This window comes from Xenopus tropicalis, chromosome 5, assembly GCF_000004195.4.
Source record: "Xenopus tropicalis strain Nigerian chromosome 5, UCB_Xtro_10.0, whole genome shotgun sequence".
Taxonomy (NCBI): Eukaryota; Metazoa; Chordata; class Amphibia; order Anura; family Pipidae; genus Xenopus; species Xenopus tropicalis.
This window is the reverse complement of record NC_030681.2, coordinates 74993909-75282266: the sequence shown is the minus strand read 5'-3', so window position 1 is coordinate 75282266 and position 288358 is coordinate 74993909. Positions and strand designations below refer to the sequence as shown.

At 38.0% G+C, this 288358-nt stretch overlaps 4 protein-coding genes and 1 long non-coding RNA gene across 10 annotated transcripts; 2 read left to right on the top strand and 3 right to left on the bottom strand.

Annotated features, from left to right (window-relative positions):
• The first annotated feature begins 22588 nt into the window (after positions 1–22588).
• cfap206 (cilia and flagella associated protein 206) lies at positions 22589–41986 on the top strand. Its single transcript, XM_002938297.5, has 13 exons — positions 22589–23402; positions 24453–24561; positions 25479–25562; positions 26292–26382; positions 27059–27247; positions 28493–28651; positions 28800–29008; positions 29580–29699; positions 30619–30817; positions 32746–32886; positions 32968–33161; positions 34083–34226; positions 41696–41986. Exons 1-13 carry the CDS (start codon positions 23368–23370, stop codon positions 41927–41929), a joined length of 1908 nt encoding a protein of 635 aa, XP_002938343.1. The 5' UTR covers positions 22589–23367; the 3' UTR covers positions 41930–41986.
• An 8326-nt stretch (positions 41987–50312) lies between these two features.
• Positions 50313–89296, bottom strand: frk (fyn related Src family tyrosine kinase). Its single transcript, XM_002938303.5, has 8 exons — positions 88558–89296; positions 65754–65875; positions 57956–58119; positions 56540–56708; positions 56051–56209; positions 53280–53461; positions 52353–52512; positions 50313–51067 (listed from the first exon to the last, which is right to left on the bottom strand). The coding sequence occupies exons 1-8, from the start codon at positions 88938–88940 to the stop codon at positions 50853–50855; spliced, it is 1554 nt and encodes a 517-aa protein (XP_002938349.1). The 5' UTR covers positions 88941–89296; the 3' UTR covers positions 50313–50852.
• A 26957-nt stretch (positions 89297–116253) lies between these two features.
• LOC100487057 lies at positions 116254–122745 on the bottom strand. 2 transcript variants are annotated; one of them, XR_001170835.3, is made up of 3 exons: positions 122572–122745; positions 119705–119770; positions 116254–117033 (listed from the first exon to the last, which is right to left on the bottom strand). It is a non-coding gene; the product is annotated as an uncharacterized LOC100487057 (long non-coding RNA). The 2 variants fall into 2 exon arrangements; XR_001924615.2 differs by having other exon boundaries at positions 122623–122745.
• Positions 122746–122836: 91 nt separating this feature from the next.
• Positions 122837–262903, top strand: nt5dc1 (5'-nucleotidase domain containing 1). Of its 5 annotated transcripts, none has more exons than XM_031901585.1 (13): positions 122837–122939; positions 128368–128677; positions 131004–131095; positions 138411–138482; positions 140054–140163; positions 143471–143550; positions 145955–146033; positions 244948–245122; positions 247054–247151; positions 250507–250625; positions 251363–251524; positions 254349–254502; positions 259634–262899. In XM_031901585.1, the coding sequence occupies exons 2-13, from the start codon at positions 128534–128536 to the stop codon at positions 259750–259752; spliced, it is 1404 nt and encodes a 467-aa protein (XP_031757445.1). In that variant the 5' UTR covers positions 122837–122939; positions 128368–128533; the 3' UTR covers positions 259753–262899.
• col10a1 (collagen, type X, alpha 1) lies at positions 153340–195885 on the bottom strand. The gene is made up of 3 exons (XM_018093956.2): positions 195529–195885; positions 165824–165975; positions 153340–156524 (listed from the first exon to the last, which is right to left on the bottom strand). Exons 2-3 carry the CDS (start codon positions 165963–165965, stop codon positions 154660–154662), a joined length of 2007 nt encoding a protein of 668 aa, XP_017949445.2. The 5' UTR covers positions 165966–165975; positions 195529–195885; the 3' UTR covers positions 153340–154659.
• Positions 262904–288358: the final 25455 nt, after the last annotated feature.

Below are 288358 nucleotides of genomic sequence, written 5' to 3'. Positions count from 1 at the left end.
GAATGCAAGTCAAAATTTAAAAAGCATACTGCCCAATATTGTTTAGTAAAAACGCCACACTTTTAGCTCACCTAATCAAATATTTACTCAGTCACACTTACTTCTCATTTTCTAGAACAGGCAGCCATCTCTAAAAAGGTATTCTCCCTTCCTTTCCCTCCTTGCTTCATACTGCACATGTGTTGCATTCCCTCCCCCCCCTCCCCTCTGCCAGATCCGCTTCTGATTGGCTGGTGGGCATGTGTAGCTCAGAACAGGAGACAGGATCAAGTTACACACATGCTCAGAGAATAGGAAGGCTGCCGCTGGCAGCTACAGGAAGGGGGGAGAGAGTTCAGTGATGTCACTGTAGTCTTCACACTGCTGTAGGCTGCCAGCACCATATCTCAGAGAAGCAAGCAGGGATCTGGGAATTTAGATATGCAGTAAATACTTAAAAAGAATGCCTTTAGACTTACTTTTAATTTATATTAACCTTTCATTGTCCTTTAATTCTCAACTTAACTTTGTTTATTGTTATGGCAAATGCAATGTTAAATCTGCAGTGATGCCAGTTTTCTGCATCCTTAAACTTCTGACCCTACCAGTGCGCCTCTTTTATAAATTATTTATTTCAGAGTACTGTTATAACATATTTCCCCTGGTAGCATTCACCAATGGGTTAATCGCCCCTGCAGGCCAGCTGATAGGACCTCCCTCAAATAGGTCAAAAGTTCTGCTTCCTCCCTGGCCCTTTGTGTTTTTAGTCCTGTCTGGGCCAATGGTAGGATTGAAGTTTGGGAAACCTATCTACCCTCAGAAGATCCCGTGGGGAAGATGGATGAATAAGAATATGCTGGCTAGGAAAACTACCTTACCGGTAGGAGATGCTGCAGTGTTTAGGGAGCCGATGGAAAAGAAAATTGAGTTTAATTTAAAGAAGTATTTTGCAGCAGCAGGGGCTGTTTGTCTACCAGCGGTAGAACTGACATCGGTTTCTTGGGCCTTGTGATTTCCAAATTGGGTGAAGCAATATCTTCAAATGTAAAGAGACCCAAATTACTGGAAATGTTGTCAGACTGTAAGCTGGCCACAGAGTTTATTTCGGAAGTATCATTGGTGGAGCATCCATTGGTTAACTGGAAGTTTCCAGGATGGCTCTCTCAGGGTGCAATTCAGATTCAGAGTCACGAGCATTTACCTCAGATGGACTGGAGACTGAAAAGCGACGTTTGAAAGGTTTGCAATTGGGGGAAGAGGTGATCAATCTGTTAAAATCAAGGAAGAAAAGTACTTCCCTTCAATATTATAAGGATCTACCTTTTGTCCTGAAGTGCCTAACTGCCTCTCCCTTTGAGCTTCTGGATGAGATCTCATGGTGGAATTTGACACTGAAAGTGGTGCTCTTGGTGGCAGTGACAGAATTAGCGGCTCTAGCTGCATCAGAGCCATATACAGTGATTACCGAGGATAAGGTAGGGCTGAACCCTGCCTTTGAATTTCTCCCTAAAGTAATCTCAAAATTCCATATGAATCTAGAAATAGTTCTACCTTCTTGTCCAAAATCAAGTTTAGAGAAGGAGAAGTTGTGGCATACTTTAGATCTTGTGAGAACTATCAAGATCTATCTGGAGAGAATAAAGTCATGGAGGAAGTCTGAAAGATTATTTATCATTCCAAATGGCTTCAGGAAGGGTCAAGCCCCCATGAAGAGAACGATTAGCTCATGGATTTTGGCAGCTATTGTTAAAGCCTACAATACAATGAGCAGGAAGGTTCCTAAGGGGTTGAGAGCCCATTCCACCAAGGCATTGGCAAGTTCCTGGGCGAAAGAAGCCAGGGCATTACTACACATGTTTTGAATAAACTGAATCAAGTGACATTGAGAAATGGGTAAGGTTGAGCCACACTAGATGTGACATCATCATACTTATCCATCCCACATAGAAGGATTGGTAGCAATCAACTATCATTTAGAAAAATATAGTCAATATTCTAGAGATAAGAAACATTTTATTTTATGAGTTATAGAATATCTTTTGGAACGTAATTATTTTATATTTGATTCACAGTTTTATCTGCAGAGATGTGGGACCGCTATGGGTGCAAAATTCGCTCCTTCCTTCGCCAACCTATATATGGGTTGGTGGGAGGAGTCCCACCTCTCTGCATATTTGAATACACAATTAATACTTTATATTCGTTATATTGACGATCTGCTCTGCATTTGGCAGGGTGGAACTGAAAAATTTGTGATTTTGTTAATTTGATCAATTCTAATAATTTAAATGTACAGTTCACAGATAAGTTTCATAAGAAGAAATTGAATATTTGAATTTGAGGTTGATTGCTACCAATAATAAGATTCAGACAACTATTTATAGGAAGCCATGTAGTGGTAACACACTGTTACATGCTCGTACTTGCCATCCTAAGAATCTAATTAGAGGCATACCGTTGGGACAGTTTCTAAAACTGAGGAGGAACTGCTCCACCGATATAGAATATAATACATTTGCAGTGGATTTGAAGAATCACTTTAAAGAGGGTATAGAGAAATTGATGTAAAACATGCATATAGAAGAGCAAGTGAAACTTACAGAGAATCATTATTAAACTCTATACCTAAAAGACAGGACAAAATTTGGGAAAATATCCTTTATTACAAGTTATAATAAAATAGTGTAGATAGTTAAAAGATTTTTGCCAATATTATATGCTGATCGAGATTTTTTTGAGACTCTGGGAAAGGGCATAAGTAGCATAGCAAGGAGAGCCCATACCCTAAGAGATAGATTGTCTCCCAGTTTCTTTAACAAAAGTTGTGGAGTTAAAAAACATTTTATGGATACAAAAGGGTGTTTTAAATGTGGCAAAAAATGCTGTGTTACATGTGAACACCTTGAGGAATTTCGATCTTCTATCGCGAACAAAAGTTATAAAATAGGGAGTTTCATTAATTGCAATAGTACAGCAGTAATATATTTGGTGACTTGCCCAAAATGCAAAAAACAATATGTGGGGTGCACAATGCAGGCCCTTAAAGATTGGTCAAATTTGTAATGTTATATATGCATTTAAGAGCAATGTCACTAGACATTTTGCAGAATGCAATAATAGTGATAAAAAAATCTTCTCAGTACAAGCGATATAACAGGTAAAAACTGGTAGGAGAGGAGGAGATACCCTTACTCTTCTCCGTAAGCAAGAAGTATATTGGATTTTTTATTAACACACACATATTGTGTGAAAAAATATTATTTACTTTTGAAATATTTGTGATTTTACTTCATAACCCTGTGCTGTGTATTTTTTAACTTTTTGTTAAATTGACTATGTACCTGATAGAATTAACTGAATTAAATGCTCATAATAGGGGGAGTGGAATGTTGCTCCACATCAATTGGTTTTAATCTCGGTGGGTATATGCTTTACCATGTATATATAGATGTGTAAACAAACTTTGGTGAGCCTATGATTACAGTAAGTGCTAGGTTAGCATGAAACACATTAAGTAGATAGGCTTTGTAAATGGGGTATGATTTTTAATGGATTATAATAAAGATTTTTTTTTTAATTTTTGTTTTTTTGCAGACTTTATCTTTAATTTTGTAGTATCTCCCTCTCTTTGGCCACTGGAGGGCTGAGTCTGCAATACTTAATTCATTTTGTTTGACTTTTTTTCCTACTTTGGCTATTTGTAACGTTGCCAGAAAGCACCTGCAAGTCGGCAAGTTGGACTTGAATAAATACTTTTGTTATACATTATAAGTTAGATGTTTTTGCCTCCCAGGAAGCGAGTTTGGGAGGAAAGTTTCAGTTGGTGGTTTATGCTGCAAATTAAACTTCTTGTGTGCTGGAAATGTATGTGTCCCTCCCTTTTTGTTAGCTTTGGGAACTCCCATTGGTGAATGCTGCCAGGGGTAACTAGGGGAAAAACAGGAAATTGTTACATTCTTACCGTAATTTCTGTTTCCTAGTCACCTTCCATGGCAGCATTCACCAGGAGTTTTCCACCAGTAATCCACCATTCTGATATTGGTTTTCTGCAGTAAGAGTAATAATGGGGCATTTTTGGTCTTGCAGTTTAAAGTATGCTCATTTCTGGAGCAGTGCTTTGAAAATTCTGTAATGCACTCTGGTTAGTCAGGAATCTTCATAAAACTATTTCTGTATAGACAGGTATTGGACCCGTTATCCTTAATGACTGGGACCTGTGGTTTTCCAGATAAGGGTTATTTTTGTAATTTAAGTCTATTAAACATAATTTAAAAATTAAATAAATCCAATAGGATTGTAGCATATCTTAGCTGAGATAAAACATAGGGCAGTGTTTTATTATTACGAAGTAAAAGGAAATCAATTATACAAATTTGGATTATTTGATTAAAAAGGAATCTATGGGGAATGATCTGCATGTAATTCTGAGCTTTCGGGATAACAGGTTTCTGGATAATAAAATCTATATCCTTATTTACATTAGGCTTTCTAAATCATTTGTCTTTGTGCACATTTAATAAAAAATATGTTTTTAATATATTTCACTATATATTATGTTATATGTTTAAGTATTATGATGATTATATTATTAATGATTAGATCTACCACCATGGGCTTTCATTTTTTTAAAGTCAAGCACTTTGAAATCTCTACTTTCCTACCTGGTAAATGTTTAAGGTGATTCTCAGATTAATTCAGGTTTTATAGCTCCATCATGTGGCAGTTACTGTTCTGTCATAAATTACTCTGGAAAACTACACTTCCATATAAAAAAAATAGTTTGCACAGGTATTCAAGCCCCTCCTCTTAGATAGATAGACATAATTTCCCAGAATGTGTTATAACTCATTGGAATTATTTTGCTGCAACTAAGAACATATTTTCGAGCTGGATTTCTCATTTGTGAATAAAAATACAAACACCACATTTATTGAATTACAGCAAATCATATATATTTGCAAAGAATGTATAATAGTCCCAAAATAAAGCTGCATAATAAACACAAATAAATGAGTGCTAAATATATTGTGTTACAAGTCCTTGATCGACTACGTTTAATAAATGTTCACAGGCCCCAGTTTTGTTAAATCAGTAAACAGCAAGGTAACGATATCAAAGTAACTCTTCTGTTCTGTTGCTGCTTTTTGCTAGAAGTACAAAATCGTATAACTAAGCCCTATTCAACAATGTTTTATTGATTGCTCTACAACAAAACATAGTGTAAGATTTCAGAGTACATGAGAGAATCATGCCAATCGCACATATTCTGTAACTTAAATCTGTCCATTCCCTTTGTCTGCATGTCTCTGTGTCTGTATATTATATTTAGTAACAGTAAGGCTCAAACATATTGGAACTTTTGCACTTTTTTCAACTAATGCACTAGTTCTGACGGAAAATTGTTGAAAATAACAATGCTATGGCATTCACATAGGCATAGGATCTACTATCCAGAATGCTTGGGGTTTCCTAATAAGGGAGTTTTCTGTAATCTGGATCTCCAAACCTTACTTCTGCTAAAACTCAAGAAAACATTAAAAAAACAATAGGATTCTTTCTAGTTAGTACTAAAGTGATACTTATAATTAAATGATTCTACCTTCAAACATTCCTATATTTCATGTGGATCGTTTTCTCCAGAAAGCCCTTGTTTTCTAAATAAACGCTTAATAAATCCTGGACCCGACAGTGAGACAAACCGACTGTCTCTGCTAAGTCTTTCACTCAAAGTAGGAGCAGGCTGACGGCAGGCTAAAGAATTAAATCCTGTGCTTGTTTCTGAGCGCCGACGTGTTCGTGATGACAGGTCCCGTCGCCAATTGGTCTACAGGTAAGGTTTTTTTATTGCAGGGGCGGCGATCCAGAAGCCAGGAAGAGAAGAAAGAAGATGGTGGCATTGTGGGATTTAGATTCCAAAGGTGCGGACAGAGGACCAACTGGACCTTCGGATTTTTTAAAATAGCGTTTCATTAGCTTTCAGGTAAGTAAATAACATGGGAAGTTTAAAAAATCATGTCAGTGTCGCTTAAGATACAGGTATGGGATCCATTATCCAGAAAGTTTCAAATTACAGGAAGGTCATCTCCCATAGATTCCAATATAAGCAAATAATTCTAATTTTTAAAAATGATTTCTTTTTTTTCTGTTATAATAAAACTGTACTTTGTACTTGATCCTAACTAAGATATATACAAAAATCATATTGGGTTTAATCAGTGTTTAAATAATTTTTTAGCAAAACAAAAAAAAAGGTGGGGTGCAGATTTATCAAAATGTGAAAAATTTACTCACATTCTGTTCATTCCTGTGGGATTTTTAGAAGTAGATTTATCAACGGGAATGAATAGAACATGGGTGAGTTTTTATATATTAAGCCAGTGATCCCCAACCAGTGGCTCACGAGCAACATGTTGCTCCCTGTAGCCTCAAAGTAGGTGCTCATTTTTAAAAATTCTGGTAGGGAGGCAAGTTTTGGTTGCATAAAAACCCAGTGTGAGTGCAAAGAGCCTTCTGTAGGCTGCCAGTCCACATAGGGGCTATTAAGGAGCCAAGAATAGCTGTATTGCAGATAGATGCTATGTCACAACAAGAACCTTGACAAATTCTGGTAAACTATACTTGAACAAAAGATAAAAAAGTCTGAAAGGGTTGCGAAGGACTATTGAGTGGCTCTATATCTAGCGCTGGGACCATTTAAGGCAGGACTAAAAGGGGGGAGATCCCGGAGGACTGAACTGCCAGGTCAGTAACTCTATAGAAAACCCAGCCCCAAAAGGCAGCTACCAGGGTGAATAAACTGGTTATAAATATGTTCTCGAACAAATTGCCGCCTAGTAATCTTTTACTTTTGGATAAAAGGCTAGGATTTTTACTTATCCACAGTACCTGCTGGGGACAGGTAAATCAATTTTCTTAGATTAATACAAAAAGTTATACTAAAAATGTGCTCTTCTGACAGTGATAATTGTGGGTCTTTGAATAATGTGCTTTTCTGACAGTTATAATCATAGGTCTGCGATTAGGTATTAAACACCTATGAGCTACAAAATAAGTCTGTTCAAGTCTTTGAGCATATTGTCCTCACCGAAAAAAGGAAATTATGGGATGTGAATACTATCACCTATTTAAGTAATTTACGCTGTAAGGGACATGGAGCATTATGTCTTTACAAAATAACATAACATAATCATTCATAAAGCTAATAAGAGTGGCAGCATAGTGGTGTTAGATAAACAACAATACAATGCTGAGGCTTTCAGGCAACAATATCCAGGGCATTTTACTAAAAATGGTTGTCATCATACTTCCATTATAAAGAAAAAGACTGATGCAATTATGGAGAAAGCATGGCTTACTTTGATTATAGATGATGTGGAGAAAGAATTTTTGACCACCAGTAACCAAAGAATTCCAGTACTGTACCCATCACCAAATGCGCATAAAATACTTGTTAACCCTCCTGGATGACCTTTTATATTGGGAAGGGGTCAGTACTCAAATCCTTTTTGGTATTGGTCAATTCCTTCTTTTAGATTTCAAGTACAAAAATCAATGCATGTCTTAGAGATATAACAGATCATTTATGTAGATGGAATGGCATTGGTATGCATCCATTTAAGCTTATACTATGCAGGATTGGCATACAAGCTTGAAAATGAGTTCTGCAGGCAAACCCAGGGTACCTCAATGGGGGGGGGGGGCAATGGGAGCACCCTCATTTGCAAATATATTTGTACATTATCTAGAGAAACAGCTTTTTCTTGAAAAGGTACCACTACATATATGCTTGCTATAGATGATGCTCTGCTGTTTTGGATTTACTAGAGGAATTCACTGGGTAAGCCAATAAGAGCCACAGTACTTTTAAATTTATATGTGTTTAAGGCTTAAACTAAACTTTTAACATGTTAAAATCTGTATAGAGTGTAGGCTGCGAATTGATTAAATCACTGGTGTAAATTATTTTTGTAGTATGAGTAATTTTCTGTCAGGTGCGGTAGGCAGTATTGGACCTGGTACTGGTCCAGCATAGCGCTTCCCTTCAGCGCCTCATGGCACTTCTGGGGTCGGCGTTGTGAATAGACGCGCCACACGCACATGAGCGTACACACATGAGCATGCGCACACACGGGAACGTGCATGCGAATCCTGCTTCAAAATATCCTATTCCAGAAAGCTATTCAGGAGACCGGAAAGGCTTCAGAACTTTTGTAAATGCCTGCTGATTGCATTTTACCTTACAACCTCATTGTTTCACTTCAGTCATTTGAGACAGATCCTATTTTGAGACAAATCCTTGATAAGATACAGATTCGTAACCAGAAAAACAGAAACTCTAAGCAATAAATTATCCCCTAGTTTGATCCAACAAAACAAACCTACAAGCACATCACATGGCTATCTACAAAAGGTACATTTAAATGCGGGCCCAGACAATGCATTACATTACATTGTCAAGACACAATCATTCACTTCATCTACTACCAGATTAAACATTACATTAATTGCAATACTAAACATGCCATCTACTTGCTCACATGTATAAAATGTAGGAAAGAATATGTTGGTCAAACATGCAGAAAATTGAAGGACAGAATCAGAGAACACATTCTTAACATTACAAACGATAATTGCCATACTACAATAGCGAAACATTTTCTTGATTGCTCTAACAGATCACTATCTTTTCTGAATGTCATAGGAATAGTATTTCCTAACCCCAGAGGGGAAGATATCACTCAAGCACTAATAAAAAAGAGACTAAATGGATATTCTTTCTAAAAACCAGACAACCTAATGGTTTGAATTTTGACTATGACGTGACCTGTTATGTGTAAATATATGTGTAAATATGTACTTCACCATTTTGTACCTAAAAATTAAGGTATTCACTCTCACAATGAGCTACACTTTATATTGTTATATAAACTTTTTAACCACCCACTACCTGTCATTCAAATACATGATGGTTGTGATTGGCCAATTTCTAGGGTTACCCCTATTGGCCACTTTGCCTTTAAATAGTGTGTTTGTTCTAGATGTAACTCAGCCTATGATTAAGTACCCTGTTTGGTACGATACGCGTAAGGCTTCTGTTGTTTTACATATGGATTCCATTATGGCTCCCTAAGCTGAAGGTCTGGGGCATGAGAACCCGGACCCCCCATTACCACCGGTAAGATTCCTATACAATGTGCTAAGACTGTGATCACCTTCTTCTTGATGTTTTGGACCAAATTTTCTTTAAACTAGATCTTCGTGGAGCTTAAAACCTTGTACGTATTAGAGAGGGGGATGAATGGAAGATGGCTTTTCGATCCAGTTATGGTCATTTTGAATATTTGGTGATACCCTTTGGTCTTAGCAACGCACCCGCTACATTTCAACACTTTATCAATGATATACAGTATTTCGGGACCTTCTTGATCAATTTGTAATTGTCTATTTAGACGATATATTGTTTTTTTTTCCTCCTCCTTGTTACAACATCGCAATCACATGAGGAAGGTCTTCTCTAGACTTTGTGAACATAAACTGTTTGCTATGGTGGAGAAAGTTGAATTTGAAAAGACAACTATTGAATTCCTTGGTTTTCAGGTTTCAACTAAGGGTATCTTTTCCCCCATTATTTCGCATATTACGGACTTAACCAGATCCAGCAAGAGATTCTGTTGGTCTCTTGAGGCTCAATCTGCATTTGAGAAACAAAATTAAAATATGTTTTACGTCTCTCTAGTCCTTGTTCATCCAGATCCAGCAAAGTCGTACATCTTGGAGGTAGATGCTTTGCTTCTCCATCGGGGCTATCCTTTCACAGAAAGTTGATTCAGAAGGTCAACTTCATCCTACTGCATTCTTTTCTAAAATAAAGTTCTCCTTCCGAGAGGAACTACGATGTCGGAGATCGAGAACTACTAGCCATCAAATCAGCTTTTGGGGAATGGTGACATCTCTTGGAGGGTGCATCTCATCCCATTCAAGTTTATTCCGATCATCAAAATTTAGAATATCTTCGTTCGGCGAAACGACAGAGACACCAATAGGCTAGGTGGGCTCTTTTTCTCGAGATTCAACTTCCATGTCACATATAGACCTGAAACTAAGGTTGTTAAGGCGGACGCTTTTTCTTGGATTCCAGAAAACAATCATTTTTCTGAGTCCTCCCAGGATACTATTTTGAGACCTGCCAACTTTTTTTTTTTTGCAAAGCAAACTTTCAGAGATCCAGGAACAGACTAAGAACTCTTCGCCTGAGATTTAAGGACTTATTTTGCGTTAAGGGTTTTTATTGCATCAAGGAAAATCTTTGTTCTTCTCTCTATGCAAATACAGGTTCTTAAGTTTATGCATGAACACTCTCTCGCCAGACACTCCAATATTAAGAAGACTCAAGCTTTACTTCAGCGATATTTTTTTTGGCCTGGTTATGGGTAAGGACTGCAGTTTTTTCATAACATCATGTCAGACTTGTGCTCATTGTAAGTTCTCGCATTCTCGTCCAATGGGTCTTTTACAACCACTTCCAGGGCCAGAAAATCTTTGGGAGAGATGGCACATTTTATTCCTCTAGCAGGTCTTCCTTCAGCATCTGCCACGGTGGAAGTTCTTAATAAGGAGATTTTTCAGTTACATGGATTACCCAAAAACATTATTTCTGATTGGGGATTTCAGTTTACGTCTAAATTTTGGAAATCCATTTGTCATGGATTAATATTAAACATTCTTTATCAACAGCTTTTCACCCACAAACTAATGGGCAGACGGAAAAGACTTGAACAATATATTAGGTGTTTCTCCACTCATCTGCAAGATAATGGTGATGGGTCCATCCTACTGTTCTGCCAGGACTACTTAGCTACTGAGGAAAGATTAACCTTTTTGATCAATAACTCCAAATTTCTCTACCAGACGATCCAACAAGCTCAATGTGATTTAATTTTCTGACTTGAAGAGGGGAAAGAATCCAGAATTTGAGGAGGGAGATCAGGTGTGGCTATCTACATCTCATTTGAAACTCTCCTGCCCTTCTAAGAAGCTCGGTCAAAAGTTTATCAGTCCTTTTTATATTTTAGAGCAAATTAATCCCACAACTTTCAAATTACAACTTTCCAACGCTCTATGGGTGCATCGTGTCTTTCATTCTTTGTTGTTGACATTCTTTGTTCTGACATTAAAGAGATACTGACACCAGAAATGAAACCATTTTTACATCTGTCATAACATTGTCTTTGCATGCTATTTATAATTTTGCCATAAAAGTATTTGTCCAAGCTTTTACATTCCCTATCTGATCCCCCATGTTCCTCTATGAGGGGGTGGCCATATTTGTGCAGCAGGAGGCCGTTAGCATTAGAAGCTGTAACTGACAGGCTGAGAAGGGACAGTCAGGCTGGCAAAACAGTCAGGTTTTGGGATTTCAAGTAACAATTACTTACAAAAGAAGCCCTATCAGTAAAAAATGATCAACACAACGTATAGGCAACTTTTTATGTAGATTCATATTTTAAAAAAGTTGTTTTTTCGTGTCAGTATCACTTTAACATATGTCAACGGGAATTTACAAGTTGATAGACATAGTATACACTTTTATATTCTTTCCCTTGTTATTTCCTTTAACAGGTATGGCTATACCTGTGGTATTTAGTACACCTTGGGGCATTTTACTGTACTGTTTGACCAATACGTCATATACATACAGCTTATGGACTGGACACTTAAGCTGTTCTGGACTATCTTTTTGGACTCAATGTTTGGTCACTTTACATATATTTTTTGAATCATGTCTGAATAAAAGTGCTTCATGCATACAAATGAATTTGATCTACACTCACCTCTGGACAAACCACCTGACTTTAGCGGGTCTGGAGTGAGGAATGTGTTTAAAAGGTAGCTGTGTTGTGTTTTTTGTTGCACTTGTAAAAGGGCACCAAAGGGCCTGAAATTATGTTTCAGCCAGCAGCAGTTAAACTACATGTTGAGTGTTCTCCTCTATTCCTGAGTATTCAGTCAGTCAGCATTAAAAGTTATCAAGAGGTCTGAGAGGCCCATGGTGCTATCTTCCAACTGTTTCAGAAGCTGTAAAAAATTGGGCACTATTGGCCACATTATGGATAAAACGATTGTGGATAAGAGTCTATACAATAACAGATTATGTAATAGAATTTCAATTAAGTAAAGACCCATAAGAAGTTCTCCACAACAAAACAATCAAAGGCTCATCTAACCTTCAATTTAAATTTATCGTATTCATTGCCACAAAACAATTAATAGTAAAATCATGGCACACCAAAAAGTTGGGATTACCAATGGTAAAAACTTGTGTAGACAATATTATGGCGATAGAAAAATTAACTTCACTACCGTTAGATAATCAAAAACTTTGGTCCCCTGGATAACTTACAGAGGTCTGTAAACAGACCTGACCAATGTCCACCCCCCACCCAATGTCCTTCTAGATAAACACACCCACAAATAAATAAAATAATGGAATGGGGAACCAACTAACTACACACTATTTGACAGTTTGACTTACTTTATTTTCAAGTTATCTTTATTAGAACTTTTGTACAGGATACAACAAATTCTATTGTACGAGCTTTTGTGACAACTGAATCATTTGTTTATTGCATTTTGCAAAATTATTATCAATTATATTTTCAGACCTGAAATAATTAACGGTTCTTAAATTGTAATGCTTAAACAGGGATTTGAGAAAACCTGGAGTAATTTATTAGGTATTTGAGTTACTTGCATCGGTGCCAATATTTTATGCCACAATGGTGGTATATAAGAAAGAGGTTCCCAGAAATGTTGAGCATAGAATGTCAAAGCATTTGGAGATATGCATAAAAGTTGCTCCTGTTGGTGGAGTCTGACTGCAAGACAATTCATGTTTTTGTATAAGCTGCATTCTTTAGCAATATGTTAGCCTAAGTGGCTTTTGGTTAAACCTGCCAAAAGTTCTTTGTTAACTAAAATTGATAGAGTATTGTGATTGTACAGAATTATTTGTCTAACCCCAACACAGGCATCCCACCCATACAATTTTAAGTGTTTTGAACTAACAAAAGGCAGATTTATAAAAGTTCACTCTATAAGTCATTCAGGTTTCTGGGAGTATTCCCATACAGTACATTCAAACGTTGGTGGCAATTATGCTGGCTGAGCAATTAGGAAGGCCAATTGATCAAAAAGTATTAAACAGTGAGTTCCTTATATCAAGTTTATGTGCATTTCCAAATGTTTTAAGACTAAACACTCTAACAGGGTGGTAAAGGTTGGGGCCACATTACTGCCCATTTCTGTGTATACTATGTGCCCCCAAAAAGGATATCATTTTGGTGTAGTACAATCTCAAGTAAATCAAGTAAAAATGTTTTTTTTGTGGAACTATATAGTCTACAACAAGTTAATGGCTTTTACCCAGATCCATGCATGATGGATGGGTATAGACTGGTTACATCCAGAGTGACAAGAAAAGTTTCAGGTACAGGTAAAGTTTTTTTTAGTAAATTAAGTACATTTCTGGTGTCATGTCTCCAGCATAAGCTTTCATCATTTCTGTTTTTTCCTTGCTTATTATTTCCCTCTGCTGGCTGTTTGCTGTATATGCAGGGAACCATTTTCAGTATAATGTTTGACCTTTTGCAACCATCATACTTCTAAGCATGTGACCCATTACAGGGCATTGTGGAAGCCTAGACTCCATTTTGTAGCCCATGTTGTGGAAGAAGCACACCATATTCCATCTTCTCCCTCATGGTAGCATTGCTGGTAGGAAAATGGACTTAAACCCTCACTAAGCCACCACTATAGCTGCCAGCAGCTCAGAGACACTGTTGTGTACTTAATCTGTGCCAGTGTGTGTTTCAAGCTTCAGTTTTGTCCTTATGCATACATTTTTTTGATATGCTGTTTTTGCAGTATCATTCTTCATATTCATTGTATTTTATTTAATTTACATTACAGTTTCACCTCTTACCCTCCAGTAAACTTCACCCTCAGTCTCTTTTATTGGAGTGTGGTATGGTTTAGCTGCAAGTCAAGTTACAGTACCTACCTCAAGAATACTACCTCAGGGTAACATGTAGAGGGGACAGAACATGTGGTATCTTTTACATAAGATTTTGTGGACTGGGCAAGTGGTTGCAGGATTTTGCCTACTACAGCCAAGGGTTTCAGTACTGAATTAGTACCTGCTGCAATTGGTTGGCCCAGAGGTTTATGTAGGTCTTTATGTAAATTGTGTATTGTGTAGGATACAGGTGTTTTGGGTCTTTGATGGGGGAGATTCTCATCTATTAAATAGTCCCTTCATAAAAAAGCCATTAACCATTTTGCACTGTTGGATGAAGTGAGGAGTAACTTTCTTATAAACCTTGGCATCTGACTCTTGTATAAATATTTCAATTATGTAATAATCTTTATTCAGTATGACCTTGCTTCCCCTTTGTAAGCAGGATTGAAAATAATTTTCTCCTTAGAAAACCTTATTTGTACAACAATTAATAAAAATAGCACCCAAATAGTCAGTTTATACTGAAGTAAGGCAATCTTACAGTCTTGCTCTCTGGAAGGAATTCTAGCTAAACACTCAGAATCAGAAACAGTGTAGCAAATGACAAAGATCAATTAACCTTTATCTAGAAGGTTCGTTAACATTTAGTACATTACTGCTTGAAGATACCTGTGGCTGATTTTACAATGGGAATAAAAGTACAAGAAACAGGCAGAGTTAATGCACGGTAGATGCATTAAACCTTGTGTGAACTTCTAGTGTAACAAAAAATAAAAGTGCAGTTTAAGTGAGATGTCAATGTTCTTAATAAGCATGAATTAATGCTAAAAATGGGTTTCAGAGATGATTTGGATCACTGAGGTATAGAATCTGTGCTATGAAGCATGAATCTCAGCCATAAAAAAACTGCACCTCAGAATAATAAATCGGGTGAAACCAATGAAACAATAAGCAATCAGTCGCTACATAGGACCTATGAAGGTAACTAGAAATAGTTTCCCTGGACACAATACCTAAGTAGTGATGGGTCTTCATAGAAAATGCAGATATACTTCCTATCCTTCTCAACCCTGATTTTTTTCTGTTCCTTCCAAATGGCAGTGGGTACTAGTGGGTTAATTCCCCGACATGCAAAAGGGATAGGAAATAGCAAGTTATAAAAGACCTCCCCTTCCCCTATTAGCTATCTCATCTTCCTGTTCGTGAACGCGCAGTAGTTGTACCTTTCCTTCTACTGTCCTCCGTGACCGAGGTGCTGTCCTTATGAGAGTCATTGGAGAGCCGACAGGCTGTTGGCCATCCATTGCCTACAGGGCAATAAGACGCAAAGCCATGTACAGAAAATCGGAGCTTGCGTGATAAGACACTGTGCCTCTTCCAATATGGCATCTCCTTCAAAAATGTCACACTGAGCATGTACAAAACCAAAGAGGCTTGAATCTATAGCGGCCCGGGAAAATCTTTAAATCACCTGTGTCTCATCCGCCTGCTCCTTTTTCTTACCAGCCCTATGTGCCACATCCCAACCTCTGTTGCTGGGTGTAAGTCAAGTATTTCATTGAGAGCCCAAGTCACAAACACCATGCTTATTGTGTTTTGTTTTACAGGCTGTCTGTATTACGAGCTGCAGACATTGTTACTCGGGCTTCAGGAGAGTGTAATTTTTTCGGATAAGGGGTTATTTTTTTCTACTTACAGTTTCTGATATTTTTTTCAGGGGATTCCCTTCAGCCAGAGAGGGAGAAAATCAAAGAAACAAAATTCCCTGGAAAGAGTGCCTAGCCTGTGGGAAAACAGCGCTCCCAGACAAAAGACTCTGCAAGAAGTGCTTTTTAGAGGCTTCAGACTTCCAGCTTATCTGATCAATTTAACAACATGCTAGACTGGATAAAAAAACTATGTCAGGTATGATTACACAAGTAACTGATTCAGTGTTAAGTAAAATGGATAGCGTTAGGTCTACTCGGACTTCTGATTGCAACTCAGGTGAACTTTCCATCTCCAGATTTGATTACCAAGGTAACAGTGTCTCTGAAGGAGAACTTTCTTATTCAGAATTAGATGATTTAGAAGAGGATGGAGAGTTTAAAATTATATTGAGCCACTTATCAAGGCTACGAGATCAGCTTTGGATCTGGATTCTAAAGATGCTCAAGTCAAACAAGACAAGATGTTTAAAGAAACAGGCAAAAAGAACACATCCTTCCCAGTCATTAAAGACCTGATTCAAAATGAATGGGATACTCTGGACAAAAAGTTTGTGGTATCTAAATGATCCAAAAGAATGTTCCCTTTTGATGAAAAAGATTCAGCTTTATGGGATGTAGGTCCCAAGGTGGATGCCGCAATCACCAGGGGGGCAAGGCGCATTACCCTTTCAGTGAATGAAGGGGTCTCATTGTTACACCACGGAAAGGTGCCATGCTTAAAAAACTGTATCTGGTTGGGGGCTTTGCCTGCAAATCCCTTGGTGGACATCACATCCCTTACTCGAGCAAATAAAATATGGATTCAAGAAATTGAACATGGTCTAAAATCTGGTGTAAATTAATTCTTATTTGTATATTTAGATGACATTCTAATTTTCTTTTCTTCTCAAGAGAAACATGTTACTCATTTGAGAAGAGTTTTTCAAAGACTCCGAACTCACTCTTTGTTTGCCAAGCTTGAGAAATGCAAATTTATTAGAACCTCTATCGAATTTCTGGGTTTTATAATTTCCACTGATGGAGTTCATATGGATTCCAAGAAAGTATCCACAGTCCTGAATTGGCTTCCTCCATTCAATCGAAAAGCGGTACACAGAGGTTTGTGGGTTTCGCAAACTTTTATAGACTGTTTATTAAGGATTTCTCTAAGATTATTGCTCCAATTACGGATTATAACCCGTTCTTCTAAGCAATTTTTCTGGTCCTCACAAGCCCAATCTGCCTTTGAAAAATTGAAATCTCTTTTTGTTTCTGCATCCATTCTTAAACACCCAGATCCACCACAGCCTTACCTTTTGGAGGTCGGTGCTTCAGAAATAGCTGTTGGGGCACTTCTGTCTCAAAGGTTGGGGCCACAGAATTTTCTACATCCTGTAGCTTTTTTTTCAAGGAAATTGTCGTCTTCAGAAAGGAATTATGACGTCTCCAATAGAGAACTCTTGGCCATAAAGACAGCTTTAGAAGAATGGTGCCACTTCCTGGAGGGCTTGGTACATCCTGTTATCATCTACACAGGTCACAAGAATCTTGAATATCTTTGCACTGCTAAACGTCTCAGACCTCGACAAGCCGGTTGGGCTTTACTCTTTTCTCATTTTAATTTTAAAATTACTTACAGACCTGGATCTCAGAACTTCAAGGCTGATGCTTTGTCCCACATGTTTCCTGATGATGGGAATAAAGATAACCCTGATACCTGATACCATTCTTCACCCTCAGAACTTTCTTCTGCTACAAAGTGATCTGATATCCAAAGTAAGAGATGCTTCTGCTTCAGTTGATTGTACTCAGGACCTACAAGCTAAAGATGGGCTGTTATTTTTTCAGGATAAACTGTTTGTTCCAGAACCACTTCGCCTGGAGGTATTACATCTGGTACATAATGCCCCCCCCCTTGGCTGGTCACATGGGTACTCGTAAAACTATTAACATAGCCAAGAGATAACTCTATTGGCCAGGTATGTCTAAGGACTGTTATAATTACGTTCTTTCCTGTGAGATTTGTGCTCAATCCAAGGGATCCCATGCCAAGCCATTGGGTCTGCTTCATCCTCTGCCCATACTGGATAGGCCATGGGGGTCAGTTTCTCTGGATTTTATTGTGGACTTACCTCCGTCAGGGTTATAACACTATTCTGGTGGTAGTAGACTGATTATCCAAGATGGCCCATTTTATTCCTCTTCTCAACCTTCCATCTGCCTTAATTACTGCTGCGGTGTTCATCAAGGAGGGAGGTACGCTTACATGGTGTCCCTGATGAGGTTATTTCTGATTGAGGAGTTCAGTTCACCTCGAAATTTTGGAGAAGTTTATGTCACTCTCTTCAGATTAAGCTTTCCCTTTCTACCACTTTTCATCCACAATCTAACGGCCAGACTGAGAGGGCTAATCAGACTTTGGAGCAGTATTTACGTTGTTCTTCTTCGTTTCAAATCTTCTTCCTTTGGCTGAATTCACCTACAATAACTCTATCCATTCCTCTACTAAACAGACTCCTTTCTTTGTTAATTATGGGCTTCATCCTCAGACTTTGCCTAATTTGCCCAAAGAGGTTGCTGTACCCACTCTTCAAGATCATCTCTCATTTATTTCTGAAAACCTCAAAGTAATTCAAGAAACCATGAAACACGCTCACCCTGTATTCTGGGCTCTCCCTGTTTTCATTACCAGGAGTGAGTTCCAGTGAGAGGCGTAGGGGAAGGCTAATATTTTGCAACTTTTATCAAGCCATCTGATTGGTGAGTCTGACAATATACCTGCATCTCACATCAAGTAGGCTTAAAGGAGAAGGAAAGGCAAAGTCACTTGGGGGTGCCAAAATGGCTGTGAAGGTAGCCTCAGTCTGTAAAGAAAAATGCATGCTGAGAGGAGGAAGAACCCTTTTATTATAATGGTACCAATATATTTTATTCAACAGTGTTTCAGCACTATTTCAGGTATAGGAGAAAAAACTGAGGATTATTTTTTTTTCCATTTTCATCAATGCACCACTAGGAAAACATTGCACAATACGGCAATTTCAGGAGAGCATTCCATAGAAACTATTGCACTGCCAGTAAAGGATGCTTTGATTCTGGCAATCACATCTGTCTGTGTAGCAAAGCCATAAGCATACATATTGTGCTTGCTGTGCTGAGCCCAGTAGTGAGCTACAATGGATATACAAAATGATACTGGTTCTCCCAAGAGACTCCACCTTTCATCGCAATTTAATTTAATCTAATCTCTCCTATAGCCTTTTTTACCTCCTCCATAGAATTGTTTGAGTGACAACTTTCCTAGCAAATTTTTCTATGGTAAGTCATTAGCATAATGTGTATGTTATAGAGTAACATTTTTGTACGTATACTCAGTAATAGGACAGCCAGAAATGTTGCACAACTGGGTACCAGCTGTTGTATTCGAAAATGTATTCATGCTAAAAATGTCAGGTTCATATATACTTGTCTTCCCATGATTCTTCACTAGAGAAATATGATTCACAGTGAGTAGATCACTCTTGGGTTTGCATAAATACTTACTCAAATTAAGCCTGGCCCTAAGTTCCCCCTGGGGTACCATTTCGATTCACTCAGGATATTAACTAGACAGCTTTATTTGAGGTATACATTAATACAGAGTATTACTATAACGGCTCATACATCCTGAAAGCTCATAAGGACATGGCGGAACTTTTTCCAATACAAAATGTTGCCATTTAAGCATTTCTTCAAATATGGGGCTGATCCCATAACATCCAATAATCATCCTTGTTTTAGCATAACTGTGTCTCTCTGTCCATCTTTAGGAAAGGCTTAACTATTCTACTGTCGGCACAATACCGCAAAAAGTTACCTCTCTGCACACATCAGCACAGTGTCCTACTACTTGTGTAGTAGACTTTTCTTAGCCTTGCACTATGAATACTTGTTACAGGATACAACAGATGGATTCCTTATTCTGTGTAAACATTTTAAGATCCAAGCAAATAGAATGACTTTTAATTCTGATTAGAAATGAGCGAATCTGTCCCATTTAGCTTTGCCAAAAAAATTTGCAAAATTGTGAAAAAAAACACGAAAATCTTTTTGCCGCTCACGACTTTGACATAAACAACTTTTTTGACAGGCTGTAATGTTGCTGTAATTATGATAAATCATTTCATATACCAAATGAGGTGATTTATAACTGAATGGCTTGTCAACAGGAGGCAAAACTGTTGCGTCTCTAAATTAATTCAGACATGACTTTTTACCTGACAATGTAAGATCAAGTTGGTCTTTAAAGGAGAAGAAAAGGTAAAAACTAAGTAAGCTTTATCAAAAGGGTCTATGTAAATAGAGCCATAAGACACTCACAGAAAAGCTGCACTGAGTCCTCTATGAAAAGAAACACAACGATTTCTTGTCTCCTATTTTTATGTTTTTCAGGAATGTGACTCTTTTTCTCTCAGAAAAATCCTTCATTTCCGGGGCCAGAGTCTGCGCAGCTCTCTCCTCTTTCTCCTCTCCTGCTCCCCCCTCCCTCAAGAATGCTAAGAGCTCCCTCTCTTAGGAATGTGTAATCTGATCTATAAGGGCTGTAGCTATACAGCAGGAATCTATGAAGACTAGGCAAAAATGGCAGCTGCAATCTTAAGCAAACAGAGAAAGCTTCTTTATTCAGGTATGGTAATGCTTTCTGCAGAATAAATATAGTGTTCTAGGTAGTACTAATGTGGTAAATCTATTAACAGTAAAATGCCTGTAATCTTGTTTTATTCTTCGTCCAACATTATTGCACTAATACCATATAAGTATGACGTCATGATTAAATTATACAGATCTATTGGGGATGCAAAATAAGGACTGTGACTGGCTATTTGGTAGCCCCATGTTAACTGCCTCCAAAAGTTGCCTCCAAGCCAGAAATTTAAAAATGGCACCCACATTGAGGCCAACATCAAAGGTGTTTTAGAGCAATGTATTGCTCACAAGCCACCAGTAGGGGATCACTGGGCTATACAATCAAGGTTGTGTTTATGAACAAGGATGCCAATGCATGGCCTGAAGCTTACTATGGCGATGCAGTGTGTTGTTTTCTGGTTTATATGGCAATGCCTAACATTTACCCTGTCATGTACCCTATTGTCCATTGTAAGCATGAATTATTACTCAAACAATAGGCAGTTGTGAACACAGACATGGCACCAGCAAAAGCCACATCACAACAAATTGCACAAATGCAGTACAAATCAAAATTTCAGAGTAGAAACCCCTTGACAAAGGACTTGGATCCAAAATGTCAGAATGTTTAATTTGCCAAACATCTACTTTGCTTTTTTTTTTTTCATACTTGCGCAGAGGGTACTTTGTGCTTGTTTTCTGGTAGTGTTCATTAAATTGCTGATACTGATACTGTTTCATTTGACGCCTATTTAGCTGAAGTAAAATAGTTATGTCAGGGTGCCTTCATTTTCTGGTACATCATCACTGTACCAATCTGTCCACCCCTAAACAACATGCAGATGACAAGACAAGGCCAAAAGCATCCTCCTCACACCACTTATTATAGCCACTCTTTGTAATCAGGATATTCGCATCAGCAAAGTCTGCCCACACAAAAATGCCACAAAGATGCTGAAACCAGTATGCAATATAGGTTCAAATTATACTATATAAGCCTATTTTATACCCCCACATTCTACCTGTTTTGCCAAAACATGATCTCCTGTCATATTCAACAACCAGCTACACAGCAGAACCTCATTACCAAGGATTTATTTTTCATTCCCCTATAAATGCAACCTCTCTAAAAAAACACCATGACATATTAATCAACAGTCTGCAAGTTCCCCCAACGGCACTAAATATTTATTTTTAAAAGACATTTTTGGTATGGAGACCAGTTTATCCTTCCACTAGCCTGTATATCAGCCATCTCTGTGCATTCTGGTTTCTTACAGATATTCCACATCAATCCACCCAAGCCTATAGGTTCCCCACACCACATTCTGTTTAAAACAACCCTCCCCATGGCCTCAGATTCCCTACAGCCCATCCAATAATAATACATCAATCCACTCCATGCCTGTCCCCACCATCTATTCTGTTCCACATCAATTCCCCCCATGTCTGCATGCTCCCTACAATCTATTCTGCTCCATATCAATCCAATGTTATTGGATCTGGGCCTTAAAAACTAAACATCCAAGAGGTCTTAATGAAGAATGCATTATGTCATGCTTTTTATGACTTCATGATGGGAATATGTCTGTTAAGTATGTATATCCTTTTTTGCAGATATAAAATCTCATTCAAAGTCATTTGGTAACATGTCATGCCTTTAGACCCTGGGGATTGGTTGTCGTGTACAATGCTATACAAGGTTACTTGTGTGGTTGATATTAAGTAACAATAAGTTTAAAAGATTGTATAGTATCTTTTTGGAAAATGCTTCAAGTTATTGTAAATAGGTGATGTATATAAGAACGTATTTTCAAGATTTTTCTGTTTTTTTACAGAATTGATTGCTACCATGGATTTATTTTTTTCATGGACTTTGATTCATGGACTATTGCTTTTGTTTATTGAAAAATGTCATTATGAATCACACTTTTGCACAATTTAATGTCTTTTTTTTAAAGAAACAAGCCTTAAGGGGTTACTTATGCAAACTGCACAATTTTGTATGTTAATGAAGTGAGACTATTTAATCTTGTTGATTGCACTGGTTTGTATGCCTGACAAAGGGGTACACCCCCGAAACGTTGCTGTTTTTGCTTGAATAAACCCGCAGGGGCTCAGCCCCGCTTGCATTACACCTGTTGTACAGGTTGAATCTTTGCTGGACCATATCAGCCCTCCCCATACCCTCAGGTTCCCTGCAATCCACTCTGTTCCATATTAATCTACCCCAAGCATTCAGGTTCCCTACAGCCCATCCTATTCCACATAACACCAGGCTTTTAGGTTTCCTATAGTTCATTCTGTTCCACATCAATTCACTCCCTTCTTTCAGGTTCCCCACAGTCAATTCTGTTCCACCTCAACCCACCCCACACCTACATGTTCCCTACAGTCCATTCTGTTTCACGTTAACCGCTCCCATGCCTTTAGGTGCCCCACATCGCCATCTGCCTTCATTCGAATTCTTGCGTTGCAGCCCTGTCCCACCTTCCCCATCCCATACCCCTCAGCCTTCTACTGCTACAGCCCATCCCAGTGACCTCACCGGCCAGCCCTGCACAGGCCACAGTTTCCCCCAGCAACTGGTGATTTCCTTCCCATGATCCCATCTCACGGCGAGCCCTGCCTGCACCTCTCATTAGTTCCTACACGGCTCCTTCACAATAACCAACAGACTGGCCCAACCCCCACCATCGTGTCCCCAATTTTGGACACTGCGACATCCACCTTCCCCTTATCCTAGTACACGCAGAGGCACAGGCTGAACGCTATCATTATATATCAACTTTGTTTTAGAACAACCCCTTCCTATGGCTTAAACTCCCGGCGTTCGATGACATCACACGTGACGCTCTTGCGTCCGACCAGAAAGCGGAAATAGGCGTTGCTATAGCAACGAGACGCTAAGCACTTGTTAGTAGTGCTGCTTCATTAAGTGAGCGCGGTGTAATCAATCGCTAACTCTAGCACCTACCTCTCCCTGCTTCTACTGGATGAAACTGTGAGGACAACACCATGTCCCTGGCTGGGTCACTCGCATTAACAGCAAGGTAAGGCACATTGTGTGTGGGGAGGTGTTCTGATATTCTGCTTTACAATCACACTGATCAGTGTATATGTACTGTATAAATATACTAGCAGGTCACACGTAATATGAACTATATGTAATATGTTCTTGAAAAACTTATTTCTAATGGCCATATGCATTAACCATGTACTTTATCCTGAAATTACAAAAAAAGGAAAGCAAAATCCCTAAGGAATCCAAATGACTTTAGGGTTAAGGAGCTTCTTGTGCCTGCCCTTAATACCATTTAGCTCACAAAAGTAGGTGGCCTGAATCTGAATTACAAACGAAAGATTATTCTGCATTAAAATCTTTCATACCAGTTTTACAAGCCATCCTGTTATCCAGCATAAGTATGTTTCTGTGCAGGAGATATAGGGGAGTTTTATGTCACCTTTATAGTGATCCAGACAAGGGTCAGTTCCTTGTAGGATAACTGCCAAATTATTTATCCGTATTCTTTGAAGAGAACCAATGTGTATATTCTGCTGTATTTTTTATGTTTCAATAGTTTTTTTATTGAGAATTTTTCATTTTATAAACATATACAGAAAGGAAAGGATGGTTAGTTGTACATTTCCACTTATACTAGATTAACATCAATATTTCGTAATATTGCATTCACCGTATGTGTTCATTTACCATTTTGTGCGTATTCCGTGGAATCTTTCCTACACATCCGTTAACATATTTTTTAATAAATATAAAGTTCCTTGAAAAGAGACATTTTATACTGGATGCAATTGCAACAAGTTCTTTTATTTCAAACATTTAAAACCCTAAAGCAAAACAAAGGTTTAGGCTAGCAGTGATATTCCAGATTTCTTAGAGCCAATTCACTAGCCTGGAGGACTAAATAACTCAATTTTTTAACTGAGAGGATCTATAGGGTACTTCAATAAAGGGGCCATTTTTACAGATAGGATTCACCAACACCATATATTATTCATAATTGCCTACAAAATTAGGTTTTTTTTTGTCCATTTACCCAATATGTCTCCTTTAATGAAAAGCCTTTGATCTTTCTTGTCAGAAAATCACAGTATCAGGCTGAAAGTGTAATAAAGAACATAATTCGGGAAATTGCCCAAGAGTGTGCGGAGAAGGGTCATACAGTGTCTGAAACATTGGTGGCTTTTGTGGTATGTATGTCTCGTCATATTATAACTGTCTCAGAAAATGTTTTACCAGCTAAACTGTAAAGGAGAACTAAACCCTGCTCACATTTTCAGAACAATAGGTATCTCCGTATGGGATCACTAGCACACACTAATTGAAACTAATTGAATGATTCTTGCTAAAATATTGTAAGAAATAATGAGTTATGCTGTCCCAAACCACCATAATTCCAGCATTTTAGCTTCATTTGACTTTCCCATCACTTCCTGGTATTGCAATCTTTAATGAGGCTGTGTAGGAATATAACGTGCCTATTTTACCTGAAAGCTCAGTGTCGCCCTCACTTTGCAGCCTTGCACTTTCAACTTAATGCCAATGATGTTCTTCACTGAATGGATGAAAATGCACAGGACAAACAACTCTATTCACTGCCTCAACAACAAGGCAGTGAATGGAGTATGAGTATCCAGGCTCAGAACATAAGCTTTTACATAGATGCAAAGTGCTTTAGCAACTGCTGTATTGTGATGCATGCAGAGACTTAAATATGCAGTTTGTTGACACCTTTTTTGTTGCAGCACTTTGGAATATTGTCCAGTCTGGGATAAAATCCCTACTGTAATGAATTAACTACAAATCTATTTCAATATACATTATATCCAAAAACTTTTTAATAAAACACCCCTAAATGCAGTAATAGCAAACACATCTTTATAACCAACCAATGTAGCTCTGCTGCATATACATTTTGAGGGCAGAAAATGAATATTTTTTAAAAATCCACACAGCCTCTTTAACAATAAGTTAAGGCTAGTGACCGACTAGGCGTGAGAGAAAAAAAAACAAGGAGACTTTACAGCAAATTTTCTTTAAATCCTTCATTGCCATTAAATTCTTAATTGAGTTTCTTTTGTATATGTATTTACCCTATAAAATTTAGGTTAAAGCTGTTGTTCTTGATCCAAGAAATGGATTCAATGTAGACAGAACCTTGACCAAAAATGATGTGCAGAAGCTCATAAAGGTAAAGAAAACATGATATTAAGCATATGCATTAACCTACACTTCCAGGATATTATTTTTGTTAATATATTAATGTTTTCCGAGTTACAAAAATTGCAAATCTCCTGTACAAATAACTGGGGTAATAGTTTGGCCACTGCACTTACAGTTGATAGGATCTGGGCTGCGAATTTATAATCATAATCTTAAATCCTTTTCCACTTGCAAAGGACTGTGTAATGGTCATAGGGAGTCTCTTTTAACGAGGGTTCGTTATTATTACTTTAAAAGTATAAAACTATAGGCGTATATTATTTAAATTATCATCATTTTGCTATAATATTACTGTGTTGCAGGTTTGGTTGCTCTATAAAGACATATCAGGGTTAATTTATAAGTTAGGCACACTGTACACAAGTCATTATTTAGCACTGCTGGGGCCCCATTTTAAGTTTTTATGTTCAGTACATGCATAAGATAGTTGCTTTGTTTTATATTAACATTAATTCCGGCACTTTGAGGTAGATCTGTTATCTCATAATGTTCTTCTTAATTACACTCCACCAAAGGAAGTTTCCCACAGTGATTAATCAACAATGAAAGTATGACCAATAGCTGCCTGCAGAGCAATGCACTGATGTCCCTTTTAGCTTTTTGCTTAAGTATTAGCTGCTGGGTATTATTTATATCCTGGAACATTTGCTGCTTGTTATATTAAAAAAATGTAACTTGTTTAAATATTTATTTGAAGCTGTGCGTGGACAGACTGCTTGATCCAAGAAGCCCTTCTATTGAAACAATCAAGATGCAAGTATACTTTGATATGAACTATGCAAGCAGAGGTAATGAAGGCAAATTAAAAATTAATTAATTAGGGCAAATTTAAAAGTAAAAAAATAACTGGACACTGTATCATACACTGTAATTAGCATTCTCTGGCTGTATAAATCCATGGTGAAATATAATGTAAGTAAGTGCACCACACACCATAATGCTGCCAGAAAAAGTAATGTGGAAAATAAACATTCAACCCATCCACAGATATTGTGACTGAAAGGTGTGTACTAGGGATGTGCAGCTTGGCCAAAAATCTATAGGTCTGGCAGAATCTAGAAAACTACCTCAAGGTGCAGGTCATGGGTAAAATTTAATGCAGGGCCTTCCCCCTACTGCAGACATCGCCACCTAGTGATGTAACCTTATGTACACCACCGATCTATGACATCTTCAGAAGGGCAGAAGAAAAAGGGCAAGGTGGCCAAATGAGCAGATCTTTGCTCGAGCCCATATGCAGCTGATCTGATCGTTTGAATCATAATAGGCGCCAATGTAGGCTGTCAACACTCCAATGAAGTCTTCAACCCAATGGGATTTTTAAACCTGCCCAATTTTTGGCCAGATATCTACCAGTTAGGAGTTCGGAAAGAGCTCATACACAGGCAGATAAGCTGCCGAAATGGTCATTCATTTATTTTTTTTAAAAACTCTTTATGTGCTTGTATTGTTTTTTGTGCTTAGGTGAGTTTGTTGAAGAACATCATCGTGTCTTAGAATCACGGCTTGCTCCAGTATGCAGAGAAATCACAGATGCCCGGGCACGCACAGCAGAGGAACTAGAAAGCCTTTACCGCAAAATTGTAAGCTATGTGCTGCTTTGCTCAGGCCTTGGATCTCCTACTGACATTAAAGTTGTCAGGGAAGCCACAGGTTAGATCATTTTACTACTTATTTTTTAATTTTTTGGTAAAAGTTAAACGGGAACATGTTATTGATTTTAGAAGCAAATGAGTTGTAGTGTTAACAAACCAGGATAAGTTACTGAACTTTTTTTGCAGTCTGCCTTCACCATTTTATTACTGTGCATCTTCTAAATCATAGTTGTGCAGTTTCTTTAACTGTGAATGAATAGAAACAAAAACTACCACACTCCTGAAATAGTTTGGGATAATAATTCTGTTCACGTAAAATAATATGAAACTTATCTATAAAAACAAAACGTAGGATTGTGGAATGTCCCTACTTGGATCCAGTAATTTGTTGGGGGAGTGACCTTTGGACTTGCCCCTACCTTGTGTGTTACCTTGTGTGCTTTGTGTTCATTATCTGCTACTTGATAAAGAGGCGGGAGCCTCAAAACGTTGTAATGTAATTGTTCTGCATAATGCAGTAAAGATTTATTCTTTTTTCATTTAAATGAGTCTGGACCTTTTTGTTTCTTTCTATATATATATATATATATATATATATATATATCTGATGTCAGACCTATTGTCTATTGTTTTCAGGAACTTAAATCTAAAATCACATATTAAAATATTTTTCTAAAGCTTTTTCTGTAAATATTCTGTAAGCCATAGTTTGCATTTAAAGCGTTGTTCAGGTCCATGCTTATGGTACAGGTATGGGATCCCTTATCTGGAAACCCCTTATCCAGAAAGTTCCGAATTATGGAAAGGCCATATCCTATAGACTCCATTATAAGCAAATAATTCTAAATATAAAAAATGATTTCCCTTTTCTCTCTAATAAGAGAGATATAATTTCTAACTAAGATATAATGAATCCTTATTTAAGGCAAAACAAGCCCATTGGGTTTATTCAATATTTAAATGATTTTTAGCAGACTTAAGTTATGGAGATCCAAATTATGGAAAGATCCACTATCCAGAAAACCCCAGGTCTGGAGCATTCTGGATAACAGGTCCCATACCTGTAATAGGTGTATGATGCACCACATTGCTTTTTAGAATGTCATTTTATTATTAGACTCCCTTAAAACAATTTCCCCAGAAGCTTTTTCAATGTCCCCAGGAGACAAACCTATTAGAATTCATTTCTGCCATTTCTGTACCCAGAAACAAAAATGAAACATTGTTTTTTTTTTTTTTTTTAAATAATGACTGGTCAGTACTATGCTGATTTATTATTAAGCATGTAACTTTTGTTCACCAGCTGCTCTGCAGAGTGTGTTCCCCCACACAGAACTTGGTACATTTCTGGCTCTTGTTAAGAAAGACAAGGAACGACAGCTAAGAGAGCTTACAATGATCGTCAGTGGCATTCGTTTGTTCAACAAGGACTGTGGGAAAGGTGGAGAAGGCATTGATGACTGTATGTACTTTTAAATTAAAATTATGTGTGTATGTGTTGATGTCGATGAAGCAAATAAAATGTGTAATTAATTTAATTTGCTCAAAAGATAATTGAAATTCACCTTTTTAAAAAATGATTTTAAATCAATTCAGATCTTTAATTGTAGTGCCAGCTATCCTGAAGGAGGCTATCCCTGTCACCACCAAACACATTGATTGTGAACTTCAATCATCTCGGGAGGCGATCTATCGTTATACAGCTCTTATTGAAGTCATGGATGGAAATCCTGCGAAAAGCAACCTGCTTCATTTAGATCAGCTAAAAGAAGCTCTTTATAGCTTAAGGCAACACGAGGCTTTCTTGAATATTATTCTGGTAAGGGACATATTTAATATATGTATATATTGATATACAGGCTGGAGTGACGTCACGCACAGGATTTTCACAAAGGAGTCACAGGATCAAAAAAATGGAGTAAATCAGAGGTTTATTGTGACCAACGTTTCAGCTCCACACACACATATATATATATATATATATATATATATAATGTATCACAATGTATATCCATGATATATAGGTTCACTTTATTTCAAAAGTTTTCTTATTCTTTGCATTAAAAGATTGCCATGCTTTCTTTGAAGTAAATATGGAGTGCAAGAATTTTGTCTTCCCTGATATATACAGTGCAGCTTGCATTCGGCAGCATGGCATTTATAAGGGGCGGAGGTACATAGTCATCCTATCCCACTACCTGGCCACTAATTTGCACATCATTCAGGGTTCAAAGAAGCCCAGTCCTTACCGCCTGTCTTGTGATTTATACGATTTGCCCTATAATCTAAAGATGCCCACTGGGTTTTACAGCACAGCTGATCATGACACATTAAACAGTACTATATAATTGTTAATGTCATTGTTCTTTTTGTCCATGTTTATTTACCAGTCAGATGTTATCTCTTCTGCACAACAAGTGGAACTCACAGATAAACAATATGGAGCACAGATGGAGCAATTAAAAGCCACAGTTCAATCAAAGACAGCAATTCCCACAGTACAGGTCTATGTAAGTACTACAAAATGTATTTTCTTAACAATTGTTGATAATTTTGATTTAAAATTGTGTTTCTCTGCTTTGCTCTGATTAAACAAGAAAGTTATGTTTGAAGGTTAGTGTAGATTTTCTATTACTTACATTTTGGTGTTTAATTATTAATTACGGTTTCTGTTCTCTTTAAATTTTGATTATTTTTAAATACAAGTTGTCCAAGTTAATCAGCCAATTCATCCTGTCTATTTTGTAGCCATGATTAGTAGCTGGCTAACACTGTGGCTGATGGCCCACGGGGAGATTAGTCACCGTAGTTAATTCTTTGCTACCGCGGGCAATAAATCTTACCAAAATGCCTTCACAATAAAGTAAATTGCCGGTGGAGGCATATTGAAAAACAAAGCAATGCATATGCATATCCACCGGCGATTATAGAGAAATAACAGAGCATAATTTTGCTTTCACACTGGCTGTCTTAACAGTAATTGGCTAAGTTAGTTTAACTGCATATACTGAATTTGGATAAACCCTTTCCCCTTTGTTATGCTGTTTTGGCTTACAAATAAGCAGAAGTCCATTAGGTAGGGGGATTATCTGTGCACTGGACATCTAATTATCTGCTTTGGTTTTCAATTTCCTCTGTTTAAATCAAGAAATTACAAAAGACATTTCTTGTGATTAAAACAATAGGCACAAAGTATATTCAGCACAAGTCTTCTTCATTGAACAATTTTTCCCTGGTCATGATATTGCCAGAGCTGCATTCCTGATAGATAAAGCAGGCACTTGATTAAAATAAAACACTGAAGTCTCCAGCTGAAAGAGCACAAATTCTTTCTATGAGTGTTGTACAAATGTTTCTTTTTCAAATGAGGTTTGTGTTAGCAGGTTTTGTGTACTGCTAATTTAGCGTCTTTGTTTCTACCTCTTTCAGCCTCTATTTATTTCACTTTCTAAACTGTGGAATAACTTTCAAGATGAGATTGTTTTGCTAAGCGTCTTGAGCAATATGACTACAAATCTGCAGCCTTTCCTGTCACTGCATGATGAGCTGTTTCCCGCTCAGGTCATTGAGCCGCTCCTCAGTGAGACAGCTGTGAAAAGTGATGAGGAAAGGATTAAGGAAAGCACAGGTGATCTCTGAACTGCTAAAACCATACAGATAAATGTGAATTTTTGTGTATACCACTGATATAAAAAAAAAAGCAAGTAAGCCGTTTAGTAAATTACTATGTAAAAGCATCCTGTGCCCCAAAACAGGTACCTTCGCTTTTTTACTGGAATTACATTATTGAAACTGATAGCTTATTAAAAATAATCACATTTTCATTCATGAATTTTAATGTGATCCACGATCAAGTAAAATGTTCTTTTCAAGGCTTTTTTGTTACTTACAATATTAGTTTCAATTGGATACATATACATCTTTCCTTCTGTGAATTATTCATTTGGCAGCAGGCGTAGTACATGAACAAATTACTTACTTTTAGCACACGTATGCAGGCAACACCACACATAAATAAGCAAACATCTAGTCAGCACCATGCTGAAAGAAAAACATTAAGGAGTGAGTGCACTTCTACCATAGTCAGTGTTTCCACAGGCATAACACTTTTCAAACCTCTGGACAGCTCTCCACCACAGCTTTAAGAAATTTATGTGGTATATTATTGTGCAGAACACACAGTACAACGTTTCAGGCCTACACTGATCCTGCTGATGACACATGCTCAAAGCCACACTTTATTGCCTGCTTACCTATTCCCCCCTGTAGTCAGTTACAAAATATACACCCTATGACAAAAGTCCTATTAACAAGTATATAGTTGCACATATATTACAAAACATACATACAATTGTTCAAAAATAAAAAAGGGTTACCACTACCCACAATAAATGGTTTGCAGTAAATCTGCTGAAGCTTTTTTCCTACTTTTTGGATTTTTGCATATATACAATTGTATCACTAGTCATAGCAACATTAAAAGATAGTTTAAAAGGCCACTTTAAACAATATCTAAAAATTGATAACAGATTGTATTCCCAGTTTAAACTATGGGGTAGTACAATTTCCAGCTTCCTAATCCACTTTGCATCTCTTCAAAATAATTCCTTTGCCTTGCCCTGTGAATTTCTCCACAGTATCTGTAACTTGAAATTTAAGCTGGTTTCCACTATGGGTGAATACTTGAAAATCATACTGGGCATGGGAACGGTTGTGGACAGCCAAAAGGGATCTGTGATAAACTTGTTAGAACTATCTTCAAGGAGTATTTCTGCTCTTACCTGCATTTGTGTTTACTCCGGTTACCTGCCATACCAAAAGTGACAGGAAGATTTCAGGCTTCTGATGACATTTATTTTAGTATGTTGATGTCATAGGGACATTAAATGGCAAAGACTGATATGAATTATGCACAGTGTGTGAAAAGTCTTGTATAAAAATGTTTGTAGAGGTCTGGGATCAGTTATCCAGAAAAATGGTAGGCAGAAAGATTGTAGATTCTGGAAGGCGGTCTCCATATATCCTATGGACTTCATTTTAATCCAATAATACAAACTTTTAGGTACTTAATCCCAGCTAAAATATAATAAATCCTTAGGGGCAGATTTACGAAAGTCCGAATTTTGGATCATTAAAAGTACGATTGCAAAAAATTCGGATTAAATACGAAAACTTCTGATGTGCGTTAAAATCGTATTGTGGTCATACGAAAATATTGTGGTACGATCCGAAAGTTATGAAATTTTCGCATCCAATCGGCTTATACTCGAGTATATACGGTATTTGTAATCATACTAATTCGTACATTGATAAATGTGCTCCTTATTGTTGGCAAAACAACCCTACTGGGTTTATTTATTGTTTAAATGATTTTTAGCTGGCTTAAGGTATGGCGATCCAAGTAATCGAAAGACCACTTATCCGGAAACTCCTAGGTCCCAAGCATTCTGGATAACAGGTCCTATACCTGAACCATATAAATAAACAATAATGATATGAAATAATTGATTCAGAGCCTTCACATTGTCAAATATCATGTGTTTATTATTCTTGTAGGAACTCGTGTAAATCCCTCTGACTTTCCAACTCAAGAGTGGTTTTTCCCAGAATACACAGCCAATTTCGAAAGACTTCCATTTCAGTACCACGGATTTTGCGGTTTTACTGTAGCTACAAAAGATGGACTTCTCATTCCTGGTACTTTAATAATTTAATAGCATATATGTGCTAGTAAACAATTTTTTTATACACTGATACAGAACAATGCATTTTGTTTAGGAAACCCAGATATTGGAGTCTTAAAGCACAGGGAGCGATTTTATGTTTTCAATTCCAAACAAGCGGCTACCACTTTTGCTCAGGATCCAGATCATTACATTGATCTAATTGGAGAGAAAGCCAAGCAATGTGCTGAGCTCATCCAATTATTAGAGTTGCATCAGCAATTTGCCTCCATTACTCCTCATTCCCAGGTAATCAATGTCATGTTCTATTGGCTATTTATTTTCATAATTTCACAAACCTGTACATAGCTTCCTGTGCATCTAACAGATAAGATCAGTTGTGTATGTATGGAAATGTAAAAGTCTATTGAAATAATACTAAAACAATGGTTTGATTATTTTAAAGGGACACAGTACCTTATCTTTTTGCATCCCTTTGTTTATTGTATAAGAATTATAAATTATAATTTGTACATAATGTAATGTTATATTATAATTGATATATTTAACTCTTGTTTTACCTAGCCTGGGAGGTGTAAGTGGCTTAGCTTGCAGTTTCAGTCTTGCTTTAGTCTCCATTATTCTCTGCTGGCTTTTCATGGCCTGACTTCCTCCATCTGAAGATCTCCTGTATTTTTTATAGTTTTTAAATTATTTCCCTTCCTCTTCTGCCCTTTTCCAGCTTTCAAATGGGGGGGGGGGGGGTCACTGACCTCAGCAGCCAAAAAACTATTGCTCTGTAATGCCACTAATTTAGTGTTACCTTTTATTATATTTCAAGTGAGGCCTCCAGTCATATTTTTGTCTCCCTTTCAAAACCATGCCTAGTTTCCAGGTTAAAAGGTGACCAACCCTTTAAGATACTTAAAAGTAAAACTAGTGCCTTGGAAAGTAGTTCAGGAGGTAAAGAGAGAGAGGGTAATTATAGAAGCCATACAGTGATTTAAATGGCAGGCTAGAACGTTGTATGGACCAAATTAATGGAGCCTGACAGTTCTCTTTATAGGTGCTATGTTCACTAGAAGAATTTAGAGAAAAGTGAATGGTGCTATTCTACAAATTGCTGAAAGTTAAGGTTGCCTTTTTAAATGCCTAGATTTACTTTTGTGTTTCAGTGGTTATAGTGGTAGTGTTATTGTGTCCATTGTGATAATATATATTTTTCTTTAGGCTCAAGCTGATGAAAAACTTTTCATAAAACCAGTCACAAAATGCAATAGCAGCACGCAGACCGATACTCACTTAGTGGAAACAAACATTGTTAAATCCTATGAATGGAACGAATGGGAGCTGAGAAGGAAAGCCATCAAACTGGTGTGTAATTTATATTATCAGAATTAATGTGCAATTATGTTTATAGTACACACAAGTTGCACTGACAGTTATTTTCAAACTTAAGGTTAACAAACAAATGTTCAAAAGCACTTTTGTTTATTTTTAAAAGCCGCCTCCAGTGAATATTCATTATATCTTAGTTGGGATCAACTTCAGTGTACTATTTTATTATTACAGAGGAAAAGGAAATACTTTTTAAAATGTAAATTATTTGAATGTAGGCTATGGGATACACACCCTTCCCATCAGAGCTTTTTGGATAACTGGTTTCCAGATAACTGATCCCATAACCGTATTATCATTTATTTAAATTGCACCTGTATATTTTACACAGATTGTTCACATCAGTCTCTGCCCTGGTGGAGTTTTCAATTTACATCCTTCTTTATTATAGCAGAATTGCAAATGCAGCGTGGAAGGGCACTTTATTCCCAATAGATTAGCCACAATAGTGTAAGCTAGAAAGCTATATTTATTCTGTGTTTGTTTAAGATAGCAGCTGCCATTTTAGCTTGGTCTCAGTAAATTCTGACTGCTGGTAGCTCAGATTACAGCACAGTTGGGAGGGGGAGAAAGGAGCAAACTGAGCAGACTCGTGCCGTGCCCTGTTTTTTTCTGAGAGAAGAAAATCTAATACCAAAGAACATGGTAAACACAAAGAAAGAAAATAAATCCTGTTTTGGCTGTATTTACAAAGACCTTTTTGATAAAGCTTATTTAGTTTTAACCTTTCATTCTCCTTTAATTATACCTTCTGGCATGCTTAGTTTCCTAAAGTTGAAGATTAAACCAACATCAGGGCCAGGGAAGATGCTATACACATTACATTGCAATAAATTGTATAAATGTATTACATGGGCCCAGCCATGTGAGTGTCACAAGGGCAGATTTTAATAATTGCTTGTACTTTAAATACTAACCCATCACCATGTATGGGCAGCATCTAATTAGAGCAAACTTCTAAATGGAACTAGCCACATCAGAATTGTTATGTAGATGTTTTAAAAAAAAAACATTTAAATGCACATTTTTAATTTAAGAACCATTTACTGGGTTATGCTAAGCATAGGTTTGCCTTTTAATTAAAAATCAGTACTTGGCTATGTAATAGAAATATGTTTCAGCAAGCTCTTTTTAAAGTTCATATTTAATTAAATAACATAAAAAAAAGTGAAGTAAAAAAGAATTTCTACACACACAACTGATAAACCAATTAATGAGTTCAATAAAGCAATTACTTGTTGCCTGAAAACTGCAAAGAAAGACAAAAAACAGCACATATGTGTGACGGCACCTCTGTTTGAAGCCAAGTTCATGCATCCAACTTGTGAAATTTAACGGAACATTTATTTTACAGCAGTTACCCATTTTGTGTTTATTCACAGCGTTCCATTTGCACATCTCTTGCAAAGAGCAGGGAAAGAGAGGAAAGATGCCAATATTTTTTTTATGTACATTAAGGATTTAGGTGGTGGCAGCAGAAATCATAGGTCTGCAAAAAGACAAAAAAACGAGCTCTGTTGTCATTATTGTTTAAGAAGATATTAAATCAATCATTTATTCCATTCCATAGCATGATAATCTAAATGCCAATGCTATCTTCAGCACACATTACTAAAGGGATAGGGGATATAGACAACAAAGAAATGAATTTCTAGCAGAAGATTTTGTTGTGTGCTCAGTTCTAAACATGAGGCATGGTGATATAATCAGGTTTTCTTCATGGCTACAGTTAGCTTCTCTACTGCATGGTTATGGTCAGGCCTGGACTGGCAAATTTCAGAGTAGCTGCTATAAGATGGCACAGACAGTCATTATTTATTGGGCTGATAGGGGGAAGTTTAGGTCCCTGTATACTGAAATGGCAGGGCCTATTTTGAATCCCAGTCCAGGCCCGATTATAGTTCTAGAAAATACAGGTTGCACAGATAACAGGTCAGATATGTAACCTGAACCTATTCTGCTTTTTCATCTTAAATGGCTGCCAAACATACTTTATTAAATTGTTGCTAGACTACAAATGGAAATATATTTTTCACAATCATATATAAGTCAATGGCAGATGTCCCTTCCCCAGAGGATCCTTCTTTGCTGCAAATCTTTAGAGATTTTTGAAGCTGTTTTTTTGTAGAGGTTTTGGTGCAACAAATCAAAAAATTCTGCAACTTTTTCCCCGCGCTGACTTTTTCAGTTCAGACTTTTTTTTTGAAAATGTTAGACATTAATGGAAATTAGTTTATTTGAATTTTTAAAAAGAAGAAAATGAGAAATGTTAGAGGTAAATCTGCCCCTTGTCGTATTCAATGTACACGATGTTGTATTCATGCTCAAATTGTCGTGTTGATGTGTACTCCTCTTCCCAAATGATTCTCCACTAGGGACATATGATTCTTACAAAACACACAAATATAGCTGACAATCTGGCATCCAATCGTAAAAGACTCACCAAAGTAGAAAGGATGGTACAGGTGCTATAGCCCCAGACCCTCAGCTCAAGGGAGTGGACAAGCTGTTAGCACAGGAACAAGAAAAGGCATAAAAGGCACACTGGAGATCCAAAGACTGGCCAACCAAAGTTAAAAAAACAAAAAAAAATTTATCAAACACTCATCTCATAAAGCCTGACGTGTTTTGTGTAATCTGACACTTAATCCTAGGCTAAAATGTACATATAAAAGCATCAGTATTGAAAAGGCTGAACACTAACAGGAAAAACTTTTGTTTTGTTTCTTCCCCCTTTTCTCCATTCCCTTATTTCCTATTGGTGTTCAGCCTTTTAAATACTGATGCTTTTGTAACACTATGAATATTTGTGCCAGGAGACATGGGATGCATTCCTTGTTCTGTATAAACATTCTAAGAACCAAGCAAATAGAATGGCCTTTAACCATGAAGTCATTGGAATACTTGTGACAGGAGACAACAGATGGATTCCTTGTTCTGTGTAAAAATTCTAAGACCCATGCAAATAGAATGACCTTTGTTCTTGATGTCTATAATCATCCTAAAATTCCAGTTGTTCTGTGCCTGTGGCCTGTTATAAAAATGTGTTCCTTAATAATTACTAATGTATAAGTGTTTATAGCATAAATCTAGTGTAGGGTTTCTTGTAAGCAAAAGAGAGCCTGAGGAAAAAGCAACTGAAATATTAAGTCTAAATACCCAACACAATTGTCAAAACCATAATTGGCACAATTTTCTTGCTTGCAGTTAATGGGGGTAACAAAGAAGTTTAGCAAATTGGAATAGCTCGAACATGTTGGCTGAGAAAAAATGTGTGAAAAGGGATTCAAGGAAGATTATGAGAAGTAACATCACATCAAAATCACTGTTTAGGCCTAGTGGTTTTCTAGTATGAAGAAAAAAAGATCTCTCTTTTTTTCCCGTGTTTTGTTTTCTATAAGAATTGATGGCTTTTACTTAGCCTTTGTACTTCTACTTCTATTTTGTTCTGTTGTTTTTGTTTATAATTGGTTGTTAATTGCTTATATTTTGCTCACTTGTACATGTCACTGCACTGATATATCTTGTAATATGCTTGGAGTGTATACACTAAAAGGTAAGCCCACCTTGATTTCATTGTCTGAATAGTTCTGATTGGTGTTTGTGTGGTATGTTCCTGTTGGCCCTACCCCTTTAAAAGGAAGTGTACAGGAGTGTGTTCATCAGTCTATGACTAAGTGCCCCATCAGGCAGGAAACACATTAGGCTACCTTTGATGAAACTTAAAAGAAAAAAAAATAGATGCTACTTTTTGTCCTAATAAAAAGATTTAATTTTTTACAATTACTTTCTGTTCGCTCATTAAGATGCTTACAATATTATTTTTCTACATAACCAATTATTACATACCCTTTGACTGGGGAGAGATGTGTGATTTCCTCTTCCCATATTCAGGCATTTGTCCTTCCTTATTAAATTTTAAATTATTATACTTTGCTGTTTGAGCTACACACACCATAATCTTAATTTGTTTCCAGTTAAATTACCAGTCCTCTACGAAATTCTCCTCATGGAAAAGAAAAACACCTTGACAGCTTCTTAAGCCTCCTCTGCTGGTGTGTATACACATGCAGATGACATATTAAAAAAAAAAAAGGCCTTCATACTAATAATTCTTATGCTTTCATTAGCAGGCCTGAAATTCAATACAGAACTCATAGTTCAGGGCTACAGTACTATGACAATATTTCTGTTATCTAAGGAAAGTGCCTCCTAATTAGCACAGCTATAATAGTGAGTATGTGGTAAGGGTGGTTTTTGTATTGCTGCTACCCCTACTTTGTACTTTTTCAATTACTTTTTAAGTTGTATAAAGCAACAGTCTATCTTGTCTGATCCCAGGGATCCCTAACTTACTTGTGAGCTTAGATGTACAAAGTGTTGGGGAGCCACACACGCTTGAAAAAACATCAATGAGGATGCAAAATAAGGGCTGTGATTGGCTATTTGGTAGCCCTGCGTGGACAGCTAGCCTGCAGGAGGCTCTGCTTGGAGTAAAACTGTGTCTCTGAGCTTCCAAAACTTGCTTCCAAGCCAGAGATTTAAAAATAAATGGGCACCTACTTTAAGGCCACTGAGAGCAACATCAAAGGTGGTAGTGAGCAACATGTTGTTCACAAGCCACTGGTTGGGGCAGTGTCATAACCATTTACTCTTGCCAAAGCTTACAGTGCCTGATGCACACTGAAATTCCTTTTCATAGCCTTTGTAGGACTCTGGGCAGCATGGGGCATTGCTGATTTAATGGTAGCACTTGCTTGCCATGTGATAGCTTTTATATGTGTGTTTTATTTAGCATGGTTGGGCTGCAATTTATCCTCCCTGACCCTGATAAAACCTGCTTGGTCCAGTACAGGTATAGGATCCCTTATCCGGAAACCCATTATCCAGAAAGTTCTGACAAATAACCTACATATTTTTAGCTTATTCCAATATTTGCCACCTGGAGACCTGGCAAGGAGCTTAGAATAAAAAAAACATATGCACCAGTGAGTTGGAATAAATGATCACATTGCTTGCATTTGAGTATTAATTGTATAAAAAATGCAAATGTACAGAGGTTTAATTTAAAATAACTTAAAAGTTGCAAACTCTGTGTTTTATTTAACAAGCCAAGCTTCCATTGCCCACACAGTTTAAGTTAAACATAATTTTCCCCTAACAACCAGCTAGTTTTGACAAGAAATCAAGTCAATGCAGTACCTTGGGGCAGATGTCTCTTAAGGCTTTTTACATGCCCATTAGTGTTCAGTATTACCAGACATTATGTTAGGTATCTTACGGTAATATGTTCAAACTAAATAAGTTCAAAGTAAATGTGTGTTAGAAATAAACTGTAGCTCCACCATTAATATAATGCTCTAGGCATAATAAAATGAGCAGATATAAGCAAACTTTAAATACTGAATTCTTATTGAGAGGGATTATTTTAGGATTAAGGATATGGTGACCCCCAGAATTATATGGCACAGTACCAGCATTAAATGTTACTGTGACTGATAGTATTAAATTGTAAACTGAACAGCATGAAATGACAAAGTCATCCTCAACAGTAAATAGAACTGTGACTCCCAGGAATAACAGTGAGTCCAAGTATTAAATGATACAGTGACCCTTAGCATTAAAGGGCAAATTGACCAAGAGCATTATATGGTCCAGTAACTTTCAACGTTAACTAGTACAGTGCCTTCCAACTCATCTTACTCCATGACACCCACATTCACTTTGAGATTCTTGCACACAGGTTCTAGACCCCACACTTTTTTACCCATAAGCCACATTCAAATGTCAAAAGAGTTGAGGAGCAAGGTGGTGCCAAATAAGGGCTTTAATTGGCTATTTGGTAGGCCCTATGTGGACTGGCAGTCTACCGGAGGTTCTGTTTGGCAGCACAAGTGGTTTTATTCAACTACAACTTACCTCCAAGCCAAGAATTTTAAAATAAGCACCTGTTTTTTGGTCACTGGGCGCAGTATCAAAGAGGTTTGTGAGCAACATGTTGCTCGAAAGCCACTGGTTAGGGATCACTGTTCTAGACAGACAGGCTCTCCCTCTTAATTTGATTTGGCACACTTCTTGTGTGCCAAAGCTGCAAGGTGATGGATATCACAGGAGTGAGCTGTGCCGTATTTGGAGAGGTACAAGGTAGGTCAAGTCATAGCGCAGATAATGCTGGGAAAGTGATGCATGTTCAGCCCCTAGGATTGTGGAAGAGACCATCAATTTTAATTATATGCAACCACACTGCATAGGCCTATCATTGCACAAGGGCTTGTATATAGCCAGAATATTCCTTTGAATCAGGCCATATTGACACCTCTACCAGCTGTTTTCTGTGCTGCTATGTGAAGCATTAATCTACCCTGAGTACTGGTAGGTCAAGCAACATGTGGATAGAGAACTCCTAAATTATTAGAGTGAGGGATGATGTAGTCATTCACACATTCTGGCTTCTGAGGAATTAAATATGTTATATAAAGTTTATTAAAATGTTAAAAGCTAATTACTACATTCTAGTTTTGTATTTTGCTTTTATCCTGAGCACTCCTTTACAACACAATATGGATACACACCCACAACATACTCCACCTATAAATAAACTTCCCACTTCAACCAATTATAACACACCTCCATACAATACTAAACTTTATACTCTCCCGGGCAATTGCTGAGTTCTTCAAGGCACCCCTCCAGTCTTGTAAGGCAACAGCCCCAGCACCCTTTTGCTCCCCTTACTATGTTTCCTAGCTACATACTACCTTATTTTATGTAATGGTTCCCTAACCAGCTTTAGTAATTTTATTTCAGCCCTGCCGGTGGTGCTTCATGAATATTTAGTACTGTTATAATGTGCAGCCACTTAACCTGAACCCAGAGCCTTGTGCTTTGGGATTCCCTGGCCATATCTATGTGCTACAGAAGCAGACTGCATACACCATTCTTTCTCAAACAGAAAACCCACCAATGCTGTCCATGCTTCATCTCTGGAAACTGTGTCCAGCTACACTGCATTATCCAGCAGCTACAGCTCACACCAGTCCCTCTCCTTTAGCCTGTAACATGTATCTGTTTCCTAGTGCTTGCTCCTGATTCCTGGGTTCCAATCTTATCCCCTTGCTCATGTTTGTAATCCTGGGCCATTGGCCCCTTTGCTACTGCTTCCTGGTTTTTACACCATTCCTTGCAAATGTTTAGGTTGTGGTTGATTTTGCACTTTTTATCTCATGGGCTGATTAAGATTTATTAATGAAATCTTTGCCATGGGATTATTGGCACCTTAAATTGGTCCTGGTGTTTTGTTCCCCCATTGTAAGTTTCCTCTGATAAAACATATTAGTTCCTGGTATTGTTGGCTGGTGCATGCACACTGTTATATAACCTTAAAAAAACTAAATGCATTATTACTACATTTCTTTCATTCTTTCCTTTGTGTTTGTTGTTTGCAGACAAACTTACGGCAGAAGGTTACGCACTCAGTGCAGACACACAACAGTCACATGAGAAGAGAGAACTTCACCCAGGTGTATCTTCCAAAACAAGTCGCTACGCAGACTAAAAAAGATAATTCAAGCAATGTGCCGAGACCACAAATCTTTCTTGCGGGGCTCCGTGGTGGAGGGGTGTCAAAACCTACAAAGATGATTAAAGTCAACTTAACAAGATCTGTTGATGAATCTTAAATTACAGAATACTGTGAAAAGATGAGATAATAAAAGTCTTTTTATTTTACATTTTAAGTTCTTTTTGTTTGTCTAATATTATCATGTCTGCCCAACGCTTAGTTTCTGGAGATCCTCTAAGGCAGTGAAACCACACCCATGTTATCACATGACCATACCCATATTAATGGTTGTAGTACAGCAAAAACCTGCCATACTCTGCCTGCCCTTACCTTGCCTGTGTGCCATACTCTGCCTGCCCTACCCTGCCTGTGTGTGCCATACTCTGCCTTCCCTACCCTGCCTGTGTGTGCCATACTCTGCCTTCCCTACCCTGCCTGTGTGCCATACTTGGCTGGTTTGTGCCATACTTGGCCTGCGTGTGCCATACTCTGCCTGCCCTACCCTGCCTGTGTGTGCCATACTCTGCCTTCCCTACCCTGCCTGCGTGTGCCATACTTTCACTGTGTTTGCCATACTTGGCTGGTTTTGCAATACTTGGCCTGTGTGTGCCATACTCTGCCTGCCCTACCCTGCCTGTGTGTGCCATACTCTGCCTTCCCTACCCTGCTTGCGTGTGCCATACTTTCACTGTTTGCCATTCTTGGCTGGTTTGTGCCATACTTGGCCTGTGTGTGCCATACTCTGCCTGTGTGTGCCATACTCTGCCTTCCCTACCCTGCCTGTGTGTGCCATACTCTGCTTGCCCTGTGCCTGTGTGTATGGCACACACAGGCAGCCTACAGTGACACAATGCTGGCACTGCTCCTACTGTCTGCACAATAACTATATATTAAAAAACTTTTTAATTGCAGTACCACCTCAGTATATGTTCTTTTTGTAGTGTGCAGGGATTATTTGTGGGTTACTACTGCTCCTGAGGTGTGAACAGGGGAACAATGTGGATGATTACAGCCTGAGCCTGAGGTGTGAACACTGCTGGGGGTGAACAATGCAGAGATTAAAAGGTGTGAACAACACAGGGGATTACATATTTGAACAATACAGCCTGATTACAGCCTGAATCTGAGGTGAGAACCATGCAGGGGGGGGCAGTTAATCACAGTACTGATATCATTTAAAGCTTACACAAGAGTAAGCCATCAAAGCAGCCAGGCAGGTGGGGGGCCACACAGAGGGGGGTCGCGGGCTGCATGCGGCCCACGGGCCGCCAGTTGGACAGCACTGACTTAGACTGTAAGCTCTACGGGGCAGGGACCTCCTTCCTACTGTGTCTCATACCACATGGCACTTAGGGCCGCCAGTTGGACAGCACTGCTCTAAGGCTAATGTCACAGGTGTGCATTCTGGAGAATCTTCATCCTTTTGCTTCCCAGATTTCGTATTGGCTTCAGTGCGTGCCATTTGGAAGTGTGTGTAGGTGCGGTTCTCAAAAAATTTGCTGGTGAGTGGTCGCACTCCATGTCTATTGAAATCTGTGGATGCTGCGGGCAGTGGTCATGGATGTTTCTTCATTAGGCATGTAAACATTACTCCAGGTTTTGCACTTAATAAATACCAGACATCTCCCCCTATGTGTGACATTAGTCCAACTGTGAGTGCTGCGCCAGGAGTTAGGTTTCATAAAAAAAAATGATTGCAATGTAAACAAGAACAAGAAAGTTGTATAAAAAGATTATTAGGCTTTGGTTCTCCATTAAGGAAAATGCTAACATAACTGGCTAAGTAGAACAAGGAACTTAAAATTATGTAAAGGTCATTTTGCATGCGTTAAGACGCATATCGCATGCGCAAAAAAACACACTGCGTTATTTACCTGGCATTGCGTTAAATAGCGAATAGAAATAATACTAATGCATGATTCACAAACAGGAAGGGGGAGAAAGATTTCAGTGATGTCTGGGAATCTGGGAATTTAGATATGCAGTAAGTACTTAAAAAGAATGCCTTTAGACTTACTTTTAATTTATATTAACCTTTCATTGTCCTTTAAAGAAAATTGTGGTTTGTGAGCTTTTGGCAACACAACATGGACTTTGCAGTGGGATTTTTTCAAGTATGTGTTGGCCCTAGAGTGATGCAGCCTCCATTTTTTTCAGGGAAATGGTAATTTTCAGAACAGTAGTTTTCTGAAAGTAATGGTTATGTGCATAGAATCGTGCGCTTATATAGCACGCGGCGAAATATATCGCACGCGCCGGAAAATAGCGCAATAAAAACGCTCATCGCGAGTTAAATAATGCAAAGAACATCGCTTCTTAATTATGACAAGTGTCCTTTTAGTGAATCGAGCGTTAAGTCGCTAAAAATAGCGCTTGTTTTATCGACCTTTAGTGAATCAGCCCCTATGTGAGATGACCTTTCCATAATTCGTATTTTTCTGTATAAAGGGTTCCCGATAACAGATCCCATACCTGCACTAAACTGTTCCTTGAAATGTTTACACTTTTAAGTCAGGCAACTCCTTGAATTTTTTATACAAATACCTTGTGTTTCAGTGATCTTGTAACATTGCTAAATATTGTATTTTCTATTTTTTGTGTGTCCAGTAGTTGGCGCTTTCACATCCTATTCCCCCCAGACCTGACATCTTTGGGTCTGATGGCCCATGTTTGCCAAGACTCCCAGACCTGCAGAGCTCTGTCACTAATGAAAGAAGCTGGAGAGAGCAAGCCCATGTGAGATATTTTAAGTGCATGACTTTTTGAGGGGAAAGGTGGCCAAATGCTTAGAAACATCTAACTTCTAAAATTATCCACAAGGGAAAAATGACAAACTAGATTTTATTCTACATGTAAGGATTGGTTTTTTTTTTAATCACATTTATGTTCAACAGCAAAGTCATAAAAAAAACATTAACACTGGCCCAAATCCATGCTCATTCGAAAGTATCATATACAGGTCGGATTTCAAACAACTGCATATCTAAAATGGACACTGCATTATTAAACAGACTGAGCAAAGTTGTCCTTTAACACAAACAGTGCAGATGGCAATTAAATCTATGTGAACAGATGCTTTTATTTTGCAAATGCCCTCACATTAATGGCTATACTCTGTATGCTTATCCAATAAGCTGGCACAAGAATAAATATTTTATGTTATATATTCAACAATCCATTATCCTAATTTGCTTGAAGCAAGAATTTCCCCAGTGCATAGGAAAAACAGCAGCAATGCAATCCAGATAACTGAAATGGTCCCCCCACATTGTCTGTGTTCAGGCCTTTCTGGAAACCTTTAATCGTCTAATTTTATAGGCAGTCATCAAGTTACCATGTGTGCTCTCTCTTTTTGAACGTCTGAGTTTGATTTTTTCTCACAATTTTTTTGCACTAAAAAAAATGGAATTAGAATTATGATTCAAAAACTGGAATGTCTGGTATTTATTATGTGCAAAAAACCCGAAACCTCAAATGTAAAAGTTTGCCATGTTAAAGCTTGCGAGTTTCTATAGAAGTCAATGGGAGCTGGCAAAGACAAGCCATATTTTCAATTCAAGATATTCGATTTTTATTCAAGTTGGTAAACTCGAAAATTTGAGGTATTCAAGTTAATTTATTCAAATGAGTTTACCACATTAATAAATAAGCGAGCAGTCGATATGCGAGTTTATTCAACAATCTTCAATTCACAAACTTGAAAACTGATAAATAAGCCTATAAAAGTTTTAAAATTTTTAAACAGGCCCAATCCATGAACCAACCAATATCCAGGGCCGGATTTAACTTCGCGGCGCCCCGAGGCCGCCCTCGCCCCCCCACGAGTGCGCATGCGCAATCGCGCGGCGCCCTCTCCCCCTGAGTGCGCATGCGCAATCGCACATTTAAACTCCCATACGGAGCAGTGGGGAGAGGGCGCCATTGCTCCGTATGGGAGCAAAATTTTAAAATTCTGTTGCGGCGGGGCGGCATGCCGCCCCTAAACTTGTGCCGCCCTAGGCCCGGGCCTTTGTGGCCTTTCCACAAATCCGGGCCTGCCAATATCCATAAAATATGGGACTGGCAGGCTGCTATACAGCGCTGAAAAGCAAACAAACTTTGTTTTATATGATTTTCTCACTAATGGGCAGATGTATCAAAGGACAAAAAGATAATAGAGCTCACCACAGAAAAGTTCACCCACTTTCTATTCATTTCTATGGGATTTTTATAATCATATTTATCAAATGGGGAACGCTATCTTTCACCAATTGATAAATACACTTCTAAAAATTCCATAGGAATAAATAGAGAGTGGGTGAATTTTTCTGTGGTGAGCTCTTACTTTGATAAATCTGCCCCTGTGTGTATGATCAGCTTGAGGCTACCGTCACATAGATATTTCAACTACAGGGCAACCGTGGAGAAAACACCGCTGATGTTGGAAATCAGCTTTGTGTACTCAGTGACAGAGTTTCATTAATGGCAGTCTTTGTCTGCATCGGTGATATCAAGGGGTTTTCTGCTCTGGTGTGAAAAAATGCATTGACAGTAAAAGGGCAAAGATTAGGTGGGAGATTTGGAGAATTTTGCCAGTTCCATGTTTTTTTTTACTGAGATATTCATTCATTTAATGAGATAATCATGAGATTATACATAGTAAATGTCTTTAGATACTTGAAATCATTAACAGCTATAAAATCTTACAAAATAGGAAAAACATGCTGCTTTCTAAGGAAACCGCGCATAGTGAACACATCTTCACTACATGTAGCTGTTCTTTAACAGAGGCTTACAACAATGACGCTAAATTTCCCTTATTGGGTATAGAGCACTGGTGATTGGTGCACAGGTTGCCTGTGCTTCCCCAGTGCTCCGGAACCAATTTACAGGCAGCTGGGCAGCATGCTGCCCTTGGGCCGGGCCTTGTAGCCTTGCCACAAATTCGGGCCTGACTATGAAATGGATCCTTTAATAAATAATACAGTGTACTTTGCTTTAATGCATCTTGTTGTTAAATCTAGTACATTCAAACAAAAAAGTGTACAAAACAGATGATAACATACAGACAGATAAATTTGTGCCAGGGCTATTATCCCAAAACAGGATCCTCTACTAAGTAAAGGTTCCCATACACGGGCCGACTATAGCTGCTGATATCGGTCCCTTGGACCGATTCGGCAGCTAATCGGCCTGTGTATGGGGAGAGCAGAGCGGCCTGGCCGACCGATATCTGGCCTGAAATTGGGCAGATCTCGATCGGCCAGGTTAGAAAATCCGGTCGGATCGGGGACCGCATCGGCTCGTTGATGCGGTCCCCGATCCGACTGCCCCATTGCCGCCCACATAATCCGATCGTTTGGCCCCAGGGCCAAACGATCGGATTATTATTTTTTTTACCTAAATGCTCCCCGATATCGCCCACCCGTAGGTGGGGATATCGGGGGAAGATCCGCTCACTTGGCGACATCGCCAAGCGAGCGGATCTGCTCGTGTATGGCCACCTTAAGTTCCCATGTCACAGAAAATAAAAGGATTTCTTAACACATTTATTTTAGAACAAACATTGGATAAATAAAATGCATACATGGATACAATGGATGTTTAAATTATTTATTTATAGTTTTGAATGCTGCTGATCACCCCAGACCTTTAATCCCTTCAATTTCATACAGTTATGCAATATTTAATCAGACAGTAAAAAAAAGGGGTAATGTAATTAAAAGTGAATTTGGCTACAGGTCTAGTAGCCCACAGCAACCATAGCATTTATAAATTAACTGTTAAAAATCAAACATTTGGTTGCTACTCATGGACAAATTATTGTTCCATTACCTTTAAAGGGCAAGTTAGCAAATGTAACTTTCTTAGATGGTGAGCAGGCTTCTGTGTCAGGCTAATGGCACATACAGTATTTTGGCTGGAACACTGGAAACTGGGGCAAGTCAGTTGCTCACTAAGGTTACAAGAAAACTGAATTTCCACTATACAAAAGCGTGGGAGAAAATCCCTATTGCAAAGGTATCTACATATGTGGTTTACTGTATATACTCGAGTATAAGCCTAGATTTTCAGCACCCAAAATGTGCTCAAAAAGTCACCCTCGGCTTATACTCGAGTCGGGTGCCATGGGTCCCTCCAAACTAGCACCCTCTGTCCTTTGTGTGCAAATTAGGCCACCTGCAACCAGACCCTCCAGTGCCCTGGCCCGCTCCCAAATTCATCTTCATCTACCATCCTCACTTTTCCATCCATTTTGCACTAGACATTGCACTTTATATTCTATATAAACTATATATCGTTTTGAAGGATTTTAACTCTTTGTGTTTTAGCTTGGTTGCTGAGTACTCTTATGGTATCATTGTTGATAAAACAATTGTTTTTGTTGACCCTCCACTTACAGAGCTAGTTTACAGTTTTAATTTGAAATATATATTTAAAAACATATACCCCACTGATGCCTCATTTAATGTAATTTTATTGGTATTTATTTTGATGAAACTTAGCAGTAGCTGCTGCATTTCCCACCCTAGGCTTATACTCGAGTCAATAAGTTTTTCCAGTTTTCTTAGCTAAAATTAGGTACCTCGGCTTATATTCGGATCGGCTTATACTCGAGTATATACGGTAATTATATTCTGGCACTTGTTATTGTGAAGGCACCAATTTATGAAATCCTTGCCCTTTAGAGTGTGACTGTAAGCTAGCATGAGACCGGTTGTGCACTCATTGGGGATCATTTATAAACTTTACACAACATATATTTATTGGCATACAGTCACGTTTTCCCCCAATCACTGAAATATTGCAGTGCTGTGCCCATCTTTTCCTTTTTTGCCATATTTAAAAAGCTTTTAAGGAGAATCACAGTGCGCATAGCAATTTGTAATTATGCTGAAATTACGTTATGCACATGAAATACACCAATTTTGTCCAGCTTTATAAATATTAACACTCTCAGGGTAAATATGTTCACTGTGTGAATCATTTTACACTGTGCGAAGTTTATAAATGGGCCCCAATAAATTTTTACCTTCATTACAAGTGCAATAATAATGCACGTATTGATGCACAGGCCTGCTGTGCAGCAATAAAAACTCCTTCATAAAAAAGCTATCTGTGCAGCTGTAATTAAATTATAGTTCATTGCTGATACTGCATAGCTAAATTTACAGTTCATTTTGCATGAAATAAATATACCTTTTTAAAGTGGATATTATTAAGGTATCTTAAGGTCTGACCCAGCAAGAAATGATAAAATCCTAAATATCATATACTCTGCACCTGCCCCTTATATTTCACAACAGTTACAGTTTTAATGATTACAAATAATATTCAGTTACAAATAGTCCTGAGTTATAAAATTTCCTCCTTAAAAAAAAAAATATATGCTCTTCATTTCATAGCAACTTTCAAAATGAATCTAAAGCTCTTTTTATGTTTTCCTGCTTTTCCATTCCTGCTCCTCCAATTCATTGCCTTAGGTCAGAGGCAAATCCCTATTTAAGTATGCATATAGACTTAACCAATCACAAGCCTGTGTGCTGGCTCTGTGGTAATTAACTAGAGAACCTCCTGGCAGGTGTCCTCCTTCTGTCCTGTGATGCTGATCAACAAGCAGTGACCGGGAGGCTCTTTCACTACTTGCAGCAAATCATAACCAACCAATCAATCATCAATTAGATTAGTCTAATGGAGGTAGTATAAGAAAAGTCACTTTCTGACTGGTTGCAATGGGTTACTGCATTGGGAAAATCTGTCCAGTTGCAATAGATGAGCCCCTTTGATGAGTCTTTTTGTTGTTTTTTTTTACACCTCACTTGAGTTGGTGGATGTACAAGGGAAAGTAGTAAATTTATTGCACCATGTGATGCATAACTGTAATAAAAGGATCCTGTATTTGTCAAGCAACCAATGGCAATAAGCCATCTAGGGTGTCATTCAGGGGTTTGTCAGGCATCTTGTCCTCTACTCTAAATGCTATCAGAAAACACGTTGTACACTGCATTTAAAGAGAGTGAGCAAATGCTTTAGAGCCACTTAAAGTGCTTTGCATTGTGTCACATTTATAAGGCTTTATGCATACAATACTTGTTCATGCACACCATGGATAATATTCAAAAATATTTTTTAACAGTTAAAGTTACAGCTACAACTAAAAATCGTGATTGATAACATTATATACTTGCTAAATTGTTGGCAACTATTAATCTGCACCTCAAATACTAACAAATTTATCTGGTTGTATATGACACTGAAACAGAAGAGTTTCAAAGGCAACCCGCCTGGAAATCATTTTCAGAAATGTGAAATAAACAATATGGTTGCCCGTGATACTGTAAATGTTATCACCCAGGCTTCTGTAATAAAAATAAATAGATCTGTACTGAAGCTGAACTGTTGCCAAGCAATTCTATCTTCTTTTCCCAAACTTTGATTTAATAATGTCAGTGAAAAAGAGCCGTTATAGGCTTTTATAGAAAAAGTAAATGAGATGGGCCAAACAGTAACAACATGCAATGTAATATTTCAGTACTTTTTTATAGTTCCTAGAAAATGTTTCATTTGGAAGTTAACCCAGGCTGCCGGTTTAATGTTTGTTGAAACCTTTTGTAGACAGCACACGTGGGCTGTGGAGTGCTTATATTTCTGTCTTTAACAGGCATTTCATATTTCCCCACTATCACTGGGAAAAATTCTTACAGAAGATGACTTTATTCATGCTTACATCTGCTCCAAAGAGCAGATATTGTAGCTCCTAAAGTGCACCAAGGGTAGACACTGAAGCTCCCAAACGTGCACCAATGCAGATATTGTAGTTCTGTAAGATGTTGGAGCAGCTCCTCAAACCAAGAGCTAGTTACAAAAATTGATTAAAAAAAACCTAATGTAATTGATGCTTGCAGCTGTGTACTAGTTCAATAGCACATTGAAATGATATTTGTTTTGACTGTCCTTTCCTTTCCTACTATTATGAGGGACAGAATTTCCTTATCATGGGCTAATAAGTCATATTATTTTGATGCTGTCCTTGTCTCCAAGGTCCTGTTTCTCTCTGGAGCTTATCGCTCGAAGTTATTTGCTTCAAGATATGACGAAGGATCTGTTTCAAAATAATCTTCCAGCTTCCACTGTAATGTTTCAAATGTTGGTCTCTCTTCTGGCTTTGCATTCCAGCATTCGAGCATGATTTTATACAGGTCATGGGGGCAGTTGAATGGTTTTGGGATTCTATAACCATTCTCCAACTTATCTAACGCTTGTCTTCCTGTCAAACCTGCAAGATAAAAAAAAAAATGAAAGGGTTAGCAGAAATCCATGTATTTTTAAAATCATTTTCATCAACATGCTCAGTGGGACTCCTTTCACTAAAGGATGACATAGTTTCCCGTGCTAACATGAAGAGGCCTTGATAAGCAATTAAAAAACATGAAATTAGTCAACTGGTGAGACTGCAGGTAAGCCTCATTCGTAATTGCTCTACTCACGCTGGGTTTCTTATTAAGGAGTTTTAAATGAAACAATAATTTCAGAAAACAGGAAAGTCTGGCAAACTGATGAAAACAAAATATATTTTTGTGTTGGCAACAATGATACGTTATATTGACTACAGCAGAGTTGTGCTGCAAAAAAAAAGTGCCATTTTAATTTTTAAACATTATTGTTCAATAGTTCTTTCTCAGCAAACTTGGAGAAACATATTTCCGAGCTGGCACTAATCTGTCTTTACGGCTAAAAAAATGAAAATTAGGGATAAATTAATCCATAGTTTCCATAGTTTTAGAATTCAGCCAAATACCGAATTTAAATATCCACATACACACTTATTGAAATAAAGGTTGTATATGAGGTATACTGATCCAATCGTATCAAAACTACATTAATAAATACATGGCCAGTGCCCAAAATTTACCTAAGGTAGATAATGACCTGGGTGTATGTAAACCCCAGGTCCTCTGCTAAGGGCCAGCACCCCCACACTGGAAATCACAGTAGTCAAAAGGAACTCACTTACACTGCAGTCTGGTTCGGGTGCTTGGAGCCCCGAACCCGTAGCCCAAGGGAGCGAAACCAAATCTTAAAAGAAAACGGCTCTTGAAGCACCACAACAGCCAGAGAAGTGCTTTAAAGCACGAAACGCGTCAGACGTTCTGGGTTTTTAAAAGGATGTGAATAAAGATCAGATTTTATTTATTCTCTGGCAGTTGTGGTGCTTCGAGAGCCGTTTTCTTCCAAATACCAAATCTACCACAAAAGATTCAACCGAATCCCAAAATTAATATAAGAAAAATTTTAAACCCAAATCCTGCCAAAAAAAAGTCCTAAGATTCCCAAACCAAAATCCTGCACCTAATCCCAAAGCAAAGCCTGGATTTGGTGCACCCACAAGTATAATTTATGCCATGATGAACTGTGCTTACTTAAGTAACTCATTGCATGGGCTACACGGTGCATTACCAAACAAACTTTAGCCTATTATTTTGTTTGTATAGTAATAAAAAGACAAAGATCAAGAGAAAAACCGGTGGAAGAAACGTCTACATTGGTAATCACAAACTTACCAGGATATGGCATCTTCCCGTACGTCACTATTTCAAATATAAGGATGCCAAAGGCCCAGACGTCAGACTTAATGGTGAATCTGTTGTATCTGATAGCTTCTGGTGCTGTCCACTTCAGAGGAAGCTTTGTATCATTTTTTGCCTCATAAACATCCTCACCCTTATTGTTGGAAAAGAAAATATGTCAGGAACATAGACAATTATTTCCAATGTGCCAATTTGTCACCGGTTTACACATTTTGCTTCTCCATTTTGTTGATGTTAGCAATAAAATCAATGTAGGGGCCACTTATCTCAGACATGTGCCCTAATTAAGCTCCATGAACATATGAACTGGAGGTTTCCATGCATGTGCAATGGATATTCCCTATTTTTCAAAAGTTTTATTTTTATCTTGAAATATAGCAGAGAAGGGACATGACAATGTAACCCATTTTTTCCTGACAACCACTATTTACTAGTAATTTCACTACTGTAATACACTGGGCCTGCATTTGCTTTATGTTTTCGATATCTTGAATAAGAAGATTGTCACATTTGGGCTTCATATAATTAAACATCAGGAGGAAGGACATACTATTTTGTTGTTTTGTGACTGGAACATTTTGCACCTTCCAGCTCCAAGAACACAAAGAACATGGAGCCAGATATACACAGGTGGAAAGGGGATTTTTACTGGAGGAAATTTTGCAGATTAATAGAATTGTTGGCCCTGGAGAGCTGGGATGATGTTTTAGCAAGAAAGTTTCTTTAAAAATACAACCCTGATGTTGCTGGAATACAGCTCCCAGCATGCTTTAACCCTTCAAAATGTGTTAAAGTATGTTTGGATTTGTAGCTCAGCAACCATTTTAGTGAAGTATGGTTGAGAAACAGTGCTTAGAAGCCCTTTAACAAAGTCCTTTAAAAGGTCAAGTCACACAGTACCTTGAAAACTCTGGCTAAGCCAAAATCTGCCACTTTGTAAACACCATTTTCACCGACAAGTACATTTCTGGCTGCCAGATCTCTATGAATGAAGCTTTGTGTTTCCAGGTAAGCCATTCCTGAGGCCACCTGCGCAGCCATGTCCACCTGGTTAGGAATATGGATTGATGTTCCGTTATCATCTGCAAAATAAATTCCAGCATTTTTATTACTAGGGTTCACTTTGATAAAATTCAGTTCAGTTACTTTTCCCGCAGTTTCTCACAGACCTGTTTATCATTTGCTTCTCCATTATCTATCTCCCCCCCCCTCCATCCCTGGATAGTTCTCATATACGTACCGATAATGATCTTTCCTGTGACCATATGATATTTAGTAGATTACACGGTTACTCACAGCAAGCAGTCATTTGTTTTTACAGTTGTGACTAATGCTTTATTTTGAGCTCTGAGTAACTGGTATGCTCCTATTAGGTGAGGGGAGAGGCTCCATTTTTACCAGGATAATTCATTATATTGTATTACTTTTCGAAAGCAGCAATATTTCACAACATTGCTGATACATAGGGGCACATTTACTAATCCACGAACGTCCGAAAAGCGTCCGAATGCGTTTTTTTCGTAATGATCGGTATTTTGCGACTGTTTCGCGAATTGTCGCAAATTTTTCGAGCTCGAAACTAAAAAGTCGCGACAATTCGCGAAAGTCGTAATGGCTATGAAAAGGTAGCGTCAATTCACAAAAGTTATAATGGCTATGAAAAAGTTGCGACAATTCACGAAATTTGTAATGGCTATGAAAAAGTCGCGACAATTCACGAAATTTATAATGGTTATGAAAAAGTCGCGACAATTCGCGCAAGTCGTAACGGCTACGAAAAAGTCACGACGGTGACGAAAAAATTGCAAAAAATACGAAAAAGTCGCAAAATGTTCGTTTCCAATCCAATTTTTTCCCATTTTGGATTCAGATTCGTGGATTAGTTAATCAGCCCGTAAGTATTGAGATTTTAGCTTGGACAAAATATATCTTAATTTCTCAAGGTAAAGGCCTTCTCTGATTATTTTGAGTAAGTTAAATTCTGATGTCCGATAACAGTGAAATATATAATGGCGTTTTAAGCAAAGATCTTATTTTTTTCTTCATGACATTTTTCTCTTGGTCCAATTTTTGTAATCTGTCAGTGACAGAGTATTCCACAGATTTAAACTATTTACATTTTTTGCAGTTCAAACCAATCATAACAAAATCTAAAGAAAAACAATAATTTAAAAGAAAAACAAACAGGGATGTGGTAGACCTTTATATAAAAATTGTGGGAAGGGGTTATATTTTAAATGGTGATACTTCAAAAGGGCACTTGCAGCCAAATGTAAGTAGAGAAAATCAATAATACAGAAGACTGTAGCAGCTGCAAATGAGCCAATGCCTGCCATACAAACAGAGCCCAGACTGTTTACAAATCTGAGGTTTTTGTTCTTTCAGTAACCGTAATATTTGGTAGGCAATTCCAGATCATTTAGCATATACTGTGTGTTCATCATCTTGGAACAAAACCAATTCTCTCTACTTGAGTGAAGCATGTTTCTCATATGGCTCAAATCAAAGTTAAACTGCCAAATTATTTTGCAAGATACACATAAGACTACAAAAAATCCAAAGGGACTGTACCAAATTTTATTGACATCAATATATGCTGTATATATAGGCTACCTTTTGGACTCTGAGACCTAAGTCTTTCCTTTATCTAATGACCATTTAATACTTTCTTCATATGCCAAAACTTAAATCAGATTTAGAATTAATCTGTAGCAACATACCACTCTACATTTCTGTCATTTACCATCTAATCTTGGATCTTGAGTTATCTTTTTCTCATTCATGCTTTGCCACTACACTTACCCTGCCATACATCTATCGAGAACATGACACATATTTGCTTATTTCCTCCACTTGGAGTGATTAGGAATGACCATTTTATTGACATAAGCATCGCCTTAATTCCTTTTTAACCTTTAGTGCATCTTACTGACTAAATGGACAGCACATCCCTGAGCATCTGAATGTACTAAATGAAGGAAACAAATGGTGGTAGGTGTGAACAGGTAGCATAGCTTAATAACAACAATAAGCTTAATAATAAGGTTAATAACATAGCTTAATGATTGCTGTAAACCATCTTGCACTCTTTTATTGTTAAGGAAGTAGGCATAGCTTTTACAGTCACAACAAGCAGATCAGACACATGGGGGCATATTTATAATACTGTGTAAGCCAACATCACTGGTGACATCAGCAAATAAATTTGGATGGTCACCAAAAGCAAAAATCTGATTGTTTGCTATGATCAACATCATCTGTGATGTTGGCTTACACACTATAATAATTATGCCCCTATGAATGTATGTTACTTTTTTTTTCTGAGTGAAGTCCCTGGTTGATCAAAGTCGAATGAGCTGTTCCTTTCACATTTTTTTCTCTCTGTCTGAACTGAGATGAGATAGTATGAACAGCAATGAGAGTTAGGGCTTGGCTTATTGAAAAGAGGTCACCAATATAATAACTATTCATCAAGGTGTAAAGTAGTTTATTTTGGGAAAAACATGATTTACTGTATGTCAGAAAAAAGTTATGGCCAATTTTAGCACTTGCTGTGGGCGGTATGCTAGTGACTCATACTTTCCACTTTCTATTAAAAACTATCATCTGAGAACATATATATTACTAATTACGTATATTACAAAATCATATATTATAGATCCAATGCTTACTTTGGAGATAAGAAAGCAGACTTCCATGTCTCATGAGTTCAGTTATAATATATACTGGCTCTTCCAAAGTACAAACTGCTTGGAGTTGGATAAGTTTTGGATGTCTAAGGTTCTTCATGAACTGCGCCTCCCGTAAGAAATCCTGTGGATTCATGGTTCCTGACAACAACAAAAGAGAAAAAAAATGAAGAAGCAACTCTCACTAACATTCTTAATAAAGCAAAGGCATGGGAAATGAGGAGGGGGCCCCCAAAAAAATGTATTCCCAGCATATGCGTCGGAACGGGGGGGTGGGGCATCTACTTCATCACTTTATTATGTGATCTGTTAATGTATAAAATGCTTAAAGTTCCTTTCTATTTTAGTTTTATCATATCCATACAGAGTAGAAAATATGTGCATTATACAAAAGGCACACCTACTGTAAATATAAGGGTATCAGAAATCACCTTTGAGTTCTGCAACCTGACAAGATATGGCCAGACATACCTGTTTTTAAAGTCTTAATAGCCACTGGTATAGTATTGTTCCATAATCCTTCCCATACTTCACCAAATTGCCCTTGGCCAAGTTTTTTCAAAAACTTCAGAGAGTTTCTGTTAATCTCCCAGTGATCTGCAGTGTGGTAGCACAGGTCTGGAGGAAGAGGTATTCCTGTCTAGTAATAAGAGGGAAAATGTTAATAGACTTGTATATATTAGAGTGTAATAAATACTCAATTTAAAAGTACAGTATGTAGGGTTACCACCCTGTTCGGGTATGGAATTCTGGTCAGGGGGCAGGTCAATGTTGTGGATAGGGAGGTGACATTTTGGGGTGGTGCAGTGACATCAGGAGACAGGGCTATCACTTTAGAGTCCTGTCTGGATTTCCTCATTCCCAAATCCAGACAGGCAACATTGACACGGACAGCCCTTTTCAAAAACTGGTGAAAACTGGACAGGTGACAACCCTAATAGTGTATTTCATATTAAACATTGCTGCTTTAATAGAACTTCTTTATAAATCTGTCTCAAAATGTTTGTACCCATATCTACTGGGGTCATTTATAAATACTGGGCTAATTTGAACCTGAGCAGTAACCCGTGCAACCAATCAGATGTTTGCTTTTATTGCTATACCTGTGCCTGTCTGAAAATGCAATGAGTTACTATGGGTTGCTGTACCAATGTTTATAAAAGAGCCTCATATCAATTGCTGGAACTCGACATGATACAAGTTACTAATCACCTTATAATATCACTTATTTCTATTACATTTTCTGCTTCAGTTGATACATGACTCTCACCCCCCAGCCGTGCTGGAATTAACAAAAAAAGCTTTGTTTTGTGGGTAAAACAATATGGTGATTTGCAGCAGTTTTTTTTTCTTTGCACATTGCACTTACATTAATAAATAAGTCTTACCATGTAAATTCAGTTCAATAAAGATAATAGCAATACTATCTGACAGGTAATTAGATTGAACACAAGGGGGCCAACTTTGAATTTAAATTGAGTTATTCCTTATAACCAGTTCTTTATGTACATAAGCAAGACCAGCACAAAAATAGAAAGCAAACATTGCGAACTGACAAAGGGGCACACCCAAACCAGAGCTGTCTACCAACCTTATGTCATGAGCAAAATAGGCCTTTTTGAGAGCTTATTTCATGGCTTAAAAAATCAGGATTGGATCATTAGCTTCCTCATGACATGGGGTTGGTTGACAGCGCTGCCAGACATGTAAATCACTTCAGAACTTTCCATTCTGAAGTGCTTTTTATCTGTGTGCTTTTATATTTCCCAATAGAAATGCCAGTAATGGTGGCGTCTGGAGGATACTGTACGTGCTTATTACCATTTTTATGGCAAGGTAAAAGGTTTGTTGGTTTATAAAGAAAACAGAATCAAAAACATTTATTACCGTTATGCATGGCTTTAGGAGTTTGCAGCACAGTCCTTCCTCTCTTTTACCGTAATATTCAACAAGCTCATTCATAGATACAAATTTACTCTTTGAAGTTATGTAAAACCCGCCATCATCAAGTTTTCTTAGCCTATAATGTTTCACGGCGATTCCATCAAACACTGAAAAATACAAAATATTTGTACAGTAATTATACACTTGCGCACATTTATGTTTCAGGGAAGCAAAGGAGTGCTTTGTTTTTGTTTCTTTGCCAGGTCTGGTGTTTCTACTGAATGCCATATATTTATTGTATTTTACTAATGCATATGCAATGCAAAGTGGAATAGTTTGCAGCTAATTTGCAGCCTAATATACAAACCCCCCTTCAATACTCAAGCTACCTGACACATTGTCCTTCAGGTACATCCTTGGTTCCACACTAAGAAGTTACCTCTGTTTCACATTCAGAGTGTGATTTAACTGTTCCTAATCACCCAAGATTCAAGTGTAATCAGTGTGTTACAGTCACTCTGAAGTCCTGAACTGACAACAAAAAAATTGTGATATATCTAGTTCAGTGAAAATTAGCAATTTTGCAATGGTATAACCTAGACAGAGCAAAATAAAATATTTTGCTAGCAGGAAACAAAAATGTACACTGGAGACAAATTGAAGCAGGGCAAGCTCTGGTTGGCCACTTCCACCGTGGAATGAATTCCAATGCAAATGTCAATTCTAAATATTGTGTGGTTATAAGCCAATTTTAGTTTTTCAAGATCATGTTTTAATCATGTTTGAAATGAGCAGAAGTGGGTAGAAGATTGGTGCCCACTTCTGTGTTAAGAGGTCTTTTGGATATTACGGCTCATTATGGTAGGGTAAAAGTTTAAGGAATACTTTTATGTTTTTTGCCCTAAATGCACCTTGCCTTCCCTTCATGGTGTCAAGCACTGTAACCTTTTGTATAGAGTTCAAAGAGTTGCTCCTGATAGTGGCAGGTTCAGCTTATGGCTACTGTGTAAGGGGCAAACATAAGTTCAGTCTATGATTGTCTACATGCATGTCCCCTGTGTATATCAATTCAATTTTGCACCCTTTAGTACGTGCCCTTACCCTTAGTAAACTACTCCTGTTTGTTTCCCCCTAGTTGATAGAAAAGTATTGCTTAAAAGCTTTTTCTTATTAAAAAAAATCACTGTTCTGCATTAAGTTAAAGTAAATTCATTTGTGGGCCACCTATTAAGCGTGACCTAGTAGGTACTGTTCGAAGCACCATAGGCCCAGGCTCTGCAACTCTGTAACTACTTTGAACCAAAGCAAAGCAGCATTTTTTTCTTTTTTTAAATTAATTTTCTTGTTTCTTGGCAACTATGCACCAGCCTACATATATGTGCCAGTCTACCTGCACTGTTTGGAGAATAGTAGTCAGCACCAAGCCTTGTGATTAGTTAGAAGTAGTGCAGGTTCCCCAATGGCCACTTTCCATCGGCACATCCAGGTACAGAAGAACAGGAACAGCACCTCTTGTCTTTGTAGATTAAAATGCCTTTATTGCAAAGTTTTTTGGGGCAAACAACAACAGCAGCAGCAGCAGCAGCAGCAGCAATGTTTCAGGTCACATAAGACCTTTTAAAAAGGTCTTATGTGACCTGAAACGTTAGCAATGTTTCAGGTCACATAAAACCTTTTAAAAAGGTCTTATGTAACTTGAAACGTTGCTGCTGTTGTTGTTTGCCCCAAAAAACTTTGAAATAAAGGCATTTTAATCTACAAAGACAAGAGGTGCTGTTCCTGTTCTTCTGTACCAGTCTACCTGCACTGTACAGCCTTTTCCACCTGATACCAAAAGCTAAACACCCCATATCACCAGCTACGCAATATAAGTGTTTTGTGTAGACCACAAAAAAAGGCAGGCATATACTGTCATTCTTTTTTAACATTACTCAGCACTGTTTTGAGATACAAATGGATTTTTTTATGACCATGACCTTTTAGTGGATAAAGGAAGAGCTAATGTACCATATTTTATGTGTTTATCTTAAAGCCACTATTCTATGGCCAGTTTGTTTTCTTTTTAATCATCATTCTTCCACAGAACAGAAATGCAAGCATTCCGCTGGAGTTAGGCTAAAAAAAATGTTTGAACAAAGACAGTTCCAGATATATGGGAATAAAAAAGGTGTTGTTCAGCTTCAGTAAACAGTTTAATTAGAATCTGAGTACATTTGTGTTAGAAATGGATGGTTATATTTGTACTTTATGGTTTTGTTTTCTTGTTTTTTAATTGTACCTTTCGAAATTTGAAATCCAAGCAAGGTATATTGGTGTATAAAGTGATGTTTAGAGAAAATGACTTCATTTGTAGGATGTGCTATAAGTACATATAAAAGTGAACATATAAAAGTGCAACATACTCTACAGCTTACGGGCATTTCTATACACATTGAATTACCATAACAATATATTAACAGATGTTTTGTTTCTATTGTCATTGCATGCATAATCCTTTTGATTTTTTTTTTTATATAAAATAGTATTGTGTATATATATATATATATATATATATATATATATAGCCAAACAGATAAAGACCACTTTTACTATGATTAAGCGCTGGGTAAGCATGAAATGCGTTAGGCAATATATGTAAGGGGTTATTGTTGTTTTTTTTAATGGTTTGAAATAAATTTATATTATTTACTAACCTAGAGTGGTATATGAGTTTATAATTGTGTTTAGTTGTTTTACCCTCCATTGATCACTAGGGGGAGTCCCTTGTATACCACCTAGTGTAGTGCATGCCTATATTGACTTTAGTTCTTCGGATTTCTACAAGCCCAGCATGGATACAACATGATATCTGAATCATAACATGTCACTCCTGGACCCCCTGCAAAACATTTTTAGTGGGTCCTTCCTCCAGGTTTTATTACTACCCCCTTTTCTTTGCCTGCAGGGGCATAAATCTGATGACGTGGGTGCAGGCAAGAGAAAAGATCCTTAATAAGCCCACTTTTTCCCATGCTAATAGGGAGGTATTCAAGTGAGCCCATACAGTAACAAAAGGCCACCAACTTTGTTAAGATAAGAGGAGTCTTTAGTAAATGTCAGCCTATGTCCAGTACAGAAAATATTAATGTATCTATAATATGAAACACATATTATTAGCAAGAAGTTTCAGCACCAAAAGGTGCATATAAAGGCTGCCGTCTACAGTCAGATATATATATATATCTTATTTGGGTATCCACAAAGATGAATAAGTGAAAGAGTAATTATATGATACAGGGGCATTTAAGTTGGATTATGGGTGGATGTGCTTTAGTTGCATAAAAAAAGAGATGTCATGGCTCAGAAAGACAGGCATGGAGCAATGCAGGAGCCAGAGGTTAAATATATCATCATCTATTTATGATAATGCTAAGCGTTAATAAGCAGGGCCTTCTGTACCTCTTGTAGGGTTTACATGTACATGTAATTTTAATGTATGTACCCTTCTAAGAACACACAACACTCCTATACTATACATATGTAAAAAGTACTCTAATCAGTGCAACATTGCTCCAAATGAGCCCTCAGGTCTTTCAGGGAATATATATTTAGAAAAATAATTCCCCCCCAAACATTAGGAATAAGATATTTTGCATAAAGCTGATTATCTGTGAGTGCACCTCTAGGCTGGCCCCCCTGCAGTTGAATGCTGTTTAGGTACAAACTGGATATCTTGTAAGTGTAAGAAACTCAGTCTTCTAGCCTGTGACCCCAAGTCATTATTAAATCAGTGTAAAGTGTTGCACACTTCTACCTATTGATATACATATTAGGTGAGCTGGCAGCACAAGGCACTGGCATTTAAAGCCTGCACACTGGGGGATGCCAAACAGGGCTAGAAAATGCAGCCTTTGGCAAATACATATTATTTAAGATACATTGGGAAATAAAGAAGGACCCAGGAGGAGCCTGGGCATGGAGCCCAAACAAGAGGCAGAGCTACTAGAGGATATGAAGGACTCCAATCCAAAAGAAACTATTAAGAAAAGCAGGTGGGTGCTGCACTTGCTGAGCTCAGCCTAGGTAAAAGTCATGGAGTACCACATAGCACAAATACACACTGTGAACTCCAGTGCACCATCCCCCAAGTATATATCTGTGAGTAGACTGCCTTTAAAAGTTTATTAGCAAAAAGCATGTGGACCTGGGTATGCCTGCTACACGGGGTAGTTGCCTTTATGCTAAGAAGGGTACTTCAGGGAAAGTAGCACTACTTCTTGGGAAGGGACATGTGCCAAGAACTGAAATAAAGTTGTGGGTCAAGAGACTGTGTTAGTCATGAAATTTATGCTCTTAATATTCTTCTTATTTTTAGCCTATCTGATTTTTTTTCGCTATGTTTATTATGCCTTATGAAGTAAAGGTCAGCAGATAAGTGACATACTTATGTATGATGCTTTTTATCATTGGGGCAATTATTTTTATTAATTTAATGGCATGTGTCAGCAGAGTAATGATGTTTTAATTTCAGTCTAATAAAACAGTCCAGAGGATAAAAGTGAATCTGGAATGAAATGCTAAAACATCCTTGGAAAGAATATTAGTTTGTAAGTTTAAAGACACGTAAGTACAATGCAAAAGTCAGCAATCGCCCATTTTTTGCACTTTGTCCCCTGTGTTCTGCATTACGTAACTTGCCACAGTCCTCCACACTCCACCTACTGCTGCTCTCTGCTCCAAGTGGTGAATATTCTATCAGGGGCACAGTGCAGAGGGCAGCATTCCCTGGGAGCAAGTGCTTGGTAAGTGAGTACTTAGGGAGGGGACTCTTGAGACCCTTAGTGCTCCAGCACTTACTCTCTGGGAATAAAAAATTACCCCTGTAGTCTATAATGATTAACACAAATTTATGATGTGCCAGCATATACTGGACATATTTATTAGAATAGAGGGGTACATGTATCAAACATACAAAATATATATTAATAATGACAATCACAGGAGGTGAATATGGCCATTCTCATTCGAACCTGCAGTCTGAAACTTAATTTAGACTTTTTTTGTTACTTTTCTCAGTTGCTATTAGTTTTTATATTCGAATTGTGAAAGTCTTATCTCAACCCATTTTAGAGTTATAAATGGACATAGAGAGCAAAATACCAATTAAAATTGATACTTAAAAACTAGTGAAAGGTGCTTCTCTCTGCCCAATATGGCACTCAGCTCCTTATTACCCTTTATTTAACCAAGCAAGAAAATGATTTTGTCAGATGACAAATGTACTGCAATAGCTGTGCTGCAACAAAAATTGGATTTTACTATTTTAATTACTATGTCATTGTTTATTTATTGGTGTAGGATTAGAATTTAATTTCCAATCCAATTTTAATACAAGAAGTCTAGAATTAGAATGGAAATATCGTATTGGGTTTGCCTATAACTGGAAATTAATGGTACCTTTCAAGGAGAAGCTTTTCAGTCATAAATGAATGAATGGAGCTTTAATAGGATATTTGTTTGTGTAATCAAATGCAACTTGTTCCTTTCAGATTATTAAGTTGTCTATAATAGATCTTCATTGCCTTTGCCAATTTTTTTACAATTAGACGCTGTTAATTAGCATGGTGAGCGGGTACATTAGCACGGCTTGAAATAAATCTGATCGCTGCAATCTATACATTTCTTTCTTACCGAACAAGAAAATTATTAAACTAAATGATTACTTTTCTAGGTAAAGAAATTATTATTCCATTTATTGTTTCCGTGTACTCAGATGAAGTGCTTGTAAGTAAAATGTTCTTCATTAAGAAGACAAGTTTTCTACTACAGTTATCTCAGCTCAGCAGCAATACTCAGAACGTCTCCATGTGTCCTTCTAAGGAATTTACAAATAACTGGACATGTCTGTTAATATCTCATGAGAGCTTTCTGTTCAGTGCTGTAAAGCTTTCACGTGTGGAGCCCTTCCTTAGTTATACTTTCATTATCATAATTTCACTTCTCGATATTGTACTGCGCCAACCATATGGAAACACAGATTTGTTTCTGCTTCATTAACTGCTGAAAAAATAAAAGTTTCAACTCAAAAGGATTTTATAATCTCATATTTTCTGGCAGAACAGTGATAAGCACAGAGCAATAGCTATGCTGGCTGATTTAATAGTATCCCTTTGTACAGGGTGAGTTAAAACCTAAAGAGCTTTTTTTGATATGGATAGTTCGGTGGTTCCATTTACAACACAATTTGTCTGGCCACACCTCAAATTTCAAATTACCCCTTGGATTAATAGGCTATAATATAACAGACCACAAGAGGAGATGATACATATTCTATAAAGCCAGATAGCATGAACGATAATAGCAACATAAATTAAATCAAAATAAATTAAGAATTGCAAGGCACGTGAAAGGTGCAAAAGATGCCCCCGTCACATGGCTATTCTTCCCCCCCCCCCCACCACCAACCCCACCAATTTATGGCTTTGCCACAAATCTGGGCCTGCTTACTTACTTTTTCACCCAATAATACACAGATAAATTATGTGCAAACAATCCCTATCCTGCCCCCTAGCTGCAGTCTGTTTTTTAGGCTTACAGATAAGGAGGACCTCTTTCCACAGTGGGGTTTATCCATAGACTGGTAACTAGCCTTTTTGCTTTCTCGATTGCTCTCAAGATCGAGACTCATGAAACATGAAAGAACTTTCATTTTGAATGTTTGCCCTATTTAAAGATTTAGGCCTGACATCTGTGCAACAATCCGAAAAAGTAGAGGTTTTGGTGTGACGTATCAAAAAAGGCGCAGTTTTGCAACTTTTCTGCAACTTTTTCCAGCACTTACTTTTTCAGTTCAAACTTTTTAGTAAATGTCAGACATTTGCGAAAATTAGTTTATTACAATTATTGAATAGAAAAAATTAGAAACAGAGTAAAATACATAGGAAAGTGAAACAAGCAAGAATCTAAACTCTTTTTTAATATTGAATTTCGAAGAGTGTTTAAACGTGCAAAGCCATTTATAAAACTAGTGCTGTCTTCTGTATATGTTTTTAGGATGAGAGCACTATCCTGCATGATCATTTACTACTATGGTTGTAATATTTGGCCTCAGCAACAAGTGGACAAGGCAGTGGGTCAATGACATCAGACCTGGGGCAGTGATGTATGGGGGCAGGACCATGACATGTGGGATATTTTTGTGCCATGTGGGGACAGGGCTGTGAAATTAAAGGTCTGGCCTGGACAGGGATTCAAAATAGGCCCTGGTATTTCAAGTACACAGAGGCCCAAACAGCCCCCTACCAGCCCAATAAATAGTGACTGTGTGGCATCATACAGCAACCCCGCTCAGTGACGTCACCCCCCCCGGCCAGAGATTGGAACAAGAACCCTAGCTATGATTCAAAAAGTGCATTTCAAGCACACAGAGGCCCAAACAGCCCTCCACCAGTCCAATAAATAGTGACTGTCTGTGACATCTTAGAGCAGCTCCTCTGGCATTTGCCAGAATCTAAAGATTTCCAGCCTAGGCCTGCACATAGGGGGCAGGGCTGTGATACTGGAGGTGGGTCTTGGCAAGATTTTTGTTCAGGTTTCACAATGATCAAACCCAACAGACTGCTTTAAACCATACAGCCCCAAGAATGACACGTGGTGTGAAAAAATTGGCTAATTTTGTAATTTACAATTTACAAAATTTACAATGAAAATTTCTGGCACATTTATAGATAATGCATTATTATGTAACAATACAGCAGCATTAGAATAGGAAAATCTACAGTTTGAATTCAAAATTTTAACTAAATTTAAGATGTATACATACCAGAAAGAGAGTATTCACCCTTTTGGCTTTCACTTTCTCTGATTAAAAAAGATCCGGTTGTATTGCCTGGTCGCACTAACAGTCTTTCAGCTTCTGACCGCTTTATGTCTTTAAAAAACCACCTGAAACAAATGTGAAAGATAAGACTATGGTTTGTTTATGTAGAATATGTAGTATAATAACTGTATTTTCTTACTATTTGGAAAAGGATGGGTATATAAGGAATAATGCACCCTCTACTGTAAAAAAAGGATATTATAAGTCAAAAAAGAGTTCTGTGTCCATATACTTCTATACAGGTGACTTCTAAAATCCTTATATTTTACAACATGGGGTACATTATTTGCTATAATACAAACATTTCAGTGAGTCATGTTGCAAAAATGACATCACTAAGCAATGATGATAGCTGATGACATCACTAAGTACTGTTTATAAGGTTATAATTTATAGGATATTAATGGGTCTTATGTATTGTATATAAACTACAATTGAAAAGCACTATAACATATAACCTACTGTACACTGGCAATGTACAACAGAAGTTATATTTCTTCGCCTACTTCCCTACAAACTACATGGGCCAAGTAAAACTGCTTTCCCAGTGCTCCTGAATATACAATTTAAAAGAATGTAACTTTGCTTCCTTATTCTAAAAGAAAACAAAAGTATTGATGCATATGGTAGATTCTGTTGCAATGTTGAAAAACTTGAAGCAGGGATATAACTTGACCTGTTGCCCCCCTCCACAAAAACTTTTTGTGGGCCCCATGTACCACCTACAGCCCACAGTCCCTCCACTCCACTCTGACCAGTGGGTATTAAGTATAATACTGGTCCTTACAGGCAGATCTCTCTCAATCATTTACGTGCAATGGGGACTGCTGTCCCTGGATTGGGCTGCAGTCAGTTAAGTGAAAAATCTCACTCATTAAAAACACTTATGTCTGCAGAGTACCCACAGCAGCCTATATCTGTTGCCAAAGCGCACTTGCACTGAAAGTATTGGGCGCACACATCTTTCTCAATCTGGACACTCAAAATTATGATAACAAGACTTCAAACATGTTTGCCTAATTGCATGGAATTTGCATTGAACTAAAAGCACAATTACTTTGCCCCTGCCCAAGGTCAGACTGGGGGTGCAGGGCCCACTGGGGCTGCCACCACAGGGGCACCGAACCCCCCCAAGGGACCCCCCCCCATGGTCCCCACACCCCCCGGCCGCCTACCCCCGAATATGCATTCTTAGGCGCAAAGGAGAGGGGGACCTGCGGGCCCGGAGTGCCCAGCAGGGATCAGTTCCTGGTGTCCCGCTGGTTCAGTTCGACCCTGCCCCTGCCAAACAAAATGAGACTGAATTTATAGGGGTATGCTGCATTGTGGGTAAAAAAACATGCCAATTGTGTCTGAAATTGCACTTTGCAAACTGCATTGGCAAAACTAAATGACCCCTAATGATTCAAAGTAGAAATCCTGCCTGCTCTGCATACACCTCGTCTTCATTTATCTGGTCATTATTGGTGGAACTGGCATGCAAATAACAAATTGTCACTTTAAAGTAGATAAATTGTTGTAGCTTCTTAAAGATGGGTAAGAGAAACCTGAATGTAGCCACTGCAGTAGAACCTCAGAACCCATATGCTTTGCCACATCCTATGCCATTCCTATATTCTCAATAGTGCAATTACCTAAATTACTTAATTGTGTGCACACATGCATGAACAATGCTTCTTTGATGTTTTTTATTAGCTCCAAGCTACTTTGTGATGTGTGTGTAAATAAACAACACTGTACATGGCTGGGAAGGGCTTTATACAAGTATTTATTGGTTGCTCCCTATTTTATGATTTTCATTGTGAAGCACAGAAAGAGAAAGCTTATAAATTCTTATAGAGTCATAATGAATCATTATAACTATGAAAATTTTCATATTTCCACAACCTCGCTGCCCTCACCGTGAAAAACCACCTACGCTGCATCAAATGGAAGCTCCATTCCTCTAATCTAAAGGGGTGACCTCTGGTGCGTTGATCGTTTTTATGGGAAAAAAACACCCCCTATCTGCCTATAATCCCCTCTTATGTACTTGTACAGAGTAATCATGTCCCCATGCAAACGCAACAACCCCAACCTCGACTGTCTAACCTCATAGTTTAAATCTTCCATCCCATTAACCAGTTTAGTTGCACGTCTCTGCACTCTCTCCAGCTCATTAATATCCTTCTTAAGGACTGGAGCCCAAAACTGCACTGCATACTCAAGGCGAGGCCTTAACAGGGACCTCTAGAAACTATAGAAACTCTTTGATGTGTAAATATATCATGGAATGAATTAGGTAACCATCTTATTTCCTTTCTATTTATAATAATCCTGGAGAGTTGTTGTGGGGGTGGGGGTTGAATAAAAACCATTTTGTACTAATTCCTACACAGATCCAAAGCAAGAGGTCAGGGCAGGCAGTACTCCAATAATTCAAATGTTTTTTTTGAGTCATAATGAATCATTATAAATATGAAAATTGAAATTGTATTTTTTATTTTTTAAAACTGGAATTCGGCAATCAGTCATATTTAATAATTCTACTGACCTATGAGTTTTTCCAGCATGGAGTTTATGTATTTAGTCTATATAGACAGTTTTTCTAGCAGCTAGCAGTAAGTCACCAAAACCAATTTTTCTGTAATCGTGTTGGGTCAGATTGAAAAAATTACATGTAGTCTATGCATCCAGCTTTTCTATCAGTCACATTATATTTTGACATGTGTGACTGCATGCAATTTGTTGCATGTATTTTGTCAATCCAACACCATCAGTGAAAAAAACCCAATCCTACTGGGATTAATTCATATTTAAATGATTATTTAGTACAATTAAGGTATGGTGATCCAAATTACAGAAATATCCCTTATTTGGAAGACCCTAGGTCCCGAGCATTCTGGATAACAGGTCCTATACCAGTATTATCATTACACATTTTTACCAAGGAAATACCTCAGATTCACAAGCCGGAAAAATGCCACATAAAGATTCGGACATGAAAATACAATCTGGATTCTCGTACAGTACATTGCAATACTGTGCAAACATAAGGTTACTTGTATGAACATACTGTAGCTCCAAATAAAAAGGTTTTTGGTTTTTATACTATTGATTTTGTATGTTGTATAATATATATTATAGTCTCTATACTATTGAATAGGCAGTTTTCTCTCTTATCATAATAACTGCAAATCTTCTAATGCTCTGATTGGCTACATATTACTTCTAAACCTAAATCACAATATCAACCACTAGGTACATATGATGCATATATACAGTTTGATTGGAAATTGTGTATGTGAATAATCTGGTGCCACTGATTTATATTAATGTTTTTAAATGTTGAAACAAGACCACTCCTCTTCTGCTATATACATAGTAACATAGTAAATGAGGTTGACTCCAATAGGACCAGTCCCTGGATCAACTTGGTACTAAGAGTTAATTTCAGTATTCATGTATTTTTTCATTTTCTAAATAGGCATTCAACACTTGAAGCTATTTAATGTATCTTATAGTACAACTTCTGCTTTGCAATGTTTAGTAACAAAATTCTTCCTCTTTATTGAATTAGTTAGGGGAACTATGGTTATAAAGTTCGTTTAATGGAAATAGTGAGTGATCACCATGGGATAAAGGTATGTATGTCATGAAATGTCACATGACTTTTTTTTAGTATATGCAAGATTCATAATAGATTTGTAATATAAGTGCTGGTGTCCTTTGTTTTTATATATAAATACATGTATACATGTATATGTGTGTGTATAATTGCTATTCATTGATACCTACAATATATAATTACTGCTGAAAATAAACTTTCCCTTTTCCACATAAATCCAATAAATAGGAAAATGTGTTTTTGTTTCACTTGAAAGGAAAACCAATTCCTAAAGGTGTAGTTCACCTTTAAATTAACTTCTAGACATAGATATTCTGAAACACTTTGCAATTGGTCTTATTTTCTTGTTTTTTAACTTTTTGTTTAGCAGCTCTCCAGTTTGGTATTTCAGGAGTTATCTGGTTGCTAGCATCTTATATTCCCTAACAGCCAGGCAGTGGTTTGAACAAGAGACAGGAATATGGATAGGAGAAACCCTAAATAAAAAGAGAGGTAATAAAAAGTAACAACAACAATAAAATCGTAGCCTCACAGGGCAATAGTTTTTTGTTGCTGGGGACAGTGAACTCCATTTGAAGGCTGGAAAGAGGCAGAAGAGGAAGGCAAATAATCCAACAACTATAAATAATAAAAACAAATTGCAATTAGCTAGGAATAGGGCATTATATAACAAAAAGTCAACTTTTAAAAATGAACCACCCCTTTAATTAAATATCCAAGAGTTTTTGCATATCATAAACTCATTACCTGCCTAAAGTCATTGGCATGCCACAAAACTGATGCAAATGCAAAGTTTGCCTTAGCTCTATAATCCATAGTAGCCAATTACTAAACTAAATCTGTACAAGATAACATGATAATTGATTGCTCATATAAACCTAGACCATGCTTGGTTAGAACCCTGAAAAGTCTTTACCAAACACAGGAATGCACTTTATTTATTACATTTGCATGCTATGTTTCCAAAACTTAACAAGCTTCAAGTACCATAATCAATATAGTAATGATTATAATACCCAATGAAGTGATAGGCTGTCATATTTTGTTTGGCTGTCCCTTTGCTCTTGATTTTTGTTTTTCCATTTAAATGGTGTGACAGATGGAATATGTATAAAAATAAGCATTAATACAATTAAAATAATTTCCAACCAAGATGTCTACATCGTTTGTTACATGAAGGCATACAAAAGGCTAAAAAGGGTTTTTTCACTAACTGAATTAAATGAACACATTTGAGATTAGGGAAACTGAAGGGGGAAAAACTGGTTTGTACTTTGTTACTGCTACCACATGGAAGAATGCAGAAATGCTGAACAAAAGCAAAACTTCCTCATTCCAACTGCAGTAGGAGATTCCTCCCTTAAACCAGAATGGCAGGTTTGTACAGAGGTAGCAACGCAAGACATTGTTGAGGTAGAGTAAGCGGCACAATGACGCTTCTGTGTATCACAGGCTAACCTTTGTATGGTCATTCTAAATTGTTTGTTGTTTGCTCAGGTGAACTTTCCTAATCATTTCATCCAAGACAAACAGACTTTTGTTTTGTATACATATAAGCAAGGGATAATACACTCCCTACTGTGAGATCCTCACTGAACTCCAGAATGTCTAGTATCTATATATTTCATAGCTGGGGGTTATTTTATTTCTTATACTTCACAGTTACTTTGACTCGAGCCCTCTCTGCACCTTTGAATTAAAGCTGTTTTAATAATGCACAGTCCAGGGCTGGACTGGCAATCTGTGGAGTCTGGCAAATGCCAGAGCAGCTGCTGTAAGATGCCATAGACAGTCACTATTTATTGGGCTGGTGGGGGGGGGGCTGTTTGTGCCTCTGTGTACTTGAAATTCCATTTTGTATCTCAGTCCAGGCCCTGATGCACATGACAGTTGAAATGTGCTAGAAATTTAAATTAAGTTTAAATGAAAGTTTAAAATATAAACATTGTGTCATTTGCCAATGTGCCTGCAATTGTGGCAAGAACACCTTACAACTACTGTGATGCTCACTAGCATAGAAACTCTTTAATGTGTAATTATATCATAGAATGAATTAGGTAACCATCTTCTTTCCTTTCTATTTATAATCATCCTGGAGAGTTGTTATGGGGTTGGGGGTTGAATAAAAACCATTTTGTTGTGGGTTACTCAGTAACTACTAATTCCTACACAGATCCAAAGCAAGAGGTCAGGGCAGGCAGTACTCCAATAATTCAAATGTTTTTATTTAAAGGGGTTGTTGCCTTTAAGTTAACTTTTAGTATATTATAGAAAGGCCAATTCTAAGCAACTTTTCAGTTAGTCTTCATTATTTTTATTTTTTTTTTTATAGTTTTTCAATTGATTTTTAATTATTTGCCTTTTTCTGACTCTTTGCAGCTTTCAAACAGGGGTCTCCCACAACAACAAAAAACTATTGCTCTGTGAGGCTACAGTTTAATTGTTATTTTTACTTTATATTACTTATCATTCCATTCAGGTCCTGTTCATATATCAGTTTTTTATTCAAAGTACACCCTGGTTGCTACGGTAATGTGGATCCAAGAAACCAAATAACTGCTGAAACTCCAAGCTGGAGAGCTACTGAACAGAAACTGAAATGATTTAAAAAAAACTACAAATAATAAAAAATGAAGTCCAATTACAAATTGTCGCAGAATATTACTCTCTGTCTACGTCATAACAAAAGTTAACTCAAAGGTGAACAACCCCTTTAAGCAAGGGCCAACAGGTTGCCCAGGTTCATGTCATTTCAGTAATCTCAGGGGATTGAGGGATATTCACCAAGTAAATTTTTGATTAATAAACAGACAGGACAAAGGGGATCATTAAGCTGAAAGAGTACAAAGAAAATACCTTTAACATTTTGTAAATGGGATATGTTAGTCTTTCATGGTTGCACAAACTGGGAAAACACCCAGGAGGGAGCTAGAGGTAATAAAGACGAGTTACTTTTTAGAATCCTCCAGTGCCGCTCCTCGTTCTATATCACAATAGCTGACGTATTTTCACACTGTGCCACCACTAAGTACAGGACCTCTGTGCTCAAATACAAGCTTGAATCTAGAAATATGCACAAGGGTGAATAACATATAAAATAGGTTACGTAATCAAAGGTGTCCATTTTGCTACGTCTCCTTTAGCAACCAACCAATAGGTAGTGCTTACTGGTCATCTGTTTTAAAGCAAACATTTTATTGTTGCTATGGGGTTACTGCACCAAGGCTAACTTTGTGCCTTTTATTAAAAAAAAATATGGTTTAAATACTGACAATTAGAAAGGTTGCCTTTGAACATACCTAGATAAGACTATCACCTGATACAGTAGAACTTAATGGTGGCCTCCCTCTGTATGCACAGAACCGGTGAGTCATGAACTGTAGTAGTTTGGAAAGTACAAAGCCATAAATGCATTAACTTGTACGTGTTGTTTAAAGGAGAAGGAAAAGCTAAGTCACTTGGGGGTGCCAAAATGTTAGGCACCCCCAAGTGACTTGAATCGCTTACCTTCTACCCCGGGCTGGTGCCCCTGTATGGAGAGAATAGAACCAGCCCGGGGTAGCAGCGATCGCTTCCTCCTTCGCTGCGTGCGCATGCACAGTAGAGTGAAAAGCCGAACTTTAACAGAGAAGTCGGCTTTTTCACTCTACTGCGCATGCACCAGACTCGGAGTCGCAGCGAAACGAAGGCGGAAGGAGGAAGCGCATCGCCTCGGGCTGGTGCGGTTTTCTCCTAACAGTGGCACCAGCCCGGGGTACGAGGTAAGCGATTCAAGTCACTTGGGGGTGCCTAACATTTTAGCACCCCCAAGTGACTTAGCCTTTCCTTCCCCTTTAAGGACAGCCTAACATTGAAGACACAGAACTACTTGTAGCAGCTATTTGTCAGGGCTACAAAAATAGACCATGCTGCTAATTTACTGATAATTGTCTCTAGATGTGTTTTAGCAGAGGCAATTCTCTCTTTGTCTATGGCAGGGTATTTTCTGGCATTTTGTAGCCGTGACAAGTAGCTGCTGCTAAGTAGCTCTGTGTGTCTTCGCCCTTAATTATAATGGTATTTCAATTTTATAGCCATTTCAGCTAGTAAGTAACACTGCACAGAAAAACTGGCATGTAACATATGCAATATCTCACTACAGCAAGGGGTCCTACATTTCAGTATCTGGACTGAAATTACTTTTTCTCCTCCTTAGTGTCAACCCTCTCCCTGGAGCATGCACAGTGGTCCATATTGAAGGACTAAAGGCAGCCGTACATGGGACCACCCCATTGGATATCAGAATGATAGGCCCAAGGGCCGAGAAGATAATACGATATGAGAGTCAATAAGGAAACCCTCTCTGGAGGAATATGCAAAAAACATGTGTAATTTAAAGAATACTTGGCTATGACCCACTGTGGGTGTGGCTTACATGGGGAATGGTTTTTGACCTATAAGTTTTTATATTTTTTGTGAGCCATGTGCCTCTCCTCCCAGCGTGTTCCCGGATTTTGCTGTGTATTTCTGGAAAACTCAGGGCCAGCTTTATCAAAATGTGATGAGCTTAATACATAAAAACTAATTTCTACAGAATTTATGGAAGCTTTTTTAACAAATGACCCATTGAAAAATATGCTTCTCAAAATCCCATAGGAATGAACAGAAAAGGGAGAGATTTTATGTAGTAAGCTCTAAACTTAGAGCAGATGGAGAGGCTGGTTAAAGATACAAACAAGCTCAGTAGGATTGATGCTGCCACATGCCAAGTGAAAATCACCTGTGCTTTTAAACAAAGTATGAATAGACGTAAATATTAATATCCAGAGAGGTTGCCGTTAGAGGAACATACGGGGGCAAATTTAATAAAACCATAAATCCATAATCCCTTATCTTTTTTTATTTGCAAATTTGACTAAGCTCGTCTAATATTTACTAAAAAGAAAGTTGCATGAGAAAAGTTGTAAAAAAAACTTGACGTTTTTGGATTGTCGCCCTGAAAATGCAGGCTTTATCAAATTGTCGATGCAAAAAAGTCGGGATTTTCAGCCCAAAATCTGTAAAGTTTTGAGACAAAAGAAAGAACTTAAAGGAAAGGGAAGGGAATGTTGATATTGACTCATTGTTCTACATGAACTTGGCAGGTTTAATCTGGCAAATTGTTGAATTCTAAATTTTTAGCTGCATAGTAAATCTCGGAAAAGTTGCAGTGTTTTCTCTTGGCAACTTTTTAAAAAAATCAGGATCAAGTTTAAAATAAAAAATCAATTGTTAGTCCCTTAAGGTTACATAAAGTCACCTTCTTTTCTATCGTCTACTGTTGTGTGACCCTCCCCTTCTTTTTTGACAGTATGTGGGAACTGGAGGGATCAGATAGATTTTTCCAGACTAGATTATATTAATAAATTTATGGGGGCCCTCTGATTGTGTTTAATGATCTATAGGTCTTGTAACAGAATTTGGCAAGAAAGGTACTCACTGCCAAGCACCATGGATGTATTGGAATATACTGTAAAGCATGAATTAGACACTACAGAGAATTGCACTACTTGTGTTTCTGTTGGCATCTGGCTTTACTGGTTCCCGGTCAGTATGTTTCTGTTGCGTCTGGCTTTAGTGTTTCATAGTCAGTGTGTTTCTATTGGCGTCTGACTTTAGCAGTTGTCATCATTTACATAAAAAGCATTTATGTCAGTATGTTTCTATTGCGTCTGGCTTTAGTGGTTCATAGTCAGTGTGTTTCTATTGGCGTCTGACTTTAGTGGTTCCCAGTCAGTGTGTTTCTATTGGCATCTGGCTTTAGTGGCTCCCAGTCAGTGTGTTTCTATTGGCGTCTGACTTTAGTGGTTCCCAGTCAGTGTGTTTCTATTGGCATCTGGCTTTAGTGGCTCCCAGTCAGTGTGTTTCTATTGGCGTCTGACTTTAGTGGTTCCCAGTCAGTGTGTTTCTATTGGCGTCTGGCTTTAGTGGTTCCCAGTCAGTGTGTTTCTATTGGCATCTGGCTTTAGTGTCTCCCAGTCAGTGTGTTTCTATTGGCGTCTTGCTTTAGTGGTTCCCAGTCAGTGTGTTTCTATTGGCGTCTGGCTTTAGTGGTTCCCAGTCAGTGTGTTTCTATTGGCATCTGGCTTTAGTGTCTCCCAGTCAGTGTGTTTCTATTGGCGTCTGACTTTAGTGGTTCCCAGTCAGTGTGTTTCTATTGGCGTCTTGCTTTAGTGGCTCCCAGTCAGTGTGTTTCTATTGGCGTCTTGCTTTAGTGGCTCCCAGTCAGTGTGTTTCTATTGGTGGCTGGCGTTAACTATTGTCATCATTTACATAAAAAGCATTATTACTATCTGAATGTTCTGGCTAAAAAAGCTTTATGGGGAGACATTGTTACACATTGATAAGCTCCCCAGTTCCTTAAACCACCGCTACAATGATATCAACCTTACTTGTCATTTATTGTGTACTCTGAGATGGCAATATCTTTAATTTAGCCTTTCATTTGCTTACAGAATGCAGCCATCATAAAGCATTTTGTGTACACATACAATAGCATTAATTTTGTCTCTATGCAACACATCAAAACACACAACAATGAAACAAAGCTTTATTGCTTGGCCTCCCTTGTGCTTGTCTTATAAACACAGAGTATTTGCTTCCCCGCTTACTTCAGTGTTGAGAGGAACTACTTCTGTTATTGGGATAGCACAAAATACAGGCAACATAAACTTTATGTTCCAATATTGTCAATAAAAATATGTTAATGGATACTTCTTTATATTTGTATCTATCATTATGACAAAAAGGCAGTGTTACTTGTTCCCTAACATAAAATAATTATTCATAGTCTGTAGTAAATCAGTGGGTCTTTGGCCATATTTTTTACTCCAAAACAAAGGTGATTTGCAGCAGCTTGATGATCTATGCCAGATCGGTCAAATGTTTTGTTACAAAGCCCAGTTATCAAGTGAATATGAATATGAAAGCTCCATTCATAGCTACAATGTTCAGGAATCATTGTTTATAACATGGTTTCTGTGAACAGTAGTGGGAAAATTATGGCACTTGCAACATTTTTGCAGTGGAACAAAACTGTACAAAATTAAGAGGTTTATTTAAATGAAATGGTTACACCCGATATTTGACTTTGTAGTGGTTACTTTGTAGACTGGATTTAACTTTTATGTTTATAAATAGAACATGTTTTATACCACAACATTTTGTATCCTTTGCAGTGGCATTATACTTGTTTATTCATGTAAACAGAAACCTGCAGCAACACCTCAGTTTCATATAAACCTCCTTTACCTACTTTGACTTTGCTAATTGCTGAGACTTTATGAAACATTCCCAGGTATAAAGTCACACAAGTAAGCTGTGTAACAAAACTATCTTTAAATATAACCAGCATATGTTACATTGTTTGCATCACATTTTCTGTGCAGCAGATTTCTGCATAAATAGTTAATGTGCTAATATTAGCAACTTGGCTAGCAAGTTTAGTGGCAGATCTGGGGTGTGTTAATCACTTATGAGTGGCAGTGGAAATCTTTGCTTTTCCAGTAATGGGATGCAGAGCACAAAGTTCAACAATGAAGGCTCCTTAAATGCATGACTGAAACAGGAATGTGACTTTCATGACATTATCAGACACTACCTTCAAAAAGCCCAATATCTTTTTTTTCCCCAGAAACTGTGCCTGGAGGAATTTTTTACGCAGCACAATCTAAAATACATCTATTTCTGTGCTTCTGTCTCTCACTGAATATATATGTTGTGTGCTAGGGGTTTTAACCCCTAGCACACAACACAATGCATTCATTACTCTATCCCTAAACTGTCCATTTTTGCATGACAGACCATATGGCTCATTTGCAAACCCAAACGCAGGGCAGAAAGTGCAAAAAAAGGCCTCAATCAGCCAGGTTTTTGCAATTTTAATGTTGAGCAGGGTTGGATTGGGCTGGCCTGTACCAGCCCAATCCAACCCTGGCCCCTGCCAGCTGATCTTCCTCCCCTGATGCGTCCAATGGTAACTATATTTTATGCGCACTCAGGGGAGGAGGCTGGGCAGAAGAGGGGGATTCCTGGGGGGTTTGGAGGGCACAACAGGGTGGCAGATCTGGTGGGCCCTGCACCCCCCAGTCTGAGCCTGATGCTGCGTTTGGGTATGTGCCAATAGCCACAGAGACCTGTGGCTCTCTTCTCTAATGAGCTGGAGAGAGTGCAGAGACGTGCAACTAAACTGGTTAAGGGGATGGAAGATTTAAACTATGAGGTTAGACTGTCGAGGTTGGGGTTGTTTTCTCTGGAAAAGAGGCGCTTGCGAGGGGACATGATTACTCTGTACAAGTACATTAGAGGGGATTATAGGCAGTTGGGGGATGTTCTTTTTTCCCATAAAAACAATCAACGCACCAGAGGTCACCCCTTTAGATTAGAGGAAAGAAGTTTCCATTTGAAGCAGCGTAGGTGGTTTTTCACGGTGAGGGCAGTGAGGTTATGGAATGCCCTTCCTAGTGATGTGGTAATGGCAGATTCTGTTAATGCCTTTAAGAGGGGCCTGGATGAGTTCTTGATCAATCAGAATATCCAAGGCTATTGTGATACTAATATCTACAGTTAGTACTAGTGGTTGTATTTATAGTTTATGTATGTGAGTGTATAGATTGGTAGGTGTGGGTTAAGTGTGCTGGGTTTACTTGGATGGGTTGAACTTGATGGACACAGGTCTTTTTTCAACCCTATGTAACTATGTAACTATGTAACTAATACAGCACTGACTGAGTTAGTTAAGGGTTGGCACAGGGAGAAACATAGGCATCCCCACTCCCTCCCTCTACCCTCCCCGTACCTTGCATGTCACTCAGACGTGTGCTCGCTACTTGCCTGTACACACAGGAATGCATAGTGCAAAAAAAATGGGCAAAAAGTGACATATATCCTATGACAAAGGCCCAAGAGCATTAAGCGTGAGGTGTGAAGCATAATTTTAATATGTGTGTGTAAAACGCATTATCTTTTCAAAGGTTGGAGGTTAATTAACCTTTAGTTACACAATCCCTGTAATCAAGTACATTTCCTGCCCTTTCCTTTGATAATTTCAATGCTGGGTCCAATTTTTGAAACCACTCCCCAAAAGTACATGTGGAAAAATAGTTATGATGTTTTTACTCAAAATAGGAACCATTTCCTTCTATTGTACTGACAGTTTAGTTGGGCTACAGTCTGGATAGAAATAATGTAAGTACCATTTCTTCTTTTCATCACTATAAGTTGTTGCAGCAAATACAAACATGCATACTTATATCAGGTTTTTTTTTCTAATATTCAGAGTAATTAAATTTTTAAAAAATGGACTTTGTTTTCCAGATGATTCTAAATTCCTGTAACTGGATTTTCCTCTCTTTTTGGCCTTCTCTGTACATGTGGCACTCAGCAGCATATGCAATTTAGCCTCATTGTAATGTGGAAAAGAAACATTTGCAAAACAAGTGCATTGCAAATCTGCAGAGGAATCCCTGTTACTTTAAAAAGTCATAGATTCCACTGGTCATTGGAGGAATGTACTGTAAGATGCACTGGAAACTTTAATGTATGTTCTAAATGGGCAAGACAGACACAAAGCCTCGACAGAACATACTGCCGTACATGCTCTTTCTACATTGTTATAGCTGTGAATGGCTATACATGCACCACTGGAAATTATTAAGACTAAGATTCTTATACCTTTTCAGTAGAAGAGTTGCTTACACCAAAAGCCATGATCAGGTAAGCAATGAATCAGCCATCAATTGTGAAAAAGTTAATTAATAGCTTGGAAAAGCACATCGGCTGGAGCTACGTGAGTGCTTTGAGTGACACAAGCTATTGAACTCGCCAGTGAGTGTGTCCCTTCCAACACACTCAAGAAAATGTATATGAGAAATAATCAATATGAGAAATGAAAGAGCTGAAGAAAAACGTTACCGTGATAATGAACTGTCACATGAGATGAATCGAAAAGAAATCATAACATTTTGATAAATCTGCCAGCAAGTAAAATAGTTTTTACCAGTTCCTACTGTGGACAATTTGAAATTCCTCAAGTATAGCACATTCAGGTCTAGCTTCACAAATGAGCAGATGGAGCTGCAGGACCAGGCTCTTTGCAGAAATTAAGGAAGGCTAGGAATTGCCAGGGATATGGAGCAAAGGGTTTGATTATTTTGTTATTGAAAATTCTCTGTTTTAGAAAACAACAAGTGCTGGGGGACATTTTTCTCTCAATTGGAAGGTTTTCGCAACCCAAAGTGCTTTGTAAACACAACCCATTGTGTTTGTAATCCTATCTAGGGAAACATGAAGGGCACATGACCCCCCAAGCCCAAGAGGGGCAAGTAGTGTAGTAGTAGTAGTGTATTTGCACTACATGTCAGAATGATACTGGACAAAGCAGGAATCCTTTGCAAAGTGAAATGTATTGACATTACATGCAGATGACATTTTCAGACTTCACAGGTCTTTCTCAAGTTGCTAAATATATATACTGATTATATATATATATATATATATATACACAGGTATATAAATATATATATATATATATATATATATATATACACACACACACACAAGCTTTATTGCTTGCTATGACACAGCTAGGGTAAAAGTTTCCTTAAAGATTGAAGCTTTTGAAAAAACAGCTAAAAATATATTATGCCCTGTGGCAAAGACAGTTAATATGGAAAGCTCCTTGAAAATCAGGTTTGGTCTCTTCCACATTGTTTTCTACCTTCTATCTTCCTTCACCACTGCTCACTATTTGGATAATTTAATAAAAGGCACAAGGTGTGCTCAGATCTAGTACCTCAAAAGGTTACAATCAAACAGCTGACCAGTAAACTAGTTACTAGCACAATCTCCTAGATTATTAACAGATTTACCCAGACTTTTACTTGTTATAAAAGTTTTATCATCAAATTGAATCTGGCCATTGGTTTGTAATATGGTGACTGCTGATTTGGGTCTGTATTGGATAATTTATCTTACAGCCATATTGGCCAGTAAGCTATCCCTTTGGCCATTGGGCTCACACTATACCATGCATTACTGATAGATAAAGTAGATCAATAGTGATAGACAAGATAAAGGGCATAAGCTCTCAACATACTCTACCCTTACTCAGCTCCCCTTTCTTAGCTGGATTCCAGCAAACTAATGAAACTAATGAACAATCCAGTTCCTCTGGGGTTTTAGAGATAACAGGGGATCACCACCACAGCTGAGGTTGTGTAAATCTTGCCACAGTCATTGCTCAGATGTACAGTATGCATTAAAAGGTACTTGCATCTAAATCTTCTTCTTGTGCTTTCATGTAGTTGTTCTGCCTTGTATCCTATTGCAAATCCTAAGAAGTGTTCTTATTTGGCCATGGGAACTCTTTGAGGTGGTGGTAGCTCCAGGGTTCCCACAGCAGCTTGTGTCAATTGATGCAATAAACTTGGGCCTAAACTATTGGGTGCATGTCAATTTGATGCCGAGTGCTGTTAATGATGACACAGAGGACTTTTAGAGCAATTGCAATTGATTAGTGGTGAAACACAACTGCAAGTGTTCCAACTGAGTCAGGTCTACCCCCACCTCACAGTCATGGTTACCCTGGAATTGTGGGAAACACTGCTGCATTGTGGATTAAAAAATAATAGTGACTTTATAATAGTGAAATTGCACTTTGTACACTGCGCTTGTGCTCATAAATAAGCTCTAAAAAAATTCCTTTTCTGATTTATTTGCCCAATTCACCTAAGGTAGCCACAGTTTAAGACAGCTATACACAGTGCCATGGTTGGGGTGAATACATTGCAATCATCTGCTCATTTGGCCAACGTTCCAGATGACTAAAACAATATGCCATTTACACCACTGATGCATGGAAATGTTTGGTCTGGGTGCAGCTGGTCCAGACCTACAGCATAGGTGACTGATTGTGCCAGCAATAATAGGCCAGCACTCCAGATGTTTTGTGAAAGAAAAATGTTTTTATTGGCAGAGAATGTCCAGGACATCATGTGCTGCTGCACACTTAAACATAGGAATGTAGATACAGTAGATGAAGTATTGTGCATTAACTCTTTTAGCACCATAGAAGGTTGAATCTATACTGCCTGTAAAGGTTACTCATGTCTGGGCCAGGCACAGTTTCTGGCCATCTCTTTGATCTGCATTGCACGATTGGGAACACATGGTACCACATATTGCAGGCCAACCCCCTAAATGGTGCTTTGGGCAATAATTAGTATACTTATATAGAATGATCCTGTTATAGGTTACAACATTAAATGGCAGTTTTATGCGCTAATTTCAGTAAAGTTAAACTCAAAACAAATCATACAAATAATATACCTTCTGTTCCCACATGGGAAAAATTCCAGCATTAAGCCAGCATTATTTTTTTATTCTGTACTTGAGGTTATGCAGATTTACTGATAGCATGTCCCCTAATATATTTACTTTTTTTACATCCAAATCTGCACTCTGCCACCCCCCCCCCCCCCCCTTAAAATTAGAACTCTCTGTGGTTCAGATTTCATATAGATTAGTGAAGAATGAATCAGTCCCACTTTACTTCACTAAAAAATTTGCAAAACACAGGAAACACAGGAAAATTTACAGAATGCTTTCAACTCGTTCGGTGAGGTTGCCAAACAAACAGATCTTCTTCCAATATGCCCACCTATGGTGGGCAATATCGGCTAATTAGATTGTTTGACCCTTGGGCCAAACGACCCAAACAATCTAATTACCCAGATATCACCCACCTTAGGTGGGCATGTCAGGAAAAGGTCCGCTCATTTGGTAACCTCACCAAATGAGTGGATCTGAACGTATATGGCCTCCTTTACTTGCACTGCAGGACAGTCTTAAACTTATCAGCTCTAAACTGGGTTTAATGTCACTAGAAATTATTAGATGGGTTGAACAGTTTTGGTTTTAAAGACAAACCAATCAAATTTTCAGTGGAATTATTATGATTAACAAATATGCATAAAGCAGCATTCCTTAGGGGCACATTTACTAACCCACGAACGGGGCGAATGAGTCCGATTGCGTTTTTTTCGTAATGATGGGTATTTTGCGATTTTTTCGGAAAATTGTCACGACTTTTTCGTTACCAATACGATTTGTGCGAAAAAACGCGAGTTTTTCGTAGCCATTCCGAAAGTTGCGCAAAATCTTGCGATTTTTCGTAGTGTTAAAACTTGCGCGAAAAGTCGCGATTTTTTCGTAGCGTTAAAACTTGCGCGAAACATCGCGCCTTTTAAGTTTTAACGCTACGAAAAAAATCGCAAGATTTTGCGAAACTTTCGGAATGGCTACGAAAAACTCACGTTTTTTCGCGCAAATCGTATTGGTAACGAAAAAGTCGCGATAATTTCCGAAAAGTCGTAAAGACGCCGAAAAAATTGCAAAAAATACAAAAAAGTCGCAAAATGTTCGTTTTCAAATCGGAATTTTTCAAATTCGGTTCAGATTCGTGTCTTAGTAAATGTGCCCCTTAGAGTTTATGTAATGGAACTATTCTTGCTTGGGGATTTCCTTGCTTTTATGATATTGTTTGCAAATTTTTACATTGACCTAAAGAGATACAAATTATTTATTTATCTAGTAATCCTCATAAGCTCCTCTCAAAGCCCTTCTGTCAGTCTTGATTATGTGTGATAATAAATGTTCAATAATAATAATGCTATTATGTTACATCCCTGAATCACTATGCACATTTCAGTGCATAGTGATTCGGGGATGCAACATAATAGCATTAGTGTTTGACCTTGACTTATAGGTTCAAACATGGTAGAGATGAGGAAATTAATGAAATACACAATTACACATTGTGCAGCCTTTACAGAGAGTGAGAAAAATACAAAAATCGTATATAACAATATATAACCAAATCATGACTGCTGAATTACAGTGTATGTTTGAGAAGCTGAAAATCAAAAGGAAATTATCAAAGGTTATAATGATTCCCATGTAAGGACCAGGTCTACTTTTTATAAGCTGCCAAGAAATTATAATGAGATAACAAACACAAATATTGTGTACTTTGCACTCTTACTGCTTAGATAAAAGTCCCCACTCCATGCATAATAGTTATTTCCTGTTATATTTTTTCTAGTTGTCCAGATCTTTACTATAGCATGACAGCTACCAGCCTACAGACAATCCTGCATTTTCATAGAAACTAATCACTACAAATTAGAAAATGAAAAGCGAACACATGCTTGGTTGCTATTGGGACTTGGCATTTGTGCAGTTTTGTACCTATGTTTATAATTCAGCCTCAGAGACTGGGTTCAGCTAGAATTGTGACATAGAAAATTACAGCAAACAGGAGTTATTTTTACCTAAAGCCTAGAAGTTGCAATGCATTAAAAAAAAGTATGTATACTTTTTAGATAATAATTTAGATTACCGTACCATAACAATTATACTTAAACATTATAGAAACCCAGTAGGATCGTTTTGCCATCAATATGGATTCACGCAGCTTTCATCAGAATTGTGGAACAGGGTTTCTGATGCACTTCCCTGAAGTGCTCTGTGAGCCTAAAATGTTATTATTATCGTTACTTTTTATTACTTATCTTATCAGGACCCTTCTATCAATATTCCAGTCTTTCATTCAGTCATCTCACTACAGCCTGGTTGCCAAGGTAAACAAAAACCTAGCAACCAGATAGCTGCTGAAATTCCAAACTGGAGAGATTCAAAACAAAAAAACCTAAGTAACTGAAAAACCACAAATAATACAAAATGAAGATTAATTGCAAATTGTCTCAGAATATCATTATCTACATCACACGAAAACTTTGTGTGACACAATCTGCAATAATGCTACAATTTGAAGTCATCAATACCAAAACCCCCATTCAAATGTTTAGGTAATTTTTTGTTGTCACTCCAACATAATAGTAAAGGTTGGAAAAGTTATCAACTTCCTTGCAAATATTCCATAATACTGTCATATTATCATCATCATTATAATCTATTTATTTATATAATATTTATATATATATTATATATTGTGCCAGCAAATGATGCAGAGATTCACAATAAATTTAAACAAACAGGGATCTTAAAAATGTCAATGAACAAGGATATTCAGAGTAACAATAGGATCAGATGGCCCTGCTCACAAAAGCTTACAATCTACAGGCTTGCATCTTAAACTGATAAATAGTAAACCTATTTCAATGTACCTAATTTTGGACATTTTAATTTTAGAAATAAAGTACATATGGAGAAAGCACCTTACATTAGTAAAATGAACCAAACAGTTTCTATTGTCTGATTTAAGGCCTAGCCAGAATATTAAAATATTGTATATACGCATGCAGAGATTCTTGATAAACCCATATGCAACTTTTTGTTTTCATTATATTGCTGTACTGCCTAGGTTTTCCAGTATTTACTGTTATGTTGTGCAGTATGTTTGAAATTAATAGCACTTTCTTATGTGCTAAAACCAAAACTACAGGACAAGCAAAGCCCCAAATATACGGTAATTCCTATTTTTTTAGCATTACATCTACTTAAAGTAGAAATGTACACTGCGTTTAAATTACATTTTTAGTATGATACAGACATTGATCCTTTTAATCAAATTATATTAAAGATCTTATTTTATTATTTTGGTTTTAGAAGTATTTGCCTCATCATTCATCGACTGATGAATAGTGTGCCTCTGTAACTTGAAAATGTAAAACTCAAAATAAGGGAATTTCTTTGATACAAAGAGACCTTAAGGAGATGCCTCCATAGCAAACCCCCTCTTGCCATAAACACAATATGGTCTAGGGGCATGCACAGATCAGGTAGGAAATGGGAAACCTCCTCCCCCTACAAGTCTTCTGTCCAGCTAGGGGTTTTCCTATGCAGGCATCTGTAAGTTGCCCCACCAAAGCTGTCTAAGCATTGGTACTGTTTAAGATGATCACCCCTTTAGGATGAACCCTTAACCTCCACTTGTGCTCACCCTGGAAACAGGCACTTCAGGGAAGTGCATCAGCAACCCTGTTCCACAATTCTGATTAAACAAAATCATCCTTCCTTCTGGCATCAATTAACCTTTAATTTTGTATGACTTTGATGCAGGAATTGTATACTATGTTTGATGTTTTGGAAAGATGTCAGCACTCCTTCATATTTTGCAGGATCTCGGTGCTGCAGGACATCAAATGCGAACCACAATTCATCTGGTATATAGGTAGTGTAGGCAGTGTAATTTCTGCTTGCCAGTATTACAATCAAGCCATCAAGCATTAGAAGTACAATATCATTTCTGTTATGTGCTTTGATAAAAAAAATGGTTAATGCCTTTAGAAATGATAGAATAAACAGGATTTTCTGAGGAGAATCACCTTGAATTAAGAGGGCCACAGACTCCGGAATACTGACTCTTTGCAAATTCAGCCGTAATGTTGATAGACTACAGCTCCCAGGATGCTTTGCAATATAAATATTTGATTAGAGTAACACTTTTAGGGAATGGTTATACTCCCCTTTATTTAGCTGGAGCAAAACTTTTGTTAAGGTGAAGCAATGTTTTTAGGGGAAGGGTTATACCCCCGTTTAGCAAACACCATACTTAACGGCAGAGCCAGCAAAGAGACAGTAAATTCCCATGAGTAGTTTCCTGATTGTTTCCAGTTTGTGCCTAATTCCACCTATATTGTGATGTACCCAACCCGGTGAGTCTATAAGCAATTATTGGGTCACTTAACGGATACTTAGGGCCCAATTTCTCTCCTTTTGTAAATTCTGTTCATGTCCAAAGTTGCTGGGCCAGAAGCCTAACCTTCACCAACCGTATGTTTGTACTGGCTGACCTCTGCCTGCTACAGATTGCCTTTGTAAATGTACACTTTTAAAATACACCATTAGTCACCAATACACCATCATGCAGTTTGTTGGGGGTATTAGCAGCTGGGTGCAGCTGCTGGGCAGGGGGCTTGGGAGCCATACCTTTATGTGCTACCTCTGCAACAGTGCCTCAACTCATGTCTAAAACACCATTACTGACCAATGTAACATCAAATAACGTAATCTATAATAAGATGTCCCGCACTGTATACTCAGAAAAACAAAAAGCATTCACTAAAAACAAAATACAGTGTCGGAAAAATAATTTAAAAAAATACCAATATTTTGGTCCTTTGTACAGGGTTTTATTTATACATATTTGTAAGATGTGCTGCTCTCCAACCACAAACTGAAAGTATCAATGCCATCATAGGAGCCACATAGGGGTAAAGCCACCTTCGTATTGTTCATTCAGTTCAGGCCAACCACCTAAACAACTGAAATGACTCAATGTAAAGAAGTGGCTCCTCTAAACTATTTTTAGTCAGCCAAAGGAATTTTTAGTCACAACACGATCCCAGACCCACCTAGGTCATAGAATTATCCATTACAATACACCCCAACCCAATGTCCAAATGGTTGGGCAGTTTGGAAATAAACAGAGAAACTGCCCAAAGTGTAAAAAGTACAACATAACCCACAATGTCCCCCAAAACTGCACATTCCCAAAAGAGTACACTGACACAGTACACAAAGGAAAATGCATGCAGGCTCTGCGTCTCTGCCTACCTGAAAATAAGGTACAAAGTGTAGATTTGTAACATTATCACCATAGCTATTTAATATCACCTTAGTTATTTAATGACTCTTCCCCTCCTGACTTAAATACCAGCTGAGTGTACACTGAGACTATGACTCCATGATTAGCTTTCGGTCAGGTTAGGCCAGACAACTGATGTTGATCCACCAGGTATTTCTGACTGGGCTGTTTATAAATGAAAGTTGAAATTGTCTCCATTTGAGACACCCACAGTCCCCCAACCCCAGTCCATGCATGTTTCCACATTACAAAACAACATAACAATATACATACAGGAAGGAGTGAAGGGATTGCGGGTTACAGTCACAGCTCAGGTGGTGGTGGGCCCTTGAAATATATTTTGTTAGGGGCCTAAGGAGGTCAAACAACAGCCCAGGTACTCATGGAATTTAACAGTGGATATTTGCCAAAGGTGTCTGACCTTTTCTCTCTGTAACATATATTACTGGACCCAATAGCAAATTTAATTTAGAGCCCCAAAACATTGGAAAGTTGACCTATTCCACCAAGATATATTAAAATTGCTCATTAATTAGGGCCTTACTGCCCCTCCTTGTAATCACAGGGTCTTCTTTCTCTGCAGTTACACCCCTGACATCATGCACATAATCCAAGGCAACAGTAAGGGGTCACAATGATTAGGCGCTTATCATCATCCTGTTAATTTAATGTAATAAAATCACTCTAACACGTTGGCAAAGATCATGGCCCAGAACAGAGCACTGTGAAGCTACAGTATATAAACTACTCACACGTATAAAGAAGCTATAAATGTTTAATAGAAAACACATTAGTTTTAATGCTAGGGCCATTACATAAATTACCCTATAAGTGATGGAAAAATAGTTCTTAGGGCTCTGGCACACGGGGAGATTAGTCGCCCGCGACAAATCTCCCTGTTCGCGGGTGACTAATCTCCCCGAAATGCCATCCCACCAGGGAAAATGTAAATCACCGTTGGATGGCATCCGCGGCGGCACGATTTCACTGAAATCGCGCAGCCGCGTATGCCATCCCACCGCCGATTTACATTTTTGCCGGTGGGATGGCATTTTGGGGAGATTAGTCGCCCGCAAACAGGGAGATTTGTCGTGGGCGACTAATCTCCCCGTGTGCCAGAGCCCTTATTCAATTTTCCATCTTTTCAAAGTTACAAATCCCAGCACCACTTCATTAGATAAACTGTTTTGAGTTTGAAGGGGGGCAAGGGCTACCCTCAGGATTGTATAGGTGTACAAATGTTCTGATCCACTTTTATTCATGGGATCTGTAAGTCAACACCAATAATCCCAAAGGCCAAGATTTATTTATACAGAACCCCAAGGGTCAATGGAGGTTTTAATAACAACATTGATGTGTGAGTGGGGATGCTTGCAGTTTTACTATAGATGTGGAAATCCAGTGTAAATAAAGAACTATCTAATTATCCCAAAGAATTCTCACAATATGTCTAGATATACACACATCCAAAGAATGAGGTTGCTATTCTCTAAACACAGAGAGGAAAGACTTACGGCATGGACTCAATGCTGGAGACAGGAGCAACATAATTGAATGGGACATATCCCTCTGCTTTTCCTCGTGTCCTTAAAAGTTTAGCTTTCCACCAACTAGCATGTGTGGTGTCTATGATAAGCATCTGGTCCCCAGCCTTGAAACTCAGCTCATCAGGTGTCCGTCCTTCATAACTGTACAATGCCACATAAGAATTTCTTTGTTGTTCTCCCTGGTTAACAAAACGTGGAGGGACTTGTGGACCATCAAGTTGAGTAGTTATAACTGGATTTTGAATCACAATGCCATTAAAAGAATTAGAACCTGACCTCTTCTCTTCTTTAAAGACACAGGGAAGCACACAGCTTAAGCAGCTGCAATTTTTCCTACAACAATTCCCCATCTCTGAGATGAATTTTTCAGCAATTCCTCTGGTACAGCTATAGCAGAAATATTAAAAGAGCATTTCTTGCCATTATCATTGGTGCTGGCAGCCCATAGATGAAAAAAACAAGATACAGACTTTGGAATAGGATCAGATTTCTTCTGCAAACATCCACATGGAATAAAAATGTGCCTTTTCCCCTTCTTTTACAAGTTTACAAATGAAAATATTGTTATGAATCGGATTTTTCTTCTTTGCGCAGACCAAACTGGGATATTGGATCTGGTTGCATTGTCTTCTTTGACGAAATGACAGTCCGACGTTTAGTGCTGTCTGTATGAGAATACTGATGTAAGTGTTCACCTTACTTCCTGGTTAAGGTATGTTTGCTCTCACTCCTAGTACCGCCCTAGTGCATAATAATTAAATCAAGTGGTGTCACTAGTCAAACCAGAAAAGGCAACGCCTTCTGACAGATTCACAAGTATTTCTGTCGTGATTGGAGAGACTAGTAGTGCAGAAAACTTATACTCCGTGAATACAATGGAGAACAGAATATTAAACCAGCACGGAGAAGAACTGAATATCAAGTTTCAATGCAGCTTAACTGCAGTTATGCCACCTAAATGCCTGGAAGGTTAACTCCAGATACAGTATTCAACTTAAATACCTGGAAGCTCTTATGTAAGAGAATGCCAGTATGAAGATGTGACTTCTTCTACTAATGCTATAACTAGAAACAGGATGTGAAGGGCATTAACCTATCAATAATCAGTATTACATTCACTCACAGTTATACTGCCTACTTGGCATAAAGTTTATTAGCTATAGGGTAATACGAAGCTTCATCTTTAAACAAAAAAAATGGAGCAAAACAAGAAATGTTTGCATCTGTACAGATTTAGAAGCAAAATGAGTAAACGGTTGATTTCATGTGAAAATCTTATCCTACTATTGTACATGGAGTATTATTTTGTGCATGATTTCTAGTTATATTCTGCATAAAAGGGGTTGTTCACCATTTCATTTTTTTTTTTTAGTTATTTGTCTTTTTCTTTAGCCATTTTCCTACTTTCAAATGGTGGTCACTTAACCTAGCCGCCAAAAAACTTTTCCTTCGTGAGGCTACAATTTTATTGTTAATTTTTATTCTTTTGTATTTCTATTCAGGCGCCCTCCTATTTTTATTCCTGTCTCTCATTCAAATCACTGCCTGGTTGCTAAAGTAGCTGTACCATAGCAACCAGAAAGCTGCTGAAATTCCATTTAGTAAAAAGCTTCAATTTTAAAGGAGAATTAAACCCTAAAAATTTAGGGGCTAGAAATGCCAAATTTTATATTATAAACTGACTGTACTGGCTTAAAGTTTCAGCATCTCTATAGTAGTGATGACATAAGTCTTTACAGTCGTCACAGGAGTTCCCCATCTTGGATTCTGTTAGAACTGTCCAGGACAGTGCACATGCTCACTATGCTCTGAGCAGCTGATGAGAAATTTAGGGGTCCTTGTAAATTATCTAGCAGAAAATTATTCAGTTCTAATGCAAATGCCCTGGCAGATACTTAGTTTTGCTAAGTATGTGTTTTTTGCCTATTTTGATTTCACTGCATTCCAGCATTGCTAGAAGTAAGATCTGTGTTTTGAACAGCATGCATCTGGGTGTAAAGTGCACCTGCCATGTAAGGAATAACACATGGGTGGGACACTGGTGGCAATTACATGTGCACTATTCAGTAGGCTCAAAAAGGCATCTGAAGTCTCTGTGGTGTATTGACCACTGCTGTCATCAGGTGTCACAGGAATTAACCTATCCAGTGTAATTCAGTTGTATTTAGTTCAAGTAACAGATCGGCTAGTCCATATTCCACCAAAGCAAACACTAAGGGCAAAGACACACAGAGCTATTTAGAAGCAGCTACTTATCACGGCTACTAAACGCGTGAAAATACCCTGCCATAGACAAAACTGAGAATTGCCTCTGCTAAAACACACTCAGAGACAATTATCAGTAATTGATCAGTATTGTCTATTTTTGTAGCTGTGACAAGTAGCTGCTACTAGTAGCTCAGTGTGTCTTCACTCTAGAGCCACGTATGCCATCCCACAGGCAATTTACATTCTAGCCAGTGGGATGGCATTTCAGGAAGATTAGTCACCCACCACAAGGGAGATTTGTCTCGGGCGACAAATCTCCCCATCTGTCGCAGCCCCTAAGGGCAGTTGTACACGGGGAGATTAGTCGCCCGCAATAAATCTTCACTATTGCGGGCAACTTATCTCCCCGATATGCCATCCCAACTTCGGGAAATCGAAGCAATGCGTATGCCACCCCACTGGCGATTTACATTCTTGCCGGTGGTAGTGTAGACTAATCTCCCCGTGTGCCACTGCCCTAAGGGGAATATTAATAAAGCAGCAGATTCAGTTATGTATTACTAATTCCAGCCCAAATGGGAGTTTTCACAATATCACTTTGATTTCCCCAAGATACCAGAACAAAATGAATGTGCTAGAGTTGATATAAAGCTGTAAGTTAGACTTCCTAATAAATGGTGCTTTTTCCCACCACTTAAGACTAGACATAACATTTAATTTTTAATATACCTTGTTACCTGCACAACTTCTGCCTAGAGGTGAAAAATAAATAAAATCCATTCAACTACTGCAGCCTTTTATTTCTCAACAGGATGGTAAGGAATAAGTAAAGTAGTAACTAAAACAGAAACCAAGGGGAATTATGCACTATTGATTTTTAGGGCAAGGGGATAGCCATGAAGGTATCACTATTAAAGAACACAAATAGGGGTCGATTCACTAAAGGTCGTTAACGCTTAACACATAGTTTTATGCATTAAAAAGTGTTCGATAATTAAGTACAGATTCATCAAAGTAATTTCGCATGTGTTACTACTCATATCGCATGCGCAAAAATACCGATTATCGCAAAACGTTATTTCCATCGCATTGACGTAATTATCGAATAGAAATAATACTAATGCATAATTCACAGACATATTTAAAGCATTAAAAGTATAAAATGTGGCGATAATTACTGTGAAACTTAACGCCTCCCAGGAGTAGCTGGTGATTGTCTGTGGTGACAAGTTTGCAGTCGGATTTTTTCAAGTATGTGATTTTCAGGGAAATGGTAATTTTCAGAATGGTAGTTTTCAGAAAGTAATAGTTACGTGCATAATAGCGTGCTCTAATATCACGTGCTATGAAATAATGCATAAATATATTGCATTGCTTAAAAATGTCATCGCCAGATAAATAACAACAATAACATTGCTTCTTAATTCAGACAAGTGTCCTTTTAGTGAATCAATCGGTAATTCTCAAAATATAAGTGATAATATTTTTAACGCATGCTATAAATATCACTCGTTTTTTTGGCATTAGCTAAAGGTACACGAGTCCCACATAATTGTCCATGGAATACACCCAAACGGCCTAGTGTGCAATGTGTTGCTTGGGATCATTGGGTTAGCACAATTATTGCTCATGTTAAGGCACTAACCCCTGTGATGTTTCCAGTCATACTGTAAGTTGCTCAATATATCTCTTTTCCTTGTTCCCATGTGGAATTTTTATTTCAGTTTTTAATATAAGTACCAAAACTCTTACAAAAAGTTGCATGCAGCTTTAGGGCAAGGCCGCGACTAATCTCCCCGCAATGCCATACCACCGGCTAGACTGTAAATCGCCAGTAGAATGGCATACACGGCACCGCGATTTGCCAAAGTTGCCTTGAGAGGAAACTTCGGGCTGAATTACATTCTAGTCAGTGGGATAGAATTGAGGGGAGATTAGACGCCCGCGACAACGGAGGTTTGTTGTGGCGCGACTAATCTCCCCATGTACCCCTCCCCTGAATGCACACAAAAGCATTAGCAGAAGACACATGAAAGGAGAGAAAGGGAGTTCTGTATCAGATTGCTTTTAGGCATACAGATAGCAAAAGTACTCACATGACCCTTAAGGACTTTCAAATACTGGGAGGTTCACTAGTACTATGAACAATGCTTTTTTTCTAATTATTTAAATCTATATTGTAGTACATCCTCTTTAGGATCTTTAAGCCTCTCTTACCCCTTACCAATGCTTTGTTTCTGGTACAGATTTTAGTTTCTCATTGTACTACTTGTTTTACCTGTTTCTTTGTATAAAATGTCAGTATCTGCTTTTTAGATATAAAAGGATTAATGCTTTGCCAAAGGTGAGAAGGGATTATCTATGCAAAAAAACTGCACACAGGAGATGGACAAAAAACTGTAACATTTTTACCCATGTTTTCTTCCTTTGATGGAAAGTAAACAGGTACAATGATATAAATAAATAGATGAATATGTTTGCCCCACATTTGTGTACATATTTAGGGGGGGGGGAATTTATCAATGGTTTGATTCAGGATTCAAGGCTTTTTGCACTAAAGAACTCGAATTCGAGTTATGGTTAATAAACTTGAATGTCTGTTATTTAATAAGTGCAAAAAACCTGAAAACTCGAATGTAAAACTTTGCCATCTAAAAGCTTGCGAGTTTCTATAAAAGTCAAAGCCATCAGTGTTTACTTTATTTCCCAAAAATGTTTGTAAACCCAAATTACATCAGTCTGGCCCCTGAAAGGCACTATTCAGTAAATGTCAAACAATTAAACTGATTTTAATTAGAATGAGCAAAATAACAGCTCCCACTTAAAAACATAAATATTTCGATTAAGAAGGCTTTCAGTTGCAAAATCTTATAAAAATGAAATATGTGTATTAGTTTGGCCTTTAATATGTGTGCCTTTGTACAAACGATTGACAAATGTTATGACATCTGTCAGGTACCATTCTCTAATCCAGGAGGAGATCAACAACTACTTTTTGTGCAAAAAACACTGGATCCCATGTGCAATGGATCTTTGTTTCTCTGTTTTCCCCTGCCTGCAGTGTTATTTGATGTCGCTTGGACATGGAACTCGACAAAACATTTCAGGAAAAATTTTTCCTCTCCACCACAGCCACAATGAAGGACTATTTGACCAACCAGATTCGAGTATTCCATAGGGTACAACCAATGCAGCAACGTAAGTATCTAGGGTTTTTAATATGCCATCCTCTTACAATATCACAGGCCTGCCGATCTGACCAATCACATTATGGAATTCCATAGTATTAGAGAACTGCTCCTCCGTACACTGTGGTAAAGCACAATTTATGTAACTAGGGGTTTTAAAAGGTGTTTAGTTTCAATTCACCTGAAAATCACATAAAAAATATTATCTATAATTTTATACTTTTTTTTTTTTAGCATTAAAGACATTGTGGCATTTATTAATAAATAGTTGTTGGGATTTTTTTTATTTGATTATCTTAATGATATAACAGCAAGTTTCCTGATCAGTGTCAGTTACTTCAGCTTTAAAAACAAAGCTTTAAGTTTAAAAAAAAAAAAAAACATAAAAAAATGGGGGGAAACAACATCTTATGTTTAGTAGATGCTTATTTTAAGCCAGTATGTGTTCCTTACATATAGGGGCACATTTACTAAGATCCGATTTTTTTGTGGGCTTAAAACACGATCTGGTAAAAATTCGGAGTAACCACAACAATTTCTGAAATTCTAAAATGTCACTAAAATGCTTTTATCATTTGTACGAAAACATCACAATTGTGTTCCGAAAGTCACAATATTTTCTTGCCGAAAAGTTCGTAAAGCCACGAAAACCTTTCTGGCTTTGATGCCTTCCATAGGCCTCATTGGTACTTGACAGATCAAACCTGGCGAAAAGATAGTCCTGAGGAAAGTGTAACCAAACCACTAATGAATTCCGAAATGTTCGTATTCTTTGCACAAAGTAACATTTTTTAGTGGAAAATTAAAGAAACCACGAAAAATTTTAACAAACATAAAGCATACATTCTGAAATGTTCTATAAGTTAGAAAAAATACAAAATTATCTCAAAATTGTTTAGTAAATGGGCCACATAATGTCAGCTGTCATTTATAGTCACCATAATATTTTGATGTCACTCTAATAATTTATGTGACATGTACATATGGCTGATTGGTTCCCCATAAAGTCATTTGTATATAATCACAAAGTAAGATGAAATTAGGATGTAGGGATCAGGATGAGGAAAATGTATAGTTAATAATGTGACTTTTTTTTATTGCAGCTCAAAGGTTGCTCATGTCTACAGTTTCCTCAAAGCACCAGCTGATAAGCTCAGCAAGACAAAGATTTCTAGCATTCATGCATTGTTTGCCTTGGCTCTCTGCCCCTTCTATATAAGACCTTGTACGGCTAAGCTTGCACAGTTACAGTTCTGCCTATCTCAAAAGAAATATCTAAGGTAGCACTTTATGTTAACTGTAAGTGCTAAATTTCCATTTTTTTTAAACTGGAAATGTCTTTCCACCTTTCACCCACTGAGTGGTGGTGGCATGAGTTCTGCTGCCTCCTAATTTCAGTAAGGTGCATAGTAGTGATACTCCACCCGAATATTGTTGGACTACAACACCCAGAAAATGTAGTATAGCAATATCAGAAACAGAGTATTAAAGGAGAAGGAAAGGCTAAATCACTTGGGGGTGCCAAAATGTTAGAAATATCTTAGATGGCAAAGTTTTACATTAAAGTTTTCAACCCCTTTAATGCAAGAGGATCCTACAATAGGTATCCTGCCTGCATCGTATCTTTCTTGTTCTCTATTATTTGTTCATGCAATGCTTGTAAGGCAGTTCTGTACACATGAACAGCTCTTTATCTGGCCTTCTGTTGCTTGATAACAGCATACTATCAGCAAGCAAAAACAGCACTTTTTTGCCTTGTGTTAGGTAACAGCAAGGATACTAACATTGCAGTGGTAGAAATGTTCATCACTTATCATTGCCAGCCCTGTCAATTATTTTCCTTTTCTTTGTGTGTAAATAATTTCTGTATACTGTATCTATTCTAGCTGGTCAACTTCAAAATGTAGGTTAGATTCCTAGGTGCTTCTAGCAGATAGTCAGCGCTACACCATGGGCCAGATTTATAAACATTTGTATTTTTTCCTATTCCCCAAATCGTATTTTTAGAGCTAAAAATTGTGTAAAACTTTCATTTTCAAGTGCAAAAATCACAAGGCACACTAATACAAAACTACATCTAAAAGCTGGTCATGTAGAAGGTCAATGGGAGCTGTCCTAGACAAATTGTAACAATCTTTTATAAAAACAAGAATTTCAAGGTTTTCATATTGTAATTTATATTTGTTTGTGCTTTTTATATTCAGATCTTTTAGTAAATAAGTCAACATCTGTGCTTTTTTTTTTTGGTAGAAAAATTCACAAAAATTATACAAATTAAAATAATGGGATAGACAGAGCGCTAGTAGTTTCTTTCTTTTACACTTATGTAATCTATTTGTATCTGTAAATACATTTAAGATACATACTTTGGATAGGAAGGGGAGGCTAACAGGAGGACTAAAAAAAAGACACTCATTATTTTTGTTTGTAGGGAAGAAAAAGTTTGCTTTGTACCAAACAATTTATTTGATTAATACTGTTGAAGCCTGTTGGTGGTGTTAGTATGATAGCAGCATTTTTTTTATTTTAGGGCTCAAAAGCTGGAACTACATGTTACAGCAATACTGCCAGGGGAAAACATGTTTTTTTTTCCATAATGTATCAGTTTCATAGAGCTTCTCCAGAACTGAAATCCATTTTTTCAAAAATGCTGATTTTTCTTTTCCCAGGGTGCCACAGCCATGTGTACTGTGCTTTGATAAACTTCAGTCACACTTTACTGCTGAGCTGCAAGTTGGAGTGATATCACCCCCATCCCAGCAGCCGATCACCAGAACAATGGGAAGGTAGCAAGATAGCAGCTCCCAGTAGATATCAGAATAGCATTCAATAGTAAGAAATCCAGTCCAGATTGGAACTCCTCCAGTTACATAAGTAGGAGAAACCATAAAAATCATGACAGAATCCTTGTAAGTATGGATGCACCGTACCCACTTTTTTGGGTTCGGCCGAACCCCCCAACCCACCCTCACAGATTCTGCCGAATCCTGAACCGAATCCTAATTAGCATATGCAAATTAGGAGAGGAAGGGGTTAAAAAAATGTTTCCCTTTCTGAATGCTTAGTTAGTTCCTAATTTGTGCTAATTAGGATTCGGTTTGGCCAAAACCGGGATTCGGTGCATTCCTACTTTTAAGACCGCCTTAGGTGTTGGGAAAGTGGATCTGATTGTTTGGTCCTCAGGCCAAGTAGACAGGATCACAGTGTACCCAATCTTTCCACAACAGGATTTTCCAGCCAGCCTATCAATATTTGTCCAAGCCATGACCAGAAATCGATTAGGTAGGCCATCATTTTCTACTTGGACAAATTTTGTCAGTGGGGTATTTCTGGGCTCCTTTTAATTTATCATTAACCGTCATTTGAACATTGTAAGGGCTTCTGCATCTCTGTTCTTGCTTATAATAATGAACTGCCCAGCGCAGTAGACTAATTTGAATAAATTGGGGACTGGGCAGCAATACAAAATGAGGTTCAAACCTGATAAATTCAATTATGTTGTCCTGCATGGTCTCTGTTAGCTGTGAAGAAGTTGTTACAACTTGTAACATCAATGATTTAGTCCCTCCTACCCTGCCAGGATTTTAAATGAATAACTGCCATTTGTGAAAGCGAATTATTGTTCTCCCTTAAAATTATAATTTTTTTGCCAAATTATAAATCTGAATGTAACAGCACTATGGCAAAAATAAATTACTAAACTTGAGCTATAACATGCTACAGAATTTTTAACTTTGGTCATGTTTCAGTGCAGTGATATATGCATTTTTAAATAATGAGCAACATCAAAAGAGATAGCATATTATTTGTAAGCTACATTAAGAACATTTTGTTAAGATACAATTTGTTTTCTATTTTTCACTTCCTCATGTTTGCGAGGTGATTAATGTAAAGAATGCATGACAAAGTAAAACATATCCTTTCTTCTTAAACTTAACCAATGCATTTCTAGTAACTCTCTCCACTTCTGGCTTTTCATGTGAAACTGCACAGTGACATTTGCCATAGCTCTTAAAAAACTGTCTGCTAAGAACTGTATCTAGACCACCAATGCTTTTTCATGGGTCACAGATAATAGGCTTTTAAAATGTAATGATTTTCAATAAATAAAGTCTGAGGTGGAATTGCTTTTGAGAGATTTATTCCCTCGTAATATTAGGTTGCTATTAGATATGTGATTGGATTCCTTACTTGTCCATTAGCAAGAAAAGAACACGCTTCTTACTGCAAGTAATCTGTGGAGTTCTTGTTTCTTTACAAAATGACAAACATTAATGAAAGAGAATTGTTTTTCTGTGACATGCGTGAAAAATTCCATCCAAATTCCAGGTTGTCACCCTATGGATCTGAACTGTATATGTGAAACATTACCAGTATATAAATCTGTAATTATTAGAACAGAAGTACTGGGGTTAGCATTGTTTCCTTACAGTGTCCTGGATTTGATACTAGGTAGGGTACTATCTGTAAGGACCAGGGGGCCACTGGTCCTAGAGTCTTTAGTAGGTGTTAAGGAGAAAGAGCTGAGAAAAAGGTAGAATCTATGCTTGCAAACAGCAATAAGTTTCATTGCAGCACTGGTAGCGGATAAGGCAGCATAAAAAAAAAGCAAATCAGGCAAGTATAGGTAAGCAAATGCCCACAATATATAATAAATGGTCAGTCACAGGGTAGCAGAAATATGTGAGAAGTGACTGACAGAAGGAGGCCCTACCACAGGCCAAGGTAACAGAAGAGAAGCCCTGCCACTTACTAGAGGATCAGGAGAGTGACCATCCAGAACGACCAGCAGAGTGGCCTGACAGTGACACTGGCATCTGTTTAAGTGAGGACATTTTTGTTTAAAATAAATTCTTTCCATTATTTATTACAGAACTTGATACAAAAAAGGAGACAACAAAGTAACACCCTTGTCAGGTGAATTAATGTTTCCACATGTTTATAAGCTAAAATAAATGGGAATGGGAGTCACCACAGAAAACCTCAAGAAAAAAAACAAAACAAAACTTTAACTGCAATAAAGAAAACCCTTAATGTAGTCTGTACTATGTCCCTTGATTCTTTTTTTATGATGGCATATTGTGTATAGGAAAGGAGAGAGGGAGATGTATTGTACTGTATTTACCATAGCATGTATAAATGTGTTGCTCAGCTTCAAGATTTTACTTTGCAGCTAGGGCTGGGCGATATACCGTTTAATACCGAATACCGGTGTTTTTTTTTTAAAAAATTATATTCATTTTTCAGATACCGCAATACCGGGGTTGCGGTTCTGCGCATGCGTGGGGGGTATTTAAAGCTATCAAACGCCTCCTCCTGTGCTATGTTGTCTGCGGCCTTACCTGGAAACTAAGCCTGCCTGATTTACCTTACGACTTTCTGTTGCCGATCCTTCACCTGCCTGACTCTGATTTTCAATAACTGCAGTAATTATTCTCTAATTTATTAGGAAATGGGCTTAACACCTAATCATGCATGGAAAAAAAAAATACCGTCAAATACCGTGACACCGATATAATTTTGAAAAATACCGTGATATAAATTTTTGGTCATACCGCCCAGCTCTATTTGCAGCGCTATCATCCTAAATCTCATTCCCTAATCCTTGTTATCAGTAAACCAAAAGCTCTTCGGACACTCTTTCAAGAGATAATATTAGGCCAGGGTTGAGTTTACCTGGGAATGTGGCCATGAAAACAGTACCAGAAACACCTACCACATTTGCCTGTACTAAGCACAGCACTTTTTTAAAATATCTGTGGCTTCAAATTATCTTCTGTTGTCACGCACATGTCCAAAACCAGGTGTTTATAGTTCGTTGATTCTCTTCTGTACAGTGGAGTTTAGTCTGAACTAGAGTGCGCTTGTGCTATCTAACATCTCACATAAGCTAGCCATCATCTCAAGGGAAAATGACTGCTTAGCAATTGTGCTCTTAACAAAAGACAGGAAAGGTCTATTTGTATATTTATTCAGCAAAAGCTTATTTTCAAATAGGTTTTATATAATCAACAGACATAAAACACTCCTGTCCTTTCATTCTGTGACAACAGTGGCAATTTTCATGTTGCTTTGCAGTATCAGATCAATGCAGTTACTTGAAAACAACAGTTTCACAATGTATCCTCCTAATATTTCATTAAACAATTTCCTCGTGCCTAAACACATACATAGCTAATCCAAATCCTGTAATATTATTTCTTGTATCTATCATTATGACTCATTTTTCATTCAAATTTTTTGAGCTAAGACTCAAAAACTCATGATAACTTCAAATGAAGCACAGATATGGGACCTGTTATGCAGAATGCTGGGGACCTGGGGTTTTCCAGATCAGGGATCTTTCCATTATTTGGATTATTAAAAAATTATTTAAACATTAAATTAACCCAATAGGATTATTTGTTTAAAATAGAGTCTATGGGAGATATCCTTTCCATAATTTGGATCTTTCTGGATAAGAGGTTTCCTGATATTGGATCCCATCCCACTCAGTAAATCTGTGCAAGCATTCAAATCAGAATGGATCAGGCTGTGCAATCTAATGCAATGATATTGAATTTATGCATATAAGGCACTTAAATGTAAAATACAGCTTTGAAAGTAAGACAGTTGCAGATAAGGAAAGGGTATAGATGTCTTTAAATGTAAGTTAAGGTGAATGTAACATTAACATTAATGTTTTGTACTATTAGTTTTTTGCTTGTGGCTTCAGCCATTTTTAAATATTCTTTGTGAGCTTTAACATGTAGGCAAGCTACGTGTGGCTTTTAAATTAAAATGTTCTTAAAAATTTGTCAACTTTAAATTAGATGTAAAGCCATTTTTCAATCACAGGTCCAAACCACCTCCCCAACCAAAATTCCAAGAGCGCTACGTATCCCCTGTACCTGATTTTAAAAGGCAGGGGGTTGGCGGTACACCAGACTTTTAAGAGATCAGGTACAGAGAAGCCCTTGGCTGTTGGGAGGCTGGTTGGTGCAATTGTCTGTTCACATTACTCTCACAGTGATTGCCAACAAGTAGCATACGCACAGTTCCTTTTCCAGTGCATAGGCTTCTCTTTGGTGATCAGTACCAAGGTGCCAGGGATTAAGAGTGACATGGCCATATTTGACAGCCACCAACCCCAGTGTGTAATGCTGCCTTTTGAGATTAGGTATATGGAAAGCAGGGCTGTTACAGGGAGTCTGGTTAGTGTGGTTAGGGAGGGAGGGCTATACAAGGGCCTGTGATTACAAAATAGCGTACCTTTTCCTTTAAATAATACATTCTTATTCCCTTAACTGAAATAGCATTATACAATGGTATGTTGAAATTCAGGTAGACAGATTCCATATGTATGCCTCTTTCATTGATTTGGTATGACTTTACTGATAAAAATAGTATGTTAATTTATGCAATTCCTTTGGACTGGCAATTGAGAGAAAAAGATATCAATACTATATTAATGCTCGTGTCCTACTCCCATGGCACCACTTGCTTGAAACCAAGGCGAAGGGTGTCAATAAAATCTCTATCCCAATATAACCTTAATAAAACGTTAAAAAAAAAAAAAACAAAAACAAAAACAAAAAAAAAAAAACAGAAGCAAAACAAAAAAAGCTGGCAGCAAGATATAAGTAACTTGCAGACATCTATATAATGGCACAAAATGATCACAAGTGTCATTCACTTTACTTGATGCAGAAAAAAGAGAAGGTATAAGGGCTCTGGCACATGGGGAGATTAGTCGCCCGCGACAAATCTCCTGTGTCTCGGGCGACTAATCTCCCCAAAATGCCATCCCACCGGCGAAAATGTAAATCGCTGGTGGGATGGCAAACGCGGCGGCGCGATTTCAGTGAAATCGCGCAAGTTTCGTCTCGAGACAACTTGCGCGATTTTTGGGGAGATTAGTCGCCCGAGACACAGGAGATTTGTAGCGGGCGACTAATCTCCCCATGTGCCAGAGCCCTAAGAGTCTTCAGTTGTCTTGATAGCTGGAAGATGGCTGCTTTTCAACATAATAACAAAATCAGTTTATATTCATTATATTTTGAGGAATCTTAGTTGAGATAGATGCTGCTGAGACAGAACAGAACATTAGCCAGTTTTACTAAGAACAAATAAATGATAAACAGATTAAATTACCTTGGTATTAATTAATGTCTAGATTGCGATCTGTGAGCCACTTAAATCTGATTAACCCTTTTGTTTCTGAGAAATGTTCTGGTCTTAATAGTTTATGGACATTTTATACAGTAACAAAAACAGCTTCAGTGTCTGTATTATAATAAACCAACAGCCATTCTAGTTAGTTCTACTGACATTTGTTTTTCTAATTTTAGAATCACACAATCCATAACCTTTCTAATTGCTGCCATCTAGTGGCAACCTTAAGGTAAACTATTACTTTATATTACTGGTATGGCATCTATGAGATCTGAGGTTTTCAGGGTAAGTATTTCTGTAATTTGGATCATCATACCTACCTAAACATCCCCAAGCCTACGAGATCATGTGATAACATGATCTAAGTGGTTACATATACAAGTGTTATGATTAATACTTTATTTGTTTTTCCAAAATGATAACTTAATCAATGATATGAACACATGATATGGGCGATATGTATTAAATGTTCTTCATTTATAATGCAAGTAATGGACCTTCCCCAGTCTACTGAATCTCTTGACCTCCCCTGCAGCCCTGCATGATGACAGCAGAAGGAATATTGAAAAACGTTATTACAAGCAGAGAGATCAGTTAACCCCATGCCATGATGTCATGAGATAATGATCCATTAAGGACATTTTCCAAGCCTTTGATAAATAATGTTATTATATATTTGATAATGTTATAATTTAGTGTAAAAATTCCAGGACATGTATTTAATGATATACTAGTTGGTGACCTGGGGTGTTTTTATTTTTTTGGGCCAGTATTTTTTTCACCTGTTCCATGCATTTGCATTGGCAAAGATGGGGCTGTGTAAGTGGTTACCCTTCTGCTTAAATTTGGATATAAAAGGAGATACGAGCCATATACTCTGATTAACTAGGTTTGGCTAAGAGAAATCAAGATTGCCACCACATCAAGGAAGGCTCTCTGAACAGGCCCCTAACCTACACTAACCATATTATTATTTCCTAACATAATTATTTCTGCCCTGAGGTCCAGGGGGAGGCACAAAACCCAACAGAAACAAACTATCGAGTTCTTTCCTTTCTATCATTTCTGGATCAAACTCTACTTTTCATCTTACAACAAGCATAGTATCTAAGGCTATAGTGATACTAATATCTACAGTTAGTATTAGTGGTTGTATATATAGTTTATGTATGTGATAGTATAGATTGGTAAGTATAGGTTGTGTGTGCTGGGTTTACTTGGAAGGGTTGAACTTGATGGACTCTGGTCTTTTTTCAACCCTATGTAACTATAATAAAACAATTTGTTCTAATTCTACACTCTATATTTTTATGTGTATTCTCTTACATTATGCTACCTTGTAATGTCTTTTTATTTCATGGAAACTCTTTTACTATATATCCTACTTCATTATTAACAGATTGTACATTCAATCATTTATGCAATTTCACCTATTTCTCAGATGTATCCTATACTTAAACTTAAATATCATTTTATTATGCATCTCTTTTTATTTTCTACAATTTTCTCTTTCCATATACTATTTTAAATTATAACAACATGTTATTTAGTCCTTAGCCTAACATCTGTTTTTTTATACAATATTATATATTCCTACCTTAGGTAATGTTACACTCTCATTTAATTTAGTTTAATCCCAATATATATATATTGACTGCCCATATATATATATCTTATGATGGTTAATCTTTTTTTCTTATGTTATTACAAGTAACCTATCATCTAATAACTAGTTGTACTTTTACATTTTATATTATGCTATATTTTTTATTGTTTATTATCTTAGTTTATTTTTATTGTCTTAACTTTTCTACCCCTATACTGTCTGCATTTGTATTTCTGTTACTGGGATAAATATATTTATTCTACACTGTCTAATTTATAAGAGCCCTTTAGTCATATCATTTAGCCAAACTTATATAACCAAAGAAGCACACCACCTATTATCATGTATAATACTTACCCAATACTTACTGACAGAAACAGTCATGGAAGCCATAGATGGCATATGACCAGATGGAATTTATCATCGTCATTTATTTATATAGCACCAGCAAATTATGCAGTGCTTCACAATAAATTTTAACAAACAGGGATCTTAAAAATGCTAACAAATAAGGGTATTATTTATGTTAATGCACTGAAGATGATGGTAGGGCCAGATATGGACTTAATAGCTGTATTGCATAGATGTACTGCCATATTATGGCCTATTGGAGCGGACTGCTTAGTTTTATGTAAGCGATGGCAGTGTTAGGTAAAGCCATCAGTAGGTATAGCTATTTGCAGCAGATGGAACTATGCAGCTAACCTCATACAGCAGATTGGTGGGTTGTTTTGATCGTACCTGGATCTGGAATTTAATTATTCTCAGCCCAAACGTGTGGCATTAGGGCTTATGCCTGCCAGCTGGGGCTCAGAAATGAGTCTTCAAGATGGTAGCCATTAGTTGAATTGGTGTTACTATTCAAGACTTCTAAGACACACAGTAGATTGCTATCTTTGCTCAAGTCCTTACTTGGTTTCTGGAAGAAAAAAAAAAGTTAAACATTTACTTTTTTTATACATATTAACATCAACTTAAGGAATAGCTTTCTTTTGTGTATACTATTGTGGTTTTATTGCATAGTTAATGTTGGAAAGCATAAATAAATATCAAGTAAGTACAACATTTTTCTGGTTCCCAGTAAAAGCACAGTTTTTCCTTCTGTCTACATTTTGTTACTATTATATTTTAGTGCCCCTTTGTCGTGGGACTCAAAGTACACTAAAAACTATATTGCCAAAATATGAGAGTTTCATATTTGGCCCCTCTGGCCACAGTTAAAAAGGGAGGTGGGAGCTACAGTTGCTGGTTGAAAATACTTGCTGTTTTTGGCATCCCCCTAAGAAATCAATGTGCTATAATTCCCATGAAACACTATTTGGATTATAACATATCATATATTTCATATCATATACAGCAACCAGTCAGCAGGTAGAATTTATTGGTTGCTATAATTTACTGCACCTCAGCCTTTCATGAGAACGATACAAGATCAAAAGGAGCCACATAACTCTTACTAGTGCCAAGAGTAATAAAATTGGTTGATGTGTATTAAAGCAATAAACTCCAAAAACTGCTGATGTGCATATGGGCACATAAGAGAGAAATACTCCTATGTGAAATAAGAATACCCAGTGTGTCAGGGTGTTAGATACATTAAAGGGAGTAGTAACAATTCTGAGTACAACTTCGAAGCAAACTCTTGCAATTATGTACTTACTGGTTCTAGCTGGAAAGGGGGTCTTATTTTCTGTCTTTCTAGCTTCATCCAGTCAACGGATGCAAAAAATGGGTGTTTCCTTATGTTTCCTTTGAAACCAAGATGTCCAAGAAAAAAAAAGAAACCAAAAACCAAAATGGCTTTTCTTGAGGAGCTACGGGCCCATTAAAAGAGAAGGAAAGGCTAGTAAAGTGTTAATCGCAAGCTAGAGACATACCCTCAGTTTTCTCAATAGTGCCCTTAAGTCTCCCCATATTTTGCCTGTTCAGAAGATCTGAGGCATCACAGAAAAAAAAAAAACGCTGAGCTGTGTAATCCAAATTCCCATAATGCCACGCTCCTACACCAAGACCAAGACCCTTTTACATACGCAGTTAGACAGGCTATGAGGAAGTGAGTGTGCATTTCCACAGTGTGTGAGAATGCTTGCAAATTTTTAAGCAGGAGCGCTCACCCTCCACTACTGAGCGTACACCAATAGCAACCGTCCAGTTGCTATGGTGATGCGCAATACACGGGAAGGCTATATGCAGCATACAAACAGAGCTCATACAACAGAAGTACCAGTACGCGATCAGTGCCTTTTGCCTTCTTCTCATAAGCTGGTTTATTATTGTGCTGCGGATCCATCACTATTGCCTCCAATCTCTGCACACTATTATACGTTGCACTCGCGTCTAAGGGAAGAAGGAGGTTTGTGCATTTAGTTAAGCAGCACCATGTTGAAGTAATTTAAATATCCAACATGGCGGCTGCAATGAACGACGTATATTGAGAAGTTAAAATGTGCACTGCTGCAAATAGACAGGACATTAAGGTACAAAAAGTTAGTGATCAGCAACAGGGACTACAGAACTTTTGATTTATGGGTTTAAGAGTTAACCCTTTCCTTCTCCTTTAAATAACTGTATATTAGTGCCATAAACCAAAACTGCTTTCTGTTACAGCATCACATTTAAAAACATAAGTGGTGACAGGTTAAAAATGTCTTAGATGCATTCCAGAAAGACAGACTTTTTACAAAAAATTTCAAGTCGCCATAATTTGTACATCAGGACTACTAGGAATATGCATTACAGCAGTCACTTATTTGCCAATATGTGTTGGCACCCACCTTTTCCAGAAGATCTTTAATTTCTGTGGGGATCCATTTTTCATAGCTGGGCTGATATTTGAGAACTGAATTGTATATCATCTGTGCTTCATGGCCATCATGAAAAGGTGATTATCCGGTGGCCATTTTGCACAGAATAATTGCAAATGGCCACCTGCTGAATTGTAGGCCTGACATAACAGAATCTTGAATAAAAAGAACAAATGATTTAGTATGAGGTATAGAATGTCCAAATAACTCCTGTAATAAGTTTATTACCTATTAAAATTTAGGATTTTTAGAATGGAATAAATTAAGCATTTTCTCCTCTGTGCTTTGTACCAATATATTTTTTGCGCCTATTATTGTGAGAGCAGTATAAAGAGAAAGAAAGAATAGCTGCACCTTCCACACTAAAGTGTTAATCTCAAGTAAATATTAACAATATTCTACAAGAGATATGTAAATAGGGATAAAATCCTCCAGGTAACGTGCAAATGAAGTGTACAAATATACAACACGCAAATTAGGAACCACCTGAGCAGGTGTTCCCTCCTAGACTTCAATTACATGCACCGTTACTCAATTAGATTATTAGGTCAATTGGTTATCACAGAGTGTTAGAAAAATCGAAGTTAAAATTTAACCTTTATTTAATTTAGATAAAACCCCAAAATGATGCTCATGGAAAAAAGAAAATCCCAATTAAAAATAGCATCAATTGCTCCCCACTGACTTATTGAAACAGACACAAAACAGAACAAAACAACGTTGCAAGTTTCTCAGCATATAAAATGTATCTAATTCCCCCAATTCAAGCTCCAACTGAGCAGTAACAGGGAAAATGCCTCGGAGAACTTGCAACAAATGTAACAACTCTTAACTCATATAGAGAGACACCATATCGTGTGCTACTGCTATTAATAAAGCACAACGGGGCAAGAGTGCTTCTGATTCAGCGCTCTAACTTACAAAGTGTACTTAACACTCTCCTCCTTAGATTGAGGATGTTTCCACACCCCCAATAAGTCAGTGGTGAGCAATTGATGCTCTGTGATTAACATTTGGATCGCTTTTCACCCCTTGTTATTTTTTTTTTTTTTTAAAGGTATACAGTATTTTATTGCTTTTCATACAAACAAAAACATAAAATAACACGCTTAACATTACAATAAAGAAAATATGCTGGTCTTTCTTTTCAGGTCTGTCTTTAAGGTTTGTTACAAACATCAAAGGGGAAGGTGTAGCAATACAAAGTTTAGGCATGGATCTGGCAGCAGTTACATAATATTGGGTTCATCAACCTACTGAGCTAAGTGTTCAGGATGTGGTAGAGAGAAGTGGGAAGGTGCCGGGGATTTTACCATGTGAATGGGAGTGGAGTCCTTCAGTTTCCCTCCAGGTCACACCAAGGGCCCCAAACTTTACCCCTTGCTATTTTTTAATTGGGATTTTCTTTTTTCCATGAGCATCATTTTGGGGTTTTATCTAAATTAAATAAAGGTTAAATTTTAACTTTGATTTTTCTAACACTCTTTGATAACCAATTGACCTAATAATTTTTGTATTGAAACAATCATTTGTTAATGGCGATCCAAAATTTTCGTATCTGAATGATCGTAAATGGCGGGAAAACCTTTCTGACTTTCATGACACTATGGGGCACATTTACTAACCCACGAACGGGCCGAATGTGTCCGATTGCGTTTTTTTCGTAATGATCGGTAATTTTGCAATTTTTTCGTATTTTTTGCGATTTTTTCAGCGTCTTTACGATTTTTGCGTAAAAACGCGAGTTTTTCGTAGCCATTACGAAAGTTGCACAAAGTCGCGATTTTTTTGTAGCGTTAAAACTTGCGCGAAACGTCGCGCCCTATAAGTTTTAATGCTACGAAAAAGGCGCAAAATGTTCATTTCCAATCGGAATTTTTCCAATTCGGATTCGAAATCGTGTCTTAGTAAATCAGCCCCTATGACACTTCAATACATGATTTTGGAATCCTCCCATAGGACTCAATGGCACTCTGCAGCTCACACCTGGCCCAAGGGAAGTAACGATACCGAAGCTTGAATGAATCCAAAACTTTTATACTCGTTGCGAAAAATACGATTTTGTCCCACAAATTGTCCCAAAGTATGAAAAAGTTGCGCAAATTAACTAAAATATTGCAGAAAATATGCAAAAGTTGAAAAATATGAATTTTTTGTAATTGGACCTGTTGTACTTTAATGAATGTGCCCCATAGTGATGAGTGAAAATTTTCGGCAGGCATGAATTTGCTTGTAAAATATTGCATCAATAACTGTACACATAACTGTACCTGTGTTTGGAATGCTGCATGGCTGTGGCACGGGAAAGGGTATATTTCTATTACTATTGATACTTGGGCTTCTGTTTTGAAGTTTTTTTGCAATCTTGTTGTTTTCCTTCTTGATGTTTTTTATTTCCATAAGCTTTTTCTTGTTGGGCAATGATGCCAACACAACCTACAAAAGCAAGAGGAAATATATCCTATATATGAAAACACAGGGTGTTTAATAAACATTTCAGATAAAGAATTGCAATATTAATGCTAGGTACAGGTAAGGGACCAATTATACAGAAAGCTTGAGACCTAAGGTTTTCTGGATAAAGGAAATAAGTAAAAACATTACAATTATTATTATTTACTCTGCGGGAGTGTTTATGTAACTTGGAGCTTTCTGGATAACAGGTTTCTAGATAAGGGATCGCATACCTGTATATAATCCTCATTTAATTCAATAAAAATGTTTTATAACATAAAACTAAACACAGAATATTTCATTTCAGCAGTCCATGCAGAACTGATAATTTTAAAATATCCCATGTTTCTAATACATAAACACCCAGATATATTATTCCATAGCTAATATTTTATACTCACAACTTTAGGCTTTAGATTTCTTTAAAAAATAAGCCATTTCTATTTATCAGGTTTAACAGATAAAGTTTATTTGCAGTCACATCTGTTCCAAAATATCTATAGAATATCTATTTAACAGTTCTGATATAAAATGTTTTTTTTGTTTTTTTTTTTTAATTAACCTTGTAGAATTTCCCTTTTTTTCACCTGTATTAATAAGTAAAACCATGTATGCGTTGCTTACATTGCCAAATGATCCTCTGCCCAACTCGGCATGGAAGTTGTAGCTAGAAATATTCAGTGGATAGACTTCTGTCTTCTACATATCTTCTCTTCAGTGCACTTCCGCCTTGTTAGAAAAGAAATCTGGTTAATAATGTAAACATATAGTAAGCCTGGTCTCTTAAGAAGGATAGCATTGAGGATTTCTATTAATGAATCTTTATACAGAAACTCTTTCTGGACAAATTGTGTGTTGCAGACAAGTGAAAATGCAAAGAAATGCAAGTAACATGAAAACGTTGTATATGGAATCAGGAACTGACATGTTAGCACAATAGATTATATGATCTATGGCACCCAAAGGGTCAGCACTACCTTAAACAGAATTGTTTGTTTACAGTCTGAAAGAAACACTTTTAGCATAGCAGTGTTGTAGCGAGTAAATTAGAACATTTTTAAACCTTGGTTAAACATATGCATATGGTATACAAACCATTTAAGGTGCCCAAAATATAGGCAATGTATTCAGTGCTTAAGGTGTAGTTACTTTAAAAAAAATAACATTTAGCAGGATGCAGAAAATTGTATTTTATTTTAAATTGACAAGATCTTCATTTTATTATTTTTTGTGTTTTTTTTTTTTTTATAATTACTGCACTTTTTGTTCTGCAGGTCATGAGTCTGGGATTTCAGCTGAAGGATAGACTGGATGACTGGAAGATGAATAGTAGAGGGTCTAAATAAAAAGATAAGCAATACAAAGTGATAATAATAATAATAAACCTGTAGCCTTAGGCTGATGTCCCATGGAGAGATTTAGTTGCCCGTGATAGATCTCTGCTACTGCGGGAGACTAATCTCTCCAAAATGCCTCTCCTCTGGCAACAATATGAATAGTTAGTGGAAAGGCCTACGCATTGCTTTGGTTTTCCAAAGTTTCCTCCTGCAGATGGCAAAGTTTAAATTGTATAAGTGGCTAGGGAAGAGGGGCTACCAAACAGCAAGACCTGGGAACCACACCCCCGCCGAGCCTGTGTGGTCTGCTGTATGGTGGTTACACAACTGTGAACAAATATTAGCCTATAAAAGATAAGAAAACGTGATTTATTCTTTCCTTCTCCTTTAAAGTAACACTGACACGAAAAAACAACTTAAACTTAACTTAAATATAAATCTACATAAAAAAGTTATAGGATGTGTTGATCATATTTTGCTTATAAGTTTGCTTTTGTAAGTAATTGTTGCTTGAAGTTCCTAAACCTGTTTTGCCAACCTGACTGACCCTTCTCAGCCTGTCAGTAATAGCTTATAATGCTAATGGACACCTGCTGCACAAATTTGGCAGCGACCTCATTGAGGAACATGGAGGACCAGATAGGTAATGTCAAAGCATCGGACAAATCATTTTATGGCACAATTATAAGTAGCATGCAGAGAAATTGTTATGATAAATGTAGAAAAGATTTCATTCTTGGTGTCAGCATCTCTACAAGACCTAGGGGGTTTTGTAATAAAAGGCACAAAGTTTGCCCAGTAGCTGCTATTACATATGGGGGCTAATCTTTAAAGGTGGTTTGTTTTTTGTTTTTGTTAGCTCAAAAATACTTTCTGCAAAATACATTACATTATTTTTCACTAGAATATGGGTAGCTAAATACTTTTGTGGGTTCACACAACCCATAGATGGATATGAATCAGTAGCCAGCGTAAAAGTAACAGAACCTCAGTCGTGCTTACTTTGCCCTAGAGTGGTAATGCGTACATTACCATATTCATTAAAAAAGCATGTTACATCCAGGCTGGGTATTTTCTATTCACAATATGATCAGGAAATTATGCCCAGTAGGTAACAGTCACAGATAAAAGACCTTTAGGTAACAAGCAAGGGGAGTCGGTTACAGTATATAGTACTATTTCATTAAATAGTAGGGTCACCTAAAAATGAACTATACATTTACACTACATTATAGAAAATTCTGATCCTTACCATCCGCTTTCCTTCTGTCTCCACTGCTTCTAGGTCTTTATCCTCTCCTTAGATCTGTCTAGCTCTGTCTGTCTTCTCATGGTTGGGTCTTTGGTGTGGGCTCTGCTCCCTCTTCCTCTTCACTCCCTCTGCTCTGATGTTAGTAAGGACGTCCTGGATCCTGTAGTTCTGAATCTTACCTGCTCTGATTTTATTAGAAAATTCTGAGGTCCTGGCAGGGATGCCGTCCTCAACTGCTTCTCTGATGTTAAGAGTGTTATCTGGGATTATGCCTTGAAGATGAATCCCAAAATCTTGCATGAACTAGTCCTCTTGCTGAAATCTCCAAATGCTAGTGCAGCACCAACACACAACAAAGGTTGTTGTAACCCATTGCTTCTTTGCCTCATGCACAGGTTTATATCAGCGACAGCACATACCATGTGACCAAATGCCACAATGCCAAGTGGACCTAAATGTTACAGCACATAGACACTGCAACTCCCATGATATTATGTACAGCCAATAATTATAATTTGATTTATCTAATAAGTATCTATGTAACTTGTTTCAAGCATTCCCAAGACAGACCATAATCCATAGTAAATGAGCAGGTTAATGCAATTAAGTGATTCCCTGGAGTGTTTTATGGTTAAAGTCGACCTGCCCTTAAAAAAAGTTATATTATATCATATATATTATAAAAGTCTTTAAAAAGCACCTATACCACATCATATACATCATAGAGCACTCTCTGGTATAGACAGGCTTTGTGTTAATTCTGCCACTTCAGGCCTTTATTAAAGGGGTTATTCAAGAAAAAACTAAACACAAATAAATTCCCTTGCTCATTATTCACCCCACAATGCATTGCATGCCGTTTTTCTTTCTTAGGTGTCTTCATCACAGAACATGCAAGACACGGGGCACATTTTTCAAAAAGGGAAAATAAAGTTTAACCACGTTTGTGGAGGGGAAATCCCCAGCTCTCCATTCATTTGTATGGGAATTATATTGCCATATTTAACACAGGGAGTAAAAACCAGCTTGCTTTATTAATTGCACCTGCTGAACTATAGCTTTAGGCTAATGCCACACGAGGCATAGGGCTGAAATTTTCGATATACGCATGAAAACACGTGAGAATGCAAAGTCTCGCGTTTTCATGCGTATATCGGCTACATGTGCCTGCACCCGAGCGTATCCCATTCATTCGGGTGCAGGCACAAGTAGCAGGCGTAGGGCTGAATTTTCGGCAAGCGGAAAAATGCCAAATTTCAGCCCTACGCCTCGTGTGGCATTAGCCTTAGCTTTTTGAGCCTCTGTCTACTTAAAATGTCAGGGTCTATTTTGAATCCCAGCCTAGGCCTTAAAATACATGTAACCTTGTTATGAGGGGTCCAGCCTGAAGGGCTAGTTAGGCTAATGGCTTTGTGTTTTAGGCAAATACCATATTTATTCGTACGCATTGACAGGACTATAATCCATCTGTTACTGTGCACACAGACCTGATTTAACCCTTTAAGTGCCAGCAGAATTTCACATTTCGGTTCCCCTCAGTGCCAGATGTTTTGTAAACATTCTGTGCTCTCTCAATTTAGGGGCTTTAGGGGAAGGGTTAAGTTTAGTCAGGCAAACTATATCTTGTTTTTTTCAGGAGAAACCCGAGCTTTCCAAATCTTCCTGAGTTTTTGTGTATTTCCACTTCCAGAAACATATTTTATTTTATGGACAAAAATTGAAATGATTTGGAAAGCCTCATGTCTCCCAAACATGCCAATACCTGATATGTATAGTCTTATGGAGATTTCTGACTTCTATAGATCAAAAACTCCCAGCAGTAAATTACCAAATTTTCAAAGCAATACAGCAGAATACAGCATACTTTAGATTCCAAAGCCAAAAATCCTGGAACATTAGGTTTACCACAGGAAACCATATATTTTTGAAAAGTACACATTCTGACGAATCCGAAATGGGTAAATATGTCTTCCAACTCCTAAGTCCCAAACAGCAATGCTTTAATAAATTAAGCAGTTTTATTTACTGCATTTTCTGTGGGGTAAAAACACAAAAAAAATACATTGACCCCCCCAAAACCATATATTTTTGGAAAGTACACATTTGGGCGAATTCAAAATTGGTACCCATGTCTTTCTACTCCAAACTACAGAGTTGCAATGCTTTCTCAAATTTGCCGGTTTTGATGAAGTACCTGAAAATCGCATCAAACCTTCCATTTCAAGCACCTTATCTCCCACATTAGATTAGGTACCAAGAAAACACGTCCTAAATATGAAAGCCAAGGGTCAGCTGAACAGTTTGATGCCCATTGTGCTTAGGATCACCGATGTATCTGGCATTTAGAGACCCCAAAAGGAAGTGCATACAAATTGCCCCGGAGATCTCGCCCCGGGGTAAAAACACAAAAAAATACATTGACCCCCCCCAAAACCATACATTTCTGAAAATCGTCACAAAGCTTGCATTTTACCTCATTATGTACCCCCACATTTTGTAACGTATCAACATAAAAAATTCTAAATATGAACGCCAGGGGTCTACTGAACAGTTTGATTTGCATAGATTTACCAAACTATGTGGTGTACAGGGGCACCCAAGTCAAAATGCATATGAATTTTCACATAAGACGCTCTAGCTCATGCAATTTTTGCACCCGGTATATGTATTATGTGCCATAAGACATAACAAAAATGGGTAAATACAACTTTCTACTGCAAACTACCAAACTACAAAGCTATGCTAAACAGAACCGTTTTTGTGACATTTCTGAAAATCGTCACAAAGCTTGCATGTTGCCCCATTATGTACCCCACATTTAGTAACGTACCAACATAAATGCCAGGGGTCTACTGAACAGTTTGATGCCCAATATGCATAGATTTACCAAACAATGTGGGGTACAGAGGATGCCAAATTGAAATACAGCAGACAAAATGTCCATGTGCAAAGACAAGTAAAGAATGTGAAATGCTAAAAATAAACAAAAACACTAAAATCAATGTTTTGGTTTTTTTTGCCTATTAATATCTGCGGTCAGAATAACAGTTTGAGTATGTTGGCTTGTGCAAAAAAGGTTTTACAGACAAAGTCAAGCGAACAACACCTATGCATAACTGAAAATGCAATAAAATGGCTAAAAATGCAATAAAATAACCAAAAAATGCACCAAAATCACAGAAAATGTAGTAGAAACACCAAAACAATACACAAAAGGTATTGCGCAGTATGGTCAGCGAATACGCTATCCACAATAAAACATTTTTTTTCAGGCAAGAATAAAAATGATGCAATAAAAAAAAAAAAATTATAAATTTACATAAGTGTGTAAACACTAGGTAAAATGTGTTTTGTGTGTGTGTGCAAGTAAATGTGAGTGCTGTGAATGTGTGAAACCCCCCCCCACAAAAATGTATGTGTGTGTAAGTTTAAGTGTGTATTAGTGTAATAAGTGTGTGATTGTGTGTTTGTGTGTGTATGTGGCACTTACCTGGGCAGAAGAAACTGGAGATCGCAGGAGAGCCAGCTCGGATCAGTGAGTGGGCAGTGCTATGGGGCCCCTGGGCGATCGCGCCCCAGGGGCCACTCAATCCCCCAATTTGATCGTTGCCTAGGGGCTGGGGAACGAGCGGCCTGTAGCACTTAAAGGGTTAATCCATAAAACACTAAAGTGTGCATTTTAGCTGCCACCATTTTTATGCTGGTGGAAAAACTGTGTAGTGTAATGTAGTGCCTTATAGTTAGATTTGGGGTGAGTACTTATTTATGCCCTGGTTACCCCTGGAACTATAGCAGGGTGACTTACCACAATGAATCTATTTATCTGTAATCTTGTTATAAACTAAGGGAGCCCTGTCTGAAGGCCAGTAAGGGAGATATTTGACATTAGTGGTTGTGTCCTGGATACCTCTGAAACTAGCAGGGTGACTGGTACCCCAATCTAGCGATATATCTATAACCTTTTTAAGGGGGCCCAGCCAGAAGGCCGGTTAAGATGAGATTTGGGGCAAGTGCTTATTTGTGCCCTGCATACCCATGGAATTTTAATCAGGCTGAATGGTACACAAAAGGTTTTTATTATCTAAAGGGGCTCCATCCTGCTGATCAAAATAATCACATTTCAGATATTCACATACAGCTAGGCAATCTATTATTCAGAATGCTAGGGACTTTGGGTTTTCCAGATAAGACCACCATACCGTAAAATGGGTTGTAATAGAGATGGCCTTTCCAGATAAGATTTAAATATCCTCATGAACTCATGTAATTTAACCCCACCTTCCCAGGATACTTCTCATGATGGCATAAAAACCATTACAAATTTTGTGGGCCCTTCTGACACGCCAAAAGAAAATCAAGGGTGAATGTTCTAATTTGGCTATGAAATTGCAACCTGTCCCGTGCTGTGAGAAAGTATGCATTTGCGGACCTATAACTGCTTCATTTTTAATACTCATTAATTTTCTCTTCCTGTTTGACTTTTTCTTGCAACCAAAGACCTTCTAAGCCTACTCAGTTTTGCGTCCCCATGAATTATTTGTAATATCTGTGCATTTCATCTTCTACATGAGCTGGATTGCTGTGGCCCTGCCACTGCTATCAAATAGTATATCAGAAATCAGGTAATATGTCAGAAATAATTGTGGCAGACACAATCAAGAAAGTTGGACACAGAAATAAAATGTATTGCTGCCAACATATACTAGTGTAAAATAGCCATTTGTGGCATTACCTTCTATAGACTCTATCCTGTTGACAAATTCAAATAGCCAAAAAATGTGTTTTTACTACTACAAAACCTTATTTTGTAGCTTGAAAGACTGTTCCTTGAAATGCAGGCGAATTGTATAGGTTTTCAATCAAAAAGATACTGGATAAAAGTGTTCCTTTTGTACTCGACGTGCTCTGTCTTCATTTGTCTCTTCAGGAATTGGTTTCAATAGTTCACACTGAATGCCGCAATTGGCTGTCAGGTATTTTGGTTCTATCTGAGTACTTTTATTCTTTGAATATAGCTTTGGATTTGTCATGCAAGCCGCATTTCTTGAAGTAACAGTTAAAGCTTTAATCTGGGAGTCAGTCTGTGTCTGACAATCTCTCATGATAGTTGTAGTCCTTGATTTTTTTGATGGTGGCTCCAATGAAGTGTTGAACTCTTCAAACACTGTAGGGATAGCACCATACTTTAATAGTTTCTTTGTGCCTCTTATCTCATAGCAGTCAGTAGTAAAATGTTTAGAACAGAGCCTGTAGAGCTCGGTTCTTTTTCCTTCCAGAACTTTTTTTGTGAATTCCTCAATGTCCCCAAAATTTTGCTTTGTCTGAATAAGCCATTGTTTTATAATATGAATATTATTTGGAAATCCATGTAGAATGACACCTTGTGCTCCTTTTTTTCCAGTCCAGTTTGGACAATTTTTTACAATACACTTTGGCATTGCTTAAAAAAAAAAAAAAAAAAAGAGAAAACAATTTTAATATGCACTATGGATCTTGGATTGTTATAATTGCATGTTTTTAAAATGTAAACTTTTAATTTTTTTTTACGGTTTAAATTAACAGGCCTGGATTTGTGGGCAGGCCACAAAGGCCCTGCCTAAGGAAGCATGCAGCCCACTAGCTACATCTGCACTGGGGGCTGGACAGGAGATTTTGAAAGCTATTTAAATCTCCTGCCTGTCCAGTCTTCAGTGCAGCCATCAGGGGGTGTGTGTGCGCAGAGGTGAGGGGCCTAGGGGCGCACATTTTTAAAATCTGGGCCTGTAAATTAATGGGATTACGACCAACAAACTATAAAATATCTTTGTTGGCAATGGTTAAAAAAATAATTTAGTATACAGTGGTGTGAAAAACTATTTGCCCCCTTCCTGATTTCTTATTCTTTTGCATGTTTGTCACACAAAATGTTTCTGTTCATCAAACACATTTAACTATTAGTCAAAGATAACACAAGTAAACACAAAATGCAGTTTTTAAATGAGGGTTTTTATTATTTAGGGAGAAAAAAAATCCAAACCTACATGGCCCTGTGTGAAAAAGTAATTGCCCCCTGAACCTAATAACTGGTTGGGCCACCCTTAGCAGCAATAACTGCAATCAAGCGTTTGCGATAACTTGCAACGAGTCTTTTACAGCGCTCTGGAGGAATTTTGGCCCACTCATCTTTGCAGAATTGTTGTAATTCAGCTTTGTTTGAGGGTTTTCTAGCATGAACCGCCTTTTTAAGGTCATGCCACAACATCTCAATAGGATTCAGGTCAGGACTTTGACTAGGCCACTCCAAAGTCTTCATTTTGTTTTTCTTCAGCCATTCAGAGGTGGATTTGCTGGTGTGTTTTGGGTCATTGTCCTGCTGCAGCACCCAAGATCGCTTCAGCTTGAGTTGACGAACAGATGGCCGGACATTCTCCTTCAGGATTTTTTTGTAGACAGTAGAATTCATGGTTCAATCTATCACAGCAAGCCTTCCAGGTCCTGAAGCAGCAAAACCACCCCAGACCATCACACTACCACCACCATATTTTACTGTTGGTATGATGTTCTTTTTCTGAAATGCTGTGTTACTTTTACGCCAGATGTAACGGGACACGCACCTTCCAAAAAGTTCAACTTTTGTCTCATCGGTCCACAAGGTATTTTCCCAAAAGTCTTGGCAATCATTGAGATGTTTTTTAGCAAAATTGAGACGAGCCATAATGTTCTTTTTGCTTAAAAGTGGTTTGCGCCTTGGAAATCTGCCATGCAGGCCGTTTTTGCCCAGTCTCTTTCTTATGGTGGAGTCGTGAACACTGACCTTAATTGAGGCAAGTGAGGCCTGCAGTTCTTTAGATGTTGTCCTGGGGTCTTTTGTGGCCTCTCGGATGAGTTGTCTCTGCGCTCTTGGGGTAATTTTGGTCGGCCGGCCACTCCTGGGAAGGTTCACCACTGTTCCATGTTTTTGCCATTTGTGGATAATGGCTCTCACTGTGGTTCGCTGGAGTCCCAAAGCTTTAGAAATGGCTTTATAACCTTTACCAGACTGATAGATCTCAATTACTTTTGTTCTCATTTGTTCCTGAATTTCTTTGGATCTTGGCATGATGTCTAGCTTTTGAGGTGCTTTTGGTCTACTTCTCTGTGTCAGGTAGCTCCTATTTAAGTGATTTCTTGATTGAAACAGGTGTGGCAGTAATCAGGCCTGGGGGTGACTACAGAAATTGAACTCAGGTGTGATAAACCACAGTTAAGTTATTTTTTTACAAGGGGGGCAATCACTTTTTCACACAGAGCCATGTAGATTTGGAGTTTTTTTTCTCCATTAATAACGTAAACCTTCATTTAAAAACTGCATTTTGTGTTCAATTATGTTATCTTTGACTAATAGTTAACGGTTTTTGATGAGCAGAAACATTTAAGTGTGACAAACATGCAAAAGAATAAGAAATCAGGAAGGGGGCAAATAGTTTTTCACACCACTGTATGCACATGCATATGTTTCAGATGGGTGTCATTAACAATTTTCATAATATATTAGTGTGCATTTATATTTACAAATAATTATATTTGCTATTTGCAAGTAATCTATAGAAACCAAACACTGCTTAGATTAGGAGCTTTGTTTTGTTAACTTCAGGAGGTTGTAGAAACAAGTAGACAGTAAATAAAAGACTAAGGGCCTGATTCACTAAAGTCCGAAATAAGGAGTGCTATTTATAGCATGCGTTAAAAATCTTATCACTTCTTATTTTTCGCTCGATTCATTAAAAGGACACTTGTCATAATTAAGAAGCGATGTTCTTGGTGTTATTTATCGTGCGACAACATATTTTCAAGCAATATATTACGCAGCGCACAACATATTACGCAGCACGTTGCTTGAAAATATGTCGTCGCCCTGACTCTTTATGGACCGTGGCACCCCTTAGGATGTACGTTTTGATGACACATTGGCTAGGGGTTGTCTACATACCACTGTTAGTCTGCAGCTATTGAATACATTTTTTTCTGTACTACATAACAAGCCTCAGTCAGGGAGCACTAAAGGTATTCAACCTGATATTTTGTAAAAACTACTACTTGGTGACAATTCTAAGGGGGACAAAAATATTACAGACGAACTGGAAAATACACACCAAGATTAAATCAGGGAGTCTTTAAAGTCTTGTGAAATAACGAATCTTGTAAACATTCAGATTAAACTGTGAAAGAGAAATAAAATTAGGCAGTTAATATCAACTTGATCTATATTAAATAATCCATTTGATTTACAAATTTACAGTTGCTTTTATAACTAAAAACATAATTCAAAAGCTCACTTCTGACCTGGTAAGAAATAGTGAATCCCTGTGTTGCTACAAATAGGATCTATAAATCCTGCACAGGCAACAACATAATTGTTTTGGACTGATGCACCATATGGGGACTCTGACTCCAAGATTCCACTACCAGACTAAGAGGCACCTGTGGGAAGTAGTCCATCTCTCATGGGTTAAAGAGTTTTCTTTTTGCAAGTCACACTAAGGAACCTATAAAAACCTAACCCTGACCAGACTTAGGCAGAAGTATGCATCTGCATATACTGCTCCATGTACATGTTATCAATAAACCTTTCAATTAAAGCATCATCATCTTAGTGGTCTGGTAAAAACCCCGCAACTGTTTGGTGCCTTTGACCTAGGACTGAACAAAGACTCAGTGTTGCACTCAACATCAGTGGTTCCATAATATATCCATAACCCAAGTACCAGATCTTTTAATATGTTTGACATAGGTAAACACCTTTCCAGGGTGTGTAAAATCATGGCAGTTATGAATACAGCAACCCCTTTATGTTATCATTATGTTTTTTTTGTATGTCATACCAGGGAACATTTAAAAACCTAACCCTAAGTTTGGCATACCGTATATACTCGAGTATAAGCCGATCCGAATATAAGCCAAGGTACCTAATTTTACCTGAAAAAACTGGAAAAACGTATTGACTCGAGTATAAGCCTAGGGTGGGAAATGTAGCCGCTACTGCTAAGTTTCAATAATCAAATAAATAATAAAAGGACACTCAGCGTGACCCCCTGTGAACTCTTCATAAATATATCATGCTGGCAGCTGCAGATTAGGGAAAGGTGATTAGGGAAAGGTGGATGGAGGACCCTTTCACCCTCCTGCCTTGAAGAGTTACAACACATTCATACAACTGACCGGATATCTTGTCAAACCTTGGTCAAAAACATTTTGGCTGGAATCTGCTTGCTGAAAAATCCTATCATAAAATAATGACATAGTACTGGGCATGCAGTAGATCACTTGATCAACTGCCAAAAGACCCAGTCAGTGCTTTCATTTGCCAGCACTGGTGTGCATTTGTTAACCATAAATCTCACTCTGACACTAAAGCTGGTCTGAGAGAAAAGAGGCTTTTCATTTAAATCCATCCCTAACTGGCCTTCAATGTGGGCCCCCAGCTAAGATGCTGTGTCCTCCTAGGGACAACCCCACAATTTAAAAATCACTGCTACACCCTTGAAAGAGTCCTGCTCCATCTAAACTGCACCCATCACAGGACTAAAGTATTAAATCCAATATATTGTTTACAGCAAGTAGGGAATTGACATTTGTTTGGGTACCAGGTTGCTTGCTTTAGTAGCCGCACACAAGCAGTTACTCAGCACCACAGCACCCGTGCATGCTAAGAAGAGGCTTCACTGGCACCAACCCAGATCCCCCCACTGTGCGTGCTAAGAGCCTTCACTGGCACCACCCCGTGTGTGCTAAGAACAGCCTTCACTCGCCCGTATGTGTGAGCGTTCGTGCGGCCCCTTCACTGGCACTAGCCCCCCCGGGTGTGTATCAGAGCCTTCACTCGCCCGTATATGTGCACGCGTTCATGCGGCCCCCCGTGAACTTACCCGGCCCCCCTGCTGCGTCCTCCCTCACACCGGGCAGCTGAGAAAGAAGACGCTGCAGAGAGCTGAGAGGGAGGATGCAGAGAAGATCTAACTTTGCGCACGCACACCCTCTTACCGCGCACTTCCTCTTACCGCTCCCCGTAGCGTCTTCTTTCTCAACTGCCCGGTGTGAGGGAGGACGCAGCAGGGGGGCCGGGTAAGTTCACGGGGGGCCGCATGAACGCGTGCGCATATACGGGCATGTGCGCCCGCCGAATGTAAACAGTGTTAGCTTTCTTATTGCTTTGGTTCTGGCAGTTACCGTATATACTCGAGTATAAGCCGAGGCTGAGTTTTTGAGCACATTTTTCGTGCTGAAAAACCCGGCTTATACTCGAGTATATACGGTAAGTGCCTGTCCATGTATATTTCTCTGAGGGGTCCAGTGAAAACTCCACAACAATATTAACTGTGTAAAATGGTATACATACCTAGCTACTGTTAGAGAGTAGAACGAAAACTCTGACAAAGTCCTAAGATCCCCAATAAGATTGTTTTGCCACAAATTTGGATTCATGTAGCTTAGAATTAAGTACAAGGTAATGTTTTATTACTACAGAGAAAAAGGAAATAATTTTTAAAAAAATAAATTATTTGTTTACAATGGGCTGTATGTGAGATGGCCTTCCTGTAATTCACAAATTTCTGGATAAAGCGTTTCCAGATAACAAATCCCATAGCTGTATCAGGAAATCAGTAACACCATGCATGGAAAAAATTGTAATTTTTAAAGCCCTGTTTCAAGGTAAAAGTAAGCATGTTGTATTCTGAAAACACAAAAGGGGTTTTGCAACTAATGGCTATTTCTCAAAGTATATATGTATGGTTATATTTTAGGCATAATCAGTGTTATGACCAGCAGCCCAGATCAACACACCACCACAGGGCAGTGCCCTCAAGGCTGTTACCAATTTTGCAAAACTAGCTGAATGAGCTTAATGCCAGCAATTAATAAGAGTTCTTTTATCCTGGTGGGCCCTTCTGCAATAGCATAGGTTGTATGTGCACCCCTGTTTAAGTATCATCACATCTTTCCAGAAAACCCTTTCACATACCTCAGCACACCATATACTTCTGGCCAATAACGTCTTAAAAAATGAGCAAACCTTTTTCTAATAGAGAAGCCGAAACTGCATCTCAGATCAGATACTTCCTGTTCTAGCCTGAAGCTCCGCCCCTTCAGTGTACTATGCTCCCGTTGTTTCTCGACTGGAAGGTTAGTCAAATAGCTCTCTTCTGCGCATGCTTAAATTAGCTGCAGTCAGACAGAACGCATGCGCAGCTTTTTCCCAAGCGTTTCCTGTTTCTGTAGGAGACTGGCTGCTCGTTCTGTCTGGAGGAGCAATCAGAAAGAGCTCTCACTCTGCAGCTGCATTGAATGAAGCTGCGTGTCAAACACCAGCCGTTTACTGATTTATTTTCGGTATGTTTAATAGAAGAATAACACAAAGCCGTTGTGGTTTCATATACCTTATTATATATATATATATATATATATATATATATATATATATATATATATATTTATTTATTTTTTTTAAAGCACAAGTATTTTATCACTACAGAATATAAATGCTATTTTTTGAAGCACAATGCTGCAATAAATAATATTCTGCTAATGTTTCCTGGTCTTATACACATAATTATATAAAATATAGTGTAGTGTGTCCAATAACACATTAAATTGTCATAAAAATGGCCAAGAAGCTTTGTAGTGCAGAGTTACAGTTTAGCACCACAGCGGAATCAACTAAAGTGCAAATTAAATAGAATGACTTAATCATACACAGCGTAATTTGACTTTTACACACCATCAGCACTGACACTTTATTGATATTGAAAAAAGCGATGTACTTTGTCACCGTTTTTTTACATAGCATGAGACAATTTGTAATTGGTCTTCATTTATTTTATTTTTTAATTTAGGTTTCTGGATTGTAGTTCTACAGTTTGGTTTTCAACAGCTATCCAGTTGCTTGGGTTTTATTTACCCTAGCAACCAGGCAGGGGTTTGAATGAGAGACTGGTTTATGAATAGGTGAGGTATTGAAAAAAAATTCAAAGTTATGTAACAAAAATTAACAATAACAGGAAAATTGTAGCCTCACAGAGCAATAGCTTTTTGGATGTTGGGGCTCAGTTAGTGACTCCTATTTGAAAGCTGAAAATAGTCCAAAGAAGACAATTCAGAAACTATAAAAAAAAGAAATAGCAATAAAGCGCTGTGGGGCAGCTTTAGCAGTGTGTATTTTGCAGAAGTGGCTGAATAGGATTGTGATAAATGCTGAAAGATAAAGAGTTTTATTTATTTGGGGGGGGTGCACTGCTCTTGAATAGTCAGTGTGATGGCATGCTGTGACTGCTACACCGGTGGAGGGTGCCAAGATGAAACACCCAGACTGACCTCTGTAGCATGGGTCCCATGGCCGTTCTTATCCTCAGCTAGTCCATGGACAAACGATGTTGAGTCATTGCCTGTGAGTCCTACCCGAAGGTATGGGCTCCGATGCTCATGTGTCCAAGGCTTTCGCCAATGAACAGCATGTGCGGGTAGATCCACCTTCGCTGAAGCTAGGGTGAGAACCACCAAGTCTTGGCCTAGGGTCAAGCCCAGAGGACTATGACACCTATCCAGGGTGCACAAATCAAACACAAAAAGGGTGCAGAAGTGTACGGGTGCAATGCCATTAATCACCTTGGTAAGGCTCCAGCTGGCAGGAATAAAAGAAAAATATCTCCCGCCCGCCTAACGGCTGTGGCAAGGAAGTGAAGCATGATTAGGCATAATGAGCATGTGCAAAGCCCTAGACAAAAAATGCCAGCAGCTCTTCACTAATGCGAACACAGCTCCTCCGCTTTCATCAAGCTTCAGCTTCAAAGCCTCAAACAGTTGCTGTGTATCTCCTTGGCCAGTAGGGCAGACAACTCTACTGCTGCTGTGGGAGAGGAAACTGTTATTTAATGGGGGGGCAGCATCACTACTGGCTGCAGGTTTAACTATATTGATATTTTTACATAGGATTTAGATTCTATTCAGCTGATGAGGCCTAGTTTAGGTGCATTGCTCTATCTTTGACCATCAGGGACTCATAATGATACTACCTCAATGCACCTTACACAACTGCAGAGGGAACGTTTGCTACACACCACTGAGTGTCCCTGTCATTTAGCCAATTGTCATCTTATTTATTGCGTTATGTTAAATACCAGGGGTTTTATTCCATTTATTGCTTTGTTGGCACAGACTGTCTTTAGCTGTTTGGCAGATTGTACAGGTTATACTTGCAATTGGTCTTGATCTGAGACAATCTGCAGTTGTTCTTCACCTGAGACAACCTGCAGTTGGTCTTCATTTATTTTTTCATTTATTTAGGTTTCTGCTTTGCATTCCTACAGTTTGGTTTTTAACAGCAATCCAGTTTCTAGGGTCTTATTTACCCTAGCAACCAGGAGGCAGTAGATTGAATGAGAGTCTGGGGTTAGGCTGCATATTATGGTACACTGGCTCCTGGGCAGGTTAAGGGACAAAGAGTCCCACAATGAAAGCAAGCTGCAGGGCCTTTTTAAGGCCTTGGTGGACCCTGGGCCAAAATCCAAAGAGTGGGGCCCTATTATCCTGCTGCATGCAGCATGGCAATATTTTTATTTTCAATTACACCAACTTTTTGCTCACACCCGTTTCACCAAAACATAAACCCAGACGTGCCAGAATAAATACTACAGAAGATGGATACTCGGAAAATTTACTTAGACATGCCAGTATAATTAATAATGTAAACTAAAAATGTTATCCCCAGCTGTGCCATTGTAATGACTGTGGAAATGGCCAATCAACAAAAAATGGCCAATGAGACAATCTGCAGTTGGTCTTCATCTGAAACAACCAGACTGACCTCTGTAACATGGGCGACCACGGTAGTCACTATCCTCAGCCAGACACTAAAGTCCCGGGGGCAGGGGCCTACCACATTTTCTAGTATATCTGAATGTAGACACCTTCAATTGCCCACCCTTTATACCTTGGGGAGAATCAACAAAACATTGTCATTTTCAGTGCACAGTGTGTGTCATCAATATTATCCCTGCCTCTTCCTCGGGTTCCTTAATCAAAGCAGAAACCAACATATTTCCCCATTCGTAATGGACTCTTCCACAATAACTGGTATGCAAATGAGCTGCAGATGCTGGGTATAGCCTTGCCCAGTAGGGCACACAGCTCTACTGCTGCTGTGGGAGAGGGAACTGTTACTTAATGGGGGGGGGGGGGGGGGGCAGCATCACTACTGGCTGCAGGTTTAACTATATTGATATTTTTACATAAACTGCAAAAGTTCAATACATTGGTATGTGTGTGTGAATTAATTTTTGTTCGGGCTTTGCATCCCCTTTAATTTTTATTAGGTTAAAAAAGTCAAGTGACAGTGTTAGCATGCCCTGTAGTACCAACATCTAATGGAACATCTGCTACGTATGAGTGCTTGACATTGCACTGTAGCTAATGTATTCTCTAGGTAACACTTCCCAACAGAGATATTTTAAGAGAAAAAAACCTCAACAAATGAAACATTTATATATTAACTAGCTTCAAGTTTTAATATCGGAAATAGAGCGATTTTGCCACATTATTAAAGCTTGTTGAAGATACCATTATTTTGTTGCTAGTGTCAATAGATTTCAGGAAAGCACAAGTGTTTTAAAGATATATCTTCCTGCGTATAGAATTTTTAAGGGTTGAATGGAAAGCACCACATGAGTGATACCTTTCCTCAAACATTCATTTCTATAAAATGGTAAATGAATGTATGTAATTGATTCAGCGCCTATGGTATTAAAAATACTAACACTGGCACTTAATGTACAAGTCTCAGAACAGCCAGCGATGCTACTCAAACAGAATAGTAAACCAGCTCCAGCAATCTCATCACCGATCTCATGTACAACTCCCTGAACCCTTCACTTTAATATACAAGTCCCAGAACAGCCAGCAATTCTGATTTTACAAATTTTAATACCCCTTTTGCAACAAATCCCACAACAGCTGGCGATTCTGATCCTTACAAGTTTTAATACCCCCTCTGCTAGTTAAACACAATCGTAAACCAGCTCCTGCAGCCTAACCAACAATCTCATGCAAAACTCCCTGAACCCTCACTCTAATGCAGCGTTTTTCAACCACTGTTCCGCGGCACACGAAATGTTGCCTGGTGTGCCGTAGGTGAAGACAAGACTCCCCCGGTCCCCTCTGGGACACCTTCCACTTCCTGGCTCCATGATGCCCGGAAATCGTCACTGCCTGTGACGTCATCCGGCATCGGATCCAGGAGGGCGGAGCAACCAGAGGGGAGAGGCAGCACTATCCTGCCCTGGCACAACCCGACCGGGGGGAGCAACTGCCCAGGCCCTGCCCCGACAGACCAGATCCACCAGGGGCCAGGCCCATGCACAGCCGCCCTACTCCCCACCGGAGGACAATCCCGGGACACCCCTGGATGCCGCAGCCTGACATGTAAGAAAGCAATTAATAATAATATATATATATATAACATTTTTGTGTGTATAAAAAAAAAAAAAAAAATCAGTGGGGGGGTGGGTTTGTGGAGAAAATGTCCCGGAAAATACTTTCTTTGTGTTTATTTGATTCCTATTCAAGAGAATTACTTTATATATAGTCAATATAGGCACAGAGTTAAATTTTTTAACATTTTCTAATGGTGGTGTGCCTCATGATTTTTTTCATCAAACAAGTGTGCCTTTGCCCAAAAAAGGTTGAAAAACACTGCTCTAATGTACATGTCCCAGAACAGCTACTCAATCAGGATATTAAACCACCTACCTTAAACCTTCATACTAATACACAAGTCCTTGCGCAACCCTCTATTGTGATTTCCTTTGAGTGCTCTACCCCCCTCCCTTATGCTAGACCTGCAACTTGACCATATTACACAACTACCAGGTCCTATAACAGATAGACTATTAAATCATTTCAGACCTTAAATGCAGTTTTGTTCCTGAGTTTCCCTGCAGTCAGTTGACCATTAAACCCTATTCATTATAGTTACTTGCGTCAAAATGAACACTGAATTTCTGTATAAATGTGCTTGGCACCTCTCATTTTGAATGACTGCTTATATCCGTAAATAAAGGTAATATTAATGTGTACAGAGCACGCAGACAGAGACTAAAGAAGGGCTTATGCATGAGAGCGTATGTTTGAAATGGGAAGTAGGAGGGCCTCAGAGATGATGCTGTAAGGGGAAGAACAGTGGGAAGAGAAAGGGCAGATGCAGCTGCAATAATTGTGCTGCCCTTAACAATGATGGAGGAAGGCCTATACTGACACCCCTCAGAGGAGGAGTCAAGGATGACAACACGTATAGAAGGGACGAAGGATAATACAGCAGGGAGAAGGATGAATGGGAAAGCTGGGGGCTTTCAAGAAATAGTAAGAGGAGATCACATAACCAGCGTAGCAGGCAGGAGGGAGGAGAGGCTGAATGGGGCAGGCGGGACCTGTCACCACCAAGTAAGAGATCACATAACTGTGGGGGAGGCATGATAATGATCCCTTAGCAACATGGAGATTTTAAAGGGGGGGGGGAGAGGGCATGACATGCTTGAATTTGGTGCATAGATGTCCTAAAATGGACACCGTATGCCTAGTTAAACTGGATCCTATGCAGTTCATATAAGCTGCTGTTTTGAGCAAAGGTTTGAGACTCCAAATTCTGCCACTGTATTACACATTGTAAAGTAATGTGTCAGTTCCGTCTCAGTGATATGGCGTTAACAATGTGTGAATAACATCACAGGGGGCAAAGGGTACTATTCATACAGGGTTTCTTTTTATACAGTCACAATGACAACCTGCAGTAAGGACTAAGCTGCTGCCATAACCGTGCAGGAGACTTGCAGCTGCTGTCACTGCCCAGTGAGCTACCACCAGTGAAAAGAAGCGGGAAAGGAGAACACGGCCCAGCTCCTGTCAGGGAACCACACGCTGCACTGTCAGTGCTGCTTATGTCTATCTCCCTGCACGCACAACGACAGTCTTGTATCCCCTCCCAAACAATGGCCAACTCATTCTGTCTCAGCCAGTGCGATGTCATCGGCTTCGACCTGGACCACACTCTGTGCCGGTACCAGCTACATGAATCCAACAAGGTAGGTGCAGCAGGGCATGGAAAGCTGCTCCCTGGGGCTGCATTTCTATCCTAGTTGAAACGAAAGCAATGATTTACTATGAGTAATTAAAGTAAATTTCTGTTAAATTGCTTTTGGTGTTTTTTTCTAAGCACTTTTGCAGTTTAATCTATGTATATATGTCTGTGCAGGTCTGGGGGGCTGTAGAAGGGTTAACTATGGGTTACTGGGCAGATAAGTCTTTAGAATGAACAACATTATACAGGATGGTACAAGTGCATCATTTGATAATGCACAGAGATAGCAAGGCTGCCATTTTTGTTGTGTTGGTTGAAGAAGTTTGGCTGGCTAATGCAAGGGCTTGCGCTTAAGTAAATGTTAGTCTGGTATGATAGGATTTTTACACATGGGTATATTAAAAAAAAAAAAAAGACACTTCTTTTGTAGATCACTCTTTGTGTACCTGTCTTTCGGAGCAGTAAGCAAAAAGATATTTCATCCATGTCAAATGTTTTGATAACCAACAAAATGAAAAAATTAAACCAGTGAGGTTATATCTTGTATAAAAAATATAGTTTGTTTTCCTCCAGCGTACCTAAATGATGAGGAAGTGGTTAATAACCTCATAACGTTCTTATAATTCTTTATTCTTTAACATCCATTTAAAGGGCACCTTTCATAAAGAAATTTTTTCCCCGCTGTAGCTGTGGACCATTAGAGCTTGCACTTCAGCTGGGGGAAACAAAACTATTTTGCCCAAAATAAAACTTGTAGCGAGTGCTATGCTGCTCACACCAGGAGAGAGCTCCTGGGGCAGGCTGTCATGTTTGGTGACACATATGCACCTGTTGAGTAAGTGTCCTACCTTGCTTATCATGCGGGTAACAGAACGCTCTCTTTTCGGAACATATATTATTGCTTACCCCAAATGGAGTACAGGCTCTATTAGCCTTTTAAATGGTCTTAACCTATGAGTGAATTTAAAGTTCACCAGAGGGGAACTTCATAGTTTTCATTTAGCTTGTTTTGGGTGTTATTTATTAATGCATATCCCTCTAAAAATTTAACTGATCAGAAAAGTGAAACTTTGGCAAGCTCTATATTTATACCTTGACAAACATGCCCCACGGTTTCATACAGATGGAATTTGCAACCTGGCTTCATGTCACTTTTATTTATTGGTTGCAGAACATAGAAAAGCTGATATTTTTTCCAAGAAAATGATGGCATGCATAACTTTTTTGTACCCCTCTTAGCAATCCCACTAAGTTGACACAAAAAATGAGCTTAGAGGGGCTGTTATCACAGGTACAAACACTGAGTTTGGTTGAAGTAAAATATGTTTTTTAAATATGCTTGAATGCTTTGAAAAGTGGGTTCAATCCCACTGAACAAAATGCCAGTTGCATGAACCTTGTAACTGAACCCTAAAGCCAAGGGCACACAAAATGTAGGGTCTGCTTCTCTCACCTCATTTTCTAGGCAGGTGGAGAGAAGCGGATTCACTCTTGTACACTCTTATGTGTAGCTTCACTGACAGGCGCAGCATTGACCTAAATGCAGCTATATGGAAAGCAGATTGCCTGAAAATGTATGCTTTCATGTTTTTTTCAGGCTAATCTGCTCTCCGTGTAGCTGCACTCAATTTGAAGCCGTGTCAGCGTCAGTGCAGCTACATATAAGCAGTGGATCTGCTTCTCTCCGGTGGACCCTATTCTTCATGTGACCTGGTTGGAAAAACATTAGAAAGCTCAAATAACTTTTCTCATGTCTTTCTAATGATCAGCCCTTTTTCTTTTTCCTGACAACTTCCTTGACAAACATCATGGTTGAAAACTAACCAGCAGGTGTAGCTGTTGTGGCAAAGTTCATTTATATTGACAGTACTTTATCTCTTAATATCATGGAATTAAAAAAAAAAAACAAAAAAAACCAAACAATGAATGTAAATTGAAAAAGTGCTTACTTATTGTTAAGTGATGCTACTAAATTAATATATTGCATTTAGTATGAAGTAAAAATCTAAGATTATGATAAGTTCCTGACTTTATGGAGACCAGACATAACTATTCAGAGGATTTAAATTCCAAATTTGTACTGAAACCTTCATTACATACCTTCTTCTGGAGGTCTGTTTCACATTTGTAGGTTGATTTCATTGTTTGTTTTAGTTAAACCAGTAATAGCCTATCTGCTAGCTCAGAGGATGGCTTTGTTATTCATTTGTAACTGAATATTCTTTTTATTTCTGTTATAAGTATAAGTACCGTATGTTCTGTTTCTTGGACCGTGGCATGTATTTTATAAATTATGTGATTAAACTATAGTTTTTCTTTTGTTCTCTTAGCTAATTTATGAGAGTTTTGCTCAGTACTTGGTGAGTGAAAAAGGATACAGTGCAGAACTGCTATGTGTTTCACCCGAGGAATGGGATTTCTGGTAAGAGTGCGTTTTATAATAATTTTCATACAGTGCACAAAATGTACTTTATCTAAAGCTTCCATTGCATAATGTATGTATGGATCAGTCATCTGGTTCGGAGGTTCTTAGGGCTAAGCGCACATAGAGCACTTTGTTACATGCAGAAAACTGCCTTTTGTATGCTTGCATAATTATCTGATTCCAAGTGGTTTGCATGCGAAAAACACTCTGAACTGCAATAAAGAGGTATGGCCACATTGTTACCTGCATGATTTGCTTCGGCTGACAAAGTTCTCTGAGTGTCATTACCATAAGTGGTACATTTGCAGAGAGCGCTGGAGTTTCTTGTAAATTTTTGCTGCAGCATTGCAAGATAGTAATGTGTGGGTCGGTTTGAAACCCATGGGAGCTGTGGTCGACCGGTTTTGGCCCAACCAATAGGGCCCAGAGGCAGGCCCTGACCTCTTTCTGCAATGTTCCAAGCCACACTACAGATAGTGATGCGTGATTATATATTTGTGGTTGCCCTGTCCCCTCCAATGCTATTACACAAGGTGTGGGTATATAAATCAGTGTGGTGGGTCGGGTGTGGGTTTACTAAGAGTGGGTTAGGGTCGGGTAAGGGCTGAATTTTTTTTTCATACACGTGCAAGTTTTATCATTATTGTATTCTCGCAATACATACACTGTCTGTTAATTAAATAACTTTAATTTTAAAAATAATTTCCATTTTTTCTACTCTAATGATAACATCTAAGAACCTTAGCTATCTGAGAAATGTTGGTAACATATATTTTACTGTATGTAATTACAATTTGTATTGATAATGCAGCTCTTTATTCTTTTAAGGGCAATGGCATGTGGGGAGATTTTTTGCCCACAATAAATCTGGGCTATCACTGGTGACTAATATCCCAAAAATGCCTTGGCCTTCACTTAAAGCTGCCATACACGGGCCGATTCTAGCTGCCGATATCGGTTCCTTAGACTAATTCAGCAGCTTATTAGTCCTTGTATAGGCACTAACAACGGGCCTGCTCGACCGACATCTGGCCTGAAATCAGCCAGATCTCGATTGGGCAGGTTTGAAATTTAGTTGGGTCGGGACTGCATAGGCTCGTTGATTTGGTCCCCGAACTTCCGGACACCTATACCCGTCATTCTAATTTGATCGTTTGGCCCTGGGCAAACGACCAAATTAGCCTGATATCGCCCACCCATAGGTGGCCACCTTTTCTTTCAAATCACCACAGGTTAATCACATTACTTGAAAGAAAAGGAGAGTGCGGACAAGGGAAAACTCCCCATGTGAATTACCAATGGTATAATAACCAGGTTTCAAAATCCTGTTACCAATTAGCAGGCAATTTGAGTAAAATGTATCAGTTAAGGGTCCAACACCGTGCTCAAACTTCTGCTTTTGTATTAACAAACACAATGTTGAGAATTGCTTTTCAAAAGGCTCGATCCCTCAGCATTTCAGCAATGGCAATCTATTCATTCAATGTGTAAAAAGTCAATAAAAAATACCATTGTGCATTCCAATTTATAATGATGTATAAATAATTAAATTAGTTGTCTTCTCACAAAGTTGATAAAAGTGCAAGTGCTAAAAATATCAAAAGAGGAGATGCTGACTGCTCCTGGCTTCCAATTCATTTTGTGAGGCTCCACCCCACTTCAGGGAATGGGAGTGTCAGTGGGTAAAGAGTTTTTAAAGCACAGTTACTATGAATTGACCCCAGCAACCACTAGCCATGTATAGCTAGTAAGATAAAGGTGCATAAGCGCATCATAGTGCAAGTGGTTGCTAGGTGCTTTCACCAGCAACCACTGTGAAAGTGTTATTAGTACAATAGTGACACAAAGACATGAAAGGGGGAGCACTGGGGTGGGCCCTTACCTGATACATTTTACTCACATTGCCTCCTAATTGGTAACAGGATTTTGAAACCTTGTTATTATACCATTGGTGATACACTAGGGGAGTTTTCCCTTGTGTGCTCTCTCCTTTTCTTTTCAAGCACTTCCTAGTTGGTGTGTGAAGCTGTGGATTCTAAACTACTGAGAACTACCTTTACTTGGATTTGAGTTCAGCGCAAAACCTATATTTTTTATTGGTGTAATCACATTACTTGCATCAATCCAGCCTAATCGTGGGGAAAATGCTATCCTTCGCATTTTCCTGCAGATCGCTGTGAGTAATGTATTTTACTTGCAACGATCTGAAGGTAAGTGAAAGGCAAGGGATTTCTGGGAGATTTGTCACCCACAGTAGCCAGGGCTGTGGAGTCGGTAGATAAATTCTCCGACTCTGACTCCGACTCCTCAGTTTCTTATACTCCCGACTCCGACTCCACGACTCCTCTGTTTTTAATATGCTAATGCAGTGCTGTCCAACTGGCGGCCCACTTTAAATGGTATCAGTACTGAGATTAACTGCATGGTTCTCACCTCAGATTCAGGCTGTAATCCCTCTGTATTGTTTAAACATCTAATTCCCTGTACTGTTCACACCTTTTAATCTATGCATTGTTCACCCCCTGCATTGTTCACACCTCCTGCTCAGGCTGTAATCACCCACATTGTTCGTCTGTTCACACCTCAGACATTGTAAGTACTGCCTGGCCTATGCTGCCTGTGTATAGGCAGCATAGGGTAGGCAGAGTATGGCACATAGGCAGCATAGGACAGGGAGGGTATTGAACACACAGGCAGCATAGGGCAGGGAGAGTATATGGCACACACAGGCAGCATATGGCAGGCAGAGTATGGCACACACAGGCAGCATATGGCAGGCAGAGTATGGCACACACAGGCAGCATATGGCAGGCAGAGTATGGCACACACAGGCAGGGCAGGCAGAGTATGGCACACACAGGCAGCATATGGCAGGGAGAGTATGGCACACACAGGCAGGGTAGGGCAGAGTATGGCACACACAGGCAGCATATGGCAGGGAGAGTATGGCACACACAGGCAGGGTAGGGCAGAGTATGGCACACACAGGCAGCATATGGCAGGGAGAGTATGGCACACACAGGCAGGGTAGGGCAGAGTATGGTGCACACAGGCAGCATATGGCAGGGAGAGTATGGCACACACAGGCAGGGTAGGGCAGGCAGAGTATGGCACACACAGGCAGCATATGGCAGGGAGAGTATGGCACACACAGGCAGGGTAGGGCAGAGTATGGCAATCACAGGCAGGGCAGGCAGAGTATGGCACACACAGGCAGCATAGGGCAGGCAGAGTATGACACACACAGGCAGGGTAGGGAAGGCAGAGTATGGCACACACAGGCAGGGTAGGGCAGAGTATGGCGCACACACAGGCAGGGTAGGGCAGAGTATGGCGCACACACAGGCAGGGTAGGGCAGAGTATGGCGCACACACAGGCAGGATAGGGCAGAGTATGGCACACACAGGCAGCATATGGCAGGCAGAGTATGGCACACACAGGCAGCATATGGCAGGCAGAGTATGGGGCACACACAGGCAGGGTAGGGCAGAGTATGGGGCACACACAGGCAGGGTAGGGCAGAGTATGGCGCACACACAGGCAGGATAGGGCAGAGTATGGCACACACAGGCAGCATATGGCAGGCAGAGTATGGCACACACAGGCAGGGCAGGCAGAGTATGGCACACACAGGCAGCATATGGCAGGGAGAGTATGGCACACACAGGCAGGGTAGGGCAGCATATGGCAGGCAGAGTATGGCACACACAGGCAGCATATGGCAGGGAGAGTATGGCACACACAGGCAGGGTAGGGCAGCATATGGCAGGCAGAGTATGGCACACACAGGCATGGTAGGGCAGAGTATGGCACACACAGGCAGGGTAGGGCAGAGTATGGCACACACAGGCAGGGTAGGGCAGAGTATGGCACACACAGGCAGGATAGGGCAGAGTATGGCACACACAGGCAGCATATGGCAGGCAGAGTATGGCACACACAGGCAGGGTAGGGCAGATTATGGCACACACAGGCAGAATATGGCAGGGAGAGTATGGCACACACAGGCAGGGCAGGCAGAGTATGGCACACACAGGCAGCATATGGCAGGCAGAGTATGGCACACACAGGCAGCATATGGCAGGGAGAGTATGGCATACACAGGCAGGGTAAGGCAGAGTATGGCACACACAGGCAGCATATGGCAGGCAGAGTATGGCACACACAGGCAGCATATGGCAGGCAGAGTATGGCACACACAGGCAGCATATGGCAGGCAGAGTATGGCACACACAGGCAGAGTAGGGCAGAGTATGGCGCACACACAGGCAGAGTAGGGCAGAGTATGGCGCACACAGGCAGGGTAGGGCAGAGTATGGCACACACAGGCATGGTAGGGCAGAGTATGGCACACACAGGCAGGGTAGGGCAGAGTATGGCACACACAGGCAGGGTAGGGCAGAGTATGGCACACACAGGCAGGGTAGGGCAGAATATGGCACACACAGGCAGGGTAGGGCAGAGTATGGCACACACAGGCAGGGTAGGGCAGAGTATGGCACACACAGGCAGGGTAGGGCAGAGTATGGCACACACAGGCAGGGTAGGGCAGAGTATGGCACACACAGGCAGGGTAGGGCAGAGTATGGCACACACAGGCAGGGTAGGGCAGAGTATGGCGCACACACAGGCAGCATATGACAGGCAGAGTATGGCACACACAGGCAGGGTAGGGCAGATTATGGCACACACAGGCAGAATATGGCAGGGAGAGTATGGCACACACAGGCAGGGCAGGCAGAGTATGGCACACACAGGCAGCATATGGCAGGCAGAGTATGGCACACACAGGCAGCATATGGCAGGGAGAGTATGGCATGCACAGGCAGGGTAAGGCAGAGTATGGCACACACAGGCAGCATATGGCAGGCAGAGTATGGCACACACAGGCAGCATATGGCAGGCAGAGTATGGCACACACAGGCAGCATATGGCAGGCAGAGTATGGCACACACAGGCAGCATATGGCAGGCAGAGTATGGCACACACAGGCAGCATATGGCAGGCAGAGTATGGCACACACAGGCAGCATATGGCAGGCAGAGTATGGCGCACACACAGGCAGAGTAGGGCAGAGTATGGCGCACACACAGGCAGGGTAGGGCAGAGTATGGCACACACAGGCAGGGTAGGGCAGAGTATGGCACACACAGGCAGGGTAGGGCAGAGTATGGCACACACAGGCAGCATATGACAGGCAGAGTATGGCACACACAGGCAGGGTAGGGCAGAGTATGGCACACACAGGCAGCATATGGCAGGCAGAGTATGGCACACACAGGCAGGGTAGGGCAGAGTATGGCACACACAGGCAGCATATGGCAGGCAGAGTATGGCACACACAGGCAGCATATGGCAGGCAGAGTATGGCACACACAGGCAGCATATGGCAGGCAGAGTATGGCACACACAGGCAGCATATGGCAGGCAGAGCATGGCACACACAGGCAGCATATGGCAGGCAGAGCATGGCACACACAGGCAGGGCAGGCAGAGTATGGCGCACACAGGCAGAATATGGCAGGGAGAGTATGGCAAAGGCACACACAGGCAGGGTAGGGCAGAGTATGGCACACAGGCAGCATATGGCAGGGAGAGTATGGCACACACAGGCAGGGTAGGGCAGAGTATGACACACACAGGCATCATAGGGCAGGCAGAGTATGGCACACACAGGTAGTGTAGGGCAGGCAGAGTGCTGCCTGTGTGTGCCATATACTCTTTCTACCCTATGGTGCCTGTGGGAGGTGAACCTGGCAGTGGTTTGTTCTGGGAGTTTGTTAGCAGTTGGAAATAGCCATTAAATGGTCCCTAAGGTGTGTAATTATATGCTGGGGGTTGCTGTGCTATCCACAGGGGAGGAGTCATATGGATTTTAGGGTGTGTCTTAATATGACATAATATAATTTTTTCACATATGAATGATGGTTGATATCCCTGCAGTGAGGACCAAGCCTTTGGGTTTTTGCTGCACTACCACCATTGTGATAAAATGGGTGTGGTTTGAAGTGGGTGTGGTTTAAAAGGGGGGAGTGGTCAACACTGGCTTCCATTAGCGGCCCTCCACCATGTATGCGCGAGAAATTCCGGCCCTCGGCACCGCAGAAGTTGGACAGCACTGTGCTAATGTATTTTATACATCCAGGAAGGGGCACTTAAAACACAACTGAACTGATAATAAACTGATAGACAATTTTATCTATACTCCTACTCCTAATGATTTCCCTAGAATCCCATAGTCATGTTTAAAGTTTAAGCTAACATTACAGCTGAATTACAGCAGTTTTTCAAATGTTTTAAAGCTTCAGTCTTAAACTATGGTTTATCCATTCCCTTCACGTATACAGGTATTTCTAGTTATCTAGTTATCAGTGAGAGTTAGGCTGGGTTCCCAGTGGGCATTGGGTTCCCTGTAACAGAGGAACACGATGCAGTGGAGCTTCCGCACCTTAACTGTGCGTTACGTCTCATTTAGTGAAGCATACAGTCAATGAAAAGCTTCATGGTCACTCAACGTGTTCGTTTATGCACTGCGTGCATTGGGCTTTATTCTTATAGCAGAGAAGTAATTAATTATGACTGTTTGTGAATTGGGACATTTAAACTTGCTTTATTTTTTTTTATTCCCATTTAAATTTAGTAGGAGTCGGAGTCGGTTCATTTTTTGCCGACTCCGACTCCAGGTACCCAAAATTGCCTCCGACTTCTCGACTCCGACTCCACAGCCCTGACAGTAGCACAGTTTTTACAGATGACAGATCTCCCCGTGTGCCAATTCCCTACATCTTACCTTGCATTACAGGCATGGGATTTCTTGGCCCTGAATAAAGGGTTTTGCATCATTTGGATCACCTTATCTTAACGCTACTATAAATGTTTAAACATTATATAAATCCAATAGGATTATTTTACTACCAATATAGATTCATGCAGTTTAGTTACCAGGTTTTTTTATTAGAGAGAAAAGAAATCATTTTTAAAAAGTTGTAATTCTTTGCTTAGAATGGGTGGTAGCCTTCCTGTAATTCATGGCTATGGATATCTGGTTTCTGGATAAGAGACCTAATACCTATAATAATTTGCTGACTTAATTGCTGTTGTGTGCCCAGTCCATACAGAAATACTTGTAAAGCTAGGTTTTACAGAAGCTACAGATATGGCTATCATCTTGCCTAGTTGAATTAACAAAGCGAGCTTGGGAACTGGATATTGAAGTAAAGTAATTTTGCTGACATATACTTATTATATAGAAGTGAACCAACTATACAAAATCAGAATACTGTTGACTCATTTTCATATTTGGTGTTGTAGTTCAAAAGGGTTGGTGTTGGATTTGGAAGAAGGAAACTTTCTTAAGCTTGCTACAGATGGCACTATACTCAGGTAAACATTTTTCGTAGTGCATGTTCTATGTTATCTCTCTGCTAGATTTGCAATCTAAAATATTTTCAAAGTGATTACAATGTTTTTAATTATACAGAAATAACACCTAAAAAGGTAAATTACTAAAATCTAATGACTTATAGTTCAATGCAAAACAATTACATGTTTAGTTATTTTTGTAAGTGGAAAGTAGTAGAAATTAGTATGTTAAAAATAACTCCATATTTGCAAATGTAAGGGCTGTGTCACAAGGGGAGATTAACTACCGCGCGACAAATCTCCCTTGTTGCAGGTGACTAATCTTCCTGAAATGTCATCCCGCCCCATCCACTTGTCCAGTGATAAGCATTGGTTAAACCAAGGTCTCTGGCCATAATTATTATATTAGGCCTTAATAGCCTTTAGGAGTTGTTACCTGTTGACAATTGCAGAGTGGTGTTGCACAGTTTGATGGTACAGTTGATTGCATGCTTGCCAGTGTGAAATTGACAACCAAGAAGCTGAAAGTGATAGAATCGATGGCTCCTGCATCCTAAGCATACCTCAAAAGTCAGTATGGGCTACTTGAATAAAAGCAAAGTGACAAATTTAATCATAATTAAAAATTCAATCTTAAAGGGCATATTTTACTGGGTGGCAAAATGTTAGGCATCGCCCACTGAAATAGGTTGCTAAGTCTTTTACCCAGAGAACCGCACTAGCCTGTGGAAAAAACTGAAGGCCCCACATTCATCTGCTTACATCAGCTCTTAGTTCCCTTAGCACTTGGCCTTCGGCACGTGCATAGTAAAATCTTAGTTATACTCGGGATGCCTGGGATGTCATTAGAAAGTAAGGAGCAGCACTCAGTTTCTCCTAGCAGGTGCACCAGCCTGGGGAAAAAACTTAACATTCTATTTCACTGGTTTGGCACCCCCAGGGAAATAGACTTAACGTCCTTTAAACATGTAACATGGCCCAAGAAGTTCTCTGTATTAGAAGTGATATACAAAGAAGAGTGTACAAATATCCCTACAACAAGAACTGTTACAGAAGATATTTACAAGCTGTGATCTATGGCAGAGGGTGTGGTAATAAGTAAAGACTAACTAGTGTGTGGGATTCAAAATAGGCCCTGGTATTTTAGGTATACAGAGGCCTAAACAGCCCCTCACCCACATGCTAAATATTGACTGTCTATGGCATCTGCACATCTGTCAAATGCATATAGATGTTGCTTGCTATATCCATATTCCACACTGGGGCAGAAATTTGCCTGCATTTACAACGTGCCCAACTTCTATTGCCAGTTATAAGTACAGGCACTTCATATGGCTCACATTAAAGGTGCTTTAAAAAACTCGAGCATTTACTTTGAATATTTTTAATCTGTTATGCTGTGTCTTACTGCTCATGCCTTTTATGTTAGTGGCAACATGGACCATTTTTTGAAACTTGTCACAAACCTTGGAAGCACCTGGTACTTTTTACATCACGACTAAAGTACTTTGTTTTTTTTTTTAAGTTACCATTAATGTTTTGTTTTTACCTTTATTGACTATGTTATGTTATACATGTACCTTACTGATCAGGGCAGCTCATGGCACAAAGTCAATGACTGTAGAAGAAATTGAGGAAGTCTATGGAGAGAAGAGAGAGTGGAAGCATTTTAATGCAATAAATGGAACTTATGCACGCTCAGGTACTTATACTTAAATACAGGTATGGGATCCCTTATCTGTAAAACTGAGAGACCGAAATCTCAGAATTACAGTCCATTCAAATATTTCAAATTGTTTAAAATTATTTTTTTTTTTCTGTGTTATGATAAAACAGTAGCTTGTACGTGACCCTAACCAAGCTAGCATAAATTCATATTGGTGGCAAAACAATTCTGTTGGTTTAATTAATGTTTGAAATATATGCTGATCCAAATTAAGAAAAAAACCCTTATTTAGAATTAAGAAATCCTTATGATAAAGTCAATATCTTTATATCTCTTTATGTATGTGCATATGATATTGAAATACGATGCTGGATTGTCCATAGAGAAGTCAGTATATAAGTATTTAAGAAATCTGTACACATTAGGTGATTGGTGGTTTTACAGTGCTGTCTATTTGTACAGTCAGATAATCTGTAACATGCTTTTCTACAGCTCTATTTCATTCTGAACATCAAATCCATTAACCTAGAGGGAAAGCATACAAATAATAAAAATTGTGTTATTGTGTTTTTTTCAAAATAAATAGTTGTGAATGTTTTCCCTTTCTTTTCCACTAGGTGGGGCCAAATTAACTAAAATGTAATCCTGAAAAGTACTTTATGCTAAACCAATTAAAAGCAGTAGTTTAAGGATTATTGAACAACTTTCAACACACAGTGCTTAATTTGTAAGACACAGATTTCAAAACAATAATAGAATGTCCAGAACTGTACTATAAACACAATGTGGTTATGTTTTTCATTCAGTATATACTATATCTCTACTGATGTTAAAATAACCATGTATTGACATGTAATATATAAACCAGCAGTCCCAAGGAACATTTTACAATTAAGAACATTTTTCCATGGAACTGTGGGGGCTGCATTTCAATTACCTGGGGGCAGTAATTAGCAGACAACGCAGACAATTACTGTTTGATATCTAAGATGCGTTGTTATGCATGTCAGTGCATTATATGCATTGTTGCGTCATATGCAATCTTATGCACATCTTTGGTGCGCCACTGTGTAACAACTGCTGTTATAAGAGGTGGCCCATTGTAGTGCAGCCCATGGCCTGTCACTGGTCTGGGGCCCGATGGTTGGGGACCCTGCTATAAACTAATCATGCTTCCTGACTCAAATTTGTCAATTTTTGTTCTTACTAGTGAGCACAATATTGCAATAATGAAAAATTTATATTACATCATACATAACCAATCCTGGATATAAAAACAAAACTACTATTTACATGGCAAGGACACCCAGCACTGCTTAGTTGTATCTAAAAGGGAGCCATAGTTAAAACTCTGCTTCTGATTTCCTGGAAGTTGGAGGCTGAAGCCCTTTTTGGGGGTCTCTTTGAGGACAAAGAAAGTTTTTGTTTACATTGCTGTAGCCTGAGAAGATAAGAGAAGGGTTGCTATTGAAACAAACACATTCCATATTTTAATAAAAATGTGTCTGGTGCAATACCTCCCAAGACAAAGACCCAACAGGCTGAAGGACAACTGTAGCAATGCAATAACATATAAGGTCATAGCCCTGCCAATCCTAAGCATGCCATCCCTCATGAGAAGCTATGTCACTTACTGACACGGGGGTACTGGTACAGTACTAAGGGAGGCAGCAAATAAATTGTAGAAAATAAAATTAATGTCAGGTAACATTTAAAGCCATTAAGCCACCTTGTATTAATATTTTGTGCACACCTAGCTTTTAATCATATAATAGATTCAGTTTCATTAAAGGTCTTTATTATGTAATGAACTGTTAAATAAATACTAAAGAGGATTTGATTATGTTATGATATGTATTTTGAATGTTGTCTATCTCCAATTCTCATGGTGTAATTCTATTGAGGAAGCATTTATCTTACTGGGCAAGTAAGGTGAATTGCTATAGCATTGTAGGCTGTTTATGTCTAGGTGCCACTGGCACACAAAATGAAACAGTTTAGCTATGTAGTTTTACGCAATTAGAGCCTAGAACTCTGTAGTATTGGTATTAGGGTATTTTAAGGGTATAAGTTCCAACCCAACAAACGGCCTTTCTAGTAAATGAGAAAGCTGCTTCATGTAAGAATTCACACTAAGGGGCTGATTTACTAAGACACGATTTCGAATCCGAATTGGAAAAATTCTGATTGGAAACGAACATTTTGCGACTTTTTCGTATTTTTTGCGATTTTTTCGGCGTCTTTACGATTTTTGCGTAAAAACGCGAGTTTTTCGGCGTCTTTACGATTTTTGCGTAAAAACGCGAGTTTTTCGGCGTCTTTACGAAAGTTGCGATTTTTTCGTAGCGTTAACACTTGCGCGCAAAGTCGCGCCTTTTTCGTAGCGTTAAAACTTAAAAGGCGCGACGTTTCGCGCAAGTTTTAACGCTACGAAAAAATCGCGACTTTGCGCAACTTTCGTAAAGACGCCGAAAAACTCGCGTTTTTACGCAAAAATCGTAAAGACGCTGAAAAACTCGCGTTTTTACTCAAAAAATCGTAAAGACGCTGAAAAATTCGCGTTTTTACGCAAAAATCGTAAAGACGCCGAAAAAATCTCAAAATTACCGATCATTACGAAAAAAACGCAATCGGATGCATTTGGCCCGTTCGTGGGTTAGTAAATGTGCCCCTAACACTTAGGGGCTGATTTACTAACCCACGAATTCGAATTGGAAAAATTCCGATTGGAAAACGAACATTTTTGCGAGTTTTTCGTATTTTTTGCGATTTTTTTCGGCGCCTTTACGACTTTTCGGAAATTATCGCGACTTTTTCGTTACCAATACAATTTGCGCGAAAAACCGCGAGTTTTTCGTAGCCATTCCGAAAGTTGCGATTTTTTTCGTAGCGTTAAAACTTGTGCGAAAAGTTGCGCTTTTTTCGTAGCGTTAAAACTTAAAAGGCGCGACGTTTTGTGCAAGTTTTAACACTACGAAAAAATTCGCAACTTTTTGCGCAAGTTTTAACGCTACGAAAAAATTGCAACTTTCAGAATGGCTACGAAAAACTTACGTTTTTCCGCAAAAATCGTATTGGTAACGAAAAAGTCGCGATAATTTTCCGAAAAAATCGCAAAATACCGATCATTACGAAAAAAACGCAATCGGACGCATTCGGCCCGTTCGTGAGTAAGTAAATGGGCCCCATAATGTGTGTGTAAATTCCTTAGAAAGTAATTGTTAACTAACTGGAGCCCAAAAAGCATCCTTCATGCTGAGTGTATGTGGGTGGTGGGGGCAATAAGTATGTCTAGGTTTTCTAACACAAAAGTAAATTGTTTTTTTTTTGTTTTTTTTTACAGCTAAATATTACTTTTACGATAACCATTTTGATTTGCCTAGCGCACTTCTGTGCGCAAAAGTTGTGGATTGTATTGAAGTGGTAAGTTCAGATAATCCAATATGGAAATGTTTGTATTCCCTGCTATTGCTCCCCTTATTATGTCACTTTAGTGGAATTTGAATAATCCATAAACTGTATATTTTTACAACAAATTTGTTTCCAAAGCACTAATGTGCTACATTATTTCTGTGGCTGCCTACAGAGTTGGCAATAATATTATGTTATTTATTAATGCAAGGACTTGAAAGGACTTTATTATTTTATAGGATTTTTAGTCTATGTTTTACTTCCACTTCAAAAATTCCAAAATTGTGCTTTAATTTAAAACCGACTCACTAGAAAATACAGTGACTAAAGCAGCGTGTACCATCCAATTGGGCTGTTAAGCAGCTTTTATCTAATTAAATGTATCAAATTTATGTTGCTAGTTGTAATTTCTAAATATGTAAATGTTTAAGTGGAACTGAGTTTTTATATTGCTATTCCTGTAAAAGGCAGTGCACATGAGAAGACATACAGTGAAGTATGATGGTGTAACTCCTAGAACAATGAAAAGGATACTATACTGTATGTATATTGCCCTGTTAAAAACAACTCATTGTACTTATTTGCACATTTATTATTATTCTATTGCACATAAACATGCATAGTGTATATACAATAGTAGTGTGTTTTTTATATCTCTACTTTTAAATCAAATACTCTAATATGTAATATATTTATTACTGTTTTAAAGAACATTATTAATAAAAAGTCAGATTTTCAACAGTTACTTGTTCATTACCTTAGAATGTCTTCCTTGCTGACTTCAGCTCCATTTCAGAGAGCAGCAATGGAGTCACAAGAGTCACGTGCTTCTTGCTCCAGAAAGATGTGACTTATTTCTACATGGCTATAACTCTATGTTGCAAGGGACGGGGTGAAAATAAGGCCTCCATTTCTCCTCAACCAACTCTGGGCCTTCTGCCCACTTCTGCCTGTTTGAGTCATAGGGGAAGTCACGAGGGGAGCAGTAGGGTCAAGGGTTGGAGAGGGCTACCCTGTATTTAAAAAAAATCTCACACTGTGCTTCGAAAGTGAGCATTTGTGCACAAATACTTAAGGCTGTAGGTACTGAGCAACTTGAAAATTTCGAGGTGACTGAATGAATCCTATAATGTTATGTTGGTTCGAATTAAGAAAAAAGCCCTTATTAGGATGACCCCAGGTGCCAAGTACTCCGATTATACATCCCATAACTGACTTTTTCCAGGGCTGCTCTTAACAAATCTAGTCTATACAGAGCTATATTGAACATTGTTATACATATTGTTTTCCATCATTGATTGAAATGTTATTTTCATTATAATGTGTGCATATGTTGCCATTTTAACATAAATCCAGGTGCCCTCTTATGCTGGCTAGCGTGCCATTTAATGTCAGGCATACCTCTGGTAAAAAGATTTGTGCCCAAAAGTGGTTGTTGTATAAGTAGGGGAACAAGGCACATTTTGGTCAACAAAATAGGTCTGTACACCTTGTTTTTTAACTCGGTTATTGTTTAGTAATTGAGCCCTATAATCTCACCCACCCAAAGCCATGTTTTATTGCTATGCTAAAAAGTTTTTTTCTATTAAGACTTGAAAATCTAATTTGTGCATTTGTGTGCAATTTGCAAACGGTTCAAATAACACAAATCAATCTGCTAGATTTTGGAAACACATATAAAAGTAAAATATGCCCAGACTTTGAATTTTTAAGTATCGCATTTTGAAGCTCAGTGAATTCTACTGCTTCGCCCCTTGTGCCAACAAATATTAGGCTTTTTCTAGTACCCTTCTTTAGGGTCCCAAAGCAGGTGGATTTGTCAGGGTTACAAATCCAAATATATTTAATGTGGAGCTAAAGGCTGCTCGTTTAGTAATGTCTCACCTCCTTGTGATCCTAAAGCACCTGAACATTGTGTCATACTATTCTCTAAATTATATTTATTGGGTCTCCTTGCCCAACTCAGACACTCCCTAGTTCTCCTTCGCTGGAGCCTCCTATTCAAGATGCTAGACTATATACTCCTTACCTTTACTGAAAAGCTACAAAGGAAAGATTGTGACTTTTTCTCTCTGTTGTATACTTGGTGATCACATGACACCAGTGGGGTTATTTTAGTAATCCTACTGTTCTTCAAGTAAACATTAAAATGGGCAACTGGCATAAGGTTCTGGTATTTTTCACACAGCTCTCACTATTTTGTTAAGTGCCATTTCACTACTTAATTCACATTTGTTAAGTAATGACAGATCAGCTTGATGCAGGCCACAAACTTTTCAAGAGATCTGGAATATACATCCTACTTAAACCGTATAGACTGTTGACAGCCATGATTCTCCTTCGCATACTCTTGATCTGCAACAGAATCCTTTTGTAAGGTGTTCCTGTTATTTATAGTTATTTTTCAAATTTACAGACTGAGGGGCAGAAGTATGATTTTTGGAAAGACATTGTTGCTGCTATAGAACACAACTATAAGACTACGGCCTTTAAAGGTGAGTGTCCAAATAGAAAAGTTTTTTTTATTGTGGCTTCCTTTTGTCCCTAATTGTTTGAAATACCTTTTAAGATTTTATTGTAGTTTCATTTGCTTTTAAAGATCAAAATTTAATAAAAAGTAATATTTTTAATGTTTTATCAAGTCATATCAAGTAAGCAGTCAATTCAAAGTAGTATATTCAGGGAGAACGGACATGCTTTAAAATATAGGGCAAGTATGTATTTCAAGCAAGTGCTGACGTAGTCCCCTATTGGGGTGATTAAAACACCAGTTACTGTTGTCATAGACAATGGGCAGATTAAAGAACGTGTAAGCCCCACACACAAAAATGTAATCAGTGAACGGCCTTTCCCTACCTGCCACACTGGATGTCCAGAGGTTAATAGTAAGGCTGCAGCTTGCCCTTAAGCATTTAGATTTCCTTCTCCTCCTGTAACCCTCTTGCCCCACCTCGTGAATTTGCTTTGATTCCTGGCTTGTGGGCATGCTCAGTTGTTCTAAGCTCAGATTACTAAACACGCCCTCCAGTCTAGCAGCCAGTGAAGAGATGGCATTGCTGGTTCCCATAGAAACTCAGCTCTAGCTGTCTGCTTCAATTTTTTTTCTCCTAACTTTTTCTCTCCTGAGCTCAAACAAAGCAGAAATTTTATCAAAGACAGTTCTGCCTGTGTGAGGCGGTATTCTTGATGAAATATATGTATGAAATATAAGTATGCTGAATAAGGGTCTTTGTGTGTCCTTGCTGTTTGCAGATTTAAATGTACAGTATTTGATTATGTATCAGAGGAAAAAATGGCCACCGGTGAAAACTGCTATTTGCTTTAGGGAAATGTGATAGTGCTAGCAAATGGAGGGGATATATGTAGTACAAATAATGCCATTTGTGTGGGGGAGACATGCCCAACTGATATAAATTTAGGCAAATGTAGGCTTTACATGTCCTTTAAGTATCCGGTGGTTTGTTTGACTCTGGGCTTGTATCGCACCAAGGACCCCAGACTGTTGAATTTAGCAGTCAAATCTCATAAGTAAGCTTAAACATAGGAACCACTTTGTTGCTTAACCAAAGCCATGCTCTAATGATGAGAGCTCATCCAGTGCATGGCTTATAGTTGTATTTTTTTTGTATTAAACATTTGCAAATTATTCGATACCTCAACCTGAGTTCCAGCTAGTATATCATCCAAGACCCTTGAGGCAAGTGGGTGTAATCATTCTAGGTAAGTCTAGGTCATCAGCCAGAAAATCGTCTTTCTTTAAATATAAGTACATGGTGAGGTTTTGCATGTTTTGTTCCGCACAATATTCATATTGCTGACTTGAAATGCTTAATACTTAAAAGAAGTATCTTAAACTTCACTTCAACCTTAAAGGGCACCTATCACCCTGAAATTGCTTCCCCTTCCCGGTTGCGGGAAACAATAGCTTTTCTTTAAAAAAAACAGCTCCCAACTGCACTAGGTCACCTGCACTGGACAGGAGCTCCTGGTGCAGGCAACCATTTTATTTAGCGTGCATTTGCATAATGAGGGATTTGTGTAGCTCCCTCCCAGTGTGGGCAGCACAGCACTGTAGGGGGCTATTTTTATTTAACTATTGTTTTCCCCAATTGGAGTGGAGGCTCGATTAGCCTGCACCTCTGGTGGGGGAAGCAATTTCATGGTCATAGGTGCCATTTAATTTATGGGAATGTTCTATACAGTCGTAGACCTTCACTTCAGCTTTGCATAATAGTTGTAATGACAGAGCAAACTGAAGATATAATTTTAATAAACAGTAGTGCAATAGGGTGTTCTCCCTCTGTTCTCACACGGTGATCAAAAACATGGCACATGTAATAATAGAACACTTGCACCCTCTACAAGAAACACAAATTATTTACTCAGTTCACATGTGCTATTTGCTAATACCAAAGTGGGGCTGAGAATTTATTTTAAAAATTGTCTTATCTAAATAAAAAAAAAAACATTATATAGCTACACCATTGATTTGTTCCTAATTTTTATTATGGGAATATGTACAGTATGAAAAATACAGTGCTTTCTTCCCACTGATGCATTTGTTTAAATATGTTATCTTATAATAAATGACAAAATTGTTACTTGTTACTAAAATTCTCTAAATATGTATATTTAAGTACTTATGATAAATGTTAACAATAATGCTTGGTATTCTAAATGTGTGTCATTTAATAAATTCTGATTTGGAGTCTTTGCAGTGTGACATTGTATATTCTTATTCTGTTAAGTGTTATAGTTATTTACTTTGTGCTTTCTAAATTTATTCCTCTGGTATCTTTGGGGATTTTTAATGTAACTTACACCTACAGCAATATTTATTAGGTTTGGGGAAAGTTATTTGACTGTTGTGCCACAATCTCTAAAATGTTTGGGCTTTACGGCAGTTACTGGGTCTGCCATCTTTATTACAGTGCTGTAAGTAAAAAGCCAAATAATTCTGGCTTTATGAAGTACAGGAAAATCTCTAGATTTCCAGTACAGAGCAGTGCTTTGTAAACTGGCACTTAGTGGCACATTCATTTTATTTTAGTTGGGCTGCCATCTAACGCTTCTATTCTAAAAGAACGACATTTGTTCCAAGGATTCTAAAATAGTATTGCTTTCTCAGTGTAGCTTGTAACACACAGGGTTCTGCCGCTGCCTATAAAAACAAGCGAGTAACTGGATTTGCGTATGACAGTGAGCAACTAGTTGGAAGAGGCACCGAGACAGACTGTAACCATAAGCACATATTGTAATAAGTAAAAATACTTGCCAATTCTTTGCAAAGTATAGCACAGGATGCCTAGTCTCTACTGTTTTGCTGCATTAAAGATGAGTGCCCTGCACTAGTTGGATTTTTTATTGTCCTCATATAACCCCATAATATTGTAGTTGCCTCTTTTTTTTTTTTCCTAATTATGGTCTATAGTCAGTAAATTTAAACCTGGAGAATGGTACAGCTGGTGAGGTGCTAAAATACGTACATGTTAGACATGCTGACTATACAGAAAGGCTGCAAAGTGGAGTTATTAAAGGTTTTTTTTTTTTTTTTTTTATATTCACTCAGTTTGTAGGTATGGGATCTGTTATCTGGAATTCTTGGGACCTGGGGATTTGCAGAAGGGGTTTTCTGTCATTTGGTTTAAGAGAATATTTAAACATTAACGGTTACGGTACCATCAAGTACAAGTATGGTTTTATTGTTACAGAGAAAAATGAAACATTAGAATTACTGTGTTTGCTTTAAAAAAAAAAAAAAAGGGACATTTAAATCAGTAGGGAGAGTCAAAGTGTTAAGCACCCCAAATGATTAAGATCCCTTACCTGATACCCCGGGCCGGTGCTCCTGGTGACTAAAAACTGCACCAGCCCAGGGTATTTCAGGTATTTCTGCAGAAGATCCTTGTTGCCATCTTCCTTTGGAGTCTTACGTCTTCTTTTTGTTCTGGTTTGGGGCGAGTGCAAATACAATAAAGTAGAAGACGAACTTACAAGCAAAAAGCCAGCTGTTTCACTCTAGCGCATGTGCACATACCCGCACCCCGGTGAAAAGGAGAGGAAGAGCGATTGCGCTGATGAACTTCTGCAGAAATACCCCATGCCAGTGCATTTTTCTGCTAACAGGAGCACTGGCCTTGGATATCAGGTAAGATATCACAATCACTCGGGGGGGGGGGGGGGGGTGGTGCTTGAGCCTGGTCCCCCACCAGAGCGTATGGATTTTAATTAAATATCTGATAAGAAGCCATTTTGCATTATATTTTTTTTTTATTTGCAGTGTAAACAATATAAGCCTTAAGTGCAGTACATTATTACATTTTTAAAAGGGAATTAGGCATAGAGCAAGAACATGGACATAAATGCCATATTTTAAATCTAAATCTGCTGTTGCAGGCCAGAGGTTTAGAATCCCTAGGATAGTAGTGACATTTTGCCTTCAAAGTTTTACACTTCAAGAATAAGCAAACCTTTTTTTTCCTAACTCTAAATAGTTTCCTCTAAATAGAGTCTTATTTAGTTTCTCACAAGTGGCTCATTTCAGCTACTTCCTAGTCTGGTATAAAGCTCCGCCCTATTTTCAGTTCTAGGCTTACCTTCTTTGAGCGTGAAGATAGTCAAAGAGTTGTATAATGGAAAACTGTCATATGCATGTGATGTCAGTACACAGGGAGGCCAATTTATTAACATTCTGATTTTTGTGGTTTTAGAGTTTTTTTGAAACCTTGAATAAACTCATTTCCACAAAAACCTTGAATGTCTAGTCATTTTTTAAATGCTCTAAATTGAAAAAGTATAAACAAATTAAAATTCATATGGAAAATATGTATAAAGAAAACACAAATGACAATTCTTTATCGATTTTGCGTTTTTAAATAAAAACAATACATTGATAATGTAAGGCTCCTTCTTTTCAGAGATCTTTTAAGAGTCCATACACTTTGGTGGAAGACTTAACTTTGTAATGGGTTAAGCTTGCTGATTTCAGCAATGACAAGAGACAGTGTTAGATCAGGAGTAAGTAGAATCCATCCTTATAAATGCCACTTTCATTTGACACCAATTTTAATACCTTTTTGATTTTAAAGTATTTAATACCTTTTATAAATTTGGTTGTTCATTGGTGTCATTGTGTCTTTAAATTTCACTGATTTTTTTTTTTTCATGATTTTGATTTAGCTTGTGCCTATCCATCCTGAAAACCATAAAAACCGTAAATAAAGGCTAAAAAGAACAATTTATGATAAGTGTTTCCCTTGCTTGTAGCAGATACACATTTTTTTCTGGAATTCTTTTCTGTTTGCTCCTTTGCTGTTCATTTCTATAACTAGAAATCATATCTGTAGTATGGCAAACTGTTCCATTATTAACAGAATATTCAAGGGGCAGTTCATTTTTAAATGTACTTTTTTAAAAAAGTTTTTATTTTACAAGAAGGACAAACAACAACAAAAGCAGTAAACGTATTACAATAACATAAAGTTCACGTAAGAATTGACAAAATATAGTAAGTGCTTTTGATACAGGAAGCGTGACTCTCAATTTACCAGAATTGCTGACAATGAGTAAGGTATGATTTAGGTGCAGATTTATCAATGTGTGAGATTAGGGCTCACTACAGAAAAACTCACCCAGTTTCTATTCATTCTTGTGGGATTTATTATCAATGGGTGAAATTTTGAATTCACCATTTTATAAATATGCTTCTAAAAATCCAGAGTTAGTAATCCATAGTGGGTACATTTTTCTCTGGTGAGCTTTAATCTCACACTTTGATAGATCTGCTCCTTACACTACAGAAGGACAACATTGAGTGGCTATGGGGCTTAAAATGTTATCTACCCCTGCTGATTACCCAAATTCCAATATTGGTTGAATTTTCAACCATGGGGGGGCCATATTTTATCAAGTTTTCTAACACAACCATGGGCTATATACAGTAACTTAATTAATGAAAGGACTTTGTTAACCAGGGCTATCCATAAAGGAAAAGTATTGATCATCTGAACCATACATCACATTACAACTTTTACCATAGAATAATTAAAACATAATCAGCAATCCTGTCTTATTTAAAGGTAAAATCTTATCAGCTAACCCAAGGAGGCACATTTCATTAGAATAGGCACATGGGAAAGCAAGATTTTTGGCTGGATAATTAACTACTTCCACCAAGGTTTTTTTTTGTGTGGAAAGCATCAGGATTCCTAGCTATCTATTTATGTATAATAAAACTTAGACTGAGTCTGTCTTTAGGAGAGATTAGTTGATCATAATGCCTTTTCTCAGCCTGAAATTTACAATATTATATGGACGTTGGGTACCCAGCAACCTGAAAGCAGTGCATACATCATACTAAAAACTTACTGTCAAGTGAAGAGTTCAGACTAAAAATCTGCCTCTAAAGCCCAAATATTAACTATACCATGTTTGAATTAGTTTAAAAAAATAAATATTTAATGGAAAATATGTAAGTAATTTTATGAATGTCAATTCATAATGTCAAGTGTACTGAAACCCTTTAATTGATGGTAACTAATTTAGCATAAAACTAGTGGAAACAATCAGTGGAAAAGCAACTATACTAGCAAATAAAATTCTGCATATGTACTGCCTTGATTGAAAGGTGAGCCTTGAGTGTTTTGTTTTTATTTTTTAGTAGAAGTATATTTGTAACCAGAATTATATATTTTTCATGCCTTTTGACCGGGTGAGTTGGATTAAGTGTACAGTAAGTTAAATCAAACTTTGTAGGGAAGCTGTTTGACACTGGATAAGCATACTGCCTAGCAATCCATCTGGGAAAGAGTTTGACCACATGCAGCCATAGTGTTTAATGCATTTCAGTTTTTTCCAATTGAGCGGTTTTATCTTGTCTATCTATGTCACCAGCTTGAAGCACTTGTGTCTCAAGGAGAAAGGTCCTAATAAGGACCGAAATGTTGGTTTTAATAATATATCTACAATAAAAATTTTTTGATAAAACATTGAAGGGTGTGCTGGCAACAGATGATTATTTTCTATACAGGCATAATTTTGGCTAGCACCCCGCAGAATATTGAGCCTTGGAGTGCGGACACCATTTGGATTGATATATATATATCCCTATTCCTTCACTGACTCTAAGGTACTTGAATTAACTTTGCAACAAATCTATGATGATGTAGCTGATGTTTTTTTCTCACCAGTTGAGCTCTGTTTTGTTACATTTAACAGCATACAATGCTGCGCTTTCCTGAGACACAAGTGCTTCAGAATCTCCTGTATATTGCTATATGCCGTATTTTCTGTGTATATATTCCCTTTTATTTTTACTTTTTTGTAAATTCTTTTGTTTATTCACTACTTTGGTGTTTTCCCCCAATGATTGACTTGTGTTGATGATGTCATTCCCCACTTTTCCTGCCCCTGAATGTTAATTAGGCACTGGTTTAGCTGTGTGAGTCACTTTGAAAAAGGCTACTGAAGTAGCCGAAACGTTAGTCCGCACTCACAGGTCTTAGTGAAGATAAAGAATATTATTTATTTAATGCCACGTCAAACTAACGTTTCGGCTGCTGCTGCAGCCTTTCTCAAAGCAGCAGCAGCCGAAACGTTAGTTTGACGTGGCATTAAATAAATAATATTTTTTATCTTCACTAAGACCTGTGAGTGCGGCATTTTGTTTTGCATGCTGTTAAAGATTTTTTCTAATACTGCACCCAGGCAAGATTACACCTTATTAGACGTGAGTGCCTGTTACCTTTGAACTTTTATATATATATATATATATATTATATATATATTATATATATATATATATATATATATATATATATAATATAATATGGCTTATAGTTTTTGGCATGACAGCTCCTTTTAAAATATTCAGTTACAATAAAACTGTTTACAGTAAAAATAAATAGTAACATATGCGCATTTTTAAGTAAAATGTTGTATATTTTTAACTGAAAAAACATTTAGGGTTTTTCACATTTGTTTTCCTTTAACTAATCAGTAATATTTGTAGGCTTATAGTAATTTTGTTGTACACTTGAAACAATTCTTCATACTTAAGTTATGTACAGTAGAGCTGGCTGCAAGGGAGTGGGTCTCTAAATGATGTGACTGAGCACCCTGACATATGAGATAATGAAGAGGTGCAGCTAGTGTAACTTGCCAGTGTTGTCAGTATTGACTGACTGTTAACCACTGATATTACATGATCATGGTGGTCATTTAGAAATTATTACAAAATGCACCAGGCTGGAGCTGATTGTCAACCAACCTGGTAAAAACTTACTGAACTGGTTTTCCATGTTTATCATTTTGGGGCAGTTAGAATGGCAATTTTAATTAACAATGTTTAGTAGCTTGGAAATTTCCTGGGTTCCCTAAGCTAAAGAAATTCAACTGTCTGCCTGGATTCTTTTTGTTTGTTTTAAAGGGTCTTGCTGGCTACCATTAAACATTAAACTGATGTGGTGAATGTTGACACCTCTTGACAAGCATGTTTCATGCAGGTATTGCAGGTCCTCAAACATAAATGAGGGAAAGGTAGAATAAAAATGGTTATGTTTGCCAATATTATTGAAAGCAACAAAAAGGGGAAAAGTGTATACTGTTAATGTTTTGTAGTTCTGCAATTGTAAGAGGATATTTTAAGTGTATTCTATTCTATTCTTTTAGTGTATCGTAGAAAAAGCTCCCATTAGCCAAATTAATTTGTTAAATTTTCGAATTCTGTATTAAAGATGTTATATTGCACTCGGCAGCTACCATTAACACCATAGCAGTAATTTATTTTGATCTGTCTATGGCAAGCCAGAAAAAAAATAAAATTTTTTGATTGATTTAAGCAACTGCACTGATATAAATTTGGTCTATTTACTAAATCAGCCCCCACAGTCTTACAAGAAAACACACCCCAACATTATTATACTGAACAGTTAAATGAAATAAAGTAAACATTTAAAATTTTGCCCCTCTGAAAACAGCTGTAAGAATTCAAGAGTTCAAGTAGTCCTAAAATGCATGCAACTAAAAACTAAATACAATGAATTTTAAAAACAAAGTTTTTTTTTTTCAGTTAAAAAAATCTACACAAATATAAGCATACAAATTTGATTACATGTTGTGTTATCATGTTAAACCGAACAAAAACCCTGAGAAAGATGAATGTATATAGTCTGATGAATATAAACCATTGGACTCTGCATTTGGTATCTGAAGCCACACTTGATCATTCTCCGCTAAGTCTATAACGGCACTGCCTGATGCTTGGTCAAGGTATCCTTTCTTATATTCATCATAAGTGTACATTATTGGATTGCCATTTTTGTACAATGCAATCCAAAGATTTGTGCCTTTGACATGTACATGGTAGGAAAAATAATAAAGTCCTGATAATCGACATGTAAATATTCCAGTTCTAGAGTCATAATGATTTTGTTTGTTGTACAGAATTCTGTCAAATTTTATGGGTATTCCCACTGATGGATATGCTTTAGTTAGAATAGCAGTAAAGGCTGATACCTGAACCTCTCTAAGACTCTGAACTTGACCTGATTTTGCATACCCATCTGGCATGTAATGTGGCATTATAACCTGGCCAGGCTGACCAGGTGGACCTGGTGGCCCAGGTACACCTGGCTCCCCATTAATTCCTCTTTGGCCTGGAATTCCAGGGTGGCCCATTGGTCCTTGCATTCCCTTTACTGCAATGCCAGCTGCGCCTGGTAAACCTGGGGCCCCTTGTTCCCCCTTTTGACCTGGAAGACCTGGTATACCTGGAGGTCCTGTTGGCCCCCTCATACCTGGTATGCCTGAGGCTCCTCTAGTTCCTTGTTCGCCAGTGTAGCCTGCTTCTCCTCGAGGTCCTATAGGACCAGCAATTCCTGGCAGACCAGGTGGCCCAGTAATGCCTTTCTCTCCTTTTTGACCAGGTGTGCCTAGATGACCCTTGGGGCCAGCAAGACCTGGTTCACCTGGATATCCTGGCTTTCCATCTAATCCAGGTATACCTCTTTCGCCTATAGGTCCCGGAATGCCTGCAGAACCCTTTAGTCCAGCATCACCTTTATGCCCAGACAGACCAGCTTCTCCTGGTATCCCTCTAGGTCCTTGTACACCTTGAATGCCTAGCTGGCCAGGTAGCCCTGGCGGCCCTGGATAACCATCAGAACCTTGTTCTCCTTTTAATCCAGGAATACCAGGTGTTCCGTCAAGTCCCTTTTCCCCCTTAAAGCCTGGCATTCCTGGCTTCCCATATCCCTGCAAGCCTTGAGGGCCTGGCATTCCTGGAAGTCCTGGTTGTCCTTTGGGTCCTGGTGGGCCAATCATTCCAGGGATACCATTAAAGCCTGGCTTTCCAACTCCTGGTGGTCCTGGTTGTCCAGAAGGGCCCTGGGGACCTGGAAGACCCTGTGGTCCTTGTTCACCTGGCAAGCCTTGATCACCTACTTTCCCTGGCTGCCCAGGAAGCCCATTTAACCCAGGTCTACCTATTCCAGGAAGACCTTGAGGCCCTGGTGGTCCTGATAATCCAGGAAGTCCCCTTTCTCCTGGGTGACCGGAAACTCCATAACCATTTTGTCCCTTGAGTCCATTGATGCCAGGAATACCAGGTTCACCCTTTAACCCAGGAATGCCGTTTGGCCCTGATGGCCCCACAGCCCCCTGTGGACCAGGGATTCCAGCTGTAGAAATTCCAGCCGGACCTGGGATTCCTGGGGGCCCCTGCTGCCCTCTTAGACCAGGGAGTCCAATTGGCCCAATGTCCCCCTTTTCTCCTGGTTTTCCACGTTCTCCTTGCTTTCCTGGTATGCCTGGAAAACCTTGTTTTCCGATAGATGAATATCCTGGTGGTCCTGGCACTCCTTGTGCGCCTTGTTGACCTGGGATACCATAGCCTGGCTTTCCTTGAGGCCCTGGGGGTCCAGGCAGCCCTCTTGGACCAGCAGGCCCTGGGGGTCCTGGAGGGCCCTGCTCTGGTACTTTTGGAATGACTGCAAAAGAAATATATTTTTAATAAAATAGCATAAAAAATAAAAGCCATAAAAGACTATAGCAGAAGCAATCTGCTATGTGTATGTGTTTTTATATGTAATTAAAAATATCATTAAAAAAAATGTATAATTTTAATAATAAAACTGTTAAACACCTTGGGGCCGATTCACTAAAGGTCGTTAACGTTTAATGCATAGTTTTATGCCTTAAAAAGTGTGCGATAATTCATCAAATCATTTTGCATGCGTTACTACCCATATTGCATGGGCAAAAATCCTGATTATCGCAAATCGTTATTTCCATCGCATTGAGTTAATTGTCGAATTGAAAAAGTACTGAAATAGTACTAATGCATAATTCACAGACATATTTGAAGCTTTAAAAGCATAAAATGTGGCAATAATTAATGTGAAACTTAATGCCTCCCAGGAGTAGGCGTTACTAAACAAAATAGCAACTGGTGATTGTCTGTGGTGACAAGATGGAGTTTGCAGTCTGATTTTTTCAAGTATGTGATCGTCCTAGAGTGAGGCATCCTCCAGTTTTCAGGGAAATTTTCAGAACAGTAGTTTTCAGAAAGTAACTGCTACGTGCGTAATAGTGTGCGCTAATATCACGTGCTACAAAATAACGCATAAATATATTGCATGGTTTAAAATATCGCTTAAAAATATGTCATAGCCAGATAAATAACGTCAATAACATCACTTCTTAATTCAGACAAGTGTCCTTTTAGTGAATCGATCGTTAACTCGCAAAATATAAGAAGTGATAATATTTTTAACGCATTCTATAAATATCACTCGTTTTTTCGGACTAGTGAATCAGCCCCATTATATTTATTTGTGTTATTTAATGCAACAACCATTGATTTATGCTGAAGATTTAAAAAAATAAAATAAATAAATAAATAAAAGCATGAATTGTGGTGAAAAGCATAAGTCAGCTGCTTTACCATATTGTACTTCCTATACCTATCATCTGTCCTTAGTTTTGAACAGTTACGTTTCTAGAAAAAAAAATCCCAGATAAAGGCTGGGTTCAATAGTGAAAATTCTCCCTCCTTGTTTGCCAACAAACTATAACCAACCTTTAACATACGTTAACATTTTCATAACCTTTTAATTCAAATCATTAATTTATACATTGAAATTGTACCCCACTCTTCCTTAGCCTTTCCTGAAGGCTTCTGTGGTAAAATGGATTCTTGAAGAAAAAAAACCCATAAAAAGGTACAAAATTGCTTTTGCATAGCATCTAGACATAAAACTTCTAACCTATTTTGAGCTTTCAGCAATTTTTCAACTCTTTTCTGCATTAGACATAATAATGCAGCCATACCAGCACTGGTGTTCACACAAGTTCTTTTCAGGGAATTAGTTCTACCACTTCTGGTTTCAGACAGTTTGGTGGTATATTCTTACACTTGATGATTTCCTTCTGAACCCAGTCCTCATGCAACAGGGCTATTTCATCATGGACTCGTCCACATAGGATATACCATATCTCCAGATTAAAATATTTGAAAATTTACACCCTCTTGACTTTACACTATCTGGACTGCCTTGCTCAGGTGTATCTGCCAACTGAGCAAGGCCAAAAACTTTTCCATCAATCTTGTTGGAATCTTTAGCTTCTACCCTATCCTATTCCCTTTCAAAGGACCCCTCCAAATCTTTCTAATCAGGGTACAGTTTTGGCTAGTGTGTTACCCTTTACTACAGAAACCCTGCTCACCCACTTTCGACTAACAGACTGCAACCAGTATAACTGCCTCCCGGCCATTAGATACACTTTCCACTTTTCTCTCCCAAATTGTAACTATAACTGGGCATTTCATTTAGGCCTTCTCATCCTGAAAACTGTTGTCCACAATGGGCTTTAGGATTGTTAGCAGCCTATTCCACACAATAAGTCCAGCACATTTGTTCTCTTGAACTTACAGTATATCATTTGTCAGAATAACAAGCCACAAGTAACTCAGAATGGTATCCTTTGTGGTATCTGCTGTTGGGTGCTCCCATATCTCTGCACTAGAAATATCACAGCTGTATACAGTATGTGATACTGTACAGTATGTGAGTATACAGCACAGCTGTATACAGTATGTGAACTCCTTGCATATACAAGATACTGTTTGTGACATCACTTGTGCAATTCTAGCTAGGAAATTGGCACATAACTCTCAAGCCTATTGACTGACTGGTCAGCACTATCCATCTTAGCTAGATTTCCCTTGTTACCAATGTTCTGGTGTCACTTAATTGGTCTAAAAGCACAAAATGTCCACGGTTCTGCTTCTTCCTCTTCTTGTGTTCAAAAAGCTTTATCTATGTCTTTTCCTATTGCATCTTTTTTCTTAAGACATGTGAGAGATCAGGTGCTTTAATGAAAAGACCAACTGAAAAGTTACTTAGAAAAAGTTTTTCTATAAAATACTAAGTTCATACTAGTTCATTCATGGTGAACCACAAAAGATCAGTAAGACTTCTGCATACAGCATGACATAACTCCTCAAATTGTATATGAAAAGCAGCATTCGTAAATTATATTTTGCTAAATGTTCCAATTATCATTTCGTAGCAACATGTGTTCCCTGTCAGATCCATTAGTAAGGCAGACTGACTAGCATATCAGTAAGCATATTTCTATTTGTTTGATTTCCCTTAGGATATTAAAACATTTCCTTTATTTATTGTGTAATAGTAGAATAAACAATTACAAGCCAGTTTGTTTCCAATTCCTCCAGTGACTATGTTTATGAATGGTTTTCCTGTCAGCTGCAACTTTTAAGCGTAGGTTCCAAAATTATTGTAAAGGGGTTTAGAGATTGCATTGTTTTGAGTCAATGAGCAGGCTGTGACACAAAAAGTATGACACAATGTAATTATGGCCAATATACATTGCTAGCAAATCATGCAAGAAATCAACTGCAGAAGATAATTATCTTGAAAGTAAAGAATTTCAGAAGTCGGGACCTTATGGTGCATATGGTGCAACATATGTTGTTGACTACAGAAGTATTGAATGTGAACTCTAATTGATTTAAGACATTGCAGTACAAGAACTTGGATAAAGATACATTGTGTAATTTGCTTTTCACTATTTGCTTTGCATATTTTCTTATTGAATTTGCAGCTGGACATTAATTAATGTGCCTTATAATGTTAAAGTGGGACAAAATCCTTTTTTAGCTGTTCGTTATCACAAAGGCATGAAATGAAAATAAAATAGTTTTCGCCATATACTTTACAGTCACAACTTACATTTTTCATACAATAAAAATACATAAGAGGTATGAATGTCCTTTGAATTATATGCTGGTGCATAATGATGTCAGCAGTTAATATCAGTGCTCCGGGATAAAAATTTCTGTCCCATGACTCAATGAAACTTGTGTATTATAATAAATAATATAAAATATGAGGATATTAGAAGTCACCTTAGAGTCCCCTGACCTTTATAAAAGCACTTGGCTTTCGGCCATGTGTCTTTAGGATGACATAAAAACACTTCTACTAACCTCATATTTTACAATAGGGGGTACATGATTTAATATATATATTAGTACACAGGGAGGAGCACACCCTATACAAGTCCAAATGCCGATGGTGCAGGTCAAAAACAAAAATATAATAGAAAGAGTGCCGCACACACAGAGACTTGATACAAAAGAAAAAGTGTTTTTATTAAAAAAAAAATCCAACGTTTTGAGCACAACGAGTGCTCTTCCTCAGGGACAAACCAAAACCCTGAGGAAGAGCACTGGTTGTGCTCAAAACGTTGGATTTTTTTTCAATAAAAACACTTTTTTGTATCAAGTCCCTGTGTGTGCGGCACTCTTTCTAATATATAAATAAACAACAGCTGTGAATTTCCTGTAAATCATATCCTTATAAACTGTGTTAAGCAATGTCATTAGTTATAACTGGTACTTAGCAATGAAATTTCTTTCACATGCCTTTCTGGACTTTTGCATTATAATTTAATAAAGTACCCCCTGTTGAAACATATGAGGATATTAAAAGTCACCTCGGAGTTTCGTGACCTGTATATGGCTTGAGGCAGCCAGGACCTCTGAGGTGGCGCTGTAAAAAAATAATTCGGTCTTCAGTCTCATAGGACCCATCCAGGTCCCTAGGGATTTCAGTGCAGACTGGGCTTTTTAAGTTTGTGCCGATTCTGGCACAACATTAATATTGCTTTACGGGATGCAACCCTGTGCTTAACTCTTGCTGTAGGCAAGTGTTAAATACAAGGTTCTTTTTGCATCTTGTGTCTGCTGGCTTGCAATTTTCTGAATGATTCTGTATAATAGAATTTTAATTTCTACAATAATTATATTCCATTATATTAATGTGGTCATATCTCTAACAGCTCAGATAGGAGTATATACTTTATAGTATTGCTATATACAGTAGAAGATGGAGCTGATCCCAGGTTTTAATTAGGGTCTTTAGTTGCAAAAAACAGCCAGTCATTCTGGTGATGGAAAAGAACTGCTCCATCCTCCCCCTCTAGTGGGGAAGACAGCAATAGCATTTGTGAAAAATTCAATTACCTTGCAATTATTTGAACAAAATCTTTATTATCAAATTATACAAGAATAACTGTTATTTAGAGGGCTTATGTAATACAGACCGTGAAAGTTACCCATACACATTAGACCATACAATATATATAAGACTTTTTTTGAAATATCTGACATACATTTTTCCTTGATAATGCTATTACAATTCTGGTAGTTAATCTTTGGAATTGGGAAGAGGAAGATATGACACACAATAGAAAAATAAGATTAGATGCTAGAATCATTCTCCATTTCGAAGGCAGTAACATTTATATATATTATACTTTATAATGCATTATGTTGTATGTTATTTAATTTAAAAAAATGGTTTCTGCAAATTACTTGGATAAATGTGGCTTCATAGATCATTTAAACTTGGAATTATGCCCCTATCTAACGGCATGTAGTGGCCTGTTTTTATTCAGTATAGTCCATCTATATTCTGTGAAATTCATTTTTTAATTGCAGTCATAGTTCTTCTTTATTTCTGATTTTTCTTATCTTCTAAATCAACTTGTTTTTTGTGTTTATCTAATACAGTAGAGACAGGGTTAAATATTAGGAGGCCTATTTACTAACATTTGGATTTTTGTGTTTTTTGTAGTTTTTTGAAATTACAAATAAACTCATTGCCATCCATGAATGGCAATCATTTATCAAAAGATCCAAACTGAAAAAGCACAACAGAAAAGAGACTCAGTTTACTGTGTCAAAAAAACAAAAGCCTTTTAAAACCACAAAACAAAGAAAGATCTTCCAGTTGTAAAAGGGATATCTGCCATTGACTTCAACATGATCTCAGCAGGATTTAGATGGCCTATTTTTTCCTTTCGGATTTGTTGCAGTTTTTTAGTGTAATGAATCACACTTTTTTCCTCGCTAAAACAGTATTTTGGTGTCAAAAAACCCAAACCGAAAGAATTGAGCATTAGTAAATGCCCCCCATAGTGTCATCTTTAAAAGGGTTACTGCTTTCACTGGCATATTCCTTTAAAGGGGTTATTCACTTTCAATATGCAAATGCTATAAAACCACTAACAATGCCCTCCATGTGTTAGAAACCTATTTTTCTTTAAAAAAAAAAAAGCAAAAGTTGCATTGAAAGCTGATTTGTATCCCTTATAAATCAGTCCTTCTTCTGTCTCTCTGTTTTCTGAAGCGATGGGAGTGGCCTGTTTTGAATCTGACACACTGAGAACTTCCTATATGTTTACATCACCACTCCAAGGCTTTGCCCTTACTTGTTTCCTGTTGGACATTGACACTTTCCACCCTTGGTAATTCATTGGGTGCTTGTGCACTTGTGAACTAACTGCATACGTTCAGTGGTCATTACTTGATTTCTGCCTTTCATTGGCTGCCATCTTGTGTGCATTCCTTTTAGCACACAATAGATTCAAAATATCACAAATAATATAATATATATATATATAATATATATAATAATATATATCTGTTTACTATACATTTCCTTTTTTATACATACAATTCTTTCTGCATACATGACCCCATGACAAGCCAGAACCCCTCACAAACAAACCCTGCCCAAATGTGCTTGGCATTTTCCTCTGAATAATGCCATTCACCTGTACCCTCCATGCCAAGAAATGACAGTTCTGTTTTCACAAACCCCTCCATTACACAGCCACCCTCCCTCCCACAAAAGACAGACTTCTTTAGACAAATGACAGAACTCCTTGAACTCAGCTCTAACTTCACCCTCCTTCATGCCTCACATTCAGGCACTCCACAAACCCCTCTTTTCAACACATAGCAGCTCCCTGCCTCCTCCCCCCTCTGTGCCAGTCCTCCTTCAAGCAGGCACAAGCCTGTTGACTGCCTGTTGAAGCTGAAAAAGTCAGAAACCCTGAAGAAGTCCTGACTTTTTTGAGATTTATTTATGCATTTTTTCTGTGACAATTCCAAATTCTAAAACTCTCCAACTAAAACCTGTCAAGGTCATGTAGAAGTCAATGGCAGATGTCCCTTCCCTACCCTTTTTTGCTTTTGATTTTTTTGATAAATGTCTGACATTAGTGGAAATGAAGTTTATCCGTGGTTTCGAAAAAAACATGAAACAAGATGATAAATCCTATGTTCTGGTAAGCTGTTGAGAAGCTAAGCTCAAATCATCAAGCAGAAAATAAGGTTCACATGTTATAGAGGTTGATTAAATTCTGATGTAGATTGCTTTGGTTTCTGAGCTGCCATTCTGTATAGTCGGCAAGCCAAAAAAAGTTTGGTGATAACGCCCGCTACTGTACATTTACCCTACCTTGTGCCTGCACCCGAATGAATGAAATACGCTCAGGTGCAGGCACATGTAGCGGATATCTACCAAAAAACACCAGACTTCATATCTTCAGCGGATATCGACTACATGTGCCTCCACCTGAGTGTATTCCATTCATTCGGGTGCAGGCACAGATAAGAGCGTATGGTGCAATTTTCGGCTTGCCGGAAATATACATCATACGCTAGGGGGCTGATTTACTAATCCACGAATCCGAATCCGAATGAGAAAAATTCGGATTGGAAAACGAACATTTTGCGACTTTTTCGTATTTTTTGCGATTTTTTCGTTGCCGTTACGACTTTCCCGTAAATTGTCGCGACTTTTTCGTAACCGGTATGACTTGCGCGAATTGCCGCGACTTTTTCATAGCCATAACAAATTTCGTGAATTGTCACGACTTTTCCATTGCCATTACGACTTTCGCGAATTATCGCCACTTTCGTATTGAGAGCTCGAAAAAGTCGCGACAATTCGCGAAAAAGTCGCAAAGTACCGATCATTACGAAAAAAACGCATTCGGACGCTTTTCGGACCTTCGTGGATTAGTAAATGTGCCCCTAAGTGTGGCATCAGCCTAATGGTGATCTGAATTAATTACTAATTAGCCTTGTATTGGGACTTTTATATTCTATATATATATATATATATATATATATATATATACAGTTTATTGTGAGTCTGTCCCTACGCTCAGTAACTGACAGCAGCACAGAGCATGTTCTGTGCATAAGCAGAAAGAAAATGGGGAGCTTCTGGGGGCATCTCTAGATTCACAGATCTGGCAGGAAAGCATTCGCAGGTTATTACCCTGTGGTAGAAGAGCTTTATTGGGGGCGACTGATCTCCTAGTGTGAACTGCAGCTCCATCCAATAGTTAACCTTCTTGTCTATGAACAGAAATATTTCTTTATCTTCTAGAATTTGTCTTGATTAAAACAGTTTCATTATTTTTCAATGTGTAGCATTCTGCTGTTTTATAAGAATCAGTTATTTTATTTCCAAATCCTTACTCTGCTGTTTAGCAAAGACGTGGCCATGGATTTTACTGTGAGTGTATTTGAAAAACTATGTAAGGGTGCATGGATCAGAGAGCATATTAGTACTTGGAATCAATTTCACCTGACCTGGATTAAGTACTAGGACCCAAAAAAAAATATTACATAAATAGATCAACTGGAAGATTCACAAACTTTTCTACATGCAGATTTTTTGTTTTATTTTTTTTTTTCCAATAGTTTTATTTTTTTCAAATAGTCATATTGCATTAAAATGTTAAAACTATGCTGTCATGACAGGTTTGTTTTAATTAAAAAAATGAACAAAATGTGCCAAAGTACATCTGGACCTCGAGCAGCCACATATTACATATGTTTTTATTTAACTATACATATCACTGCATAGTAAAGTGATTCAGCCACCTATGTTTTAGATCAGTGCTGAGCAAATTGTTACATGTAGTGGTCTGATTACTTTTTTTCCACATGTTCAAATGCCAGATTATATTAAAATGATAATGTCATACAAAGAAGTCTTTGTCCTCCCATCGGACAGCTCTGATTTAGTGTTAAACAGCATATTGTGCTTGTGTATTTGTATAAAGGCAGGCTAAGTTTACATACATTTATACAAAAGGACATCTGGTTTGAGCATTTATTTGTTTATTTTAAGTTAATAAAATAATCTCTAGCAACAATCGAGATATTAAATATGAAAAAAAACAAATAAAGTGTTTACATTTTTGTAAAATGATGCCTTTCTAATGCAGATGCTATATAAAAAAATAGCCACACAAAACCCCCGTCAAGAGTTATTTATATTTTCCAGCAAACATCAAAGACAGACAGAATAGTAGTGTTTTGGAAAAATAAAACATTAAACAATAAAAAATTTTAGTTAGTAATATGTTATGGGATAAAAAACAAGAGACAACTAAGGTAACCCTTAGAAAAGACCGCCCTTCATCTGTGTTGCGTAAAAGAGTGTTCTCACTATATTGTCAAGATGTGATCTATGCCAAGCAATTATTAAAAGATGTATCCTTTTATGTGTCAAAACTCATGACCTGTATTGCAGAGTAATGCCACCCCTTATACATTGCTCAGAATCAGACAGGGACCAGCTAAAGCAAGACTTATTTCAAGAATATTGGCAAGAAAATGAATTATAAAATGAATGTACTTTTATGTTTAAACATTTGGGGGCCGATTAATTGAAGTGTGAAATTAGAGTATTTATCACTGGGTGAAAGTTACAGTGTTAGAGAAGGGTGGAATTTTACTCTAATTGCATACTTTGATAAATATACCCTTTAGTATCATATACACCCCAGAATTCTATAACTGCAACATAACTAAATTATTCTTTTCACAAGCCCCTAATAAAATATGGAAATTCTTAAAGGTAAAATTAGAAATAGAAACATCCATGCTTACCTTGACTTTTTGTATTAAATGGAAGGAAAGGTGGTGGTCCTTTCATGCTGGATTGCTTTGCATGCCTTTCTGGAAAATAGCCTGATGTGTATACAAAATTTGGAAAAACCAGGAGCAAAAGGATGCTTGTTTGTAAATGCATTTTCCCAAGTCTGTTTAGTGCAAAAAGCAACAGTTAGAATCCCTAAAACACGTTTTGTTTTTACACATTTTGATATGATATAATAACATATTCATTGACTAGTATTAAACAGTTGTAGAAAACCTTTATACTAGTTAACAAGCACTGCTCCCAGTGTCCTATAGCTTTAAAGGAACAGTAACACCAAAAAATGAAAGTGTATAAAAGTAACTAAAATATAATGTGCTGCTGCCCTGCACTGGTAAAAGTTGTGTGTTTACTTCAGAAAGTCTACTATAATTTATATAAATAAGCTGCTATGTTGCCATGGAGGCAGCCATTCAAAGGAGAAAAGGCACAGGCACATAGCAGATAACAGATAAAACACTATTGTATTCCGCAGAGCTTATCTGTTATCTGCTATGAAACCTGTGCCTTTTCTCCTTTTTTCCAGCTTGAATGGCTGCCCCCGTGGCTACACAGCAGCTTATTATATAAATTATAGTAGTGTTAAGGCTCTGGCACATGAGGAGATTTGTCGCCTGCGTTTTTTCCCCCTGGCGCTTCACGACAATACCCACAAAGAGATTTCATGGGAGTTGAGCTCCAGGCGATCTGCTACCCATGGTACACTCAACAGTTAACCCCCCCCTCATGTTTACTCAAGTCGCTCAGAAAAGGGTCTGTGTGCGATTTGAAACAGCAGGCGATTTGAAGTAGCCTCGTATGTTTTGACGCTGGCGATTTCCATTGATTTAGCATTTGCGTCTTGTCGCTCGTCTTGTCGCCAAATCTCTCTTTTAAAAATCGCCGGCGACAAATCTCCTCGTGTGCCAGAGCCCTTACTGTAGCAAACACACCAGTTTTACCAGTGCAGGGCAACAGTGCATTATATTTTTATTACTTTAAAGATCTTTCATTTTTTAGTGTTACTGTTCCTTTAAGAGATCCTGACACCAGAAATTAACCCTTTCACAACAATGGGACCGATTCACTAAAGTGCGATAAAACGTGCGCTATTTATAGCGTGCGGTAAAAATTTTATCGCGTCTTAATTTTCGCAACTTTTCACACGATTCATTATAAGCATACTTGCGCTATTTTACGCGCGATATTGCATGCGTTATTTAACTCGCGATGACTATTTTCAAGTGGTATTTGACGGTACATGCGCTAAATAACACACTTGAATAGTCGCCGCATATGAATAGTAGCTTAGAAATAGTGTATATAAATTGTCGCCGCATATAGATGATAGCATATAAATGGTAGCATATAAATAGTAGCCACTAGTGATGAGCAAATGTGTTCTGGTTATCTTTGGTGAAAAATTAGCAAATCTTTTGAAAGATCCACGAAACGGCAAAAATGTTGTGCGGGCAAAAAAAATTGTTGACGCTTGTGTAAATTTTTGGACGTGCGGTGAATTTTTGCGTGGCGAATTTTTTCATGCGTTTTGCCATTGGCAGATTGTTTTGTGAAACGCATGAAAAAATTTGCCGCACATCCAAAAATTTGCTGCAAATCATTTCATCACTTGTAGCCGCATATAAATAGTTGTGCGAATGAACGCACACCATGTTAGCCATACACGCCAATACTTGCGGAAAATTACTGTATTAAAAATGACCATTTCCCTGCAAACTGGTGGCTGCGTCACTCTAGGGGAAACACATACTTGAATAAATAACACTGTAAAGTCCATATTTTATTGCCAAAAGCTACTGTAAATTAACGCATGCGTTAAAACTAGCGCATGCGGTCGCGCGAAAAATAACGCATGCGACATGGTGACTTAACACACGCGATAATACTATGGTGAATCGCGCGCTAATTTTCGCAACTAATTTAACGCAAAAAAGCGTGCGATAAATTTTATCGCATTTAGTGAATCAGCCCCATTGTCTTTACATGCAATTTTAAATTTTGCCTTAGAAGAATTTTCCCAATGCTATGAGGGGGCTGCCACGTTTGTTCTGCAATAATCCATTAGCATTAGAAGCTGTAACTGACCGGTTAAGAAGGGACTCAACCTTCTGAGGTTGAGAAGGAACTGTCAGGTTGGCAAAACAGTCCGGTTTACGAACTTCAAGCATTAATTACAGGTATGGGATCCGTTATCCAGAAATCCATTATCTGGAAGGTTCTGAATTACGGAAAGGCCATCTCCTATAGACTCCATTATTAGAAAGTAATTCTTATTTTTAAAAATGATTTCCTTTTTCTCTTATAATAAAACGGTACCTTGTACTTGATCCCAACTAAGATACAGTTAATCCTTATTGGAGGCAAAACAATCCTATTGGGTTTAAATTATGTTTAATTTATTTTTTAGTAGACATAAGGTATGAAGATTCAAATTACAGAAAGACCCCTTATCCGGAAAGCCCCGGGTCCCGAGCATTCTAGATAACAGGTCCTATACTTGTACTTACAAAAGCAGCCCTATCTGTGAAAAATAATCAACATGACCTACAGGAAACGTTTAATGTACATTCATATTTTGAAGAGGAGTTTTTTAGTGTCAGTATCACTTAAAGCCTAGATATAGCATTAGAAGAAGCTCAGCAGTGCATTTCTGACAAGTGAAATTAGAATCAGCAGTAATTAAAATCTATTCTTTTTGTACTTTTGAGGACGCTAACTGTAACTGAAGCAATAATAGAAAATGAAAATTTAAGGGTGCATTTACTAATATTGTTAAAAAAAATATTCAATCCGGGTTTTTTGTCACTGAAAACCATATTTTGTTGCAAATTTGTTGCAATTTATTACGCAGCTGTGACAATTCCAAATGCAAACTTTTGTAGAAGTCAATGTCAGATTGGTAGATGTCCCTTTTACAACCAGAAGGTATTTCTTTGCTTTGTGGTTTTAAAGATTTTCGGGGGGTTTTATGTTGACTTTTGTGTGACAATACCAAAATATCGCAGTTTCGTGCTACAAATTGAAAAAGGTTTTCACCTTTTTCTCTGCAACTTTTTTCTTCCAGGTTTTGTCAATTTGGATATTTTGATAAATGACTGCCATTAGTGTTTATTCGTGATTTAAAAAAAAAAAAAAAATCTGATTGTAAATAAACCCCCCCTTGTGAAACTGAAAAAGTTATGCAATGTAGAAATAGATCAATTACCAGTTAACATTTATAAGTTAAATTGTATTGTCTACTCATATGTATTATTTATTGCTAAGAAGATACCCAATCTATGAAAATCCCAGTGTTGGTATACATATTAGTGAGCTGGTGAAAACGTAATAATTGCTTGAAACAGTCACATGCTACCACCTCATAGTGGTGGAAACAATTTCACAGAAATGTAAGGCATTCTCATTGCATCTTATAGTATGTAGCATTACCAACATTTTTTGCTTTAGCCTTTTATAATTCAGTTGTTTTTATATTCTTCATTGGGTTTTACATTAAATATTACTGTTTCTCTACATGTTGTCACTTATTATTTTTTCAATTATTTATTTATTTTTACATCACAGACAACAACCTTTTTTATACAGGTATAGGACCCATTATCCAGAATGCTCGGGACCAAGGGTATTCCGGATAAGGGGTCTTTCCGTAATTTGGATCTCAATACCTTAAGTCTACTAAAAAATCAATAAAACATTAATTAAACCCAATAGGATTGTTTTGCATCCAATAAGGATTAATTATATCTTAGTTGGAATCAATTACAATGTTCTGTTTTCTTTCTACATAGAAAAAGGAAACCAGTTTTAAAATTCTGAATTATTTGATTAAAATGGAGTCTATGGGAGACGGGCATTCCGTAATTCGGAGCTTTCTGGATAACGGGTTTCCGGATAAGGGGTCCGATACCTGTACTTGGTTGTATTTTTTGGGCATCCAAATTATTCCCTGGGATATTGTTTCTGATATATCTCTGTTTCACAAAACAGATGCAAAAATTTGCCTTGTATTTTGCACATATAATTTTACGCGTGTCACAAATTTTACACCGTTTCACTAACCTTTTCACAGTTTCTCAATTTTCAGAGAACCAAGACAGGACAGATTTGCTCATCACTATTCAGTATAATTAAAACACTTTTGGATTTTAAGTATGTTTTTTCATGGCAACAGTAGGTTGGCCACTGAGTATCTCCATTTCTATAGAATAATGCAATGCAGTGGCAGAAAACAAGTGGTTCTCCAAAAGGTTCATCTAGTTTGCCAATTTAAATGCCTAGTTCTGATTTTTGTCCTTAAATTGCTTTGTATTCACTTTCTGTAAAGATGATACTTACAGGACTGCAGAAGTCCCATCATTTGGAACTAGGAAATTACAGACGCTAAAACTTTAATGACTACCGAAAGTCAGGTTGCTCCCATAGACAATGGTGATTTGTGTAATGTCTGAAAGCTCTGAAAGTACTGCACTTTCAGCAAAACTTCTGCATTAACAACATTTTCATGTGAAGGTGTCAGTATTCCTGTAAGTTACATTTTAAGTTACACTTTTAAATTTTTTTAAGTTGCATTTTTGACACCCGGGAGTGGGGAGGTGGTCAGAACTGACTTTCATTAGCTCTCCACCATGGAGGCCAGAATAATTCTGGCTCTCTGTACCACAGCAAGTTGGACAGCACTGATCTAGAATGGTCTACACCTTAGATTTTGTACATAAAGGGCCTTTCTGTAATGTGGACCACCATGCCTTAAGGCTGCAGCCCATTAGTTCCAAACTGGACTTGTATGACAAATAATGTGAAGCCAGCTCAGGTGCAATTGATTTAAACCTTGATTCATTCAGTTCAGTTTAGCACAATCTCTTACAATACAGCACACATGCCTGAGTAAAGTAGTGGGCGAGAGTATGGGTTAGTGTGCTGAGACAGAGGGAATTGGTGGGGGATGTGTAATTTTAGAAGAACAGGGAGGCAAGATGGAGAAGGCAGGGGGCACCTGCATAGGGTACATAATCTCTAAGGTATGGCCCTGGCTGAATCATGCAGACACACGTTTATCCATATCTTGGGCAGCTGGGAGTCTGAGCAAACTAATATAGCCTTAGGGAATTCTAGCTCTTTATTGTTAATCATTCTCAAGTAAAATGCTGTAAGGCAGGAGACAGAAAAGGCTAATACATTGGAACGAAAGGTTATAGAAACACCTCCTGATACATGGCAATTTACTGTTGTTTTGAAATTTAAGGCCTACAGTTCATGTTACTTAACAAAAATCATACAGTGATATCAGTGAAATGTATTTTTACTGTAAAGTGCATAGTTCATTTTAAACATTTTCAGCAAAATTGCCAGATTAGGCAAAAGATTTAAATTGAATTTTTGTTGTTATGGTATTTACCTAGAGTGTTCTGTTACAACATACAATTTACATTAGTGAATATATATGCAGTTAATATGAATGTAAGATTTTGTATTACATGCAGCTCTGCCATATTATTAATGAAAAATGATGCCTTTAAAGAGGAACTAACACTGCACAAATATTTCATCTTTTGCCCCAGTGCACAGGCCACTAACTAGGGGTGCACCTTTTGCTATGGCTAACCCCCGGCAGTGGTGCTGGACATGGCATCACTGGGCGGGACAGTGGCTTCACATGGGTGGGGCTATGATGTAATGGGGCAAGGCTATGCTGTGGCGATCAGCCATTGGCTGATCACCGCATCAATATGAAAGAGTCCTGCCTGTTTTTTTAAATTGGGAAACTGGGCAGGCGGTTTAGACCCTGGCGGGCCTTCCGAAAAACGGGCTGTCTGGGTCAAAACTGGACAGGTGGCAACCCTACCACTAGCTCCCTTTTCAACTGAATCATCACTGCTTCCAACAACTTAACTGTTCTTCTATAGCAGGGGTGTCGAAATCTAAAACAAAGGCTAAGTTGCGGGCCAAATTTTTTTAATAAGATACTTCGTCTTAGTTAAGGATTCTTTCTCACCCTGAAACACCATAGCATCCTCGTGCATTAATCATATTTTAAAAATAACAACAAACACAAAGCAAACTGGACAGGACTGGATGAGAGCCTGGCCAATCTAGGCCACAGATGAGCAGAGATTCATTATGTGGCCCGTGGTGACTGTGCAGCTGACCAATTGCCTGACTGCGCTGCTACAGCCCCAGTGGCACTGTGCCTGACTGTGAAGCATGACCAATTGCCTGACTGTGCCGCTCCAATTGGCTACTCTCATGTTCTGCCCTGTATGCGTGGGTGCGTGGTGTGGAATGACGTAATACACACCACACACCCTGCAGGGCTGAACGTAAGAGTGGTCAGGCAATTGGTCATGCTGCACGGTCAGTCACACTCACAGCGCCACTGGGACTGGAGCGGCACAGTCAGGCAACTGGTCAGCTGTATGGTCAGGCACAATCACCAAGGACCACATAAAACAGCCAGGCGGTCCTTGTGTTTGAAACATGTGCTCTATAGCTTCTCCCTAATTTCAAAGCAGCACAATAGTGATCTTTGGCCACATCACTTATTTTACTAACTTCAGCATTGGTGATCAGCATGGAGGCATAAGTGTACTATATGCTGATCCTGGGTCCTGGACCAGTGCTCTTGCTCCTGGTCACCAATTACAGAGATTAGGATTTGAGCCCTAAAGTGGAACTAACCCCTCAATGGGGGGTTTAGTTCCCTTTAAAGGGACAGTATACCCCATTTTCAAAGTGGGGCTTGTGCTAAACATACTTTCTTTATAGCTGCAAGGCATAGTAAGTCAATGTGTTTCTACAGAGAAACACATATCGGTTGTAATAATGTATGGTCAACTGCTGCATACTGAACTATATTTTGAAATGTCATAAGTGGAGGTGACACTTTTTTCCTTAATTATTTAAGGATTGCTTAATTAATGGAGCAAGGAATATAAAAGCAGGAGAAGCATTATGTTAGGGACAAAGAAAGGCTTTTTAAGGAAGTAACCCACACAAATGGAAAAAGCAAGAACCTCTGTTTTTCTATTGTGAGAAGGCCACCCACCAATGTGTCAAAGTTACACTGTATAATCGTAATCACTGAATTTTTTTTTCTTTTACATTTCACTGGTCTTTTCTTCTCAGCATTTATAAACTTTATTAGATTTTGCAGTCTATATGTTACCTTATAAAATGTATTACCTATATTTAGTTATCTGTGCATGATCTGAGGTACTGCTTCTCCCAATTTGTAGGGGCCCTTCAGGAGTATGTGGATTATTTTGAAATATTGTAATTGTGGTTTAAAATTGTGTAGCATGATGATTGCTCTTTAGCCCATTACAATGAAAATAACCCTACGGCAGAATGTAATGTTTAAAGCAAAAATATACCTCCAGAGTTAATACTTAACCAACAGATAGTTTATGTTAATTATGTTAAGTGACCTATTAAATAATGTTGCCAAACTGGAATATATATATATATATATATCAGTAAGTACTGCCCTTTTACATCCTTTCCCTTGACCTACCATATAGTGATAGGCTGTGGGCTCCCTCAGAGATCACATGACCAGAAATAATGCAGCTCTTACAGTAACTGGAAGAAGTGTGGAAGCAAAAGGCAGATTATTAATTGGCTATTAATTGGCTGACGTGGCCTAGCATGTATGTGTGCTTTGGCTTGTTTGTGTGCACCGTGAATCCTATGATTCCAGGAGGCGGCCCTTAATTCTTAAAATGTCTATTTTCTATTTAGGAGTACCCAATAGCACATACTAATAAAAAAAAAAAGTATATTTTTATGAAAATGGTTTATTTAGATGAAGCAGGGTTTTACATATGAGCTTGTTTATGCAAATAAAATATATTTTATAGAGACATTGTTTGGGGGTATATGTTTCCTTTAAGTGCTACATATTTATTGTTTAAAGTTTCACATCTAAAAACTAAACTACTGTTTATGAACCCAGAGACTCAGTAATTAAAAGTTAATAGTAACACGTTTCAAAGTAGCTGCATACACACCATATTTTATGCAGGTGGGGAGCTTGCACCTTTTATTGTGACTTCCTGTGCATCAGCATTTATGGTGGTGAAATATGGCATGTGTGCAACTCCTTTACAAAATGTTTCTGTTTCTAAATTAATGAGTGTGTGTTGTCTATAGAGATCTACACCTCCAGTGTAGGAGTATGTAAAGAGTTGTGGGAGGTATGGCAATAAGCTACCTTCAGTAATGAAAGGGGACATCTAGAATAACTCAAAATGTCCCTAATCTTGCAGGCAATAATGAATAGTATATGGTGCTGTTTTTAATTGGACTGGGCCCTGTGGCATTTGGAAGGCTACCTCAGGGCAGCCTTGGGCCCAGAAACTCCCCTGAGCACAGTAGGAGATGGGTAGCCAATCATATCATTGTATCCACACAGGAAAGATTGGTTGCAGTTTTTTGTCAAGTTTACCTAGCTACTGAAGTGCTAAAAAGCTACTAGCTCTCCTGCACAGCCTGAAAAATAGCAAATAGGAAGTGATAGGCAATGATAGTACAGTTTTGAGGGGAACTTTTCAATAAAGCAGCTCCAAGCACAACTTTTCTAAGCATGTTTTTAATATACAGTATATAGAGGAGTTTAATGCAATGGCACATTCTTGTATAGGTCCTTTCTAAACCATTTTTTTGCTGCTTAGGTTGCAGTCCCACCATTTGGCACATGTAACACCTCCAGTTAAAGGGATTCTGTCGTGATTTTTATGGTATACTTTTTATTTCTAAATTACACTGTTTACATAGCAAATAACTCATTCTGCCATTTAAAATTGCATTCTTTGAACCAACAAATTAAATTTTGTTTTTAGCTGTAATATTGGTGTTTAGGCAGGACTACACATTAGACAGGAGCCAACACTACACATAAGAACTGCCTGTTTTTTCTCCTACTCCCATGTAACTGGATGTGTCCCAAGCCGGACTTGGATTTCTTACTATTGAGTGCTATTCTATTATCTACTGTGAGCTGCTATCTTGCTACCTTCCCATTGTTTTGCTGATCGGCTGCTGGGTGGAAATAGGGAGGGGGTGATATTACTCACTAGCACAGCAGTAAAGTGTGACTGAATTTTATGGAGAATATGACTAGCCCCATGTGATATTTCAAAACTAAATATAACAAAATGTATTTGTGTTTTTGAAAAACAGATTTCAATGCAGGATTCTGCTGAAGAAACTCTATTAACTGGTGCGTTTTGAAAAAAATGTTTTCCCTTGGCAGTATTCCATTAACTGTATTCAATGCAGATAGTGCTACAGCTGATATCTCATAATGGTTAGGGCTTGAACAGTCCTTTAAACGTAAGGCAGCATTTAAGCATTACAAGCAAATACTGTACAAGCTGATATGCTTTGGCAGGAGCATCAACTACTTGGATAGACAGTACCCTTTCTTTTATACTTCCTGGTAAAAGAAGTCATGAAGCAAGGAAACCTTCTTGAACATACATTTTCTTTAAAAAAAAAAAAATACACTCACAGTCTGGAAAGCTGTAATTTCTTTATAGTTATCAACATGAAACTGTAAAAAGGTTCAAGCAATCAAAACACCTATAGGCACAACAACCTACAAACCCAAAGATATATTGAACCAATTCGCACAGTACTACGCAAACCTATACAACAGAAATAAAACACCCCCAACCCCAATAGCACTAACAAAACTGAAAGAATATTTAGACAACTGCAAACTACCTAAAATCTCCCCAGCAGACTCTCAAAAACTACAAGCGGAAATCACAGGCGAGGAAATTTCAGCAGTCATTAAAAGCTTAAAGCCTAAAAAAGCCCCAGGCCCTGATGGATTCTCGATGCTATACTACAAAAAATTCACCAAAAAACTACTCCCACATATGCAATCCCTATTTAATAATCTTCTCCACAACAAATGCAAGATACCTCCAGATATGCTACGAGCAAACATAACAGTCATTCCTAAACCACCAAAAGACCCTTTGTATTGCCAAAACTACCGCCCTATATCACTAATCAATAACAACGTTAAAATCTACGCAAAAATTCTAGCAGAAAGGCTAGCCAAAATTATGCCACAACTCATACACCCAGATCAGGTAGGGTTTATCATAGGTAGAGACGCCACTGACAACATTACACGGATCACACATCTACTCCACCATGTCGAAGACCTCTCTATACCTAGTATCTTCCTATCGCTGGATGCAGAAAAGGCCTTCGACATGATGGACTGGCAGTTCTTAAAAGCTGTGCTAGAAAATACAGGATGCAACCCTAACTTCAGCAACGCAATTATGGCCCTATATAATCACCCAACGGCCAGAGTCTATTCATCAGGCTACTACTCAGATCCATTTAACATCTATAACGGGACAAGACAGGGATGTCCTTTGTCCCCCCTTTTGTTTGCACTATGCATTGAACCCCTAGCACAGAGAGTCAGACTGAACCCAAATATCACAGGCATAAACATCGGGAAGGACACATTTAAAATAGCATTATTCGCAGACGACACACTCCTCACCCTCACGCACCCGCAAACATCCCTACCAAACTTATTCAACGAGATAACTAACTATGCAAAACTATCCAGATTCAGAGTTAATAACTCAAAATCAGAAGCCATAGCAATTTCTCTCTAACACCATAACCAAAAACTCCTGGAGATGAACTTTGAATTTAAATGGTGTAAAGATACCATGAAGTATCTAGGGATTAACCTAACCCCAAAATTTAGGGAACTGTACAGCAAAAACTACCCCCCAATGATCCAAAACCTGATTAATATTACCCTATTAATAAACTCATGGGAACAGCAGCACATTTCTTGGCTAGGAAGACTACACACCCTGAAAATGATGATAGTTCCCAAAATACTATACCTTTTCTGCACTCTCCCTATTCCAATCAATGTAACAGATCTAGAAAAGCTACAGAAAAAGATGCTGACTTTTCTCTGGGACAACAAACCCCATAGAGTAAACAAAAGAGTTATTATGAGATCAACATCGCAAGGGGGACTAAATTTTCCCAACCTACTTAACTATTGGAAAGCAGCACAATTAGCCCAGATGGTTAAAATGCATTGTCTACCTACAGCTGTTGGTGGGTCGCCTTAGAAACACAACTGCTAGCTCCCCAAACACCGAGATCCATACTCTGGATCGCACGGAGCTCTAGACCACAAACCACCCTGACCAACCTGATACTTAGGCACACAATTAGACTCTGGGATAAACTACTAGTAAAACATAAACCTTGGATCAGCTCAGACCCCTCCCCTCTTGTCCCGATTGTAAATAACCCTGACTTCCCTCCAGGAACATTCCATTGGTGGACAACAAACCAATATATAGATATTGGCAGCCTTACCCCACTAGGCAGTCTTCTGACGTGGGACGATTTAAAACAAAAAAAGGCAATCCCTAACCGAGAGTTCTTCCGATATGCACAGATCAAACATTTCATTCAAGCAAAGCTGGGAAAGTCGAACAGACAAAAAACAATTTTTGAACGACTAAGCTATCACCCACACCACAAACAACAAATAACATGGTTCTACAACGAACTTAACTCCCACAAAGTACCGAACAAAACAAAGCATATGGTACGATGGGAACAGAGACTAAATGTGACTATAGATGATGACCAATGGCAGTCAATTCTAGAACACATCAAAAAAGCTTCCATCAACACCATAATCAAGGAAAACGCCTACAAAATATTGTACGACTGGTACCTCAAGCCACAGAAACTAAACAAAATATACAAATCAGACCCTACCTGCTATAGAGGATGTGGAGAAATAGGAGATGAGCTTCATATCTGGTGGACATGCCCCCAAATTACAACACTCTGGAAGGAGGTCTTCAGATTCATAAGCCAACTATTACAGAAAGAAATCCAACCAGACCCTCAACTAGCTCTCCTACTCAACAAACCAGACCATCTGACCAGAGCCGAGTTCAAACTATGCTCCCAAATTTGCCTGGCGACCAGGTGTGGAATAGCAAAAAAATGGAAGTCGATTCCACCACAACTCCCTGAAATAACAGCTAAAATCTGGTGGACATCCACAATGGAAAAACTGACCGCACTCATTCACCACAAAATGGACATATATGAAAAAATATGGACACCCTGGATCACTGGACCGAAAATCAAAATAACCAACCAACTAACCAGACCTAAAAACGGACAATGCTAAAAGAAGATCCCAAACTCCAACCTGAGAACTGAATAAAAGGAAAGAACAAAAAGACTACCTGGATAAAAATGGCTAGGCGAGAGTCCAACCCCCCCTCCCTTCCTTTACCCTCAACCCCCTATCTAACCCCTACTTTACTTTCTTTAACCCCCCTTGTTCTACATACTTTACAAGCATTTTACTTTGTTGTAAAAACACTAACTAAAAAGTAATATTTACAATTAACATGCACCCAATACCAATTCTAACATTAGTAGCTAAGAGGGCATCATCAACATTAGTCAGCCAGTAAAAGAAATGATAATAGGTAAGAAAAATTGTACCCCTGTTATTTAAATAGGTGATTGTATAAAAGCCCTCAAAAGACAAAAATTGTACCCCTGCTATTTAAATAAGTGATTGTATAAAAGCCCTCAAAAGACTGGCTCATTGATAGAAACTGGAGTATGCAGAGGAGTACCTCCAGGTACTTTTTATTCCTACCACACTCCAAAAACATATATGGAGTTTTATTGGTTACAGATAAAATTGACCAAAATTTAAATAAAATTTGAGTAAATAAATTCAAGGGGCCCTAGACTTTAAGATCCACCAGAGAAGAGGCTGAATGATGTATAATCCCTGTAAATGTGTTGGCATAAATGTGTGCGGTGTAAAAGCATCAACGTTTTGGTGACTGGAATTAGTAAATGAGTTTAAAATAATTAAAAGGCTACTGATTATTCATGACTATAGACATGTTTTTATCTTGTTTCTGTAAGGCACTTGCAGTAGCATCATTTTTTTTCTTAAATTCGATTACTATTAGATAAATTATGGTAAAAAATAACATTGAATGTGCGGGCAGCCAGGAATTAAATCCAGACCAACTCCTTAACCACTAGACCTCCTCCCCTATTTGGGTTATGTTGTCCAAAGTGTTTGAAATAACAGTTCTCTTGCCAGCACTACAGAATAGTGTTTTGGGTATAAAATAGCACTACTAAAGGCAATTTGAAAAAGCACGCACTTATATGGAACAGTTTAAAACCTGCTTAGCTGCTAAATCAGTCCATCAAGAAGAAACATTGTAGAAAACAAAACTAGTATGTTAAAGTAATACCATACCACATTTTTCTTGCTTAAACAAATTCAGTTTAACCCTGTAAAATAATGATACATTTTACCCTGTACACCTCCCCTCTGTATTTCAAAGAGAAAAATAATGCTAAACATGTTTAATTGATGTTCCATAATCTAGTAAAAGGGGACCTAAAATGCCAAGAACAAATAATTGCCATTACATTTTACACATCTAAAAATAGAAGGAATGTGCTTTTAAAAGTTGCCTTTTGTGCTGCTTCAAAGAAAATGTTTCCAAAAACCTTCTGGCTAACTTCTTTCCAAGGCTGTGTACAAGAGTCACTCGTTTTGGCCTTTAGGATGCCAGCTAATCCCCCTGTGATGGAGGAAGCATATAGTCCAACCTGACTGCTGCAGTTTATTTTTTCCTTTTAAGGGCAAAGCTGTAATTGGCTGCATAAATCCTGCTTTGCTTTTAGAGAAGTACCGCTAGGAAACACCTGCCCCTCATTTGTAACACAGACAGTGTCCAGAAAAGATGTACTGTATGGGAAGCTCCTGAAATTTTTAAAATAGAGTAAATATGCTGATCTTGCAGGAGCACATACAGTTGACGCTACATCCGGAATCAGCTTAAAGAGCACATGCTCCTGCAAGATCAGCACATTTACTCTATTTTAAAAATTTCAGGAGCTTCCCATACAGTACATCTTTTTGAGACACTGTCCAGAATTAAAAACTATTTATTATCTTGTTTACATGTTGCACTGTTCCAGTTTCACAAATACTTTTTTAAACTTGTGAATTTTTAAAAACTGTGTGTTCAGGTCAGAATAAATGCCAAAATGTGTTTTTTCACACAAAATTCTGTGTGCTGTTTAGCCTCTATTCTGCTGCCCCATGAACTTTACCCATGACTTTCCAAAAGTAACACTTCAGCTTTGACTCAAACATTACATTTTAGTGTGTTTTTAGAATGTTCTTCAGTGTGTATTTTTTAGGGATGCACGAAATCCACTTCTTTTGGCCAAACCCTGAATCCTTTGTAAAAGATTCTGCTGAATACTGAAACAAATCCAAATCCTAATTTGCATATGCAAATTAGGTTACGGAAGGGTGAAAGGTCTATAATTTATTTTCATTTATTCCAAAAAATGCAACATCTATAATTTATCATTTAAAAATGAGGTCTGGGATTTTATTTACTGGATTTGTATTTTCCTTTATTTTGGGTGGGGGGGTGGTGGTATTCTAAAAGAAATCTGTCTCTGACATGTAGCAAATATTGTGGACTTTGAAATTGAGAAAATCTGTGTTATATACCTTCTGTATGGTTTACTAGAAGAAATAGTTATTTCTATAGGTCTGCTTACAAGTAAGTGCTAGGCACAGCACAAATCCTGTAAGGTAAGCTTATGCTATAGTTCTTGCACTAAGGGGAAGATTTTTTTAAAGTGCTCGCCACAGAACAAATAACCCACTTTCTATTCATTCCTATGGGATTTTTAGAAGCGTATTACTGGGTTAAAGTTCGAGTTCACCATTTGATAAATACACTTCTAAAAATCCCTTGAGAATGAACAGAAAGTTGGTATGTTTTTTTGTGTCTTACGCCTTAATCTCACATAAATCTTCCTCTTAATCATTATTTATATTACAATTCTTTACTCGATTGTTGTAATCAATATTTAGTTCATCCTTTACCATAGCTGGGCTCAGGGAGCCTACTGGGGCCGCCCATTATAAGAGTGAGTTAGTTTTTTGAGATGAAAATATTGAGTTGTCATTAAGGAACTAGGGATTTCATTGTATATTTCCCATATACAGTTATGGGATCCATTATCTGGAAACCCATTCCCTAGAAAGCTCTGAATTATGGGAAGGCTGTCTCCTATAGATTTCATTTAAATCAAATAATTCAGATTTTTTAAAATACCGTATATACTCGAGTATAAGCAGAGTTTTTCAGCACTAAAAATGTGCTGAAAAAGTAACCCTCGGCTTATACTAGAGTATATGGATGTCCACAGCTGACTCTGGCTCGTAGTGCAGGGGGGGTGCACAACGAGCCAGAGTCAGCCGTGGACTGGAATCTGTAGTCAGCCGTGCAGGAGATACATTATAATATATTTGCATTGCACAATTGCTTAGGAGATAAGCCATTTATGAACTGTTATCTAAATTGTAGGCACAATTTAGCAAATTGTAGCACATCCATCTGCACAACGAGCCAGAGTCAGCAGGTATGCACGGACACACGTCCATCCACAGGGGGGTGGGGTTGGGGAGGGGCGCAACAAGCTTTTTACATCTGCACATCCATCTGCACAACGAGCCACAGTCAGTAAGTGGTAGAACAACTTGTTCTACCACTTACCACTTGTTCTACAAATTCAATTTGCAAGTCCAGCATCAAGAATTATTTTGCCCTAGTAACTAGTATTGTACTACTGTGGTTGGACTTGTACACTGGGGTCCACTGAGGACACCCCTCGCGTGAACTGTGTCTGAACTAATCTGTAGTTGCAAGAACAACTACAGATATTATATAAAATGCTTTATTGTGCCAGGTGAGAAACTGTGTATCTGTTAAGCTCTGTTATGTTCCTGTATGAAGCTATGGCTATCTTGGGGCATTTTGTGGGCATTTATGGGCACAGCACTCACAGTGGTTGCTAGTCAGCTTGGGGAATGTACACAGGGGAGCGCACACAGCAGGATGGCAAGTACTTGATAATTAGTATGGCAGCTTCCTTAGCCTTCCCAAACTTGCTTTTGTCTGCTGGTGTAGTGTAGCATTTTCTAAAAGTTATCTATTATTTATTATATCTGTTTTTTATTTGATTATTGAAACTTAGCAGTAGCGGCTGCATTTCCCACCCTAGGCTTATACTCGGAGCAATACGTTTTTCCAGTTTTCTTAGGTAAAATTAGGTACCTCGGCTTATATTCGGATCGGCTTATACTCGAGTATATACGGTATATCTGTTTCCTCTGTAATAAAAAATAGTACCTTGTACTTGATTCCAACTAGGATATAATATATCCTTATTGGAAGCAAAACAATCCTGTTGGGTTTAATTAATATTTAAATGTAATCAGTAAACAACCTTTTTGAAATCTATAAATACCTGCCTCTCCGGTTTTTCAAAGGTTTATTGTAGGGCTGTAGCATCCCCTTAGTATTCCTTCTCCTCCACTAACCCACTTGGCCACCTCCCTCGTTAATTTACTTTGGCTTTTGGCTACTGAGCATACTCAGTTCTTCTCAACTCAGGTTACCAAACACGCCCTTTGTCTAGCATTGCTGGTTTTCATAGAAATGCTGTTTAAGCTGTTATAGTGCTCAATACAACCAGGACTTTTTATCAATGTAAGTTTTGCTTGTGTAAGCCTGCATTCTTCATACCTTTATAAATATGCAGAACAATATAACCCCCGAAATGCGTTATACAGTGGAGGAAATAATTATTTGACCCCTCACTGATTTTGTAAGTTTGTCCAATGACAAAGAAATGAAAAGTCTCAGAACAGTATCATTTCAATGGTAGGTTTATTTTAACAGTGGCAGATAGCACATCAAAAGGAAAATCGAAAAAATAACTTTAAATAAAAGATAGCAACTGATTTGCATTTCATTGAGTGAAATAAGTTTTTGAACCCCTACCAACCATTAAGAGTTCTGGCTCCCACAGAGTGGTTAGACACTTCTACTCAATTAGTCAACCTCATTAAGGACACCTGTCTTAACTAGTCACCTGTATAAAAGACACCTGTCCACAGAATCAATCAATCAAGCAGACTCCAAACTCTCCAACATGGGAAAGACCAAAGAGCTGTCCAAGGATGTCAGAGACAAAATTGTAGACCTGCACAAGGCTGGAATGGGCTACAAAACCATTAGCAAGAAGCTGGGAGAGAAGGTGACAACTGTTGGTGCGATTGTTCGAAAATGGAAGGAGCACAAAATGACCATCAATCGACCTCGCTCTGGGGCTCCACGCAAGATCTCACCTCGTGGGGTGTCAATGATTCTGAGAAAGGTGAAAAAGCATCCTAGAACTACACGGGAGGAGTTAGTTAATGACCTCAAATTAGCAGGGACCACAGTCACCAAGAAAACCATTGGAAACACATTACACCGCAATGGATTAAAATCCTGCAGGGCTCGCAAGGTCCCCCTGCTCAAGAAGGCACATGTGCAGGCCCGTCTGAAGTTTGCCAATGAACACCTGAATGATTCTGTGAGTGACTGGGAGAAGGTGCTGTGGTCTGATGAGACCAAAATAGAGCTCTTTTCATTAACTCAACTCGCTGTGTTTGGAGGAAGAAAAATGCTGCCTATGACCCCCAAAACACCGTCTCCACCGTCAAGCATGGGGGTGGAAACATTTTGCTTTGGGGGTGTTTTTCTGCTAAGGGCACAGGACAACTTATTCGCATTAACGGGAAAATGGACGGAGCCATGTATCGTGAAATCCTGAACGACAACCTCCTTCCCTCTGCCAGGAAACTGAAAATGGGTCGTGGATGGGTGTTCCAGCACGACAATGACCCAAAACATACAGCAAAGGCAACAAAGGAGTGGCTCAAGAAGAAGCACATTAAGGTCATGGAGTGGCCTAGTCAGTCTCCGGACCTTAATCCAACAGAAAACCTATGGAGGGAGCTCAAGCTCAGAGTTGCACAGAGACAGCCTCGAAACCTTAGGGATTTAGAGATGATCTGCAAAGAGGAGTGGACCAACATTCCTCCTAAAATGTGCGCAAACTTGGTCATCAATTACAAGAAACGTTTGACCTCTGTGCTTGCAAACAAGGGTTTTTCCACTAAGTATTAAGTCTTTTTTTGTTAGAGGGTTCAAAAACTTATTTCACTCAATGAAATGCAAATCAGTTGCTATCTTTTATTTAAAGTTATTTTTTCGATTTTCCTTTTGATGTGCTATCTGCCACTGTTAAAATAAACCTACCATTGAAATGATACTGTTCTGAGACTTTTCATTTCTTTGTCATTGGACAAACTTACAAAATCAGTGAGGGGTCAAATAATTATTTCCTCCACTGTAACTAAACAATCCCAATTTGACCAGTCTGTCTTCATAACAAGGTATCTTAAATTTCCTTTATCACCCTTCTCTGGATTCATTTTAGTGCTATATATTCGGTAAGTTTTTTTTTTGTTCACTGGGGATCAAAGCTGTTCTGTATACTCTAGGTGGGGCCTTACCAGTGCTTAATAATGTATTACCCTTTCCTCCCATAAGTCTGTACCTCTTTTAAACCCTTCAGTTGCCTGTAAATGTAGAATCCATGGCACCAGCATAGATATACTATTATAATTATAATAATAATGATGATTATAACATTAATAAATCTGTATGGTATAAAGGCAAGGGCAATACGCTCGGAGCATTCGTGTCTTAGTAAATTTGCCCTATAGTCTGCATATGAGAGGGAACAGATTGCCTGTAACAGGGAAATGCCCTGTCCTTGCTTAAAGATTCCCGTGCTTTGGTTCAAGGCTAACAAATCTAAACCACTGACATAAACATCTGCTGAAGTAAACACACATATAATGACTAAAGGGGTGATTCACCTTTAAGATAACTTTTAGTATGTTATATAATGTTCTATTCCTTTGCAATTTGTCTTCATTATTTATTTATTATAGTGTTTGAATTATTTTCCTTCTTTGTCTTTCCAGCTTTTACATTGGAGTCACTGAGCCCACTAGCCAAAAAACTTTTTCTCTTTGAGGCTACAATTATATTTTAATTGTTAATTTTTATTCCTTATCTTTTTATTTAGTCACTCTTTTACTCATATTCCAGTCTCTCATTCACACCACTGCCTGGTTGCTAAGGTAAACAAGACCCTAGAAACCAGATAGCTGCTGAACTAATAGCTAAATAACTAAAAAACTACAAAGAATAGAAAATTAAATTGCAAATTGTCAAGGTGAACAATTTTCAAGGTGAACAAACCCTTTAAAGAAAAGACAGCAGCTCTTGGAGGGTCTGCTCTGGGGAAACGTTTTTTTTTTTTTTTTTTTTTACACATTTTTTTATTAGTTAATAGAGCTTCTCCAGCGAAATTCTGCATTGAAATACATTTTTTAAAAGTGAATATTTTTTATATTTCATTTTGAAATGTGATGTGGGGCTAGCCATATTCTTTGTTTCCCAGGTGCTCTTAGCCATGTGACCTTTGCTCTGATAAAGTTCATGTCATAATTTACAGCTACTGTGGTGGCAACTTCAAATTACCAGGACTCTAGGGATTCAATCAAAACAAGTTTTTTACACTTGCAAGTGGACAGTCAACCAGAAAGGAAGAACTGCCCCGACTGGCAGCATACAACAGCATTTTATGTTCTCTAACAAGGGCATAGGAAGATATTACAGCATCATATCATTTTACAAACATCCTGAATTACTTTTCCATCTGTTTCTGTCTACATGTATCGTTAACCTTTTTATTAAAGCCAGGGGTGGGGTGAGCCGACCGAGTGCCCTAGGCAACTCGGTCGGCTACCTCGCCCCTGCACCTACATCGTGCACCCCGGGGCGCGGTGTGCATTGTAAAGCGGCGCGTGCACAACTGCTGATCGCGTACATGGGGTAGGCAGGAGAGGCTCCTGCCTGGCGCCCCCCAATCGTTGCACCCTAGGTAGCTGCCTCTTCTGCCTACGCCTAGTTCCGGCCCTGATTGAAGCTAATCATCCCCCATGCTACTGTGTTTGAAGCAGTTTCAAGCTTAATTTTGATAATTTCCCAGAGGTTCTTCTGAACCAATTCATTTGGTCATTCTTTCAAGAGTTCTGGTTACCCTCTTGGCAAAAAGACTTTTAATCTACTGATTATACTCTTGGTGGCTTTATTTGCCCCATGATGTCAAACATTGCTGATGCTTGCTCTGTCTGTGACCAGCAGTCCTTGTATATTACCTTGCAGTCTGCTATAGCCTCTTTCCTTCCCTGATTGATCTTCAGCATAAGCCCATGGACACTTTTTAAAAAAAATTATGTATAGTCTTCAACCAGATGGTCTCCCTACTGTCCATGTGACTGTGTAATTTGTGGGCAGCTGCAACTATTTGCTCACAAAAAATTGTGGTTGACATTTCCAGGGGTGTAAAGCACTTTGTAGACACAAAAAATAATGGTCTGAACCAGTTTTTTGCTCTTTCCACCTTGCCCCCATTGAGCAGTGAGGCATAATATGTTCGTTTTTGAGGGCTTTGAGACAACAGCTCTGGGCAGACCAGTGGTTAATTAATGATGCAGGTGGTATAACCAATACAAAGCAACTCTGCTAAGGAATTTCTTAGTCGCATTTCATAGTCTTAGAGGAGGAGCTACTAGACTCCACCCTGAAAATTGTTCCAAGACCCTCTGTCACCCAAAGGTTGAGTCATTTATTTTACAGGTTTTAAAAGAAAAATTGTTAGAAAAAAGCTAAATCTGATTGTTTGTTGTCAGTAAGTCCACTGGTGTAATTCAGCACATATTTTAATAAAATGCCCTCACTGAGTAGTTATATGACAATATAATAAACCATTCTTTAAATTTGCAGTACTTGCAAAAAGTATAATGCTCTCTATAACAGTTAGTAGAACCAATTAATTTTAGGTGTCTGTGTAAATAGCATGTTTAATCATGGTAAACTTTCCCATTAAAATAGCACAGAGCACTTTAAGGTATATTTTAAAAGATCCCAAACTTAACTTTATTTTTTTACTTTTTGATTTTATCATATGTTTTTTTCTATTTCTAGGTACCCTAGCAACATGTTTCTGTTCAAGTAGTATAATAAATACCAAATGCATCTGCAAAACAAAATTAACCTGACTTTTTTCTAAAGCATGAATTGCTGATGTCATTTAAGGACAATATCCTAAAACCCTGGAGCAAGACTAATAGAACATTGTTGTTGTAAAGTTTATTTTTTGGAACATATTATGGAACAAGTAATATGCAGTACTACAAATTTGCATGCAATGTCCTTCAATCTTTTTTGATAAGGTTTGTCTCCTTCTGCCTTTTCAATTGGGTTTGCCTTTGTATCATAGTTTTTTATATATATATATAAAAATCTTGGGAGTCACTATATTTTGGATGCTGTTCTATAAAAGAATACTGCTTGGAAGGTACAAAAATCAGGGTTCATCTGCATATCAGTGTATGCATTAAATGTATAGGTATGAAAGCTGCTTTCATGGATGTTTAAAACTTCCAGTCCATTATTGGTTGCTCTATATTTAAGACCTCTACGGAATATTCAGTCTTCAAAGTTTACATGGAAAGTAAGATATTTTCTTCATAATTGGCTAGTCAGAATTCCAGCGTTATTGTGGTTGCAAGGTCTCAGTTGTGTCTAATTAGCTCTAATTAAGGCTGATGCCACACGTGGCGTTTTTACGCTGTGTATTTTCTAATTCTCTCAGCAGCTGAAAAACGCCCGATATCATCATCCATAGAAATAACTTGAAAAGACTCTAGGCAAACCACACAATGCGTAAATACGCTAGAAAACGCCTTAGCACGGATTTTTCAAGCGTTGGCTGAAATACGCCAGTATTTGCAAAGGAAGCTATTCCTATGTATACACAATGGCAGCTGCCAGACCTAGCTGAAATACGCGGCGTTTTTTACTATTTTGCACTATTAGCACCATGGAAACGGGATTTGCTACGTCACCAGTACTAGGCTGAAAAACGCCATAGTCAGGGGCTGTGTGGCTTGTGCGGCGTTTTTAGGCTGAGAAAAAACGCAGCGTAAAAACGCCACGTGTGGCATCAGCCTTACACAACTGTTCATGCATTTTGTTGCAAATCAGGTGCAGTTGTGTAGAAGTCCACCTGGTGGCATTTCCACTGTTCAGCATGTGAGTGACATATACTTTACACTGGGCGCAAAGGGTTCCTTTGAATCAGCAGGCACAGCAGTGGTTGATTCAGAACTGAAGACAGGAAACACTGAAACAGAGCCGAGCACAACTATATGGAAATGTAAGGAGCGTATTTTGGTTTGCACAACAGACTGGGGAGATTGCAGGGACTTCAACTGCACTTTTGGACTTGAATGAACCCATTTGTATTGTGCCAGCATAGTTTCATGTGCAATAATTCTTGCTAGTTCAGTTCCTTCTAGGAAGAAGTAAGAAGAAACTTGGACATTAGGGTGACAGTGGATGTGGTATATTTAGATTTTTCCTAAGCATTTACTACAGTACCACACAGAAGGTTACTGACCAAATTAAGGAAAATTGGCCTTGAACGTCTAATTTGTACTTGGATAGATAATTGGACGGAGTACCTCTGGGGTCTCTCTTTGGCCCTTTGCTTTTTAATTTGCTCATTAATGTAACTACTGTCTCTGTATACTAAATTTATACTAAATTGTTTGAGTTCCATGCAAGATGTTGACACTGCAGAGAGATTTCACTAAATTGGAGAACTGGGCAGTAAATTGGCAATTGAGGTTCAATGTTGATTAATGCAAGGTTATGTGACTGGGTAAAAATAACATGAATGCGAGTTATACACTAAATGGAAATGTGTTGGAGCCTCCTTAACTGAGAAGGAATTGGGTGTTTTTTGTGAATAACAAACTATGCAACTCTAGGCAATGTCAGTGTATTCGATAGTGAATAAAGTGCCATTTTGCATAAAAAAGGGCATTGACTTGAGGGAAAAAAACATCCCTGATATGGCCTGACCTTGAGAATGAAGTGAAGCTCCAGTCCCTAAGAAGAATATTCATTTGTGAGGAATATTATAGACAGGTAGCAGGGGATTTTATCTATTTCATTAGAAATGTAGAAAGTGTTTATTATTTTAGATGGCTATTCTTTAAAGTGCTTCTTTAAGTGAACTGAAAACCTAACACGACGGCACCCTGAAAGGTATTAGGGGAGGCAAAAAGCTGCTTCTAGTAAGTTAAAGTTGAAATTCTGATTTTTACATGGGAATTTCGACTCTTCTAGTGCAGAAAGCACAATTGCAATTGGGATGAGGGGGTGACATCCAAAGGGCCCTCTCAGGGCCGCCAGGGGCCTAGAAACACCCCTGTATATTACGCAAACAAACAAAACTTATTGAAACATTAGTCATAAACCTGTAGAGGAACACAGTGTAACAAAAGTCTATAAAATAGGCAATGTGTACATAAATATGTTTAGCTTAAAAAGAGAAAAAAAAGGCATTAATAGAATCTGTCATCACCCAGCATGGAATTTCAGAACCTCACTGCCCTTAATGTGAAGAACGGCCTACGCCGTTTTATATGAAAGTTCTGTTCCTCAAGTCCTAAAGGGGTGGGGATCTGGTATTTTGATAATTTTTATGGGGATAAAAATCCCCCGCTATCTATCTATAATGCTCTCTATTATACTTGTAAAGAGTAAGCATGTCTCTTTGTAAGTGTCCTTTCTGCAGAGAAAACAACCCAAACAAATCAACACTTTATAATTTAAATACTCCCTCCCTTTTACCAGTACAGGTATGGGATCCCTTATCCGGAAACCCATTATCCAGAAAGTTCCGAATTACGGAAAGGCAATCTCCCATAGACTCCATTATAAGCAAATAATTCTAATTTTTAAAAATGATTTCCTTTTTCACTGTAATAATAAAACAGTACCTTGTACTTGATCCCAACTAAGATATAATTAATCCTTATTGGAGGCAAAACAATCCTAGTGGGTTTGTTCAATATTTAAATGATTTTTAGCAGACTTAAGTCATGGAGATCCAAATTAAGGAAAGATCCCTTATCCGGAAAACCCCAGGTCCCGAGCATTCTGGATAACAGGTCTCATACCTGTATAGGTTTATGCTCACCTGCCCATAGATGGCAATTAAATTAGTCTGGTAAGATCTACACATATCTACACATAAATCATGCTGGCACAAACTTATAATATTGCAATTTGCAATGTATTCAAGTACCATCTTCCAAAGGGTTTTCTATAACTGATGGCAAAGTAATAGGCCTATAGTTTTCAGATTGACAACCGGATCCCTTTTTCATAAAACAAATATCAGATTTGTTTTATGGTTTTTCTACAAATTGTACAAATTTGGATTTTTTTTCTTCTTGCTGAGTATTTGTTATAAATGGATGCTGTCATTTGGCTATGACCCTAATGTCAAAAGATTATGGTCCCTTCATAGTGGATTTTAAAATGCTTAACAGAAGACCTTTTAGTAAATCTGCATTCCTTTGTATTTGTTCTTGAAAAATTCAGGGCTTGTTTAGAAGAGTAAGTACAGGCCTTTTGTCCTGTTGTATCAGCAGGTTTGTGCAGTAATCCTGTAACAACAGTTGACTCTTTGTAGCTTTGCTGCAGTCTTTAGTTGCCCAGTAAGTTTTTGAATACACAGTAGATTACTACATTAAGGGTCTTGGCATGGACATTTGGACATAAATGACTCTGCTGAAGCTCACATTGACAGATACATGTAACAGGCAAAATATTTTTAACAGTTGTGTGTGCTTTATGGAGAAAAACTGTTATTTTTTCCTTGTATTTGAAGTTATACAACACCTAATATGGCCTTTGCCAAAATAATTTTACAGACAGGAGAATTTTATGTACTTGGCACAAATAACAAAATCTTAAAGCCAGACTGCCCAAATGTCATTTTTTTTAAACAGTGTAATGGAGACATATCTAGCATATGTAAAAGAAGGATACAAGAAATCCTTTGGAATCACATTTAGTCATCACAAATTTTATGAAAAGAGATCTATAAGGTATGAAGAAATCCTACAGTGAAAAGCATAAAGAAAAGTAACATATTTTGCATTGGTTCGCTTTTACTATTTTACATTTTTTCTATTTAGTATATACTGTGAAAAGTTGAGTTCAAAGAAACAATGCAAAGAAGATAGGTCTATTTAATAATTAAACTTTGGAGGCTTCCAAAGACTAATTAATTTGACATATTAAACCAGATTAGATTACTTATAAAATACATTTTCTTATGTATTATGGGATTTGCTGTGTTTTTTTTTTAATTTATTTTACATTTTCCTCAGTGTTGTATAGATATAGAGCACTCACACTATAGAAAAACTAATTTATTTTTGTTTTCTTAGTACCTAAAGGAGGACCATATTTCCATTATTTTTCAGTGTAAACATCTTAAGGATATCTAAGTTAATCCTAAGTAGAATCGTTAAAAAAGAAGATAGAATGTAGCAAATTCCATAAAACAAACCATATATAGTAGCCTTGGGTTTCAGAATAATGCTGTATCATCATCATGCTTAAAACTGTAATCAGTTTTAATCAGTGTAAACAGTGATTAACAAATCACTGTTAGTTTTAATATTGGATTATTTGTGCTCTTATGAAACTATTGGTACTGCATTTATTAAGTTTCAGTGTGTTACGTTGCTGTATAATGTTTTACATTACTGGGACACCAATTATATTATTTTTTTAACCACTTGGGACCAGTTTTCTGAGATGGATTACAGTGTTATATGCTATGTGATCAATCTTATGTTCTACCAATGCCCAGGTAGCCTCCCTGCATATTGACTCACACGATACTCATCCATCTGTTGCCCATAAGGCCGCAATGCTCCTAGCATTAGAGATGGTTTGCACTGCTCAAATTAGGTTTTTGACAATTCAGCTGTTAAAAGCTATTTGAGAAGCTGCTTCTCCTTTCAAGTGAAATTGATATCATAACAAATTATATCTGAGTATTTCTGAATGATCCTTCAGCTGCAGCAATTCTAGACTTTCTCCAAGTAAGCCTGGACTTTTGTCTGAGCTTAATTTCTCAGAGTTTTTATGGTAGTTTTAAGAAATAACCAGTTAAAAAAATCATCTTTTCACTGGGATCTACCACTCCCTCTGCAGTCTTTATGATTACCTCCATTTGAATCTATATTTGTAGCTGATTTTGTTAATCATTCTTGGATATGCATGTGATCGAAATGTGAGATGCTCACCACTCTATCACATATTGGGGCTCATTTATAAACACTGGGCAAAACTGCACCTGGGCAGTAACACATAGCAACCAATCAGTGGTTAAATTTTTCCATACAGCTGCAGGTTGAACACTGAAAGCAATCATCTGATTGGTTGCCATGAGTTACTGCCCAGGTGCAGATTTGCCCAGTGTTTATAAATGACCCCCGTCCAGTGTGTCTTTGTTCTTAACTTTCTGGGTTCTTGAAAAATATCAAAGATCATGATTATAGAAATCCCTTTTTTTTGTTTTTGGTAGACATCACTCACACTCATCTGGGTGCACCCCACACATATCTGACCACATGAACAATAGCTATTAAACTTAATCTATACTGCAGCTGGACTTTCCATCAAATCTAAATGGAAGGCTGTAGAATTACCAGTTATAGGTCATCAGTCACTTATGGAAAATGTAACTGATTAAAGAGATGACCTCAAGACATAAAGACACAGTGCCCTACATGAAAAAGTGTGGTCAAAATTGGTTTACGAACTCTCCCAAAATTGAATAGCTCACTTGCTATAACACAGAAAGGGGACCTAACCCTACCTATGTCTACTATCAATTAATACAGGTAAGACATTGTCCAGCATGAATAGATCTCTATGCAGTTTAAGATGTTTCTAGAAGAAAATGTATAATGTGAATAACCTGAAACCTTGGCAATTTGTACTTTACCCTGGTGTATGTTTCTAATTCTATTGATATTGTTGTGATATTTGTAAGTTTTTTAGTTGAGCTTTTGTATTATTCTTTTTTGAGATATTGTGCAGCCTAAACCCACATCCAACTCAGCCCCAAGTCCTCTTCGACTTTATGACCTGCAACTAACCCCACTCCCCTCTGATGACTCATGTAGGATGGGATTGGCCACTATAGGGGAGGGGCCAGCACTATTATGGGAATGGGCTTTAGAAACTGACACTGCAACTGTCACTTTCCATGCATCTCTTGTTATATTTTTTTAAAGGAGAACTAAAGCTTAACTAAAGAAGTAGGCAAGAAATTTGAACATTATGTTTTAGGGTTCTCTACCAGCCCAAAGCAACTACTGCCCTTTAGCAGGGAAGATCTATGCCTTCAAAGATGCCCCCAGTAGCTCCCCATCTTCTTTTCTGCTGATTCACTGTACATGTTCTGTGCTTCTGCCAGTTACTGAGTTTAGGGACTGACACACACATATATATAGAATATACATGTCACATTATAAGATTGATTAGTAATTTATTCAGATTCACATTACATGGTAGCTCTGAAATAAGTCATCATCTAAATGTAATAATCAGCCCTGTAGAATCAGCTTATATAACAGACAAACCTCATTTTTACTTGATAATTTGCAACAACCCCTAAGCTTAGCTTCTCAACAGCTGCTCAGAGCGCACTGTGCATGTGCAGTGCCACAAACACCCCATCTTAGATTCGAATCCTGTGACAACTGTAAAGGCCTACATGATTACTACTACAGAGATGCTGAAACTTTAGGCTTGTGCAGTAAGTTCAATATATAACATTTGAAATTTGTAGCCTTATTCATTTTTAGGGTTTAGTTCTCCTTTAAAGCTCCAGCACCATTCCAACCCTTTTGACAAATTGACACTGGTATCTGCTTTGATATATGTGGTAATTCCGTAAAAATATTCCTGACTATCTGGAAAGTTTAATAAATTGTAAACCAGATCAAACTCCTGGTAATCACTCTCGACTATAATAAATCTGCCCTATTGTTTTCAGAACGTTTAATGCTTTTAAAAGAAACTTTATAAAACAAATATGTATTCTGTAGGGATAGCTTACCTTAAAAACCCACACATCTCTATTTAATAAAGCTACAATTTTGTTCAGTTTACATCTGTTCCTTTTTATTGAAGGACATTAAAGTGGCTGGCACAGATTTGATTAACCGTATAAAATATTTGCTCTGCAGGAAAATCTTTTCCTTTACAGGAAACCAAAATACATTCTTTAAATGTCTGAGCTATCCTATTAAAGAAAGAAAATAAATGTGACTGTTCTGAAAAACCACCTTTTAAATTGCTCTTATTAGGTACTAGACTTGAAGCAGGAAGCAGAGAGCAGTAGTTTGTCCATGTATAATTCATATTGGTCAGTTTCCCAGTACTATGAACGCTAGGATCATAACCTAGAGTCAATTCAACAGCAATAATGTGTTGAAAATTACTTACACCTGCTGATCTTGTGTTTATAATGAATATGACTTGTACAGTAATTGAATGTAAGCAGTGCCTTTTATTTAGATTTGTCAGGACATTTTAATGCAATTCCGTCAATTTGCTAGTTACTTGTAAGTGAGAAATCCAAAAAAACAAATACTTTATCAAAAAACATGAATGTGAAAATGTTACACAGACAGTGTTGTCAACACAATAGCAAAGCTTGTGTGAAAAAAAACATCAATGTAAATACAGTAAATACCTCTCTTCTAAGGTTTATTTAGTTATTGTACAAAACTGCTGCATCATGCATTGTATCACCTTGATTTTGTTGTTGGAAATGCAACAGTGGCATGCTGCACTGTTTTAGGTGCCAATGTGCCCTCTTACATGTCTGCCAGCTCTTGGCAGGCGATAGTTGCACCTCTATATATCAAAGCAACTATTCCTGGGGAACCACTTGCCAGTTTTAGGGGAGGGGGGCAGGATTGAGCACTTTGGTGCTCAAATTGCATGAAAACACGGTGTGCTATTGTCCTAGCAAAACCAGCCTAAATGGGCCTCACTTAGGCATTGATGCAAAGTTCATGTAACCTGCAGTGCAGATATGTATGAAACTAAACGTGTAACTATTTGTAAAGAATGTATCTTTCCAACTACATTTACATTTCTTTTTACTACATTTACAAAGACCAGTACAACAAAATTAAAGATCAAATCATTATCTGAATTCCTTATAAGTAGCCAATCTGTCTTGTTTGCTAGTTTTTTTCAGTAGCTTATATATATATGACCTATTTTATGGACTGTCAACTGAAATATTTTACTTCCCTAGTAATTGTCTAATAAATAATTCAATAATGCACAACAAATGGATATGTGTATGTATGTATGTATGTGTGTATATATATATATATATATATATATATATATATATATATATATATATATATATAAATGCTTTTCTACCACAAGTGATCTCAGTATATATGCCCATATAAAATATATATTGCATTGAATTATTAAATGAAAACTTAAAAACGAATTAAAAATATCTATTTCCATTGATAAATGTAAAGGTTTACAGAATGCTATATGTACAGTTCTACATATACATTTCTAGTAAGAGACATGGGAAATTAAAGTATTTAGTTAAAATATTTTTATTTTATTCTTCTTAAATATTGCAGCATAAACAAAATATAGCTTACCTTTAGTAGAACGAGCAGCTTTGTAATATTTATTTAACAAACTGCTTGTAACTTCTCTCTGTAATCTTCAGCTCCAGCTCATTGGTCCTTCCTACTGCATATTTAAGCTGTAAGCATCAACACAGTCTGGATCCTCTCTCGTGCTAGCTTTTCGGAAGAATGTCGTCTCCCCTTAATGTTTATATGTTAGATTTTGGAGGTTTTTTAAATACCTAGCTCAGTTGAATTATATGCTGGCTACCGAATGATGGTGTGTCTTCTGATTCATTTCCAGGAGAAAATCTTTTTTTTTTTTTTTTTTTTTTTGTTTCCCAGCTGTAAGAGATTCTGGTTGAGCAGTGGAAGGAGAATATGAATTTCATTCATCTGATCCCATGTGTTAAATTAGAGAATGCTATGACATTTATCTTGGCAGTTTCCTTATACAAGAGTTGGATAAGGAAAAATACATTCCTTAGTGTTTCTAATTAATAAATCAAAATCATTTATGTATTTTTTTTAAAAAATATGACACTGGGGTTATTTTATCTTTCTCTGTTTATTAATCTTTCCCTTTTGTTTCCTTTCTTCCTCTTCTTTTTTAATTAGTATGTTCTTTGGCTAAATATCATTTTTAACTCAGTATAAATGATTAGCTATGCATTAAAATATAAATACCGTATTTTTCGCCGTATAAGACGCACTTTTTCTTCCCCAAAACTGGGGGGGAAAAGTTGGTGCGTCTTATACGACAAACTGCGTCTTCCTCTATGTGCCGCGGCTCTCTGCCACATCCTTGCTTTTATAAGGTTGCGCCCCCGTGCGTACTGACGTCACACGCACAGGGCGCAACCTTATAAAAGGACAGAAGCAGCTGGGAGCCGCAGCACAGAGAGGAAGACATCACGTGAGCCGGAGGCTGCTGGGGGGAGGTTAGGGGGGGAATGGACAGGGTCGGACTGGCCCGCCGGGATACCGGGAAAAAACCCGGTGGGCCCCTAGGCCCTCATTCTAGTTCATTTCACATTGTCCCAATAATAAATAATTTTCTACCAGCCGATCAGTCCAGGTGAGACATACAGTACGTGGGCAGCGCGTCCCACTAAAAAACAGAAGAGCACCAGTGGGCCCACCGACACCTGCATCATGCACTTTAGACAGTAGCTGTGTTCCTCACATAACCCTGTCAGAGCCGAGGACCCTGCTCACGTGATTAATGGACCCTAATCTATTCTATGACGCTAGCGGCTGGCCTGCACTCTGCCTGAACTCTGGCTGCACGTAAATCCTACGTTTCAGGCAGGAGGCAGCAGGCTTAATCTGTGTGGCTGTGCGGCTCTCTATGTGTAAGGCTGCAGGCAGGGTCTCACTGGGAGTCAGTCAGTGAACAAGAAAACTGTGGGGTACCGTGGTAGAGAACTATTTTCACATCACAGAAGTGCAGAACTTGGCAATGGCACAACTTCCAGATGGCACATCAAACCTTGCGTTTATGACTGGCTACACTGAAGCCTCCATTTGTGAATCCCCTGCTGCAGCATTACAGAAGGTGGCACAGGTACTCTGTCCACTTTTTTAATTTAAAAATAATCTGGTCTTTCTCATGTCTTAATATTGTTACAGCTATTCCATTTTTTTCTTTTCCAAATAAAAATTTTAATCTTGAAAGTTATTTATGGGTGCTATTTTGTATGGGGGGGGGGGGGGGTGCGGGCCCTTAAGATGTAGTTTCCTGGTGAGCCCTGTGCACCCCAGTCCGACACTGGAAATGGAAGGTGCTTGGGGGTCCTGGGGGAAGCTGAAGAATGCTGGGGGTGCCGTGGGGGAGCTGGAGGATGCTTGGAGGCCCTGGGGGAAGCTGAAGGATACTTGGGGGGGGCCCTGGGGGAAGCTGAAGGATACTTGGGGGGACCCTGGGGGAAGCTGAAGGATACTTGGGGGGGGCTGGGGGAAGCTGAAGGATACTTGGGGGGGCCCTGGGGAAAGCTGAAGGATGCTTGGGGGGGGCCCTGGGGGAAGCCTCATTATGTGCGAGCCCAGAGACAATTAACTTTATACAGTTGATATAAAATATTTTACTACAGTATTTGGTTCAGAATCTTTTTTTTCTAGGTTTTCCTTCTTTAAAATTTTTATATTATATTCTTATATTCCGGAGCGTCTTATAGGGCGAAAAATATGGTATATATTTTTTGGGGGACCAGTTGGTCATTATCCAGTTAGTTGGGTTAGCTATAACAGAGTGTTTCCTCTGCTGCATTTATCGTTTATTGTTCTGCAAACACAAAGTATTAATTAAAACAAAGATACATGTACAAACTTTCTTTCTAATAAGGGGAGCTAATTACAATTTTAAAGCCATTTTTAAACCAGCTTCATGAAGTCTTTGATTATGCAAGAGAATGAGAATGATTATTCTGACCTTTTCCAATCCTTTTTGGAGTGGGCATCATGGGCCACATAATGCTCAGAGAAATAGTAGTAATTCCAAACCCTGCATCTGGGGATCTATAGGTGCATTGCTTTACCATCAAAAATAGCCTTTAAATATTGTTTGTAAAGAATGACAGGAAAGAGGAAGTCCCTTCTTTCCTGCTAAAACATGTTAGAGTACCTTGGGTATGTTTCTTAACAAACCATAGTACAGGTATGGGACCTGTTATCCAGAATGCTAGGGACCTGGGGTTTTCCAGATAAGGGATCTTTCCGTAATTTGGATCTCCATAACTTAAGTCTGCTAAAAATAATTTAAATATTGAATAAACCCAATAGGTTTGTTTTGCCTCCAATATGGATTAATTATATCTTAGTTGGGATCAAGTACAAGGTACTGTTTTTTTACTACAGAGGAAAAGGAAATCATTTAAAAAAATTTGAATTATTTGCTTATAATAGAGTCTATAAGAGATGGCCTCTCTGTAATTCGGAACTTTCTGGATAAGGGAACCCATACCTGTGCTGGTATAGGACCTGTTATCCAGAATGCTTGGGACTGGGGCTTTCAGCATAAAGGGTCTTTCTATAATTTGAATCTCTATAGCTTATGTCTACTAAAAAATAAATTAAACATCATTTAAACCAAATAGGATTGTTTTGCCTCCTATAAGGATTAATTATATCTTAGTTGGGATCAAGTACAAGGTACTGTTTTATTATTACAGAGAAAAAGGAAATCATTTTTTAAAATTAAAATTACTTTCTAATAATGGAGTCTATGGGAGATGGCCTTTCTGTAATTTGGAACTTTCTGGATAATGGGGTTTCCGGATAACAGATCCCATACCTGTTCTTTTGGAACAATGTCCTCTAGGCAAGGCTCGAAGAGGTCATAGATGAGCCCTTTTGTTAATAATTCAGCCCCCGAAAATAATTTATCATTTTGTAAATTGTATGCTAAAATACAGCTATGATTCAGTTCAGTATATATGCACATGACGAAAATCTTGACACGGAAAAAAAATGTAACGGGTTAATGATACAGTTTATAGTAAATGTAACTGCACAGTTAATGGATACATAGCATGTTACCCTAATTTTCTCTTATGTTGTACTACTGACAATTCATTCATAAAACTTTACGAAACTTGTTTTAATAGTATTTTATATAAGTATGGGATCTGTTATCCAGAAACACATTATCAAGAAATACACATGAATTACTTTTTATAGGGCCCTATTACAGATTTTACTGTTTTCTGTTACAATAAAACAATATCTTCGATGTGATCATAACAAAGCTAGCAGAAATTCATGTTGGTGGCAAAAATTTGGTGCTGTTTTTTTTTGTTTTTTTTTTAATGTTAATATATTTTTTTTTCACTAGCCTTGAGGAATGGGTCTCCAACACAAACACAATTTCACCTTACATACCCCAAAGTCAACTGCATAGCTTAATTTAAGCAGAGAAAACGTGAGTGGCCTTAATGCTCTCTCTTTGTTAACACAGTATGTCAGTTAAAAAATAATTAATTCGAATCCTATAGGTCTTATATACCAACAATTTACTAACAAGGTATAAGTTGCACAAATGAAGTTGCCACTACCAACCAATCAGTAATTAGCTTTGAGCAGTCTGCTACAAGTTAGAAAGTGTAAACAGAGCTGATATATTACAACTGCACTGGTGCAAATTAGCTTTGTAGAAAAATTTGTACCTCGCTCTGAGGGACTGATTTTCAACACATTTTTTCTGCAATTTGAATTTTTCATACATAATTTTTATTATGGTTTAAAAAACCTAAATGTTCAATATTTATTAAGAGTAAAAATTTTAAAAAATGTAAAACTTTGGCATTGAAAAGCTTCATGTAGAAATCACAGTGAGCTTTCCTAGACAACATTTTTCAATTTAAGTTTTTCAAATATTTTGAGAGCTTGTAGACCAATTGGAAATGATCAATAGAGTACAAATTTGATGCATTCAAATTTTTTTTCATGGTGTTATTTGATCAAGTGTTAGTATATTCAAATTGTTTTAATAAATAAGCAAACATTCAAGTTTGGTAAAACTTTGAGATTATTCGAGTTGAAAAAAAACCCTCTAACATTCACAAATCTGGATTTTGATAAATAAGCCACTAAATGTAGTGCTGCCTGTGTTCATAAAGAGTGCACTCTTGCACTTTCCCTTGGGGCAATGGTAAATGAACCCATTGATATATCCAAGCAATGCTTACATTATATGACAACTGTTTGATTACTGAGCTTATCACTAACAGGACCAGAGTTCCTTAGGCAGTGGGCAACTTTGAGGCTCCTGACAAACAGCTGTATTAGTTAGTATGGAAGAGTACACACATCATTACACCTTGTTGACAAATGTTAGTTTTTTGTTTGTTTGTTTTTTAAATCCTAAATCTGATTATGCAAGGTCAGTGTCATTACATAATATTCTAGTTCAGTGATTTTTCCTGCTTCCACTTTTGAGCTTTCATTACACTTTCCATTTGTGGTTACACATCCAGCAAATGATGTTTTTATGCGGTCTGTTTCATTTCAACAATGTTTAGATGGCACATTGAGTTTCTCTCATAATACAAAAGGTATTGATTGTCTTTTTAGTGTGTGTAAGGTGGACCCATCATTAAGCATTATCTACAATCAATTTGGCCAGATCTTCTGCTTATCTGAGTGGTCAGATTCAACCAAGCTCAGAGAGATTTGGCAGCCTATTGGTTCACAGGCTACATAGACACATCATAACAAAAATTGTAATAAGTAAGCCATTTTATTTTACATTGAGTCTGATGGCCTTGCTAAGATAGAAGCTGAAACATGCTGCAGAAAATAGTCACTTCTTTATTGAGCATGACGCTCCGTCCCCTTACTATGCAGTACAGAGCTCTTTGACCAACTTCCTATTTAAGGGAGAAGGAAGGCTCAGCATCCTAAAGGGGGTGTAGCTTCAAACTAGTTAAGGAAGTGACTAATTTATTCAGCAAGTGTCAGCATCTATCATGAAAAGGACATTAGACTCCGTATAGAGAAAGTGGTATGTCTTTTTGGAGATTGTTTAGGGATTTTAAAATATAAGATTTAATTGTAATTTAGTATGTTGTAATTAGAATTTTTATTCATTTAATATTTCCTAGATTTCTAGAGATTAAAAATTGTTTATTGCTTGTATCACCATGTTCTTTGGTAGTATAAGAAGATGTCATTGAATAAAAGCTCGTCCTTATGCTGGACCCACCTTGAGGTTGACAAGCAGTGTCTCTGGGCAAATAACCCAAGAATCCGCTAGTAGAAAATCTAGTATGCAGACAAAAAGGACCACAAAGAGAAGGATCTCATTAATAATGCATTAGAATAGGGTTTCTTAAAAATCATTGGCAGAGTTTAGATGTTTAACTTATCTCTATTTTGTTTCAAGTTTGGGATTTACAGAATCAATCTGTGAATAAAATCAGCCAATAACGTTACCTTAGACGCGTGGTTCAAAAACGCTGGTGCTTTGCCCACACTAGTCCTTGTAGACTTGTAGTACAGAATCATTTCCAGCATCTCTCTTTCATTTGTCTGTGTATTTTCTGTCAGTGCAAACACTCCCATATTTCACATACTGTTCAGAAGAACATTTGGCTTTAGTTTTGTACCAAGCCCCATGCTTGTTTTGGTGCTCCAGGATAATTGTTAATATTAAAGTTTTCTAAAATATGAAAACATCTGAGAACTCCAGACATATTCAAAACACTTTAAAATATATATTTTAAAAAAATCATTGTTTTATAGCTCATTCTTAACAAACAGGTTCACAAGAAAAAGAACAGACTGTTTATCCAACTCTCAAAGTGGTATTCATTCCACTGTCTAGCCTAGATGATTAAAAGTTATTTTTCTTTTCTGCGTGAAAAAAAATGGTTTACATGGTCACCTGAATTTAACCAGTAATATGCTTTTTTTTTTTTACTTGTGCTTTTTTTAATTGTGCTTTTCATCCTATATAGAGCCACATTTCTGTAATATATGGGGAATATATATATATATATATATATATATATATATATATATATATATATATATATATTTGGCAGTTGTACTCTGCTAAAGGGGAAGTAAGTCCCCTCTATTTTTAATTGGTCCCCTGCACATTGCTCCCTAATCCCCTCCCAAACCACACTGCCCCACTGGTGTTGTTTTAAGAATCCATGCTTACAGCTGCTGGACTACAGCTCCAAGTATACATTAAAATTTATCAAAATTCATTTATTGTTATTGAGGAAAAAAGCAAGGAAAAACAAATATACTTGAGAATATTTTTGAATAGTTGTGATTTATTAAAGCATCATTGCTAGTGGCTACTAAAGCAATGTATACATTTTAAAAAGCCCGATAGTATTTGTTTGCCACCAATATTGATTCATGCTAGTTAGTTTAATTTAAATAGAGAAAATGCATTTAAAAATCTTAAATAAGTTTGCTTAAATAGGACTAAAATTTAAAAATGGCAAAATGCCAAAATAATGCACTTGTTCACAGGGCAAAGTGTCAAATTAAAAAGCTCTCATGAATAGCCAAAGAGTGGCTTGAAACACATCAGGTGTACATCTAAAATCTGTGGTCCTTATTGGAGTCTAATCCTCTTTGACACTTTGCCCTATGGGCAAGCTCATTCTTGAGGAATGTTGCTGTTGAATCAATGTGGGAAGGAGCAGAAGGTCGCTAGACGTGTGTTTGCTGGAAAGGTCACATGATCAGGCCAAGCAGAGTGCCCATGTAGGAATAGTGAAAACCATAAATCATACCAACTACTCTAGCTGGGTAATGGGCTATGAACCTATCCACATAGCAACACTACAAGATCTCCACATCCTTGAATTGTTAAAATGTAAACTGCTACATATATTAGTTTTGACCATTAATGATGTAATTATGTACCTTTTTCATTAACAAGGATAAAGTTTTCAGATATTTGAATCCACTTAAATTAAATGATATAAGAATAGGATAGTGTCAGCATATACAAAGTTTATTACATATTTCTTTAAAAAATCAATCCTTAGAAGGCATTGTTGACTAACCACATGGTAGCATAGAATTTGTCATAATGTTTTAAAACGGTATACATGTGAAAAAGAATCCTTTCTCTACAACATAGTTTTTATGTAGTTTGTAAGTTAAAGTCTTGCCAGTTTTTAATGCAATGTACAATATTGTGTGATATTTCCCGTAACAGTTTTATTCTGCTTTTCTGTGAATCAATTTAGTTGATGGATTAGAGGCGGAAACAAAACCTAAACTAGTTGAAAAATGAATGTCTAAGACTTCACCATAAAGCCTTCAACATCTGTGCTTGATTTTGGAATCACAGTTGCAATTTTAAGTTCTGCTTTTCTTTTACAAAAATGTGCTTTTGCCATATTTTTGTATAAACAGTATAGCAGGCAAGCATGGTGCTTCATCACCATATATTTAGACCTGTCATAAGTTTGTTAGATTTGCCATAACACACAAATAGTACTTTCAAAGGTAAATGTCACTAAATCACAAACTGGCCTTGTGCAGAACTGCAAAGTGCAGTAAATATGAACATATGTAGAATTGTTCAAATGATTAGTCAAAAATGATGATAGGTGATACAGTCAATATCAAATATTTTTGTCTGCCAGTAAAAATAGGCAGATGGAAAATCTTCCTGGTGTTAGTAAGAGTGTATGCTCTTTCGGGCAGGAACCTCATCCAAACTGTATATTGACACATCTAAGCACTTAAGCATAGATTTATTTATTTTCAGTGTCTAGTTTTGTAATAATTGGCCTTTTGTCTGTGTTTACCCCTTGTAAATCGCTGTGTACATTTGTGGTTTATATAAATAAATGCATACATATAGGGGATGGAGATTCCTCAAGCTCACATCATGGTGAAATTACATTGCTTAGGGTTGCTGTCCTAGAGTAAATGTTTTATTTGCAGCTTTCTAATAAATGTAGTTATTTCAGCTTTTCCTTTCTTATGTAGGGCAGCTGAAATCTTCAACCTATTGCAGTTTTGCAGTTTTGGAGGCTAGAATACAGGATGCAGGGGTGCCATCAATAATCATGGTTAGTTAATTCTACCTACAGTATACACAAAAGAATTATAATTTTATAATTCAGAAGTAAATTCAGAAGTAAAGACATTAATATGGAAAATCACAGGAGACAGAAGCTGCATTTAAGGAATGTAAACACTATAACAAGTGTTGTAAAACAACAATCCAGAAGGCAAAGATAGAAAAAAAATGCGGGTTGAGAGTGTGGCTCCATTGAATTATGGTAACAATACTTTTATACCTGATACAGAAAAGGCATGTGCTAAATCAGTTCTTTTCTTCAGTGCATACAATAGAGGAGCCAGAGTTGCAAGACCCACCCAATTACTGCACTGTTGGCTAAAGCTCAATCTAGCCAGTGGCTGACGCAGTATATGGTACATAAAGGCTTACTCAAAATTAATGTGAAAAGGCAGCAGGGCCTGATGGAATACACTCAGATACTGAGAGAACTTCTCAACTGCTCAGTGCTAGCCAGTGCTAGTAAGTTTGACATCAGTGGTGGGCAAGTTATTTGAAGGCTTGTTAAGGGATCACATACAAAATTATGTTAAAAACTGGCAATATGAGCAGTAATCTGCATGGCATTATGAAGGACAGGTCATTTCAGACCAATTTAATTGCTTTTTATGATGAGGTTAGTAAGAAACTGGACAGTGAGATTGCAGTAGAGGTAAACTATTTTGGCAAAGCGTATGATACAGGGCCCCACAAATGACTGCTTTCTAAACTGAAGTTGTTTGCACATGGATAAGAAAATGGTTACAGGATTGGGTACAGAGGGTGGTTGTAAATGGTACATTCTCTACTTAGAGTAAGGTTCTTAGTGGGGTCCCTTACGGTTCTGTAGTTTTATTTAACTTGCTCATTAATGACTTAGGGGAAGGTATGGTAAGTAATGTGGACACAAAACTCTGCAGCCCAGTTCATTTCATCCAGGATCTGGCATCCTTGCAGCAGGATCTTTACAAACTAGCAAATGGGGGCAGCTAAGTGGCAGATGAGATTTAGGAGCAGATTTATCAAAATGTGAGTTTAGATCTCACTTCCTGTGGTATTTGTAGAAGAAAATTTATCAATAGGTTAAAGTTAGAACACACCATTATATTTTGTATAGACACTTCTTAAAATCCCTTAAGAATGACTAGAACATGGGTGAGTTTTTATGTATTAAACTCTAAACTCACATTTTTCATAAATCTGCCCATTAATGTTGATGAATCTAGGGCCATGCAAGTGTTTATAACCTTAATGCGAGTGCACTAGGCAAATCCCGAATGGAGAAGGACCTTGGAGTGCTTTAGTAAGCAATGTGCTGTAGTAAGCAATGCGCTTACAACAGCTGCAAGGGCAAACAAGTTTTTGAGCTGTATTAAAAGGGGCATAGATTTGCAGGTGGAGGGGGTTATTCTTCCACTTTACAGAATGCTGGTAAGGCCCCATCTAGAATATGTCACGAGGATTTGGACTCCAGTGCTCAAACTTTACATTAGTGAGTTAGAGAGAGTCCAGAGAATGGCAACTAAACTAGTAAAGGGTATGGAAAGTCTCAGTTATGAAGTAAGACTGGCCAGGTTTGGATTGTTTATGCTGGTGGGGTGATATTATAACTATGTTTAAATATGTAGGGGGTCATATAAAAATCTTTCTAATGCTTTATTCCAGCAGACACAAGGGCACCCATTTAGATTACAAGAGGTGGTTCCGCCTGAATATTTGGAAAAAGTTTTTTACTGTGAGAGCTGTGATGTTGTGGAATTCCCTCCCTGAACCAGTTGTGCTGGCTGATACATTATATAGCTTCAAGAAGGGGTTGGATGGCTTTTAAGCAAGTGAGGGAACACAGGATTATGGAAGATAGCTCATAGTACAAGTTGATCCAATTGCCATCTTGGAGTCAGCAAGGAATTTTTTTCCCCCTCTGTGGCAAATTATAGAGGCTTCAGAAAGGGTTTTTTGCCTTCCTCTCAACTAGCAGTTAGGCAGTTTATATATAGGCATAAAAGGTTGAATTTTATGGATATGTGTCTTTTTTAACCTAACTTGCGATTTTACTATATATGTTAAAGTTCCATATAGCATATGACTAGGATAGCATCACTAATGGTGTAACTTTTGACTTGGAGCTCTAACATAGGCATTAGCATCTGGTTGACTTGTGTTCGTGAATAAGCATTATGTTTTTTGGCAGCTAGTCCAGAAGCCCCAACTTTTGTTAAATTTAATGGGTTATCTTCTGCTTTGGTATGTTAGTTTATACTTAGGGACTGCAAAACTGATCTCCCAAGGTTCTTGTAGCTTCCATTTACCAGCAGTAGCTTTCCTTGCACAAAAGAAAATAAATAGAAATAGTGTTTATGCTTAAAGGGAAAATATACCCTGCTTTCTAGCATGAGTTCATTCAGCTGGACTTATGTAAAAAAAGGTACAAAAACACTACACAAACATACCTAAACATTTGAAGTGCATCTGCTTTCAAGTGAATCAGTGCACCACCCACTATGGAGAGTATAGTGATTTCAAGTCCCAGAATCCATCACTTCACAATGAATAATATGATGGAGTATATAAGATTATGAAATATAATATTAGCAATAATTGTAACCGCCCTCTTACTAGGATCAAATAACCCACGCCAATAACTTTATATATATAAAAGGGAATATATTGAATAATAAATCAAGCGATTGTTACAATTAAGTGATTCTTTAAATTAAAACAATATTTACACTGGATTTAGTTATAGGTTATTTATAGTCTACATTATAGTTACCAACAAGCGCAAAACATGGTGGCCTGGTTTCTATTCTTCAGCAAGTTCATCATGTCTTTCCTTTGCAGGCTCCAGCATATCTAGTCTCCATGTTGTCTTGTCACACGCTGCCTCTGTCTCCCCACAGGCTGCTCCCTTCCTTACTACTGTCCAATCCAAATTTTTACTGACTTTAGACAGCTAAGACCCAAACTGATTAGATGGAGGATGATAAAGAAAAAACACCTTGCCCATTGTTTAAAGACTGTTGAGAGAGTTTCTCATAGAGTAAAGAGTTTTTTGGGTCCTGCAGCAGACATACTGCCCAATCACCATTCACGTGAAAACCCTTTCATATTAAGATTTGGCTTTGGGAGTGACTTGGATAACTGGTTTTATTGTAAGCATACATTAACCGTAAGACATGGTGGATATAAACCCACACAAATATATATAAATATATAAAAATGATCTTCAATTAAGATGTTAATTTCCTACAAGGGGATGTATTACACTGTGAGCCTAAGGGGGAAGTGAGAACTGGTCCGAGCAAGCAGACACAGACTATCATGATTTTGTTTCAGTCTGTAAAAAGTATTTATTTATTATAAGTTCAGATAAGGACATTGGCCACTTTACATGTAAAGCACAACATTTTATATCTAGGATTTAGCATAATAAGTTTTCTTATTGCTGAGAATGACTCCTGTACGGAGAACAACTTTTTATGTCCCAATAGCACCAGTTCATACAAGGGGGCAATGCAGTACATTCAGGCTGGAGAGGGTCATTCCTATTTAGAGTACAACTTTAGCTAAGTTTTTTTTTTTAGATCCAAAGGCCAGCATAGGTGTGGAAGGCTCAAGGGAAGTCCAGGGGACAGATGTCCATGCTTACTGCAATCCACAGCATGGTTTTCACTCAATCTCATAATTGTATGGGTTATGCAGCATTATATTAATGATCACTTATTATGAAGTCAGCTTTTTTTTTTTTTTTAAAGGAAATTAAACATGCAGAAACAATGTTCTCAAAATATCAAGCCACTGGGCTATTTACATTTTTAAATAAGACTAAAGGGGAAAAATGATAGAAAATAAATAATCTTATAAAACATTGCCGTCTGTAAGAAACCATTTTGTTGTAAAATATTGCTTTAATTGCAGAATTGAACCCCACAATTTGAACGTTAACTTGCAGCAACTGATTTTTCTCCAAGAGTAAAAGACTAACCCACCGTAAAAAGCTGTGCATTATATTAAGATCTACTGACAGCAGAAAAATCACTTTTTCTGGAGAAACATACAGTACATTAAATGTCTGGCTGGTAGGGGAAAATGAATGCCAACAACATTTTTGAAGTTTATCCTTCAGAAATCGTGTGAGAACGCCTCTGCCAGGAATGTTTTGTGGTTGAAGTGTCTAATATCATGTCTATGAACAGATCCAAAATAAACTTTTGCAGTATATCAGTTAGTGAGAATCTTCATTTAGATAGAGTTGAAAAAAGTGCAAAGTAATGATGTGAGTCTTAATAAATATCAGTATATTAACCCTTTGATTATTGTAATATAAAGTGTGTTTTAAGCCCTACTTTTCAAAAAATAAATATCTACTGTGTATAGTTTCCAGGTTTGGTTTGTATGCAGTCAACTTCTCTCTTGATTATCCTTAAAGGGGTGGGTCACAGCTACGCTACCTTTTAGAATGTTATAAAATGTCCTATTCCTAGCAACTTTGCAAATGATCTTCATTATTTTTTTTTATAGTCTTTGAATTATTTGCCTTCCTATTCTACATTTTCCAGCTTTAAAATGGGAGTCACTGACCCCCACAGTCAAAAACCTATTAATAAAACCTTTTAATAATTATCATTTTATTCAGTCAGTCTCCTATTCATTTTTCAGTCTCTCATTCAAACAACTGCCTGGTTGCTAAGGTAAACGAGACCCTAGCAACCAGCTGCTGAAATGCCAAACTGGAGCTGAACAGTTATTAAATGCTTAATAACTAAAACAAAAAAATGAATACCAATTACATGTTTTATCAGAATAGTACTTTCTATGTCATACTAAAAGTTAATTCAAAGATGAACAACCCCTTTAAAACAAATGGGGGCAATAGGTCTAGGAACATGGTAGTATAAATGCAGGCTTCTGAATGTATTATTCCTCATATAACACTTATTTTAGTAAATGAGGTCCATTGTATCAATACAGATATGGACATAATTTGCCATTTATATACTCACTCACAAACTTTGTGTTACAAAAAAGCTTTTGGTGTGAACTAACTAACATTTTCTGAAAGATTTAAAGCACAATGTACTCTTTTGTTAAAATACAAAAATCTTTGTATTTATTTCTGGAAAATGAAGACAGCAGGCCAGACATGATTTTTGTTTGAAATTGTAGCTACAGTATCTTTATAACTGGGCATTCTGTCACAGTGGTCATGAATCCCATCTGTACTCACTAGTCTAGTACATGGCTGTAGTGTTTCACTGTAAGGGGCCACTGTAATGGTCAGATGATCCATATCACAGAGGGCCACTGTGTAATATTCTTTAACAGAGGATGGATCTGACTATGGTAAGGGTACTTTAGAACCCTAACAAAGCATTAGTATACTGTCCTGGGGTAAGGTACTGCAAAACTGTAGATCCTTAAAGGAGAAGGAAAGGTAAAAACTAAGTCAGCTTTATCAGGTATATGTAAATACAGCCATAAGCACTTAATCACTCACAGAAACACTGCATTGAGTTTTCTTTCAAAAGAAACAGGATTTCTTGTCTCTTTGTTTTCCTGTGACAGTTTCTGCGTAGCTCTCTCCCCTCTCCTGCTCCCCTCTCCCTCAAGAATGCTATGATCTCCCTCCCCCCTTAGGAATGTGTGATCTGAGCCAATCAGCAGGAAGCTTCCTCTTAGGGGCTGATTTACTAACCCACGAATCCGACCCGAATTGGAAAAGTTCCGACTTGAAAACGAACATTTTGCGACTTTTTCGTATGTTTTGAGATTTTTTCGGATTCTGTACGAATTTTTCGTTACCAATACGATTTTTGCGTAAAAACGCGAGTTTTTCGTATCCATTACGAAAGTTGCGTAAAAAGTTGCGCATTTTTCGTAGCGTTAAAACTTACGCGAAAAGTTGCGCATTTTTCGTAGCGTTAAAACTTAACGCTACGAAAAATGCGCAACTTTTCGCGTAAGTTTTAACGCTACGCAAAATGCGCAACTTTTTACGCAACTTTCGTAATGGATAGGAAAACTCGCGTTTTTACGCAAAAATCGTATTGGTAACGAAAAATTCGTAAAGAATCCGAAAAAATCGCAAAACATACGAAAAAATCGCAAAGTACCGATCATTACGAAAAAAACGCAATCGGACTCCATTCGACCCGTTCGTGGGTAAGTAAATCAGCCCCATAGTCTTACACACTGAGCATGTACACTGGTCTTGGTGCAGGAGCGTGGCATTATGGGAATTTTCTTCACACAGCTCAGCATTTTTTTTTTCTATGAGGCTTCTGATCATCCGAACTATTGAGAGAACTGAAGGTATGCCTGCAGCTTGAGATGAACTCTTTATTAGCCTTTCCTTCTCCTTTAAAATTTTCTACCCTAAACTAAAGCTAAAGTGTCTCTCGTGTGTCAGATTCTCCACTGTCCTCTGCTTGCCAGTAAGCTAAGGGGTCAATTGCGAAAAGAAAATAAATAAAATAGAAACATTGGGAAGATATTGAAACTTTTTACCTTGGCAAAGTTCCTTCAACATAATGATCCCGTGCCACTGATTACATTTTGAGAGAACATGAACCTTTTAAAGAATGAGGATAGATTGAGGAGAGTAATAAAATAAATAGAATATGAACTTGCCAAATTAAACAGGGTATATGAAAGTCCATATATTGAACAGACTGGTTGAAATCAATTTTATAAGCATAAGAGCAATTTAGATTTGGACTAATATATATGTTTCATTCACATATGGGTACAAAATAATCTATTTAACAGTACACTTGGTATATGTGACTTACCCTTTGATCCAGGTACTAGACCATCATGATGCAGCTGCATTCATAATTCTTATAGAATGTTTTCAAATTTGTATTATTATAATATGTATGTAATAAAAGCATTGCAGAGCTAACAGTGTGTGTGGTTCTGCTGGGATACAGGAATTGCAGTGAGAGGTTGGTTGTTTTTTGGTTGATTGTATTTCAACCTAGCACCACCCAAGTCAACCATAATTATTATTGTGTGGCATATTGGGGTTATAACTGTAGTTATAAAATGGTGTAGAATCCAGTTGTTAAAAGGAAAGAAAGTTAAAGTTTGGATAAGCAGGGACCAGAAAAGACAAAATATGATAAAAAAAAAATGTAAAAATATGATATCAATATAAACAACCCACTGTTAAACTGTTTCTACTTTCCACCACAATATACGAAGAGATAGTCCATATAAGTTCAAGGTGAATTTCAAATTCAAATCCCACTAGGGTTGTCAGTAGAGCTACACATGAGCCTCCTCATGTGTAGCTGGTCAGACTACAAAAATCTGTGAACAATCAAAAAATGAGAGGGGCACGCTCCCATAGAATAACCTGTAATATAAATGTATTCAATAAAAATAAAACACTTACAGACTTTAGCTCAATTCTTAGGCCCCTCCTTGTCTACATTTTAATTCTAAGAAAACAATAAATCATGGGGATTGTGTTAAATGGCATTAGCATGACAAAAAAAAAAAAATCATTAAAAATCCAGTGCAAGGTGCATACTTCAGCATTAGGGGCACAGACCAATCCTGTCCTTACTGCCTGCCATAGTGTTCATTGAGGCAGTCCCAGGCAATTCTGTCAGATGAAGGCTGTGTGCAAAGTACAGCCTCAATCTGCCACTAATTTCACACTGCTTTGAAGGTTATAAATTACCCCATATATCAACATAAAAACTGATGTATGTTACTTAAAACATTGAATTTTATACAGTATTTAGGAGCTGTAAGGCTGAAGCAATTGGACCTGCTGAAAATTGTAATCAAGGTTTGTCTACTTATTCAACTTTATCATTTATGAAGAATGCATTATATGTCCATGTTATACAGGTTGCCCTTTCTGTCACAGGCACAAATAACAGCCACATGCACGCTCCTTTCTATTTGCCATCTATTTACTTTGCCCACTTAAGTAAATAAGCTCCTGTGTTCTCATGATGTTACTGGAGCAGTAAAGGCAAAATATACCTAGAAATTAGCAAGATTCTATATTAGCAGCTTTGTATGTAAGTGGTTATGTTCTGTAGACAGAAACATTGAACATGAAATGGATGTTAATATTACCGTGGGGGTGGAAAAGAAAATTTGTCTGTGGAGTCTGTTTCTGGGTAAGATGCCATTTGGCATATGAACTTTGTGATCTTGTCGTTGAGTCTGTGGTTAGATTCTCAGACCGTGACTTTACTTTTGATGCTTTTTTAAGAAATATGCGCTCTGAGGATAGAGTCTTTTATATGGTTTCTATTTGGTGTAATCCAGACAGGCTGTTACTTGATTATCCTTATACCACATATAAAACATTAACATTTATGTAAATTGTCTTATTCTGGCTTTGGCACCGTCCAAGTGTCCAGCTGCTAAAAATAAGACTAACAAAAACTCATTGGCTTTTAATCATTGGACATCGGTGGCTAGTGAGACAGAAAATATTTTGAATATGTTACTAAGAGCCAATATGATGGTTTTCCACCTGTATGCTACATGTGCAAAATATAAGTAAATGAAATGTAATAACACACCCCTCTGTACAGGTATGCTTGTTGGTTCATTTTAATGCTACTTTGCAGTTGCATTTATATAAACCTGACAGGTTGACATCTAGGGATATCTGCCTGAGAGTTCGTTCTCTGTGTGAAAAATCAGCTTGCAGGCTACAGTATAATTAACATTATTTGAGATATGTTATATTATCACAGATGGATGTCAGTTACTGCTAATGGAATATTTTTGCTGAGTTCTTAACATTAGGTACACTAGACAAATAGCAATGTTGTTTTAACAGTTGCCTCCTGCAATGCTATTACAGTAGTTTACTATTGGTTAGTTGGAAGTATTTAATACTTAAAAATTAATTTATTTAAGACCTTTCATTTATTGCCAATAAATAGTGCTTAAAAACTATCATTTCTGCAAGATACCAGCCAGAATAATGGTTTGAGTCAAGGCTGTGTCCTTTAGTAAAATCTTGACTAGGTTATTGCTGGGGGATTCAAGGATAACAGTAAATTACCCTTATTGCTAACATACCAGTGTATCCTTCGTGTTACGTAGTATCAGAACATAACTCTCCCTCCCCTCATTTCTTGTTCAGCTGTCAGCAATTGTATTTACTGTGAGTGGTCCTAATAAATGTTATTTGTCTCATATTCCTGCTTGGTGTAGGCCACTACTGTGGAGGCAGGGTGCAATATGGATGTGAGTGGCCAGAGTTGACAATAAAATGTCGACTTAACGCTGCGGTAATACTGTAGCGAATTGCGCGTTAATTTTTGCATCAATTTTAACGCAAAAAAGCGTGTGATATAAATTAATGCACTTTAGTGAATCAGCCCTATTGACTTTTAAATATTTTATAGGTCAGAAACTCCCTGCAATACTATACCAAATTTCCAAAGCATTGTTGCAAGGACACAAACTCCACTAAACGTAGGTTAGCCCTAAGAAACCATACAAAATATAATAAATTTGTCTTTCTTTTCCAAACTACCCAGCTGCAATGCTTTTCTAAAGTTATTCATTTATATAAAAACTTTTAACAAATAATCTAGGTTTACAGGATCTTGTCTCATTAGGTACCATTGTGCGTAGGTTTACCTATGTAAGGACATGGGCATGTAGTGGCCCAAAATGAAAATAGGCAAATATAAGCTACCATATGAACTGTAGGTTCAGCTGCAGTAAAATCAGTACAATTACTGCATTTTATGTGGGGTTAAGCAAAAAAAATGTATATTTTTGGAAACTATACATTCCCCTGATTCCAAAGGAGGTCAGTAATGAAATCATCAGCCATCTTACAAGTATCTGATACAGTAATGGGTTATTCTAATCCATTTTTACCATTTAAAAAAACACACTAATTGTAGGCTAAAGCCCCTCATGTCAGTAAGTATTTGTCAAAGATTGTAAACAATAAATGACATTTTCATAATTTCCATTAATATGACAGCTTAATAATACATATAATTAACATACAGTCTTGTTTTAGCAAATTGTTTTGCTATTTGCTATATGCATTGCTTTTGATTTCTTCAACTCTGCTTAGTTAGGTTGTATTGTTAATGCCTAATTTACTGATGCCTATGAAAAATAAATGAAAATGTATAAACAAAATTATTGCCTTGGTTGCTTGCCCTTTGACTTGGTAATTTGAATCTGAATTTGCCCCCTAACTTATTCCAAGAATTAGCTTTGCTTGATGCATCTCTTAATAGAGACCAATGGCCTTTTATCAAATATACAAAATATTTTGTAATGAAAGAATATATGTGGTTTTAAGGGGAATACATTCATATTGCAAATGATATTATGCCTTTAGGCCATATTTTCATTTTTAGCAGATGATATATACCCAAGTAAAAAAACGTATTACTGTATTTTGACATATTTTGATTCAAGCCTGGATAGTTCTCAGATCTATTAAACAAAAGAATGCTCCCTTTACACAGAGGTGACTGAAAGTATTAAAAAAAAAAAATGCAATTTTTTTTTTTAATTACAAAGAAAAACATACTTTTTAAATTTTTTGTATTAGGAATGTGCAGAACATATATATGAGCTGAAGAGAGTGCAAAGACGTGCAACTAAACTGGTAAAGGGGATGGAAGATTTAAGCTATGAGGTTAGACTGTCGAGGTTAGGGTTGTTTTCTCTGGGAAAGAGGCTTTTGCGAGGGGACATGATTACTCTGTACAAGTACATTAGAGGGGATTATAGGCAGATAGGGAGTACTCTGTCTGCCCTATGTTGCCTGTGTGTGCCATACTCTGCCTGCCCTACCCTGCCTGTGTGTGCCATACTCTACCTGCCCAATGCTGCCTGTGTGTGCCATACGCTGCCTGCCCTACCCTGCCTGTGTGTGCCATACTCTACCTGCCCTATGCTGCCTGTGTGTGCCATACTCTGCCTGCCCTATGCTGCCTGTGGGAGGTGAACCTGGCAGGGGTTTGTTCTGGGAGTTTGATAGCATTTGAAAATAGTCATTATATGGTCCCTAAGATGTGTAATTATGTGCTGGGGGTTGCTGTGCTATCCACAGGGGAAGAGGAGGCATAGGGATTTAAGGTTGTGTCTTAATATGGCATAATATAATTCTTTCACATATGAATGAAGGGTGATATCCCCTCAGTGAGCACCAACCATTTGGGGTTTTGCTGCGCTATCACCATTAATGTGGGTATAGTTTTAAAAGCTCTTGTGATAACATGGGTGTGGTTTTAAGTGGGTGTGGTTTAAAAAGGGGGAGTGGTCAAACTGGCTTCCATTATCGGCCCTCTACCTCGTTGGCCAGAAAAATTCCGGCCCTCGGTACCACAGAAGTTGGACAGCGCTGGATTAGAGGAACGGAGCTTCCGTTTGAAGCAGCGTAGCTGGTTTTTTCACGGTGAGGGCAGTGAGGTTGGGGAATGCCCTTTCTAGTAATGTTGTAGTGGCAGATTCTGTTAATGCCTTTAAGAGGGGCCTGGATGAGTTCTTGAACAAGCATAGTATCCAAGGCTATTGTGATACTAATATCTACAGTTAGTATTAGTGTTTGTATATATAGTTAATGTATGTGAGTATATAGATAGGTAAGTAGAGGTTGTGTGTGCTGGGTTTACTTGGAAGGGTTGAACTCGATAAACTCTGGTCTTTTTTCATCCCTATGTAACTATAAAAGTGAACAACCCCTTTAAAGTCACTGGGACAAATATGGCCCTCTGAGTAATTTATTATAACCCCCCCAGTCTACTTAAGGACCTTTAGACTTCAATGTATGACATAATGACCTAATGACTAATAATTACACGCTACCATCTTCCCACAAGGAAGGCAGGAAAATAGCACTGCTGCTTATTGTAATAAACAGTGCTTGAGAAAAGCAAGGCTTCTCTTTCAAAAACCCAGGAGCAAGCTGCCTGTCTTTGTAGCCCAGATCCAATGTCTGACAGCCCCAGAGTGCAAGGCCCTGGGAAGAGATCCAGAACAGTCTGCATGTTACACTACTAATTTCGGGATAAAAACCAAAGACTATCAAACTCTATTTTTTCAGGAAAAACAATGAAGGTGCAATCTCTTTTTGCATGTATTTTTAATATGCCTTAAGTTTATCAATGGTTTTAAAGTTAATTCTAAATTTAACTGCAAATAAAAGCAGTATGTGTTATTCCTTTCTGTTTTCTTTGTTTCTGACTCTAGAAACAATGTATCAGTCAGTACTTGTCCAGCCATCTGTCAGCTGGCTTCTGACCCATTGTTTCAGGAGGCAAGACCTGCTAGAAGCAGTCAGGCAGAAACTGCTCTTTATAGCAATTACATTTCCAAATACCTTTTAAACCATTGCAAAGTTTAATGTATACCTGAAAGTTGCTTAGAATTATTTATTCTTTTAATATACAAAATACAGGTTTTAGGTGAAAATCTCCTTTCTCATGCATTTCTTGGTGTACTCAGTATTTCCATGTTAGAGAACTGTGGCGCAAACCACATGTAAAAAGTTATGATATTGAGAGCTCTGTATAAAAATAATATATGTTCTGTATGTTTTAGCTTGCATTAAGATTATTTTGAAACTTGTTTCTAGTATATATATTTATAAAATGTAACTAAAAAACATGAGCCCACTGCAATACAATATTCAGGTAACCTGTGTGCTATAATAGCATTATTACTAACCAGTCAGATATTGAAAGTGTTTTGTCTAGGCTGGTGTAACCTTAGCCTGTAAATGTTCTAAGTATAAAATGAACATCTACAAAATCTGAAATGTGTAATGTCATGCCATGCAAAACACAATTTAGTAGGATGTAATTGAGATTCTTTGTTTTAACTTAAAACTATTTCAGATTAAATCAGTTTTATGTCTGTCCTGTCAAAAGAATTTACCATAGAAAAAAACCTTGTAAGGTTAACTGTACACTGAAAAGATCAGAATATGGTACAATTATAATTGTATATTTTTAAAGGCAATGTATATAGAGCATTATTTTTTAAAGAATAGGTAAACCTTTTTTTTTCTAGCAGTAAAATTACTCTAAACAGCCCCCAGAATTACCTACCTTTGTCCCTTCATTCAGTCTGACCTGGATCCTGAGTTATAAATTGAAATCTCCTGCTTGTTTCCTTTGCTTCCTTGTGCAGGATGAAGCCCGCCCCCACTTCCTGTTCAGTTCCCTCATCACTTCGACTACTGTAGAGGCATGTGCTTGTAGGAAGCGCTTGCATGAAGAGGGAGCGCGCCTGATTTTTAAAGAAAAGCATGCGAGATCTTGGCAATGTGTGTGATGTTACTGAGCAGCCCGCACGTCTCTCCTGCAAGGTGTGAACTTGTATTAGAGAGTCGGCACGCACCCGTGCAGGGAGAGGAGACGCGCCTGCTTACCAGGCGGGTGGAGAAGTTCCGATCCTTAGTGAGAATTTTTAAAGATGGTGCATGAGGCAGGAAAAAGCATAGAACCGGTTTCATCACCACTTGTCCTGCTACTTTCAGATGAGAAAACACCAGAAACTGAAAAGTTATAGTAAAATCTAAATTTGCAGCAGAAGTAATTTTTATTGTGCTTGAGCTAAGGAAGATTGTTGACAAATCTGCCCCCCATTTGCTTAGTAACAGTAATTTTCACCATAATGTATGTAGTTGAAAAAATAAGTGCTTTTTTTTTTTTTTTTTTTTTTAAAAAAACAAAACAAAAAAAAACACCTTAATTAAAAAATACAGTCTAAAACTTAAAAAAATCCTTTGGAAGGAGCTCAGGTATCTTCTGCCTGCATGGATCTGTACATCATAAGTTCCTGTACAGTTTTGCAGAGGATGAACTTTGAACCTCCCTCCAACCAACACCTGCATGGCTGTACTGGGACTTAAATTTTAAGGGCAAAGCCAGCAGCATGGAAGACTGTAAGCAGAGTGTTTTTACTGCAGGAGTGGTACACTCAAAGGTAAGGGGAAACACACACAATTATAGAAGATTATATGGAATAGTGGTGAAACGCAGTATAGAACAGAAATATAAAAGGGCAGGTTAAAGGAGAACTATACCCCCCCAGCTATAAAAGCCCCCTTAACTGGCCTGCCTTGACCCCCCTCACCTCTCCCTTATTGCATACTCTGTAACTTAAAGAACTGCCCCTATCGCCCCTGTCCCAACCTAAAAGAGCAGAGCAGCGCAGCAGCATACAGTACCTGGGCACCATCTAAGGTGCAGCTAAGTAGTATGGTTCTCCGTGCTTTGTGACTGCAGTCTTGGCCACTAGAGAGGATAGTGAAAAAGAAGAGTTTAAAGAGGAGGGATATGTTGGATGTGAAGAAAAGTAATGCACAGAAGATGCACAGAAATTTTGATGAACGCATGAAAAAAAGGAAGAGTGGAGGAAATCGGGGGAAAACTGAAAAAAGAAGGGAAATAATAGAAAAGCAGAAAGAGTCCATCACATACTGCATATCATGTTCTTAGCATGTCAGTAACCACTGCCACACACTTTATATATAATTTACATTAACATTTATTTATAAAGCGCCAACATATTCCGCAGTGCTAATGTGCCTGTTCTCTGCTTCTGAGTGTTTTAGGGGTATGTTTTACATAGTTAAGAATTTGCTACAACTGACACATATAGGCAACTTTAGGCAAAATCACCCTCCACCTATGAAGCAAAGCACAATCAGCCAGTATTTTGATTCTAACCTAAAGTATAGATTATATAATAATAATAATAATAATAATACATTATTATTATTATATAATGTATCTCAATATAAAAAAGTCAAGTGTTTGTTGGGATCTTTGTGCCCTTGGAGACTTTTTTCTGCTAAAAATAAACCTACATTATATACACTTGTACATTTCTTTCATTTAGAGGTAAATTTATGTAGTTGTGTAAAAAACTATTGGAATGCAATTTATATCGCAATTTTAAATGGAAGAAAGTTACACGCACAACAATATATAATGTTTTTATAAGAATGTCTAACCACATTAATTTTTTTAAATAAGCATTGGTACACTCTGGCATGACCCTACCTTGTGCATCAATATACTTAATGCCTTCTAAAAACATTCATTACATAGGGCAGTGTTGTCCAACTTCTGTGGTTGCAAGGGCCGGAATTTTACTGTCCTATGTGGTGGAGGGCTGATAATAGAAGCCTGTTTTGGCCACTCTCCTTTTTTAAACCACACCCAGGCAGAGAATGGCACACACAGGCAGCATAGGGCAGACAGAGTATGGCACACATAGGCAGAGCAGGGCAGGCAGAGTATGGCACACACAGGCAGCATAGGATGGGGAGAGTATGGCACACACAGGTAGTGTAAACAGGCAACGTTTGGCACACACAGGCAGCATAGGGCAGACAGAGTATGGCACACACAGGCAGAGCAGGGCAGGCAGAGTATGGCACACAGGCAGCATAGGATGGGAAGTGTATGGCACATACAGGTAGAATAAACAGGCAACGTTTAGCACACACATGCAGCATAGGGTAGGCAGAGAATGGTACACTCAGGATAGATCATAGATCTGAGGTGTGAACAATGGAGGGGCTTACAGGTGTGAGCAATACAGGGGCTTACATGTGCAAACAATACAGGCGTGAACAATACAGGGATTTAGAGCCTGAATCTAAGATGTGAGCAGTGCAGGGGTGCCGGTTAATCTCAGTACTGATACTATTTAAAGCTTACACAAAGGTAAGCAGTAACAGCTGCCAGACAGATATGGGGACCACATATAGAGGGGCCGCGGGCTGCCAGTTTGACAGCACTGACATAGGGCACTCCCTTGCATTTGTGCAAGCTTTTGTTCTGCTTTCCGCATTGGGGTTTTAATTTGGCACAAGGCACAGAGTGCAGCTTGTCCATGACAAAGCTACAGGTGCAAGTGCTTTATTAATATATGAACCAGCACTGGTGTCTGTACCCATGGTAAATGAGAGCTCATATTTGCAATTTGTCATACATCTAATGCACATCAATCCATACCTTGGAATGTAAATTTCAAGGTTCCACTCAAAGTAGTGGCACAAAGAAAACATATTTACCTGAAATCACATAGTCTGAGCAATTAAATTGTGCACAATAGCAACTAACCTGCTCACGCGCAATACCCCCCCCCCCGCTACTCGCAGCGCTTGCCTATTATTCTGTTTGTTCCTGGGGTGGGGGTGCGAGTGGGTGTTTGGTGACAGAGAAGTACGAAGTACAGCAGTTTGTGGTTTGAGTTGGGAGGTTTGTGCTTTTTCTGACCCGTGCATCACTATTATACCTTTGGTATAGCACTGCAACCAACCTTTCCTGTGTTGGGGGGAAGGGGGGTGGGCGAGCAGGGGAAATCAAAGATGGCGGCCATGACAAACTGCAATTACTGAAAAGTTAGAAGGCAATTTTTGGGAGAAGTTAGCAGTTTTTAAAAAATAAAGTTGGCGATTTGCTACAGGCAAGGGGGCTCTATAATATATTAGGGGCTATAGTAGAAGCCTTTCCTTGCTCTTTAATGAACTAGGGTCTCCCTCATAGCTAAACTAATAGGGACATGGTTTCCCATGAATGGCAATTAATTCTTAAGTGAGGCATTGCTCTCATAGTTACATAGTTACATAGGGTTGAAAAAAGACCATTGTCCATCAAGTTCAACCCATCCGAGTAAACCCAGCACACAACCTATACTAACCAATCTATACACTCACATACATAAACTATATATACAACCAGTAATACTAACTGTAGATATTAGTATCACAATAGCCTTGGATATTCAACCCTCTCAACCCTGTAACCCTGGAGCTACCTCCACACTGGCATTTGTGTTACTTCAATAGACGCACCAGACTTGTGCCCAGAGAATGGGATGCAAATGCTGTTTTTACTACATGCTCAGATACAACACCCACTTTGAAAATGCAAAGCTCAATTGCATCTGTTTTGAAGCATCTCACATAATTGCAGGTGTTGCATTATGGGTAAAAAAACATGGACGTTGCATCTGAAATTGCACTTTTCACATTGCAGTTGCATTTGTAAATGTCCACTCATTGGTCATACAGAATGATTTAGATGAAACAAGAACTAAACTCTATCTATACAATACATTTAGTCTATTTAGATCAGTATTTTATAAGTGGACATAATGGGGCACATTCATCTAAGTACGACAGTTCCGAAATACAAAAAAATCTTATTTTTTTTTAAAGGTTACAACTTTTGCGAATTTTCTGCGACTTTTTCGTACTTTGCAACAAAAAGGGCGACAAAAAAAGCGCAACAAAATCGTATTGTCACACAGAATACGAAAGTTTTGGATTCATTCAAGCTTAGGTATTGTGACTTTCCTTGGGCCAGGTTGGAGCTGCGGAGTGCCATTGAGTCCTATGGGAGGCTTCCAAAATCATGCACAGAAGGATCAGAAGTCAGAAAGGTTTTCCTGCATTTTACGATCATTCAGATATGATACGATAAGATACGATTTTTTCGTATTTTCAAATACGAATTTTTCATACTTTAAAAAGCACGATACAAAACAATCATATTTGAAACAATTTTTTTGTATTGTGCTTTTTAAACGTACGAAAATCCTACTTTAATAAATCTGCCCATCTCATCAGGTGGTTCATGATTTTGGTTAAAATCAACTACGAGATGCTGTGCAATGTGTGATGTACCTGTATAAATTGCTACACTTGATTGAAACTTACTGTAAATTACTGTAAATGTAAAGTTGTTGGACACTGTAAGATTTTAACTATATATAATAATATAATATTATAATCACCCCTCTTGCTAGGGTTCCGGTTCTTTTGAGAAGCAGACAAATAACCCACACCAATAAGTGTATATTAAAATGAATATATTGAATAGCAAATCAATGGATTGTTACAATTAAAGGATTAGTTTACACAGAACAATACATATATATACATTATTTACATTTAGAGATTAATTACAAAGTCTACATCATCATAGTTACCAACAAACACAGAACATGGTGGTGTCGTTCCTTTTCTCTAACCAGTTGATCCTGGCTTCCTCTGGTCTGTAGCGCTCACCTGCTCCCCGGTCACTTCTCATGCAGTTCTAAGGTGCTCTCCATGGATGCTCACCAGGTGCTCCCCCCCAGGTTCCTCTCTTGACTACCTTCAGTCCACATTTATACACCTTTCAGTCACTGCCCCCACATACCAACTGATCAAATGGGGTTTGCCCATTGTTCAGTAACTGTTGAGTTTTATGGCTCCTGTAGAAGACGTACTGTCCCACCACCATCCACAGAAAAACCCTTTGATATGGAGATTTGGCTTTGGGTGTGACTTGAACAACTGGTAATTAGTTTAGTAATCAATAGAACTCCCCCATACTCAGTGTACAACACATAAATATGTATAGAGACACAAACACATATGTATATAATACAAATAATGGCACCCAAGATGAGCAATTTCTTACAACACTGAGTAAAAGCACAATACGGTGTTACAAGAAAAAGAGCTGGACAATCATAGGTCTATCCAATATTCAAAAATGTACATTTTGGCTTGTACTATTAGTTCAATATTCAAGTTAAAAATAGGGTTATACCTAGCAAAGCGTGTTTTATTTGTTGGTAAGACTACTTTAAACACTAGTAGCCTTTCAGTTATAAGAAGTTTAACTCTTTAACAGCAACATATAGAGATGATCATATAGCAAGTGTAATAAGCCTGCAAGTTATTGATTCGTTTGACTATAAATCATTTGCGTTCCAGGAGCTGAATATGCAAAATGTTCAACAACAGAACTGCCAGAAAAGGGGTGAAAATCGAGACATTTACTTGTTATAAGCCACCTATTTCTTAATTAAATAATTGAGTTTGGATGAAAACTCTTTTATTTCCATCACTTTTTATTCCACAATTCCAACTGCACTGACCTTTAGATTGTTTGTGTTTCAGAAGAACGTTATGTGAAATAATAAAAATAATGCTGAGCCTTGTAGTGTAAATCTGCAAGCTGGCATCTGATATGGTTAGTGGTTTGTTACTTATTAGAATTCATATCGATTCTAATGAACTGAAAAAAGTGCACGGACATTATGGTATCCAAGGGCTTGATTCAATTAAGCCTGATTAAAACAAAGGCTATTGTTGATTTTATACTCACGTGCTTGTTTTGTCTATTTTTTACCATATTCAGTTTGGACTGTATTGTGTAAGATGTGGCCAAGGGCTTTAGCAGCAAAGAGCTGGATTGGTACAACATTTAATATTTGGATTGATTTGACTCGTTCCCTTTACAAACCTCAGAACAATTAGTTTCCTTTGAAACTACATTAGTTCTCAGTTTAGTTGTTTGGTGCAACCATAGCAATAACAATTGCAGTCAGATCTAAAACAGGCTACAAATTTGGCATATATAAGTGCATGCATTGCCATGTGTTTTCTTGATCTGACATGTAAGGAAGGGATCTAATCGATTGCCAGGATGTCACCACAGTATACTCTGTACTAAGTCTACTTAGCTGAGTGATTTAGTTACTCATGTTCCAGTGCATCAAAACCAAATTAATTGCACACTGATTTTTGTTATCATTGTGCTCTGTGCCATTATTTTATAGTTTTGTCAAGTAGTGCTTCTCAGCAATACAATTTTAAAGGAGAACTAAACCAAAAAAGAAGTTGTTGAGAAGCTAAGCTTAGGAGTTGACTGCAGCACAGATTATGTGCAGTGAATCAGGAGAATAAAAGATGTGGCCTACTGGGGGCATATTTGAAGGGCTTTGGTGGCCTTCAGCTGTTACAGAAACCCACATAATAATGTACAACATTTCTACCCTACTTACTTAGTGAAGTGTTAGTGCTCCTTTAAAGGGTTCTGAAATATTTTATATAAGAGGACATTCTCACCAAATTCATCATGTAAAGTTTCTGTTGGTGCCTGAAAAAAATTGTAATGATTAGTATTTAAAAACATTTAGGGAAAATATTAAAAAGTTATTGTCATTCTTTGCACTTGTACACCTATGGATAATCAATTCTTGCCCAAAGCAGCAATATGTCTTAGAGTTTGCTGTCTTTTTTATACCTTAGTGTTAGAGCCCATACACTAGGCAGTTGCGGTGTAGCCTGATATTGCAACCTATGCCAAAACACATTACTCTTCCTCCTGAATGACATGGGTCACTGATGTTTCACCCCTTTTGTACCCTGAAAGACACAAGCACCTGAAGATCAAGTAATAAATGAGCCCTTTTGGTGGCCAGTGACAAGCATCAAGTTATGGTTCTTCTATTAAGATAAAGTTAAAAGATTTACCTTCTTCTTACTTAACTTTGGTCTACAAATTTAGACTCTTCAAATTTAGGGGTTCCCATAGTAAGCAGGTATGCAGTCAAGCAGCAACTGACTTATGCATGAACATATTAAAGGGTCACCATTAACTTATAGTATGATGCAGACAGTGCCATTCTAAAACAATTTGCAACTGGTCTTCATATTTTTTTGTTTAGCAACTGCATTTCTAAATTTCAGCAACAGAATGAGAGAAAAAAAGGCAAACAATTTGAAATTTAATCTGTACATGTTAAAGAAAAAGGGCTTGAATATATTATTTTTTTTGTATCAGCTTCTTTGGGTCTTGTGGAATGAAGTAGAAACTTCAAGCATTATGGACCTACAAACTTCTCTATAAAGATGTTAAATAACTGACATTTTTATTGGTGTGGGTGAGGTGGTCTTTGTAACATAAGCATTTTGTCAACTCGGGTAACTGACCATATAAATTATAAATTTCAAGCTTGTTTTATTTACATAAGAACTAACCTTTGAATAGTTTTATGTACACTTAGGGGCTGATTTACTAAGACACGAATTCGAATTGGAAAACGAACATTTTGCGACTTTTCGTATTTTTTGCGATTTTTTCGTCGACTTTACGACTTTTCGGAAATTAGCGCAACTTTTTCGTCACCAATACGATTTGCGCGAAAAAACGCGACTTTTTCGTAGCCATTCCGAAAGTTGCGCAGAATCTGGCAATTTTTTCGTAGCGTTAAAACTTGAGCGAAAAGTCGCGCCTTTTTACGTAGCGTTAACTTAAAAGGCGCGACATTTCACGCAAGTTTTAACACTACGAAAAAATCGCGATTTTGCGCAACTTTCGGAATGGCTTCGTGTTTTTTCGCGCAAATCGTATTGGTAACGAAAAAGTTGAGACAATTTTCCGAAAAAATCGCAAAATACCGATCTTTACGAAAAAAACGCAATCGGACGCATTCGGCCCGTTCGTGGGTTAGTAAATGTGCCCCTTAGCATGACTGTGTGACTATGTGTACCACCCTATACTCTCTTTAATCATTGTGTTCTTCTAACCTACTAATAAACTTCTCAATAACTCTGTGGATATATATACAGTAACAGAAAGAAAATATGTCTCCAATATTATGAAATTATGTAAAATGGTCCTATTTAGATGTTCCTGTAGTAGCAAATACTAGACTTTACATTTGTGCTTAGAAGTTAGGTTGCTATAAGGCTGAAAGCACATGCAGCTCTCAGCCTGCGAAATGGAGCCGAGTGAGAGAATTACATCACTAAGCACCCATTATAATGACATCACTAAGCACAGTTCATAATGATATAATTTACAGAACATTTATGCCTCGTATATTATATATCTATAAACTGTATTTTTTGAGGTTCTAAATAATACATCCCAAATCTGTATGCTGTTTTATGCAGGATTTAAACAGATTAATGGAACTATTGTCTTATATTCCTTTGTTCCTTTGATTCTCATTTGTATTCTTCTTCTTTGAAAACAAACCAATGTAAACATTTGTTTAAGTTACCACATATATAACACCTTTTTTAGTTTTTGTCATTCCAGATTATTCAGTAAGAATATTATTAAGATTTGGAAATAATGCCAGTAGTGGCATATTGCTACAATTTGAGGTTTCTGCCTTATGCCAGGATAGAAGTAATGCAGTATTTTAGTGGGTAAGGAGAGCTACATTTTTAGCCAGTGAGTTTTTTTGGAATTTTGATTAAAGCACAAACAGGTGAAATCTATGTTTTATATTTAAACAATGAGTCTTTTTTTGTAATAAAGGGTGCCTTTGACAGATCAAACAGTAATTTTGATTCCAGCTGGCTGTCTTTACAATTATAGTTTCATTGTTCTTAAAGAATCAGCCTTGCCAAGTGCAAACTAAAAACTCCTAGTCAGCATTTCTTGTTAGTGCAGATGGTGGAGGGTGAAGCACAGCGTTTATGGGGTTATAACAGTTTCCCCTTCCTTACCCCCCAAAACAATGTTCTTTATCTATGTGTCCAATTGAATGTTATGTATGACACTAGGCATGGCACATGGCTCTCTTATCTTTTACTCTTTCTGTTATTGCAGCTAGAAAACAAAACACCCATCTGTTGCAATACTCCGTTAACAATAACATTTTAATACCCCTACTAACTTACTGATTTTTCTACATTTACTTTAATTATATCCATTAAAGCAATAGATAATGAGCCACTTACTTTCTGCAATATACAATCCCATAAAATCATAGGCTTTAAGATTATTACTGTTCTAGATAAATTGGTACTCTAAGCCAGTGTTTTTCAACCTTTTTTGGGCAAAGGCACACTTGTTTCATGAAAAAAATCACGAGGCACACCACCATTAGAAAATGTTAAAAAATTTAACTCTGTGCCCAGCAGCAGTGCCCCCCTAGTACACTGGTGCCCAGCAGCAGTGCCCCCCTAGTACATTGGTGCCAAGAGCAGTGCCCCCCTAGTACATTGGTGCCCAGCAGCAGTGCCCCCCAGTACATTGGTGCCAAGAGCCAGCCCCCCTAGTACATTGGTGCACAGCAGCAGTGCCCCCATAAGTCAGTGTGCCCCGTGGCCCCCCCTAATACATTGGTGCCCAGCAGCATTTTACTTCTGCTCTTCGGTGGCTTCAGCAGCATCTTTCCCTCACGCGCGCCGCCTCTGCACTTCTGCCTACACGCGACCGCACACAGGCCCTTTTATAACGTTGCGCCCCGTGCGTACTGACGTCACCTGTACACACGGGGCGCAACCAATGACAGGGCCCGGATTTTTTTTTAAAGTAAAAATTGCGGCCCTGCCTACGGCACACCCGGAACAGTGGTTGAAAAACGCTGCTCTAAGCCACAAATGAGAAGAGCTTCCTTTGAAACCCATGCATGATTGTTGTGTGGGTGACTACATTTAAAACCTTAGGAATAATTTACCAACTTATTCAGTTATATTGAGGACAATACCAAATTCATAGTTGAAGAATTCAGTGGTAACCTCGTTGTAAGTAAGCCTTTTCCTGTAAATGTGGTGTTGCATTTACCGGTATAAAAAAGTTTTTTTACACACCAAAGCCTGGTGATGTGTGGCAAATTTTCTCACCATTTTTTGCACAGCATAATAAATATGCCCCTTATAGTTGATCAGCTCAATATATCAATATGGCATGTGGGAGAAATATGCTCTCGTTTTACGAGGCTAATACCTTGGGGGAGGGGGGGAATGTCAGGAGACAAAAGACACAATCAAGATCAAGTTAAGGAATGGAACTCTGTGAATGAGCAAATAGACAGCATTGGGGCTACCTCATGTTGTAGTACTATGACAGCAGTAGAGAGGTAGACTGGCAATTTTAAGCTTCACCAATAAACTGGTGCGGATAATATGGAAATTTATAGTAATTTATAATTATAGTTGCCTTATAAATTGACAAATCATGTCTTTCAACTACAACCCGGATTCCAAAAAAGTTGGGACACTAAACAAATTGTGAATAAAAACTGAACGCAATGATGTGGAGGTGCCAACTTCTAATATTTTATTCAGAATAGAACATAAATCACGGAACAAAAGTTTAAACTGAGAAAATGTACCATTTTAAGGGAAATCAGAATTTCATGGTGTCAACAAATCCCAAAAAAGTTGGGACAAGGCCATTTTCACCACTGTGTGGCATCTCCCCTTCTTCTTACAACACTCAACAGACGTCTGGGGACCGAGGAGACCAGTTTCTCAAGTTTAGGAATAGGAATGCTCTCCCATTCTACAGGCCTCTAACTGTTCAATCGTCTTGGGCCTTCTTTGTCGCACCTTCCTCTTTATGATGCACCAAATGTTCTCTATAGGTGAAAGATCTGGACTGCAGACTGGCCATTTCAGTACCCGGATCCTTCTCCTACACAGCCATGATGTTGTGATTGATGCAGAATGTGGTCTGGCATTATCTTGTTGAAAAATGCAGGGTCTTCCCTGAAAGAGATGACGTCTGGATGGGAGCATATGTTGTTCTAGAACCTGAATATATTTTTCTGCATTGATGCTGCCTTTCCAGACATGCAAGCTGCCCATGCCACATGCACTCATGCAACCCCTACCATCAGAGATGCAGGCTTCTGAACTGAGCGTTGATAACAACTTGGGTTGTCCTTGTCCTCTTTGGTCCGGATGACATGGCGTCCCAGGTTTCCAAAAAGAACTTCGTGACTCGTCTTCCATTTTGCCACACTCCATTTTAAATGATCCCTGGCCCAGTGAAAACGCCTGATCTTGTGGATCTTGCTTAGAAATGGCTTCTTCTTTGCATTGTAGAGTTTCAGCTGGCAACGGCGGATGGCACAGTGGATTGTGTTCACTGACAATGGTTTCTGGAATTATTCCTGAGCCCATTCTGTGATGTCCATTACAGTAGCATTCCTGTTTGTGGTGCAGTGTCGTTTAAGGGCCCGGAGATCACGGGCATCCAGTATGGTTTTACGGCCTTGACCCTTACGCACAGAGATTATTCCAGATTCTCTGAATCTTCGGATGATGTTATGCATAGTTGATGATGATAGATGCAAAATCTTTGCAATTTTTCGCTGGGTAACACCTTTCTGATATTGCTCCACTATCTTTCTGCGCAACATTGTGGGAATTGGTGATCCTCTACCCATCTTGGCTTCTGAGAGACACTGCCACTCTGAGAAGCTCTTTTTATACCCAATCATGTTGTCAATTGACCTAATTAGTGTTATTTGGTCTTCCAGCTCTTCGTTATGCTCAAATTTACTTTTTCCAGCCTCTTATTGCTACTTGTCCCATTTTTTGGGGGATTTGTTGACACCATGAAATTCTGAATCAACATATTTTTCCCTTAATATGGTACATTTTCTCAGTTTAAACTTTTGTTCCGTGATTTATGTTCTATTATGAATAAAATATTAGAAGTTGGCACCTCCACATCATTGCATTCAGTTTTTATTCACAATTTGTTTAGTGTCCCAACTTTTTTGGAATGCGGTTTGTATACTGATTATTGATAGAGCTGGTACAAAGTATACAGTTAATCACTTTGCCTGTTTAATTAACTGTTTGTTTAGTTAATAACAATAATGTTTGTTTATTCTATTCAGCAGTTCTTTGTGTGTGCTGCATTCTAGTATTAAAACCCCTAAAAAATGAATGCGAGGACCCAGACAGTGTAAGGGGACATAATGTTAGCTGTATTATTATTAGGTTGCAGCCAGAGGGGCAAATTTGGGAAAATGTTAATTGTATTCACATTGTTTATAAATAAAACTCAGAAATAACTGTGCCATTGAGTTCATGGGAGTTCTTGGATTATAGGTAAAATATTGCCCCACCAAACTTTTTCTCGTTTGTTTTCCTTGTTAAATTTCCTTGCTTTATGGAGCTTGAATAAATTCAAACAGGAAAGATCTTAGACCTCAGCGACTGCCAAAAATCCAGTGGTCTCTGGGAGCGTGACAGTTGAACTAGTAGACCTTTGAGGTATGTGAAGCTTTTGGAAAGAATTGCTCTGCAGAGGGGCCTATGACGCCACTGCTGGATATGAACACATGACAAGTTTCCAATGTGTCTGTATAACAAAGAGGCAAAGGGCAAGTAAGGTAGTAGCCAGTCTTATATCAAGTTAAATTAGTAACATTTTCTCCTAGGAGAACAAGCATTTCTATAAATTGTTGTCTTATTAGGATTTGACAGAAACCAGTAGAATTTTATTTTGGAACAATATCATTTTGTTGTAGTGAGTGAACTCTTTAAAAATGCTTCCAGTTGCATCCGCATCCCAGTAAATAGAAATCTGCATCATTTTACCTTCATATATTTGTATTGCACAACAATGTTAGATACACAGGGGATTTTACTGATTGGATGACCAACTAGTTTGAGTCATTTTAAAATTGGCAGTTGCTTTTATACTAAATTATAAAAAGTGCACCAAATTGAAAACAAACCTCTAATATGTGTATTTTTCATCATAAGCCAAATACTTTCAATCCATTTTGAGTCTGCATTCATCCCTAAATGCAGGACAGAATTTCCCAATGGTGCAGTGATCTCTGTGTGAGTTTGTATTTGTCTGTGTGAAGTGTGCTGTGTTTGTGTGTGCATGGGATAAGGAAAACCAGTTGTCTACATCCTTTAAAAAAAAAAAAAAAAAAAAAAAAAAACAGCCGTTCCATTTCCCACAATGTATTCCTAACCCTATTGTATTCCTGTTCAATTCGAGTTGTTTTCGAGTTTGCACAAATGTAGTAACTCACAGTAACCAATCAAATGTATTAAAGTCATTAATATGTAATGCAGTTGTATATTAAGATATGGGATCAATTATCCAGAATGCTTTAGTGCTGGGGCTTTCTGGTCAGAGTATCTTGACATTATCTTGGTATTTAGGTTACCATGTCTTAAGACTATTGAAAACATTGCACTTTGCCATTGCTCTTTGATGTCAATGTTGCAAAATGTGTTCATATAATAGAATATACCATTATGTTCTATAAAGTGCTAGAGCTCAGGGGGAATTATAAGCTCTAACACTCTTTGGGATCATTCATTTCCAATGCAAACTTCAAACGTTAATTAAGGGTTTGGCCAATTTTTTAGTTATCATTACCACTCAATAAAAACTTGCATTTTTTGCAAGGTGGGTGGGGCTAAATGCAACCTGCTGTTAAGCATTGAATTAAAGCATTCACTTTGCTGTAACAAACTGTAGCGGATAAGAGCTTAAAGCTGTAACTTTGTATAGTACTAAAACTTAAAAAAACAATAACAAAATGCATTAAAAACAGAAAAAACTTAAGGTAAAATATGGCTTTATATACCATACATATTAGTTATTCATATCAAAACATGCCATGTTTTCTTACAGATTTATGCTGATTTATCCAGTTTCATTTAAGTCTATGGATTTTATTTAATTTTTGGCAGAGAAATCAATATAGCAACAGCGGTAAAACTGAAGATATATATCTCTGCTTTCTGTGATACAATTTGCATTGGCGGACAGAACTTTTTATGCAAATTCTATAAAATGAATTCAACATATGGCAACACTGAGACATTGTTGTTTTTAATATACAGTACAGGTACGAATTATCATTATTTGTAATCAATATTTTTCTTGAAAGAGCAAAAAAGAGAACTTAACTGAGGAGTGGCAATTTGTATAATTTCCAGTGTTAATATATTGCGAAAAATTTCTAGCGTTACAATACTGCACATGTGAACAGCACTGGACAGCTGCAAGGGATCCCTGGGATTTCAGTGAAGTTGGTGGCATGGCACTCAGAGGCAAAGTATTCCAGACTTGTTTGTTTTTACTGGGTAACGTACCCCCAGTTAAATTCATTTCCCTTGTCTTTTAAGGAAAGAGCCAAATTCCGTGTGGCCTTCCATTCAACCCATTACAATGCAAGAAAGATAAGCGTCAGTTGGGCGGCATCGGGGTTGGTGTGTATTTATGTATGTCAAGGCAAATAGCTTCTTTATACTGTTTCCTTTAAACGTCTGTTCAGTGTTTCTAAAATTTATGGTACAAACTGTTGAGAAGTCTTTTGGCAGAAACATGCAAAATTTCTTCCTGTCAAAACAAAAATTATTTGCTATAATAGTTAGAAAATTGTTATTTGATTCCTACAATATTCAGCATTGCCTCTTAAGCAGGATAGAAAGATTTTTAGTACAATAGACAAAAAGAAAATGCTTGCACATTGTTTCCATTACTTTAAGAATGGAATTCAATGATTATAGTCTGGGAAAGGAAGATTGTGGTTTGTAAATGGATGATATGCTGCAGATAAACACTAAAATATTCAAGCAAAGGCATCTGTTCTTGTATCAGTTATATATTCCTTTTATCGGTGTAGAAACTACAGAGCTTTAAGGGATATCAACAAAGCCTTAAGTGTAGAATAAGTCAAGTAATCAAAGCTCAAAGGGGCATCTTTTTCCTCTATTTAAAGGGCTACTGACTTATTTTTAAACATCATTAGTATAATATCCCTTGGGCTGGGTCCTATGTATTTACTGTTTCAAAACACCCTATTTTCAAAATTTTTGGCCCAACTAACCAAGAAGCTCTTAGGGAAAGCATGCAGCTTCCAGTGCAACTAAATAAGTGGGCCAAGATACTCGGGTGGGAGTCCAGCCAAAATAGGGTATTTTGATAATAGTAGAGTGTCCGTATCCCTTTAATATGCTTTTTGGGCAGTTTCATTTTTAAATGATGGGAGTTAAATTAACATGCAAGTGATTTCTCTATTGGGGGGAGGGGAAATATCAGCCCACCCTCAATAATACAGTGCTGAAGGCAGCATTGTATTCATTTAGAAAGCACAGTTCCTTCTGTTCCATACTGGAAAGAACTCACAAATGGGGCAGGGTGCAAAGTGCTAAAACATGGTGGCATGTGTCTGTTATTTGTACTTGTAAACGTTTGTATTTGTATTGAGGCACAATGCTGCTGTAGCACATCTTTCAGTAACAACCATCTCTCTTTACCAGCTTCTCATTCTCTCTCATGTGTAACCCGCATTCACATCTCTAGCGAAACCTTGCACAGGATGCCTTCTTAGTGTTTTGTGTCCTCTCTAGATCCCCAAGAGCCAATCTGTTGAGGTAATTAATATATATAATGTGGTGTTTAAAAGTGCCTTCCTTACACCTATCCAGAATTTGGTAGGATTTTAGAAAAACTAACAGGATATCTGTGGCAGAAAAGCAGAAGTATGGCCATTGTGCTCTCTAATTTCTTTTAGTTTACTGCATAAAATGTAATTCCTGTACTTTTGCATCTGATCCAGTCCAATAAAACGTGCAAACAAAATTTGTACAATAATGTTGGTACTAAACCATACCATAATTTGTCTAAGAAACAAAATGGTAACTCCAACAATGGTAGCATTGTGCTGATCAGATACAGCCTCTGCCTGTGTATATATTAGCCAGGCCCAGAGTGTATATTGGGTTCTGATATTGCTTAATTTAAAAACTGTGGCAGGTGCACAAGCCCCAGACACAACACTGAAACTTCAGTGCAGCCTGTCCCTAATTTGTAGTTTAGGGATGGAACAATGGTGTCTCCCTACAAAAGCAGACGGTCTGCACTCCCAGAGCCAGAAACATAAATAAAAAATAATATAAAATGGGGCTACTAGTAGCAACTACTTTTTCACGGCTACTAAACTCCAGAAAATACCTTGTCATAGACAATACTGAGAATTGCCTTTGCTAAGGGTGAAGCTACATGGAGCTACTAGTAGCAACTTGTCATGGCTACTGAAATAGACAATGCTGATCATTTACTGATAATTGTCTCTATGTGTGTTCTATCAGAGGCAATTCTCAGTATTGTCTATGGCAGGGTATTTTCTGGCATTTCGTAGCCATGACAAGTAGCTACTACTAAGTAGCTCCATGTATCATCACCCTTACAGTTGTTTCCCACTGTGTACAGTGCATTGTTTGCCATACTGCATGTTTGCCAACACAGTTGCATGCAGTATGCACAACACAGTTGTGTGCTGCAGTGCTTTTACTTCACTAGGTCTTTGCTTCAATGTCCATCCTAGAGTCTTCACCCTCCCTATATAAACTTCAGCTCCCACTTCTCTCTCACTCCCCTCTTTGCTTTCTGCATCCTGGTAGTTTGATGCCTTTCTCTGCTCTTTCTCTCCTTTTCCAGGATAAATACACAGCGTAAGATCTATGTCCAAATGAGCTTCCCAAGACATGAAATATTGCCAGGGAAAAACTAGCCTCAACACATGAGCTAATAAAAAAGCATTTCTTTAGAAAATATGGTGCATAAGTTGTGGCTGTTTTGGTAAATCACACACATTGTGGTACACACTAATTTGCCATTGTCCACTATTATGTTAGAGTTGTGGGGGAAATCCACATTGTCGGTAAAAAACGTGACAGTATTCATTGCTTTTTCGCTTTAGACATAGGGGCACATTTAGCAAAGTGTAATACTAGAGCTCACCACAGGAAAACTCACCCACTTTCTATTCATTCCTATAGGATTTTTAAAATTGCATTTAGCAAACGGTGAACACCCATTGATAAATACCTTTGATAAAAAAAAATCCATAGGAATGAATAGTGGGTGAATTTTTCTGTGGTGAGCTCTAATCTTACACTTTGATAAATGTGCCTTTAGGAAATAAACCCTGCAGTCACTTTTTCTAGTTATGTAGGGCAGTAAATTTCATTAATAGATTCTGGCTGCAATGATGATTGATTCTTATCTAATTTATTATTTAATGCTTAAATGGCAGGAAGATAAGAAAGTAGAAACAGATAATATGATATTAGGCTTATGGTTTGCATGGAGTATCCTCTGCTGGATTTTTTTAGCTGGAACCCCTTCAATGGGATTTCATAGGATTTCAGAGGTGAAGTAGCATGTTCAGATGACTTATGATTTGATATACTGTGTATGTGGAATTATGAGCCAACCTTGAACTGCACAAGCCTGTGCTTCAGTGTACTTATTTTTATTTGTCTCATATCACAGCAATTTGCCCATCCATTCACTCTGATCCAGAAATCAGTCTTAAGACAAACTGGAATTTAATAGCATGGCCACCCAGGCCAACGCAATGGCTCCAGCCAGCAAGTGCAGGAGCTAATTCTCAGCTTGCAATTATCTGCAGGCCGAGAATCAGCCCCTATTCTTTCTTCAGCATTCTTATGTGCCTGCACCCGAAGCCACTGTATTGGCCCGGGTGCAGGCACACAGAGTGGATTTTGGTGCCAGAATGAATGAGTATGCATTTTACTGCTGAAATCCACCAGGGCCAACACAGTGGCTCTGGGTGCAGGCACATTAGAATGCCAATTCAAGCGTAGGGGCCATAGCCATAACCTATAAAGCAATGGTTATCTCTTGTGCCTCCTCAGATGTTATCATTCTCTTCCACAAAATGCATACGGAAGCTTACAGACCTATTAAAATGCATCATTATGGCCTATGGCCAGGTTACTCATTTTTACCATTTTTTATATGTCTAATTATTTTTCTCTTTTGCTGAGGCCTAACATCCTGTTCCCTTCCAGACTGCTAAATATTGCAGTTACCTGTTTTTTTTCTTTGTTTTCATGCACTTTGCCTTCAGACCTTCATGTGTGCACTATACAATTGTGGAAGGTTGTTTCTCAGTTCAACTCTGGGGCACATTTACATGTGCACCATAAAATAGGCTTTCAAAGTGCCATGTGGCACTCCCATTGGTACAGCTGTGGTACAACCAGACAGTTTTTACACATGTCACCAGGACACAGTGCCTAGACACTTTGTGACAAGTTTTGGTTAAATAAAAACAAGATTTACTACCAAATAAAGCCTCTTGTAAGCTGATAGTGTGCTACCTAATAGCCAATCTTAGCCCTTACTTGGTACCTTCATGAACTTTTATGATTCTTGTGTTGCTTTCCAAGTATTTTTACATTTGTCTGTGGTTCACGAGTAGGAAAGGTTGGGGACCCCTGTTGTAGAATATAGTATTACAGATGCATTTTACTCAACAGCAATATTTTGACGCACAGCAACCACTATTAACATTCTTGTGGCACTTGTCATTGTGGGAACTCTTATCTACTGTCTTCGCTGACTGCGGGAATTGCAACTAGCACTAATGCAGTTAGGTCTGGTCACTATGACATATAGTGCATGCTGAGCATAGTTCACTGTTAGCAGGTTCTCTGTGCTCAATGGTCAAGCAGCAAAAAGTCTCTGGAATTGTTTTTCAGGTACTGGCAACTATGTAAAAATACTAATATTTTGTGCTCAACTTTTACCTAAAGGAGGAGGAAATGTATCTCAAACAAATGTGCTGTTGTTGTTTTTTGTTTGTTTAGTTTTTATTTGGCAAAGGCAGTTTACATCAGTGCTTCTTAGGGCTCTGGGAGTTAAGTCACCCGCAACAAAGGAGATTTGTCGCAGGCGACTAAACTCCCTTGTGTGCCAGAGCACTTAGCCATTTCTGTAGACTGAGTGTCATTCATTACAATGGAAAGAGTACCTTAAGGCCAGAAACTATTGCTTGATAATGCCATGTTTGCCATAGCCTGTAGTTTGTTCAGCTACTACAAATTTAGTAGTGAGAGTTCTATATATAAGATGGTATCATATGCACAGATATCCTAATGACATGTTTGTTACTCTTCTTCCAACATTCATGGATCTGTTCCAAAAATATTTGTGCATGAAAATACACACATTTAAAAAACAGATGTTCCCTTTACAAAAAATACTATTAATGTGAAACTAAAACAAATCTTCTATAAAAGACATATCTAAAAAGACCCATGCCTACTGAGTAGATGGTCCTCTCCTAACTGGATTTTCCAACCTGCCTAACTGGGCTATTTTCAGGCAAATATGGGTCAGACAGGCTGTCTGTGCACCCCATATATGTGCCAAAAAGCTACAAACTATGTGTGAAGAGGCAACGTCGGCAGCTTTTTTTCGATTTAAGACATCTTTTTTCTACATTAATGACAGTAGAAGAAAGGCAACAAAGCTGGGAGCATGACCAAAACAAGGTGGGGATGCTAAGAAACAAAATTAGTTTCATGGATTTATGGTTTACATAAACGCACCACATGTCAGTTTGCACATAACCTGCCACTGGAATCAGAGAATGGATGCCATGGGCAAAACTAGAAGATTCTATGGCAATGTCTTCCATTAATGATTTGCAAAAATAAAAGGGAATATTGTCAGTTTGTTATAAGCTATAACTTGGCATTTAATACAATTCTTATCATTTTAAACTAAACTAAATTTAGTTTTAAACTAAACTAAAAGTCCAAATTATTCTGGTCTTTCTTCCTGGCTTACTTGTTGTATCTGATGTAACACATGGATTTAATATTTTTACTATTTTCTATTATGTCACGTTCTTCTGGTTACAAAGGCCTGATTTCTAGTGCTCCCTTCTCCTTGTTGTCCTTACTAATTTCCTATTATCCTTTATTTTAAATTTGTCCTAGATATGTTTTTTGTTATGTTTGATAGTATCAGTTTACATTCTTATTTATATTACATATGGTTAGTTTATGTCAGCCAGCTTTATAATAGTTGACGACTACCAGCTATGAGTATTATCCGACCAGAAATCTGATGGGGGCATGCTGGCAGTTGTAGTTCTGCAAGCTGTAGTGCCAAAGGTAGGATAGTAAATCCATGTGTTATATCAGATACAACAAGCAAGCCAGGAAGAAAGACTAGAATAATTTGGACTTTTAGTTCCTGCTTTTGACTATTTCTCCACTTGCTTAACTTTTCTTTCTTTCCCCTTAACCTTTTTCTCTTTCTCCCTGCTTTTAATTGCCGAACAGGTCTAACCATAAGCAGGCACTGAAATCCAATCCTAAGCAGTGGCTCTGGGTGCAGGCACATTAGAAAGCTGATCCAAGTATAGGGGATGATTATTAGTCTGCTTTTATCCACAGACAGAGATTTAGCCCCGTGTGGCCAAAAGGACACAGGGGGTGCCAAAGTGTTAGGCACCCTCCATTGATCAAAATTTCTTACCTAATACCTCCTTTTCCCTGAAAACGCACTGCGGTCTGGGCACCACATCGCCATGTTATTCTTCCTGGATTCACTCTATGGCCAAGGCCGGTGCCTTGAACTGAGAAACAAGAAGCTGGCTGCACATGTGCCCCCTATTAAGGGCAGTGGCACTAATCTCCCCAAAATGCCATCCCGCCGGCAAGAATGTAAATCGCTGGTGGGATGGCATACACATCACTTCGTTTTTCTGAAGTTTCCTAGAGAGGCAACAGGAAAACAGGAAGAAAATTATCGCTGGTGGGTACCTAAGACTTTGGCTCCCCCCATATGCAGAGAGACATAAGCTTTTCCTTCTCTTTTAAGGCAAAATTGAAGACCTCTATAATTTTACAATAGCTATATAAAGTAGAAAGATCAATAAACTAGTATCTCTTCTTTAGTGTTACAACAAGAAAAACGCTTAATTGATATGTGACAGCACAGAAGATGAACCTTTTTAATAGGCATTTATTACTACAAAAGAAACAGTATGTCTTTCTAACTATCCACTAGGTAACTAAACTGGTGAAAAATGTCAAATGTTTTTACATGTTATTTTTGCAAAAATTCCAGCACACAGACATGGAGATAGAGGCGATAAAACCAATTTTACTAGTACAGGTATAGGAAGCCTTATCCAAAAAGCTCTGACTAATGGGAAGGCCATCTCCCATAGACTCCATTTTTAGCAAATCATTCTAGTTTTTAAAAATGACTGTTTTTCAATGTAATAATAAAACTGTATCTTGCACAGGTAGTGGACCTCTTATCCAGAATGCTTGGGACCTGGGGTTTTCCGGTTAAGGGATCTTTCCGTAATTTGGATCTCCATACCTAAGTCTGCTAAATAACATTAAATAAACCCAATAGGATTGTTATATCATAGCTAGGATCAAGTAAAAGGTACTGTTTTATTATTACAGAGAAAAAATATATTTTTTTAATAATGTGAATTATTTCCTTAAAATAGAGTCATTGGGAGATGGCCTTTCGTAATTCTCAACTTTTTGGATAATGGGTCCCATACCTGTACTTAATACCAACTAAAATATAATTAATTCTTATTGGTGGCAAACAATCCTGTTGGGTTTATTAATTGTTTAAATTGTTTTTTAGTAGGCCTAAAGTATGGAGATATGTTATCTAAAAACCCCAGGTCCTAAGCATTATGGATAACAGATTTAAATAATAAATCAGTGCCTTCTCCCTGACTCTAACCAAGCTGCATGAATTCATATTCATGGCAAACAATCCTATGGGGTTTATTTAATGTTTAAATGATTTTTACCAGACTTAGGGGCCCATTTATCAGGCCCAAGTATGATCGCTTTTGAATACAAAAAAATCATATTTTTTCTAAGTTTTCGTACTGTGCGTATTTTTTGCGACTTTTTCGTACTTTGCAACAAAAATACTATGTATACTATGTGTATACTATGTGTGTCTTCTTGAACAGGAAAATCATAACTGCATTGTGGAATGATGCTTACCATTAGTTTGCAGCCACCTGAAGTTCCTTTTATGCCTTTAGCTAATGCTATGGAGCCCCCTAGTGGATTTGGATGGGATTAAGTTGTGATGCGACAAGCCAGATCATATTTTAGAGTTCAGTTTATTATTATTATCCTTTATGTAACATAAACATATTCCACAGCACTTTACAGGGATCCCATATAGGTGGTATAGTCACTTTTATCAGGAGCTGGTTACTATTATGTAACTGTATGGCTCCCCCTTGTGAGCATCATTCACATTACATATACACTCATTATAGTCAGTTTTATTAGGAAACCCAAAACCTGCTTGTCTGTTTATCGAGGTTGGGAGGAAACTACATTACTGGGGGTAAACATACACACTGCAACCAGATAGTGCCTAGAATCAAGCCTAGGACCCCAATCCAAATGACAGCAATGCTAACCACTGTACCACCATGCTACCTTACAAAATATTTCTTTTTTTAACCATTGTTTACTTATCTTTCTGTTCAGGCCATCTCCTGTTCATCTTCCAGTCTTTGATTTAAATCACTTATCATGCCAGATTAGTTATTCTTTAGCATTTGAGCATAGAGAGGGCAGATTTGCTACTAAGACACAGAGATTACAGCACGGAGCTGTGTACATAGGTGGTATATTGGCCTTGCTAGGGGACTTTCAGGGGCTAGGCCATTCTCCAGGAAGCTGCACATTGGGTGCAAGGTGCATATAGCATTTTCAGAGTGGGGATTGCATCCCCTCATTTGTTCAAAATGGCCTTTGGATCCAGTGCACTGCACACAATTTTGGCGCTCTTATTGAAGCAACCTGCTGTGGGAATCTTAGGGGCTGATTTACTTACCCACGAACGGGTCGAAATGAGTCCGATTGCGTTTTTTTCGTAATGATCGGTATTTTGCGATTTTTTCGTATGTTTTGCGATTTTTTTGGATTCTTTACGAATTTTTCGTTACCAATACGATTTTTGCGTAAAAACGCGAGTTTTTCGTATCCATTACGAAAGTTGCGTAAAAAGTTGCGCATTTTTCGTAGCGTTAAAACTTACGCGAAAAGTTGCGCATTTTTCGTAGCGTTAAAACTTACGCGAAAAATGCGCAACTTTTCGCGTAAGTTTTAACGCTACGAAAAATGCGCAACTTTTTACGCAACTTTTGTAATGGATACGAAAAACTCGCGTTTTTACGCAAAAATCGTATTGGTAACGAAAAATTCGTAAAGAATCCGAAAAAATCGCAAAACATACGAAAAAGTCGCAAAATGTTCGTTTTCAAGTTGGAACTTTTCCAATTCGGGTCGGATTCGTGGGTTAGTAAATCAGCCCCTTAGTGTCAACAGGTGTGGTTGTGCACCTTTCAACATAACAGACAGGTTGGACAAATTGGCTGCCATGTGTAAGTGCAGAAGTGTGTTTGGACACAAGTACCTGAATGAATTACATCTGTATGTCCTTTTCATGGTGTCCATATGACTCCTGTTATTTCCCAACATATCATAATATATATATATATAAGTGCCATGTGGTATGAGGCACAGTAGGAAGGAGGTCCCTGCCCCGTAGAGATGCTGTGAAATATTCTGTTGTAAGGTAGCGATGAAGTATGGCAAAGTGTCAATTGTTTTTGAATTTGGCTGACAGAAAATTATACTCAGAAAAAAGGAGTATTCAACAGTTAGCATCTAGTTATTGGTTCTTTGTTAATGTCAGGGAGGTACAGTAACAGCCAAAATAAAGGAAACCTCTAATCAAATGACAGATGTATAGTATACATCATATATAATATATGTGTGTCAGTCTGTACTGTAAGCAAACTTAAAGGAGTTTGTGTCATTTTTGCCACAGGCTGCTGAATTTACTGATGTTACTAGAGATGAAAGTGCATAATCAGTTATTATTATTAATTATTATTATTGTTTGTTGTTATCTCGGATATTCCTCAACCTTTTCAGCAAGTGTGTCAGATATAGTGCCAAAGTAAGTAAAAGCAAAAACTGCATCAACTTAACGTGGCGGCTGGCAATGTGGCTAGGTACAGACCGTTCTAAACTTTCAGAGAGGGATTCTTTTGAGGTGCCATGATTAAGTTATATCCAAGAGGCATACAGTATCCGGGTGCCACATAAAAAAAAAATGCTATAGGCTCCATGCATATTTCTCCTACAGTTCATTCTGCAATCTTTTACTTATACATTTCCTCCATACCCCACCTTGCTTTTGGAGTAGTATTTAATCCTAGAGTTTTCTCCTCATTTTCCCATTTGCATACCCCTTATTAAGATACAGTCAGCTATCTGGTTTACATTTTTTAATGTTGCGTGTGCACAGCTCATGCAATATATTTTCTTTTTCAGATATTATTGGAACTATGGCTGAATGACTGATACAGCATATGTAAAAGGGGGTGGATTAAGCTAGTGAAGTATGAAAACCACTGCCAAGAACTGATTGTTTTGATAACTTGGCATACTTCTCATTTAGTCACCACCTAATTTTAAATCTGGTGCTTTACTGGAAAGAGACAGCAGAGCAAAAATTTTACATGAGTATTGAACTCTTAAAAACTGGAGCATATTTATTTAAAAGTTCACCACATTCTGTCAGTAAAATTTCACTCCTCTCTTGATGAATTTTTTTGGCGTTATTAAAGACCTATTTATCAATGGCTAAAAATGAGAGTCTGCCCCATCTTAAAGGAGAAGGAAAGGCTAATAAAGAGTTAATCTCAAGCTGCAGGCATACCTTCAGTTCTCTCAATAGTGCCCTTAAGTCTTCCCATATTTCACCTGTTCAGATCATCAAAAGCCAAACAGGAAGAAAAAACGCTGAGCTGTGTAAAGAAAGTTCCCATAATTCCTCACTCCTGCACTGAGACCCAGTTAGTTAGACTATGGGGCAGATTTACTAATCCACGAATCCGAATCCCGAAAGGGAAAAAATCGTATTGGAAACTAAAATTTTGCGACTTTTTCGTCGCCGCCGTGATTTTTCGTATTTGTCACGACTTTTTCGCCGCCATCGCGACTTTATTGTATTTTGCGCAACTATTTCGTCACCGTCGCTATTTTTTCGTATTGAGCGATATTAAACGGCGGAAAAACCAATCCAATTTTTTCGCGACGGCGACGAAAAAGTTGCGGAAAATATCCGAAAAAGTCGCGACAGCGAGGAAAAAATTGCGAGACATACGGAAAATGTCACAAAAATACCGATCATTACGAAAAAACGCATTCGGACTAGTAAATCTCCCCCAATGAGTCAGCTTTCTGCTGATTGGCTCAGATCCACATTCCTAAGGGGGGGTGAGCAGGAGAGAGCAGAGTGCTGCGTGTCTCTGGCACATGAATTACAGACACAACAAATGTTTTGACTGAGAAGGCAGTGCAGCGTTTCTGTGAGTGCTTATGGCTGTATTTACATATACCTTTCTGATAAAGCTTACTTAGTTTTTACCTTTCTTTCTCCTTTAATTAGTCCCATTAGTAGAGAGCACCAGAATTTCACACTGGTGGACTATAGCGAGCTCGCATTTCACTGTTTAATAAATTTTGCCCTTTCCAGGGGGCATATTAATGTGTAAAATATTTTGCTCTAAAGAAATGGAGTTAAAGTTAAATAAAATAAATGGTATATTTATAGAGTCAATGAATAGTGTGAATGAATTCCATGCAACAGTCAATTACAAAAAGATATATATAGGTGTTTATAAAGGTGTTAATTTAACATCAGACAATAAGCTCTGTTTATGAACAGCTTTACTGATTTCTTCAGTGATCGGTGTAGCTAATTATCCAAATTGCTGTATATTTGGTTCTTGTGATAAAAAACATAATATCCTGGGCATGGCACTTTTGCTTTAGTTAGAATTCTCAAAGGTGGGTGTTAGTATCAATAAAAAAATGTTAGAAGTAGACCTTCTTACCCTGAATAGTGACTCAGCTTAAAGAGAACATGTATTTTTAGGGAACATGAAGACTTCTTTGTAATCTGTGGGGAAATCTGGAGATAAACTATCAGATCACATTTACCCACATATTGCGTTAAAGAAAAGCCTGATTTACTGGGAAACGCCAAATGCTACATCTTTTTCCAGGACCACTGCTTCTGATAAGAAAAGATTCACTGTCTCAGGGAATTAAAGGAGCACAGCACTACGCTGACATCTTACCTTTCCCTGGGGTCCCTAGTGCAGGCTTAGGGAATGCGCAGTAAAGTAAAATCCAATAAATGAACTGTGTTGCACATCCTGTAATCAGAAGTCTATCACCCTTCAGAACAGTGCACAAGCTTCCGTTACACATCTGTGCCACTTAACAACTGATTCTAGCTATTATTATGGGGAGGAACCGCATGAAGAAAAAACACCATAGGGCTGATTCACTAAAGTGCGTTAAAACGTGCATTATTTATAGAATGCGTTAAAAAAATCTTCGCGTCTTAACCCACGATGCACTAAAAGCACACTTGCGTTAATTTACGTGCGATACTGCTTGCGTTATTTTAGTTGTGAAGACTATTTTCGTGCGATATTTTACGGAACGAGCGCTAAACAACGCACCGCGTATAAATAGTTGCCACATGCGAAAAAACACACGCCATATTAGCCATACACGCCAATACTTATGGAAAATGACTGTACTGAAAATGACCATTTCCCTGCAAACTGGAGGCTGCATCATTCTAGGGCCAACACAGACTTGAATAAATAACACTGCAAAGTCCATATTTTATTGCCAAAAGCTCATTAACTGTACTTTTCTATAATTACCGCCTGTCTCAAGTAGGTGTTAATTTTTGCATAGACTAATGCGATATTTAGCGCGTCTAAGTGTTTGTGAATCATGCGTTAGTGTTATTTCGGCGCACAAATTAACGCATGCGTTAAAATTAACGTATGTGGTAGCGCGAAATTTAACGCATGCAATGTGCGACTTAACGCACGCGGTAATACTGTAGTAAATCGCGCGTTAATTTTTGTGTCTATTTTAACGCAAAGAAGCGTGCGATAAAAATTAACGCACTTTAGTGAATCGGCCCTCATGTGTGAATTCACCTGATCTATTCCATTCAGCATCAGCATCTGTCATAATGCACCGACTTCTTAGTGCAGACTTACAACTTTTTAAATGATAAACAAGAGAGCATCTTTTGACCACAGGGTGGCAGTATAGCTCTATTGTATTTGTTTAACACTTGCTATTCTATCTAAGAGAATATTCAGTATGTAACATGTTTTTTAATCATCAAACTTCTAGGAGTTTTGTGCATCTACACAGATATCCCTGAAAAGCAATAAGGACTCTGTTATAATGTAAAGCAACCAAATGCATATACTGATGTAGTAAATGATTTGATGTCATGCAGTCAAAAGGCTTTAACATACGTAAAATGGCTGATTTATAAATGTTCAAGTTTTTTTCTCATGTTCAAATACTAATTGTGGTTGTTTCTTTACCCATGTTATATATTTTTTTTTTTTTTTGTGTTTTTGGGGCGTGAGACCTATGTCATTAACTGTGTCTTCCATTTTATTTTCCATAGAAAACTGTGGGACATATTTTCCAGCTGTGAAGAAAAATCCAAGCAAATATTTAAAGCCTTGCTCAGATGCAGTAAAACACTGGCTAAGGGACCTCAAGAACGCTGGGAAAACGCTACTATTAATCACTAGTTCACACAGTGACTACTGCCGACTATTGTGTGAACACATTTTAGGGTAAATATAAAATACTGTTTATTTAATGCTATGAATGTCTTCCACCCATTACAAGATTTCTATAGCCGCCTTGATCCAAATTTGGACAAACATTGTAAATTGTGGCTTCATTTTGGCTTTATGGAGGCTTTATTAAAGATTTAATAAATCCAAAAATACATCCCTGTTCAATGGGCATGGGAAATTGATTGACAGCTAATATGGATTCAAACCTTAAGGACAATGGCACACATGGAGATTAGACGCCTATGATAAATCTCCTTACTGCAGGAGACTAATCTCCTGAAAATGTTTTCCCACCACCAATAATGTAAATTGCCATTGGGAAATCTTACATGTAGCTTCAGTTTTGTAAAGTAGTTCAAAGTTTCCTTGTGAGACAACCCTAGTGGGTGCTTTTACCTTAAAGTGAATTTGATCATTTTGCAGAGAAAGCATATTGAATATGAGGTTACATTTTTTTCAAAATAAAAAAAGAAGAAGAGAATGCTTAATACATGGGGTACCACTGTGTATGGCATTCCCTGTTGACCCCAGTTACCAAACTTCTCCCTGCCTGGCCAGGTAGCCTTCTGTTACCCTGTGCATTCAGTTACAGCAACTAAAAACAACAAAACAATCAAACAACAATACACAGCTCAGGGAGCAGGCACAAAAGTATAAAAATACCCAAATTATTGAGACACTATTTTGCATAATATTCCCCTATGTCAGGGCTGTCCAACTGGCGGCCCGCGGGCCCCCCCTCTGTGTGGCCCCCCATCTGTCTGACTGCTTTGATGGTTTACTTTTGTGGAATCTTTAAATGGTATCAGTACTGAGATTAAATGGCCCCCTGCATGGTTCACACCTCATATTCAGGCTGTAATCCCCCTGTATTGTTTAAATATGTAATCTCCTGTACTGTTCACACCTTTTAATCCCTGCATTGTTCACACCTCAGGCTCAGACTCTAATCACCCACATTGTTCCCCTGTTCACACCTCAGACAGACTGTAGGAGCAGTGCCAGCATTGTGTCAGTGTGTGCTGTCTGTGTGTGCCATACACACAGGTAGCATAGGACAGAGAGAGTATGGCACACATATGCAGGGTAGGGCAGGCAGAGTATGGCACACACAGGCCGCATAGGGCAGGCAAAGTATGTGCCATACTCTGCCTGCTCTATTCTGCCTGTGTGAGCCATACTCTGCCTGCCCTATGTTGTCTGTGTGTGCCATACTCTGCCTGCCCTACCCTGCCTGTGTGTGCCATACTCTGCATGCCCTATGCTGCCTGTGTGTGCCATACCATGCCTGCCCTACCCTGCCTGTGTGTGCCATACTCTGCCTGCCCTATGCTGCCTGTGTGTGCCATACTCTGCCTGCCCTATGCTGCCTGTGTGTGTGTGTGTGCCATACTCTGCCTGCCCTATGCTGCCTGTGTGTGCCATACTCTACCTGCCCTATGCTGCCTGTGTGTGCCATACTCTGCATGCCCTATGCTGCCTGTGGGAGGTGAACGTGGCAGGGTTTTGTTCTGGGAGTTTGTTAGCATTTGAAAATAGTCATTATATGGTCCCTAAGATGTGTAATTATGTGCTGGGGGTTGCTGTGCTATCCACAGAGGAGGAGGAGCCATATGGATTTAAGGTTGTGTATTAATATGACGTAATATAATTCTTTCACATAGGAATGAAGGGTGATATCCCTACAGTGAGCACCAACCATTTGGGGTTTTGCTGCGCTATCACCATTAATGTGGGTATAGTCTTAAAAGCTCTTTTGATAACATGGGTGTGGTTTTAAGTGGTTGTGGTTTAAAAAGGGGGAGTGGTCAAACTGGCTTCCGTTATCGGCCCTCTACCGCGTTGGCCAGAGAAATTCCGGCCCTCGGTACCACAGAAGTTGGACAGCGCTGAAATTGATCTGCTGTATCTATTTGATTTTTCAGAAAGAATTTTGAAGAGCTGTTTGATATCATAATAACCAATGCTCTAAAACCTGGTTTCTTCTCGCTTGCTCCACAACAAAGACCCTTTTGGGCTCTCGGTAAGAATAAATGGAAACCTGCTTCTTAACTACTTTGCTTTCCCTTCTAAACAGCATGGCGGCCACTGTCAGAAGGTAGTAAGAAATAGCTCTGAGGGCACACTGGGGAAGCATGAGAAACTTTTGCTGTTTTCTCTTAAATTGTGCCACATTTTTAATACAGGGTTCAGGTAAATTGCTGATATATTTATTTTATGAGTGCGGAAAGCAAAAATGCTTTTTGGGTTTTGTTTTTTTTTTTTTAAATGTTTTTTTGACTATAGTTCCCCTATAAGACATGGGATTACCCATGTTTTAGTCAAGAAATATAATCCATATAAAAGACCAGGTTGATAGTAGCTTAAACAGAAATATAGATATTAAACTAGGAAAGGCTGCTTCCTAACCGGTCATATCATATAATAGAACTCATGTACCAATGATCCTCTCTTGCTTTTCCAGGTAAATGTAATGCTAAAATAACATACAGGTACATTTTAAAGGGAGAGTTTATGATATATTTTATAAATTGTTAACTAATATAAATATATCCTGTTAATATATCTTGCATCTGTAAGGCAATATCACTTCAACACATTCCTTGTTTGTGTTTTTGAAAAACCCAATATCTTGGAATCCAGAATGCATATTTGTATTGAGATTTCAAATCAGCTATGTTGAGCATTGAGAAAGGGAGTTGGTCCCAAAAACTAAGTATATGCTTTTTGTGAGTGCCATCTGACTTTTTTGTTTTGGAAATAAATGAGCTTTTGGCCAGTAGGGTACTCTGATGGAGCACCACATACAGTATGTGATTTACACATGTCTATGAAAGTAGCAGATCTGCTACTGGAAGTTACTGTGTAGAAGCAGAAAGACTAATGGGTAATATGCAAAGAGGATTGTTGTTTTAAATAATGTCAAGTGATTTGAGTAATTATTCCAGTTTGTTTATTCTAAAGTAATATCACTTCCCTAGAAATTACTTTGGTTGTGCTTACTTAGTCCTTGCTTACATCTGCTAGATAGTTTATCAGCTGACCTCAGTTCCACACAGAGTCCTCCCACTTCATAAATTCTTGCAGCAACTTAATCTGAAAGTATTCCAAGGAAGGTCACTCATACACAGTGACTAAGTATATTTTTTTTCTACAAAAAATACAGTTTCCAAAGAATTCTTAAATCATCATTTCCTGTAGTTTTTATGTGCTGGTCTGAAATAAAATGTTGTTCTCCTCAAAAGTTAATTCCAGTAAAGCTATTTTTGGCTTCCAGAGAGGCCAGTTTTCCATTTATAGTGTACACAGCTTCTTATATATTATAATATTGGGCACAGTTATTTTAACTTTTTATTGTTACACATTAATGTACTAATTTTTTTTTTCACTCAAATGCTTAATTTTATTGGAAGGGATAAGAAGAAGATAAGAAGTGTTATAATGTAATAAATAATCACATGTTACATTTTTACAGAGATAGGCATGCATGCTTATATTACTAACATGACTGACTCGAACAGCTAACATTGTTGAGGGAAACACTGTATTACAAAGGGTATCATCCCACACTTAGATTTTAGTGTGCGGTAATAAAAGAATATCTGCACAGGATATATAACCTTATAGCAACATGGGCATAATAAGCAAAATAAAAAAAATTAAAGTTATAAGCTGGTGTGTGGTTTATTTCAGGGCAGTTCGTACTCTGGGTGAGCCCTAATAGGGGTCACAATTTGGGTGATGTGAGCTTGCAAGGGAAAGCTAGTCTGGACTGTATTTGTTGTAGAAGTTAGTCCATATTGTCCAGAACTGATCTTCACATGTTGGGCGGTTCATGGCACATAGGGCTGCCCTCTCATATTGAACGTTGGTGTGGATTTCTGCTGTTAGTTGGAAAAAGGACGGGACTTCCGTCTTTTTCTAGGCTCTAGTAATCAGTTTTCGGGCTGCTATGAGAATATGTGAGAGGAATTTTTCAGCCAGTTTACTTCCCAGGTCTGGGAATATGCCACTTAGGGCAATGGTAGGGATTTTGGGTAAGGTAATATCGAGAGTATTTTTTATGATGTAGAATACAGATTCACAAAAGTTAGACTGTTTATTACAGATTCACCATATATGTAACATTGCCCCTTTATTTTTACAGTTTCTCCAACAATCTGTTGATGTGCCTGGGTATATGTGGGCAAGTTTCTCTGGGGTGAGATACCATCTATGGAGTACTTTATAATAGTTCTCCAGATGACCCGTGCAGCTTGTGTGGGATTAATTTTTCTAATAGCTCTCCACCACTCCTCCAATGTAAAGGTTTTTCCCAATGTAAAATTGCGAGACATTTCTCTTGTCGTATATGCATAGGCATAGAATCATAGCATTTAGCGATCCCTTTGGGTGCCGCTGGGTTTTTAAAACTTAGGACTTCTAGAGGTGTTTTGTTTCTCATACAGGGGTTTGGAAGTCATGTCAACATATGTCTGATTTGGAGATATTTGTTTGTTGTATGTTGTAAAAGAACACGTATACTGCCAAACACAGCCTCCTGTAGGCTGCCAGGCTACACATCGGCTACCAATAGCCAATCACAGCCCATATTTGGCACCCCAGGAACTTTTTGCATGCTTGTGTTGTTTTTAAACTTTTTTTGTCTTTTGAATGTGGCTCATGAGTATAAAAGGTGTGTACATCATCAGATAAACCACTGTGACTAGAGTTGTCAGATAGCTCATTTAAATCAAGAATTCAAATTCAGGGAATGCTTCAAGTGCATTTAAATTGTTATTAAACAAAATAAATGCACTAACATTAATGACGTGTAAAAAGCACATAAAATTTTCATTTAAAGTGATAAGGCGGCCCTAGCAGTGCTTAGGAAAATGGCAATGGGGGTGGCTAAAAGTTGCTTGGATCCTCACATACTTGATACACAGACCCACACACTTAACTCATGTCTCTTCTGTATGACACCTTCTCTATTGCACCCAAACACAACTGACTATTAACTCTCTACCTATGTACTTTATCCTCTGTATGTAGCATTTGGAATTGGTCCCTTCAGAAAAATGTGTTTTCTATTTTTTTCTGGTGAAAATGTATTGTGCCCAAGGGACCTAGTCAGCCCAGTGCCCAAGTGTGGTCTCTAACACTGTAGCTACAATACACTTTTTAAAAAGCTGCACACAAGACCACACTGCAGTTTTTTTTTATGTGTATAGGAATAAAATAATGTAGGTTCATACTTCATTGTCTGTTTCTTTTCCCAGTTTGGTGTCCAGTCTACAGCCAAATGTTTACTGTTAATGTAAAAAAATGCTTTAATATTGTGTTATCACATGTTAAGTTACTTGATCCTCATGGACAATTTGTACTGTTTCTTATAGAAAATGATGAAGAAGTCCATATGTTGCCATTGCTGGAGAAACCTGGCTGGTACTCACAGGGCAATTGGATACATCTTTATGAACTTTTAAAGAAAATCACTGAGAAAAGTGAACCTAAGGTAATTAAATGAGAATACTGACTGTCATATTGTTTAAGTACAAATGCACATAAAACCTATTTTTTGTAAAACACATTTTTTTCTTGACAAAAAACTTTTAGAATAATGTTGAAAGGATGTGGACACTACATTACCTTTTGACACAGGGGAACCCTGAAGCCACCACCACCTCCTGATCAGGCAGTAGCCTCCAGGGTCCCTTTCATGCACAGAGTCAATAGGTACAGCGCACTTGTACCTAAAATATTGGGTGCAGATATCACTTGCACACTGAACACTGTAAATGTTGCCAGGCAGACTTAGAAAATATTTGACGCAACTGCGTCTGATTCACAACAAAGCACATGGGCAGTTGCATCCATTCTGGCAAATGGGATGCAGTTGCAGTAGATGTAGCGCAATAGCATTAAGAGAATCGCCTGTTTGGGATCTTGAATTACCGATATGACCGTAGCATATCACATGTTGTAAGATGCTAGGGTAGCTGGATAGCCACATGCTGGATTTACAAAATATTTTGCCTACTGAATATCATGTTCAGTACCAGACTTAAATTCTTAAATGATCATAAGAAAAATATTCTGCTATATAATACTAAATCTAATATTATATTAAAAAGTTTGTCTGAATCTTAATAAGGTATAAATGTTTACTTCAGACTGGTTTTCATGTTCTGAAAGTAAAGAACCGCTTTGTAAACAAAATGCAATTTTACTGTTCTTTTATTTGGCTTGCAGGTTGTATATTTTGGAGACAGTATGCGTTCAGATATTTTCTCAGCCCGTCACTATAGCAACTGGGAGACAGTCCTCATTTTTGAGGAGTTGGAAGGAGATGAAGTTTATAAACCAAACATGACCGATTGGGGATCCTCCTTAAAAAAGAAAGGAAAATATGATGTAAGTGATGGTTCAAGCTGTTTTCTGAGAATTAGCATCATATTTTAAACAAAATAGTGTATATTTACATTATGTCACTAAATAGCATGCAAGAAGTGAAACATACTTTTATGCTTAAACGCTATTCTCAAAGGTATAGTACGCCTATACATGTGTTCTGTAACTTGAGCCTAGCACTAATGAGTCTACTCAGCCGGCTTTAATAAATTGTACACAAGATGCAAAGTTGAGGCAGCATGAAGTCAGCACTGAAATTAACAGCAGCCTTGAAGAGATGTTACTTCCAGGGTCCCATTAGTGTGCTGCTTCTAGCCACACAAATATCTTTGATACTGTGCTCCAGTAGCACTCATGCACAGTAACTTACACTTGTTTTACCAACATGGATGCTGATTTGTGGAAAACTGCATGCAAGTTGTAATACACACTGTTTTGCATGTTCTGGATTTGAAGATGAAAGTTTTGAGGAAATGCTGGTTCTGGTTCAATCACATTGCCTCTATTACTTCAGTTTACAGCATGGTCCTTTTTGTCATGCAATGAGACTGATGCCACTATAAATAGTAAAGTGACTGCTGGAGAATTTTCTGTGCAATTTGCAAAGTAATTATTCTGACAAAAACATTGTATTTTTTCTGGCCAGATTGTATCTCTAGTAAAACCTTTGGGCATTAGATTATTGTGGCAGAAGTTAATGCCTGTCTTTCTGGATATGAGCTCATTAGAGATGCCGGGCTGACATTGGTATCCTGCGGCTGAAGGCATATCCTAGTCATAGTTAACAACAACAAAGTTACAATTCTAGGAAGAATTTTCAATGAAAAATGTATTTCTTTTTCTGCAGTCTACAGGTTATGCATTATCAGCAACTACTGAAGACATGTTTTATTAAAACAAGAATGATAATTTATCCTAAAAAACATTTTTGGTAACAAGTGTTAATCAGAATATTTTGTGAATAATATAATTACTAATGTATAACTGAAGCAAAACTGGATTCCTGCAGCGTTATGATTGCAGTATACAAAAAGCAACTTCATTTAGCAGCATTTGATCATGCAATAACAACTTTCATGGCTATTTTGTATCAGTTCTGTGTGTATGTATAGATGCATACGTGCTGCTTGCCATTATTTTTTAAATGTAACCCCTTCGCTGCTCTACAGCATGTATGTCAATTTGAATCAGATGAAGGGCAATATTTAGTTAGAAAGCTAACTAAGGGCCACAACAATGCTGGGTAGGGTTGCATCATTGGAGAAATGTGATACTTGCATGGGACTTGTTACCCAGAATGCTGGGGACCTGGGGTTTGAGATAAGGGATCTTTCCGTAATTTGGATCTCCATACTTTAAATCTACTAAGAAATTATTGAATCATTGAATAAACCCAAAAGAATTGTAATAAGAATGAATTCAGTCTTACTTAGGATCAAGTACAAGATACTGTTAATTTATTACAGAGGAAAAATGAAATCATTTTGAAAAATTAGAGTTATTTGAATAAAATGGAGTCTGTGGGAGGTAACCTTCCCGTAATTCTGAGCTTTCTGGATAACTAGTTTACGAATAACGGATCCCATACCAGTACATGTATTACATGGGGTTTCTGAGGTAGGGATATTGGAAAAGTCCTGGGGATGGGGGCATGCAGGGCAGGGTTGCCAGATTTATTTTTCAAAGTCCGTTCTAAAACCAGCCCAAAACTAGCCAAAAGCCACTTTAAAGTAGCCAAAAATAGCCCAATATGTGCAATGAAAAAAAAATCTAAAAAAATAAAAGTATATATGGGTAAACTTGCCTATAAAAGTGTATAATCACTACCCAAGCCCTGTGCCCCCTCTCCAGTTACTGGGATGGCTGATAATTCCCTGCCCTCTGTGCCCAGTCCAGCTGGGAAGTCACTACAAAAATAGATTTCGAAAGTTGCACTAACCCCAGACTTGATATACATATAGGTGCCTTAAACTACAACTCTCAGCAGCCTCAAGATATCCTTAGAGTTATAGCTTAAAGAGCAAGGAAAGGCTTCTACTATAGCCCCTAATATATTGTAGAACCCCCTTGCCTGTAGCAAATCGCCAACATTATTTTTAAAAATAATTCTTAATTCTCCCAAAAATTGCCTTCTAAGTTTGCAGCCTTTCACGGCTGCCTTCTTGGATTTCCCCCCGCTCGCAACCGCCCCCCTAAACACCTGCGTTCGCCGCCCCCCGGCCACCAAACACTCGCGCTTGCACCCCCTACATGCCCCAGGGGCCAGGGTAGAAGAGAGGAGTGGAGTGCGCCTGCTTCTGTCACTGAAAATGAGCAATACACATGCGCCACCGGTCGCAGGGTCTTAGCAGGAGCGATGCATTATGGGAATCCTCTTTACCCAGCTCAGCGTTTTTTCTTCCTGTTTGGCTTCAGATCTTCTGAACAGGTCAAATATGGAAAGACTTAAGGGTATTATTGAGACAACTGAAGGTATGCCTGCAGCTTGAGATTAACTCTTTACTAGCATTTCCTTCTCCTTTAAGGATCAACTGCAGAACTGCCCCCACATCACAATAGAAAGTAATAGTACAATCACATACCCTGTAGAGCAGGGAGCTGGTTGTAGGGCAGACAGCCTGAGCCTGAAGGAGCAAAAAGGAATAAGAAACAAAGCCTCTATCTATAATGTCCAATTGCATGCTGGGTATTGTAGGCTAATTGTTAGAAACAAACTACATAACACAGCATGCAGTGGAACAGGCACACTAGTGGAAATAATTAGTTTCTAATAATACTATGACTGTCCTAATTAATGTTTGAGGGGTTTTTTTTTTTGTTTTTTTAGAATAAATGCACAGTATCAAGAAAATGGGGATCATATTTTGCTGACAAGATCGCTGGCATACAAGGACTGCAGGAAGTATCTTCTCTCACTTGGTGCTGCACAAGTATCAGAAACTACAGTACCATTGCAATCCCAAGTATAGCGTCAATTGTAGGTAAGAGTATTATGCACCATTTTATTGTTTTTTAAACAGGCATTTTTAAGCGTGAGTGGTTGGTTGTGTTTGGCCCAATTTTACCAAATGGAGTCATTTATTGGATGTTCCAAGAGAAGATTTAATATCCCTAGGGAATGTACCTTTTCAGGCCAAAGCAAATTCATATAGTTTAGTATATGCTGGTGAAGTGTATATTCGAGAAAAGGTTTCATGACTTGTTATGATTTACTTTCCTATAAAACACGCAAAGAGCAAATAACATTTTAAGTTACCTAGATGACTTACAAATTGTTCAGAGTATGTACTTCTGCTTATTATTAAATCAGAATTTACCTGCCATTGCTTGGTTTCTATTCTAAGGGGGAACAGTTAGTTGCCCCTGGTAGCAGAGATCTATCACAGGCAACTAACTCACTCCGTGGCCCATCAGCCTAAATTGTCCTTGCCCCATAGGGAGTTAGACAGCACTGGCTTACATCATGGTAAAGGTTAAGTAGGCATTCACAAAGTTTTAGGGCTCTGGCACACGGGGAAGATTAGTCGCCCGCGATTAACTCCCTGTTCGCGGGCGACTAATCTTCCCCGTGTGCCAGAGCCCTTAGGGTGATGACACAGAGCTACTAGTAGCAGCTACTTGACTACAAAAGTAAACACTGCTGATAATTTACCAATAATTGTCTCTATGTGTGTTTTAGCAGAGGCAGTTCTCAGTACTGTCTATGGCAGGGTATTTTCTGGTGTTTAGTAGCCCTAACAAGTAGCTGCTACTAAGTAGCTCTGTGTGTCTTCACCCTTAAGTGAAAAAGCATTACAAGTTTATGACAGAAAGAGTTAACATTTACCACCCTTCTTTCTGGTGTGAAAGTACAAAAATCTCATAATCATTTTATGGGATTGTTATTGTTCCATTTCTGTCCTTGCAGCAATTTTAAGCTGATAATACTATGGGATTGTAGTAACATTTCCGGGAACCCACAGAGAGGCAGCTGTTACACAATTTCTGTATCATGTGACTTACACAGATTAATGGGTTTATTCACTAAAGAATTTTATTATGTACATTTGAGTTAATAATCCCTTCCATACTTTGAAACTGACACTGGCTGCTGAGTTTTGATATGAGCCCTTTGAATATTAATCTGTTTGCTGCAGTGAAATTACTTTGGTTAACTTACAAGAATGGCTTGGTGGATAAAGCTGGGAGTCATTTTGAGGTGCTTTCTTCAACAAGAGTACAGAATTTGAAATTAGCTTTCAAATTAAGCCATTTATGCTAAAGGGCCATGTTGAGTAGAGTTTGAATTGCATTTTCATATTTAAGAAAAGCAGTATGAGTGGTCAGTAAGCATTATGCAAGCGAGTGGTACCTAGATGCACAGTGATGCCATAAGGCTAATGCTACTAGCCTTACCCTACGTTACTAGCCTTACCCATAGCCCATTGCCTAGGCAGAATTGAGGCCAAGAATCTGCCAGTGTAGCACTAGCCTAAGAAGCTTGACAACTTTCTTAGCGAAAATGAATTCTGTCTGTTTTTTTTTCCACAGCGGGATAACAGCAACACATGCAATAAAATATTTCAGTGAATGCATATCAACTTTTATATAAATATTTGTGTTTTGCAGCATGTTCTTTCCTAGTAAAACACAGCCTTATCAGGGAGGGAAATCTCTCTTCTCATTGTTAGTTAGATCTCCATAAAGATGTTGCATGTTTCTCAGAAAACCAAAACCAATATCAGGAAACCATTTTATACACTGGAAAGTAGATGTCAGCATATATAAACTGTCAGATTAGTCAGTCAGCTGAAAATGCCCATTTTTCTCACAACAGAATCATCAAGTTCTATTTTCACTGCTGGCTTATTCATCAAGGCCCCACAAATGTTATGTAGTAGCATGCGGTTTAAAGAGCCACCACCACCCAATGTCTTGCTGAGTAGTCTTAGCTGTTTCTCTGTGTAGTGTGACATTAGCTTCGTCTATCAACAAAAGCAGAAAATAATAAAATGGACAAAAAGTGTCCCACTTAAATTCCCTGACTGTGCATGATTTCAGCAGCACTGTATACAGAATGAGTGGGTCGCATGTCAGTATCAGTGAGGCCACAAGAAATGAGGTAGCTCAATAGGGCCCCCTTGCACTTGTGATGTGTTCTATGTAGTTTTAATACACCACAAGCATAGAGCTCAGCTTGCACCTTCCTTTCATATACGGTATGTGTATGTGTGTACTCTCCTGCACTGGCACCTGTACCATTGGTCAAACAGCCTTGGTGGGTAATGTTGCCCTTATTGTTGTTTCTGGGAGATGCTATTAATACTGTATTTCTCAGTTGTGCAGTGAGCAAAGTGCAATTTTGAGTGCAATTACCATGTTTTTTTCCTTTTTCCATAATCTTTTTTTACCAGAATTCCAAAGTTGTTGCAGTCGCTAGGGGGTGTTGAGGCTGATGCAGCAAAATGAAAACAATTTCACACACACTTCACATTAAATCTGTTCCGTGTGAGAGTGCCATTTGCACTCAATTCATTAGACGCAATTCACTGCACCTTATTGACGCAGGGCACTGAGGGAACCCTGGATATATTGCCTAGTTTGAAGGTGGCAGTAGCTCCCGGGTTCCTCTGCATCAATAGGTGCATCTGGACTCTATTCAGAACAGGAGGCAGAAAAGACTCTGTGGCTTTTTCAGCCAAAAATGACCCAAATCATGAAATAACTCTGCATATGTCTGTAGCTAACTATTCTGATCCTAACTCTTGTGTCTTTTAAAAAGCACTAATACACATAAGCATTTCTAACACACTCTAATGATTGCAAGTAAAAAGAAACATGGATAATTTATATCTCTCTATCTGTGAACAAAGTGAAGCCTATAATTGTATGTATCGTTTCTTCCCTCTTCTTTCATTGACATAGAGTTAGACTGATAGAGATCAATCATTATGTCCTTGTCCTGCTGTACCTAGCATGGCATATGGCTGCTGTAGAACTTTATATACAGTTGTACAGAATAAACATTGAATGATTCTCTATTAGCCCTGCCACCTTAATCTCACTAGATGAAACATGAAAACCCATTGTATTTAAATCTGTGTAAACTGAATGGATTTAATATTTCTGAAAGCTTAAGGGAGATTATGGAAGATTAGTGCTGAGTATCAGGGATACATAAATATATCTTGCATTTGGCATTTTTATTTATTTTTTTTATCAAAGTGCAGATTACATTTTCATAAGAAATGTATGTCAGGTAATGACCCCTGTTTTTGAAAATGTATGCATGTGCAAATAATAAATCACTAGGAAAACACAGGGCCAGGGAATTATGTGGATTGCTCAATTTAATTTTTGTATTTTTTGCAACTAGTATTAATTAGCCGTATAGTAGTCTCTCGGCCCCTTGTATGTTAGCAGGCATATTCTGCTTATGAGACATGCCAAACTTCCCCTTTAATGTTTGTTTTATGTCTTCTAATATCTGTGAATCATGCAGTAGAAGCAAAGGAAAGGGACAGAGATTTGCAAATCTCTAATTGTGCCAGTTAACACTTCCAGATAGGAACTTCTCTCGCTTATCAGGTGATTGGCATATCACAACAAACCCAAAGTTAGGAAAAAGGTCCATAATAGCAGTTAGAAAAGAAGTAGTGCTCCTTTTGCATTCATCAAACAGACTTGCAAAGGTTGGAAGGCTGGAAAATGTTGGTTTATTAGCAGAGAGATATTTATATATGTATACAGAGCGAGAAAGAGTTGCACGTGCAAGCCCACACACATCCACACAGTTTTAATATATATATATATATATATATTTCTATGATTTATTGTTATAAGAATTTTTATTAGTTTCAAAGTTCAAGTGTCATAAAGTTAGATAACCTTCCCTATGATATGAGGGTTGTAAAATGCAAAATAGCTGTATTTGCAGTATCAGAATATTTTATTACTATAAAGAAAGATGAACTTTTAGACTTGCATATTCTGCTCACAAAAAAATTAATATATCAGTCGTTATACTGCGTGAATGGCAGGTCTTCAGGAGATATGGGGGCATAGAAGTCCACAGATAGAAACCAGTGGTTTCCACACATTTCTGGACCAAGCCCTATTTTCAGGCCAGGATTCCCCTTAGCTCACATGTGGCATAAGCCTTACTGTTCCATTAACTGTTTGAAAGGTAAACTATGCCTTTAATGTAATATCCCTAATAATGTAGTTTTTAATTAAATAATAGAACCTTTTTGTAATGTACAACCTCATGGTTGTCCCCTGTGTGTTAAACCAGTTGCTTCTATATTTTAGCTTGTTAACATGAGCATGTTGTTATTACAATGTATAGTTCTATATACATGTTCTGAGTAAGGGTTAATAAATGAACACAGTGCATTTTCGAACACAAGTTGTAATGTTTTTCCTACAGAATTCCAATGTAATTGCAGACAGCAATTTAGCTACAACCACTGCAATCTGGTGCAAGTCCCAGCTACAATTTGTGTGATTAGTGTCACCTGTGGCACTAGTGGCATTAGTGTGTCATTTTTTTGGCACAAGACGGTTGCTCCAAGGTTCCTTGGTGTCAGTAGCAGCACTAGCACACTATTCAGCAGGATGGATGCAATAGCTCTTGCAATGATACAACAATGCAAGAGCATGTTTGCACACAAGTATCTTTAATGAAGGCCATCAATATGTGCAAAATCTGTTTTGATATTAGCGAGGCCACACTTGCAGCTACATTCCTAAGTGACCCTTGAGATCTGTTACATTGGAGAAGTTAGCCCCTACACTTTCCAGCTATTGCTGTTTCCATATTCCCATTCCTTACTAATGTTTATTTTAGGAAACTAAAATTGGCAGCTATTAGTTATTAGTACCATCCTGATGCTTAATTCATATGAACCAGCGACAACTTTCTTTATGTATTTGCCACATGCCAGCACCTTACCTCCCACGGTTTTTAGTCGTAGTGGAGTATCTTTATAAGTTCTTACTGGCCTTGTTTCAGAATAGCTACTGGTCATATAAAATATACACTGTTTATCTGCATTCTTCTTAACCCATTCCTTGTAATAATGAAATAATGGGCACCTGTATAGAAAACTGAATTTGATGTTTTTGTTTCAGATCTGCCTCTGGATTACAAGTTCAAGCGTTTCTCCACAGACACCTCAGAGACTGAAGGCTACTATCCATACCCGCCACAAGCCCTGCTATGTCAGAAAAATGAAGGGACCGCTGCTTAGTTTTCCCCCAAGTTCTGTTGTAACACGATCAAACCAAATAGGTGTTACCTATCTATTTTATTTCTGTAAAACATGAAGGTTAGCTAGCTAGCTGAGCCTAGTGATGAACCAGGTTATTATTAGCCATGTAGTATGGTATTACAAATGTTGATGTTTTCTAATGGTTTTGTATAATTAAGTACAGAAAAGTAGCAAATGTGAAGCAGCCTACCATTTCTATAAATGTGACACAATATTATATCAGGTGGAATGATGTGTCACAATGCAATGTTCTGCAATTGGGCACAGAAGTTAAATAGCACAGAAGTGAGGAACCTGCACAGACTTTTAAATCCTACCCCCGTGTCACCCTTTATATGGCTATTGCAATTTACTAACCTGTGCAAATGTTTGCAACTCTGCCATCAGGCACCCACAAATCAAACAACGTTTTTGAGAAAATATAGGGTGTGGGTTAAAAAATATGATGTTTTGCTTTTGCATTGTGCAGTTTACAAAATGAGCCTTTGTTTTCAGGCACAAAAGCAAACTATATATAGTGTTCCATTGGAGGGAAACTGTTATAGAGTTTCCACTATCCCACTGCATTCATAGTTGCAAAATATCTTCTGCTGCTGTATGTAGAGTTGTCATCAATAAATGTGATTTAGGGGCATCTAAATGCCCCCTGTAATGCAGCTCTAGCTACCTTCACTAAGGGAATGCATAATGTTCTCTTAAACATGGCGCTTACACATGACACATGGCTTTGTACAGCTGCAGACAACACTTAAAAAATCCCTCTCTCTCTATCACTCTATCTTCCATATGCCTGCATATCCTCTATACCATTTGGAGCTGTCTCCATGTAATTGTTGTGGGAGCGTGCCCTGGATGCCAGGTTCTCTGGTGGGCCCTAGGAGGCCTAGTCCAACTCTGGGAATAATCAAGAGGTTTGGGTTACTTCTTGTCAGAATCTCATATATGAAAGAAAGAGAAACTTTTCTTGATATTTTGATCCTTCTTTGAGAGACAAATTATAAATACACAAGACACGGACTACAGAGAGCATATTGTGTTATGCCAGTGGCTGCTCCTGTTCTCTATTGCCAGATGTGAATTTGCAGTAATTATATACTCCTGTTCTGAATGATCATATTTTGTGATAAATTCCATCCTGTAATTCTGTGTTATTATTTATACTTTTTAAGTAAATGTACTGACTACTAATTTGATATGATGAAAATTAACAAATTAAGTGATGAAAAGTTATTTGTTTAATCAGTGCTGAATGTGCTTTTGTTAAACTATTGCAGCTCGCCATCTGTTATTACAGACTGCAGGCCTATGGGGCTCATTTACTAATAACAAAGAAGGTGCAACCTGCAGATATCAGTGCAATCTGCCCCACAACAACATTAAGGGCAAAGACACACGGAGCGATTAGTAGCCGCAACTTTTTGAAAAGTTGCGGCAACTAATCCGCATGACGAAATTGCGCGACTGAGGCCACTAATCACCTTGTGTGTCTTCGCCCTAAAGGAGTGGTTCACCAGCTAACTTTTAATATGTTATAAAATGGTCAATTCTAAGTAGATTTTAAATTGGTCCTTATCATTTATTGTATATTGCAATCATTTGCCTTCTTCCTTTGCAGTTATTAAATGGGGGTCACTGACCCCAGCAGGCAAAAAACGATTGCTCTGTGAAGCTACAGTTTTATTGTTATTGTTACTTTTTGTAACTTTCTTTTTTTGGACCCTAGCAACCAAATTACTGCTGAAACTCTAAACTGGAGAGCTCCTGATCTGAAAATGAAATAACTAAAAAAAAACTACACAATAAAAAATGATGACCAATTGCAAATTAACTTTTCATACTAAAAGTTAACTCAAAGGAAACAACCTTTTATAAATTTGTAGCAAATGAAATGTGTGCCATTATGAGCAGGGCATGGGGAGATCTGTTACATGCACTCATTTAACCACAGTTTAGTTGAAAAATAAAATGTAGTCACAGTGTGCAGCAGGGACCCTAGTCAATGACAAGTATAAAGTACAGGGTTCCCTTGTGCTGATCAGATTTATATAATATCTAATCCTGGAGGCATATAAGATTCTCCCCTGCACTGTTTCATTTGAATAAATAGCTTAGTAAAATTAAGCCTTGCCCATAGTCCCCTCTGGGCCCCACCAGGACTATTCTGGTCCACACAGGGTATTAAACAAGTCTAGTAACTGAACTCAACGGCTGTCTTTTTTTCTGTTCAGAGAGCAGTGGCATAACTACAGAGGAAGCAGACCCCACAACCACGGGAGGCCCGGGTCTATTCCCTCTGTAGGGGGAGCCTGCAGGTGACCCACGATACATGTGAAATTGCGGGGTACTTGTTTTTATTTTTGGCATGTTGTGAGTGACCCACAATTCTTTTTACATCTCAGGTTTCCTGCAATTACTGCTGGGGGGGGGTGTAAAAAAATTGCCAATGGACCCTAGTTAATAAAGTATCCTTTGGCTTAGTATCTAATATCTTTCTACAAACACTGTAACACTATACCAGTGTCCTGTTCTCTAATCTTTGATTTGTAGATATAAATCACTACTTTAAACACTACTCTAAAACAATTATATCTACACTGAATATTTAATAACTGATTATATATTTCTATGCTGACCATATATGAAACAGAAGGTGCACAATCCCACAAACAAGGAACCCATGCCAAACATTGAATAGAGAGGTTTAGCAAGCACTTGATAGTAGACAGAGGAATAAAGGCTTAAAGCCCAACAAGAAGCTTATACAAGGTGAAGGAAGATTTGATGAACAATATATCAATTTTCTTTGCTAGATGGTTTGATCTTGAATTACTTTCATAGAGTGAGAAATTTAGAGATGTATTGCCTAACTCCGCATTTTCTGTATGATCGATAAGCTCAGCCCCCATCCCCTTTAGCTCACCCCCAGGTCAAACACACAAACTTAACCCACCATTTCCCATTTTTCCTTGCCACAAAGTCATTTACATGGTGAGAAAGATTACTGCAGATACTATACCTTCATTTATAATTGGTGTTGATACTCTGTATCCTTTCTTTGCTATTTCTGTAATGTGTTTGTTCAGTGTTCAATAAAAGAGATTAAAGACCAGACTGGCCACAACTGAACCGATCAGGCAAACATTAATTCAGTTTCTGCTTACTGATTGCGCAGTCACTATAAAGTGGGATAAAAAATTCAGGGATAGTAATATAATTTCTTTTTTTATTAAAATGGCCTTGGGGCTTACATACTGGATTAGCGCATATGAGAAATCTAATATTTATACAGAAATATCATCAGTTCTGTATAATAATTTAGGTTGAGCACAGAAAAAAAAATAAAAAATGGCAGAACAGGCATATTAGGACCGCTCATCTTCCTATCATCACGCAGGAGAGCAGTCTGACAGTCAACAAATGAATTCCATGTTCTACCATCTATTCTAGTGATCCCCAACCAGTGGCTCGTGAACATGTTGCTCCCAGCGGCCTCAAAGTTGGTGCCCATTTTTAAATCCCTGGCTTGGAGGCAAGTTTTGGAAGCCTGTAAACACACTTTTAAATCAATTGCAGCCTCCTGCAGGCCAGCAGTCCGCCCACATTGGGGCTTGCAAATAGCCTATCACAGTCCTTGCTTTGCATCCTCAAAGAACCTTTTTCATGCTTGTGTGGCTCACCAACACTTGAGTCAGTGTGGCTCACGAGTAAAAAAAGATTGGGGATCCCTGTTCGAGTTATTTAGTATAAAGACATTTAGATAGATTTACACATACTGTTATACAAGAGACCACACAAATATGTAATCCATATAAGCAATGTGTGTGTTTTGTAATAGTGGAAGACCTTTTATGCATACATCTTACAGAATGCCCCATGTGCAGTCCAGTAATAGTTCCATGTAACGAAATATTTACAGTCCACCCTGCAATGTTTTAAAATAAACCACATATGCCATGACATGCATGCCCAATTTACTTTCCTGTATATTGTTTATGCAAGAGATTGGATTGCACCAGAAGGTCCTTGAGGCTTATGTGTATATAAAACAAAAAGATAACTTTGGATCATATTACTACAGACCTATTGTATTGCTGAAAGAATGTTAAAGATGTTGTAATGTATTTTTTCTTAGCCCTTTTATTATAAATTTATGATAAATTGTATCCTAATGCATGAACAATTCTTCAGTATTAATTACAGGAACAATATACTGTATACCCCAACCGCTCACTCTACTTGGCCTTCATGGTAAGCTTCCAAGAGTATCAAGAAAAGCATTTTTCCAAATCTTACTTTACTGACCTTCAGGCTAAGCCTGATCAGCTCCATCATTATGGAAACACTATATTTATGTCAAAAAAGCTCTAAAGAAGATGCACATAATGAAGGTTTTATAATAGCTGCATAAAAGAAAAATGTTATATAATAATCTGCAGAGCCTTGTAAATAGTCTTTGTACATATTCAGACTAATGTACCTTCGCAGAGTTGGCACTACTCTTATATAAAATAACCACACGTGTTATTATTTTAATGTGAACACAATTTATTAGCTACATGTGAAACCTAATTCATCATAAAGATACATCAACTGGTCAGTACTAATGGTTGTGAATCAATAGATAAATACACCGAAAAAAATAAAAAGCATAAATATCAAATCTATACAAGAGGAACCAGAGGGTAAATATATCACAGATTAAAATAGCTACTTCCTTTATATTGAGAGCAAATTTCAGGCTAAAAGGTCAGTAATACATACAGGTAATCACCCCTATTCATGATTCAGTGGAGAACTAATTCCTTGCCTGCATACAGCAGGGTTAAAAAGTATAAACATAACTTAATATGAGTGCAGGTGCACATAGAACAAGAACGCATCAGAGGAACAGAACCACAAATGTTGCTGGCAAAGCCAAAACTGAAAGAGTCAGAAGGGGCTCCATGCAGTGCTACCGCAGCAGAACCTTGTATGTGCAGTCTCTGTGCCTGCAAATAATTATTTTGCATTAAGGAACAGAAAACCAGTCAGTCACTGTTCCACTGTAGGCTTTGTGTGCAAAACATCTTGTTTTTGGAAACATGCACCATGCACAGCAATTTCTGAATTATACATCATGTTTGTTTGGAAGCAACTTTTGCACATTGTATCCACATTAGCTAATGCAGTGATCTGTGTGCCCAATGAAATTTCTTGCACACTCCAGAAATAACTGTGCCAGCCTGTATGAACATTCACAAAGATACAGCTCCTGCATTATGAAGGCACATTCAAGGCTGTTCCAGTAGAGTTGAAAAACACCTTGGGTTCCAGACAAGCAAGCATGGTTATCCCTAGGGCTCCCTTATTGTAAAAAAGGGTGTAGCTTACCCCCAAAACCCACTATTCAGGAGGGATAAGGTTTTATAAATATATATATATATTCAGGAGGGATAAGGTTTTATAAATATATATATATTGTTTTTAACCACAGAAAACAGGGTAATGAGGTAAACTAGCAAACAAGGGAGGAACATAACACTTTTGCACAGACACTGCCCTGATTGGCATTATCTGTGGAAACTTGTGTTCTAAGCCTAAAAGACTGGCTGGCCCCGAGTGCATAAAGTGGAAGGATAGGGTGGGCAAACAAAGGCAGTGGACATTTGAGGAGTGCTTATCCTAGAAACCCCTGGAACTAAAAAGTTCTACAGTATGCTTAATCTATTTTGTATCGACTTTTTGTGCATTCTTGTGGTTTTAGTAATATGCAAATGTATTTACACAAGCAGAAGTAGTAGCCACCTTGCTATTATTCTTAATGTTTCTTAGGGTTTTCCTTACAATTACAAGCAACTAAGCAATTTTCTAAGACACTTGACTTTAGGTGTGTCACATGACATGGAATGTACAGAATACCGCTCCAAGCAAAAGGGTAGTACTTGTTATTTGTTAAGTAGGTTAAAAAAAAAAAATGTTCAAAGGATCTACCCTTATTATCTACAATCGTGAATATTGCATGCTTTTAGAACACTACATGTCCTTGTTTAGCCAGATCATGATAGTAAATCAACTTGTGCTTATGCTTTGACATGCACAAGAGATAACTTATGGCAAGTTGAGATATCAGAGAAAGGTCTAAGGTGCATCTACTTGCATCTATACAGTCATTTTCTGAAAGCTTTAAAATAATTAGAGAACAAGAGTATAACGTATACTGTAAATCGCCTTAATTCTTTTTAATCACGCAACCAAGCAAGTCTTAAGCTTATTTAAAGAAAACTATCATAAAAATAAATATAAATGTCCTCTCATGGAAATAAGAAACTTTCTAAATATAATCATAAAAAATTCTGTACTGTTTCTGAAATAAATTGTTATTCAAAATCCTCTTAGAAAGTGTCTCTCTACATGCAACTTTGTATCAGGGTTGGTTATTTTGAAAGAAAGCTGTAATACATTGTCTAGGGCTAGGAAAAGGCAGCGCACATCAATGTATTTGACCCAACTGTCATTTAAATTCTGACTCTTACACGTGCATGAGGAGGGAATGTGGAGAGGCAGATGCTAAGAAGAGGATACAGAAGAGAATTAATTTTTGAGATGGTCCCCCTTTAAACTAACATTGTACTACACTGCTGCTTATATCACAATGTACTATACTGTAGCGTGTTGAAATCAAATGAAGCTCAAAAACTTCTCTTTTCTGGACAGTAGCATCATCTGCAAAACATACAAAAGGATAGTCTCTCACCTGCTATATAAAATATCCATGGAAGATGGATATCCATCTTCTCTGAATACCATCAGTAGACAGGGGAGGGAACCTTAAAAAGGCAGAGTGAGTTTTGGGTAAATGCCTGTTCTGGAAATCCTGCTACAGTATTTCTTATCTATTCAATATGACTGTCTTATGGCTGTCAGTAATATGCAAGGAGAAGGTAGTAGCCAAGAACTTTATAGCCACCTTGCAATTGGTTGTAATGTTTAGGATTGTTCTTACAATTACAAGCAACTACAAGACACGTTACTTTAGGTGTGTCACTTGACTGGATAAACCAGTAACATATATGGAATGTAGCACCTACTGCTAAAAGCAAAAGGTTAGTACTTGTTATTTAGTAAGTAGGTTAAAAAATATTTCAAGTACCTACAGTGGCTTGCAAAAGTATTCGGCCCCCTTGAACTTTTCCACATTTTGTCACATTACAACCACAAACATGAATCAATTTTATTGGAATTCCACGTGAAAGACCAATACAAAGTGGTGTACATGTGAGAAGTGGAAGGAAAAACATACATGATTCCAAACATTTTTTACAAATAAATAACTGCAAAGTGGGGTGTGCGTAATTATTCAGCCCCCTGAGTCAATAATTTGTAGAACCCCCTTTTGCTGCAATTAGAGCTGCCAGTCTTTTAGGGTATGTCTCTACCAGCTTTGCACATCTAGAGACTGAAATCCTTGCCCATTCTTCTTTGCAAAACAGCTCCAGCTCAGTCAGATTAGATGGACAGCGTTTGTGAACAGCAGTTTTCAGATCTTGCCACAGATTCTCCATTGGATTTAGATCTGGACTTTGACTGGGCCATTCTAACACATGGATATGTTTTGTTTTAAACCATTCCATTGGTGCCCTGGCTTTATGTTTAGGGTCGTTGTTCTGCTGGAAGGTGAACCTCCGCCCCAGTCTCAAGTCTTTTGCAGACTCCAAAAGGTTTTCTTCCAAGATTGCCCTGTATTTGGCTCCATCCATCTTCCCATCAACTCTGACCAGCTTCCCTGTCCCTGCTGAAGAGAAGCACCCCCAGAGCATGATGCTGCCACCACCATATTTGACAGTGGGGATGGTGTGTTCAGAGTGATGTGCAGTGTTAGTGAAATTTCCGCCACACATAGCGTTTTGCATTTTGGCCAAAAAGTTCCATTTTGGTCTCATCTGACCAGAGCACCTTCTTCCACATGTTTGCTGTGTCCCCCACATGGCTTGTGGCAAACTGCAAACGGGACTTCTTATGGTTTTCTGTTAACAATGGCTTTCTTCTTGCCACTCTTCCATAAAGGCCAACTTTGTGCAGTGCACGACTAATAGTTGTCCTATGGACAGATTCCCCCACCTGAGCTGTAGATCTCTGCAGCTCGTCTAGAGTCACCATGGGCCTCTTGGCTGCATTTCTGATCAGCGCTCTCCTTGTTCGGCCTGTGAGTTTAGGTGGACGGCCTTGTCTTGGTAGGTTTACAGTTGTGCCATACTCCTTCCATTTCTGAATGATCGGTGGAACAGTGCTCCATGGGATGTTCAAGGCTTTGGAAATCTTTTTGTAGCCTAAGCCTGCTTTAAATTTCTCAATAACTTTATCCCTGACCTGTCTGGTGTGTTCTTTGGACTTCATGTTGTTGTTGCTCCCAATATTCTCTTAGACAACCCCTGAGGCCGTCACAGAGCAGCTGTATTTGTACTGACATTAGATTACACACAGGTGCACTCTATTTAGTCATTAGCACTCATCAGGCAATGTCTATGGGCAACTGACTGCACTCAGACCAAAGGGGGCTGAATAATTACGCACACCCCACTTTGCAGTTATTTATTTGTAAAAAATGTTTGGAATCATGTATGATTTTCGTTCCACTTCTCACGTTGACACCACTTTGTATTGGTCTTTCACGTGGAATTCCAATAAAATTGATTCATGTTTGTGGCTGTAATGTGACAAAATGTGGAAAAGTTCAAGGGGGCCGAATACTTTTGCAAGCCACTGTACCTTTATAATCTAAAATCATAAATATTGCATGCTCTTAGAACACTACATTCATTGTTTAGCTAGATCATGATAGGAAATAAACTTATGCATAAGCGATAACTTATAGTAAGATGAGATAATAGAGAATTAAACTAGGTTTATGGTGCATCTATTTGTGCAGGTCTAAAATAGTCATTTTGTGAAAGCTTTCAATGATTAGCCTTTCAATGGTATAGCCTTTATATCTATGTTTTATGTAGTTTTTTTTGAATCACAGGAGCGTGTTAAGTTTATTTAAAAGAGAACTGTGTCTGTGTTATTTTTCAGTATCTTCCTCTCAGAATCTGTTTCTCTTCATGCAGCTTTGTATCAAGGTTGGTTACTGTCAAAGTTAGTTGTTAGCCCCAAAGCAGTGCAGTGATCCCCAACCAGTGGCTCGGGGGCAACATGTTTCTCACCAACCTCTTGGATGTTGCACCCAGTGCACCAAAAGCAGGAAGTTATTTTGAATTCCTGACTTGGGGGCAAGTGTTGGTTGAATAAAAACAAGGTTTACTACCAAATAAAGCCCCCTGTAAGCTGATAGTGTGCATAGAGGTCCCTAATAGCCAATCTTAGCCCTTATTTGGCTCCTCCATGAACTTTTATGGTGCTTGTGTTGGTCTCCAAGTCTTCTTACATTTGACTGTGGCTCACAAGTGTGAAAGGTTGGGGACCCCTGGTCTATGGCTAGTCAAATCAACATAAAGAAAAATCTTCAGCACACTACTTACATACATGTTCTCAGAGGATGCTTGACTTCCACAGCTGCTCCCAAGCCTTTTTTCCATATATATTTGCAGACGGGAAGAAGCACACCAGTGTGTTGGCAATGCCTTTAAATCATTTATTTGCAGACATGAACAAACAGCACAAGCTGGGGGGTGACCCCTTTGACTAGCCCCTCCCTAGGCCTAGTCAAAGGCATCACACACCAATGTCCCAACTGTCATTCAAAATCTAACCTGCATGAAGAGCAAATGTAGAAAAATAGATATATAGATAAATGATATCTTTAAAAAAATTTAATTTCCATGAGCATGTACGGTATATTATTTTTCATGATGGTTCCCATGTACGCTAAGATTGTATTACACTTTTGCTTGTTTGACAATGTAATATACTATAGCGTACTGAAATCAAATTAAGCTCAAGAGCCTTTCTGTTCTGGACACTATGATCATCTACATAACATGCAAAATTATAATCTCATATGCAAAGCCTCATCTGTATAAAATATCTATGGATTCTCTTTTGAATTCCAATCTCCATCAGAAGACAAAGAAATCCATACTGGGCCCCAGAGAAAGAATATTTCTTTTGACCCTTTCTTTTTGCCATAACAGGCCTATATAATATAGAATTGGCTACTTTGATAGTGGCCTATCATTATTAGCTTCTCTGGCCCAACAAGGCCCAGTAAGATATTAGTTTCATTTATGTATGATTTCTTTAATTTGTGAATTTTAGAGTTTTTTAAATTTGAATAAACACAAGGAATTCTGGGAACTAGTCCCAAAGAGCTAAAAGAAAATCCCATTTACACTGGTTAATCCTATAGGCTAAAGCTCACCCACTAGGTTTTTAAAGCAGAAGCCATGATAATAGCTGATCAGATTCCCAACTACAGACTGGTTTCTAATTTCTTTTCTAATTTTTTGCACTTAATAAATATTGAACCGCAAAAAGTAATCAGTGAATTTCAATGATGGTAAATTACCCCATTAGTTATCAAAACACTTAGGGGCATAATTATCAAAATGTGAGATTAGAGCTCACCACAGAAAAAATCATTCCTGTGGGATTTTTAGAAGCGTATTTATTACATTGTAACCATTAACTTTCACTCATAGGTAAATACTGTATGCTTCTAAAAATCCCATAGAAATAAATAGAAAGTGGGTGAGTGGTAAACTCTAATCTTACATTCTGATAAATCTGCCCCATGTTGGCTTATTTAGAAGCTTATAGAAACCTTAATTTAACTTTAGAGATGTACAGTATCATTTGCTTTGGTGTGGCACGACTAGTCATAGAAAAAACGTAATACAAAACTCAAATATATATATTTTGCACCCATGCAACTTGTTTCATGGAAAGGTTTGTCCCACAAAAAGTCATGACAGGCTCTAGTACATGGGGAACAATCGCAAAAGTGAAAATTTTACATGAGCTCCATGTCATGGAAATCAGGGACTCTAAGGGGCTGATTTACTAATCCACGAATCCGAATGGATCCAATCGGATTGGAAACGAACATTTTGCGACTTTTTCGTATTTTTTGCGATTTTTTTCATCGCCATCGTGACTTTTTCGTGAATTGTCGCAACTTTTTTGTAGCCATTATTACTTGCGCGAATTGTCGCGACTTTTTCGTAGCTGTTACAACTTGCGCGAATTGTCGCGACTTTTTCGTATTGATCGCTAGTAAACAGCCGGCAAACCTGTCAAACCTGATTTTTTTGCAACAGCTACGAGAAAGTCGCGACAATTCGCGCAAGGTGTAACGGCTACGAAAAAGTTATAATGGCAACGAAAAAATCGCAAAATACAGATCATTACGAAAAAAACGCATTCGGACGCTTTCGATCCGTTTGTGGATTAGTAAATCGGCCCCTTAGACTCGCTGAGTGGGGGATAGTGAAGTGTAACATGATGGTACAGAATTGTAAACTGCATATATTTAGAAAGTGTCCTCTTTTCATAAGCTGAAGCTTACATTACATTTTAATTTTCATAATAGTTCCCCTTTAAAAAAAGAAACACAGTAAGCAGCAGTCTTAACCAGCCCTGGATTTCTAATTTGGCCCATAGCCGGCCCCCTTTCTCCGCCCCCCTCAGGATTGCACGCATGCGCATCCTAGCAGCTCACGTACATAGCACTGGGGACAGGTTGCTGAAGTTTTCTGCGCTTCCCATCCCCAGTGCTCCGTATGGGAGCAAATTCCACATTCTGCCCCAAAATTTATGCCGGCCTAGGCCCGGGCCTGGTCTTAAACTATGTAGCTTATTACACAGAAGGCTTTCCAACCTTTAGAATGTAGCACCCAGGATCCTCAAGTGCGTCATAGACTTTTTTGTATAACATCATCATTTTAATATAATCTGGCCGTTAAATATGTTGTATGTCAAATAATCTACCCACTGCACAGGCAAAGCTGGACAGTACTGCTGTAAAGTGATACTGACACCAGAAAGTAAATCTTTTTTTACATCTATCATAACATTGTCTTTGCAAGAACTTTATAATTTTGCCATAAAAGTATTTACCCAATGCGTTTACATTCCTTATCTGATCCCCCTAGTTCCTCTATGAGGGGGCGGCCATATTTGTGCAGCAGTAGGCCATTAGCATTAGAAGCTATAACTGACAGGCTGAGAAGGGACAGTCAGGTTGGCAAAACAGTCAGGTTTAGGAACTTCAAGTAACAATTACTTACAAAAGCAAACCTGTAAGTGAAAAACCGTCAACACGACCTATAGGCAACTTTTTATGTATATTCATATTTTGAAAAGTAGTTTTTTCGTGTCAGTATCACTTTAAGTAAAACAATAATTAATTTCTTAGTAAGCTGTTAGATGTGAGAATGAAGAGGAAATGGGAAAATGTATTTCTTGAGAAAAATCTAGATGTTATTTCCCTTTATTCAAAGTTGGATAAGGTCAGAAATTATTCTTGTCTTTGGGGTTATTGTATATCTAAAACTCTTATCTTTGAGCAGTACCAGACTCTAAACTTACACTGCGGATAAGAACCGGTTATCCAATAGATGCTCTTTATATAATGCTAGCTAGCATGCTATCAGAGCACACAAGTCATGAGGACATGCTTTTGGTCAGTAAAAACAGGCACATACAGTATGTGCACATATGTTGAAGTAGGTTTTGGTACTGGTAAGCATGTCTTGATGCAGGTCTCTGTAGACAGGCACATTTTCTGACACCAGCATGTGTATGTTTGTGAGCACGTACTGATGTGCATTGTATTTTTGAACTCATGAATCCTTTATGAAGACTCCAGGTGATTAAACCTGGCCATACACGTACTGATATTATCGTGCAAAACCTAGTTGTGTGCGATATTTGGTGTATGGCGGGTTTACAAGACGACTGATATCGCAAAAGCTTCAGATATCGGTCGTCTCGTCGATTGAAGGCACCCAAGCAAAATCTGCTTTTAGGATTGAATTGTGGAGGTAGAATCCGTATTGTTTCTAACTCCATATCTGACAGTTCAGCTCTGAAAGGTGGCCACACACGTGGCAATCTGCGATCTTTCGTGCGACCATCAGTAGCACGAAAGATCGTCAGACCCGCCACTAACCTTCAGGGCTGAAACGGCAGATAAGGAGGTAGAAACAATAGGATTTCTACCTCCTTCTATGGCGCCCGATCAAAATCTTTTCGGCGAGTCGACCGATATCAGCAGCCTCCGCCGATACCGGTCGACTCGCCGACTTGCCATACACGCACCGAATTTAGTACAAAACGAGGTTTCGTACGATATTATCGGTGCATGTATGGCCAGCTTAAGAGTTGTTAAGTTAACATTAGCCATCAGGCACTCCCCTTCCTGCACATTAGCCCCTCTCCAAAGGTTTTTTTGAGGGGGTGGAGCCTGGTGCAATTAAGTTATATTGTTGCTTCCCTAAAGCTTGATCTTTTCCGCTGTTTAAAGCAAGAAAATGGCTTGCAAGGCATTTTCGGCGATTTGCCGAAATCGCGCCGCCGCGTGTGCCATCCCACCGGCGACTTACATTTTCGCCGGTGGGATGGTAGTTCGGGGAGATTAGTCGCCCGCGAACAGGGAGATTTGTCGCGGGCGACTAATCTTCCCGTGTGCCAGAGCCCTAATATGTTTGGAGTATGTGGGAATTGTTGTCCGGCAACAACTGGATGGAGCGAGAGTGCTATGGAAATGATATATCTCTTTAAATATTCCTGTGTTAAAAGTAGCACTGAGATTAGATATTGTGTCTCCGTACGTTCCTGGCCGACTCCTTCGTTCCTCGCAGAGCAACCGTTTGGTTGCGCCCCCCACTACTACTGCTGTTTCCCGCCTTAAACCTTTCTGCCTTGCTGCCCCTTACATTTGGAATGCCCTCCCCGATTTCCTCCGGAGAGAATCCTCTCTCAGTCTTTTTAAAACTAAACTTAAAGACTACCTTTTGGAGCACTCACCCAGCACCTGATCTGGGAACTGGCACTTATATTGTAGTGTCACCCACTGTGACCTACAGCACTTACATTTGCCCATTTGTGTCTGTTAGTTACCCCTCCCATATAGATTGTAAGCTCTACGGGGCAGGGACCTCCTTTATCTTGTGTTTCTGACTCTTATTGCAACTGTACCTTGTATTTATTTTTGCACTTTGTAGTTATCCATTATCTTTAACCCCCTGTTTGTATTAATGTATTCTACTGTACAGCGCTGCGTACGTAAGTAGCGCTTTATAAATAAAGATATATATACATACATACATACATATTGTGTGTAGACTACTGGATCTGTATGTGTAAACAACAGCCTGAATAGCTGTAGGATGGACAATGCTGGAAGATTTCACCTTTTACACACACCAGGTCCTACCCTAGCAAGCCCCCTAGATCCTTCCTGCTCTGGTTTTTACCTGACCTAGTGCACTTCCATTTTAAAGCAGCCATTTCTTAAGGCAATCCACATCATATGGCATAATAAAACGGTTAAATTACTTAACCCTGAGGCACACCCTATTTGTGTCTGTTAGTTACCCTCCCATATAGATTGTAAGCTCTACGGGGCAGGGACCTCCATCCTCTTGTGTCCTCGACTCTAACTTATTGCAGCTGTATTTATCTTGTATTTATTGTTATACTTTGTATTTATCTATTATTATCTTATTAACACCCTGTTTGTATTAATGTATTCTACTGTACAGCGCTGCGTACATAAGTAGCGCTTTATAAATAAAGATATACATACATACATACACATGCTAGAGCACTAAGAGGTGCCTACATGCCTTCCCTTTCCCACCACTCACCAATATAGCACTGACTGGTGAAGTCAGCACTGTATTTGTGGGAGTAGCAGCAGGTCTCTGCACTTCAACTTAAAAGTTTTATTATGTAAATAATGTTTTGTTAGGATTGTTATTGATTACCCCACCATCTCCTGGATGTTACAGCAACCACAAATAATTGACCAATCACCATGCATGGTACATTGGCTAAGCTATGGCACACAAAGACACCTATTATGGTAACTACTTAAATCCTAAATAAAACATTCTGAATGATACATTTTCATAAGAGGCAGTGCCTTTTAGGAATGAAATATTATGATCAGTGCAGCCTTGTATGGCAGCCAAAGCAGAACCAAGACTTAAAATATTGACATACTATGTGACATTTATATTATTTATCTTCTTTATTGTATTAAATTGTGTTTCACTGATGTTGATAGAATCTTCTTCAAGTCCACACAAGTCCATAAAAAAGGCTCATAGAAAAGCTGCTTGTGGGGATCTCATTCATAAATGTTTCTATACAGGCCCATAGCAACAAATCACAAAGCGAAGATGATACAGCTTCGAGATATGATGACAAATATGCCTGGAGGTTCTCAATACAGCTTTGGCCATGGTAATCTTGTGCCCGCTCCCTTGAATGTAGTCTTTCTATCGCCATACATACTCTATGGCGGACTTTTACTAATCCATGAACGATCCAAGTGTTCTTTACAAGGTTCTGTGCGTATTTTCGGTGACTTTTTTTGTACCTTGCGCGACTTTTTTGTACTTTGCGTTACTTTTTCGTACTTTGCGTCAAAATTTGTGCGACAAAATCTTATTGTCGCGCCGAGTACAAAAGTTTCGGATTCATTCAAGCTTTGGTATTGTGACTTTCCTTGGGCTAGGTTGGAGCTACAGAGTGCCATTGATTCCTATGGGAGGCTTCCAAAATCATGCACAGAAGGATCAAAGTTGGAAAGGTTTTCCCACTGTTTACAATCTTTCGGTATGAAAATTTTTGATTGCCAATACGATATTATCGTGACTAATAAGATTTTTTCGTAAGTATTTTCGTGATACTTGCGATCTTCAGAAATTATCTTATCCGATCCGACTTTTCCAACGATATCAGTCGTCTTGAATGTGCCCCATAGGTCACGTTTCTCAGGTCAGGGGCTTAGCTACAACAGTGTCTTGTACTGGTATCTACTGACATGGAAATATATAAATACCTATAAGGTCAAGGAAGAATGGCAGCACATACATAACATTTACCTGTTTACTATAATAGAAAAAAATTCAAAGCATTTTGTTGCAGTTTTTCCCTTAAGGAAATGTCATAAGTACAAATGCCTCGGTACATGTTCTCATAACTATCATTATGGAGATCATTATCATGGAAAGGTCTCAAGTTTGCTTTGTACAGTGTCTGCATTAAGTGTTTCCAAATACAGACACACAAATGAACATTATTTCTTTATCTTATCTATACACAAAATCAGATAAATCTGGTATGAGGAAGTACTTTTATGACATCTGCCCCTGTTCTTTTTGTGTATTAAGTAGTTATTTCTAAATCACAGAAACACATTTATGCTTTAAAAACACATAGCTAATACATTAACAAAGATAAAAATGAAGAAATAATGAACAGAGCAAAAAAGTGTAAAGTCTTTATATCAGAGACGGGTTATTTCATGTGGAGACAATGCATTGCACATTCCTTTGTTCTCTGGTAGTTCACAGATATTATTAGAACTGAGAAAGTGATGTTACAGTCTGCTTGATCTCCTACCAAACGTCTTAATAATTAAATTGCTTCCAGTAAGCCTTCCCCACCCCTATGAATCAAATCCACCAACATGAAAAGGTTGAGTTAAGTGGAAAGTGCAAGATATTTTACTTGTTTACAAACACATACATACAAGCTTCTGACCTCAGTTTATATGAAAGAAAGGATATCATCAAAATAAAACCATTACCCAATCATGTCTTTTAAATTCCAGCTTCTAGAGATACTTGGAAGAATTCTTAGTTAATGTCAATGTGTTCCATGCCTCCCAACAACCCTTCCCTAGCATCAGTTGGCTTTACATATTTACATCAATAATTTCCTATGCACACATATCATAATCATTATAAATAAGTGTAATATTCTCACAGTTTAAGTGATACTGACGTCTAAATAATTTCCCAGCTTATTGAATTTCCAGCCCAGCATGACTGACAACAAGCTCTCCGTGCTCAGGCATCTTAAGCCCAGTGTCAGGAGGGGGCAAGTGCCCATGGGTTTGGAAGTGACATAGGGGCACGTTAATACAAATAAATGGCGCAGTGCTGCATGATTAGTAATACTGAAAATTTCCTTATAGTTAAACGAACCAGTCAGTATGTTTCTTTGTTATCTGTGGAAGGTGAGACTTTTTGACTTGCAATAACCTTTAAATAAAACATTCTCCAAAACTGTAGACTCTTTTATTGAGTCAGCTCAAAAGTCTATACAACACATTTTGAGATGCAATTGTAAGAAAAGCCACCCTTCCTCTCATTTGTACTTTGAGCTGCGTGTTCAATCTTGCATCTGCTCAAACAAATGCATTAATATAATGTTGCCATTTATGTGGCTCTACATTATTCCTGTGTATAACATGCTATGGCTAAGGAAGTCAAAGCATGTTATGTTCTTGTGTCCTTATTATTTTGGAAATCCATAATCCATTTGGGGTCTTCAATAAAAAAAAATAAAGAATAATATTCCCACAACTGAAAACTATATAGGGTAGGCCATGTGATTTGCTTCATGTGACTGGAATTTGCACAGTTAATGACACCAGGATTTTTTCACCTTCAGTTATTTCAGATACAACCTTTTACTACTTGTATCAGTGGATATTAGCCCAAATACATACAGGTTCTCCTATAACTCTTTTTAGTAAACCAATATACTTGTGCCAATATTGCAATCACTTGGCAGGAGGTTCAGTTGCATATTGGTACACTTAACTTGTGTGGGCAGTTTTTTTTGGAACAAATTAGAAAAACTACTAATTGCTTACCTGAATCTCCCGGGAAGGTGCACTTGTTAGGAGAAAACTGCACCGGACCAGTATAAATCAGGCAAGCAATCCTCCTCTGTCCTTCTCTGTTCCCAGCGATCCCGGGGCCCGTGCATGCGCAGTTTAGCAGAAAAGTCAGCATTTTGGTTAAGGTTAGACTTTTTATGAAGGAGGAAAGGGAACGCTTGCTCACATACACCCCGGCTGGTGCAGTTTCAGGTAAGCGATTACAATCACTGGGGGGTGCCTAACATTTTGCCACCCCCTAGTGATTGTAATTTTCCTTCTCCTTTAAAGGGATTGTTCACCCTTAACTTTTAGTATGATGTAGAGAGCAATATTATGAGACAATTTGCTATTAATAAAGTAATAAAACATAACAATAATAATAATAATAATAATAATAAATCTTTAGCCTTGCAGAGCAATCCTTTTTGGCTGCAGGGTCATTGGAAAGAGTCAGAAGAAGAAGAAGGCACATAATTTATACTATAAAAAATATATAGTGAAGACCAAGTTGCTTAGAACTGTTGATTCTATAACTATAACTATTTAACTTAAAGGTGAACTACCCCTAGCACAAAATTACATTATCAAGGGGCCATGTGAAAAGAAGGGGCAGCTGCAAACGAAGCTGCACCTTGCTGGGCACTGTGGTATATGAACAATATGCCAAGTATTGCCTCACCCCATGGGGGTGCCAAAACTAACACCTACCTGTAGAATTACAAGTAATCTTTATGTTTCTGCAGCAAATGTAGACAGAAATCACTGCCAGTTCTTATGTTCTAAAGTTTTCTCAGCAAAGTGGGCAATGTACAACACTAACACAGAACTCTGTAATTGCATTAAGTGTTGCACACCTTTAGTAGTTCTCTCTCAGACAAACACAGAAGGAGGCAGATTTACTATGTGAAAGGAAAATCTAAGGGCTTGCTAAATCTGCTTAGTAAGAGGTATTACTTTGACTCTGATAGGAGGTTTTGCCTTTGTGTGGTTGTACCCAGCTGTTGTTCAGACTCTTGTATTCATATTCAGGGAGGAAACAAAAATTGGGCTTTCAGAGAGCATTTTGTGAGCTATTGTTTCCAAATATGACTTTCTGGCACAGACATGTGTGTTTGTTATGCAATTCCAGCTTTGATCATCCAGGCACAATTCTTTTTCTTTTAACATGAAATTGCTCAGCACAGGCTGCCAGGTTGATCTGTTTATGATGAAAAATGTAATACTATTACACAGACCTAGGGCAAAATCTGAAATATTATGTACTTATGTGAAAACAACAAACCCTTCTATTCCTCCCACAGTAATCACTCATGCTGCTAGCTGTTGCCTCTTCCAGTAAGGGGTCTCCAAACAAGCAATACTGTAAATCACAACAAATGCACATTTCTGGGTCATGGTTTGATTCCAGAATGAAAAAGGCACCTAAAGGCACAGAATAAATCCTTTCCAGCTTGCAGTAGTAAAGGGGTGGGAGACTTAAGCCAAACACTGCTTGTAAAGTGAAACTTCCGTTTGCAGGAAATATGATGCCAAGTGGAACTGTTTCCAGATGTTTTGCTTCTTATGAAGGATTTGGAGGAAAAAAAGCCATGCTGGAGATGAAGAAAAACAGCTTCCTCAGGTTGCATTAATACATTGCAAACCAAGAGATAACTGCATTCATTAACCGTGAAGGAAATGTATGGCTGGTCTGGGAAAGGCTGGAAATGAATTGCCTAAAATGTTGTAGAATACTGGTATAATATGCACTACTTGGATAAAAGGTAGGAAATTGTTACAAGCTAATACAAGATGGTTGTGGAAGCAGTCCAAGGATAATTAAAATGCAATATAAGTACAAGTACAGGACCCGTTATCCAGAATGCTCGTGACCTGGGGTTTTCCGGATAAGGGGTCTTTCCGTAATTCGGATCTCCTACCTTAAAGGACATGTAAAGCCTACATTTGCCTACAATGTTGGACACGTCTCCTCCACCCAAATGGCATTATTTGTACTGCATATATCCCCTCCGTTTGCTAGCACTATCACATTTTCCTAAAGCAAATAGTAGCTTTTACCTGGTGGCCATTTTCCTATGATACATAATCAGATACATTTAAATCCACAAACAGCATACACACACACAGACCCTTATTCAGTCACCTAAAGTCTACTAAAAATTATTTAAACAGTAATTAAACCCAATAGGATTGTTTTGCCTCCAATATGGGTTAATTATATCTAAGTTTGAATAAAGTACAAGGTACAGTTTTATTATTACAGAGTAAAAAGGAAACCATATGAATTATTTGATTACAATGGAGTCTATGGGAGATGGCCTTTCTGTAATTCTGAACTTTCTGGAAAATGGGTTTCCAGGTAGTGCTACTGGGCTACTGATGTGGCCAGATCGCCTGATCCCTTGTTTGACTAGTTATTCTTTTTTTGCAAGTGCATATATTTTCAAAAACATATTTTACCTTCCTGTGCCAATGGTGGCTTAACAGTTTTAAAATCATATATTTGTGGCTAAAAGCCTTTGTTTTGGAAATGAATGGACTTGCAAGTATTGAATTACTAGTAATACAAAGGGGCAAGATATGTGCAGTGAGCATTTTATTAAGCAAAAAAAAATCCAGGTCTGGACTGGGATTCAAAATTGGCCCTGACATTCCAAGCACACTGTGGCCCAAATAGCTCCACACCAGCCCAATATGTAGTGACTGTCTATGGTGTCTTACAGCGGCCCCTCTGGCATTTGCCAGAATCCACAGATTGCCAGTACGGGCCTGTGTGACTTTAACTTTGTGCAATGTTATCCATGCTTATCCATGCATAAATCCACGTTGAGGCCAGCACACATATTACATTGCACATCATTTTCAACAAACAGCCGAAACTTTGACTTCACGTTAATCTCTTTAACCAAGTTTGTGCACTGCACCTAGGTGTAATGCTTCTCATACATGTAAGTGCTGGAATTCTTTCACATATTAGAAAATACATACCATAGTTTTGTTTTTTCTTCTGACCCACCCACCTCTCCGCAAACAAAGTTTTTTTTAAATTGAGCACAAAAGATCATTTGTGTACACACAGTTTTAAAAGTGCACACAAAAGATCTTTTTTGTGCACATGGACAAAAAGAAACATTGCTTTGGAGTACTAGTTGTATTTTAGCAAAGATATTCTGCTACGTGATTGTAGAACCCCAAACCTGCCCATTTAATGGTTTTCCTATACCTATAAAAGAGATTTGAAATCAGCCTGTAGGTCCAGTGCAAAACTGTAAGAATTCTAGCCTATGAAAACATAGCAAGATTTAAATAATAAGGCCCATTATATGAAGTTTACTTTATTGCGGCTGTTGTGGCAGAGCATTTTTATGATAAAAACTTGTGACTAAAGATTTTAAAATTAATTGTATGCACTTGCAAATAATAAATAACTACTTATACATTAGGCCAATGAATTTGATATGATTCCCTTTTTGTATGAGGGTAGGCAACAATTTTTGCCAGAGCAGTAGCACTACATTTTTAACTAGCCTTGAAGGGCTCACGCAAACTCTTGTGTTTCTATACAACCCCTCTACAGTATCTATTGCAGAAGCACTACACTAAAAATATGGGGTCAAGGAAGGAAATCACATCACTTGCTAGAATGATTCAGAGCAGCTTGGATCTATGTGAGCCCTGAATATCACCTTTCCACATTAGTATGTATCATTGCTAGAACAGTTACACATACTACCACTAATATCTTTGTAGTTGCAGCCTCCCATGGTAACCAGTAGTAAACATTCTGCATGGATACACACGCATATATTTTGGCAAACTAGGATCAATGAAGAAAAGGTGGGAAATTCCACCTGTCAATGCAGAATATTTTGCATGTTCATACTACTGCATTCCGTATGTAACCCTTTGCAAAAAGGAAAAAAAGACATGCATACATTTAAAAGCAACTTAATTTTGGAAAATATTATAAAGCTATAAAGCTCCTTGGAAATTTTTGACAAGTTAAATGATCACAGTTCTACACCAAAGGGATTCCTTAGAAGTTCATAGAATATTTGTGAGTGCATATAACAGAACTGCTATTTAGGATAGAGAAACAAAATATTTGTTCATGGTCATGGTAGGGTATACACATACGGGAACCATTATCCAGAATGCTCAAGACCTTGGGTATTCTGGATAAAGGGCCTTCCGTAATTTGGATCTTCATACCTTAAATCTGCTACAAAATCATTAAAGGTTAATTAAACCCAATAGGATTGTTTTGCCTCCAATAAGGATTAATTATATCATAGTTGGGACCAAGTAAAAGGTACTGATTTATTATTATGGAGAAAAGAGGAACTTATTTTTAAAATATTTTGAATAAAAAAAACCCATGGTCTCATAAAAAAAAGTGCACGCGTCAAAAAAGTCGCACAGTATCCACATTTTGTGAATTTTACGCCATTTTGCAAATGTTTTTCACAGTTTTGAGACTTTTTCGGCAAAGCGACAGATTCACTCATCACTATTTGTTACTTGTTCTAACAAGCAATTTCCCCAGTAACTAAATCAGACATATAGTACTGCCTATCATATTTACATAAACAGGTCGCTTTTGAAAACATGGTTACATGTGTTCACTTTTAGCTAATTAGCAATGTAACGTAAGCTAATCGTTCAATGCCAACTGATTGGATACGTAACATTAAGTTTAATTTAGTGTTTAGTGTTAATATTTGTTAGAAGTACAGTTTTGTGATCTTGCTGAGGAATACTTTGTGATGTTCAATTACTGAAGAACACCCAAATGTGGCCCGGCATCAACAGAAACATTTTTCATCTGAAAAACATGAGAGTCTTACCACCATTCCACCTAGGAGCTGGCATTAGATGACATGGATGACTGCACTGTATCATAATGTATTATGTGTTAGTTGCTAATTTTACAAGGCAGAAATGACAACTAGCACCATGATAACGCCAGCATCTTTCTCCCACTGGATGGCCCATAATGGATAGTGAAAGATGCCTTAGGATTTTGAGGAACATATTTATAATAACCACCTGTCATTCTTGAAGGATGACATCCCACACAAGCAAACAATATCCTTCACAGATTTCCCTATGAAATTTTACTTATGCAGGAGTAATGATTCAGGGCAGCCCCCTGCTGCTGATGGACATCCATTCTGCCTAAACAATGAAGCAACAAATGGCAGTTTACATCTGAATCATATGAACATACTCCTATCAACCTGCTGTTGTAAAGCAGACATTTCCAAACTTGGTTATTATACATCCTCTCACTCCTCCCCTGTTAATATGCTACCTCTTTGTAAAATCCCAAGATAACATGGCAGTTCTCCAGCTCTGCGGGTAATATCATATCTCTCTCCTTCCTCAGTTATTGTAACACCTCACACCCTCCATAACTTAATATGCTACCTCTCCCCAAAACAAATGTGCCAGTTATCATTTCTCTAAGAAATGTGTTGCTTCTAAGCTTCTACTTCTGTTAATAGGTGCAGTGATGGTAAATAGCAATTTATGGTGTGTAAATAAGTTGTAACAAAGAGCTAAACTTTTGACATGGCATTACTGCTCACATCTTTACTAATTCAGCCCACTGTATGAATGTAAATTCTGTAAGTGTATAGAATGTTACACTTGAATAAGTTTATATTTTGATCACACCATTTGTCAGCAACAAGATTTCACACAATCTCATTAAAAGAGATGGTTAAAAATACATTACAGCAGTGTAAATTTCTGTCCAGCCCACCTTTGCATATCAAAGAAAGTTATACCTTGTTAATGCACTATGATATGCACTAGTATTATGATATGCACTGGTATATTAAAAGTGCTGACCGTACTTTTTACCTATTGTTTAAATAAAGAAAACTATGGTTGTCCTGTTTAGCTCAATAAATAACAACAACCATTGACATAGTTTTCCATCCATCCATCCTGCCTTTTTTGATACATGGTGCACAACATGTTATATACTGTAATATAGTTGCACTGTAGTTGTCCTATGGACAGATTCCCCCACCTGAGCTGTAGATCTCTGCAGCTCCCCCAGAGTCACCATGGGCCTCTTGGCTGCATTTCTGATCAGCGCTCTCCTTGTTCGGCCTGTGAGTTTAGGTGGACGGCCTTGTCTTGGTAGGGTTACAGTTGTGCCATACTCCTTCCATTTCTGAATGATCGCTTGAACAGTGCTCCGTGGGATGTTCAAGGCTTTGGAAATCTTTTTGTAGCCTAAGCCTGCTTTAAATTTCTCAATAACTTTATCCCTGACCTGTCTGGTGTGTTCTTTGGACTTCATGGTGTTGTTGCTCCCAATATTCTCTTAGACAACCTCTGAGGCCGTCACAGAGCAGCTGTATTTGTACTGACATTAGATTACACACAGGTGCACTCTATTTAGTCATTAGCACTCATCAGGCAATGTCTATGGGCAACTGACTGCACTCAGGCCAAAGGGGGCTGAATAATTACGCGCACCCCACTTTGCAGTTATTTATTTGTAAAAAATGTTTGGAATCATGTATGATTTTCGTTCCACTTCTCACATGTACACCACTTTGTATTGGTCTTTCACGTGGAATTCCAATAAAATTGATTCATGTTTGTGGCTGTAATGTGACAAAATATGGAAAAGTTCAAGGGGCTGAATACTTTTGCAAGCCACTGTATGTATAATCTGTAAACCATATTATTTTAATCTGTGTTTAGTGATGCCATCAGTTATAATTGGTGCTTAATGGTATCATTTATCATAACATTTGCTGAAACTTGTGTATTACAAATAATGCACCCCCTTTTGTAAAATATGAGGACATTAAAAGAGTTTCATGACCTTGGCCTTATAATTTCATAATAATATAATTTTATATGTTCACAGAACCAGGGTCGGACTGGGGGTGCAGGGCCCACTGTGGTACTCTGGAGGAGCAGTAGCAGGGATCGGGTCTGGGCCGGCCCAGTCCGACCCCGCACAGAACTCATCTGTAGACTTCTTTAGCCTTATAAATTACAATATGGGGTATATTATACTTTATATAATATACAGTAGTATACAGTATAAATATACTATGCATTACTATGGCATTTCAGTGAGTTCAATTGTGTCCATATTTGCACCAAGATCAAAAATGAGCTGTAAAATCTCATTAAAAAGTAAAATAATTTTAATGGACCGTGTTGTATGTCTTCTATAGGTGCTAAAAAAAGAAATTATTAAAAAATCATAAGATTACAAAAATGCAGACTATGGGGCTGATTCGAAGTTCAAATCCTGAAATGGATAAAATTCGGATTAGATACGATAATTTCTGATAACTGCAAATATCACGAAAATGCTTACGAAAAAATCGTATTAGTCATGATAATATCGTATTAATTTCGTATTAGTCACGAAATGTTTGTATCCGAATGATCGTAAATGGCAGGGAAACGTTTCTGACTTTGATCCTTCTGTGCATTCGAAAAAGTTGCAGAAAATACACAAAAGTTGTAACCTTTAAAAAAAAATTTTTGTATTTCCGACCTGTCGTACTTTGATAAATGTGCTCCTAAATGTAGCCAGTGAAATAACCAATAGCATACTGAGAATTATACAAACAGCATTTAGAAAATTCTAAGAAAAGCGGGGTGGTTTATTCAACATTTCTGTCCCTTCTGCAAGGACACAGACAAATTAAACTAGACTAGACCAACATTAAAATCAAAGCTATATACCACCATCTGTTTTTCTGGCAAAAATCTTTTATTGACAACACCCCAGCAAAAAAAAAAAAACCACAACACAAAGGGGCAGATTTACTAAGACACGAACACTCCGAGCGTATTTTCGCCAAATTTTTCGTACACTTGCGCAACTTTTTCGACAACCCTCGTGACTTTTTCGTACGCTTGTGCGACTTTTTTGTGTGCTTGCGTGAAAAAATTGGCAAGGTTTTCCCGTTGTCTACAATAGTTCGGTACGAAAATTTCGTGACTTTCGATATTATTGTGACTAATACTAATTTTTTTGTAAGCATATTTGTCATATTTGGGATCTTCAGAAATTTTCGTATCCAATCCGAATTTATCCCATTAGGATTCCAACTCGAGTTTTCATGAATGTGCCCCTAAGTCATAAAACATAAAAAAATAAAATAAAGTAGAAAATAACTCGGATAAGCTCACTGGAGCGCTGGAGAAGTATAAACATACAAGTACAGGAAGGAAAGCTTATAGGTAGAAGAAAAGTAAAAAACTAATATTCATAAAAAGAGAGAGTAGTACTGCTATCCTGTCCATATGTATAAACAGTGTCCCTCCAAGACCAGCCAATTACTCACTATACCTAGTTATACTGTATCATGCACTTCAGTGGTGGGAGTGTGCATTTAGTACACCAAGCCTCCATAAACTAACCACAATGTACAGTATGCTGATTGTAGAAATTGCAATGCAGCAGTACCAAACCTGACCTAGCTCCAGAAACTGATGTTCCTACAGTGCCAATAGGTGCTATTCAAGTAATAAAACACGTCCTGAGTGCTGTTAAGACAAAAGACAAACAGTGGCAAGGTGGTGAATATAATGGAATTTTAGGAGTAATAATGTGAGGTGCCTTATGACCCATCTATGCAGAGGGGACTAAAAGTCAATGGTCATGCACTGGAAAGCAGGAAACTGTGGCCTTTCTATAAAAAGTGTATTGCTACAGATTGCTCTGCTTTTCCTTTCTTCAGTGCATTGCTGAGGATCTATAACTAATAATGCATTTCTTGAGAATCACGGATGTTTGACCCACATAATATAGCCTGCAGGGACAAGTGATTTTAGATTTGTGAAGGTACAAGAAGTCAGTGTAAAATCTTATCTTGTTTCTTGGTATGTGGGTGTGTAAAATCTGGCCCAGATCTGCAAGTGACGAAATGGCACGTAGAACAGTTTATTTTTTTGTACTGTACTTTTTAGTCCTTCAGAGAAATCAGGCTTTACAATAACAATTCTGTTTGGTTTATAACCCATCAGTTTTCTAGTGGGTTGATAGAAGCTCCAGGTTTTGTTCATATCAATAATCGACCAGTTGTTATAAAAAGAATGTTTCTGTTATTAATCACATTGCTGGAATCCTGCGTATACAATGGTATGACCTTTAACAATGGTTGCAGGAAAATGTTCATAAACGTGGCAACACATTGATACAGGAAACTCACAAATTGTGATGAGTGAATCTGTCCCATTTCGCAAAAAATGTGCAAAAAGCATTTAGGTCAATGGGTGTTTTTTCGTACCTGCCATGCAACTTTTTGCAACCGTTGGTGTTTTTTTCGCTGCGAAACTGACAAAATATTTTGCTGATCACTACTCATAAGACCACATATACATGATCTGTACTTCTTGTTTTTGAAAAAAATAAGTTACAAAAGAAAAAAAAAAGACTGCAGATAACATTGTCTAGTAGGAAGTGTTGGATTGGAAAGTCCTCTCTATCTGGGTTTGAGTACCATAAATAGAAATAGGAGAAATAAAAACAACAATGTTCTTATTACTAATTCTGATACTGAAATCCATAAGTAAAGGACTTTTCAGTCCTACCCTTCTACCCTATTTAAACAAAGGTTAGCATAAAATAGCTGCAAGTATTCATAATCCCCATCTTTAATCAGAATGATGGGGATTTTCTGGCCAAACAGAATTACCAATGAAGAACTATGGCACCAAACTAAACAAAGGCAGATTGATACGAAATTAGAATGCAGAAACAAGGATGCTTAGGACATGCATTAAGGAAGCCAGCAACCTATATTTCAGAGTAATGATGGCCACTTCTGTATATACTCTGTGCCAGCTGAATAACAAGTATTTTGATATACATAAAGGGTTAACACCATTCCCTTTTTAAAGAAAAATGCATTTATATACTCTTTCCTAAAATTCTCCCATATGCACCTCCTAGCACTTTAAAATGGACATTGCAAAGCTTAATCACAGATGATATGACCTATATACAGTAGAGAACACAAGTACTACAGGACTGATAGTCAGGATTGTTTATTTTACTAAAAAGGTGGCCATAAGGTACACGCTACAACCAATTGGCCCATAGGCATACAAGGGAGCAACACATAGCATAACTGCCTTTCGATTGTTTTATTCGATCTTAACATCAAGAAAAGATGCACCATGCACTGGCCAACAGGGTGCACTGGCAGATTAAATTTTCAAACCTGTCCAAGGCCTGAACCAACAGCCATAGTACATGAATACTGGTCAAGATCAGCGGTCCACTATACATGCACAGATAATCATATGAAACTTTACTTTATCTGTGTATGTATTACAACCTATTCTGGAGATCTAGGGGGCAAAATGGATAATTCCAAATAAAGGTTTATGTAAACTTTAACATACATAAAATAGTCATCCTTACAAAAAACACACTTGCTTAAATCCATAGAGACTAATCTCTTCAGCCAAATGGCACAGCAGACATTTAGAACGGTGCTTCTAGTATTCATGTTTTCCCATGCACTTATGTGGTTCAAATAACACCAGAGAGAAACCACAAAAACCAGTGCGGATGACTCTTCTCTAGGATGTTATACATTAAATTGGATGGGCAGAGGTTTATACCTAAGTATAGGGTGTATAAGTACAATAACATACTGTTGCTGACCATAGAGGTAGCAGAAAAACCACATGCAATATCATACTTTCCAATTTGACAAAAGTGTTTATGTGCATTTTAGCAATGAGATCTAACCGATAATAACA

What these genes read in the sequence shown, in the direction of transcription:
- cfap206 (XM_002938297.5), top strand. Translation starts at nt 23,368, where the DNA reads ATGTCCCTGGCTGGGTCACTCGCATTAACAGCAAG. An exon ending in TCACTCGCATTAACAGCAAG is followed by an intron (nt 23,403 to 24,452) that starts GTAAGGCACATT and finishes CTTTCTTGTCAG; the next exon opens with AAAATCACAGTATCAGGCTG. An exon ending in CCATTACTCCTCATTCCCAG is followed by an intron (nt 33,162 to 34,082) that starts GTAATCAATGTC and finishes ATTTTTCTTTAG; the next exon opens with GCTCAAGCTGATGAAAAACT.
- frk (XM_002938303.5), bottom strand. Translation starts at nt 88,940, where the DNA reads ATGGGGAATTGTTGTAGGAAAAATTGCAGCTGCTTAAGCTGTGTGCTT. An exon ending in TATTAAGACTTTAAAAACAG is followed by an intron (nt 56,210 to 56,539) that starts GTATGTCTGGCC and finishes TGTTGTTGTCAG; the next exon opens with GAACCATGAATCCACAGGAT. An exon ending in TCTGCTTTCTTATCTCCAAA is followed by an intron (nt 53,462 to 56,050) that starts GTAAGCATTGGA and finishes TTTATTTTGCAG; the next exon opens with ATGATAACGGAACATCAATC.
- nt5dc1 (XM_031901587.1), top strand. Translation starts at nt 128,534, where the DNA reads ATGTCTATCTCCCTGCACGCACAACGACAGTCTTGTATCCCCTCCCAA. An exon ending in CCCGAGGAATGGGATTTCTG is followed by an intron (nt 131,096 to 138,410) that starts GTAAGAGTGCGT and finishes TTGGTGTTGTAG; the next exon opens with TTCAAAAGGGTTGGTGTTGG. An exon ending in AAAAGAAAGGAAAATATGAT is followed by an intron (nt 251,525 to 254,348) that starts GTAAGTGATGGT and finishes TTGTTTTTTTAG; the next exon opens with AATAAATGCACAGTATCAAG.
- col10a1 (XM_018093956.2), bottom strand. Translation starts at nt 165,965, where the DNA reads ATGCATTTACAAACAAGCATCCTTTTGCTCCTGGTTTTTCCAAATTTT. An exon ending in ATTTAATACAAAAAGTCAAG is followed by an intron (nt 156,525 to 165,823) that starts GTAAGCATGGAT and finishes TTTCTTTTGCAG; the next exon opens with TCATTCCAAAAGTACCAGAG.